Source organism: Macrobrachium nipponense, chromosome 26 (genome assembly GCF_015104395.2).
Source record: "Macrobrachium nipponense isolate FS-2020 chromosome 26, ASM1510439v2, whole genome shotgun sequence".
Taxonomy (NCBI): domain Eukaryota; kingdom Metazoa; phylum Arthropoda; class Malacostraca; order Decapoda; family Palaemonidae; genus Macrobrachium; species Macrobrachium nipponense.
The window spans coordinates 26,453,279-26,741,636 of NC_087215.1; the positions used below are offsets into that span (position 1 = coordinate 26,453,279).

At 40.4% G+C, this 288,358-nt stretch overlaps 6 protein-coding genes across 17 annotated transcripts in view; 2 read left to right on the plus strand and 4 right to left on the minus strand.

The window, feature by feature from the left end:
- The window catches only part of LOC135200081 (flotillin-2-like), a 139,189-nt gene extending 134,033 nt beyond the window's left edge, over positions 1 to 5,156 (minus strand). The window contains 1 exon segment of the mRNA XM_064228381.1: positions 4,657 to 5,156. Within this exon segment, the coding sequence (XP_064084451.1) occupies positions 4,657 to 4,705 (49 nt within the window). The 5' untranslated portion in view covers positions 4,706 to 5,156.
- A 15,787-nt stretch (positions 5,157 to 20,943) lies between these two features.
- Positions 20,944 to 46,245, plus strand: LOC135200083 (serine/threonine-protein phosphatase 4 catalytic subunit). 2 transcript variants are annotated; one of them, XM_064228386.1, is made up of 7 exons: positions 20,944 to 21,025; positions 28,926 to 29,107; positions 29,823 to 29,975; positions 39,299 to 39,472; positions 40,048 to 40,174; positions 43,446 to 43,635; positions 43,851 to 46,245. In XM_064228386.1, exons 2-7 carry the CDS (start codon positions 28,958 to 28,960, stop codon positions 43,978 to 43,980), a joined length of 924 nt encoding a protein of 307 aa, XP_064084456.1. In that variant the 5' UTR covers positions 20,944 to 21,025; positions 28,926 to 28,957; the 3' UTR covers positions 43,981 to 46,245. The 2 variants fall into 2 exon arrangements, with proteins under 2 accessions (XP_064084456.1, XP_064084455.1); XM_064228385.1 differs by having other exon boundaries at positions 20,958 to 21,107.
- Positions 46,246 to 46,540: 295 nt separating this feature from the next.
- On the minus strand, positions 46,541 to 92,924 carry LOC135200082 (origin recognition complex subunit 2-like). Of its 3 annotated transcripts, none has more exons than XM_064228382.1 (11): positions 92,686 to 92,924; positions 88,824 to 88,976; positions 88,323 to 88,538; positions 87,738 to 87,830; positions 84,382 to 84,668; positions 83,149 to 83,360; positions 80,928 to 81,060; positions 80,230 to 80,473; positions 72,215 to 72,365; positions 49,186 to 49,268; positions 46,541 to 46,962 (listed from the first exon to the last, which is right to left on the minus strand). In XM_064228382.1, the coding sequence occupies exons 1-11, from the start codon at positions 92,780 to 92,782 to the stop codon at positions 46,763 to 46,765; spliced, it is 1,869 nt and encodes a 622-aa protein (XP_064084452.1). In that variant the 5' UTR covers positions 92,783 to 92,924; the 3' UTR covers positions 46,541 to 46,762. The 3 variants fall into 3 exon arrangements, with proteins under 3 accessions (XP_064084452.1, XP_064084453.1, XP_064084454.1); XM_064228383.1 differs by having other exon boundaries at positions 88,824 to 88,943; positions 92,686 to 92,921; XM_064228384.1 differs by lacking the exon at positions 92,686 to 92,924 and adding an exon at positions 90,489 to 90,635 and having other exon boundaries at positions 88,824 to 88,943.
- A 10,319-nt stretch (positions 92,925 to 103,243) lies between these two features.
- On the plus strand, positions 103,244 to 176,625 carry LOC135200085 (mesoderm induction early response protein 1-like). Of its 9 annotated transcripts, none has more exons than XM_064228389.1 (9): positions 103,244 to 103,364; positions 108,109 to 108,282; positions 108,554 to 108,817; positions 109,105 to 109,231; positions 129,297 to 129,529; positions 130,095 to 130,190; positions 158,714 to 158,890; positions 163,401 to 163,528; positions 171,553 to 176,625. In XM_064228389.1, the coding sequence occupies exons 1-9, from the start codon at positions 103,353 to 103,355 to the stop codon at positions 172,100 to 172,102; spliced, it is 1,761 nt and encodes a 586-aa protein (XP_064084459.1). In that variant the 5' UTR covers positions 103,244 to 103,352; the 3' UTR covers positions 172,103 to 176,625. The 9 variants fall into 9 exon arrangements, with proteins under 9 accessions (XP_064084459.1, XP_064084465.1, XP_064084457.1 ...); XM_064228387.1 differs by having other exon boundaries at positions 103,245 to 103,364; positions 129,297 to 129,550; XM_064228388.1 differs by having other exon boundaries at positions 103,245 to 103,364; positions 108,560 to 108,817; positions 129,297 to 129,550.
- A 28,349-nt stretch (positions 176,626 to 204,974) lies between these two features.
- LOC135200086 (RCC1 and BTB domain-containing protein 1-like) lies at positions 204,975 to 262,178 on the minus strand. The gene is made up of 11 exons (XM_064228397.1): positions 261,987 to 262,178; positions 258,225 to 258,374; positions 257,586 to 257,797; positions 233,190 to 233,348; positions 232,727 to 232,834; positions 226,156 to 226,387; positions 225,609 to 225,766; positions 224,909 to 225,033; positions 216,279 to 216,376; positions 206,491 to 206,621; positions 204,975 to 206,198 (listed from the first exon to the last, which is right to left on the minus strand). Exons 1-11 carry the CDS (start codon positions 262,063 to 262,065, stop codon positions 206,058 to 206,060), a joined length of 1,593 nt encoding a protein of 530 aa, XP_064084467.1. The 5' UTR covers positions 262,066 to 262,178; the 3' UTR covers positions 204,975 to 206,057.
- A 4,598-nt stretch (positions 262,179 to 266,776) lies between these two features.
- LOC135199601 (uncharacterized) overlaps positions 266,777 to 288,358 on the minus strand; it is a 32,698-nt gene continuing 11,116 nt past the window's right edge. The window contains exon 4 of the mRNA XM_064227757.1: positions 266,777 to 272,174. Within this exon, the coding sequence (XP_064083827.1) occupies positions 270,682 to 272,174 (1,493 nt within the window). The 3' untranslated portion in view covers positions 266,777 to 270,681. The remainder of the gene's footprint in view (positions 272,175 to 288,358) is intronic.

Here is a 288,358-nt window from a genome sequence, read left to right on the forward strand (position 1 = left end):
ACGCTCCACTAGCCATATTAACATTCACTGCTCCCCCTTCCTATTTTCCATTTCCCTTTATAACATCACCTCTCCTCCTATTGATTCTCAACTTTCCCCTCCTAAAAATACTTTCATATTTTCTCACTGGTTTCTGCAGTTTCTCTTCACTATCTCCAGTCTTTACTAAATCATCTGCTGTAAGTAGCCAGAATTCCGTACACCATTAACATTCTTCTTTTATCCCAAAGCTTTCCATCTCCGTGTAATTAATTTCCTCTTACCTCACATTTCTTTCACAATGAAACAACACAGATATAGAATAAATAACTGAAATTACGCATTACGCCAAGAAAAGATTGCTATTCAAAAATATAGGTGACGTAACGCCAAGATTACATGCCCCTTTTTACGTTAAATCACTCATTTTCCTGTCTACACATCATAACAATCTTCTCAGCCACCATAAAAACTTATCGTACAAACTTATCACCGCTATCAACAACCTATCTTTTATGTGCCATGCATCCTTAACGTCCTCCACAACGTCTCGCAAAGGATTCAATCATATGCTTTTTCTAGGCCCATGTGGGCTGTTCCACAAAGAGCATTTTCCCTTTACTTTCAAACCTCTCACATACGGTAACTCTATCTCCTAAGCTGGTCCCGTGTTGCCTTATTTTCTCAGTCAGAATCCTACATACTACGCCTTCCCGGGTGTATTAGATAACGTTAGCCTATACACTGTCATTCCTACAGCTAACACTATCACCTCTACCTTGATAACAATGATAACATGATTCCTCTGCTCAATTTCCTCATCCAGATATCATTTACAAATTCTGCTCCACCGGAAGCATTTCGCTTACATAAAGTCCTCTCTCCATTTACCACAATTAGTGCTAATATATATATATATAGTATGTTAGAATAAATATGTGAAGTCCAGGGAGTTCACGAAATCCCTAGGGAATTTGTGAAATGAGCACCAGGCTTAGTAACATTTGATACCCGATGGCTAGTACTAAAAAAAGGCGAATCAGAGTGTATACGATGAATCTACAGCGAAATGGTGTAGATTCTACAATGCTTCGCTGCGTTTAGTACTAGTCACGGGGGGGTTGGTTTTTAAAATATATTTTGCTGTGCTTGGTACTAGCCCTGGGGCTCAAATGTCTTAAAGTGCATTTGACTCCTATGGGGCTAGTACTAAACACGGCGGGACAGAAGATGAATAACTGTTTCGCCGTGTTTAGTACTAGCTCTCGGGGATAAAATGTTCCTAGCGTGGTGCTCATTTCACAAATTCCCTAGGGATTTCGTGAAATCCCTGATTTTACATATTAACTGTACAGCGCCACACACGCACACGCACACACAGACACACATATATAGCATTACATAACGAAACTAAACCGCTCGCTATACTTCCAGCACTAAATTTAACCAGTTTTGGACATTTTTATTTCACTATCAAAATTCTTACTATTATCATGCCTAGAGTTGTTATTGCAATTACTATTACAATATGAGAATTCCAATAGCAAAAAAAAAAAAAAAAAAAAAAAAAAAAAAAAAAAGCGGAGTGAAAAAAAAAAAAAAAAAAAAAAAAAAATATGTAACACAGACCATAAATGACTGTAAAGAATACTCTACTGACCTACAATGATGAGAATGTTCCGAATGCCAGCATATTAACCGGGATTACTTTTGGGGCCCCGCCTAGCCCCGCCTCAAAAGCCAGGATTGTGTCGTGCTGAAGAAAACAGTTCGGTCCTCTACCATTATGCTGTCTCTCTCGGCAATATTGAACAAGTTTGCGACGCAGTAAAGTCTACGACTTGTGTTATATACAGTAATATATCATATTAGTGTATATACTATATAGATATATATATATATACATATATATATATATATATATATATATATATATATATATATATATGCTTAAGTGACTAAATAGCGTGTGACAATATATTTTAACCAAAGCCACGAGAAAAATGAAAGGAGTACCAAGCGCTTTCCGTGTTATTTCAACACATTTACGAGGTCAAAGCTAAAAACATAAAAGCTGAAAAATTTGAAACAAATGCCATTCAAAGTCCGGTTTAAAACCAGTATAGCAGGTGTGTGTGTATATATAAATAAATATATATATATATATAATATATTATATATATATATATATGTGTGTGGTGTTGTGTTGTGGTGGTGTGTGTATAGTGTATACTATATATATGAGTAATATATAATAATATTATTATTATTAAAATTAATAAAATATAATTACATAATGTATAGTATAACCCTTGTGTGTGTGCACATGAGCGCGCATAGGTGTATGAGGATAATTATTAAGTAGTATATTACGGAAGTAAACTAAACTATACACGTTGATCTGTAAAGTTCCACACAGTTTACTGGCACCTCGTCCTTTTCAGAGAGAGAGAGAGAGAGAGAGAGAGAGAGAGAGAGAGAGAGTTTCAGCTATTCTTTACATATGTTAGGTGCCTACATACCACAACAACTTGTGAGCAAACACCCGACTCGCAAGGTCCCCATAGAACCAGCTCCCAAACATTAGGACAGGCCCCCGAGGAAGAGTAACTCGTAAAGGAGTGCTATAAAAAGCCTGCCTCTCTCTCTCTCTCTCTCTCTGTCTCTCTCTCGGCAACATGGTTACCAGATGAGACGAGACGAGACGCATAAATGCATCGTAAAAAAAAAAAAAATTCTTTCTAAAACACTAAGAAGATTGAGAACGGGGCTACAACATCCATCAAGCAAAGTGGTAAGGGATTAACGAGATGGAAGACCTAAGAAATGTAAAATGAATTTGGCAAAAAGTAAACTATTTAAACAGGGGACAGAGGGGAGGAATATTAGATGGACATTACGTATAGTCTCAAGGACAGTGTCATCGCTCCGGTTGCAGAGGGGAAGGATATGGAGACGAACGAAAACCAGAGAGAGAGAGAGAGAGAGAGAGAGAGAGAGAGAGAGAGAGAGAGAGAGAGAGAGAGAGAGAGAGGGTGCGTGGTCTACACACGTTGTGGGGTGATGTTCGGGTAGGAGGGAAGGACTCCTTACGATAAGGGGGTTGGGGAAGGGGGGAAGGGTGTAGAGGACGATGTGTATGGGTGCATGGCGCCACACCCACTTCGGTGGTGGTAGTTTGATCTGGACACAGCCCAAGTTCCCAGAGCATACGGTTTGCTATAAACGGCTACAGTAGACCTACTACTGAAATCTAGCACGGAAATGTTTGAACGGCAACCCAGTTCACTTCTTAAAAAATAATTTCTCTGCATAACTTCAATATACTAAGTAACCATGAAAAATTAAATGCAGATGGCATAATGTTAGCTGCATGCCTAAGGCTTTTGCTATAGACCTAATTCTAGGACCGTGATTCATTAAGCCTGTAGTAAGGCGGTATCACTAACATAGGCTTTGCCATGCTACCGTTTATAATCCAAAGGTAAACTAATTACAAACATTCATTTTTTCAAGCGAAATTTGGCATTTGCCTCGATGATTACGACTGACAAACGATTTACAGACAGGCTCGTATTTAACCACACATAAGGTTCACGGAGAATATGTTACAACTAAACTTATCTGCAACACAGAAGAGCTACAGGGTTACAATAATATCCTTAACGGCCAAAAATTGAAAATGTTCGCATAGTATACTAACTAAACGGACCACAAAAATAAACCCAGTGCTGTTCACTTGAGTTTATACAGGACATGGAAAGCCTTGTAACCTGTATTAGAAATCAATGAGAGCGAACAGAATTTCGGGTGTTAACAGTCCAATAGTACGAACTCGTGCTGATCAGTCCAACCAAGATCTAGCTATCTCTAGAAATTGTGTCCAACAGTGGGCAAATGGTTCTCTTATCCCTACGTATCTTTTGGATCTAAACGTTATTTATTTACGAAACAAGTCGGCCGTAATTTCGCCACGCACGTACCGTATATTATGTTCTTTTATTTTGTTTGCCATGATGCAAAAACGATACGAATCGCAGTCCTTGGATAGTCACTCCAATTCACTAGACCAAAGCAAAAATGGTCTGGTTACGAGAAGGATATTTACCCAATTCCCAGAGCTGCCAGGCTTACGAGCTGTGCTAGGGCATGACCCTTGCCATGTGATTAATCACGAACGAACGAACTATCGAAGTTCGTCTTTATTAACACCCGTACAATCATAGAGGGCGTCATGTAATAGGCATATGTCAGAACGCTGTAAATTTTTTTTAGCGCTGACCTACTTACATGTTATGCAAATCAGCATGAAGGCTATCAGTTATCACACATGCGTAGGCAAATTGCAAGAATATAAAACTTTCCTTAAATATACTATATTATGCAACGGCTGGTAAACGAAATAGGCGACACATCAAAAACATCAATGACCAAGCGGTTGTATGCGAAAGGGTCTAGAACTAGGTCTACGATAACTTAGCTAATAAAATACCTTATGCTTACAAGCTACAGCTCGCACAAATACTAAAAACATTACATCATACAGACATGCGCATAACAAATGTAAAAAGCGTCGACTTAAAACCCCCGATTAAATGTCAACAGCTCTTACCCGCCAAAACAATTCAAAAAAAGGTCAAGTTCAACCCAAAACAGCGTCTGTCCGTCACCACATACCTGATACCACCAAGGCTTCGTTCGGTCCCACAGTGTGAATATTTCCCATGTTGGTTTATGAATGTCGTTTGTACCTTTTCCACGCAAGAACCACAGTCACGTTTGTCTTTTTATCCAGAGAAGGAGGTGCGAAAATCCAATTCCTTTTCCCTACAGGGCGATCACAAGCGACAGAAGTAAGGCCCCCGATTCCTATGTAAACAAGCAGACGACGCCCCAGCACCAACACCAACACAGCAAGCGCATCTACAATCCCATTCTATAATTTTAGCCAGGGCCTCTCTTTTTCCTGTTACAGACTGCCAGTTATAATATACATGGCGCTCACTCTCGGGGACACTCAAATAACTCTCACTGCGTGCGGCACTACGAAGATTTGTCAATTTATTGATGATTTTAATACCAATGATCGGGAGCCAATGGGCGCTGACCTACACCTCACGCATACCAAACACCAACTGAAATTCTTGTCCTCTCGTCTGGTGACTGGTCTGCCAGGGCCTCTCCTCTTCCGAGACTCCGACTCCCCGAGATAATTCGCCACTTGCCATCTCTCTCTTGACCGCCTCAAAGGATCAGTGTTGCCGTTTGCCTATTTATTCCACTTTTCATTCTCCTCGCTTTTATTTCGCTAAGAATATGAAATGATCTCTGCCAAGGTTTCAGTGGTTCGCATCCGCATGGTACTATGAAATTATTCGCTTCATCGTTTTAATGGTGTGCTTATTATTAACACAAATAAAAGGGAAAAACCTTTCGCGGTTTCTACAATATCTTTCTTGGCCCATTCTTTCGTGAACTATGGTTTGTCAGTCAATGAGCTGAGGTTTGAACCATGGCGCTCTAAAATTCATATAGTTGGGAACGTTTCTTTCGTTTGTGTGAACGATTGCTGTATCTGTTTTACAGCCTTCGTATTAGAACTGGGCAACCAAATTATGTAGCTGGTGCACGCATGCAACCACATTCATATATATTTTGTAAATATGTATGTGTGTGTACATTAAAGAAACTTTATTTTTACATTTAATTGACCTTTCTTTATAACAGAACTTATCAAAATACAATTTGAACAAAATCCATTTAAAAAGTTTTAGTTGACATTTAGGAAATTTTATTGTAATTTAGCATTCTAACACAATGTAAATAAGCATATTTCTTAAGTGATAAGACGCAAACAACTCTTCATTTTATCATAAAATACACAGGCAATTTTCAAATCATCTTTAGATAAATATAAACATTTTCATCTCATCGTAAGATGCTCATAATCATTTTCTATTAATCTCTTGATACGTAAACGTTTTCATTTGGTCATATTTGTAAAACATTTGCGCTCTGTTTTATAAGGCATTTTAACGTTTTTATTTCTCATAAGACATAATTATATAATCTAAGCTAAATATTTTTATCTTTTAGGATGTACATAGACACAAATACAAATATTTTCAGCGTAACACATGACGCATGTAGACTCGTGTTACACTTTTTCTCAACATTGTAGGAAATGTAGTACTACAAATGTTACGTCACCATGGCGCGGCGAAGACCCTGGGATGTAATGCGAGACCTCACCGCGCCTAGTCAGCAAGACCTGAATGAAATGTATGCAATGCTGAAAACAGGAAAATTCTCTCTCTCTCTCTCTCTCTCTCTCTCTCTCTCTCTCTCTCTCTCTCATTCTTGCCACATGACCGATCCACTTCCAAAGACTTTCAGCCATCCTTTGATCCACAAGACAGTTGAGGTGAATGTATATACACAGACACACACACACACATATATAAGTGTGTATATATATATATATATATACTATATATATATATATATATATATATATATATATATATATATATATATATATATATATATATATCTATATATATATATATGTATGTGTGTGTGTGTGCGAAATTTAAATGGTAAATTGTTTACTGCGAAGTGTTTAAAAGTGTAGAAATATTCGTGTTGGGTGATTGGATGCATATTGTATAGTATAGAGGATAGAAAGAATCATGAGGGAGTGAAATTAGTGTCTGAAGTTAATCAAATGCAATTTCCTTTTTGAAGTGTTTTGACGGAAAAATTCATTGTGTTATAAGAATATAGGGCAGAGATTTGTTCAAAAAGAAAAAAGAATGAGTTAGATGGTGGAATTTTGAGTTAAAAGTCAGCTTTTTCGCGGAAGGAAGACCACTGAGTCGAACTGAGAAGACTATTTCGGGGAAAAATACCAAAGTCAACAAAATGTCTTAGGATAGATGAACGAGGACTTCTTCACAGAAGGAGGGAAGAAATTCACGATAGCAGTGATGCCAGAGGGGAAGTATATTGAGCAAATGGATCGTCAGTCAGTACTTTCCAGATTCCTTTGTTTCCATTGTTTAAACTTGCAAAGTTGTGAGCAAAATTAATTAATCCGTTGTAAAATAATTGGTTAATTGGAAAAATGAATAAAAGTTGGTAAATTAGTGGATGGAATTAAAGCCCGCCAAAATTACGGCTCCCAACCAAGGTTGCACCACCCGAAGTAACCTACAGGCCACTGGCAACACTGCTGCGTTATTCCTGTTGATTTACAGTGAGTTATATTCACAGGACTATTACCATGCTTTAATTATATTTGCATCATTGACTCATAAACCTCTTGGTATTCTCTACTAGAATAATACTAATGCATGTAGCGATACCGCATGGTTTCACCACGAAATGCAAGCTCATGGCTGTTGGTAACACTTATTATGACGTCAATGAAATTTATCACCGACCATCGACCTCAGTCTTTCTTTTGTTATATCCCATCTTGAGTGTTGAATTTATACAAGCAGACAATTAAAACAGTTGTAACCAACGCATTCGTGTATATTAAACACAATTTCGTAATTTGATGAAATAAAGAAAAACAAATATACCGCGTTCAGCAGAAGTAAACAAACGAAAAAGATATTGGAGGGGGAGGGAGGGATATCATCTCGCATCCCCTTCGCTTATGGCCCTAGACTTATGAAACTGGTGATAAAGAAGTGAAAGATGTTAATATGTCACATGAGTCTCTGTCAGCGGAAATTCCTTTGAAAAATACGATGATAAGTCGAGCGTGGGCGCTTGATTCCAGAAGTTGGTTTGTTTCAGTTTGAATGTGTCAGCTTGGTTTATCATGTAGCTTGTCTATCGATCCGTAGGGCTATTGGTTTCCTATTGAGAGAGTCTGCCTCTTAGCTTATTCATCAGCCTGTGTCTTTTAAGTTCCTTTTTGTGGATTAGTTTAAATATTTTGGACTACTGTCATTTTGTGGGCCATCATAATCAATTAAGATTAAACACAGCCTGTCTCATTTTTTCCTTCTATGTGTCAGTTTAGGAAGTGGTTCAATTTTTGTTGTCTCGATTTATGATGACTAGTTGGTTGATCTAGATTAAGCTGGTTTTATGGCGGCACAGGCCACAGGCGTGAGAAAGTGTTAAGAAGATAAGAGGCAACCAACTAAGACGTAATTATGATCATGTGTTATCAATTGGCTTAACGAGCAGGCCCATCGGTCAAGGCATCACCAAGTTTGTCTACTGAGAGTAGGATCTCTCTGTAAGTGTGAGATCATAGCAGTGACTCTCATGCTCGGGAAACGTGGGTAACCTTCCCCAAGGGGAAACCTGTTTTTCCAGTCAGTGATGAACGCAATGTCATCGCATTAAACTTTGAAGTCGCCTGCTTCCTTGACTTTTGTGTTCAGCATGTATCTGTGATGAGGAGTAAACACATTATTATTATTATTATTATTATTATTATTATTATTATTATTATTATTATTATTATTATTATACATTTCCTTTCTTGGCACATGACTGACACCCTTAGCCAGCACACAATAAATTTGCTTCTCGTTCAAGGAAAATAAAAAGAACAATGGATGACCTTGAACAGTACTGTGCCCGCCTCCGAATGCAAGGAGTTCTATTGAAACAATTACAGGTAAATATCCATTCTTCCACACCTTTCAAAATGTGCTGAAAAGTTTAACTGAGTACCAAGATTCTAGTCCAAAATAGCTTCCTCTGAATTGGTTCACCACGGGCCACTTAAAACGTTGTAGTGTTGTAGCCAGAGCATCGGAGTGACAACAACAGAGTGGTTGTCGCTAAAGTTTACAAGCGAGCCTAATCTCATTGCATCTGAAATTTCACGCGGTAGTGATAATCATGATTTCGACGTCGCCAACAGGTGCCCTGTTCAGCAGTCTTCCACAAGCTCCATCCGAACAGGATAATCCTGTTAGTGACCTTAAAGCATGCATCACAAGAACTTGCCAATGCGAAGGCCTTTCGACCACCACCCCCCTGCCCACACACCCACATCCTCTCTCTCTCTCTCTCTCTCTCTCTCTCTCTCTCTCTCTCTCTCTCTCTCTCTCTCGTGTGGTTTGAACTGGCAGCAAATTAAGTCTAAGGTAGTTTGCCGACCATAGTTGAAAAGGCATTCTGAGGTTAATGCGGCCTACTCCATCTTAATTGTTAGATCACACTGTCTTAACACTCAGAGATAAGAAAGTCTTCGTTTTTTTTTTTTTTTTTTTTTTGGGGGGGGGGGCCGTAATAGTATTTTCGGAGTTCTTGATTTTAAGGGAGCTTACTGGACAGTCTTGGAGCTGCAGATTTCAAGGCTCTAAAAGCCAACATTCGGACTGAATCTCGGCTCAAAGAACTTCAGACCGTCTGTCGCACATCTTTTGTTGATTGAGCTGGAACGGCAACACCAGTATATGCAGTTAATGTGTCAATGTCGAACTTCTCAGTTCCAGAGGTTCTTTATTTCTCACACCATTGGACTGTGGACCAGAATCCCTGAGGATGTGGTGTAGTCGGAACTCCAAAAGTTAATGTGAAGATGCAATGCATTATTACCTTAATATAATTATACTTGCATTTTAATGATTTACTTACCTTTGGTAATTTTGTAATTGATTTGTTAGTGTATTATTTTCTGTATTTTTAATAGGCGATCTCTTCTTTCTGTGTTGCCACCCTGTTCCGTCTTTCTAATGAACACCACATGCTGAGCGCGAGAAAAGCTCTCTCACCAGTAAGAGTTGCATGACTCAGCTGCGATGCCACTGACTTGAGTAACTTATAAGGGACGCACTGAAGTTTTTTTGGCAACCAATTCTTGGCTGTCAGGGTCTACTCGTAGTTCAGCATGCGAGGCTATGCAGTGACAATTCTCGCTCCTGTCATAGACCGAGTTGGTCTTATACAAGTACGGATCTATGAGCCTAGAGCAGTCCGTAAGGGAAACGAAAGCATGTGCTGAATGGATGAATATTAAAGTGGAAAAAGGGCAGGAGCAAATGAAGCACATTCGTGGTCGTGCGTTCTCCTCGAACTTACACAAGTCCTGAGAAATTCCAGTGAATTGTGTACCTGATAATTTGCGCTAACCCAACCACGAACAGAGCCCGCTGTTGAAGTCATGAGGCTCTCTGACATTCCTTAAAGCGAAATCCACGCATGAAAGTACTAGGGTTATCTTAGAGAGATAGAGACGAGAGAGAGAGAAACAGGAGACAGAGGAATGTGTCCATCGATTTGTTGCAGTCATGTCACGCCTAAATGTCAGTTACATCATCAAGATGTATCAGGAGAGAGAGAGAGAGAGAGAGAGAGGTGGGAGTGAGGTATACGGGCATGTACTCATAACCCGGAGCAGCTCCGTTGCCTTATGTTGGCCTAGTTTATTACAATAATATACGAAGGTTTTTTCTATTATTATTATTAATCCCTTGGTTTCATGTTAGCCTTTTTCTTCATTTTACTGAGATTTAGCATTCGTTAATGTTTACTCTTCATATTTTCTTGTCTGATTCCAGGTTAGTAAGCTTCCTTGTTCTTTTAGTTTATTTCATTTTAATTTCTTTTAGATTTTTCTTATTATCTGGTTCAGTGCTATAATTTTGTTTTAATTTATATTTCCTTTTAGTTCTAGGTTACAGAAGTTCTTTGATTTTATTTCACTATGATTTAATGTGCTGACGTTTTTGTGTCGGTTTCAAGAGTTGATGCTGTATGAGCCGCGGCCCATTAAACTTTAACCACGGCCCGGTGGTGGCCTGACCTATATCGTCGCCAGACGCAGGATTATAGGTAAATTTAACCTGAAATAAAATAAAAACAACTGGGGCTACAGAGCTGCAATTTAGTATGCTTGATGATTGGAGGGTGGATGATCAACATACCAATTTGCAGCCCTCTAGCCTCAGAAGTTTTAAAGATCTGAGGGCGGACGGATAGACAAAGCCAGCGCAATAGCTCTCTTTTACAAAAAAAATAATAGCATAATACACGAAAAAGAAATCGATAGACTCCCGTGGCGGTAACACAAATTCCTTTCTACACCGTGCGATACGAAAAAATAAATAAAAATACAGAGGTTTGCTTATCCACTTATTCTCCTCCATCATCTTCTCTTCTTTCATTCTCTTTCATTCCCATGGGCCTCGTTGCCTGCCTTGAAAGCCGGGAAAGGAATGTGTAATCGATGTGATGAAAAAAACAAACTGTTTTCACTTACCGAAACACGCGCCTGGTGGTAGAATAGAATATAAATACAGGATTTAGGCCAAAGGCCTAGCGCTCTATAACCTATGAGGTTATTCAGAGCTGAAATGGCAATTGACAATGAAAAGGTTTGAAAGGTGTAACAATAGGATCACCTTGACATTGCACTGTGAAATAATTGTTAGGAGAGGGACGAAAGGAAAATGGATGAAAGAGAATATGAACGGAGGTACAATAAAGGGGACGAAAAGATCCTTTAGTAATGCTTAAAGTACACCGCATGAGGACCAATGTACGGGTCTAATATAATTGTTATCGTTCAAAACGAGCGAATATTCATATTCAACGAGCGAATATTCATATTCACGGAATAATTGCAAGAAAAATATAAATCAGATTTAAAGTAAATATTCTTAGGCCTATTTCAAAAATAGATAAATAAATAGATAAATGGGAAAAAGTACAAGTGGGAATAATTGTCACTTTAAAGGGAAGGCGATTTAGTTGAGTAATTGGCCATTCATTTATTTGTTGTAAGGAAATGATGTTAAAATCCGATTAAAGAATCGCTCGAGTAAATATCGAATCATCTAGTGTGACGGACGAATAATAAGTAACATTACAAATCTATTCACCGACGAGTTAATCTTAGACCTATTCTCAAGCAAGTGTTCCTCCGGTGGATACGCCCACCAGACTCGACGCAGGTGGGAGTTAACGATGACCAAAACACAACACCCTGTAGGGGAGTTATGCCGTCAGTGCACCTCATTCGGTGCAATGTAGGCATTACTTAAGGTTCTTTGCAGCGTCCCTTCGGCCCCTAGCTGCGACTACTTTCATTCCTTATACTATACCTCCGTTCATATTCTCTCTTCCGTCTTACTGTCCACCCTCTCCTAACAATTGTTTCATAGTGCAACTGCAAGGTTTTCCTACTGTTACACCTTTAAAACCTTTTTCTGTCAATTTCTGTTTCAGCGCTGAATGGCCTTAGTTGCCCCAGTGCTTGGCATAATGCCAAAAATCTATATAAATAAAAAAAAAGAAAATCAAACCAAAACACAACGGATTGACTCCTTTCCATCCCAAATTGATAAATTTCTACATTATCACCATTGTCGTACTGCCACATCTGTATTTGCCATATATATACTCTTGTTATGCACCAACTTTCCACATTCACCGGTGATTAGGAATAAGTTTAATCGAAAAAAATATGGCTCTGTAGCGTAAACTTCGTTTCAATGAAGGGCCTTTTTAACTTTGCGCGCGCTCACACACTCACAGAGACACAGACACAATATACACACACACACACACACACACACACACACATATATATATACTATATATACTTATATATATATATATATATATATATATATATATATATATATATATATATAATAATCGCATCTACTGTGTTCCCTTTTCGTTAAAGCTATATGTTACGCAAGAACATTTACTACTATAGAGTGAAACTCTACACAAAAAAGTAAGTAAAAAGACTAACGGAGAATTATCAGTCACGAAAGTACATTGTAAAACCGACAGAGCAAATTCACCCGTTAATACATGCACATCACGCGAATGACGAGAAATTAAAACTGACACACACACACACACACACACACACACACACACACACACACACACACACATATATATATATATATATATATATATATATATATATATGCTTATATAAATATATAAATTATATAATTTAAGTCGAACTAATATTTATTCAACTTACCAGAAACAACCAGAGCTTCGTTAGGGCCGGCTATGTGAATGTTACCCATCCTCTCGTTCACTAGACCTATCTCTCCATAGCGGTCACACTCGCACACACTGACTGGCAAAGAGAGGCGGCTGCCTACTAATCAATTCGTTGCCAGTTATATCCATTTTTCCTCTTAGTTTGCGTGACCTTTTTTTTTCTACGGCGTTCTGGAATGACCATTGCCTAATATTCAAGGCCAGGTATTGATGATCTGGACTATATTCGCAAGAAATTCGAGTTTCTTTCGAGTTTAATTCCTTATCACCAAGTCGCGAGTAAGGTGGAAGAGAGAGAGGTTCAGGCAGGGCCTCACACACATGCCTTCTCTGAACTTAGCACTGCAGTGGGACTAACGATACTTCACCGTGATGCTTTTCTTTCTTTCTTTTTGCTCATAAAACCGCTTTGCTTTGCACCTCGTAGATATGGGTCTTTGACAATCATAGCTTTAAAAAGTATTTAACTAGTCATATATCAGAGCAGCAAGACGCAAAAAAACAAATTAACTTCGTAAACAACACAGCTACCGAAGGGGCGATGAAGATCCTGCAGGAGTCAAACAAGAAGAAGAAATCAATGCTGGCCATGTCGCTGTTGTTGTCCGGGACATTTTATCGGTTACGGAAGCCATACAGGAGGGGAATGGCTTATGGCGGGACGGATTCCCGACTCGTAAATCTCTGACGGTGAAATAAATGATATATAGTATCATATCGTATCATGTGTGAGTTTTTTTACGTGAAAAACTATACACATTGAAGATAAAGGAAAACGCGTCTCATTATGTCAATTTAATCAGAGTAATGGTCACTTACTGGCGAGTAGTAATGATATCCTGGCTAATGACAAGACAGTTTCCATTATATAGCTATCAAGAAGGAAGAGAGAGAGAGAGAGAAACTACTGCCACTTTTATACAACACACACACACACACACACACACACACACACACACACATATATATATATATATATATATATATATATATATATATATATAAAATTTACTTCCTATAATTTATATCTTTTATGTTACCGAGCTGAGTTTACTCTTGGACTACCCCTTCGGAAAAACAGGTAACTATCAGTTAATGAAACATGAAACATCTTTTGAAAGTAATACCGAATATCTCCTCCGGCGAGATTGTCGCTGTAAAGAATTTATGAATATAGTACAGATCTAAGTACTACAAATGAATTATGGGTCGACCATTCAAATTTGTGTGTAGAGGGCGTTAGTGACTACGATATTTATCAAGTCAAAGGATTAGAAACTGTTCAATCAATAATTGTGGTAGATAGCCGGATCTGAATTCTTTTCTGAGAGAAAAAACGAAAAAAACTATTGTTCGTGAACCACGTCTGATCAGAAGACCTGGGAGAACTAGAGCTCGTCCCCCCCTCCCCGATCCCCCCCTCCTCCGACCCACCCCATCCCGCCCAGTGTCATTCTTACAGATGTTCCAGAGTCTAGACCTAGGTTTTAAGGTTACGTGGTTCACTGAACTTACTGCAAGACTTCGGAACTTTCTCCCTGCTTCTGTTTTGTATAACCCATCCCACTCTCGTATTTTCCTCTCATTTTTCTTGTTTCCAATAAATATGGATTTGTTAAGGGCATAAGTTTGTTCAAACCATCCACCTGTTCATTGTTATGGTTTCTGATCAATATCTCTGACTTTAGATTGGAAATTTAAACTTGAAATGCGTAACGAAAAAAAACATCGAACTGACCAAATTTTTTACGACAAAAAAAATACGCTGATGTCATTTTCTTTATGACAAAATCAAGAATATTTTTTTTATGATAAAAGACACGAGAACCTTCTCCGAAGAGGGCTACAGTTTAGGCCAGATTTACTGAACTCGGAGCCTCTGTTGGAGTAAGCAATGGATTATGAAGTGGTCTTACAGCGACTATGGTAATTTTAGGCACGGTAGAGAAATACCTAGGCCTATCAGCTTCACTCCAAAAGATTAATACCATCTGGAATAATAATGATATTATTATTATTATTATTATTCAGAAGATGAAACCTATTCATACGGAACAAGCCGATAGGGGCCATTGACTTGAAATTCAAGCTCCCAAAGAATATGGTGTTCATTAGGAAGACGTAAAAAGAGGTGGTAAAGCGAGATACAAATGGAAGGCATCACATTTATCAAAATAATAATAATAATAATAATAATAATAATAATAATAATAATAAAATAATAATAATAATAATAATAATAATAATAATAATAATCTCAAGTCAAAACTCAACGCCGGAAATATGATAAAAGCCATAAACACATGGGCAGTGCCAGTAATCAGATACAGCGCAGGAATAGTGGAATGGACGAAGGCAGAACTCCGCAGCAATAGATCAGAAAAACCAGGAAACATATGACAATACACAAAGCACTGCACCCAAGAGCAAATACGGACAGACTATACATAACACGAAAGGAAGGAGGGAGAGGACTACTAAGCATAGAGGGACTGCGCAACATCGAGAACAGAGCACTGGGGCAATATCTGAAAACCAGTGAAGACGAGTGGCTAAAGAGTGCATGGGAAGAAGGACTAATAAAAATAGACGAAGACCCAGAAACTATACAGAGACAGGAGAATGGCAGACAGAACAGAGGACTGGAACAACAAACCAATGCACGGACAATACATGAGACAGACTAAAGAACTGGCCAGCGATGACACATGGCAATGGCTACAGAGGGGAGAGCTCAAGAAGGAAACTGAAGGAATGATAACAGCGGCACAAGATCAGGCCCTAAGAACCAGATATTCATTAAAAGAACGATAGACGGAAATAACATCTCTCCCATATGTAGGAAGTGCAATACGAAAAAATGAAACCATAAACCACATAGCAAGCGAATGCCCAGCACTTGCACAGAACCAGTACAAAAAGAGGCATGATTCAGTGGCAAAAGCCCTCCACTGGAGCCTGTGCAAGAAACATCAGCTACCTTGCAGTAATATGTGGTACGAGCACCAACCAGAGGGAGTTATAGAAAACGATCAGGCAAAGATCCTCTGGGACTATGGTATCAGAACGGATAGGGTGATACGTGCAAATAGACCAGACGTGAAGTTGATTGACAAAGTCAAGAAGAAAGTATCACTCATTGATGTCGCAATACCATGGGACACCAGAGTTGAAGAGAAAGAGAGGAAAAAAATGGATAAGTATCAAGATCTGAAAATAGAAATAAGAAGGATATGGGATATGCCAGTGGAAATCGTACCCATAATCATAGGAGCACTAGGCACGATCCCAAGATCCCTGGAAAGGAATCTAGAAAAACTAGAGGCTGAAGTAGCTCCGGGCCTCATGCAGAAGAGTGTGATCCTAGAAACGGCGCACATAGTAAGAAAAGTGATGGACTCCTAAGGAGGCAGGATGCAACCCGGAAACCCACACTATAAATACCACCCAGTCGAATTGGAGGACTGTGATAGAGCAAAAAAAATAAATAAATAATAATAATAATAATTTAAAATTCTGAACTGGTCCCAGAACTTAGCTCAAGCATAACAACAGATATGGACCATACGTCGTTTCATGATTCCTCAACAATCATTCAATAAAATCAATTTACCTTTGAGTCCTTATGCCACCAACTCACGGTGGATCCATACAACCCCAAGCAATTGCCTTTATCGTTACTGAGAGTGATGTGGGTCTCGGAAAAAAGAAAAAAAAAAAAGAAAGTGGGGGCTTGTAGAATGGAGGCAATACTTCTGAAACATCCTGTTCGCTTGTGGTAGACCTACAGTATGTACTTGCAGGTATATATATTATATATATATATATATATATCTATATATATATATATATATATACGCTATATATATATATATAGATATATATATATATATATATATATGTATGTATGTATGTATTTATATATATATAGTTATTACTTCACACAAATGACCTCAGTAATACGGAAGATGGTACTATAGTAGATTCAAATCAGCCATGCATCTGATGTCTAGGCCAGTCCCTTACGACGCTCCTGATTGTCTGTTGATAAGCCAATCACAGTGCTGGAAACTCAGTCTCTCTCGAGAGAGTTCACATATGCAGGATGTGTGTTCCATCTCCCTGAGGGATACGTCTTTCAAAAGTATCCCCCTAGAGAGGTGGAACTAACATCCTGCCTACGTGAACTCTCTCGAGAGACTGAGAGTTCCCAGCCCTGTGATTGGCTTATCGACAGCCAATCAGGAGCATCGTAAGGGCCTGGCCTAGACATCAGATGCACGGTTAATGTGAATCTACAATAGACGCACCTCTGAAAACTTGGAAATAAAAACATCAACTTTTGAAAACCTTTCGTATTATGGAGGTCCTTTGTGGAAGTGATATTACACACACACACACACACACACATACACACACACACACACACACACACACACACACATATATATATATATATATATATATATATATATATATATATAATACTTGCTTATCATCCTCATAATTATGAAGACTGGCAAAACCGCTAAAGTTGTTTTCATTATAGCCAGATCAAGTGTGGCACAGTTCCTCTATATGGTTTGTCAAGTTCAGTGTCATTGTCTTTAATACACAACAGACTATGAAATGAATCTACTTGCAATGAAGTGGATCAAACCCACTGTAGTATATGGGACAGAGAAAAAATCACATTAAGTATTTCCTTGTTTACTCTGAACTGATAACACTCGAAGCTTAATATTTGGCAATTGATAAATATTTGATTAGATACCGCTGATGATACGAAATCGATGTGTAATGCTGCATTCTTGTTATGAAACAAAGGACAGAATCCCATTAACTTGAAAAGCTACAGTTGCCAAAGAAATAAATTTCAGTATATGAAAAACCTAGATTGGGTGGGGAAGAAATAAAGAGAGTACAGTCGTCCAAGTACTTGGGGTCCGTATTAGAGGATAGTGGAAGCATGGACCAAGAGGTGAGACACCGAATTCAGGCAGGATGGAATAACTGGAGGTCTGCATCAGGGGTCCTCTGTGACAAGAAGGTCCCTCTGAAATTGAAGGGAAAGTTTCATAGGACGGTGGCCAGACCAGCAATGTTATATGGAACAGAAACAGCAAGTATGAGGAAAACAGAGGAGAAGAAGATGGATGTAGCAGAAATGAGAATGTTGAGATGGATGTCGGGAGTAGCAAGGGAAAATAGGATTAGAAATGAGTATGTAAGAGGATCGACAAAGGTACTTGAAATATCAAAGAAAATACAGGAAGGAAGGCTTCGATGGTATAGACACCTGTTACGAAGAGAGGAACATCATGTTGGAAGACATACGATGGAAATGGAAGTGTGGGGTAGAAGGAAGAAGGGAACACCAAGAAAGAGATGGCGTGATTGTGTTGGGGAAGATATGTTATGGAAAGGTATTAACGAGAACGATGCACAGGACAGAAATCGATTGAGATAACTCATTCACAACGGCGACCAAATATAAATATGGGTTAAAGCTGGGAAGAAGAAGAAGAAGAAGAAGAAAAACCTAGTCGATAAAAGTGTAGCACATTTTACACAGATGTAACCCAATGCAAAGATGAACTGCCACAATATAAAAGAATATACCGTATACTACACATATAAACAGTTATACAGGGGAGCTGATAAGTTCATTGCAGTGATCTTTTAAATGAATAAATGACTTTGACATGTCATAATGTTTTAATACAGCATTTTATGAACTTCATCAGGGGTGTTGCTCTCTCGAAGGTCACCTCTTTTGCTGGAATTGTCATCTGCATCGTCTTCACGCAAGAGTTGATTGACTGGTCAGTTTCATCTTACTGGCGTCACAGTTCTGGCTATGAGTTTTCACCCTATGAGTCTTACTCCCCCGTAGGAGGTTAGTGCCGTCAGTGCACCTCATGTGGTACACTATACGCATTACTCAATTACTCAAGGCTCTTAGCAGCTTGCCTTTGGCCCCTATAGTAGACTCACATCAATCGTGCATTTGATGTCTAGGCCAGTCCCTTACAAAGCTCCTGATTGGCTGCTGATTAGCCAATCACAGGGTTGGAAACTCTCAGTCTCTAGAGAGCTCACTTATACAGGATGTATGTTCCACCTCTTTTGAAAGACGTATCCCTCAGGAGAGGTGGAATATACATCCTGCCTTTGTGAACTCTCTCGAGATACTGAGAGTTTCCAGCCCTGTGATTGGCTTATCAACAGCCAATCAGGAGTGTCGTAAGGGACGGGCCTAGACATCACATGCACGGTTGATGTGAATTTTCAAACCGTTCTACTGTCAGTTTCCCTTTCAACACTGAATGACCTCATAGGTCCCAGCGGTTGGCTTTTGGACTAAATTCTGTTCTACAAGTCCTACTCCTTGGTACATTCAGATGGAAACCTTTTCATTGTTACCTCGCAACGGGACCTACAGCTTATTGTGGGATCCGAACCACATTATATCGAGAAATTAGTTTCTAATCACCAGAAGCAAATTTCTCTGACTCCACTTTGGCAGAGCGGGGAATCGAACTCAGGACTACCCAATCGATAGGCGAACACGTAAACCACGCGTCCAACGAAGATCTTAGAGATTTCACCAAATAAATCAAATTATAATGAAGTAATCAGCTGGAAACTTGGCTGGCATCTAATGATTGCTTGCCCATTGCGTGGGTGCAATATTGTTACTTATTGCATTTTCTCAAGCTTGTCTTGTTCCAAATTTTACTTCTCATGAAAATTGAGAGAGAGAGAGAGAGAGAGAGAGAGAGAGAGAGAGAGAGAGAGAGAGAGAGAATGTTGATGAAGAAAAGAAAGGACAAAAATATAAAGGACAGATCAAGAAGAAAAGATCAATGAAGAGTTGGGGGGTGGAAGAACTAGACGAGGAAGAAAAGGAGAAGAGAGAGAAAAAAAAAAAAAGAGAGGAAGGAATTAACAGGAAGAACTGCATAGTCATTATAGTTCTCTCTCTTCCTCTGTTGTTCCGCAATGTTTTTAGTTGCTTGAGACGATACAAACTTCTCTCGTATGGCGTGAATTGAATGGCAAGGTGGCCCTTGTCCTAACAATGGATGAATAATAATTTAAGCAATACACTTATATACGGCTCAATAATACACCCGGTACAAGTGCAAGAAACAATCACCAGCCTAGGTTACAAAGTATGTGAATAGTGACAGTGAGTAGAATAGTTTTCTAACAAAAAATTGAATTAATAGATATAAAACATTCAGTCTAAAATTGGTTTGATTTTGGTTCCTCTTTGGTCCCGTCTATCTTCGGAAGTTAATGCGGGCTGAACCGCTGAAGCAGATCAGATGATTTCACCCAGATACCTTACCCGAATTCACACTCGAGGGGAGGTGTGCTGTTGTTACCCTGAAAACTAACTGTTACAGGCAAGGCAGAGATACAGTCCGCGTATAGTTTTTTCCCCCATATTAACATTATTATTTGTAATACTGACATTATAATAAAAAGTTAAGACGTGTGAAGGTTTTGCGGGTCATGAGACCATGAAGATCCCTAAGACCCAGATCGGTCATTACTCATTACGAATTCGTGAAAACATAGCTCTTTCTACATTGAAATATCTTTAGTAACGCTACACTGTTAGCTTCGGACTATATATTAGAAGTTATGTATTAATGTTATCTTTATTCCTACAGATATATTTATTGAAACTATTAACGTTTGTTTTAAGGTTTAATTATATACATTTAAAATGTTTCCTTTAGAAAACGTTATCTTTAGAAAGCTGTGTACCCTTAGCTAAACAAAGTCTATACTAATATTATATTGTGATTATTTCATAATTACTAATATTTATAAATTACATACATGATTTAAATATTTTAAATTTATAAGGACATAATATTACAATTTATCATCCAAATACAAAATAAATAAAATAATCATTGTACTTCAGAAGCCCCATTGAATGTTTTGACAGAACAGCCTTGCCAGAGAAAACGCTGTTTCTTTATTTTGTTTAATTTTGGTCATTCAAGTGGTCTAGGTGGGTAGTTTTGGAATTGCACATTGCCATTTGTGGTATTTCGTATTTAAAATGATAATGAATCGCCCTTTTATCCATTACGGTAGGTATCCAGTTGAAATAAGTCTTACCAAGTTGACGCAAGTTCGTCTGGGGCCTTTCCATAGGCCTAATGTAGCGAGAAACCGCATAATTTTTTTTTTGCTTCTGTAGTTTTACGAACTTTCTGAAAGTCGTCTTAATGACAGCAAATTGTATCTTTGTGTTTACGGTAATTAATTTATCATAAACGAGGCTTAGCCTATATTACCAGATCCCGCCGAGTCTGACAAGGTCGGCTATCCGAGTACCGTAGGCAATAGCCTAGGCTATAGGCTAGGTAGGCTATAGGCTTGCCTACGGTACAAGGCCACCCAACTGTACTGTATTTGTATGCAATTGGCTAGAAAGCTTAGGCTTTCTCTTAACTAGCCTAGTACTTTTATTGTTTTTTAGTTTTTTTTCCTGGGGTTCCTCCATCAGTGATGCACTGCAGGGCCTGCAAACTCAATTCATCATGGACTTAGACTAGCTACCTAGGGTAAAACACCGCATGGCCTTCAGCAGGCCATGTACGATCAATGCATGCCACCCTCCGAAAAAGTACATTATAACGTGTCCTGACACCGGAGATGGGCATCAGTCGCGACTTCTTGTTGGTGAGAAACGGAGCTAGGTAAAGACCTCTACTCTCCTTTCGAAGTAAGTATTTTCTCCAAAGTTAGAAATTAAGGGTTGTTTACACTTTACCGGGCCAGTTGCTCCCTACTTTGTTTGTTGTTGTTTTGGTATCGCGACACCCAAATCCATCCGCCACGGTAAGTAGCCTTACTGTAACCCCTGTGGTTAGCGCGCGCAGCGCAACATTACCTCTTGCCAGAACATGCCGTGCCTGCCAAGAATCTTTAAATATGCGGATAAGGCGCGAAGCGCCGTTCCGCCACGGCCTTACTGACAGCACACATAAATCGATCGTCGCGGATATGTAGTAGCTCCCTACTTTGTTTGTTGTTGTTTTGGTATCGCCGCCATATTGGTTTTGGTGTTCTTCCACCGATTTCGGTCGGCGGTTGAATGGGCCCGCTAATCTGTAAGTGCTCCGAAATTAAGGCCAAATTTTAAGATTGAAACAGAGGGTAGTGAAAAGGGTGTCCACGGCAGTGGAAATCTCACCAAAACACTTTCAAAATTTTTACTTGCGCTTCTTTTTTTTAGAAGATTGATGCCATCTCGATGGTTACGGAGTCGCTTGTGTCAACAAACTTCCCATTTCCTGTGATAAATCCGCACACCACTTGTACCCACAGACGCTGGGGCACTTTAATCATAACAATAGGAACATGGTCCCTTACCAGGACGTTTTTAAGTAAACAACTGTTTTGGTAGAAGACGACGACGAAACGTGCACTTAAAGATAATTTTTTAAATAAATAGTAAAACATCAATATTTTCCATATATATGATGATTAATTTGAAAATATTCGTTATTGAAAAAGTAACTCGATTCTGACTCAAATTTAAGTAATTATTTTTCGGAATTAGAACGTTCTTTTAAGTCCTGTATTATGACGTCATGACATCTTGACTTTCATACCTATTGTAAATAATTACTATACTCAAGTTTCTTGCAGAACAGTTTACCAGTTATTCATGCAGATTGTTATCAGCTATTCATGTAATTGTTATAATCGTAATGCGCATATATATCTTTATTATTACTTTTTGGAGATAAGATGTTTTACTGCCGGATTACTGCCGTAGTGTGACGCAATCACTTTCGGTCCCTGGGCCTATGTCTGTTTTCCCACCATAAGAAATTAATGGGGCCGAATTTGCAATGACCAGAAAGTCGTTAAAAGAGGAAAGTTGGCATTGAGGGGCATATGTTTTGATTGAGAAAAATACAAATTTATACAATAGCTAGCTTGTAAAAAATACTTGATTACAAAAAACTTGACAACTAAGCAGCATACTAACTATGGGTTTCAGAGACAGTGCAAGCACGTTTTTTTGGCAATATTTCTGTAATGAACACTCGTATCAGTACGAGATTTTGCTATAGTGTATTACACCCAGTGCCGTAATTTATAAGGGTATCGTGAATCACTAATCATAAAGAATAACGACTCTTAGCCTTGTACCAAGAGACAAAAACTCCATTATCCAGAAATAGATACGAACACAGGGGTAAAAAGCTCCACCTACCCTCTCCCCCCACCTCCACTGCCACCCCTGTCCTTCTTCTTTCCATCACCTTCCCTTCTCTCTCTCTCTGTTGCCAATTGGTACGTGTTCACAAAACGTGGAAATTGGTGAAATTAGCCTATGTATTGGAAGTATATATACATAAATATTAAAGCAATTTTATCATTATTTAATTACTATGACCACTAGAATTCATGGAAACAGTTTATAATGCATCGGCGTATGCGTGAAGCTCCACTAATGTGGCAACGATGATTTTGCCATTCTTAGCATGCAAACATAAAAGGTTACATTTATTTCTGGCATACATTTATTAAAAAAATCAAAATACTAATATAGACTTAATGAAAAGTGCTAAAAAAAAAAAAAAAAAAAAAACATAATCCACTATCCGTCATCTGCTCCGCGATGGTTTTCGGCAGCCAGTTGTACAACAAGGTTAGAAACATTGGATTGTATCAACTTTAGAAATATCTGTAATTTTTCGGGGTAATTTGGTTGCAAAAAAGGGATAATTGAGATGAATTAAATAAACATTTTGAAGTAACAAAGTAAAGTTAAACTAAATAATGAGTAAAATAAACAATTAAGGGAATAAAGCTTTGTCGTCGTCTGCTGCTCGTAACTGTGTTTATGGAGTGAGCACTTAGGAACCAGGAACAGCAACGTGGTTCAAGTGCAATTTTGGAGTGGATTAAGACCAATAATGTGTATAATTACAATCAAATAAGCACTGTGGAGTTTCAGTTGTGATGGCAGTGAGGATAAAACCACCGATTACAAGGTAAAAATGAATTCAGTTTCAAACCATGACCCCGGGAATAACAAGTTTCATACTTTCACTAATATAGGCAACAAAATGTTGTTTTATTGTGCTGATTACAACTGCAATCTTGAGTAAGTTCAATAAACGTTACATATATACGCTAACATTGTTCAAGTGAGTGCTGGGAAAGATGGTGGATTGTCTGTGGTTACGAATGGCAAGTGACACGGTTGCCGCCATATTGGATTTCAAAACTGCCTTGAAAACATATTTTACGAAGAGCGTCACATGCTTATTTTAGTTTACATGGGGCTTTCATGTATCACATTATGTTGACGAAACTTCAATCTTTTGAATGGTATGCTTAAAGAGGTAATTGTATTCTTGTTTCACCAATTAAATATAGAGTGAATAAGACCCGGCCAGCGTGATGACGATGGATTGTCTGTGATTGTTTACTCTATGAAAGCCCCATACGAACTGAAATAAGCTTGTGAGCTCATCGTAAAATATGTTTTCAAGGCAGTTTTGAAATCCAATATGGCAGCAACCGTGTGACTTGCCGTTCGTAACCACAGGCAATCCACCATCTTTCCCAGCCTTCCCAGCACTCATTTGAACAATGTTAGCGTACATATGTAACGTTTATTGATCTTACTCAAGATTGCCGTTGTAATCAGCACAGTAAAACAACATTTTGTTGCCTATATTAGTGAAAGTATGAAACTTGTTATTCCCGGGGTCATGGTTTGAACTGAAATTTATTTTTACCTTGTAATCAGTGGTCTTATCCTCACTGCCATCACAACTGAAACTCCACAGTGCTTATTTGATTGTAATTATACACATTATTGGTCTTAATTCACTCCAAATTGTACTTGAACCACGCTTCGGTTCCTGGTTCCTAGCGCTCACTCCACAAACACAGTTACGGGCAGCACACAAGTATACACGTTTATGAAGTGCAAAGCTTTATTCCCATAATTGTTTACTTTACTCATTATTTAGTTTAACTTTACTTTGTTACTTCAAAATGCTTATTTAATTCATGTCTATTATCCCTTTTTTGCAACTAAATTAAACCCCCAAAAATTACAGATATTTCCGAAGTACGTACAAGCAGATGACGGAAAAATGATTTCTCGTTGCCAATCTAGTAGAGCTTCACACATACGCTGATGCATTTATAAACTGTTTCCATGAATTCTAGTTGTCATAGTAATGCAGTAATGATAAAATTGCTGTAATATGTATATATACTACAAATAGATACGCTAATTTCACTTATTTCCCCAGTTTTGTGTAAGTCTTATACCCAGTTTGGAGGGTAAACACATACCAATTGACAACACTGATAAACAATCGAAGAGCACGAAGAACGCTGGAGGTACCGTTCACAAGCAAAACTGTTGATATTTGAGTCAGGAATCTAGTTACTTTTTCAACAACGGTATTTTCAAATTAATAATCATGAATATGTAAAAAATGTATGCAATTCATGACCTTATACTGCCATTTAACTATTTATTTAAATAATTATCTTGAGCATGCTTCTTCTTCTTCTACTTAAAATCGTAGTTCCCTTGGATAAGTAGTGGTTGGAAGTCAGTGTTTGCGATTGTTGTGATGAAAGTGCCCCAGCGTCTATGGGTACAAGTGGTGTGCGGATTTAGCACAGGAAATGGGAATTTTGTTGACACAAGTGGCTCCACAAACTTCGAGATGGCGTCAATCTTCAAAATATTTTTAGTTGTAAGTAAAAATTTCGAAAGCGTCATGGGGGTAGTGTGCACTGTGCTTGGTCACACTTTTCATTACCCTCTGTTTAGTCTTAAAATATGGCCTTAATTTCTAACATTGGAGAAAATACTTACTTGGAAAGGAGAGTAGACGTCTCAAGCTGTTCCTCTCACCACCACCACCAACTCATGACTGATGACCCCCTCTGGTGTCAGGACGTGTTAAAGTACTTTTTTGGAGGGTCGCCACAAACGCGGTAGTCAGTGGGTTGGCCAGTCCAGTCGGTTGTTTACCCTAATAACAATATCCTATTTCGAATATTAACGGTGTAATTCGCATACAGTACATTATTAAAACACTTTTCAGTTGCAAATGTACACCCAGATATCCTTTTATTTACTTAACATAGCAAACCTATCTAAAGCTCGGGACACGGCGTTACCATACGCAAACACTACAGGTAGGTGGACAGATGGAAAAAATGGAGTATAATGATGCCAAAAGATTCTGGGATTTTTGCTTTTAGGGTAAGATACCAAATGGCTGGCCTCTGCTGTAGCATGACCACCTTCCTGAAAAAGTACTTTAACACATCACATCCTGTAACCAGGATAGACATTAGTCAAGAGCCAGCGTCTGTCGAAGTAACACCTCGAGACCTCTACTTTTCTCTCAAAATAAGTTTTTTCGCCCAAGTTACAAATTCCCAAATGAAGGCCATAACTTCCGATTTTCGGGAAGGTGGTTGCGCTATGGTAGAGGCTGGCTATTTGGTATTTTACTCTATAGGGTAAACAACTGAGTGGACTACCTGGGCCAGTCTTGCCCACTCATTGACCCACCTTCCAGAAAAAGTACTTTAACACATCCTGACCATGAGACCTACTTTCCTCTTGAAATAAGAGTTTTCTCCCAAAGTACAAAATGTCATAATTTAAGATTTAACAGAGGTTAATGACAGTCTAGCCATGTGCAGTGCAAACTTACCTCCATGACGCTTTCGAATTTTTACTTAAAACATCTTATGTGTAGAAGATTGACACCATCTCGATGTTTATGGAGTCAGTTATGTCAATAATCTTTTCATTTCCTGTGCTAAATCCACACACCACTCATACCTATAGACACTGGGACACTTTCTTCACAACAATCTTAAATGATGATGATGATCACCCTCGAGTCCAAGGAAACTTGCGACTTTTCGGGAGGAAGAAGAAGAGTGTGCTAGATAGTTTTGAAATAAATAGTTAAACATCAGTGTAAGGTTATGAATTATACATAAATTTATTACGTATTCATGATAATTAATTTGAAAATATTCGTTGTTGAAAAAGTAATTAGATTCCTGACTCAAATATCAACGGTTTTGCTGTGAACTGTAGCTATGGTGGTGTTTGCGCTCTCCTATTTTTTTATCAGTGTTGCCAATTGGTATCTGTTTACCCTCCAAACTGGGCATAAGACTTACACAAAACCGTGGAAATATGAGAAATCTATTTGTAGTATATGTATCTACATATTAGTGCAGTTTTATCATTATTTCATTACTATGCCAACTAGAATTCTTGGAAACAGTTGTAAATGCATTGGCATATGTGTGAAGCTCCACTAAATTGGCAACAATGAAATTTTGCCATTCCTAGCATGCAAACATTAAAGATTACATTTATTTCAGGCATAATTACAATTATTAGAAACACAAAAGTCAAAATAGTAATAGAGACTTAAGTTTATTAAAAGTGCTATAAAAAAAATACAAAATTTTTGTCATAATTCACTAATTTGTCGTCTGCTCGCCGGTGCTTTTGGCAGCAAGGTGTACTTACAGGGTGTCCATAAAGTCCCAATACCATTACAAGTATTTATTGCTCAGAAACCATATAACATTGAGTAGTAATGCAGTTTTTTGTACAATGTTCTACATTCAAGTTTACATTCAGAGCACTTCATTCATTATTTTCAAATTGCCAACTTCTAAACTAATTGTCAATTCCAAATCTTAAACCCAGCCAAATACAACATTGTATTCCTGTAAAATTGTCAGAATTACATAAACTATCAGATATACCATATATAGTCCATTTTGCAAAAAATAAAAAATCAGATATTTCATGAGTAGGCCAATTGTATTCAAAGCTAGCATACACATTAACTGTTTGTAATTGGTCCATTTTCTCTCTAAATTAATCTGATTTTTAGTTATCAAATCATTTTTTATTGCACAGAAAACTATGTTCACAAATTACTGAGGCTTGAATGTTAAAAGTTTTTAAAAGTCTAGCAGTAGTTTTAGCTAATATGCAGCTCTCCTATAAGAAAATATCCATTTTCTCTCAAACTAGAAAAAAATATCCCTCAGTTTGTTACCCAAGATGACGATGTCCACTGAGACATTACAGGCAGTCCATGGTTATCGGCTGGGGTTCCGTTCCCGGGGGTGTGCTGGTAAGCAAAAACCACCATCAACCGAAACTCAGTGATTTATGGCGCCATAATGGGGCTTATGGCGCTGATAATTGGTTATCGGCACCATAATGGCACTTACGGCGCAAATAACCAGTCATCGGCACCATAAGCACCTCCTAATGTTAAGACCTCAGGTTTGTTAGTTATGAAAAATACAAATTAGTTACAAATTTGGTATTTTATGGTGCTAGACGCGCCATAAAATTGGATCGCCGATAACCTAGTCCGCCAATAACCGGAGACTGCCTCTATTGTTTGATTGAGGAAAAATAAACAAAATCCTAGCTTAGTTTTCATATGCCTGATGTTGTCATTTACTAGAACTACATTCATGAGCAATAAGAAAAGGGTAGTGAACAGTGGGTAGTGAAGTGTCAAACATGAACCTGGAAAAAAAAAAGTACATGAAAAGCAGGTACTGTTTAGTTTTCAGACTTATGCTTGCTTATGACCTTCCATATCAGACTGAATTCAGTACACATTAAGTTTTTGATATTCAAGTATGCTTCCCCTCCTCGTAAGACTTACAGTTGAAGTGGTAAATTATGCTTTAATGAGATAACTACAGTGTTTATGTTATGAAACGTTATATATCCCACATTGTAGATTAATATGTAGAGGTGAATTTTAATCTTAGCGAATATTATTTGTAGGAGTTCTGATTTAAAATTTGCACTTGTTATTTTGAATGCATTATTATTGCAGAACTGTCAGAGAAAATTGGAGGAACCTACGAAATGGGTGACTGCAGTGACCTGGACCGACAGATTGAGCAGTTGCGAAGGTGTGAAGTTATCAAGGAAGCAGAAGTCAAAGCTCTTTGTGCAAAGGCAAGAGAAATACTTGTTGAAGAGAGCAACGTTCAGAGAGTAGACTCTCCAGTTACAGTAAGTTACTGTTGAAGTTTATTTGTATCCTAATATATATTTTGCAATGAATAAAATGTGAAGGAAAGTGTGTGTGTGTGTTTTTAGGATTCACGAAATTTCATTACTGCATGTTATGTCATGATGTTTGAACCATGTACATATACATAGAGTATTCTGATTTTTGATGAGAGAAAAATAGGATTAGAGACTGAGAAATCGTGTAAGTAAATTTTGAGTGGCTCCTTGTCCATAGCTCCATTGGATGTCTCGTTTATGCATCTATTGAACATGTTCCATTGTTGTTGTCATTACAGTATATCATTATTATAAGTGTAGGGAGGCAAAGTTAAAAAAAAAAATGGGAGGCAAAGTTAAAAAAAAATTTGACAGCTAAGTAAGGAGAGACCAGCTGAAGTGGATGAAAAGTAAAATGCAACAAGTATATACTGCAGCTGCAGCAAAAGAGCCATATAGAGAAAATTGAATGAAGTCTGTTGTCTGTAGTAAATGTTTTTGTCTCCTCATCCAGTATAATGATTTTAACCTGTTTATTTTGCTTTTTGAAGGGAACCATACCTCTCTATTATATATAAGTAGCTTTTTACTTCTGTGTCAGCGGTAGTAAAAGCTATATTATACATATACTATATAATGAAGAGGTAAGTATTTAAAAGGTACGTCTGAAATTAAGTAGTATATAAATAGTAATTTTTTTCAATGATGTTTTTCCCAGGTATGTGGCGATATCCATGGCCAGTTTTATGACCTAAAGGAACTTTTTAAAGTTGGAGGTGATGTCCCAGACACAAATTATCTCTTTATGGGAGACTTTGTTGATAGAGGATTTTATAGTGTTGAAACATTCCTGTTGCTTTTAGCATTAAAGGTAAGTCAGTTATTTATTAGTGAATTTTTACTTTTATTGACTTTATTGTGCTTTGTGATGTCATCCCTTCTAGATGATTAACTTTTTCATTTAATGATTAAAGTGGTAACATGGGAACAATTTTATTTTCATTGTTACTATTTAAGTTTTAAATTCAAGTTAAACATTTGCAGTGGAACTGCAAAGAACTGAGCTAGAACAGAACAACTAAAAGGCAGTGCTTCAAGATCATAATTAAGGAATTTTTTGCCTGTAGGAGACCATGGTAGGCAGTTAACTTGTCCATTCAGGACTGAATTATGCCATTTTTCCTTCTCCAATTCACATTCCTGTAGTTATTGTATCGAAGTTTTTGCAGCATTTTACCTTTAGCTGTAATATTTCTTTGCAAGCTATGGCTATTGATGGTGATTTTAGACATTAGATTATTTGTTTCCTTCTTCCCAGGTGTGGCTTGAGTGAAAATGGCAGTCATAATTTATTGATTCAGTTTCACCTCCCCATTCTTACTACCCAGCAATTTTGATGCTCCTTATTCCAAAACTCCTTTTCAAAGCACATCATTCCCATAGAAAATAATAATTTTGTACATGAACTTCCCTGACAGATATATACTTAGCTATAGTCTCCGACGTTCCCGACAGAATTTCAAATCTCGCGGCACACGCGACAGGTAGGTCAGGTGGTCTACCTTACCCGCCGCTGGGTGGGCGGATGTACGAACCACTCCCGTAAGCTTGTCAGATTTTTCTCTGTCGCGGGAACGATAACAACTGTTGTCGGTTCCTCTCGATAGTTTTTCGATTCTCGCTTGCCTGGAGTTAATTTGGACTTCTTTTGGTGACGTATTCGCTTTGTTTGGCTTGGCATACGCTGATTGTGGACCGGTTTGATTTTGAGTTTGATTTTCTTTAACGATGTCTGATCTAGAATCGGTAGTTAAAACTTCGGTGTTGTTTAGGGTTTGCGTGAATGAAGGATGTAAGGTGAGGTTGCCGAAAGCTTCGGTAGACCCCCACACGGTTTGCATGAAATGCAGGGGGAATGATTGTGCGTTTGCTAACCCTTGTAGTGAATGTAAGGGATTGAATGAAGAAGAATATAAGGCTCTCTCTTCTTATGTTTAGGAAGTTGGAACGTGATAGAGTGCGTAAGGCTTCCTCTAGAAGTTCTAGCAGATCTAGAATGAGTGAGTTGGATGTGGATCCTAATAGTACTAACGTAGAATTAGAACCTTCTTCCCAAGTTGCAGCCCCGGCTCCCCGCACCGAAGCCGGAGATTCGCCTTCGGAGGCGGCAGCTCTGAAAGCCAAGAATCGTTCTGTGGATCAGAAGATTCGTCAGTTGGAAGGTAAGGAGAGTGTTAGTGATCAGTGCAGTGTCCCCAGTGTTGTGGAGGGTGCGTCTGACCGGCTCCTTAGTGCCTCTAGGCCTAGACCTCTTCCAGACTCCCAGTTCCAGTGGAAGTAGGAAAGTCGAAAGCCGCAGGAGGGCTAGGGAGAGCCCCCACCGGTCAGGCGTCCCCTCGGCAGATCCTGAAGTACGCTCCCAGGCTGCCTCGGATCGCTACAAGAAGGAGCTCCTACGCCAATGCTTCTCCTCTTCGTCGTCTCCCTCTCCGAAGAGAGGTTGGAACTCCCCGGATGCGTCGCGCCCGTTGAAGAGGGCTTGGAAGGCTCCCTGCAGTCCTTTGGCTTCTAGTCCGGAGGTTTTCCCGGAAGAATCGTAGGTGGAGGCGAAGAAACACAAGAAATCCTGTGATCGTTCTTCTTCTCGCGCTCCGCACTCGGCGCCTGCTTCGAGGAAGAAATAGAAGATTCTCCTACGAGAGTACTCGCGGGACTTCAAGCTCAGATCACGGCGCTAGCAGACTCTCTAGCAGTTATATCACGTAGGAAGAAGGACGTTTCTCTTCCGATCAAGAGATCTAGGCGCCGCTCTTCAGAGGATCGTTCTCCTTCATATGGGGAGGTTTCGTATGAAGGTGGGGGCTCGCGTGAGCGCCCTCGCTCGCGGGAGCGCCCTCACTCGCGTGAGCGCCCTCGCTCGCCTGCTCTCTTTCAATTTCAAGGCGCCAAACATCGGTAGGACGCTCTATGGAGAAAGAAGTTTTTTCTCCAGATTGGATTCCCGCTTCCGGTAAGCGCACTGCACCTGCTCATCACGCGATTTCTTCAACTCCCTCGCGTGAGACTTCTCCTCAGCAGCCTCAAGATTATAGAAGGCGCCCTTATACAAGTAGGCGTTCTTCTTCCAGATGTCACTCTCCTCGAGTATCGGATCGTGACTTCTCTCCTGACAGGCATCTAGAGTCTGGTAGGAGTCGTGTGCATGATAGACGGCCTACTGTTAGCCGCTCCCCGCAAGGTAGGCGCCAAGAGCCTACTGCACATAGCTCTCCTAGTAGGCGCTGTCTCTCTTTTAAGGCGTCATACTCCTGATTATTCTCCTAAGGGCAGACAACAAGAGACTTTCAAGCGCCCTTCTCCGTGTAGGCGCTCTCCCGCTTCTAGGCGCACTTCTCCTGACCGTTTGTCTCTTGGTAGGCACCAGGAATCCCGGAAGCGCCCTTCTCCAAGTAGGCGCTCGTTAGTTTTGAAGCGCCCTTCTCCTGAATGTTACCCTCTTGTTAGACGTCAAGAGTCTCGCAAGCAGCCTTCTCCTAAGTAGGCGCATTTCGCCTTCCAGTCGAACTTCCGTTGATCGTACGCAACTGGACAGGTATGGAGAGCCGCGCAAGCGCTCTGCTCTCGATAGGCGCTCTTCTCCTGGCAGCCGCTCGCCCCAGGATAGGTGCATAGAGTATAGTAGGCGCTCGCCTCTCGTAAGCGCCCTGCGGATGTTTCCGAGAATTCTCGGAGTAGGAGCCCTACCTCTCTTCGGCCGAGATTCCGTATACCTCGAAGAGGGAGTCTCATCGTATACTTCCCAGATCTTCTCATCGTTCTCCAGTGGATGTGAACTCTTCTAAGAGAGGGCGTTCTCCAACCTCTCGCTCAACTCCTGCTAGGATCCCTTCGTCACCTAAGGATCTTCCGCGCTCGCCTCGACAAGACGTCCTAGAAGGTTCGGATGAGGAACCGAACATTTCTGCTGCTGTCTCTTCTTACAAGAAGCTTACAGAGCTACTTTTACAAGTTTTTGGGGATTCCCTTACGCTACGGTTCCTCCTTCTCCTCACTCACTTTTTTCAACGGCGAAGACAGCGAAGAGTTCTTCTTGTGTGAGGATGAAGCCAACTCTTTCTATGAAGAAGGCACTGAGGAGTTTTGGTTCCTGGATGGCTTCCAAAGAAGAAGCGGGGAAAACGATGTTCGCTTTTCCTCCTTCGAAGTTATCAGGACGCGCTGGTTTCTGGTACGAAAACAGGAGAGCCCTTAGGATTGGGTCTACCGTCTTCGGCTGATTCGGATTTTTCGGCACTGGTAGATTCGACAAGGAGAACTGCCCTTAACTCTGCTAAGACGACTTGGGCAATGAACGAATTGGATCATTTGCTCAAAGGTATGTTTAGAGTGCTAGAAGTATTTAACTTCCTTGATTGGTCGTTGGGAGTCCTAGCCAAGAAAATTGAAGTGCCAGAGTCAATTTCACCAGATGATCTTATGTGTTTTGTTTTGTCTTGTATGGACAAGTCAGTAAGAGACGGAGCGAGTGAAATCGCCTCCCTTTATGGGGCAGGCATCGTGAAGAAGAGGTCGGTTTACTGTTCCTTCTTTACGAAGTCGGTCTCCCATGCTCAGAGGTCTTCTTTGCTGTTTGCTCCTCTGTCTACTCAGTTGTTCCCGAAACATCGAGTGCAGGACATTTCGAGGTCACTTTCGGCCAAAGCCACCCAGGACCTTTTGGCACAGTCGGCAAGAAACTCGCCCTTCCTTCCCTACCAAGGCTAAGAAGGAAAAGGCAAGTGTTCGAGAACCCTTTCGAGGGGCATCTTCATCAAGAACCTCTACGTTTAGAGGTCGTAAACCTTCAAGAAGGGGTAAGACTTTCGACCAAGTCTGTTAAAGCCCCCAAATAAACTTGCAAGTCCTTCAAACAACGGTGGGCGCCAGACTCTTAGAGTTTGCAGAAGTCTGGGCCCAAAAAGGGGCGGATCCTTGGACCCTTTCTATTTTGAGGAGAGGTTACCTCATCCCTTTCGTCGAAAGACCTCCCTTGACGACCATCCAAGGGAACTGACGGCCAGGTACAGAGACCCCATCATGAATCAAGCTCTCCATCTAGCAGTAGATCAGATGCTGGAGAAGGGCTATCGAACTAGTGACAGACCATCATTCATCGGGCTTCTACAAACCGCCTTTTCCTAGTTCCGAAGTCCTCAGGGGGATGGAGACCGGTGTTGGATGTAAGCGCCCTGAACTTCTTCGTAGAAAGAAGAAGTTCACGATGGAAACGCCTTCATCAGTGCTGGCAGCGCTTCGTCCAGGGGACTGGATGGTTTCCTTGGATTTTCAGGACGCTTACTTCCACGTACCGATCCATCCTTCCTCGAGGAAGTTTCTCAGATTCATGATGGGGGGGAAAATTTTTCAGTTCAGGGCTCTGTGTTTCGGCCTCTCGACGGCCCCTCAAGTGTTCACGGGGATTTTGAGGAATGTGGCTCAATGGCTTCATTTGAAAGGGGTGAGGATATCCATGTACCTCGACGATTGGCTAATAAGGGCCAATTCAGAAGATCGTTGTTTGAAGGACTTACAAGTAACTTTAGAATTGACGAAGGCTTTGGGACTTCTCGTCAATTTCAAGAAGTCATCACTAATTCCCGAGCAAGAGTGTGTGTATCTCGGGATACAGATGAACTCTCTGAGTTTTCGGGCTTTTCCCTCGCAGGAAAGGATAGCCCGAGGATTCGAGAGAGTAACAACCTTCTTAGGGAAAGAAGTATGCACAGTGAGGGAGTGGATGAGTCTGCTGGGGACACTCTCCTCTCTGGAGCAATTCGTTTCCCTAGGAAGGTTGCACCTGAGACCGCTCCAATTCTTTCTTCATCGAATTGGAGTCGTCGTTCTCAGGATTTGACGTTCTCCCTGTCGTTATCCCAGGACATCAAGAAACATCTCTTATGGTGGACAGATCCCAACCTCTTTGCGAAGGGACTGTCTCTTCAATCACAGACCCCCAACCTGGTGTTGTTCTCCGACGCGTCGGACATGGGGTGGGGTGCAACTCTGGGAACCAACGAAGTGTCAGGTACCTGGGTGGGGGACCAAGGTAGCCTGGCACATCAACAGAAAGGAGTTGATGGCTGTGTGGTTGGCTCTGAAGGCTTTCGAGCCCAAAGTCAGAAGATCGGTAGTGCAGGTCAACGCGGACAACACTACAGCTCTGGCATACATCAGGAAACAGGGGGGGACGCATTCCTTCTCCCTGTACGAGACAGCAAGAGACCTTCTTCTGTGGGCAGAAGAAGAGGAATCAAGCTTCTCACCAGGTTCGTGCAGGGAGAAAGGAATGTAAGAGCAGATCTCCTCAGCAGGAAAGATCAGGTCCTTCCCACAGAGTGGACCCTTCATCTGGATGTATGCCAGAGCCTGTGGAAGTTATGGGGCAGGCCACACATAGACCTCTTTGCCACGTCAAAGAACAAGAGGCTGGATCCTTACTGCTCTCCGATATCGGATCCAGAGGCAGTAGCAATAGATGCTCTTCTTCTAGACTGGAACGGACTCGACGTCTACGCGTTTCCCCCCTTCAAGATCCTGGGGCTAACTATCAAGAAGTTCGTAGAGTCCGATTCAACGAGAATGACCTTAATCGCTCCCTTTTGGCCGGCCCAAGAATGGTTCACAGAGGTACTGGAATGGTTGGTGGACCTTCCAAGATCGCTCCCGCTAAGGAGCGATCTACTCAGACAACCCCACTTCGACAGGTACCACAAAAATCTCCTCGCTCTCAGTCTGACTGGTTTCAGACTGTCCAAAGTTTGGTCAGAGCGAAAGGCTTTTCAGCAGCAGCTGCTAAAGCAATCGCAAGAGCGAGGAGACCTTCCACCTTGCGTGTATACCAGTCAAAGTGGGATGTCTTCAGACGTTGGTGCAAGAGGAAGAACATTTCCTCTTCCAGTACCTCTGTGACCCAAATTGCGGATTTCCTTATTTTCCTCAAAGAAGAATGTCATCTGGTTGTGTCAACTATTAAGGGATACCGCAGTATGTTGGCGGCGGTATTTCGGCATAGAGGCTTAAATATATCCGATGATAAGGACCTGCATGATCTTATTAGATCATTTGAAACCATTAAGCGTCCTCATGTAGTACCGAACTGGAATCTAGACGTAGTCCTACAATTCCTTGGATCGTCTAGATTCGAACCTCCTGGCTTAGCCTCTTTCAAGGACTTGACGAAGAAGGCTATCTTCCTTTTGGCCTAGCTACAGCTAAAAGAGCGAGTGAGCTCCAAGCTATTGAGGGCAATGTAGGGTTTAAGGAAGATTCTATGGTATGTTCGTTTCTTCCAAGTTTCCTTGCAAAGAATGAAAACCCATCACGCCCTTGGCCAGGAGCTTTGAAGTTCGTAGTTTATCTTTTCTAGTAGGGGAAGAGCCTGAAAGAACTCTTTGCCCTATGAGAATTATGAAGTATTTCTTAAGAGGAAGGAACAACTTAAGGCTAATCAAGATGTACTTTGGTGCTCCGTAAAGGACCCCACTCGGCCCATGTCGAAGAATGCTCTTTCCTTTTTTCTGAGAAGCCTTATTACAGAGGCACATGTTGCCTGTAAGGAAGATCAGTTTAGACTACTGAAAGTGAAAGCTCACGAGGTGAGAGCCATCGCAACTTCGCTTGCATTCAGAAAAAATATGTCTGTGCGGAACTTGATGGAGGCGACTTTTTGGAGATGCCAATCGGTTTTCGCAAACCACTACCTACGTGATGTAAAAAATCACATATGATAAATGCTTCGCCTTGGGTCCTTTCGTATCGGCGGATTCGGTGCTGGGGCAGGGAGCTGAAACTTATCCTGTGTAAATTTTTTATATGTTACCCTATATTTTATATTGTTGTTTTTTGGTTGTCTGAAAGAGGTTGCAGGAGGCACCTCTTTTTGTCGTAATATTAACCCTTTGTATTTTGGTTAGGTGGTCTGGTGGGTTTTGGCTCCTTGCAGAGGTAGTGGTAAGGATCTGTTAGGTAAGCGGACAAGGTCCCTCTAACAGCATCCGACTTGGATTCTACCACAATAGGGGATCACATATCCCAGTGGTAGATCCGAGAGTCTTTCAGCATCAGGTCACGTCCTAGCTGTAGCTCTCCAGGCAATGCAGACTCAGAGATAGTATCTATGAAGTCTTCATCCTGAAAAGGTGAGAACCAAGGTTTTTATATCCTACAACATTAGTTGTTTCCCGTCTTACCTGTATTATTGAGCTGTCTCTTACCCTCCACCAAGGGTGCCAATCAGCTAAGTATATATCTGTCAGGGAAGTTCATGTACAAAAATGATATTGTTAAACTACAATAAAGTTTTGTACATACTTACCTGGCAGATATATACGATTAATGGCCCACCCAGCCTCCCCTCAGGAGACAGGTGGAAGAGAAAAATCTGACAAGCTTACGGGAGTGGTTCGTACATCCGCCACCCAGCGGCGGGTAAGGTAGACCACCTGACCTACCTGTCGCGTGTGCCGCGAGATTTGAAATTCTGTCGGGAACGTCGGAGACTATAGCTAAGTATATATCTGCCAGGTAAGTATGTACAAAACTTTATTGTAGTTTAACAATATCATATTGGAATTCTTTGAACTTGATGCAGTTTATGAAGATAACTTGAAGCTATTTATGGTTTGTTCAGAATCAGAAATTGAATTGGATGTCCTGCAGTATATAAAGAGGAATCATAACTAGCAAAATTACCTGATTGTGTTTTTGTATATGGTGCAGAGTTGACAACATTAGTAACATTTTCTGAGCATTTTCTATAGTTTGCATTTGGTAGTTCAAAAAACTCAAGAGTGGCCTTTTCTTGTTGGTACAAAGCTGTTCACCTCTGTTTGGTTTCCTCTCATGTGGGAATTTTCAGTGTTGAATTAGTGGACAGGGAAGCAAAATAAGCAACCTTAAATAATGATGATTTAAATAATGTTTTGAAAAGTTATCCATTGCTGATATGAAAAACCATTCATGCCTATTAAATGACAAGGAAAGTGGCTGCCTCCCCTCCTAGCCAGAGATAGAAAATAAAATTACTTGAAGGATAATCTTAACACTTTGCCTACAAATTTTAATGACAGTTGGAAGTTAAAGTTGTTTTAAATCTATGGAGGATGTGGCTTACCCACTTCGCACAGTATAATTTAGATGGTAGCAGTGCACCATTGTTTACTCATTGTGACAGGTTAATGTTAGTTGAGCACATTCTTGTGTGCTGCTCCCTGATTTATAAGCAGATGGAAAAGGTATAGCCATCACTAGAACTCTTTTTCTGAGATTTTGGGAGATGAGGTTTTATCTGACCTATGATGGCCTTTTAAAATTTATTTATATATTTATTTATTTATTTAATTATTTTTTTTTTACAATATTTGAATATTGTTCTTTTGATTTATTTTTTTAATTGTGTAGATGTGTTTGAATGACATTATAATTTTTATGCATTGGTATGTGCTTGTGGGTGTAAGATTTTAATTACTGTGGAATAAAAAATATGTATATATTCATTTTGCTTATACAGTATCATATATATCTTATTTCATTGCATTGTATCTTATGACATTTAGCTGAACAAGCATCAGCAGAGCAGAAGAAAATCCAGATATCAATACAGTGCAGTATTTACTGTATTCAAATAACAAGGAATTGTTGACTTAAAAGCATTACTGTAGACCTGAATTGTAAAAACAGTTGAAAGTTAAAGCAAAGTATAGTAGACCGAGAGGATGTACATTTAAAAATGGCAATAGGTCACAAGTTATTGTCAGTTGTTGAAAAATAAACCATTCATTATTACAAGATTATTTTACCATACAGCTAAATCCTTTTTGACTTACACAAAGTTGGTCCAAAGACTGCTTTTGAAGTGTACAGTTGAAATTGACGCAGCACTAAAGAAGTTTGACTATTAGTTGGTTAGGGGTCAGGTGAGAGCTAGTGAAAAGTAAAAGAAAGTATTGCTTCTTTGGCCCAAAGGTGTGTTGCTTGAACACATATACATAGTAACATAACAGTACAAGCACACTTGTCTTTGTGATGAAAATACTTCCAACGCCAACTTGCTCATATTGTGAATAGATTAGTGATCTTGGTTCTAGGCTTTTCTTATATTCCTTTTGCTATATACATACATGCTTTCTCTGCTAATTTTATTTGTCCATTTTTCAGGTAAGGTATCCAGATAGAATCACGTTAATTCGGGGAAACCACGAATCACGGCAAATTACACAAGTGTACGGGTTTTATGATGAGTGCTTAAGAAAATATGGGTCAATAACTGTATGGAGATATTGTACCGAAATCTTCGACTACCTTTCCCTGTCTGCGATAATCGATGGAAAAGTAAGTGCTTAATTTATCCCTGGAATAACTATTCCTTAGTACAGTATTTCATTATTCATGTTTTCTTTAGTTTTCTTAAACTTTTTTACCATGCAATTATATAAGTATCATTGTTACTTTACTATGATCAGTCAGTTTTCATAGTAGTTATTGGCTTCAACTAGTTCTTCCCCACTTAAACCAAACCTTAGAATTTTCACCTATTACTATTAAATTAGTGTAGATGGGACAGGTCTGCTGTGTTGTTTGGGATTAGACTACAAAAAAGAAATATCAAGTAAAGGATTATCATTTTTGTGGGGGCAATTTCATTTTTTCTTCAGTATCTGTAGTATCTTTTTCATTGTATTTGTTGCAGGTACTTTACCTTAGCCTTTTGATATTGACATACACTTTCTAAGAAGGAGGATTTTATGGGTTTTCCTTAGAGTAATAGTATTTAGATCTCATAATATATTTTACTTATAAAGCATTTATTATGACTTGATAGATGTATCATTGTCAGTCCTAGATTTTTCTTTTTTATACATATTGCCACATTATTTTTATTGATATCCTTTTCCCAAATATTACAGATATTTTGTGTCCATGGTGGGTTATCTCCAAGCATTCAAACATTGGATCAGATACGTACTATTGATCGTAAACAGGAGGTGCCACATGATGGTCCCATGTGTGATCTTCTTTGGTCAGATCCTGAAGGTGACGTACTTGATGTGCCAGCAATGTTATCTTAATGGAATATTCTGGGCTTAGCCTACCTTTTTGTTTTCTATGGAAAATTCATGTTCAGTTATTTGTAGTACTATTTTTCATTATTAAGAGATATTCAAATTCATCTGTTGTACATATTAGAATTTCTTTTTATTAGCTTTTAGTTTAGAAGTGAGCTTTGTTAGCTGTGATTTTTGTTTGTTTATATTTCATTTTGTAGGGGCAACCTGTCCTGAGTTGGTAATAGCTTTAAGATTGTCTAGACCAACAAAAAATAGAAAAAAAATTAAACTCAGGGCTGGACTGAATTTGTTCTTAATTGACAAGTGGAAAACTTGAGCAAGATTCAATTAGGAGAAATTTGAGAGTAAAGCGAGATGGGAAAAAAATAGATATATTTATCTTTTAGTGTTTGCAGATTTCTTTCAGGGTTTTAGAAAATATCACTGCTCATAAAATACAATATTTTTTGGTAAAGGATTCAAAGAGATCCTTTGATCTTAAAAATGCCATATTCCATGTAGAACTTGCCCCAGTTGTACTATTACGCTGAAAAAGAAATACATATTATCTAGTCCCATTTTGATTTTGGGATTTTTATGAAGAATGAGTTTATATCTTTAAAAGTAACATTCAGGGGAAGGACTCCAAACATAGCAGTTGTAAGGTCTGTGTGGCGGCAAACTCTTTCCCAGAAGGCAGCACCTAACAGTGGTGCAGCCTGAATCAGGGTATTCCAAAATTTGGCCTCCAAGGATCTCTGTAACTAAAGTAATGGTTTGTACTTAAAAAGAGGATAGGATCCTTAAGCCCAAGTATTCATTGCAACAGCAGTGTTAAGAGAAGTAGCATCCCTTCCCAGTCTTTAGGCTTTGGTTTTGGGTCCCCAAGGGGAAATAATGCCTAGGTATTTGTGACTTATTGTGTATAGATATTTGTGACTTATTGTGTATTGAAATCCATTGAGTGGAAATTGCTCAAACCATGTGGGCCTTAATTCAGACAATTGGAAATCTTTCCTGGATATACTGTTCTTGAATAAAAATGATATCATATTCCTTGTGAGCAAGTCCCTGATATGGGAGCAGTTATGGAGAGAAGGCCAGCAAGGACAACTCGGATCTTGGAGTGGATAAGGACAACCTCTTTTCAGAACCGAGGAAGATGGAAAAGTCTGTGATTAATGTATTAGAAGATTTCTGTTAGCTACACAAAGAGGTTGAAATTGCCTACGAGTATACAGTACCTTATGGTAAAGTTTTTGATACTGGTATACAGGGAGTAGCCTCTTCTCTCTGAGGTAACAGTGGATAATTGCTATATGTGAAGTAGGAGGATTTCCAATTTGCTGTGGAACCTGTTGAGGGAGCCCCCCTGCCCCCCATTTCACCAGCTGCTTTATTCTTTTGAGTTTCCAAACATTGCCATCAAATTATATATCACACTGAATGGGGTGAGGATGATGAGTGCATAGCTCTCCAGGCTGTCCCACATCTGGAGTATTGCTTTTGTGAACCATGCTGCTTGGGATGGTTGCACACTAGGTCAGTCATCAGTGTACTTTACGACTGTCATATTGCCTTGTAGATTTGGTGGTTCCTGCTGAGGGAGTTGGCAGCAACATTCTGAGAGACTGATACATATCTCAGGGTGATAGTTACCTTCCACTTACATGAATGTTTATCTCTCATTTGACTTAGGGGTATTTAATGAATAGCCCAGTCCCTGTATGTACAGAATGCAGTGTAAAACTGATATAGTTAAACATTTGTTATTTGACTGTTCAAAGTATAATTGACAGTGAATGTCCAGTTTTTTAACCAAACCAGTCAAGAAATTTCATCATATTTTTGGTAATTTCCAAATAACCCAGTTTTAGAATTTTAAAGAGGTATTATTTGACATCTAAACTTTATTCATTAATAAAAAGAAATCCTTTGAGCCAGCCCTATAAGAGCTAAATAAATGAGCTATGCGATCTGATCGCACTAGTACGTAGTTAATGTTATTAGTAATAATAATAATAATCTACAGCTTAGCAGCACAGATCTTTTGAGTGATATCTCCTAGGTAACTAAAGTAGGTCAGGATGGTGATGGCAGTCATAACTTGAATGGTGGTAGGCCGTAAAGAATGACCAAAGTTCAAAGGTGTTATTACAATTCTTATGTTCTTTTGCCCCCGTAGCGGGTAAATTCCGTCAGTGCACCTTACAAGCAGTGCACTGTAGGCATTACTTAAGGTTCTTTGCAGTGTCCCTTAAGCCCCAAGCTGCAAACATATTCATTTCTTTTACTCAGACTCCATTCATATTCTTTCTTCTGTTTTACTTTCCACCCTCCCCCAACAATTGTTTCAAACCTTCATCAGAAATTCCAATAGAGATACATCCTTTATGGCCTTCAGGTCCTTTGGAGGTTCCTCGTCAGTCTTCCACCAGTACTACTTGGTTCTGAGAGGAATTGAACCATGTCTTCTTGTTTGGAGGCAGGTATTGCTGTGGCAAAGGGAGACACCACTTGGTTTTAAGTGCTGGAGGTAATGAGAAATATGATCTTCCCCCTGCAAACTCAAGCCCTTTCCTTTGGTAGTGACAAGGTGGCTCAATAACTGAGAAAACAAGGACAAAGGGGGTACAGGCAGTGCCCGGGTTACGACGGGTTCGGCTTACGACGTTACGAGGTTAAGGCGCTTCTCAATTATATTCATCAGACATTATTTCCAGGGTTACGACGCATGTTCCAGGGTTACGACGCCTACAATGCTGATCTGGCAAATGAAATATGACACCAAAAATGCAAAATAATCAATATTTGAAGGTTTTTTTGATGAAAAATGCAATTAGAATGCAGTTTACATAGTTTTCAATGCACCCAAAGCATTAAAAGTAAGGTTTTCTTAGGATTTTTGACGATGTTCCGGCTTACGACGATTTCCGGCTTTCGACACGTCTCAAGAACGGAACCCCCATCGTAACCCGGGGACTGCCTGTAGTTCTTCTGAGATGTCAATGCTATTGTCATACAATAGTGAGGTAAGCTGGAGTTGCTGGGTTCACACAATAGAGTGAGTGAAGCTTCAGTTGCTGGGTTCTTTTCAGGACAAATTCATCAAGGAGTAAGGTATCTTATGATTAATGGGTTTTAGTAAACAAAGTAATTTATTGTATTACATAGCAAATATTACTGCACTTGCTTCTTTCCACAAGTATCACATTTACATGTTAAGTTAACATAACAAAAATCTCTTTGTTTTACAGATACCCAAGGTTGGGGTGTCAGTCCACGTGGTGCAGGTTATCTGTTTGGATCAGATGTTGTTGCGCAATTTAACGATACAAATGGCATCGACATGATCTGTCGGGCACATCAGTTAGTAATGGAAGGATATAAATGGCACTTCAATAATACTGTCCTTACTGTTTGGTCAGCTCCAAATTACTGTTATAGGTATGTTTGAAAAAATTGGCCAATAAGGAAATGTTTCATGATTGTACTTTGAATATTATGTATTATAAATAATTATCTTTTGGCTAGTGTCATTTATTTTGGTGGTATTTGAAATAGTTTTCTTACAGTAAGTTGGCCATGTATGTCTTAAAATATATATATATATATACTATATATATATTTTTTAACAATGAACCACTTTTTAATGTAAACAGGTGTGGAAATGTTGCAGCCATTTTAGAACTAGATGAAAACCTAAAGCGAGACTTCACCATCTTTGAAGCAGCACCGCAAGAGAGCCGAGGAATTCCAGCCAAGAAGCCACAAGCTGATTACTTCCTTTAAATTTTGATGTATGAAAGAATAATTATAATGGACCATTGTGCAGCCACATAGTTTGGTGTATCTTGATACAGTGAAGTACATTTTGAAGTGGTGCCGCAATAGACCTCGTTCTTAAAGCAAGACTAGGTGCTAAAGAGACCAAAAGATAAACAAGCAATTTCATATGGAGGTTAACATTTGTGTGTTTATTGAACAGACTTCATATTCTACAAATTTGGTAAGTTTTAACGTGTCATCTTTTTTTGTGTACTTTTAGACATAATTCATATATGGTTAGCAAGATATTGAAATGGGCAGTAAGCATTCTCCTTTTTTTTCCCAGTAAATATGAGCTTAAGACTACATACAAGCAGGAAGGATGAATTGAATATCATTGGAGAAAATTTTTCCTCGCCTTTCCCCAAAGTAATATAATGTATCAAATGTTCCCTTAAAATGTTCCTGAATAATTTTTTGGAACAAAACCCGAGTCATGTACAGTGTTGACAGTTTTGTTTGTGAAACATTGCAGCAGGATATTTCACAATTTTGCTTTGGATGTTGTGTTGCATTTTTTCCTCATAAAATTTGATTTAATAATTCTCCCCTTCGTTAGTTATTGATCTTGAATTTTTGCCCTTTTCTGTACAGTATGAAATTTTCAGTCTCACAGTAAGCAGTCAGTCTGCACCAGTAGTAATAATAGTATTAGCCCTTCCTTGTCATCCTTTTCATAAATGTTGACACTCAATATTGAGAAGCAACAATTTTTGTTCTAATTTATGAAGATAATTGGTTTTGAACTGAACAACCTCCAGTTCAGATTAGACTTGGGGGTGTTAAATAACTTGACTACAGTATACAAATTTATAAATACTATATAGTTTTGATGATCTATTGGTTAATTGTGAACCCTGTTGCAGTGAGCAAGCATGTTACTTTAACTGACTTCAAGGGAACTATTCTTTAAATGATTTGTGGTTGCATGCCAGATTTGCTCAGTAGTCTGTCCACTAAATGACATCATTATTTTTGGAAACCTGAAGGGCAGTGATTTGTGGACAAGATAAACTTTCCTTTGGTGTTGTGAATAGGTACGATTGTCAAAGTTTCCTTCGCGGTGTTTCATCTGTAAATGTTTCATCATTCATTGAGATTCATATTCACTTGATAAGCTAGCGTTAAGACTTGATGAAGCAGTAGATTTTGGATACGCAAAATGTTGTCTTGACTATACATAATGGTTTTTGTATGCCTCCTGTCAAGCTTGTTTTGAATTTTTTTATTGATATGTGGAAGGTAGATCCCATGTTAACATTACTTCAGATATCATCCCCATCTTAAGGCTTTGTGGCTTGAATATATGGGTATAAGCTTTCCCATGTTCTATTTTATGCTTTTTTATCTTCAGCCATTGTATACTGTCCTTATAATGAATACAGTATATAGAATGTGTAATGTATTTTCATATTTCTTTTTCATAAAATTTTTCTAAGTATCCACAGATTGATGTAAAAAAATATGCATAGAGCCTTTTGATAATTAGAGATGTTTGTAGACACCAGGGCAGTGATTCTTAACAAATAACAGCCAGCAGAGATTATAGTTTGTCTTTGCTCTTTAGAAAATAGTGTTGTGGCTCAAGTGTGAAATTGTTTGATTGTGGGAATCAAAGAGCAAGGTCAGGTTCTTTTAGATGGACTAAGGCTGTCACTCCATTTTATGTACTTTTCACAAATGCAAGAGGCTTTGGAACATAATGAGCTTCTAATATCTAGACATTGAGTGGGAGTAAAGTTATGCTGACAAATGCTTTATTGTAGTCAGTGTTAACTGTCCTTTTTTAGGGGCTGGGGCCTAATTTGATGGGGTATTATACTCTGGTAAATTCAGATCCTCACCAAGTCTTGTACAAATGATTCTTGAAGGATTACCATCCTTTTAACTATTAGTACTGTAATCTTTAATTACAGAACCAAAACTGGTGTACCTTTAAATGTGGCAGGAATATATGACTGGTTATCTGTTGTTCATATTTGTATGTAGATTTCATTTGAGATCAAATATTCAAGTTTAAGCAGTTAAAAGTGATCTTGGTTTTAAATTGTAACTATTTTTTTGTAAAGTAATAGTTTTGAAATGCAAATTGATAACTGCATAACTTTGTAATTCATTGACTATATTCTTTTATTGCCATGCATAAGGTATTCCATTTTCAGTATGTTACAGTATGTAAAGTAAAACTTGAAAGATGACATTGTGTAGAGAAATAAATTTTTTATTTTCCTGGGTGTTTTAATCCAGCCTTTTTAAGTGTGAAGAAATAGGTTTTTCTAATGCTTTCAAGTCTTTTGTAAAGTTTTCTTCCCTCGTCTTTAACTTCAACTGTATATTGCCTCAATTTTTTCACTAGAGGTCTTATTCTGTTTTACAACTTTGGTTGCCTACATTTAGGCAAAGGTACAGTATATGCTTGCATAATGCCAGCTTAATGTAAACCAACAGTCTTCAGATATATGACTGTGGAGGCCCAATAGGTTTTTGTTGCTCACTACATTAAGGGTGAAAGAAAAGTTTTTAACATTTAAATTCTTTTAAAATGAGTATGGAAAAGTATAATCAGTCATAAAAGGCAATGCTTAAAAATTTAAAACTAAAAAAATGAAGAATGTTTAAAATATACATGACTTAAAATGGCTTCTTGAAAGCTAAGTGTGTGTATATTTGTACTGCTTCAGATTTATTAAAATGAACCACAGACATTAAAGCATTTGATGAATTATGGGATATAAGCAAAGCATTTTTATAAGTCTTCCTGAGCCATAAAATCTTCTAATGTACTAGGATCCAATGGTATAAGCAGGTGTTCAGTACCATCATGGCCCTTCTTTGAACGAATGAGCTTATGATCTTTAAATTCAGTGAGTTGGGCACGGAGCGTAAGGTCGGAATTCACAAGAAAAGTTTCACGGCAGCGCTGATACATGTCGCTGAAAGATAAGCCTGAAAATGGGAGAGAACAGAGTATATCAAATTTAACATACATAATAGACTTGATACATGTACTGTACATATATATACACAATTTTTATTCAACAGGTCTACCCCCTGTACTTTTTATATAATTTCACTTAAGTGTTGAATTAAAGTGTCCCAATTAACTTTAAAATTAAGCTCATGCAAAAAAAAAAAAAAAAAATGGGTCACGGCATTATTTACTAAAAAAAAAAAAATTTGTAAGACAAGTCTGGAGATTTACATCAGAATTTGCCCTCATGGCAAGTAGAAGTCTGTAAATGTAAAAAAAATCTTAAGTGTACTGCATATATGCCACATTAAAAGTGCTACAAGGAATTTGAGAAACAAACTACAGCCTCTCATTTTTACCACCTATACAGATGATGGAAAAAAGTACCATACACTTAAAGGTTTGTTCATGTATGAACAACTTCAAAATAAAAATAAAAATATAACATAACTAGGATTTTTAAAATTTGACAAATCTTTATGTCTGACTTTCTGTGTACAATCACAAACCTAAAGAATAGTTCTGTGAATTGCCTACATAAATTTCATGGGAATAAGAAAACAAATGATGCTAAATGACTTGAGCGCAAAGCAATTCACACAATTCAAGAGGCCTAATAGGTAATCGTACTTAAGTGAAAAGAATTGAAGGCTACTTGACTATGCTCCACCTGGCAGTAACAACCAATCTTCTTCCAGGTTTGGAGAGCCTGGGAATTTGTGCAGATGTTCAAACTGCTGAGTAAAAACAAATTGTCTGAACAAAAACAATACTATTTCATATTACTCTTAATACAATAATGGCTACTGAAAAACATCAGTGCTACTTCCTCTTTAAATGATGCTTTAACACCACCCATCTTGAGCTATAAACTACTGGCCTTTGAATAACTTAAAATATATGCTATTAAAAGTTGACTGGCAAAAATATTCAGCAAATTTTCTAATGAAAAAAATATTCATCAAGTTTTCTAATAAATCATACTCTGTAGAGGGATAGTGCCGTCAATGCACCTCATGCGATGCACTGTAGGCATTACTAAAGGTTCTTTGCAGCATCCCTTCGGCCCCTAGCTGCAACCCCTTTCAAGAAAGACTAAGCATGTTTAACCCCTTCTTTACTGACAGTTTGTTTGGGGGTACACAGAGTACTATATCATTCAAGACTATTGCATAGTACGGGTACATGAAGGTGGTACGGTACGCACAGAGTACCAAAATTCCCAACCTTCATCTTTTCAGCGCTAGACCTCTTATGATTCTGTTTGAAGGATTTGGAGCTAAACAAATACGTACTATTGAATGTGCTTGGGAAGGTGGTATGCACTGCCAGCCATATATGAAGCAAAATAAATATTGCTGGATCTCTAAATTCAGACATTTGGATATACCTACCCTATATACTATGTATACATAAATGCAGATACACATATACTATATGAAAACTAGTATTCGTAAACAGATGAGAGTTAACGGCAAGACTCATTCGTGGTATCAAGTGTGGCAACTCTTGGAAGGGAAGTTAGAGTACATCATTTTGTTTTGAGCTTCTGACCAGTAATCATGGAATAAGTTTTAGTCTCTGACGCTGTTATTACAATGATAATGAAAAATAGACGTAAACAAGAACCCATGTTGGTTTTTTTTTTAGAAACAAGCGTGAGAATGTAAAAAATCTTTTTCGAGTGTATAAAACCATTTGTAATTTTGTTTTTCTGTGCTTCTCTTCGCCTGTCTTCTTTCTCTGTAGATACTTCAATAAAAAGTTCATATGTGAAAAGGAATGATTGTACTAGTCACATAAAGTAACACCCATTTACTTTTAATTTTTTATTTCATTACCGAAAAAATCAGTTCGGTAGCGAATGCAATGTTTACGTTTTGTTAGGCTTCTCGGTAAAGAAAAGGTTAAAGGTCAAAGGTGAAATAAAATGATCAGAAATCCACAGTAAATCATGAAAAAATGAACAATAAAAATTAGGAAAAGTAGAGGTTGAAGGTCAAAGGTGAAATAAAATGATCAGTCATCTACAGTAACCCATGAAAAAATGAACAATAGAAATTAAAGTGCTAAAAGAAGGATGAAGCAGTCGGGTATGCCAATATGGGTCAAAGTAAGGCTAAAAACTGTCTGAAAGCAATTAAGGTAACAGTTAATTGATTATATTTCAAGGCAAAAAGTACATTAAATGCACCTACCAACATAGTTTGAATTGTCTTTTTGATCCAGTTGATAGCGAGCCAACATAAGAAAGATGCCTTTGGCATTGGGTGTAAGGGACCTGCAATGAAAATTATGAAATAAAATTTTGCAAGCAGAAATAGCAATTGATCCAAATATCTACAAATCTGAGTAGCACATTATGTTGCCTTGTATATATCAAGGGCATCGTCAATCTCTTGAATGAAATGCTCTTTTGAGAAGTAAAAAACTGTTAAAGGAAGTAATCACTTGGTGATTACCTCCCAAAAGACAGACGGCATTACTGGACCCCCTCTTATTGTTTATGAGCTGAACTCTTACAAACATTTGGTTTTCCATAATACTATGGCATCTGACCACTTAACAAATAGTGCCTCATCAATTCACCATGAATCAGGTTCAATTAACATTATTAAGGTGTCTTCTTACACCACAATTAATATCATTAATAAAGATAAAAAAGTCCCATTAAGTGAAATTTGTTTTTCTATTCTTCTTGTTTCATACATATTTTTACAGATAGTTTTTCTAAATACTGCTCGTAGCTTATAATAACTCTTGCTATTAACTTTAGGAGCTATCATATGCTAAATACAGAATAAATATTGTAAACTTTGTCTGTAAAAATGTGAATATAAGGAGAGAAAAAAAAATTAGGAGGTCTTTATCTCTAGTGTTCATGGTAACATGAATGTCTGTCACCTTTTTATCATTATTAAAATTATAATGTTAGCAAATAGTTTTACCAAGCTACAGAGTTAATATTCTTAACTCTCATACAGTTGGCCACAAGGGTTTATTCTTTGTGATTACCATCACCTCCAACATTGCCTGGTACAGAGAGCTTCTGTGATATTCTGCCACTCGCATCCTTTTTGTGCTTTATTTTCCACAGAGCTCCACTTATACCCAGCCTCCCTTGTCATAGTTCTCATCCATGTAAGTCAGGGTTTCCCAACTTTTATGGTCCTCACAGGAGCACAGGTATATCTATCAAGAACTATTCTCCCTGCAGTTGTGCAAATAACATATCCAAACCATCTCCAACTCTACCTCATTGGCATATACATATGGAACTTCTGTAATTTCCCTTTTGGTGACTTTTTTAACTATCTGCCATTTGACTCCTTATATTCTTCATAAGTTTTACTATTCTCAAATAAACAAAATCTTCTAGATACATTTGCACAATATTTTCATGACTCATGTTTGTATAAAAATACAAGTCATACTAGACTTTCAGTCTAGTATGGAATTTCAGTCTATTTGAATTCCAAATTTCATTCAGCCTTTTTTACTCTTACTCTAAAGCTCATCTCATGAGAACCTGTTCTAGATATTGTTCCTAAATATTTCAAAAATTCAACCTCATTGCCTGTTCTTCATGTAATGTATTTTGTCCATTTGTAAATATTCTATGTTAATTACTTGTTGATCTAAGATGCGTCCTATTAAACAAACTTTGTTTATCCTGTGGCATTTACTAATTAAAACACCACCACCTGCATATTCTACAAGTTGAACTTCTACCATAGGTTCAACCTCAACTTCTATTCTATCTCCGACCATTTTTTATTATAAAATTTATGAGAAAAGTAACAAGCAAAGGTGAAATTACATTCATTTGCAGAACTCCAATATTTACTATAAATTCACTTGACAACCCCATTAACTTGGCATGAACTTAATGCAAATTACCTTTACATATTTAAGGGGAATGCTGTAGCAATGCAAGACATTCCTTAACACTGACCTGTGGATGCTTTCAAATTCCTTCTAGTAATTAACAAAAGCCATCAGGACATTTTAAAATTCCATATATAGCAGGACAAGACAGTATGCCTTATAACAAATATTCAGCATTCGCAACTCCTGCCTTCTTTAAAACCAGCTTGTTCATCCCTAAGAATTTTATCACTTCTCCCTCTCCAATCTATTGAAAGTAAGCATAACAAATATTTTCATTACTACTGACTACATTATATTAGATCCAACTTAATATATTGCACCTCCTTAAAAATTTTAATAACTGGGAAAACTGAAAATGATGAGGATTCTGACAGCATTTCATTCAAGGATGTGTTTCAGAGACTTGATATACACTGTTGGTTGAAAGTTGGACAATCACTACTGATAAGTTTGACTGAAAGCATTTTTCTGCATTCATTGCTTACATGGATCAAGTCATGTGGGTTATTCAAAAAATGTTATTGTCATGATACAATAAAGTTTTATGCATACTTACCTGGCAGATATATACTTAGCTATAGACTCCGTCGTCCCCGATAGAAATTCGAATTTCGCGGCACACTCTACAGGTAGGTCAGGTGATCTACCGCCCCGCCGCTGGTGGCGGGAATAGGAATCATTCCCGTTTTCTAAGACAGATTTTCTCTTCCACCTGTCTCCTGAGGGGAGGTCGGGTGGGCCATACACCGTATATATCTGCCAGGTAAGTATGCATAAAACTTTATTGTATCATGACAATAACATTTTTATGCATTCAACTTACCTGTCAGATATATACTTAGCTGATTGGCACCTTTGGCGGAGGGTAAGAGACAGCTAATCTACTGAAATAGACAGGAAACAACATATGTTGTAGGTAATAAAATTAAAAACCTTGATTCCTACCTGTGTTAGCGAAAGACTTCATGGCTACTGCCTAGGAGCCCGTATCGCTTCAAGAGCCTCAGCGAGGTAGTGACCTCATGCTAAGAGTTCTTGATGGTCTGTTACCGGGGTCTTACCCACTTACGCTTCAGAACCTTAGGATCTTTGTCAATGGGGTCCTATCCACTTACATGACAAAACACCTTGCCTATTGGCATGATCATAGAGCACGACACTAATCCCGATCACCTGATCCTTATTGGGGTTAGTACTACGATTGAAAGGAGTCATCCCCGAACATCCTTTCAAGCAACCCACAACTCAACAACAATATTAAAACTAATTATTAAAAATATTAAAAACAAAATTTAAGGATCAGCGTCTGCTTCATTTCCCAGCATAGTATCCGCTGATACATAAGGTCCAAGAGCGAAACATTTATCGTATGTTATTCTAACATCCTTTAAATAGTGGGATGCAAATACTGAATTGCACCTCCAGTAAGTTGCTGCTAAATGTTTCTCATGGACATATTCTTCGTAAAAGAAAGGGAAGTTGCCACAGCCCGGACTTCGTGAGCTTTCACTCTCAGCAGCTTTAAAGAGTTCTCTTGGCAATTCCTATGAGCTTCGGTAATTACATTTCTGACAAAGAATGCCAGTGCGTTCTTTGACATCGGTCTATTGGGTTTCTTACCGAACACCAAGACCTTGTCGACATCCCTGAAGCTGTGTCTTCTTTTCTAAATAAAATTTTAAGGTCCTGACTGGGCAAAGGGACCGATCCAACTCTCTTCCTACCAGAGAAGAGAGTCCCTTGACTTCGAAACTTCTAGGCCAAGGTTTAGAAGGTTCTCATTCTTCGCTAGGAAAAGATCCTGGAAAGAAATGACAGCCGAGTCTTTTCTAAATCCCACCCGAGAGTCCAAAGCATGCAATTCACTGATCCTCTTAGCAGTTGCTAGAGCCAACAGGAATATGCATTTGCTAGTAAGATCTCTGAATGAGATTTTATCTATAGGTTCGAACCTGTCCGACATCAAGAACTTTAGGACAACGTCCAGGTTCCAACTCGGGGAATCGATGATCTCAATTTCTTAGTCTCGAAAGACCTGATGAGATCATGAAGAATCCTTATTATTCTCGAGATTCAGCCCTCTGTTTCTAAAAACAGCTGAGAGCATGCTCCTATATCCCTTAATAGTTGATACGGCCAATTTGGATTCTTCTCTTAAGAAGAGGAGAAAATCCGCGATTTCGGTTACAGAGGTATTGGAAGAGGACAGCTTCTTCGACCTACACCATCTACGGAAAACTTCCCACTTCGATTGGTAGACCCGCAGGGTAGAGGCTCTGCGGGCTCTAGCAATTGAAGTTGCCACTTTCTTTGAAAAGCCTCTCGCTCTGACCAGTCTTTCGATAGTCGAAAGGCAGTCAGGGAGAGACTTTGGATGTTTTTGTGGAACCTCTCGAAGTGGGGTTGTCTGAGCAGATCTGTCCTGTCTGGTAGAGATCTGGGAAGTGTTCGACCGTCCATTCCAGTACCTCTGTGAACCAGATTCGGGAAGGCCAAAAGGGAGCAATTAGAGTCATTCTCATTCCTTCCGATGCCACAAATTTTCTTACTACTTCCCCAGCAATTTGAATGGGGGAAAGGCGTATGCATCTACGCCTGACCAATCCATGAGGAAGGCATCGATCGCTGTGGCTCTGGGATCTTCTTCTAGCGAGCAGAAGTTGTCTATTTTCCTGAGAGGAACGTGGCAACAGGTCGAAATCTGGGGTCTCCCCCAGAGTGACCATATTTGTCTGCAGACTTCTGAGTGGAGCATCCACTCTGTCGGAGAACCTGGTTCTTTCTGCTCAATCTGTCTGCCCTTAGGTTTTTTACTCCTTGGACAAACCTTGTACACAGAATAATGCCCCGTTCCTCTGTCCAGGTTAATAGAGCTCTCGCTATTTCGTTCAGAGAGAAAGAGTGAGTGCCCCTTGATTCCGGATGTAAGCCAGAGCTGTGGTGTTGTCGGAATTGACTTGAACTACCGCCTCTCTGACTTCCGCTTCGAAGTATTCCAGGGCTAGATGAATTGCCAGGAGTTCCTTCGCATTGATGTGCAGAGTAGTTTGTTGTCTGGTCCAAACCCCTGCTACTTCCTTTGGACCCAGTGTTGCTACCAACCTGTTTCCGAGGCATCGGAAAACAACACTCGGTGAGGGTTCCGAATCAAGAGGGACACCCCTTCGTTCCTTGTTAATGGGGTTAACCACCACTTTAGGTCTGATTTATCCCCTGTTGGATGGGAAAAATGTCTGACAAGTCTCCTGTCTTTTGACTCCACATCCTCTTTAGATAAAATTGCAGAGGTCTGAGATTTAATCTTCCCAGGGAAATGAACTGCTCTAACGAGGAAAGGGTGCCCAGCAGACTGAGCCATTCCCTCGCCGAGGTCCGTTCTTTCCCTAAGAAGTTCGAGATCTTTTCTAAGCCTCGAGTAATTCTGTCTTGATGATGGAAAACGCCCGAAAACCCCGAGAATCCATCTGTATCCCCAGATAGACTATGTTCTGTCTGGGGATCAATTGTGATTTCTCGAGGTTCACGAGCAGTCCCAAAGATTTTGTCAAGTTCAAAGTCTTCTCCAAGTCCTTCAAGCACTGAATTTCCGATTTTGCTCTTATTAGCCAATCGTCCAGATAAAGGGATATATTTATCCCCTCTAGATGTAGCCATCTCGCAACGTTCATCATTAGCCTCGTGAACACTTGAGGGCCGTTGAAAGGCCGAAGCATAGGGCTCTGAATTGGTATACTTTCCCCTGCATCATGAATCGGAGATTTTATTTTCTTCGATGATGGATGCAGGGGGACATGAAAGTATGCATCTTGTAGATCTAAGGAGACCATCCAATCTCCTGGACGAAGAGCCGCAAGAACCGATTTTGATGTTTCCATAGAGAAAACTTTGTGTTCTCCACAAATCGGTTCAATGCGCTCACATCCAGGACCGGTCTCCACCCTCCCGAGGATTTCGGAACCAGAAAAAGACGGTTGTAGAATCCTCGGGAATGCGGATCCCGAACCACTTCGATGGCCTCCTTTTGCAACATCTGTTCTACCAGTTGCAATAATGCTTCTTTCTTGGCAGGGTCCCTGTATTGGGCTGACAGTTCCCTCGGGTTCGTAGTCAAGGGAGGTCTGTCTCGAAATGGGATCATATATCCCTTTGTTACCACGGAAAGGACCAAATTTCTGCCTGTCTCCGAGCCCATTCTTCGGAAAATTTCCGAAGTCTGGCTCCTACCGGTGCTTGAAGGACTGTTGTCTCATTTAGCTCTCTTGATAGGTCTGAAGGAAGGCCTACCTCTCTTCTGCTCCTCTCTTCTTAAAAGAGGGTCTGGCCGAGGTACTTCCTCGAAAGGGCTGTTGAGGAGCCCGAGTCTCTCTCTTAATAGGACCCGAAGTCCTCGATTTCTTTGCAGATTGGGCCAACAGATCTTGTGTGGCCTTTTCTGTCAAAGAATGAGAAATATCTTTTACAAGATTTGAAGGAAAAACCATTGGTCCGACAGAGGAGCATACAGAAGAGATGACCTCTGAGTAGGAGTAACTGCTTTCGTCAGAAAAGAGCTAAATAAGACTCTCTTCTTCAGAATACCAGTACCAAACAGAGAGGCCACCTCTCCTGATCCATCCTGAACCGCCTTGTCCATACAGGAAAGAACACTATGAAGGACTTCTGGACTAAGAGATTCCTCCTCTTGTGTCTTTTGGCCAACACCCCAAGGGACCAGTCTAAGAAGTTAAAACTTCTAAGACATTACATCCCTTGAGGAGATGGTCCATCTCAGAAGTCCCCCATGTGATCTTTGCTGATGACAAGGCTTGTCTCCTAGACGAATCTACCAGATTCGAAAAAATCTGCTTCGGCAGTGGACGGGAGAGCTAGACCCCGTGGTTTGCCCGTCTCGTACCAAATTCCCCTCCTTCTTCCCCCTGATAGTCTGGAAGGAGGGCAGGTAAAGACTGTCTTCCCCGCCTTCTCCTTGGATTCCAACCAATTTCCTACGAATCGGAGAGCCTTGTTCATGGAAATGGTTGGCTTCATTTTAATAAAAGATGATTGTTTCGGGACCTTCGTGCTTGTAAACAAGGACCTTGGAGAAGGAGGAGCAGTAGGGCTTAAAGAGTCCCCAAACTCTTGAAGTAAGAGGGCTGCCAGCGTCTTGTAATCTGACAAACCCGGAGCCGAGTGATTTTCAGAGTCCGAAATCTCTTCCAAATCCAATTCCGAAGAGGATTGTTTATTTCCAGTAGGAGACTGGCCTCTTGCAACATCCACCCCACTCTCGCAAGAACGACGACCGCTTGTGCGATAACTTGCGTCCCTACGAGAGATAGGTTGATCCTGCAAAACGACCTTATCCTTCTCCTGGCAAGAGCGATGGCCGCTTGTGCGACACCTTTCTCCTCTGTCAGACGAAGGATGTCCTCTCCTATCGCTTTCTCCGGAACGACCTATGTCCTGACAAGAATAGGCCGCTTGTGCGACAACTAGAGTCCTTGTCAGGTAAAGGTTTATCCTTCCGAAAGCCAAACAAATCTTCCTGGCTTAATTGTCTTTTGGAAGAAGTCCGTCTCTTATTTGTAACTTGTGGCTCATTGCGCCGGGTTGACGCTCGTGTTTCCTTGCGCCAAGCTGGCGCTTCTAGCGCATTTCGGCAGAGTGGCGCTTCTGGCGCATCTGGCGCATTTCGGCAGGGTGGCGCTTCTGGCGCATCTGGAGCCTCTGGCGCATTTCGCCAGGCTGGCGCTTCTGGCGCATATGGCGCCTCTGGCGCATTTCGCCAGGCTGGCTCTTCTGGCGCATATGGCGCATCTGGCGCTTCTGGCGCATTTCGCCAGGCTGGCTCTTCTGGCGCATATGGCGCATCTGGCGCTTCTGGCTCTTCTGACTCGTATGGAGTCTCAAACTCATCTGGCGCATCTGGCGCATTGCGCCAGGTTGGCGTTTTTGGCGCATTCTTCATACTCCTCCGAGTATAAGCCGAAACTTCCGTTTCTTCTTTCTTTCCCTTCGTCTTCTTTATAGGAAGGAAAGAGTCCTTTCTCTGGGAGTTTCCTTAGTAAAAACTCCTACTAAGGCCGAAAGTTGCTCCTGCACATTTAGGATAATCTTTGCAGCCGCACTCTCTTTTTCCTTCCCTGATTCAGGTGAGGGATGTCTAGAAACGGAAGGAAACTCCGATTTCCGTTTAGGAACCAATCTTCTTTTCTTCTTTTCACAAGGTGATAGATCGGAGAAAAGCTCAGGGCTTGAATCCAAAGTTGGAGCCTTCCAACTTCTCTTTAAGGGGCGTGACAGTTCATCAGAACTCCATCCCCTTACATTCAGTGAAGAATCTGACGAAGAAAAACACTTCTTTAGGATGCTTTTCGATAGCGATCCTTGGCAGTTCGGGTCGTCACGAATCTGCCGAGGGGAACGCCTGATCGGTGGGGATTCTCCTGTAACCTCCGTAAGGCTTTCGACATTCCTTCTCCTCTGGGCCTGTGAGCTTGGAAGAGGTCTTAGGCCTGGGAGCGAGACAGAGCCGATCAGACGCACCCTCCACTGCACTAGGGACACTTAATCACTATCACTGTGCTTACCTTTCAACGTCATCATTTGACGTTCCATCCTTTGTAGCGCAGCTTTAAGATCTGCAATTTCCGTTGCCGGATTTGCAGTCTTAGTACTAGAGGAAGAAGATAGAGGTTTAGGGTTAGGTGTTAATTTAATAGGCTCGTTAGAGCGAGACCTACTTACGCTTCTGGAGGAAGCCTTCCTAGCCCTATCCATATCTAATTTCCTTAAATATGAATTTAAATTCTTCCATTCTTCCTCATTTCATATTTGTACACATCATCAAAGGTGTTAGAAATTGAACATTCATTCCTTCTACACCCCTTACAAACTGTGTGAGGGTCTACCGAAGCTTTCGGTATCCTCACCATGCATCCCTCATTTACACACTGTCTTCTAACCGTAAAGCTAGAATCCGACATCATGAGAAATATCCAAAACCAAGTCCAAAAAACAGTCCACGAAAGAGTATGCCAAACCAAAGATCCAATACGTCACCAAAATAACCGGCTTAGAAGATCAATAGCGATGAAAAATACGAAAATCAAATCAGGAGTAACAACAACAATGTTGCTGTCACGGCCGATAGAGAAAATCTGTCTTAGAAAACGGGAATGATTCCTATTCCCGCCACCAGCGGCGGGGCGGTAGATCACCTGACCTACCTGTAGAGTGTGCCGCGAAATTCGAATTTCTATCGGGGACGACGGAGTCTATAGCTAAGTATATATCTGACAGGTAAGTTGAATGCATAAAAATGATATTGTTAAGATACAATAAAGTTTTGTACATACTTACCTGGCAGATATATACTTAGCTATAGACTCGGTCGTCCCGACAGAATTTCAAAACTCGCGGCACACGCGACAGGTAGGTCAGGTGATCCACCATTCCCGCCGCTGGGTGGCGGGGTCTGGAACTATTCCCGTTTTCTAAGCCATAATTTCTCTTCCACCTGTCTCCTGAGGGGAGGATGGGTGGGCCATTAATCGTATATATCTGCCAGGTAAGTATGTACAAAACTTTATTGTATCTTAACAATATCATTTTTGTACATGAAACTTACCCAGCAGATATACTTAGCTGATTGGCACCCTTGGTGGTGGCGGGCAAGAGACAGCTAAAAACAAAATAATACTTAAACTAAATACATTAAAAAACAGGGAAAAAACAACCTATGTTCTTGGATAAAATAATCCATAGTACCTACCTGATTGGGCTGAAGACTTCATGACTACTGTCGATGAGTCTGCCTGCCTCAAGAGTTTCAACGAGGAATGAACCCTCTGGTTGAAATAACCTTCTTTGGGATCGTGTCAATGGGGGCTAGCCCGCTTACGCGACAGAGCTATTCTGGATCGTACCAATGGGGGCTGACCCACTTACATGGTAGAGCCTTGACCTTTTGTCATATCAATGGAGACTCGCCCTCTTACATGACAGAGTTAAGGTTATTAAAAAATCACAAAGAGCACTGAAGCCAATCCCGATCACCTGACCATGTTAGTATTGTTATAATCTATGAATTGCAAGAGGGTTCCCTATTCCTCTGACAATTAACCAATAAAAAAACAACCAACCAATAAAAAGTAATTTAAAACACTAAACTAAATTAGGAAGGATTAGCCTCAGCCCCTTCTCCCAGCACTGAATTCGCCGAAACATACGCTCCCAGAGCAAAGCACTTTTCGTACGAAATTTTAACGTCTCTTAGGTAATTCGAGGCGAACACAGAATTACATCTCAAAACGTGACTCCTATAAGAGCCTGAAGAGACCATGTTTTGTGAAATGCCATAGACGTAGCTATGGCTCTACTTCATGAGCTCTCACTCTGAGAACCTTGAGGTGCTCTTCATCGCACTTAAGGTGAGCCTCCCTTATTACATCTTTTATGAAGTATGTAAGGGTGTTCTTAGAAATCGATCTTTTCGGATCTCTTACAGAGCACCAAAGACTTTCTTCTGTACCTCTCAGCAACTTCTTCTTCTCCCAGGTAGAACTTGAGTGCCCTGACTGGACACAAGTCCTTTCTAGTTCTCTCCCTGTTAATGAAGATAGTCCTCTTATCTCAAAGCTTCTTGCCAAGGCTTTGAGGGATTTCATTTTTGCTAGAAAAAATGGTTTAAAGGAGCAAATCGCTGAATCCTTCTTAAAACCCACTTTGCCTTCCAAAGCTTGCAACTCGCTAATTCTCTTGGCTGTTGCTAACGCAAAGAGGAATAATGACTTTCTCGTTAAGTCTCTAAACGAAGCTGCGTGAGACGGTACAAATTTTTCCGACATTAGGAACTTGAGGACCACATCCAAGTTCCAGCTGGGCTTCTTGATTACATGGTCTTTCGTGGTTTCGAAAGACCTTATAAAGTCATGTAGATCTTTATTATTCGTCAGATCTATTCCTCTATGTCGAAAAACTGAGGCCAGCATACTTCTGTAACCCTTCACTGTTGAAACTGCCAGGTTACAGTCTTTCTCAAATATAGGAGAAAATCTCTGCGATTTCAGTTACAGAGGTACGGGAAGAGGATATTTTCTTTCCCTTACACCATCTTCTAAACAACTCCCACTTCGACTGATATACTTTAGAGGTGGAGACTCTTCTGGCTCTTGCAATAGCCTTCGCCACTTCTCGTGAAAAGCCCCTTGCTCTGACAAGTCCTTCGACAGCTGAAGGCGGTCAGACTTAGAGCGGGGAGGTTTTTTGTGAAACCTGTCGAAGTGGGGTTGTTTGAGAAGATCGTTCCTTAGTGGAAGCGATCTTGGAAAATCTACTAACCACTCCAGCACCTCTGTGAACCAATCGAGAGCTGCCAGAAGGGAGCGATGAGGGTCATTCTTGTTCCTTCCGAGCAAGCGAACTTCCTCAATACTTCCCCTACTATCTTGAAAGGAGGGAAGGCGTATGCGTCCAAGCCCCAGCTCCAATCTAGCAGAAAGCTGTCTACTGCTACTGCTTGTGGATCCGAGATCGGGGAGCAATAGGTCTCTAATCTGTATTCTTGTTGGTCGCGAACAGGTCTATATTGGGCTTCCCCACAGATGCCAAAGTTGTTGGCAAATCTGAGGATTGAGAGTCCATTCCTCCTGGGTAGGACTTGTTCTTTTCTGCTCAACAGATTTGCCCGGACATTTTTCTCTCCCTGCACAAACTTGTGAGAAGAGAGATCTTCTTTCCTGAGCCCAAATCAGCAGCTCCTTTGCTGATTCGTACAGGAAAAGGAATGCGTCCCCCCTTGTTTCTTTATATAAGCGAGGGCTGTTGTGTTGTCCGAGTGAATCTGAATCCCCAGACCTGAGACCTGTTCCTCGAAATGAACTAAAGCTAGATGAATGGCTGTTAGTTCTTTCTTGTTTATGTGCCAGGACACTTGTTCTCCTTCCCAAGTGCCTGACACTTCTTCCGAACCTAGGGTCGCTCCCCACCCTGAATCTTGAGGCGTCTGCAAATAATGCTAGGCGAGGGTTCTGTAAGCGAAGGGAGATTCCCTTGCTTAGTTTCTGTGGATCTAACCACCAACGGATATTCTCCTTGATCCCTTTCGAGATTGGAAATGTATCTCCTAGATTGTTGGACTTCCAATCCCACTTCTCCTTCAGATAAAATTGAAGGGGTCGTAGGTGTAGTCTTCCTAAGGCACAAACGAACTGTTCCATCGAGGAGAGGGTCCCCAGTAAGCTCATCCATTTCCCTCGCGGAACAATGTTCTTTCCTTAAGAAGACTGCCACCTTTTCTAAGCAGCGTTCTCTCCTTTCCTGCGAAGGATACGCTAGAAAATCCCGAGAATCCATCTGAATCCCCAGATAGACAATACTCTGCTGGGGAGTCAGCATGGATTTCTCGCGATTGACTAAAAGTCCTAGGGACTTTGTCAAATTTAGAGTAACTAACAGGTCCTCCAGACATTTTTTCTCCGATTGGGCTCTTATTAGCCAATCGTCCATATATAACGAGATCCTGATCCCTTCCAGATGTAGCCAATAAGCTACATTCTTCATGATGTCCGTGAAGACTTGAGGGGCAGTCGAAAGTCCGAAGCACATCGCTCGGAACTGGAACACTTTCCCTTGGAACATGAATCTCAGATATTTCCTTGCTGCCGGATGAATTGGCACATGGAAATACGCATCCTGAAGGTCCAGGGACACCATCCAGTCCCCTGGACGAAGAGCAGACAGAACAGAGGAAGACGTCTGCATTGAAAATTCTTCTTCAAGACAAAGAAATTCAGGGCACTGACGTCTAGAACCGGTCCTCCGCCCCCCGATGCTTTCGGTACCAGGAATAGCCGATTGTAAAATCCTGGAGACTGGATGATCTTGAACAGTTCTACCGCTTCCTTGGAAATCATCTGTTCCACTGCTTGCAAAATTTTTTTAGCAAGCTTCGGACCGGATCCGAGTATCTTGCAGTCAACTCCCTTGGAGTTGTCGTCAAGGGAGGATTTTCCCTGAAGGGGATCAAGTATCCTTTTTTCAGGATAGAGAGGGACCAAGAGTCCGCTCCCTTCTGCGCCCAGACTTTTGCAAAGTGGAGTAGTCTGGCGCCTACTTTCGTCTGGAGGACTCCCTGCTCATCTAGACTTCCCGAAGGACCTTCTAGATGGTCTACTCCTTCTATCTGGTCTGCGACCTCTAAGAGGGGCTCTAGAAGAGGAGGCACCTCGAAAGGGCTGTACAAAAGAGGGTCTCTCTTTTTTCTCTATAGGCACTGCCGGCCTAAACTTCTTGGCTGAGTGCATGAGGAGATCCTGAGTTGCCTTCTCCGTAAGAGATTTAGAAACCTCTCTAACAGTCTCCTGTGGAAACAGATGCGGGGATAACGGTGCAAAAAGAAGAGATGTTCTTTGCAAAGGTGATACGGCTCTTGCTAGAAAAGAGCTAAAGACCGATCTCTTCTTTAAGACTCCCGTTCCAAAAAGAGAGGCAACTTCTACGGAACGTCCATGACCGCTCTGTCCAGCAAGCCAGGACGCTTGAAAGTTCCTCCATGGAAAAGGGAAACAAAGTCAGTGTCCTGAGCTCTCTTAGCTAAAGCTCCCAAGCCCAGTCCATAAAAATTGAAGACTTCCAGGGTTTTAAAGAGGCCCTTTAGAAGGTGGTCTAGCTCACACATGCCCCATGTTGCTTAGCAGACAGCAAAGACTTCCTCCTGGAAGAGTCCACTGAGGAAGCAAAATCCGCATCTGCGGAAGAAGGGAGGCCTAACCCATAGGTTCTTTGGTCTCGTACCACCTTCCTGGTTTGCCTGTTAACTTGGAAGGAGGGCAGGAAAAAACTGTTTTGCCCGTTTCCCTTCTGGAAGTCAACCACTCTGAAAAGGTCTTTAAGGCCTTTTTTCATACAAAGAGCGGGGCGCATCTTGACGAAGGAAGACGACTTGAGAGCTTTTGTGCTAGACATCAAAGATCCTGGTGAAGGAGGGTCAGCAGGATCAAGGGAGTCTCCGAACTCCTTTAGCAGCAAAAGTGAAAGTCTCTTGTAGTCAGAAACTGCTACATCTACTGGCTCGTCGTCTTCCGATACCTGGTCCAACTGATCCACCGAAGGAGACCGTTTGGGAGTGATCTGGCTCTTCCCGGGTAGAAGAACTCCTTTCCCGAGAAGGGGAGCGCTGAACATTAGCACTTCTATACGAAGAGTGAGGCTCCTGCCTGTCCGAAACACTCTTGCGCCTACTAGACTCTTGTTGTCTAGGTTCTTGCGGTTCGCCAGGTTCGCGGCGCTTGCTAGGCTCCTGGCGCCCTGATTCAGGGTGCTTGAAAAGATCCCCGCGTCCTGATTCATGACGCTTAACAGGCTCTTGGCGCCCTAACTCTTGACGCCTAACGTACTCCTGGCGTCCTGCCTCCTGGCGTCCTAACTCCTGGCGCCCACTGTGGCGCCCGACTCTGGCGTCCTGACTCCTGGCGCCCTGACTCATGGCGTCCGACTCGGCGCCCTGACTCGGTCCTGATTCCTGCCTTCTAGCAGACTCCTGATGTCCTGAACTCCTGTGGTCTGAGAGGCTCTTGACGCCCTTTCTTGCGTCTTGCTGCCTCTTTGCGCCTGCCTGGCTCCTGCTCCTGCAGACCCAAAGGATCCTGATATGAGACTTCTGCTCGATTCGCGGCGTCTCATAGGGCGCTTCGGAGAAGACAGCCTATAGGGCGAAAGAACTCTTCTCTCAGGAGAACAACTCCTATCGGACGTAGTCTCTCGACGAAGGCGATAAACGCCCTGGAGATTGTGAGGGTTCTCTCCTATACGAAGAGGGGCGCTTAGCGGAACTTTTAACAGGGAGCGAAACATCTTTCCTCCTTGTCGAGTCCTTAGCAAAGGAGCCTACTAAAGAAGGTAACTGCTCTTGCAGATTAATCAAAAAACTTCTTCGTAGATCCTGAAGAGAACGGCTCCTCTTGTTTCGTCTTCTTAGGTCCCGAAGGCCAATCTCGGGAAAACGCTCTGGGCTGGAATCAGCCGCGTCTCCTTTAGGCGCCTTCCAGGCTCTCTTCAAAGGGCGCGAAAGAGAGGTCGAACTCCATCCTCGTTTAGGAGAGGAAGAGTCTGAGGCCGAAAAACACTCCCTTAGGACGCCTTTTCTGCGGCAATCCGAGGCAGCCTGGGACTTTACAACGGATCTGCCGAAGGGACGCCTGACCGTTGGGGATGTTCTGCATCCTCCCTGCGGCCTTTCGACATTCCTCCTCCCCTGGTCCTGGGAGTTTGGAAGCGGTCTAGGCCTAGGAGCATGAGGAACCGGGTCAGACGCCCCTCCACTTGCACTGACACTGCACAATGTCACTATCACCTCTTACCTTCGTTTAGAGCTCGTAGCTGAGCTTGAAGTTTCTTGATTGAAAGCTTTTACATTTTCCCTCTCTGAAGAAGAATCTTTGGATTCAGAAACAGGGTGAGAAAGGCAAGCTGAAGGACTAGGGAAAATCGTTAGTAGGGAGAGTTAACCTTCTTGTTCTAAAAGAGCAAGATTCTACTAGATGACCTAGCTGAAGCCTTTCTTACTCTATCTCTCTCAAGCTTCCTAACATATGACGATAACTCCTTCCATTCAAGCTCCGTAGGTTCTCGCATTCAACACAGGTGTTATTAAAAGAACATTCATTCTCTCTGCATTTAGCGCAAATACTATGAGGATCTACTGCCGATTTAGGCAGCCTAACCTTGCAACCTTCCCTACTGCAAACTCTAAACATAGGTGAAGCCTTAGCGTCAGACACCGTGAAAGAGTAGTCAAAACCAAAGTCGAAAAACAGTCCACAATAAGCGTATGCCAAGCCAGAGAAAAAACAGAATACGTCACCAAAAAACCAATCCAAAGTCTCGGCAAACGAGTAGAAATCCAAGATGGAGGAACGAACAATAGGTGTTGTCCGTTCAACCGACAGAGAAATTATGGCTTAGAAAACGGGAATAGTTCCAGACCCCGCCACCCAGCGGCGGGAATGGTGGATCACCTGACCTACCTGTCGCGTGTGTCCGCGAGTTTTGGTGAAATTTCTTGTCGGAACGACCGAGTCTATAGCTAAGTATATATCTGCTGGGTAAGTTTCATGTACAAAAACCATACATCAGACATGTGTGACCAATTGAAAGATGTGTGATATTACTCTGATGTGTGCTTTAGAAAGAACACCATAAACCTAAGGTTGGTTTTAATTTACTTTCAAATTCCTTATTTCCCAATGCCTGCCATTAACTAAAGTTGATAAGTTTTAGCAATAATAGCAAATCACTGACCAGGAACAGAAATATTTAATCTAGTTGTGCTACAGCAGCTCTGCCTGCTTTATCAGCATCTACATCAAAAAGGAACAAAATAACAGCCCTTTCCCAGCAGCTGAAAATAATTTAGCAACAACTGTACCCAAAAAACCAAGTGATTAACCTACTTCATGAGCAACTTTCATTTTCAGCGAAAGTGTGCATTTTAGATGTAAAATTAAGGACATCTAAGCAAAAACACACAAGAAAGATTACTACTGTAAAATTCAAAATGTTATTGTTATGATACAATAAAGTTTGTTCATACTTACCTGGCAGATATAATATATAAGCTGTATTCTCCGACGTCCCGACAGAATTTCAAAAACTCCCGGCACACGCAGTGGGCCGCCCCAGGTGGTAGTACCCATTCCCGCCGCTGGGAGGCGGATATCAGGAATCATTCCCATTTTTCTATTCAGATTTTTCATACCACTGTCCCCTAGGTGAGGTAGGGTGGGTACTTTAATTTATATATATCTGCCAGGTAAGCATGAAAAAACTTTATTGTATCATAACAATAACATTTTGTTTCATGAAACTTACCTGTCAGATATATATATAGCTGAATCCCACCATTGGAGGTGGGAAGGGACAGAATAGAAGGATTTAGGAAAAACACCTCAAGTGCAGATGATTGAAATCTTGATTTCCTTACCTGTTAGCATAGCTGACTTCTTGATTACTGTCACCGAAGTCTGCTTTTGCTTTACTAGGGAGGGTTGCCAACAAGGTAGTGACCTTGTGTAGGTTGGTGCGCTCTAGATGATCTGTCAACGGGGGCGTGACCACAAGTGACTAGACCATACTGACCATACTGTGAGGGGGCGGGCAACGAAGCTAAAAACCACCACATGACCTAAACCTATCGAAGTTAGTCCCATAACTTCTAGGCTAAAGAAAGGGAAAGCGCCTCAAGCAACCAACCCCTTGAACCATAAAAACCAACGCCAAAATTAAAAAAGCACACCTACCCCTTTTCTATAAGGATAGTATTTGTGCTGCTCCCTGCCCCAACACCATTTCTGCGGATATGTATGGTCCCAAGCGACTCGCAGTTCTCATGCCGTCTTCACATCCCGCAGTAATGTGAAGCAAACACAGAGTTGCTTCGCCAAAAAGTAGCGCTTAATGATATCATTAAGTGCCATATTCTTCGAAATGCCATTGAAGTCGCAAACAGCTCTCACTTCATTGGGCTTTTATTTCATAAAAGCTTCATATCACCATCCGAGCAGGACGCATGGGCCTCCCTGATGGTGCTCCGTAAAAAAAAAGAATGCCAGTGCATTCTTCGACATAGGAAAGTCGGGTCTCTTGAACAGAACACCATAAGTTCTCAGAAGGACCCCGACAATCTTTGGTCTTTTTGCATGTAAAATTGAGAGCCCATGACAGGCACAGGGCTCTCTCGGCTCTTGTCCAATGAACTCTGTTAACCCCTGATTTCAAAGGTTTTGGCCAGGGGTTAGATGGGTTCTCATTCTTCGCTAAGAAATTAGGATCCAAGGAGCACACTGCACTGTGTCCTCTGAAACCCACATCTTTACTTAATTGCCTGAATTCACTAACCCTCTTTGACCGTGGCAAGAGCAGTTAGAAAAATCGCCTTTAGTAGTGTCTTCTCAATGAGGCAGCATGCAGAGGTTTCAAAGGGAGCCGACATCAAGAATCTTAGAACTACATCAAGGGTTCCATGATGGAACCCTTCGGTTGTAGTACTTGGTTGCTCAAACGATCGCAAAAGATCGTGAAGATCTTTATCATTTTGTCAGATCTAATCCTCCTGTGGCGGAAGACAGCTGACAGCATACTCTTGTATCTTTTATTGTGGGCACTGCTAGTTTGTCCACATTTCTCAAATGCAGGAGAAAACTCAGCGATTTGGTTCACAGAGGTCGTGGAGGAGGAAATACCTTTCTTCCTACCACCATCTCCTGAAGACAGCCCACTTCGACCCGGATAAACTGCTCGAGAGGAAGCTCTTCTCGCATTGGCAATAGCCTCTGCCACTGATCTTGAAAAAACCTCTCGCTCTGGCCAACTTCTGATAGTCTGAACGCAGTCAGACTCAGAGCGGAGAGGTTTCCGTGGTACCTCTCGAAGTGGGGCCTGTTTGAGAAGATCGACTCTCTCTGGCAGGGTTCTCGGGAAGTCTACCAGAAGAGACATGACCTCCGTGAACCAATCGCTTGAGGGCCAAAAGGGGGCGATAGAGTCATTCTCGCTCTGGCGACGCCGCAAACTTCCTTGTTACCTCTCCTAAGAGTTTGAACGGGGGAAAAGGCGTACAAATCCATCCCCGTCCCAGTCCCATAGGATGGCATCTACGCTATTGCTTCCAGGGTCGAGAACGGAGAGCAATAAAATCGGAAGCCATCTTTCGTTTTCGAGGTTGCGAAAGAGGTCGACTAGCGGCCGTCACCACAACTTCCATAGCTCTTGACAAACTTCTAGATGTAGGGTCCATTCTGTGGGGAAGCATCTGATGTCGACGGCTTAAAAGATTCCGCTCGAACATTTGAATTCCTGAAATGAACCTTGTCAGGATCACTATGTTCTGAGCTTTCGCCCATAGAAGGATGTCTCTCGCTATCACGAACAGTGATCGAGTGTGTGTCTGCTTTTTTATGTAAGCGAGAGCCGTAGTGTTGTCCGAGTTGATCTGGACAACTCGGCCCACCAATCGTTCTTCGAAGAAACTGAAGAGCTAACCGAATAGCCTCCAATCTTTTAAGTTTATGTGCCAGGACCTCTGTTCCCCTCAAGAGGCCTGACACTTCCTCCTTTCCTAGTGTTGCTCCCCAGACCACCATGGAGGCGTCTGAGAACAACACTAGGTCGGGCTCAAAAGCTGAGGGAATCCCTCCGAGAGTTTGGTCGGATCTTGCCACCACTTCAGATGATCCTTGACCGTTTTTGAGATAATCAAAGTCGAGTCTAGATTTTGGTCTTTCCAGTTTTCTGCCATAAAAAACTGGAGTGGCCTGAGGTGCAAACCTCCCCAGGGAAACAAAATTCTCAGCGAAGAAATGGTTCCCAGCAGACTCATCCATTCCTTCGCCCGAGCATGTTTCTTTCCCTTAAGAAGGCTAAAACACTTTCTCTAAGCATTCTCTGCTGACGGTTCTTTGATGGGAAAAGCTTGAAAAGCGCTGAATCCATCTGAATCCCCAGATACGAGGACTGCGTGGGGATCAGATGGACTTCTCGTAATTTACTATAAGGCCCAGGGCCTTCGTCAGCTGTAATGTCGTCTGAAGGTCCTCCAGGCACCTTGACTTCGAAGGCGACTTGATTAGCCAGTCGTCCAGGTAGAGCGAGACTCTTATTTTCGATAGGTGAAGCCATCTCGCCACATTCCGCATGAGGAAAGTAAAAACCATCGGCGCCGTACTCAGACCGAAGCACAGAGCCCTGAACTGGAAGACCTGCCCTTTTAAGACGAACCTCAGGAACTTCCTTGATTGGGGATGGATCGGGACGTGGAAATAAGCGTCTTGAAGGTCCAATGACACCAATCCATCCCTGGTCTCAAGGCCCCTAGCACAGACTGAGAAGTTTCCATCCTGAATTTTTCTTTCTTTACAAAAATGTTCAGTCTGCTGACGTCTAGGACAGGTCTCCATCCCCCAGACTGCTTCGGAACCAGGAATAACCTGTGTAGAAGCCTGGGGAATCCAGCATCAGGACTTCCTCTACGGCCTTCTTTTCCAACATTTGATCTAGAAGGTCGAGTAAGATCGTTGCTTCTCTGACTGGTATGCGGGCGACAGGTCTATCGGTCTTCGTGCTCAAAGGAGGCGCAGAGAGGAAAGGGATCTTGTATCCTCTCTCGATCACATCTAGGGTCCAGGTGTCCGCCCCTATCGTCCTCCATGCCTGAGCAAATAAGGGTGATCTCGCACCTACAGGTGCCTGAAGGGCAGAAACGTCAATTTTTTCCCTTCTTGATAGAAGAGAATCTTACCTCTGAAGGACCCCCTTCCTCTCGAAGAACCTCTAGAGGAAGGTGCTCCACGAAAGGGCATAAATTTCTTCTTGGGTGCTGGAGCTGTTGAAGTAGAAGCCTGAGGAGTAGTCGTCCTGGAAGATTGAGTCAAGAGGTCCCTTGTTGCTTTTTTCTTGCAAGTTTACCGTCAGATCCTTAATCATGGACTGCGGAAATAGGTGCGTAGAGAAGGGGGCGAATAATAACTCCGCTTTCTGAGCGGGAGAAACTGCTTTCGCCGTAAAGCTACAATATAGAGCTCTCTTCTTTAGCATACCTGTAGCAAAATGAGATGCTAACTCATCAGAGCCATCCCTTACTGCTCTATCCATACAAGCTAATACACTCGAAAGCTCTTCCAGCGAAATCGAGTCTTGACTCCTCGATTGTACATCCAAAGCCCCGAGGCACCAATCTAAAAAGTTAAACACCTCTAGCGTCTTAAATAACCCCTTGAGGTGATGATCAGTCTCCGTCATTGTCCAGGAAACCTTAGCCGATGACAAATAAGACCTCCTTGGAGCGTTCCACCAAATTGGCGAAATCTCCTTGATAAGAAGACGGTGCTTTCAATCCTGCTTCTTCTCCTGTTTCGTACCAGATCCCAGCTCTCCCTTTCAGTCTAGATGGAAGGAAGTGCAAACGAAGTCTTCCCTTAACCTTCCTTGAATCCATCCAATCCTGGACTCTCTTGAACGCTCTCTTCGCAGAGAGCGAAGTGGCCATCTTAACGAAGCCAGGGGCCTTCCTGGCCTTCGGATGAGGCAAATTGTGAAGGTGGAGAGCAAGGAATTGGCGCTTGAAAATTATCTGGGAATAATTTCTTAAGTAAATCTGTCAACGTCTTATAGTCTGACGACGCTGACGCATTTGGTTCGTCATCATCAGTAGGGCAGCGATCACTAGACGAATCCTTCTCTCGGTCATCAGCTCCCTTCAAAGATCGCGATGACTTCGACACTTTAACATGAGAAACATCCTGACGTTCGGACTCAACTGTTGATCGTCCTGGAAGCGTCCCGATATGCAAGGCGCCGTGCGTTCTGAGAAGCGTCCTGCAGAGCGTCCTGATGTGTAGGACGCGTGCGTCCTGAAGAGCGTCAGCTCGAACGTCTTGCTGAGCGTCATGATGTGATGGACGCCGTGCGTCCTGAACAGCGTCAGCTCGAGCGTCTTGCTGAGCGTCATGATGTGTAGGACGCCGTGCGTCCTGAACAGCGTCAGTTGGAGCGTCTTGGCGAGCGTTCCGCGCGTCTTGAAAAAAAAGCGTCTTCTCGAGCGTCCTGGTAAGCGCTTCGTTGCTTACGACGGCCGAGCGTGATCATCAACATGCAAAGCTTGAACTTCCGATATTGATCCTTAGAGCGGTTCTCGGCCTTTTGACAAAGACGCTGGCCGCTTGTTGCGACAACTCACGTCTCTGTCAAATTCGTCTCTCCTAGACGCCCTTTCATGAGGAACGTAATCACGTTCTCTAATGCGTCGGCTACTAGAAGGAGACTCAAAGGCCGAAAAACGCGGAGTAGGAGCCGGGGGACTGCCTAGTTCTCTTAACAGGCAGCCACCTATCCTTCCTTCGATGACTAGTTTCTGCCTCCTTTCTCTCAAAAAGGAGGACTAACTGTCTCTGCATTTCCCAAAGCATTTTCCTTGAAGGGGGAAGTTCTCGATCAGGAGAAGGACTCATCCTGTGCGAGAAGATGGGCGAGGGGATGCCCTTTCCTTCAACTCAGGAACATGCTTAGAGCGACTTGGACGCTCGAAAGAGTCCTCCCCTGATGAAGTCTTGTTCCTTTTCTGTGGCGGAAAAGCTTCAAAATCTTCAGTGACGAAAATCTACGTAATAATCAGGAAGGACGTGAAGCGTCCTCTTCTCTGAAACCTCTCTTCAAGAGGGCGACAAGGGCGACGGCCGCTTGTGCGACACCTTGCGCCCCTGCCGCTCTCCCCCTGAGAGGTCTCGAGCGTCCCAACCTCGGCGAGGAGAGGAAGTCTCGGAAGAAGAGAAGCACTCTTTAAGTATTCGTGCCCGTGCACGAACACCGGCAGCCTGAGATTCGTCCTCAGTTTCTGCCGAAGGGACGTCAGACCGGTCATTAGATCCCGTAACCCTCCTTCGGCTTTCAGCTTGCCCTCTCCCTACGGCCTGGGAGTCCGCAGGGGCCTAGGCCTAGAGGCATTATGGGACGATTCTGACCCCCCTTCCACTACACTAGATGCACTAACACTTTTATCACAATTCACATTTGACTGTAGAGCAATCACTTTAGATTCCAAGGCGCGAATTGACTCCATGATCGTAAATAATACGCTTCCTTCTGCAGACACTTCTGATTGTTCGGGAGGCAATACAACAGGATCAGGTTGAATTACCTCTACAGGAGGATTTAATGGAGATACAATCTACCTTGACTTCTACTCACAGAAGCACTCCTAGAGGAAGACCTCCTGATTCTATCACGCTCAAGCTTTTTCACGTAAGAATCATATGCCTTCCATTCAATTTCAGTCAATTGCTCACACTCGATGCATCTATCATTCAACATACATACATGACTACGACATTTCGAGCACACTGAATGAGGGTGGTCTACCAAAGCTTTCGGCAAACCTCAAACCGTTTACATTCATGCACCTTACACACCCTGAAGCTAGCAGAGCTATATCCAGACATCGTAATCAAAGAAAGTCCAAAGCCAAAACCAAATCAAATCCAAATCTATCACGTATGCCAAGCCAACAAGCCAAATCAAAACCAAAAGTCAATCAGAATACTCAAGTTAGCACAAGAAGTTTCAAAATCCTAGGCGGGGTAGGTCTGTAAACAATTGTTTTACGACCGGCGACAGAGAAATCTGAATAGAGGGATGGGAATGATTCCTGATATCCGCCTCCCAGCGGCGGGAATGGGTACTAACCACCTGGCCGCCCCACTGCGTGTGCCGGGAGTTTTTGTTTTTTTGAAATTCTGTCGACGTCGGAGAATACAGTTATATATATATCTGACAGGTAAGTTTCATGAACAAAATATTACTTACTTGAAGACATGCACAAGAGAAGAGAGTGCCAGTGCACCAGATTGTTGAACAAGCAACGAATTTTCATATGACGTTTCTTCAGAATATGGGGAAAGGGTTGTAGCATCAAACCACAGAGCATTGTAACAGCTCATCTTTCCACTGTCAAATACTGAAAAATTGAAACTTACTTCAGCCTAATCAAAATATATGGGATTTTACAAGAGACTGTATGTACTGGTATATGGTAAAAAAATTTCCTTTATGACTAATTTTTCAGATCTTTAAAATGATAGTAGTATGCACAAACCAGCAAATAATCAGGATTATTTTCCTTTCCTTACAATTTAATGATTAAAAAGATCCAACAAATGTTGATTACTAAAGATCTACACTACAATGACTAAAGATCTACCCTTCAATGACACAGGTTACCACTGGGATCGTCAAGCTTTCTGAAAGGCAATTAATCAGGTTACATTATACAATAAAAAAAAAATTTAGGGAAGGAGAAAAAATGATATTGTAATGATACAATTAAGTTTGTTCATACTTACCTGGCAGATTATATATATAGCTGTATCTTCCGAATCCGACAGAAATTTAAATTTAAAAAACACTTACGACACAGCAGTGGGAGTCAGGTGGTTAGTACCCATTCCCGCCGCTGGAGGCGGGTATCAGGAATCATTCCCATTTTCTATTCATAATTTTTTATTTCCACTGTCTCCTGAGGGGAGGTGGGTGGGTACTTGATTATATATATCTGCCAGGTAAGTATGAACAAACTTAATTGTATCATTACAATATCATTTTGTTCATGAAACTTACCTGTCAGATATATATATAGCTGAATCCCACCTTTGGTGGTGGGAGTAGACAGAATAGAAGATTTTAGGAAACATATATATGCAGATAATTGATATCTTGATTCCTTACCTGTTAGCATAGCTGACTTCGTGGTTACTGCCGCGTAGTCTGCTTGTGGCTCTAAGAGTTGGCCAGAGGAGTAGGAGACCTATATAGCTGGTGCACTTCCAGATGATCTGTCAACAGGGGTGCCGAGACCACGACGTGACTAGACCATTGACCTATACAAATGAGGGCAACGAAGTAAAAACCAAACCACCTGGCGTAGCCTACCAAAAGTATCCCACATAGACTAAGCTAATGGAAGGGAGATCCGCCGCAGGCGGTCAACCCCACAACCATAACACAAGTTAAAAACTCCCCTAAACCATTAAAGGATAGGATGAGCGCTACCCTCCTGCCCCCAAAACAGTGTCTGCAGCGACGTATGGTCCGAGCGAGTAACAATTTTCGTATGTTGCTTTCACCTCCCGCAGGTAGTGTGAAGCGAACACGAATTGCTTCGCCAATAAGTGGCGCCCAAAATGTCTTTGATTGCCATATTTTTGTGAAAAAGCCACCGAAGTAGCAATAGCCCTCAACTCGTGGGCTTTCACTTTCAGAAGCTCCCAGTCACTTTCACTACACTTTTCATGGGCTTGTTCTTACCCCGTACTTCTTAAGAAGAACGCCAGTGCATTCTTCGACATCGGAAGATCTGGTTTTTTCACAGAGCACCACAAGTTCTCCGAAGAACCTCTGCATGCTCTGGTTCTCTGCAAATAAAACTTGAGAGCCCTGACAGGACACAGGACTCTCTCATCATTCCTGGTCCACTAGCTCCGACAACCCCTTGATCTCGAACGTTCTCGGCCAAGGGTTGGAAGGGTTTCTCGTTCTTTGCTAACGAACGTAGGACTTAAGGAACAAACTGCACTATGATCCTTGAACCCAATATGCTTGCTTATGACTTGAATTTCGCTAACCCTCTTCGCCGTCGCCAGAGCGGTTAGGAAAATGGTCTTCTTAGTAAGATTCCTAAGCGAGGCTAAATGGAGCGGTTCAAATTGACTCGACATGAGAAACTTCAGTACCACGTCTAAGTTCCACGATGGTACTTTAGGTTGGAGAACTTTCACAGTCTCAAATGATCTAATGAGATCATGAATGTCTCTATCATTCGCTAAGTCGAGTCCTCTATGTCTGAAGACCACAGAAGCACGCTTCTGTAGCCTTTAATCTGGGAACGGCTAGTTTCGCTTCTTTCCTAAGGTGAAGAAGGAAATCTGCTATCTGGCTCACAGAGGTTGAGGTGGAGGAAATGCCCTTCCGTTCTGCACCAACTTCTAAAGACAGCCCACTTTGATTGGTAAACTGCGATTGAGGAGGGCCTCCTTGCGGTGGCAATCGCCGTTGCCACAGGTCTTGAAAAACCCCTCGCTCTGGCCAACTTCTTGATAGTCTGAACGCAGTCAGACTCAGAGCGGGGAGGTTTTTGTGGGTACCTCTCGAAGTGGGGCTGTCTGAGTAGATCTTTCCTTAGGGGCAGAGTCCTCGGAAAGTCTACTAGGAAGGACATCACCTCCGTGAACCAGTCGGCCCGCTGGCCAGAAGGGGGCGATGAGGGTCATTCTCGCTCCTTCTGATGCAGCGAACTTCCTCATTACTTCCCCGAGGATTTTGAATGGGGGAAAAGCGTAATGTCTAGTCCCGACCAATTCCACAGGAGGGCGGTCTACTGCCACTGCTGGGCCCGGGTCCAGAACTGGGGAGCAATACAGCGGAAGTCTCTTCGTTCGGGAAGTTGCGAAAACGTCCACATGAGGACGTCCCCACAGCTTCCATAGCGCCTGGGCATACTTCCTGATGAAGGGTCCATTCCGTCGGCAGAAGCTGTCTTGTCGACTGGAGCAATGGTCCCGCTCGCACGTTTTCCCAAGCGCCTGACACAAACCTTGTCAGAATCGTGACGTTTTGCGGACTTCGCCCAAATCAGGATATTCCTCGCGATGACGAACAGAGAATGAGAGTGAGTTCCCCCCTGTTTCCTGAGGTATGCCAAGGCTGTGGTGTTGTCCGAGTTTATCTGAACCACTTTGCTGGAGACTTCCTCCTCGAAGAACCTTAGAGCGAGGTAAACCGCTGAGAGTTCTTTTAGGTTGATGTGCCAGGACACCTGTTCCCCTCTCCAGGTGCCTGACACTTCTCTCCCTCCCAGTGTTGCTCCCCAACCCGTGGAGGACGCGTCGGAGAACAACACTAGGTCGGGGTTCCGAAGCTTGAGCGAAAGTCCTTCCGCAAGCTTCTTTGGATCCAACCACCATTTGAGGTGCTTTTTCACTTCTTCCGTCAAAAACAAGACCTCTTCTAGATCCTGTTTGCGTGACCAATTGCTTGAGAGGAAGAACTGAAGTGGTCGGAGGTGCAACCTTCCCAGAGAAACAAACTTCTCCAGTGAGGAAATGGTCCCCCAGCAGACTCATCCATTCCCTCACCGAGCATGTTTCCTTCCTAGAAAGGCCGACACTTTGTCCAGGCATTGAAGTTGTCGCCCCTGGGACGGAAAAGCCCGAAAAGCCACTGAGTCCATCTGAATCCCCAGATAGACTAAGGATTGAGAAGGAGTCAGATGCGACTTCTCGAGATTCACCAGAAGTCCCAGGGACTTCGCTAACGACAGAGTCGTGTGAAGGTCCTTCAGACACCTGTCTTGCGATGAGGCTCGAATAAGCCAGTTCGTTCTAGGTAGAGAGAGATCCTTATTTCCGCAAGATGGAGCACCTCGCAACGTTCTTCATAAGAACGGTGAACACCATCGGCGCCGTGCTGAGACCGAAGCAGAGTGCCCTGAATTGGAAAATCTTCCCTTTCAGGACAAACCGCAGGTATTTCCTTGATCGGGGATGGATGGGACGTGAAAGTATGCGTCCTGAAGGTCTACGAGAACCATCCAATCCCCCGGTCTTAAAGCTGCAAGCACGGATTGAGGTGTCTCCATCTTGAACTTCTGCTTGGTAACGAAGCGATTTAGACTGCTGACATCCAGAACGGGGCGCCACCCCCCTGACTGCTTCGGCACTAGGAACAGACGGTTGTAAAACCCCGGAGAACTCCGGTCGAAGACCTGTTCCACTGCCTGCTTCTCGATCATTTGATCTAGTAGATCGTGAAGCAATTTCTTTGCTTTTCTCCCTGATACGACGGAGACAAATCCTTTGGTGTCGAAGACAGCGGGGGTAACATCAGGAAAGGAATTCTGTACCCCTTCTTGACGATGTCCAGAGACCAAGCGTCGGCACCTCTCTCTTCCCAAGCTTTCGCGAAATGTAGAAGCCTGGCTCCTACCGGTTGTCTGAAGGACTTCCCTCTCTCTTCTTGCTCTTGGAAGGAGCGGGAGTCTTGCCTCTGCTGAAAGAGCCTCTTCCTCGAGGGGCTGGCTTCGAGGAAGAAGCGGATCGAAAGGGCTTCGACTTCTTCAAAGCAGAGGACCCAGAAGACGAAGAAGTAGCAGGCTTCCTAGAAGACTGTGCCAGAAGGTCTTGAGTTGCTTTCTCCTGGAGACTAGCAGCTATGTCCTTTACCATAGACTGGGGGAAGAGATGTTCTGAGAAAGGAGCGAAAAGAAGATCCGCTTTTTGCGCTGGTGAGACCGACTTTGCAGTAAAATTGCAAAAAAGTGCTCTTTTCTTAAGCAGTCCCGTGCTGAAATGAGCAGCCAATTCCTCAGAACCATCCCTGACGGCCTTGTCCATGCAAGACAATACACTGGACAGCTCCCCCAGACTGATGGAATCAGAACTCCTGGACCTGGCATCCAATACTCCCAGGCACCAGTCAAGAAAATTAAAGACCTCTAGTGTCCTGAAGAGGCCTTTAAGGTGAAAGTCTAACTCGCTATGTGTCCACGAGACCTTCGAGGAAGACAAAAAAGATCTTCTGGTGGCATCTACAATGCTACCAAAGTCTCCTTGAGCTGAGGCTGGAAGCTTGACTCCGACGTTTTCTCCGTCTCATACCACATACCAGCTTTGCCACCGAGTCTTGAAGGTGGTAAAGCGAAAGAGGTCTTGCCCGAAGCTTTCCTCTTTTCCATCCAATCATGGACCTTTCTAAAAGCTTGCTTCGTAGAAAGCGACTTCTTCATTCTCACAAAGCCCGAGATCTTAGCAGCTTGGAAGACGAAAACTGAGAGGGAGGAGTACGTGGAGCTTCAGGTTGGAAAGTGTCTGCAAAGACTGACTGAAGTAAACGAGTCAAAACCTTGTAGTCCGTCGAAACTGGAGCCAACTGCTGTTCTTCGTCCACTTCGACGAAAGCGTCACTAACTTCCTCTTCAGACACTGGAGAAGTCGGAGGAAGTAAAGAAGAGTCCTGAGCTTTCTCAAAAGAGAAAGAAACGGCGAACAGGAAGAGTTCCCGCCTCCGCTTGTGCTTGCGGAAGTGGAAAACTGACGTCCGTAGGCGCGCGTTTGGCGTCCGAAGCCAATCTACTGGCGCCGACAGAAGCGCGCCTCAAACGCCGCAGGTGTACACCTGGCGTCCACTTGTGCGCGCTGAGCGTCCACTGGTGCGCGCCGAGCGTCCACTGATGCGCGCCGAGCGTCCACTGGTGCACCGCCGAGCGTCCACTAAAACTCTCTGAGCGTCACACTGGCGCTCGCGAAACTTGCACCGAGTCACGTTCGGCGTCCACTAAAGCGCGTTTGACTTTCACAGAAGCGCGCTCGGCATCTAAAGAAACTCGCTTCTTATCCACAAGCTTTCGTTAAGCAGCGGAAACAACCGCTTCACGAGAGCGAGAAACTAATTTCTCGCCTCCTCTAGAAAGTTGCTGGGGAGCAGAACGAACTCTAGAGGGAGACTCAAACGGAGAGAGAGACGAGCGAGGAGAGGGAGAGGGAGAACGCCTCGACCTCTTCACAGGAAGATTGTCATCCTTCTTACGGCGACGTGGAACAGTCTCTCTCGAAGGAAAAACATCTCGAAGTTGCTGCTGAAGAGACTGGAGAATCTTGCTTGTAGGTGAAGCCTCCTTTTCTGGGGAGGGGCTGATCCTGTGAGCAGGAGAGTGGCGAGGGGACGCCTTCTTGCTACTCCCAGGAACCGCCGCTTCACGCACCTTAGAGCGACTGCGGCGCTCGAAAGAAACATCTAGGGAAGATTCCGCCTCCGAATAATCCTTACGCTTCTTCTGCGGAGGAAAAGCAGCAAACGCACTATCAGGCGACGAGCAAAGTTCCGGAGAACAACTTGGACGTGAAGCGTCCCGAACGCGAGCCGTCCTTTCAGCGGACGTGATGCGGTATGAGAGCTCCACCCCTTGCGCGGGGAGGAAGCTTCAGAAGAAGAAAAGCACTCCTTGAGAAGACGTGCACGCGCACGCTCCTTGGCAGTCTGGGTATGTTCGTCAGAAGCTGCCGAAGGCACGCCAGATCGGTGGGGGTTCCTCGTAACCCTCCTTCGACTTTCGACATGCTCTCTCCCCGTAATCTGGGAGTCAAGCAGAGGTCTAGGTCTAGAGGCGGAATGAGGCCGATCTGACGCACCCTCCACTACACAAGGGGCACTTTCACTGCACTTCTCTTCACTTTTGCTCTCCAGAGCTAACACTTTTGATTCTAAGTTACGAATCGATTCAAGAATTAGCGATAATGTATTACCTTCTACCGACACTGTCTCAGGGGCCGGAGGCAACACTACAGGGGTAGGAGCATAATCTACAGAAGGAGGGTTAGCAGGAGAATAATTTAAATCTTGCCTACCTGAAACACTCCTGGAGGAAGACCTCCTTAACCTATCTCGCTCAAGTTTCTTAAGATAGGTTTCATACGCCTTCCATTCCGACTCTGTTAGTCTTTCACACTCCTTACAACGACTTTCAAACGTACATTCATTCCCCCTGCAAACTTTACATACAGAATGTGGGTCTACTGAAGCTTTCAGTAGCCTACCTCTACATTCAGACATGGAACAAAATCTAGCGCTAGCAGAACTAGACCCTGACATCTTGATCAAAGAAAAATAATTACCAAATTCAAATCAAACCAAAGTCAACGTGTGCCAAGCCACCGATCCAATTCAGATACCAAAGAAAAACCAAAAGGGATACTCAAGTAGCTAGTAAGTTTCCAAAATCTGGACGGAGGTGCTGCAAACAGGTGTTTCCAGCACCGGCGACAGAAAAATTATGAATAGAAAATGGGAATGATTCCTGATACCCGCCTCCCAGCGGCGGAAAATGGGTACTAACCACCTGACTCCCACTGCGTGTGTCGTAAGTGTTTAAATTTCTGTCGGATTCGGAAGAATACAGCTATATATATATCTGACAGGTAAGTTTCATGAACAAAATGTCCATTTATTAGAGAAAACACTTCAAGCTTACATAACAAAGAGTAAAGCGATGGACAAATTCATGACTGCATGTAGACCTAATTTTAGGTCTAAGTTATTATTATCAATAAATAATTTAACCAAACAACAAAGTTAAAAGTCCTAACTCTCACTGGGTTGAAGAGTTTCTTTGCTATGGTTATGTTAGATCTTATTTAATGTGACCTTAGATCTTATTTAATGTGATCTTTCTTGAATGAATAACAATGTAACACAGTACATACTGTACATATTATGCTGGTTGGAAACACAAACATTCAGTTTTCCTAAAATGATGTTTTACTACCCAAAAAAATACAATTGAAGCTCAAATCTGTAGAAGAAGCAGGCAGCATGCATGTCTTTTATACTATTACACCCTTTTTAATTACCAGATAATAACAAGAAAGAAAGTAAAAAGAAAAGTTGTCTTTCTTTCCAGTCTTATTATTCACTATCCAGTATGTTAAAAAATCTGTAACTAATCTAATTAATATCTATGGCTACCTAAAATTTGACCAGGGGCACTGAGCCTAAAAAAAATTCACTTTACGAGTTAATAGTGTAACAATCTTTAAACAAACTTCTCTCCCAACCAAATACTACTCAATTTCTTGAACTGCTCTATCTAATTTACACCATCCACGTAGCAGCAAATCTCTCTAGCCACCCCCATGACAGTCAAGGAATATGACGCAATGTCTATCAGAACTACTTTGTAATAATAAATACAGACCAAAAAAACTTTAAGACTGAAAAATCTTTAAGAACGAAAAATTTTTAAATATAGAAACCAAAGTAAAAGATAAACTTACTTAGAGGTGCATTAATATGGTCAATTGAAGCAATGAGATGGACCCGAGGTAAAGAAGCTAAGCTGGCAAAAGTAGTTTGCACCTTGTCTGACCTTAGCATTGGTCCATCCAAATTATGAACGACGATAAATAAGGGTTCTGCATTTGATGGCTCGTAAGCATTCTTGATAAATTCTAGCTGATCGTGGAAACTGTGGAAACTCCCAGTATGGTCTAAAATATCTTCTGTTATTGTGTTTAGTATCTGGAAAAGGCAATAAAAAACAATTGAAGTTGAAGATAACTTCATCTGCCTCAGGTTAAAAAAAGGAATACAATCATCATACAGATATGATGTGATAATTACTGTACAGTACAGTAAATGGCTGGGACATTCAAATCTATAACTTATGTAATGAGTTAATTATTAAATAAATGACAAACACGCAAATCCACTTTTATCATAGGCATCTGATTGCTGCTGGAATGTGGGCAATATGAATAAGAGAAAAGGGAAGGAGGTGCACGGTTTATGTTGTCCTCATAAATTTGAAAAGTTATCCAAAATCATTACAGTAATATTTCCATTTGTAAAAACATTTACTTTAATGACAGCATAGCATTCTTAGGTGGTGTATAAGTATAAATGCCAAAATCTACGAGAATTAAAAGTTTACTAATTTTCTCCTAAAAACAAGAAAAAATTAAAAAGTACTTACACTTTTTAAAGTTAATGAGGGGAAGAAGCCATTAACAACTATGTTATCAAAGTCACTTAAATACTGTTCCTGGAACTGACTGATCAAGAGTTTTTTGCTTCCAAGACCGTGCAAAAATATGCTGAAATTTTCACTGAAAAAAGCAAAAACACAACTGATTAACACGATGTTAGGAATAAGATTTAGCTGTAATACGTAATTCTATGAGCATAATGGAAACAAAAACTATGAACAAAGAGATAAAGGAGATACAGTATGAAAAATGAGCTAAAATGCATGTCTTGACAACATATCAACCTTAATATAATTATTCCAAAAACTGGTGATAAACTTAATTTAACACACATTAAAAACAAAATAAATCAATTACTTAAGCCCACTATATTATCTTGTCAGAAAATATACAAGTAAAGACTGAACTTTTCATCCCAGATTTGAAGACGCATTTTGTACTGGATAAGTAACATGACCCATATTTTCATTTTTTGTAGGTTAAGTTTTTTATTCAGTCATTTACAAATAATAAAATGCAGCATGAAAAATGGACAAATATCATAAAAAAATCTTTAATCATTCATTTTCTAACATCTACATTTCACCATTCTTAAATCATATTTTGCATGTCATCATTACAGAAAAATTCATGAGAAAAACATGAAAATTTAATACAATAATTTTTTATTACAGAATACAATGAGCCATCAAATTATTATTTCAAAAGTGAGAATAAATACATAAAATTTCAAAGTATGTACTCTGCATTTTTCCTGTGCATACAAACCAGCCTCTTTTATGTATGTATTTCTTAATGTAAGCTGAAAACAGTCATTGAAGCTTGGTAAAAAGGTGGTAAGCAGATGAAATGACTTACCTTAAACCATAGGCACAATTCCTGTCAACATCTGGGACTACATGGCATGGCTTAGGTAGGATTATGGTAAAAAGGTTGGGTTTGTCCAAGGATAATCTCACAACTAACTGGCAAGTTGAATCTATGTCCTGGTTTCCAGGAAGCCTATGCCTTCCTCATATCCCTCACAGGAGGTGTGGCTATCCATGAAGGCTTGGATGCAGTACCCTTTGGTGCTTCAGTCTTGAAGGAAACAGCATGGGGGGATCAAGGTGTCTGGATTGATGAAATGCCAATTCTCCACTGCTATCTCAAATATACTCTTATGCACCCGTTTCTTAACTTTACTCATACCATGAGCCATAATCTCTTCAACTACAATGAAGGACCAGATTGAGGCAGGTCGCCATGTTTGATACCAATCAGTATCTCATGTGCAGCATGACCACCAAAGGAGGATCAACAACACTGAGCTCCTTGGTGGGAAAAACAATAGGCTGAGTGGCTCAGAAAAGCCATATATGGGATATCAAGGAATGGCAATATCTTCTGGTACTACAATGATTTATCCATACCTGGAGCAGCCAACAAGGCAGGAGTAGGAGATGAAGCTATGAGCATTCACCAAGGTCTCAACTCAGGACACCTCAGCATGTGTGCAAATATCATCACTCAGGGAACAAGTCCTGACCTACCACATCCATGTGAGTTCTCCTCTCTCACTAAGCCCAAGGAGAGTAAGCAGAAAGCCATGAAGAGAAGAGTCAGTCATAAAGCAAGGATCAAAACAGGTTCAAAGGTGTCACTGGCAGAGTAATACAACAGCCCACCACCCACAAAAGGTACCAATGAATGTCTTTTCACCTTGCTCAGCTTCTTGCAGAATCTTTCCCACTGGGAGGAAGATCAGCAAGCAGACCCTTAACAAGGGGAATTAGGACTGCATCATACCAAAGTAGAACAAGCAAAAACAGTGGGGATCCAGACAAAGAGGACAGAAGGTAGTCATATCTACCAACGTATTTCCCACTTCTGTTGCATACTTTTCTTGCTCATATTCATGAAGAAACAAATAAAAGCCATTCACACTGAGAAAATCTGATTTCATTCCACAATCAGTCAGAGCACGCATCTTCTACCTAAAGATGGCCAAAGAGACAGTGCTGGCTTGCACCAGGTGAGTGGAGTTCCTCTCCCCTACTCACCTACCTTAAACCAATTAACCATTTTGTTAACATGCTTCAATAACTATTTCCAACTGGCACTGAGAAAAACTCCTACATAAAATGCAATGATTTTGTATTCCCACATGAACAAAAATGCATTAGCAATCAAATAATTGAGAAGCTTATTGTAAAAAAGTTTACTCACCAAAGGGAAATCATCCATTGAGAAAACATTTGAACATGACTCTCCACCAAGTTTTTCCGCTCCACTGGATGTGAAGCTGTCACATCACTAAGAAGCGTTTGTAGTGCCTCTGGAGATAATCTAGGAGTCTGAAGGTGATTAAGTGTATGGTCTGAAGTTGCAACTTTTTTTGCATCACTTTGATGTGAAAAATAATCTTCAGCTTTAGCAATCTGAAATATTCAGAGATAATGAGTTAAAAATCAAACATATTTACCTCTTTACAGTTGTATCCAATTTCCAAGTTATATACACTGAAATAATAAAACTTCCCTTAAAGTTTGGAAACTAACACTTTGAACACAAACATTTTGACTTATTCTCAATCTCACCTGAAAACTATAATTAGTGCACATTCACAACACTTGAACCTTCAAGAAAATGTATCTAAATCAATTCAAGCTTTCAAACCATATAAATAAAAAACATGGAGTGAAAGTTACACTTACCCAAATCTAACAACATTACCACTATGACACAGACATGTCATTTTCAGTAATTTCTAACATAACTCTGGCCTGATGACTGAAACGTCAACATTCAATTTAACTTATTATCATCAATTTATTCTTACTATCAACTTTGCTGTGATTTGCCCCACAGTTTACTGAGAAAAAATGCTCCATACCATATACACACTACATCTCTCTTCAATACTTACACTGATTCATACTACATAATTCAGTGTATCACAAGTAGCCGAACAAACAGTACTATACTCTAATCATTATATATATCAGAACATTCTTCCCACCTTAATTTCCCTAAAATAATATCTCATACTTAATAATAAAATGTTATTAACCATAGTATATTGAATATCCATTACTTATCATTTTAAATCATCTCCCCAAAGTTCACAAGATTATAGTATATACAGCTGTGTGTGGATAAAATCGATGTCTATAATGACTGTAATCTTTTTAACCTGCATTACATGAAAACACAAAATTCTCCAGTGTTTACAAGTCATACTATAATACATGCATTTGTAAACATTTCCTGGAAAGGGCTAAAGATTTTAAGAAAATCTCAGAAACTTTGGTCACCAACAGCAAGTGATTATAGTTAAGGTGAGTAAACTATGTGCAATAAAAAAAATGTACAGAAAAGTTTGCAATGCATGCTGTATATACATTTAATTAAAAGCTTTCAATTCTATCTCAGCAACTTACTACAAGACAACCAACTCACCATTTCAACATCTTTCACTTTTCTTCCTCGGCCAACCCTGGATGGAGTTCGTACCGGAGTTCCAGAGGGTACGGAAAGAGCGGGTCGTCTGGATGGGGTTAATGACAAACCTCTGTCATTTCTCAGTGGGATTCTCTTTGGAGTTCTTCCTGCTGCCCATGTATCATCATTTTCTTTATCCTGGTCAGAATCTTCACTTTCACTATCTTTATACTCACTATCATTTTCACTGTCCTCTTCTTCTGATGAGGAGGAACTTTCTTCCTTATATACTATTTTCTTTATATCTGTATACATAAAAATTATGAGAATAATAAAAATGAAGATATGAAATAAATCAATACATATGATAAGACCTTAAGAAACAATCTACCTTATTGAACGTCTAGATTATTGTCATCACTATTATCATTAACATTATTATTATTATTCTTAAGATGAACCCTATTCATATGGAACAACCCCACATGGACACCTCACTTGAAATTCAAGCGAATATGTAATGCATTACTACGCTAATGCAATTCAACTTGTATTTTGATATTTTATGTTTGTATTTATTTATTAATATATTAACCCTTAAACGCCGAAGCGGTAAAAAAAATGTCTCCCGTGTGCCGGAGACGTTTCAGAGTGAGCGCGGTAGCGGAAAAAAGATTTTTTTCAAAAAATCACAGCACGCTTAGTTTTCAAGATTAAGAGTTCATTTTTGGCTCCTTTTTTTGTCATTGCCTGAAGTTTAGTATGCAACCATCAGAAATGAAAAAAATTATCATTATCATATATAAATAATGCGATATATGATAGCGCGAAAACGAAATTTCATATATAATTGTATTTAAATCGCGCTGTGCGCAAAACGGTTAAAGGTAACAAGTTACTTTTTTTTTTGTAATGTACACTAAATTGCAATCATTTTGGTATATAACACATTGTAAAACAATAAAAGCAACACAGAGAAAATATTATCACAAAATAAAGCATGAATTCGTAACGCACGTACGTAAACAAATATTTTTTTCAAAAATTCACCATAAATCTAAATATTGTCCTAGAGACTTCCAATTTCTTTCAAAATGAAGACAAATGATTCAATATTACTATACTGTAAGAATATTAGCTTACAAATGCAGTTTTCGACCATATCTGAAGAGTTAAATTTGACCGAATGTCAAATTTTTTATATATATATTTTTTTATATGCAATTATTTCGGAAATAAGAAAAGCTACAACTTTTAAATATTTTTTGTTTTATTCTACATGAAATTGCGCACATTTTCATATATAAAACTCTATGTAATGCCTAATATGAAACGGAGCAAATATTCCGAGAATGGGACTCACGCATTTCCGAGATTTGTGGCGGAGAATCCGCGCGCGGAGGGAAGGAAAGTTTTTTTAAAAATTCACCATAAATTTAAATATTGTGCTAGAGACTTCGAATTTGTTTCACGATGAAGATAAATGACTGAATATTACTAGACTGTAAGAGTTTTATCTTACAATTGCGTTTTTTTCGGTCCGACCATTTGCGGTAGAGTCAAATTTGACCGAACGTGGTTTTTTTTTTCTATTTATCGTGATTTATATGCAAATATTTCAAAATGAGAAAAGCTACAACCTTCAACTATTTTTTTGTTGTATTATACATGAAATTGCGCACATTTTCATATATAAAACATTATGTAACGGCTAATTTAAAATGGTGCAAACATTACCACAATCGCACGTATGCTTTTATCGGAAGAGTTACCGCGCGGACGTAAAGAAAATGTTATTTTTTTCATAAATTCACCATAAATCGAAATATTGTGCTAGAGACTTCCAATTTGTTGCAAAATGAAGGTAAATACTTGAATATTACTAGAATATAAGCGTTTTAGCTTACAATTGCGTTTTTTTACCATTTCGGTAGAGTCAAAGTTGACCGAAGGTTGAAAATTTGTCACTTAACATTTTTTATGAAAATATTTCAAAATTGATAAAAGCTACAACCATGGGTTGTATTTAGTTGTATTGTGCATGAAATTGCGCATATTTTCATATATAAAACTTTATGTAACAGCTAATTTAAAATGGTGCAAACATTACCACAATCACATGTATGATTTTTTTCGGAAGAGTTACCGAGCGGACGTAAGGAAAAAGTTTTTTCATAAATTCACCATAAATCGAAATATTGTGCTAGAGACTTCCAATTAGTTGCAAAATTAAGGTAAATGATGGAATATTACTAAAATATAAGAGTTTTAGCTTACAATTGCATTTTTCGACCATTTTGGTAGAGTCAAAGTTGACCGAAGGTTGAAATTTTGGCACTTATCGTTATTTATATGAGAATATCTCAAAACTGATAAAAGCTACAATCATGAGTATTTTATTGTTGTATTCTACATAAAAATGCGCATTTTCATTTTCTATATAATACTCCATGTAACGGCTAATTTAAAATGGTAAAAAAATTATGTCAAAGTGACGAAATAATTTCCGAGATGTGTCACAGATACTTTTTAGTGCGGCAAGAAAGAAATTCGCGCTTGCGCGCCTGCGTAACGATTGTAAACAAAACAACACCTTGATCCGTGAACTCCCAGCATTCCCCAAGGTGCGTGATTCAAGAGTTTTTGGCTGGTAGGCCTAAAAATATTTTTCCGCGAATTTTTAAAAAAACTTTTGTATGTCGACGTAAAATACGTCCAGTCGGCACCCGAGAGACAAAAAATGTCGACGTAAAATACGTCCAGTCGGCGTTTAAGGGTTAATTTATTTGTTTTTCTCATAACTGATCTTTTCTGTATTTCCCATTACCTTTTATTACCTCTTTCAAATGAACAACATGTTCTTTGAAAGTTTGCGTCAACTACCTTTCCATATGGCTATTTCCTCAAAATAGATTTCATATGGAGCTTCAGATGATGAATATAATTAGACAATATTTAAGGTCATACCCATGTTTTATGTTTATTTTATGATGCCCAAAATATAATTTTATTGGTATTTGTATCAAAGCCAGACTACTGAAAATAAATCTGGAAAACATTCCAAAAGTATGCCATGTGTATTAAGTTTTGCTACGAAAATTTACGAAAAAGCCCAGTTTGTCTCCTTGGCCAGTATATATAGGTTAAAAGCTAAAATAGAGAACATTGTATTTAATAAAATTTCATACTAAAATTTGGTTGCCTTATTTGTCATACATTCTATATGCTAAAATAAGGTACGTACAATTTACTGTAGGCATAGGACTATCCATGCACAATTTTACATCCTATTAGAGATCACCAAACTTATAACCACTAAATTTCAGTAATTTGACTCTGGAAATCCTTGAATTCAACAATAACAAAATACCTACGCTGTTTCACTCGTTTTCTGAAGCTGTATGGCGTCTTGGGATCCTCTACAAGATTAGACAAACTCCTTCTGCTCTTTGGAGTTCGTAATACACCTGAAAATTAAATCATATAAATATGGGCATGTCCTTTACTGAACTTTGAAAATTTTTTAAGATAAAACTTTAATTTTAAATGACCTAATAGATCCAACATAAAAAACTTATCACCCATACAGTATTTTCATTTTAAAAATTACACATCTGATTTTATATACAGTATACTTTATCTAACTTGAAACTTTTCTTTGGACAGACTTCTTCCAAATCGATAACAAAAATGTCTAATACTTTGTGGTACTAGATGGAAAAGTGCCAGCAGCGAAGCATTAAGATATGCCACGTTTCTAGAAGGTCAATTTAAAAGAGCAGACACATTTTGGCTGTGGTCAGTGTAAAGCAAACAACCTAAACCAAAGTTTGCATCCCAGAAACTTGTGAATGGTTAAAGAATTAACCTTGGAGGTATAATTAGGACAAAAGTTTTTGGCACTAAGAATAAGCAAAAGAATAAAGAATTAAAAAATAAATCTACAAATAATTATTCACCTTTTGAAACAGATGCTGGTGTCTTGGGGGTTTTAGGTGTCCTTGAGCCTGATGACTGGTGAATTTTGGGAGTCTTAGGAGTTCTTGGTGTTGATGGAGACATGTGAACTTTCTTGACAGAGTCAGCCTTTTCAAACATACTCAATCTCTTTTTAGGTGTGTTGAAATAATAAATACTGCTTCCTGATGGTGTACTTTTTGCTTCTTCAAGCAATTCTGGAAAATTTTTGGTAATCATAAATATTCATGGGAAAACATTTAACAGGCCAGTCATAAAAAGACAACACTAAAAACACTATGAACAATCTTGGTTGCTTACAAAAAGTGAAATATTACCAAGTGCTTAAAAAAAAAATCTTATTTTCATTTCACAAATAGTATAATCCTTTGACACTATTACCTATTCAAACTATGGAGAGGAAAAAATACATTGACAGATGCAAATTACACTAAAAATCTGCAATTATCAAACTTCACATAAAAAAAGATATCATATCATACCAGTTGGTTTGAGGAGAACTTCTTCAGTATCATCTTCCTCTAGCGGTGGCAATCCATTCAGTTTTCCCTGGGCCAAAATTCCAGCATCTTTATTTCGATGAAGCTCCCCCAGAGGTTTAACTTCACACACACACATATGGAAAAAAATCAAATCTGTGCTCACTCATAAAATTGCATAACCCTGCATAATAACCTAGTAGGTATCTATAGGCAACTTATGGTGGTGGCAGAATTAAATACCAAAATTTCTCAAGTAACTTTTAATTTTCCTAGGTATACAAACCAGAACCTTTAATGCAATACTTCTTAGTGTGAAACTGCCTTGTTCATTGAAGCTTACCTACCTAATAACAAAGTAATTAATTGGTGGTAGTAAGTGAACGAGTAGGAAGATTCCCCTACCCATCCTACCATCAACAAGTACTTTTTCATTTGGAGATGGATTACGACAAAAGCATCATTTGAATACTAGGCTACTTGGGAAAAATATAGGTAGCCTAAATCACAACAAAACTTTGTGATTTTGTCCTACAGAAATAGTAGGTAGGTAACAATCACCCTTACTGTTGGAGACATAGGCTACCTACCTACTACCTACCTATGTGGGAGGATTACCTCTCATCTAACCTGCAAGCAGAATCTCCACCCTGAAATTTCTACCAAATTTAGGTAGGTAGGTACTACCTAGCTAACTAGGTAGCTACCTACCTAGCTAATGTTACATAGGCTAGGTAGATTAATTAATACGAACTGGATATTGGTACGGCAGCCGTACCCCAATCGCTGTAGATATTGGTATGGCAGTGGATTTGCGCATGCGCGAACCCTTGTTTACCGCCTCAGGGATATCAATGAGAGCAAGAACAGCATGAACCGCAGAGTAATACATTAGTTTTTGCAGAAAAACAAAAGTTTTCATGCTTTAACGAGCTGAAAGAAGCCACACACATCTATGAAGACTCAACTTTCAAAAATTGTGGGTAGGTTTATATTACCATTCCTCGGTGGCCTAGACTATAGCAGTTGCGGTTTTTCTGTGGTTTTACCTCATGAAAAAGAATTTTAAGTAATATTTATTCCGACGACTGTAATTAACCCCCCGGGGCTCGTACTAAACACGGCGAAATAAATTTGATGCCCCAATTCCTGGTGGCTTTCGTATTCGCGGGGACGAAAGACGCACAATGCTTCTACAGAAATACCAAATTGTATATAGGGTAGAATATCACGACAGGCCAACCCTCATCACAGTGGACGGGTCTTATTCACTCGATATTTAATTGGTGAAACATGAATACAATTGCAACTCTAAGCATACCATTTAAAAGACTGAAGTTTCGTCAACATATTGTGATATATGAAAGCCCCATACGAACTAAAATAAGCATGTGTGTGCTTCGTAAAATATGTTTTCAAGGCAGTTTTGAAATCCAATATGGCGGCTACGTTTTGCATGGACGGTTCTCATCAGTGACGGCCACCATCTTTCCCCAGCCTTCCCAGCACTCATTTGAACAATGTTAGCGTATGTATGTAACGTTTATTGATCTTACTCAAGATTGCAGTTGTAATCAGCACAATAAAACAACATTTTGTTGCCTATATTAGTGAAAGTATGAAACTTGTTATTCCCGGGGTTATGGTTGGAACTGAATTCATTCTTACCTTGTAATCAGTGGTTTTATCCTTACTGCCATCACAACTGAAACTCCACAGTGCTTATTTGATTGTAATTATACACATTTTGGTCTTAATTCACTCCACAGTGCACTCGAACCACATTGCTGTTCGTGTTTCCTAAGCACTCACTCCGTAAACAAAGTTACGAGCAGCAGACCACAACTGATTATGAGATGCAAAGCTTTATTCCCTTAATTGTTTACTTTACTCAATATTAGTTTAACTCTTACTTCAAAATGTTTATTTAATTCATGTCCATTATCCCTTTTTTGCAACCAAAATTAACCCCCAAAAATTACAAATGTTTCGGATGTATACTTACGAGCAGACGACGTGAGGAAAAAATGGCTCATCGTTGCCAATCTAGTGGAGCGTCACACATACGCCGATGCATTTACAAACTGTTTCGATGAATTCTAGTTGTCATAGTAATGCAGTAATGATAAAATTGCTCTAATATGTATATATACTACAAATAGATACGCTAATTTCACTTATTTACCCCGGTTTTGTGTAAGTCTTATACCTAGTTTGGAGGGTAACACATACCAATTGACAACACTGATAAACAATTGAAGAGCGCACAAACGCCGCAAAGAATGCCGTAGTCCCCTTGAATAAGTACGAATAAGTGCTGGTAAGAGGTGGGTTTACGATTGTTGTGATGAAAGTGCCCCAGCGTCTATGGGTACAAGTGGTGTGCAGATTTAGCACATGAAATGGGAAGTTTGTTGACACAAGCGACTCCGTAAACATCAAGATAGCGTCAATCTTTGAAACATTTTTAGTTTGTAAGTGAAAAATTTCTAAAGCGTTTTGGTGAGATTTCCACTGCCGTAGCCCACCCTTTTTCAGTACCCTCTGTTTTAAATCTTAAAATTTGGCCTTAATTTCTAACTTTGGAGAAAATAAACATTACGTTCGAAAGGAGATGTAGATGGGTCTTTAGCTCCGTTTTTCGAAAACCAACCAAAGAAAAGTCGCGACTGATGCCCATCTCCGGTGTCAGGACGCGTTATAATGTACTTTTTCGGAGGGTGGCTAGCGTTGATTGTAGGTGGCCTGCTTGGCCTGCTGTGATATTTTACCCTACGTAGGCCAAGAACGATCGAATCGGCCCTAAAAAGAACTCCGAAGAGGAGATTAAAAGAGGACTTGAAATACACAGAAGTCATGCTCTGCTGTATTCATGGTGGTAAGGAAAACTACCAAAGTCGCTCCTATGGTAAACGGCCAAATCAATCGTAAGTACTAGGTAATTGCAGCTGACGGAGAAAACGATAGAAGTTACCAGCTAGTGAAATGGCAAAATTAAAACAAAATTTCAGAACTATTCCATCAAAATTGGGATAGTTTTGTTTTAGTAGCACAAAAACGAGGGGCAAAACTCACAAAAGCAAACAACAGGCGGGGGTGGGGGACATTTTGCTAACTAAAAAAAGTGGGAAAGATGTTCAAAAAGCGGAATTCTGGTCTTGTAATACAGAATGATTAGCAAATTGGTAAACGGATACAGCTAATTGCTGTACCTACAGCAAGTCAAGAGCACAAAACGGCATCACTAACAGAATCTGCCGTACCCCCACCACACTACCTAGGTATGTTATTTGTAAGGCAGGAAGTCTGAAATCAACGCATGCGCAATTCACTGCAGTACCAATATCTACCGCGATCGGGATACGGCTGCCGTACCAATATCCTGTGCCTAATTAATACAGCCTCATAGCCTAAATAGCCTAGCAATGAACGAATTCCCAGCTTTATTAAGCTTCACTTACTAGCTAGGTACCTAGGTAGTACCTGGTTCTTTCAGGGATAGTATGGAGCCTAGCTACTATAACTAGCCTATTTCAGGGAGCCTCTTAGCTACCTAACTATCCAACAACGTAGGTAATACTAGCTAGCTACTAGTAGGTATGGGTGGCAGTAAGGTAATGGAACCAACAATGATACCTATAGCCTAGGTAGGTAGGTATAGGCTAGTATATTAAAAAACGATTTTAAACACAAGGCATCCAATCAATTCAATGAGTTGTCAAAAGATTGAAGTAGCCTCAGGATTAGCTACTACCTAGCCTAGTACCTAGGCTATGATTGACTTGACCACCGGTAGGTAGGCATGACTAACAAAGGCTAGTACTACTATAAGCTAGGTACTACCTAGGCTATATAAGTAACTTACCTTCCGGATTATCTACACCATTCCTTATTTTAGCAACTTGATTATCATCTACAAATGTTACTGCCATACTGTGGCGCTCACTTCTTCTCGGTGCCATTATCACAGAATTATGCGAAATTACAATCCTACTAAGTTCAAACTACAATGCGGTGCGTTATAGGCAGGGATGATCAGCTGTTTGTCTTCCTATTCGTTTGTTTACGTTTTTCATTTCCCGCGTAAAGAAACACTATTTCTTTTTGGTGGGAAACATCTTCTACGATGCAGGATTATAGGTCGGCGCTCAGTCAGTGGAGTTTATTGGACGGAGGGAATGTGAACAAGGATTCTACCTTTCATATTAAAATTATGTCTCAAAGTAAAGTCTCTCTCTCTCTCTCTCTCTCTCTCTCTCTCTCTCTCTCTCTCTCTCTCTCTCTCTCTCTCTCTCTCTCTCTCTCTCTCTCTCTCTCTCTCTCTCTCTCTCTCCTGATATTATTAATATTATATATTACAGTAGTAATATAAGAAGAAAATCTACGGTCATAAGTATGGAAGTTTACTGTTTCTAAATTTTTCCTAGGTCCAAACTACTTATTTCTGCAGCATGACATATTATCACCAACAGCGCAACTTTTTTAATTCTTCAGACAACCAATTAGACAGTTTGGATGCTTTGCATTCAAATGGTCTTTTCCAGTAGCCTTTTTGCATCTTAGTTCCACTGTCGAGCTCCGATATACAGTTATCCTGTAGGCTGTGCATTTCTGCAAGCAGTCTCACATATTCGATCAGATTTTTATTCTTTTTGGGCAATATACGCCAAATCACTTCATATTCAATAAAGCTGGGGAGTGATCGTATTTTGCAGAGATTGAGTCTTCTGAAAATTTAGCTGATTTTTAAATTGATCCCCGCAACTTCTTCAATAATCATTGTAGCAGATCATTATAGAAATTGCTACATTAGTTTAGTCTCGTGGTTACTCAGTACAAGCATGTTTAAAGTATCGTTTCTAAGATGAAGTATCCTATTTTCACAATATCTGATGTTTTAATGTGTTGTATTTTGATGTTTATAAGAAATACTAACAAATTCATCATTGCCTTTACCATATGCATTTTGTTTTATTATTTTACCGGTGTACTATTTTATCTAGCTTTTTAAAGTCTATGTCAACCCCGCTCATCTGTAATAAAGCATCAGTAACTTCTCTCTCTAGTCCTCACAATATATTTTCAGTCTTTTTTCTGTTCATTCAAATCAACACTTTAGTAAAAACAGCTTCAATGCCTTTTTTAACTGGATAAATTGGGAATTTTTTACGCTTAAACTTAAACGCATACTTTATTTTATAACCCAAAGTAATTCGACGGTGTTTATACCTAAAAAATATTGGTTCAGGTAAACTGAGGTAGCTTCATAGATTTCAATTTATTTTTTAGAAGTTCTACTTGTGAGATAGACTCTTAATACATTAGTCTGAATTCTAAGTATTTTTTTCATAATTTACTGTATGGAATGCTGGTTTTAGTTCTCGTATCATTGGTATTTCAAATTCATCACATCCGTGCCAGTACATTCCAGGAGGTACTCTACCGTAGGCCACATCACTACTTCAGTGGATTTTCCTTTTTTCTTTTTTTTTTTAGCTGATGTATTTGCTTCTCGTTTCTAATATATTCAACGAGCTACAGATGCACATAGGAGTCTTTCTCACTATCTGGACAGCAATGTTGTTCCTCTATATCTATAGACTACTATTTTGTTTTATTTGTTTATATAAAAGTAATCGTTTGATAAAATGGAAGGTCACAATGACCATTTATCTACTTCTTAATTTTAGCCATCCCACTATTAAAGTCACCTATGACTAAGTCTAATATACAACCAGACAGTGATGTCAGTTTACTTACGTAACTAATCAATCATTGATTACTGAAGATGCTTATCAAAACTCACTCTTCTGTTCACTTACATCATATACTGCTAGTTGAAGTCTCCCAACATTAGAGATAGCGTTTTGTTTCGTCATCGAATGTTATGTTATTTTCATCTTTTATTCCTTATTGCATGTTTCAGTGTAGGAGTATGAAATGTTTCCTACCTATAGTAGTCATTTGCCGCACGATTCTCAGAGTCAACGGACGTTGTAATGATGAAACTAAACGCATTATTAAGTCATTGCTATAGATTTCACTTCCATAGATATACTGTGCATCCAGCAGTGTCGCCTCATTGTTCCGCATGGATTCATTGGCAGCAGATGTATAACCCGCTGATAATATATTGTGAGAGATCCTCTTCCTAAGGATTTGACTTGCCTGTGATAAGTTTTGCTGCTGCTGAGGATATTTCATAATGAATTTCAATATAGACAAAAACTGCAATAAATTTAATATACGTAGTCAGTGACTGCAATTTAGTTTAGAAATATAGTCATTTCTGATTATTATAAGGTTATTGATCTAATATCCATGGATAAAAAAATACTTTTCACGATGAGGAAATTGTAAATAATAACACCAGAAAGAAAAAGAAAGCAGAACACTATGCTGGGCGGAACATTTTTAGTGGAGTCGTGAATCCATAAGAGATATGAAGGGTGTAATTTAATTAATATAATAAAAGCTGACGAACACGTTAATGTGCTTGTAGATAGTTTTGAAACTATAATCAATGATGAAGAAGCTTTCGAGATGTGCAACACCAAGTTATGAAGGAATCACCGCACAGATGCTTACAGTTGAAGGTGAAACATCTCGCACGCTAACCAGACAGTTTAGCAAGACATGGAATGAACGAAGCCTGATGATAAGGAATCGGCAGTCACGGCTAAGGTACCAAAGAAATGTTTACATGACTGACTGCAGTATGTATAGAGGTAGTGCGCCTATGTTAGTTAGTTGTACTAATAAAACTAGCCTGTATGCTTATTCTTAACAGACTACAGTGAAAGATAAATAACTAGAGATAAATAAACAGGTTTCAGAAAAGCCGCAAGGGGCGCAGATTTTTCTTTTTTTTCTAAGACATTGTGCTGCGTGGTATGGAATTTAATCATTCTCTCCAGATGGTTTTTGTTGATTACGAGGTGGCATTTACCAACGTCCATTCGCCAGTATATAATGCAAAGTCTCGCATCGCTATGGCATTCCTGAAAAATATATAAAGCTAACTGGAGTTACCCATAAACGAAGTTGATGAAAAATTAACATTGACAGCGTCTTGTCAAGTGAATTCGCAGTAAATAGCGGGGTGCTACAAGGAAATGTCCTTTCACCTTCGCTGTTTGCCATTCTCACAAAATTTATGAAGAAAAGGGTGATCGGATACCGAAGAGAGGGTTAGATTGGAATAACAACACAGGCTCGTATACCTAGAGTTATTATTATGGGGGAGGGGGTCGTTTTCCCCAAAACTGGACATTTTAATAAATGTCATTGCATATATAGGTATATACAAGATGATATACTTGAAAATGTTATTTTAGTCATGTTAAGAAGAAAAATTGGATGTTATTCAAAGTACTGACTTTGGCTGACAGAATTTTAATGATAATGTTGAAAGTTTGCAATGAATTTCAAGAATATTTCTTCAGTTTTATTGATTGATTCACTTATTATGTTAATGATAACATGCATATTACTTTATTTGATGTTATTTTATATACTTAGACTTAAAAAAAATTATTTATTATTTTGTAAGTACAGTTCAATGAAAAGGATAGTCACAGAAAATATGGACTTCCAGAAATTTGGGGAGCTTCGGGTTGGGCCTGCAACAGGGAAAGATGATGCCGTTTGAATCAACAAAACACCACAAGATTTACAAAGCTAGCTTAACAGAATACATCGTATGTCTGGAGAGATGGGACTCTAAATAAATATCTAGGAACACACAGAAGTAATGAAGAGTACGCATAGAGGATTAAAGTAGCATAAGATGGAGAAACGATTAATGGGGTCGAATATTTCAAATGTTTAGGAACAATGGTTGCCAATACAAGTTCTTTTGAGTTGGAATTTAGAAAAAAAAAGATAAAAATAAGGGTAAATAAACAAAGAGCCTGCGTAATAAAATTTGGAAATCAAATATATTATAATTGCTTATGAAATTAAGATTATATATCAGTGAAATACGATCTGTATTGCTCTATGGTCACGTACCATGGTATGACACCGAACCTATAGGCCTAACTATAGTAGATTCACATCAACTGTGCATTTGATGTCTAGGCCAGTCCCTTACGATGCTCCTGATTGGCTGTTAATAAGCCAATCACAGGGCTGGAAACTCTCAGTCTCTCTAGAGAGTTCACATAGGCAGGACGTATGTTCCACCTCTCCTGAGGGACACGTCTTTCAAAGTATCCCTCAGGAGAGATGGAACATACATCCTGCCTACATGAACTCCCGAGAGAGACTGAGAGTTTCCAATCCTGTGATTGGCTTATCAAGTTCAACAGCCAATCAGGAGCGTCATAAGGGACTGGCCTAGACATCAGATGCAAGCTTGATGTGAATCTACTATAACAGTGTTTATCGATTCATGAATAAAGTTTTAAGAGGAATATCAGGAGTTACATGGCAGGATCAGGGGCGTCATATGGCGGGGGGGCAGTGAGGGGCGCTCGCACCCCCCCCCCCCAAAGCTTTCTAGGGGCCTCCAAATCAGCGATAGGAAAGAATCTATGTATATATAGATGTAATCATTATAAAGTCATTGTTCACGAAACAAAGTGTCGACAAAATATAAATAAGGTTGAATTATAGATAGGGATTAATTTAGATTAGTTATTTTTAACATGTCCGGAACAATATAAATAATTCATAACATATAAGTTACCCATAAAATATAATAGTTACACATTTATAGCTAACAGTAATACAGGGAACCAACTTTTCATGGAGGCACAGAAAGCAGAAGACCTGCAAGTTTTGACATTAGAAAGACCTGCTGTAACAAGATGGTCTTGCTATCATCGGTCAGTTGCAAAGGTTCAGCTTCGTCTTGGAAGTTTGTTAGCAGTGCTTCACAAAGTTGAAGAGATCTCTGATTCAGAAGCTGCAGCTGAAGTAAGCTGACTCCACAAACAGTTGCTGTCTTCCAAGTTTGTAGTGAATTTTCTCCATGTTGCAGAATGAGTCTTCAAAGTTACCAACAGCTTGTCAGACCACCAGCTACAAGCAAAGGAATTATTGCTATCTGAAGCTTGCTCTCTCGTGCAGTCAACTATTAATGAACTACAGGCCTTGAGAACAGATGAAGGTTTTTCTCATATCTTTGACAAGGCATATGAGATTGATACAAACATGAAAGACTCCAGTCAAGTAGGCAGACTCAAGAGGATCCAACAGATCTCATCCAAGTTAAAAGACCTTTTAACTGATTCAACTGTAGGAATGAGTGAGGACAATACAAGTCTTGCTCCTGAGATATCATTGAATAGAATCTATTTTGACATATTAGACGGATTTCTCTCTGAGATGGATAATAGATTCACTTATAATGTGCCACTGGCAGCTGCGATGAATGCAGTTCACTGTAATTCTAATGACTTTCTAAATGATAAGAAACTGTCTACCATAGACAGTTTTATAAGGATGTACACATAGATGAAATCCTTCTAAATGCTCAAATTTCTGTAGCAAAGAATCACTTTCTAACTAAGAATGAAAAGCCTAAGAATTTGCTTGAATGAACTCAAACCATTGCAAAAAGGCCTACTCACAAATTCTTAAAACTGTTAAAGTTCTCATTACCCTTCCAATAACTACTGCTGTAATAGATTCACATCAACCGTGCATCTGATGTCTAGGGCCAGTCTCTTATGACGTTCCTGATTTGCTGTTGTTTGGCTTATCAACAGCAAATCAGGAGCGTCGTAAGGGACTGGCCTAGATATCAGATACACGGTTGGTGTCAGTCTACTATAGCAATGAACGATTGTTTTCAGTGTTTAGCTTGGGATAAACGCACATACGAACTACCATGAAAAATCAACTCTTGAACGACTTGCTTGTTGCTTCTCGTAGTCTCAGAAAAAGAGCTTGGTAAAAATCTTAACTATGACATACCGGTTAACGATTTTGCAAAATTAAGATCAAGGAGGTATCCACTAATGCAGTAGATAATATTTGAAATGCATGAAGCATATGTTTATTTTGAAATTTCATTAGATGAACTTTGTTAAAATTCTTCTTCCCAGCCGATTCCCATTTTCATATGGGGTCGCGAAAATTATGTACCATTTTATTTCTACACAATTTCCCAAGCTTAAGATCTTCTTGTTCACGCCAACTTTTCTTCTTTTCATGAATAACCCTTGTGAATTAGTGAGCTATATGTAATGCAACATGTTAAATTGCAGATATTCTAGGACCAATACTATAGTTTATAACTTGATTTGTTTAGAAATTTCCACTACCTTTTCAACTCCATTTATTACCTCAAAATTTGATGTACAGCATTTTTTTAAGGAGTAAAAATTCTTCAAATTTCCTTTACAAGTGTCTTCGCACGCCACCCTGCCCTCTTTTCAGGATGGGGGGCGGGTGCTCAGTTAAACCTTTAAACTATTATTCCTCTAACCCTTCCCCCCTCCCTCAAAAACAAAAATGAAACGACGCCCCTGGACAGAATACAATTAGAAACGATACCATAATGAAAATTACGGTAATTCCATATTATTATTATTTTTTTTTTATTTTTTTATTTATTTATTATTTTTTTTTTTGCTTTATCACAGTCCTCCAATTCGACTGGGTGGTATTTATATTGTGGGGTTCCGGGTTGCATCCTGCCTCCTTAGGAGTCCATCACTTTTCTTACTATGTGCGCCGTTTCTAGGATCACACTCTTTTGCATGAGTCCTGGAGCTACTTCAGCCTTTAGTTTTTCCAGATTCTTTTTTAGGGATCTTGGGATCGTGCCTAGTGCTCCTATGATTATGGGTACAATTTCCACTGGCATATCCCATATCCTTCTTATTTCTATTTTCAGGTCTTGATACTTATCCATTTTTTCCCTCTCTTTCTCTTCAACTCTGGTGTCCCATGGTATTGCGACATCAATGAGTGATACTTTCTTCTTGATTTTGTCAATCAACGTCACGTCTGGTCTGTTTGCATGTATCACCCTATCTGTTCTGATACCATAGTCCCAGAGGATCTTTGCCTGATCGTTTTCTATCACTCCCTCAGGTTGGTGCTCGTACCACTTATTACTGCAGGGTAGCTGATGTTTCTTGCACAGGTTCCAGTGGAGGGCTTTTGCAACTGAATCATGCCTCTTTTAGTACAGGTTCTGTGCAAGTGCCGGACATTCGCTTGCTATGTGGTTTATGGTTTCATTTTTCGTATTGCACTTCCTACATATGGGAGAGATGTTATTTCCATCTATCGTTCTTTGGATATATCTGGTTCTTAGGGCCTGATCTTGTGCCGCTGTTATCATTCCTTCAGTTTCCTTCTTGAGCTCTCCCCTCTGTAACCATTGCCATGTGCCATCGCTGGCCAGTTCTTTAGTCTGTTTCATGTATTGTCCGTGCATTGGTTTGTTGTGCCATTCCTCTGTTCTGTTTGTCATTCTCCTGTCTCTGTATATTTCTGGGTCTTCGTCTACTTTTATCAGTCCTTCTTCCCATACACTCTTGAGCCACTCGTCTTCACTGGTTTTCAGATATTGCCCCAGTGCTCTGTTCTCGATGTTGACGCAGTCCTCTATGCCTAGCAGTCCTTTCCCTCCTTCCTTTCGTGTTATGTATAGTCTGTCCGTATTTGCTCTTGGGTGTAGTGCTTTGTGTATTGTCATATGTTTCCTAGTTTTCTGGTCTATGTTGCGGAGTTCTGCCTTCGTCCATTCCACTATTCCTGCGCTGTATCTGATTACTGGCACTGCCCATGTGTTTATGGCTTTTATCATATTTCCGGCATTGAGTTTTGACTTGAGTATCGCTTTGAGTCTCTGCATATATTCTTTCCTGATCGTGTCCTTCATCTCTTGGTGTTTTATGTCCCCTCCTTCCATTATTCCCAGGTATTTGTATCCAGTCTCATCTATGTGTTTGATGTTGCTCCCATCTGGTAGCTTTATCCCTTCAGTTCTCGTTACTTTGCCTTTTTGTATGTTGACTCCATCCTGATGTCCCCAGATACAATCCTCACAGTCTGGATTAGAGTATCTATTTCCTTGATGCTCTTACCATACAGCTTGATGTCGTCCATGAACATCAGATGGTTGATTTTGTTGCCTCTTTTCTTGAGTTGGTACCCGGCATCCATCTTCTGTAGTATTTTTGTCATGGGAATCATGGCTACTACGAAGAGTAGTGGGGACAGTGAGTCGCCCTGGAAGATCCCTCTCCTGATATTAACCTCTGCTAGTCTTATTCCAGAGCTTGTAAGTATTGTCTTCCAGTTTGTGCATTGTATTTTTTGAGGAAGCTGATGGTGTTTTCCTCTGCCCCATATATTTTCAGGCATTCTATTAGCCATGTGTGGTATCATGTCGAAGGCTTTCTTATAGTCTATCCATGCCATACTTAGGTTGGTTTTCCTTCTCTTACTGTTCTTCATTACCATTTTGATTGTTATTATTATTATTATTATTATTATTATTATTATTATTATTATTATTATTATTATTTTATTATTATTATTATTATCATTCAGAATATAAACCTTATTTATATGGGTCAAGCCCACAGAGACAATAATGACATGAAACCCAAGCTTTCAAAGAATATGGGGCTCATTAGGAAGTAAGAGACGGTACAAGGAAACACAGGTAGAAGAGATCTCATTATTACAAAGAAAAAATACAGATCAATAAATTAGTAAACAGATAAAAGCGCACTAAAATGCAAGGAGAATCGCACCAGGGTAGTAATACACTGCATCTTCGCTTGGACTTTTGAAGTTCCAGTTGCACGATATCTTCAGGGAGACTTCCACAAGTATAGATGGGATAATGAAGGTGAAGATACGTAGATAGCTTGGACACGTCCTTTGAACCAGGATCCTACTTTGAATAGTAGTACCTACCTACGTCCAATTCCACGTAGGTAGGTACTACTATTCAAAGTAATAGTAGTAGTAGTAGTACTACTACTACTACTACTTTGAATAGTAGTACCTACCTACGTGGAGTTGGACGTAGGTAAGTACTACTATTCAAAGTAGTAGTAGTAGTTTCAATAGTAGTACCTACTTACGTGGAGTTGGACGACCCAGATGTGAGTGGATGAATACTACGAGAAAGGAAGCTATAGAGGTAAGTGGGGATTAGTGAAAGATAAACCACAGGAAGGATGTGAGTGGCGTAGTTTCGCAATGTCGTTGTGTCACGTGACACTGACGGAGATGATGATGAAGTTCTGACACACACACACACAATATTTGAGACCACCTTGAAAAATGTGGTGGCTAAAACAGGGTTGAACAACACTGAACAAGTGTCACACACACACACACACACACACACACACACACACACACACACACACACACACACATATATATATATATATATATATATATATATATAATATATATATATGGGACAACCTCAACAAGACAATTGTTCTGTTGTTCAGCCCTGCTTTTAGTCACAACTTTTCCCAAGGTGGCCTCACGTCGAAGAATGCCCATTTCAAAGACCACCGGCACCTTTAGTTTTTAGCCCTGCGTTCTTATGTTTATCCTAACTTCGCGTTTACTGTAGGAATGTATAATGTATACCTTGTTTTTCCAAGTCACTATTTCGGGGCGTGACTTCATCTAGCGACTTCATATGTAGCTGAAAAGCTTTTAGTATTCAAAATGGGCTCTGCGCAATTTAAGATACATCGGTAATAGACCAATGTTGTTTCTCTATAGCTAATCCTTTCACTTTGAGTCATTGGGGTTCAGGTCTGATAATGTCGTTTGGAAGATTAGAGATTGTTATTTTCTTCTTATCTTTAGTGACCATGTCTTCCCTAGAGCTACAAGTTCGCTCAGCACCTGCAGTGCAGTTCCTCGCGACCCTAGAGATTGGTATTATTATGCCCCGAGTTTTAGGCTCACGGAAGACAACAATGCAAAGTCATCAAAACTAGAACGAACTTTTACAGTAAAATAAATAAAAAAATAAATAAATAAAAAATAATAAAGCCCCCTGTCTCCGGACTGTATGGCGCTGGCAAAAAAAAAGAAAAAAAGAAAAAAAAGACGACAGCTGAAGATCCCATCTTCAGGTGGCCTGAGTCATGGTTGAAGAAAAGAGCCTACTAATATATGTTAGAGTATTTTTTCTTATAAAAGACAAACATTAAATTGAAAATTTTGCATACTCTTGCTTTTTCCCCATAAAATCCGATATATGTAAGCTTTGATAACAGAAATCGTCATTGTGAACTTCATAAATTAATTTTGGCTTTAAAATTACCCAAAGTATAATTTTGTTGATATAATTAATATTGCAGTTATTCAATAAATAGACAAACATCCCTCAGTTTTTCAAATATCATCACGATGACACAAGTTTAAATTATCCGCCCTAAATTTTGCCTCAACGTCACGATTGGTCGACATCGGACCAATCAGAAGTGCTTTTCTTGAGAGGACGTTTCTCGACCAATGGCGCGTCGCGTTACACCCCAGTTAGAATCCCAGCAGCGTCTCCCCCGCTAGCGAGAAACCATCATGGCGGCGGAGGTGAAGAAGTTTGATCAATTTGTTTGTCATTAGTTGAACTCATTAGTTCGGGAGTGAAGTCATTGGAGTGTTGAGCTTAGTTAATTTAGGTATAATTGCCGAATAGGAGAAGAGGGAAGAGGAAGAGAGAAAGAGGAGGAGGAAACGGGAGAAATTCGCTTTTGTTTACAGTGTGGAGGAGGTGATGACGACTGGTGGGTTGGGGGGGAACAGTGGGGCCAAGTGACCTTATACGCAATCCCCGAACGACCAAATTGTCGTTGACCACGACGCGAATCGCCCTGCAACCGGTCGTTCCCTGTGAAAGCTGTCAGGACCCAACACAGGGAAGAATATCGGCGGCCTAGGAGAACGCTGCTTTGGGTGGTAGGTTGGGGGGAGGGGAATGGAGGAGGGGCGTCTTTATAGTTGGGGGGGTTGGGGAGTGGTGGCGGCCCTCCTCCCTCTCCTATTATCTCTATCAAGGAAGATTACTATTAGTTCGCGACCGAGACGACGCTTTTCTTCCCGATTTTTGGTAAATTTCTTCCGTCTTTCGCCTCTCCGCGATCTCGTTCTTCTCGTCCCGTTCTTCCTTCTTCACTTCGCTGTTTCGGTTCCCGAAGACGTGATCGAGAGAGAGTCTCCCTTTCGAGGCCTACGGTGAGGGCGGGCGAGAGAGAGAGAGAGACCTCGTATAGGCCTAGCATCGTCGTCGTCGGGCCGATAAGCGCCGCTTGCTCGGAAGATAAGCGATATTTATTCACCCCCCGAGGCCGCTTGTAGGAGCTCTTAATTTCGCAGCGGTGCCGTTCAAGCAAGGCTTGCTTTTGCTTGCTTGCTTTTGCATGGCGGGGAACCATTGCGGCGTTCGGCGTCCGAGCTAGGGTACGCCGACGAAGGCAAGCACAGTCCTTGGGATTTAAACAAAGCTCGCGTAGGCCTATCGGTTCGGGTTAGGTGTTGCGGGTGTTCGTGCGAACGGCGAGGTCGCCCTTTGATTTCATTTGCGTCTGCGGAGGCCAATTTTAGTGCTGGCTGCCCATACGAGTTGCTTTAGGTAGTACTTTAGGAAGCATTGGTAGGCTACCGTTTTTTTTACATTTTTTTGGGGGTGAGGTTGATAGATTCCTAATCATATTGAAGGTAGGTTAGGCAGAACACGGTAAACCAGATTTATTTGGAGTACTATAGGCTTATGAAAGGGATATGGTGTGCATATACTGGTTTTACTCCTCTTAATTAAGTAGGCCTAGAGTTTTGTCTCAACCTTGAACTATCTCTGAAAGTCTTTTTGCCCAAATGTAAACCATACATACATAGCCTATAGCTATATATATATTAAGTTAAAATTTTCCATAAAGAAGTTTTGATTGTTTAGGCCATAATATTTGTCTTGTTGATTTTTAATCTTAAAGTTGCAACTTGTTCTGTGAATGCAGAGCGAGGGAACAGGGTTACGTACTGTAGGCCTCGTAGGTATTTCAGAGGGAGTATGACCTCATAGGCCTTACCTTTACCTAACTTGGCCTGGGTGTCATTTCCTCTTTTGGACCCCCCCCCCCCCCCCACAAGTAAGATGTGACCCCTCACTCTGCATTCCACCCTAACCCTCCTCCTAGACGACCTAATATGGCATCACATATCCACAAACAGTAGTTATAATTTTGCACTATATACATCTTATATCAACTATTCATTACTAATAAAAGTAGCATTGTAGAAAATTTTTTTTGAAATAATATGAAAACATTTGAAATATAATTAGTTAAGTGTGGTGGTTATCCATATTATATACCACAACCATTATGTTACAGCCTTTGAAGAAAATGTTTGGGAATTGTCGACTTCACTTTTATAAAGGTTAAAAAATCTTTTGATAATCTGGATTATATACTGTAACATCTTGAATCTAGTTTATAACTGGAGCATGACCAATTAGAATTAGCCCACTTTGGAATGGCTAGGTTCTAACATGACCAAAGTTGCTTTTGCCTGTCCTTGTAATCTTTGCAACCCAAGTGAATATCCTACTATATGAATAATACATACTGTATGCCTTTGGTTGTTGGTTCTCCCCTCCCCCACCCTCACTCTCCCTTCACCCTGTGGGGCAGTAAAGAATTTCCCTTAACCAAAATATAGGTCGGATCATGTCAAGATTAAAACCCACTATTTTTCAAGACAATATTGTACCACTTAGATTTATATATATATATATATATATATATATATATATATATATATATATATATATATATATATATATATATATCATATATTATCTTGAAAAATGTGGGTTTGTTAATCTTGACATGATCCTCTATAGGTCCAACAGCTATTTTTCTTAGGAAAGGTAATTTTAGTTCTATATAAGAATGTACCTAGGCTTTTATTAAATTGGAAATCAATTCCAGGCTATTATGGGATTTGTAGATGAAATTTCTATATATTTATTGGTTTTTGTGGAGATGAATTCAATCATTTGGTTAGGTTAGGTCATCTTAATTATGAACTGATTACTGCAGCATGTTTGTTTTGTTTTTTTAAACCTGCTTCTTTGTCTTGGGTAGACACCATGGAGTATTGTACCACTTATGCATTACAGAGTAGACATGCCAACCACCACTCCTTTACTTCCTAGTTGCCTTGCACCTTGCTTAATTTACTTTTGATCAGATCTTTTTGACTTGTGAACTTCTCAATCAGTAATTTACATTGCTTCAGTTTTCACAATTTAGGTAGTACTACAAGTATTCTAGATAGAAATGCTCTATCCCTCAACTATCCGAAGTAAAACATGCAAGGTCTTCATGGATATTGGAAATTTGCAGAAAATACTTAGTTATTGAAAAATCTATTATGTTCTTCCATTGAACTTGAGCAACTTGAAGAAAGAAGATAACAGATGTTGAGTTCTTTTGCCTAAGTTGAAGTAGATTATGTTGTGTTTTGGACGAGTAAGGATTAAAAAATTTGTGTATGCTATAGATGTGTACATACGTATCTTTTCACACACATGTACACATGCATAATAGAGATATTGACATTGATGGGCAAGAAAGGTTCAGACACAGCATAGTGGGGCAGTTTTTCCTGATAAGTAACTTCACAATCTTTTTCAGTTCAGAAATGCTTATTGAATATTAAAATCAAAGTACTTATTAATTCATTGTCCCTGTTGGAGTTATCCATTGGAGGCTGGGGAGATGGGAGTGAGAAGGGGAGGATTATGAGAGAATGTGATAAAATAACGGTCACTGAAGCCCTCAAGCATACAAGGGCCTGCCCAACCCTCCTCACTTAGCGTTCCTACCCCAAATGCACTTGCCCAAGCCTACCCCCACCCCCCACAATGTTACCCAAACACTCAAAGCAGTAAACAAAATATGCAAAAATATATTTTATGATGCTTTTAAATTAAAGACTTGTGAATGCTCCCAAGCAGATGAGGGTCGTTCAAGCCTTCCCCAACAAAGCTATCCCAAGTCAGTCAGTATGCCTCCCCCCCCATCCCTTCCTACCGAAGACACTCACCACCCTGGCCTACCCTTTCACAGTACCGATTTCTCTGTGTGCTGTGCATCTAAGCAGTGCTTTCATCATGTTTTTTTCACATTGGGGTGCTGTAGTGCTAGCAGCCAGTGCAAATACGGATAATCAAAGGATCAAAACCTGTCAAATATTTTGATGAATGAAGAAGGAAAAGTTGCAAAATACGTAGCCAAGCACGACTTAAATTTTTTTTTCATTTACCCAGTTTTTAAATTTTCTTATTTTAATATTGATGTCTTTTGATTTTATATGCTTTATTTTCTACTCTAAGAAAAGCTAAAGCACTTTATTTTTTGACAGATTCTTACCAAAGCATAAGAAATTTTAATTGCACGATAATGGGATAATAAGGAATGGTTTGGTTGGTTTAGGTATAGTTTGGTAGTTATGCTCCCATTTTTCATTATTTGTGTCCTGAGATATGCAAATATTCCAGAATTTCTTGTTGATTGGGAAAACGTTTGTTTATTTTGCTACATCATTATAGCTCTTCCTTCTCCACTCCCACCCAGGGGGATTTGGTATACAGTTACTGTTTATGGTGGGTTGGTGAAATCTTGTACCAGAAATAGTTAGAGATAAGGGTTTGTATTAGTTGTATTCATAGCATTTGGATTTTCCATTTTTATGTATAAAGAACAATTGTTTGTTTAATTTACAACTGTTAGAAACTGGATGCTATTTTAGAGAAGTGGTTTATCTGGGTTTTTATCTAGTAAACTGATCCTAGCAATTTTTTTTTATAGGAATCAATCGTGGGTGTTTGGTAATTGTTTAAATTGTCATTTTAATAGAATTTTTGGGATTCTTATAAGATTTTTACATTTCCATATTCTATAAAAATTGAAGAGGATAATTGAAATTTGTCTGTGGGAGTAGTGTTGTACATAAGCTATAGATATCTTGAGGGTAATGCAAATATATAGTGATGTAATGAAAAAAACTACCATTCTCATGGAGGGTACTGTATATGGTAATATTATCATGCTAGTCATTGCTGATACTTGATTTGTTTCCTACATGGTAAGACAATCACTTTAGGGAAATTTTAGCCACCTCTTAGAATGGTCAATACTACTACAATTACTACATGACAGTTGCTTTCGACAAGGTTGAAGTACTGCTTTTTCATATCTCAGGTGTATGTTTTATGCAGTAGTTAATTGGAATGTTTGATTTTAGTGCTTTAATATAAGATTTCAATCCACAGCAACAAAAGGAGACGACAGCGCCTGTTGGTAGTGAAAGTGATGTTGGCGATGGTGAATTTGAACCTACGGCTGAAATGTTAGTAGATGAATACGATGATGAAAGAACACTAGATGAGGAAGAGGGTATGGAAGAAGGGAGTGATCAGGAAGAGGAGATCAACAATTTACAAAAGGTGGGCAGCGTCATTTGGCATTCTCTTATTTTCTCATTGCCTTGAGGGAGGAACCTTCGTAAGAAGGGTTCTTGTAGTCATTATTTTGTATTTAGTTATCCATCCATGTCTACTTATCCAATTGAGATTATTTTGACTCTGTTTTTCTCATTGTTTTCTTATGTAAATTTATTTTTCTGGAATATATGTGAAATGCTCTTTTCAGTTTTGATGATGATACGCAGAAAGTCTTAACCTGTATAATGACTAAAAGGCACCATCTTTGCCCCAGGAACAGGAGATTCCCATTGAACAATTATTAGCAATGTATGGAGGATACCCTTCTGAGGAGGCTGAGGCCGAGGCTGAGGAACAGACCAATGGGGAGGGAGGAGAACCAGCACAACCAGTTAATGAGAATGAAAATAGTAATGAAGCTGAAATCATAGAAAATGATGCCGAAATTGAAAATGAAGCAGAACAAGAAGATGAGCCCGAGGTTATATCATCAAGGTCGTCGACATCAGAAGAGAATGTTAATAGTAGTCATGAAAAGGTGTGCTAGATTGTTGTTGGGTTGGATTTTCTTCATTAGAATTAGGATGTTTGAATGTTGATGCACAATTTAGGAATGGCAAAATTCTTTTTGACATTTTTATGCTCTTTCTTAATTTGGGTAGTTAAACATTTCACAAATATCTTGGGTAGCAGCCAGACTAATATCAGGCATTAATGATTCAGAGATTAAGATTTTGTAAGTTTTATGTTTCTACAGTAGATATTTATAATTAACATCACTTAGCATGAAATGAAACCCTATTTTGCATCAATATTACCTTGCAGGAAATGAAACCTGAGGTTAAACCAGAGAGAAAAAGAAGAGAGAAGACCTCTGAACTTGCTCAGCTGTACGCAGACATGGACACCAATGGTGATGCCCCTACCACTTCGTCTTCTCGTTCTCTTAGATGTAAGTTGTTTTTCATATTGTAAGAAATACTAGTTGTGCTTTTGTTTTCCTTTTCATGATTAGACTCCATACTTTGCAAATTATATATTGAAGTGTAGTTTCTTTTTGATATATACAAATTAATGCAGTAATTGGTATTGAATAAACAAGTCACTGTGATTGTGTGATAGATGTAAGGGCTACAATGAGTACTTGTACTATTTTAAGGGGCGCTGACACCACAAGGCCCTATTTAAGTGTTTATAACTTCGTTATGATTCAAAGTTATAGTGAAATTTTGCGCAGAGAATTAGTTAGAAATTCGAGTTCCAAGTTTTGAGAAAATGGCAAAAGAAAAAATTATGCTTATTTTGTAATAACTATAAAATTATTCCAGTTAGAAGGCTGATTTTTCCACTAAAACTATTTTGACATATGAAATTTATAATGTAATCAAGTGAATAGAAATGTGATATCTTGATTTCTGTATTTTACCTAAAATTCAAATGAACTTGAAACTCAGACAGTTAGAAGGCCGATTTTTGCATTCTAAACTATTTTGCCGTAGATGAAATATGCCCTGAAATTTACAATTAAACTAGATGAATAGAAATGTGATTTCTTGTTTTCTACATTGCACCAAAAGTCTGCTTGTTAGAATCTGTGAGTCCTTTCTTTGTTGTGTCTTTTCTGTATGAAAGTGTTTTGCTGTTTGCTTTTTTTAGCATACAAACCCAAAATTTGGAAAAGCCTTGTCACCCTCCATCCTCGCATCACGTGTCCCCTGGAGTTGGGGGGCAGAAATTGCGGTAGTTTCCGCTCCAAAGTGGAAGTGGATCCTCACGTCCTCTGCGTGAAGTGCTGAGGGCGTGTGTTCTTAGGATAATAATTGTGATACTTATAGCTCTTGGTTGGCGGAGCAGTGGGGGTGATACGAGGGGAGGAAGTGATCTCGAGGGAAGTCTTCCAAGGCTTTGTCAGAAGGTTACATGCCCCCTGTCGACTCTGTTGGTGGGTAATCCTTTGTCTTCCTTTCTCTCTCTGCATAAGTTCCCCCATCTAGCTATTTCCCCTTCTGGGAAGTGTCTCCGTCCGCATCTTCGCTTGATCAAGCGTGAAGGGGGGGGGGGGGGGGGGAAGGCATGCCGACCAGGGGCTGTATTCAAGAGCTTTTGTTTGCTCTTGAGGGGATCTTTCTCCTTCGAAGGGAACAGGAGTTCCCACCACTAACCCGACTTTTGCTCCCTCAGGCATGGGTGAAGTTGAATTTACCTGGCACTCCGTCTCTCCAGGGGCTGATGAATAATTTTTTTGTCAGCCCCTGTGACTCATGGTGCGGCTGCGGAGACATTGACGACTCTCTCAATGCCTGTGTATGTGGCACCGCCTCTCCTGGTATATACCCAACACGTAACCACAGTAACACCTGTGGTCGTGTCTTTGGTGCTGCATACTTCGAAGACGGAACCATTTCTGCCTCCTCCAGGCTACTTAGTCTTCTCTCCCCCAGCCAATTATGATAGACCCCAGAGACCGCCCGTCCTCTGTTCCCATGCCTGTTGCTGTACCTGTTCCTGACCATGCGAGTGCCGCTGTGGTGTCGGCGCCCCCGGTCCAAACTGCTCTGGAGCCTGTTGTTTTGACAGCTGGCCCAGTGGCACCCTGGATGGGGGATCTGACTGCTGTTCTGAGGAAGCTGACAAAGAAGAAGTCAAAGAAGAAGCAAAAGGTGCCATCGTCTTCATATTCATCTTCGTTGTCTGCCGCCTCCTCCACTGCTTTTTCTGAGGCTCTCCCGCTGAGGGAGAAAAAGGCTGTCTCCCCCCTTCCTAAGAAGTTGAGTTCTGGGACTTCTAAGGCTCTGTCTAGCCGTTTGGTGAGACAGGTGGCCCTTCCGCTGGTCCTCCCTCCCGTTCCTTCGGGAAAGGAAACCGCCCTGCCGCCCCCAGGGGTGTGCAGGGCAGGGACCTGAGAAGTTTACTTTATGGCTGGTACTTCTGCACCTAGTCCTAGAGGTTCTGCCTCCAGGACCGGGACCTTCTTGGGTTCTTGTCTGCGAGTTTCCCTGAGTGTACGCTCATCTGCCAGTGAGCGTGCAGCTAGAGTCTGTGACGACGAGTCTGCTCACTGTCACTACTCGGGCACAGTGCGGAGGGAATGGGCAAGTCATTCAGGTGCCTTGCTGATGATCGCTCATGTAGTGATCACTTGGCTCCCAGGGGTGACGTGACGCTCCTGTTGGTGCACGCGACGAGACTGGTAGGAAGGCCTCTATTTAGTCTTCTTGAGAGGTTTTGGCCTCCTCGGTGACTGTGACGTGTTGTGGGGACAGTACCCGCTCTCGTCATGCTGGTGAATGCTATTCTTCGCCCGATTGACGGTCACCCGAACATGGCTGTTCTGTCCAGGCCTTGAGTGGTGCTTCCCCTGATGTGAGAGAGCATTGCTACCGTCCACGGAGGAGTGCTTCTCCACAGGGGAAACACTCCTCTAGACCTGTGAATCGATCATCACCGTAGACCGAGTGGAAGCGTCAGATATTCCTCATCTGTCCCTTCAACTTCCTCGGGATGCACCAGAAGGAGTGAGGCGACCAGGGGGAACTATGGGGAGTGTTCTCCTCTCAGTTCGGCCTCGAAAGTGTACGTTCCTGGTTCGGTCTTAGAACCCAAGATTTATCGTACGCTCAACTGGTTTGAGGAGATCATGGGGGGTCTGTTGAGGTTCTTCCCTCTGAAGGAAGAGGATCAAGGGAGGGACTCACCCTGGAAGGACTTGATGCTCCCCAGGACGCAGTTCCTCGTTGGACGAGTGGATTTCGCGCTTGGCTACCAATTCAGTGGTCCGAAGTTCGATCCTCCGCTCAGCCAACGCGGAACCAGAGGAATTTATTTCTGGTGATAGAAATTCATTTCTCGATATAATGTGGTTCAGATCCCACAGTAAACTGTAGGTCCCGTTGCTAGGTAACCAATTGGTTCCTAGCCATGTAAATATATCTAATCCTTTGGGCCAGCCCTAGGAGAGCTGTTAATCAGCTCAGTGGTCTGGTAAAACTAAGATATACTTAACTTTTTTCCCCAGGACGCAGAAACTCCCGAGATTCAGAGGTCTTTTGCCGAGGTCATTGTGCTGATCTGTCAGTACAATGACCTAGGGGAGGGATTGATGGTAGCTCCCTCTGACTGCCCTTCGCAGTTAAGAGTCGTTCTGGGGTCTTAAGAAGGAACCCTGAGCTTCTGTGGTGTAACCTTGGTCTTCCTTGTCCGAGAGTGTGTTTGGCCAGGTAAACAATCTTGTTAGGGAGCAAGAGAGTTCACTTAGGGCCAGCAGATCGGACAAACTGCTTCCCTCTCCTCTACCTCGACAGAGGCGATTCTATTTGCCCTTGGAGAACCCTCTGCAGACTAAATAGGTTGACCCGGAGCTAGTACGGCTAACTCCCGGCTTGCCTCTGCTGCACTTTCTGTCAGAGAACCTTTGGTTCAGGCAGCATTAAGCAACGGCTTTGGAGGCTACTGCTATGGCAGCTTTCCAGGCCATCTCTTGGCTGGATCTGTGGTCCCTCACAGTATCCAAAGTTGCTGCTTCTTCGGGACCAATAATTCCTGGGGAAGACTCGGCTTTCGGGAGACTGTCAGTCTGGCGGTGGGGCTATATCCTACCTTGCCCACCAGACTACAAACCTGTGGGCAAACCAGGTCGGTGGTCCAAGTTGGCATTGGGTCTTAGGAATGGACCATTGCTGGGTTCCTCCTCTCTCTTTCTTAGAGGTATGGTGGATGCTGCGGTAGACAAGCGTAGAGCTGAAGACAGCGATCGTCTTGTCCACCAGGCAGTTGCCAAGACATCTGGGCCGTCTCCTGCAACTGCGGCTAGGACTCAGAGCCAAGCTAGCTCTTCCTCCGCCCCCACTCCATCTAAAGGGGAGTGAGGAAAGACCCAGCCTTCCTCCTTTGCTCCAAAAGGGGATCATCAGCCACCCTTCTCTTGCTGGAAGGGAAGTAAGCGAAAGAGGAAGAGGGGGAAATGCTAGGGCCCGTGTTCCCCCTCAGCTGAGGCCATCGGTGGGCCTCACCGAACCGTCTAGTCCATCTTCGGACATACAACCCTGGTTCTGCCAAGGATCTGGCACTCGAAGAAGTGCTATCAATGCTGAGCATGAGAGCTGTGGAAAGTGTTAGAGATCTGTCACTAGGGTTCTACAGCCGTCTTTTCGTGGTGGAGAAGGCTATGGGGCCTGAAGACCAAGTGACAAATCTCTCACCCCTGAACCAATTCGTTTGCCAGATCCGGTTCAAGATGGAGACGGCATATTCCGTGCTCGCCTCTATCAGGGAGAGGAACTTCATGCTTTTGATGGACCTGAAGGATGTGTATTTTCAGATACCCATCCATCAGTCCTCCAGGAAGTACCTTCGTATTATCCTCGAGGGGACGGTGTTCCAGTTCAGGACTGTTGGGACTTTTGACCGCCCCTCGGGTGTTCACATGAGTGTCAGCTTGGGCCCACTCTGTCGGGATACGTCTCTTGAGGTATCTTTATGGTTGGCTAGTCCTGGCAAGCAAGCTCTCGCAGTTGCTACAGGACAGGGATCGACTTATCAATTTTTGTCACGATCCAAATTTTGAGAAGTTGGATCTCATTCCCAAGCAGAGGATAAAGTACCTGGGCATGCTGATCGACATGGTAGCAGCATGAGTCTTCCCCGCAGACTCGAGGATCAGCAAGTTCAGAAAGGCAGCTCATATGTTTCTGTCTCGACAGGAACAGCCAGCTCTGCTTTGACAGGTCATGATCGGTCACCTGTCGTCACTAGAGAAGTTAAGTCCCTCATGGGCATCTTCACCTGCGGTCTCTGCAGTGGTTACTAAAGGAGTGTTGGTCACAGGCTCGGGATCGTCAATCCTTCCTCATCCCTCTAACAGAGAAAGTGAGGAAGGATTTAGCCTGGTGGCTAGATGAAAGGAACCTCCTAATAGGAGTGGAGTTGCACACCCCCTCTGGAGATGCTTCTGTTCTCGGATGCATTGAACGAGGGTTGGGGCACACACCTGGAGGAGTTGCTGACTGCAGGAGTGTAGAATTGACACTACAAGCACATTCACATCAATATTCTGGAACTCAAGGCGGCTTTCTTAGCCCTCGAAAAGTTCTGGGATAGAGTGGTGGGACACTCGGTGGTGTTGATGGGCGACAACACCACGGTGGTGGCATATGTCAACAAACGGGGTCCTCTCCCATTGCATCAGTTGACAGTGCAGGTGCACGAGTGGGCTGCATCGCGCTTGGTAGAGCTGTCAGCCAGATACATTCCAGGCAAGAGGAATGTAATGGCAGACAAGCTCAGCTGTCAGAATTAGGTGATAAGGACAGAATGGTCTCTACACCCAAACGTGGCGGAAAGGCTGTTTGACCTATGTGGGCATCCATTGGTGGTCATGTTCGCCACCCAGCACAACAGAAAACTAGTTTTCTTCTCCATCATGCTAGACCCATGGGCAGCTGCAGAGGACCCATTCCAACATCTGTGGGACAACCTCGAAGTCTACGCCTATTCCCCCGTTCAGTCTGATTCACAAGGTGGTGATACGAAGAGTGCTGGTCACCAGCAATCTTCGGATGATCCTGGTGGCTCTGGCCACAGGCCATTTGGTATCCCAATCTGTTGGCTTTTTTCTCCGAGGCACTGTGAGAGATTCTTCCATGGCACAACCATCTGTGTCAACCACACGTAGAATGGTACTTGGCAGTACAGTTCCTTTGTTTTCACACCTGGCGGTTATTCACCATCTCTTACGAATGAGGGGATTTTCTTGCCAAGCAGCAACAGAGATGGCAGGATACCTCAGACAGTTCTCTGTAGCAGTTTACCAGGGAAAGTTGTCCATCTTCTGTGGTTGGTCTCTCTGCTCAGAGCCACTCTTAAGCAGGTACCAGATTTCCTAGTCTTTCTACACCGAGAGAAGCTCCTCTCTGTCTCTGCAGTTAAGGGCTACAGGTCTGCCTTGGCCTTGGTCCTGAAATTGCGAGGAGTGGATATTTCCTCTTCTATGGAGATATCTCTTCTTATGAGGAGCTTTGAGAGGTCTTGCCCACCCAGAAAACTCAGGCCCCCTGAGTGGGATGTGACTCGTCTTAAGGAGCTTGACTTGTGAACCGTATGAGCCTTTCCGAGAGTCGTCAGACAGGGATCTGACCCTCAAGACCATCTTTTTGCTGGCTCTGGCATCGGCGAAGAGAGTAGGCGAGTTTTATAGTCTCTCTTATGAAGTAAAACACACTAGGGGATGAGGATTGGTTATGTTTGACTTCGTCCCGAACTTTGTAGCGAAGACTCAGAATCCATCAGTTCCTAACGCCAAATTCAAGTCCTTCACCATCCCCTCCCTGAGTGACTTAATTGATGATGACCCAGATGAGATGCTGCTTTTTCACGTTGGAGCACTAGGGTGCTACCTGAAGAGAACTCGACACCTCCAACCTGAGTGTTGACAACTCTTCGCTTTCTGGCTTTGAGAGACAATCAGGAAGGCATACTCTGCTGCTGGCAACGAAACCAGTACACTTCATTACGTTTGGGATATTACCCACAGGTCCTTGAACACTTTTTCCTTGGGACCAGTGCTGGCAGCTCAGCAAGTTGTGTAGCTTACTCAGCTGCTCTAACTGGACAGAATTGCATCTCGCCTCGTACAGTATGAGTGCGTGTTACTGGCTCTCCTTTCATCCTACTCTTTCCCTCTGGGTTGAGGGTAATGTGTACCATTGCATGCTGGACCGAACGGTCGATGCAGGTAAGACACTCCTTGGAGTAACGTATATATTTTCTTTGATTAGTTAATATAAGTAAATACCTGCCCCTTCCCTCACAAGACAGGGACATAGACATAAGACAAAGCCATAACTTGTATTTGTCTTATTGTCTCTGACATAATGGTTCTTAGCTTTTTCTTAGAGGGGACACATCCTCCCCCATATGAGTACACTGAGAAGACTGATTATGATCTTGTAGTTCTTTAACTCCGGTCGAAAGTTAGTGGCCGGATTCCCTTCCTCACTCTTATGACTAGGAAGGAAATCTCAGGTAGGCTGAACCCCAGTCAGTTCACTGGGGATCACTCAGATTCCACCCACCAATCAGTGAGTCTTCCTATCGTAAAGGACCGAGAGTTTGTACATCACATAGGAACAAATCCCAATTTTTGAAAAGTAAATTGTATTTTTCCTAGTTTCACAAACTGCAGGTCCTTGCACTAACTGCCCACATCATGCCACCCCTCAATCTGCTATCTGGGCCAAAAGCAAATTGGAATGTTTACATCTGGTTGGAGGGACTACCAATGACTCAACTGGTAGTTCACTACCGAACTGCCTTTTTGAAGATTTCATCAGCCATGTCCAGGCTACGCCTAAAGCAGTTCTATCGTGAAGGACCTCAAGTTTGCATAGCTAGGAAAAATACAATTTACTCTAAAAAATTGTGATTAATTTTTTTAATAGATGGCGCCATTGTCTGGTTATTGGTACTTAGCCTAAGTGCCGAGAGACAATCATAAGATACAAACATAATGAATATGCATCTTTTCCTTGGCTCTTTTAAAAAGTTATGCTTTACTTCACTGTGTCCAATAATACAGTGGTCCCACATTAATACAGTGGTCCCCTAATTCTCATTCTCGGCATTCGCTGACTCACATATCTGTAGATTTCTCTATGAACCATATCTACCCTTTATCAGCTGGAAATTCGCGTCTTTGCCGTGTTTTTCTAGAGAAATATCCACAAATTCCTTGGTGTGTTTTTTTTTTTTTTTTTTTTTTTTTTTTGTTTTTTTTTTTTTTTTTTTTTTTTTTTTTATCTAATTTCATCATAAAATGCACTTTTTGTGGCAAAACTATAACAAAAAAAAACAAAACAGGTATAAATGCTATTTGGGGGGGGGGGGGGGGGGGCTGGTACGCATCCCCTCTGAATAGGGGGAACACTGTACTGTAGGCTAGGCTACTGTATTCATATACCATAATATCATATACACTAGGCTAACTCTTGTTAGTGTTATTCAATTTCTTTTTGTACTGAATTACGTATCATAAGCCAATCTACATTGAACCGAGAGAATTAGCTGGAATTGATCATTACCACAGGCGGCCTTCGGTTAGCGGCAGGGTTCCCGTTCCTGGCTGCCGACACTAAGCGATTTTAAAGCCTACGGCCGCCGCACACCTTTCGAAATTCTAGACCAGTTAACAGCGCCCTTGACAGTCAAATGGTGCCTTAATCCCGCGATGGCGCAATAAGTAAAAATCTTTTAACCCTTTAAACCCTCTGATTTTAGATATATTGGAATGGCTGCTTTTACTATAAAGAAGAGGGTAAGAAATAAAGTTCTTTTGGGTTCCTTCCCATGTTGGGGTGGCTGGGAATGAGAAAGCTGACCGACTTGCAAAGTCTGCGGTCAGCTCCCCAGAACCCACAAGATGCCTACTACCATATTGGGATTTGTATCCTCTATTAGGTCAGAGAGTTAAAAAATGTTGACAGTCCCAGTGGGAGGATATTTTGACTAATCAAAAAATGCGCAGTATCACGTCATCAGTGTCACCTTGGTCATATCCGAATATCCCAAGGAGACAAGAAACGATGTTGTGCAGATTGAGGATTGGACATACAAGACTCACACATGGGTTCTTGATGTCTTGTGAAAAGCCTCTGTTTTGCGAGAACTGTACTGTGCCCTTGACTGTGAAGCATTTGCTGATTGAATGACCCAGATTCGGGAATTTGAGACATAGGTTCCTGTCTTGGGGTCGTGACAGTAGGTGATTTTATCCTAGATACAATTCTTGGAAAGGATTGTAATATAGAGCAGTTATATATCTATATGAGGGAGGCGGGCCTCCTCAACCAAATTTAAATTATACATAGATTGTCTATGTAAGAACTTATATATATGAACAAAATTTTTATATAATATATTTATTGATATTTTTATATGAAATTTATAAAAAATTTAATTTTTTCTATTTAATTTATTTTGGTGTCAATTACCCAGATGTGATGCCAGATATAATACATAATCAATCAATTATGCAGTGTAGATCTATAGAATTTACTGTACAGTACATTATAGTACTATAAATACTGTAAAGTGAAAAAAGCCTAGCTTTAATCCTTTAGGTGTCTAGAGTATGTAAAGATATAATAAGGTTTTATCAGTGTACGTACAGGTAGCTGTAGTGTTCAAGTCACGATAATTCGTCTCACGATAATCCGATTTTGTGAGAGACCAAATTACAATAGCCTAACTTTATCCCATCTTCTATTTACATAAGTTCAAAAACAGCAAAAGAGAATGATGAAAGTATGGTTTTAACGTTATACTTGTTGCATAAACGTGTACAGCCATGAACAACCGAACGTGAAACGACTTTTATTTTATTTTTTTTCTAAGTACAACCGAATTTGATAACATCCGTTTGGCTTGTATTTCAATTATCATACTATAGTACGCTATTACTGTAGTTGTTATAAATGACGTTATGTAGAATAGAAGTGAGATATCTCAATGTAATAACTTTATTCGCTATAGATCAAAGATCAATTGGGAAATAATACTGGTAAATTTAAACCTAGTTATAACTGAAGCTGAGAAAACTGTTCAATCTGCTAATGGCTATTATTGGCAACAAGGATAAAACTCCAGTAAACGCATGCCATCAAACACAACCGTAGATAAAATAATTTTAATCAAAACTACTGGGCTTGAAAGAACACATTTTACTGGTGGTTTTTTCACACCGATATAAGATAAATAGCGTAAAGTTCGTATTACGATGATATAAAGGAAAATTGCAAATGGAATCATGTAATTTTTTTACGCAATAAACATGCCACCAACGTAATATGTTAACGAAAAAAAAGTTCACAATGACAAGACATATTCAATTCATATTTCCACCTAAAAACATGTCGTATAAGGAAAAATAATCTTGTCTTATATAAGTCAAGTATCTAGATATTCGTTTATGCCAACTAGAAGCAAGAAAATTTGCTCAGAATTGCATTACATATGGCGAAACAAACTCGTGTTCGCCATCAGCTGATTTGAAACCAAAACATTGGCCGCTCTGCGGAATACTAGCTTAGATTTGCCGTAGTATTTTATAATACAATAATATGAGAATACATACAATATTATTGGATACAGTGAAGTAATGTATAACTTTTTAAAGGATTTATGGAAAAGATGCATATAAATAATAACATAACACCATGCATTTTTTGGAACAGTGGCGGACAAGAACGAACATGAAAAAACATCCTCTGACAACGTGGAGGGTGGTTATGAAAGCTGCCTTAATTTGTATCATATTTATGTACAAAAATAAAAATACCCTATAAGTAATATATTTTCATACACATTTTAAACATAAGAGCATGAACATTTATAAAATAGACACATCGATTGCTAAATTTGCACTCTTTTCAACTCTATATTTTTGGAAGAGCGGCAGACGTCGGCTTACGAGAATGAACATGAAAAAACATATTTGATAACGTGAAGGGCAGTTTCAAAAGCTGCCTTTGTATCATATTTATGTGCAGAAATAAAAATACCTATACATAATACATTTTCATACACATTTTAAACATACCTTAAAATGCCTTATTTTTTTAATGAATATTTTTGACGACGGCCGTAAAACTGATTCGCCGTTGAGCGATTGCGCCGTTAACCGCTGGCCGCCTGTATACCGTTTATGTATAAAATATACTGTGCAGTGTAGGCTAGGCTGCCCTATATGTAAAGATGGTACTGATTACCCTAATGTAGGCTAGGCTATATGCGAGAGACGATTTTTCAAACAAATGATGGGTTTTTTTGGAACCTAACCCTATCGTAAGTTGAATACCTGTATATATACGTACAATATATATGTACAGTGGAACCTCAACATACGAAAGTCCCAACTTACGAAAAATTCAAGTTACAAAAGCAAAGATGAAGATTTTTTTGCCTCTGCATACAAAAATAATTCAGGTTACGAAAGTGTGTTACTATAAAGTCCTGAGATTCGCCCGGACTACCAAGAACAATTTTAAAACACGCGTGCCGCCAACTGAGTAGACTTGCCACCATCCTCCCACTCCCATTGGTTCCTGATGCTAGTCACCACCATAAGATCCTGCTCTCCTATTGGTCAGCATCATGCCTCTATGTAAAGGCGTTCGTTGACCATTTTTTGTGGTAGCACTAACGTAAACACTGGAATTCGTTCCTTCACATATTCGTATTTCATTTATTAACGTAAATTCGTGTTAGTGATTTCGCTTTCGTTGTACTGTAAGTTACTTTATCATGTTGTGTGTGAACTTAATTACTTATGTTATTAGCCATTGGTACCAAGAATGTTGCTGAAGTTCACGGAAAGAAGAGGATGCTTTTTATGGAGAACGAAGATGGAGATAATCAAGAAGTGTTAATGTTTTCTGCCATTTGTTAATGTGTTTCGTAAAGTTTAGTGTTAATGTTTCTGCCATTTTTTAATGTGTTTCGTAAAGTTAAGTGTTCATGTTTTCTGCCATTTGTTCTCCTCTGTCGCCACATTTTACTACATGTACGTACATGTATGTAAAGTATTTCTTGTACCATGTGCACTAATACACTTTATTTACAGGTATGTACTACAATGAAGTTTATGTTAGGCATTGAATGGTCCAAATTGTTGTATTTTGTTTAGTGGTCAATTTAGCTTTATATTATAAAATTTACTTTGGTGTTTTTGTAGGGCTTGGAACGAATTAGGCAATTTACATGTAAAATGTGGTTCAAGATACGAAAAAATCAGGTTACGAAGGCCGCATCGGAATGGATTAATTTCGTATCCTGAGGTACTACTGTATATGTAAATTTTATTACAGATGAATGACACAAAAATCTGAAAAGGAAATGTGTCACAATTGATTTTCATAGAGAAATTGAATAAATTTGAGCATATGGAGATTAATTAGTTTACCAGGTGAATTTCTAATTTTCTTCAGTGCACAACCTGCTATATTGTAGAAAATGGTTAGTTTTAGTTGGGATACTAAAGTAAATATTTCACTTTATTAGGAAGAGACATGCCATACAATGTGTGACAATTCCTTGCTCAAAGCAATTCACAGGTGGAAATGTGGTGAACAAATATGTTAAAAAAAAAAAAAAAAAAAATATATAATTATATATATTATACTAACCATTATAATAGATCCTATACTATATAATATATATAATATATATAGATATATATATATATATATATAATATATTCTTTATCTTTAAGGGTACTTTAAAGGACAGGTTATATAGATATTAGTCAAAATTTCATTAATACCTTAAAATAGAAAATCCCTCGAAAATTGCTGATTGCTGAGCCCTGTAAGAAGGCAAGAAGTAAAGCGTACTTGCCTACTTTCCTAAGACTGGATTAGTTGATGTTGATGAAGGGTTGTTGTTTTTCTTCCAAATATCTAACATATTACATTGGTATATATACGTACATAGTTGGGCAATGATTTAGGTGGTCTTTTTCCATATTTTCAATAATTTTCTAGTTGTTCCGATACGTAATACAAAACCATCGGTCCTTTAACAATAGAAGTAGCTAGCGGCAGCTGGAACGGTCGTAAGCTTCGAACAAAGGGGAGAACGGTAGTTAACTGCTTGTCGACAGTCGCGCGCCGCGCGACTGGGGAGGTAAACAAATCACTTTTGCTTTCGGCTGCGGGTGTGAAGGACGTGTTCGTCATCGCTCTCTGCCGCGTTCATCGTCGTATGCTTTGTTTATATCGTGTTTTCTACTAATGGTTTGTTTGACTTGAAAAATGAAACTGTAAGTACACTGTTTTCATTTTCATTACTTAATTATGAACCAACATGGAGCTATCGCCGTAGATGCGGCGATTTCCTCTCTTTTCTTTTCATGAATTGAACCCTTGAATTATGTCTCGGTGCCGAGGGCCGGCGCCGCGCTCGCGCCGGAGTCATGTATTTTGGGGTTGGGCGAAAGTGTGTAATTGAAAAATGTAAGTACTCTTTTCATTATATTTTTGCCCTGTGCGTTCGTTACCGAGAGTGTGATTGCGCTCGGCACGAGCCTTTTATTTTGTATAATAGAATGCAATGAAAGTGGATTCGCAATTGCAATATTCTTTTCATTTTCATTTATTTATTTGCATGAATTTAATTTGGATCAATTTTCGTTCTTACCCGGGAATTGATCCTTACGATTATTATATGTGAAAGTGAATCGCAAGTGCAGTATCTGTTTCATTTTCATATATATTTTATGATAGCATATATTATTTGGATCAAGTTTCCGTTCTTACCCGGGAATTGATCTTTTCCCCTTTAAGTTCTATGAGTGAATCGCAAGGGCAGTATCTGTTTCATTTTCATATTACTTTTCACTGCTGTGCGGGGGTAGGGGAAGCGAAAGGTCTGCCAGGAAGTCGTCGGAAAGCTCTCCCGCGACTCCCTTGGTATCCAATTCTTCGTCTTCCTTCCTGCCCCCCGCCTCAGCTTTCTTCGTTGTATTTTGTATTTGGGGTCTCCTTGCGTTGGGGGTGGGGCATGTCTTCCCCCGTGCGTGAGGGAACCCCTCTTACTAATCTATCTATGTTACCGACAGGTGCTACATCCATGGGAGACTCCGCGGCGGCAGGGCGTGCCTAGCATCCAGGGCTGCTGCAGCGTCTAGCGAGGTCTGGGCGGTCTCCACTACTACCACGGGCCGCTTTAATGCTTGCTCCCCCCCCCATCCTGGCGTCTACACTCCCCATGCTGTGTCGGTGACGCCGTCTGCCGCTACTAGGGGCCGCCGCGTTACCGAGGGGAGTGTTGCCGCCGCCGCCTGTTTTCTCGTGTTGCCTGCCCCAGACTTCCGTGTTCCAGCAGCTCGCCCCTGGACCGGCCGCCAGTACCCAGGTTCCGCTGGCTGCCGGTGATTCTACGAGGCGATTGCTGGGCCTGCCGTACCTGCCGCTGATGTGATTCCCGCTGTTGGCTTGGCTGTCCCTTCTGGGTCTACCGCAGCCGCTGTTCCTGCCGCTCCTGAGCTGGTTGCTGTTCCTGTCGCTCCTGGTTCCTGAGCCTGTCCATGCTGGTCCTGCCCACGGTGTGTCTTCCCCAGTCCCAGGTCCTTCCGGACAGGTGCAGTCGGGCCGTGTTGCTCGGCAATAGCCCCGGATCCGGCCTGGATGGAGGACCTGACGGCTGTCCTGCGTGAGCTGACGAGGAAGAGGGGAGAAGAGGAAGCTGTTCATCTTCGTCTTCATCGTCTGCTGCTGCCTACTTCCCCTTCGACTTCTAAGGCCCATAAGCCGAAGAAGAAGAAGGGCTGCCTTCCCCCCTAAGAAGTCTCCTTCGGGAACTTCTAAGGGCACCGTCCCACAAGGTGGGAGTGGGACGGGGGGTGTCCTTCTGCTGGTCCTCATTGCTCCTCGGGAGCGGGGCCCGTTCCCGTCTCCCCCTTCAGTAAGGAAGAGATAGACGGGGACCAGAGGAGTATCGTTAGTCTTAGCTCTGGTACTTCCTCGCCTGGTGTTTGCTAGCAGCGATGGCCGCTACGCCAGGTTCCGGCTTCGGTCTCTCGTTCGCGAGAGATTCCCGAGAGTGTACGTTCTCCCCTCGGGAGACCGTGCAGCCAAGTTTCGGCGCCAGAGTTCGCTCGGCGCCAAGACGCGGCACGGAGCAGAAGGCTGGTTGAGAGACGCTCAGGTGACTCTTGCCAGGCCAGCGGCCGCTCTTGCAGCGACCAGCTGGTAACCCCCGGGTTTTCCCCCCCTAAGAAGGCTCCTTCGGGACCTTCTAAGGGCCCGTCTCGCTCCGGCGATTCGGGGAGCTCTTCTGCTGGTCCTCCTGCTCCCTCGGACAGGGCCCGTCTTTTCTTCTACCAAGGAGAAGAAGACGGGGACCAGAGGAGTACCAGCTTCGGCTGGCACTTCCTCGCCTGGTTCTAGCGGTTCTGCCGCTAAACCAGGATCCGCCTCGGCTTCTCGTTAGCGAGAAGTACCGAGTGGACGGTCTCCCGCGGGAGACCGTCCAGCCAAAGTCTTGACACCCGAGCTCGCTCGCCGCCAAGACCGAAGCGCGGAGCAGAAGACTGGCGAGTGTCGTGCAGACGACTCTCGCCAGGCCAGTGGACGCTCGCAGCGACCAGCTGGCTGCTCGGGTTGACGACGGTCGCTGACCAGCCACGGGTTGAGGCGAGGAAGGGGTCCCCGCGGCCGTCGGTACCAGCCACGGCTGGTAACAGCGGCTCACGCGCCGAGAGGACGCTCGCCGGTCTCACCGCGACAGCGAGCCTAGCAGGCCACCTGACGCCGCTCCCATCGGGACCGGGCGGAGACGGTAAACCAGCAACAGCTCGCCTGACGCTAGAGATCAGCGTCGACGTTCTCAGCCGAGCCTCTCGCCCCAGGCGAGCGGCAAGGCTAGGCCTGCTGCTCGATCGCCACCGCGGGTTGACGATCAGCAGCAGCCCTCCAAGCACGCAGCGAGCTAGGGGGGAGCGTCAGGTCTGCCTCTCCTGTACCTTCAACCTCCTCGGGCTACACCGGGAGGAGCGAGGTTACCTATGAGTGATCGCGAGAGGTGCGCCGCTCGCGATCCCGCTATGAGCCGTATGGACCAGGCACGGTTCTAGGACCGCCGACCAGGACATACGCGCAAGTAGCTGGAGGCGACCGTCAGGGGTCTGCCGCTGTTCCTCCTTCTGAAGGAGGAGTATCTCGGGATCTGTTCTTGTTGGAAGGACTGGACGGTCCTACTCCGCAAGACGCGGTTACTCCCGAGATACAGAGGAATTTGCAGAAGTCATTAAGCTGATTTGTCAGCATAATGACCTTGCGGAAGGATTGCCGCTCCCACCAGCAGAGCCCACGTCTCTGCTCGAGTCGTTTTGGGGCCCGAGAGGGAACCCAAACCGACGGTGGGTCTGCCGCGATCGGAGCTTGCCGATTCTGTCTCGAACCAGAGTCTCTCGTCTCCGGACAAGAAGGCTCTCTCAGTTCTGGCCGGTCGATCACGCTACTTCCACCTCCTCTACTGCGACAGCGGCGTTTCTACGTGTCTTCGGACACCGTATTTAAATACTCCTTCGGTCCTCCTGAGAGGTTTCGACCTCGACGAGGACTGGAATGAGTCGGAGGACGGTATCGGCTCTCTCCTGTCAGGTGTCGATCAGCTCCACCCAGACGACGTTCACAGTGGCGGCAGACCCTTACCTACAGTGAGAGTTCGTAACCCTCCGCGGGAAAACGTTTTCTCCTGACGATACGTTTTCCCAGACTCTGAGAGGCCCGGCTGCTCCTACTCTTCTCCAACTGCTAGTTCCACTGGGAAGGTGCGAGCGAGTATCCAATTCCTCCCCCATTCCCTCTCCTTACGGCTACGAGGGAAAGGGGAGGGATCCTACAGAGATTTCTCTGTAGGATCCCACGTTCGGTTACTGCGCTACCGTGGGGACCTTCGGGTCCTACCTGACGTAAGCCCCGGTCGTTGAGGAGGAATCCTGCCCCATTCTCGATTTCTACGGGAATCGAGAGGGACCACCAGCCGATATCGTTTCTTTGACGAATTCCGGTTGGGGGGTTTCGCAGACTGCTTAGAATTCTACGGAATTTCTAGCGCATTCAGAGTGTTCGAGTTTTTTACGATCTCCAAACACTTAGGCGAGACCACGGTCCAAAGTGAGCGAGACGAGAATCCCCGATATGTTACACGATAATCGGGAACCTCGCCTATGCTCGAATTCCTGGAATTTCTAGCATTGGGAAGAAGACTGCTGCTGAAAGAAACTCTCTCACAGTAGGCGACCAACCTGGAATAGAGAAGATTGGACGGGAATATCCAGTTTGGCTTGAACTATCGTCTTAGTATTTCTGTTCACCGATGGATAGCTTTTCCTTCGGAGGAAGACTTCTCCTTCACTCTCTTTGATAGAGATCGAAGGTGGTCGATCTCCAATCCTTATTTTGTTTTCTTGAAGGAAAGAATTTAGGATGGAGATCGTTGTTCAGAATCCTACAAATATACTACGTATATTAACCTCGCGACATGATTCTACTAAGCAGTTGAATTGTCCGAGGGGTAGGCGCATATCCTAGTAATCTACGGATTGCGACTTATAAGAGAAGTATTCTAATTGAACTGCAACTCGGGGTTGCCTGCAACCTCCCAGGAGTTTTCAGTTTCAATTTTATATACTTATGGTTTTGTCACGACAACACCATTTCAACTTTTATATTTACCGAAATTCGTTTCGCCTAAATATAATTGCTCGAGCATATCTTTTATGCTCGGTAGTTCTAGCCGAACGCATTCCTTCGTGGAATAATGGATTACCTGGCAACTCAGGATGACGAGTCAGCGAGAGCTCAGGCTCAACTACTGCGTATTGAACTGCCTGATAGCAGCTCAGTATCAGCTGGGCCTCCGAGATTCACGGTCATGTATGTCTCTCTCTCCCCTGCTTTGATTGACTACCGAACCGTATCTCTGCCCAACAATCATGGACTTAGGTCTCTGATTAACGGGGATTCTCGCAATAATGAAGGACCATCTACTGCTGTGACGCTAGATTCCATCGCCTTCGACATTGCGAGAATTTTCAACAGAGATATCTCTTGGACTCTTTCATCTTTCTGTTTACCGCACGGTAACAGAAGTCTGTACAAGTCTCCCGCTGCATCGCACTGCGATAATGCGAATGATTTTGCAGACATCTGAGTTTGTCTTCAAAATATCTCGTATTCGTAGGTGTACAATTGTTCATTGTTCAACCCGAATTACAAGATGTGTCAGAAGACATCGCCTACTCTCCGACCTGACAGCTCTACTTCCAAATGTTCAGCCCATGAGAAGCAGTTCTTCAGGTGGCTTTTGTTTCCCCTGTGTTTTCATTACTGAAGAACGCCCCGCTTTCATTGCAACTACGACTTCTCACCGGACAGCAATGAAATAGCGGTTAGCGTTTTCAGTCATTTGTAAGCACAGGTTATGAATCTTGAGAATCCTTCTCTCGATTCATCTGTGAAGACGTAGGTTGCATTCAATATCTACCTTCGTCTTCAACGGTACATAGTGTTGTTTCTCCTTAGCTGAGATTCAACAACCATGAGATGTTTTACCTTCAGGGACCTCGGTCTCTAGAAGGCAATTGACTTTCGCCTGTTGGGCACATGCCTTAAGAGAATCATCACCTCGCTGTCCGGCATTGGTGACAAACAAATACATTATTTGTTTGGTCTCTCGGCATAACCCTTTAAAGGCGAAGGTCACGTGACTTACTCGGATGCTTTGACAACTTGCCTCCTACCGAACGCAGTCAGTCGGCAGCTGTCAGAGCGCCCGAGTCAGTTACGAACTACGCTGTTGACTTAGTTCGGTTGTTACAGAGCAATCATTACTTCGTTTTAATAGCTTGTCACAGTACCCATACCATTGACACCCACCATGGAGTGTCGGTGTCCTATCCACTACCGAGAACTTCGCTGCATGGGGATAGGAGGATGCCGAGAGACTTCGTGGCAAAGGACAGACCAGTATGGGTACTGGACATCACCGAAGTAGAGAAGAGGGATAGGCATGCGACTATCCTTCTTTTCCTCTGAGGAACTGCATGACTTCTCCTGCGAAGTCAAGCATCCAGGGGGATGGGGATCCGTGACGCTCGATTTCGTACCGAACCTTCGTAGCCGAAGACTCAAGAACCCCCCCTTCGGTCCCTGACGATTGGTTCGAGTCGTTCACAATCCCCTCCCTAATGGACTTCACCGCCTTCGATGCGAAGGAGATGCTGCCTTGTCCGCAAGAACTTCTCCGTGGCGCAGGTACTGAAGGCAGGGGTCTGGTCCAACCAGACCACATGCCCTTCCTTCTACCTTCGGGATATTGCCCACAGGTCCTTGGATCTTTTTCCTTGGGACCGTGGTGGCTGCTCAACACGTTGTGTAGCGAACCCAGACCCTCGCAGGCTGAACAGCATCGAGTCCTGGTGTGACCGTAAGAATGGATGAGTGAATGAGAGTGTGACTGGCTCCTCTTCCCATTCTTTTTCTTTTTTCTTCCCCTCTACCTGTGGTTGAGGGACAACGGTCGTCACCCCTGCTGGATAAGGACAAGATGCAGTGAGCTACTCAACATAGCCCATCCTATCCCGTTTCACTAGGGATAGGAGCGTATATCCACCACTTCCTCCAACAAGGGGGAGGAAGTGGATGCCAGCTTGAGACAACCCATACTTTATGTTGCCTCTTGCAAACAGGAACAAGTTCTTGCTTGCTGGTACGAAGAGATACGCTTGCCTCTCTCTTAGTACTCGGCCCAGAGGTCTGACCATTGATCCTGCGGTGCACACCCCGATCAATCGGACAGAGGCTTGGATCCCTCCCTCGCTCTTACGACCAGGGAGGCATTCCAGGGATGGACGAACACCAGTCTGTTCATCAAAGACTCAGATTCCTCCCACCAAGAAGTGAGTCTTCCTATTGTTAAAGGACCGATGGTTGTTATTACTAATCGGAACAAATGACAATTTGTCGAAAATTGCATTTTTCCTAACTATACAAACCTGAGGTCCCTCCTCATGCCACCCCTCACTCTGCGTATTTTGCATGGGCCAAAAGCAAAAGTGATTTGTTTAGCCGACTGTCGGACAAGCAGTTAACTACCGTTCTCCCCTTGTTCGAAGCTTACGACCGTTCCAGCTGCCGCTAGCTACTTCCTATTGTTAAAGGACCTCAGGTTTGTATAGTTAGGAAAAATGCAATTTTCGACAAATTGTCATTTTTCTGTGTTATTCCTGCTACAATTTTGCTCTTTAAATTGAATATTGTAAAGTGTGGTAGGTTTTATCGTAACCATGACCTTGTTTTTTTTATAATTATTGAAATGGTGGTAAGTTTTTGAATATGGTAAGTGAGCAAAAGATGACAAATGATTGGAACTCTAGAGAACTATACTCATTTATTTTAATAGGATTAAACACCCTTACTATATAGTGGAGTAAGGCTAATCTTTTGTATTTTTCAATTTAGGCCATAAACCAGTTGGAATCCTGTCAACGGGTGGGTCCCGCCAACAGAGTGAAGATGAAGAGGAGGAGGAAGGCGAGTGTAGTGGAGAGGAGGAGGATTGGCATAAGACAATAATGATTGGTTCGTCGTATCAGGCCCAAGTTCCGGAAGGTTTGCAGGCCTATGGTGCGACGCCGCCGTATGAGAATGAAGATAAGCTTCTATGGGAACCTGGCAAACTTAGTCCCAAACAGGTACAGGATGGGGAGCAATTGGTGAGTGTATTTTATTTAGTTAATTTTTTATTTATTTCTTAAAAAAAATTTTTTTTTTAAATGCAATTCTACTAAGTTGTGTGAATGATGGCTGTCTGAAGAAGAGGGCATTGTACTTTAGCATTTAAGTCTTTTAATTTTTCCCTGCTTAAGCAGAAATCTGGGGTTAGCTTGTTATTCTTGTTTCCAAATGAATTTTGCATTAGGAACATGCATTTCATACGAAACATGACATAAATTATCATTTATTATGGGAAAATTCATTATAATACAGATTGTAAATTTAATAGAAATACGTATGCATTACTTATAAAACATGATCTAAATTAACATGTTACTATTTAATGGGAACACACCCAATGATACAAGTCAAAAGTTCAAAATTGGTTGCCTTTTTTGGAGATACATAATTGGCTTTTTATAAAAAGTCCACACGTAAAATTTTAGGCTCAACACTAGAGCTGTTTCAAGCAAAGATTATCACATTCTCTGAGATCCAGAGCTTTTGTTTTTAGTTTAATGAATTAAAAAATGCCTCTTCCAGGTTGAAGATTATTTACGAGCCTTAAGCCATCCTCCCCCTGGTTCACAGGGCGTAGCTTCTATACCTCTAGGGAAACACGTTCGGGATGATGAACAGGTAAGAAGCCTGCTTCTTTGTAAATAGTTCATCAGTTTGTAAATGTTTATTTATTTTGTGAGTACAGTCTTGTTATTCTATTTTTTTTGGGTACAGTCTTCTCAACAGTTGCATGGTTCATAAAAATGTCTGGAAATTTTACTTCAGATTCATGTACTGTAATTTGTGGTAAAAATCATCTCTATTTGCCTTGAGTTTTATTTAGAAATTGAATAATTTTATGTGCAGTCAGAGTAGACTGGATGTCCAAATATATGGGGTTAATTATTAATCGAAGTATTCAGAATCATAAGGGATGATAATGCCTAGAACGTCAAAAGGATAAAGTTCATTTTGATAATGATAATATATTCTAAGGTTTGATTAAAAAATGCTTAAATTTTCTTGTTAAGTCCATAAGTAGTAACAAGTCTGTATTGTATAGAATTATGTACAAAAGTATTTGTGATTTGATTTTGAACCACCTACTTGATGGATTTATCGTAGCTTAATTGGTTTAATTTGGAGGTGGAAGGATCATTAACTAAAGTAAATTCACTTTGGGAGATTTCAGTTTATGAGGAAGTTTGTTTAGTAGATCCTTTGTTGTATTTATATTATGTATCAAGGAGTTATGGTTTTGTATTTTTGCTTGCAATTGTTGAACAGTATTTTTTCTTAATTATTGTGATGTATAGAACAATGTTATTACAAACCCATATACAATATCACTAATAAAAATCAAACTGTGTGGGATGCCCCCATGCAAACCAGGCTGAAATATTGCAAAGAAAGAACCCACCATGAATACCTCACCATCCATATTAGATCTTTGATGCCTTGACAACTCATCTTTCTTTTCACTTACCAGCCTGATAAGAGCCTTTATTTGGCTCAAAGGTCTGGATAAACTAATCCTTTATAATAAAAATTTCATTCATAGAACTTGCTGCTGTTCTTTCCTTGGGGCATCGGTAAACATTTGGATGATCCTCATTTCTGCCTTTTGGCCAAAGAAGGAATTATCTCCGAACCCTTCTGAACTTTCTGCTTGGTGTATTCGGCAGTGTTTGCACTTTCACCTTTATCACACTTGCCCAGAATCACTGCTATGTACCTGAAGGACTGTGGTAGCCATGCTTAGTAGGATCTTTATTTGCAAAATTTGAAATTGGTGCACCTGGGTGTGATCCACTGTTTTTAGGGTATTCATGATTAGTTGGTTATGAAAAACATGCTTGATTATAGAAACATTTTTTCAATTGGCAAATTGGCATTTCTTTCCAAAGAATTTTAATTTGCAAGTCATTTTAGGTTGTATATTTCCTTATAGTTTCATTTCCTCTTAAATCTTACGACACCTCTTTCAAGCTCTACTCTACGGTATTCCTCATGTAGTTAAAAATAGTTTGTTCATATACGAAACAAACCTTTGGTCTTAGCAATAGGATAAATACTTAGCGCCAGCTGGAAATTGGTAAAATTTAAAATAATTGTGTACGCAAGGGATTATTGGCATCTGTGCTTGGTCACGAGTCATGTGGAGCCACCCATTTACCCATCTTTAACTCATGACCCCATTAGTTATTTTCTTACCGCCTTTAAGAGAGGATGTGCTTTGCTTCCATCCTTTTAAAGCCGGTTTAGTTTGCCCCATGTTCTTTTCAGTCTTGCATTTGGAATTCCTGGGCACTATTGTGAACATGGAACCTTCTCATGCTTCGAGATTTCCTGGATATCACAAGAAGCAGGTAAACGCCCGGATATTATCTTCGACGCTTTTGACGTCGGGGTACTCATCGTGTAGTAGGTCGTAGGTGCAGAAACTCTTCAGATACAGTTAATTTACTGCCTGCACTTTGGATTTTCACATATATTACATGGCTTGCCTGTGAATCCAAGGCTTGGATGTATCAGGATGTGCTTTGGGAAGTAATTTTGACTAATCGTGTTCCTTTCCCTGCAGGGAGAGGTGTGCATCGCCATCTTGTTCTCGTTCCAGATACGTTGTCAGAGTTGATGGAGGTGTGCGATCGGCGTTAGGCCTATCAGAAGTACCAGCTCAAGAAGGACAGTTGGTTAGCTATATGATGTCGCGCTGCCATCCAGGGTCCCACGCTATGGATGTCCCTTCTGTCTTGATATGCACTGAATGGTGGTCGAATGCGTCAACATCTGTAGAGAAGTAGATAGCGCAACACTGCAGCCTTTTGAGTCAGGTTGCTATGCCTACAAGAATAACGACAGCCTTGCACTTCTTGTCGAGTGCTGGCTTCGCATTCAAGTTGCTCAGTGATGTCATAAACTATGCTTTCGGATTTGGCGACGCACATTTTTTTTAAAGAAATTGCGAGTGTTAGGAGATATAACAAACATAGTGGAAAAGACGCAAGTCTTTCCTCTGTCTCCTTCCGTTTAGGCATCAACAAGCTTAGGTGACTTTGACGGCAGTGCGTTCTCCTGCCAATCCTTGAAGAATAGGGACTTCGTGGCTGATCCTCGAGCCAAGAGGAGAAATTTCTTCTCCATCTTCGAGCGAGGACTATCACATCCCTATTATAAGAAAGCACAAGAAGTAGTTGTAATTGTTGAACAAGTGACTGATGGAAGCTTGGTCTAGTGTGGCTGTGAAGAGTTGGAGAATGCTAGAATCAGGGACTTCGTGACTGATCCTCGTGCCAAGAGGAGAAGAATAATTTCTTCTTCATCTTCGAGTCAGGATTGTCACATCCTTGAAAAAGTAGCAATGCCACAGCAGTTTGGGTCTCTTGGTCTTGGCTGCAAGAGTACCATCAACAGCCTCACGCTTCCATCAAGCGTGATTACGTCATAGTCAAAAGCACTATCAAAATGGCGGTAGTCATGACATCACAGACTACTGCTGCCAACCTCTCGTTTTCGTGGCATCATTATATTTACTCTTTCATTTCAGGAGCACGCACTTACGGAGAAATGTGAATTTTCTCGTAGGACAAGGGGCAATGCTGGTGCGTGCTCTAGTTAAATTTTGAATAAGGAAGCTTAAGCAGTAGTTTAGCTCAGTCAACTCTAGACGGTTGCCGTTTATGTTGTCAACAGTCCAGTGATAGCCTAGGCTGTGATAACCATGAAATCGGCCGTAGAGCTATGACGGGCGTAAGAACCATGACGCCCATGAGAGCTATGAAGGGCTTAAGAGCCATGACGACCATGAGAGCTATGATGGCCATGAGGATATAACGGTCGTAGGAATGTGATGGTCGTAAGGAATATGACGGTCGTAGGGAATATGATGGCTGGAAGGACCATGACGGTCGTAGGAGGTAACTGTAAACAGTGGCGGGCGTAGGAATTGTTCGTTAGAACTTGGGCACTGGTTAATCAGTGTTGCCAATTTAGATAAACTTGATACATACACCAATGCCTTTACAAACTGTTTCCATGAATTCTAGATGTCATATTAATGCAATAATGATAAAATTGCTCTCATATTTGTATATAGATTGCAAATGGATATGCTAAATTCACTTATTTCCACGGTTTTGTGTAAGTTTTATTCTTAGCTTGGAAGGTAAACTCAAACCAATCGGCAGCTGCTGGTTTAATCGTTGAGAACGTGAACAGCGTAGTTTTACAATGCTCGCAATACTGGACGGCTGTAAGATCCATGCAGTAGTTATTGAGATGTGTCACCCTCTCATTTACGTGCTAAGAGAGGTGAAGGTGCAGCAGCCACATTCACATGCTGTCTACCAACGTAGGCACCCATCACAACCAGTGTATGGATTCCTCTTAGTAATTGAATACAGTCTGCATGGTGGGAATTAACAGGCTTTTGGGTTGACCCGAGAAAACTTCAAACCTTTACAGGTAAGAAGAATTCCCTTGCTTTATATACTTTTTGGTATAATCTGGTTTGTTCCCATAAGAATATTGACCAAATAGTTATAGTTAGTCGATAGCTTGGTTCCTTTGCAGTAAAGTACTGTAGAACCATTCTTCATAACGAAAGCTCATGAAACACGTTTCAGTCTGATCGCACAAGGTGTTTTTTATTATGTTGGGAGTAGAATTGGTGGCGATAGGTATCCCATAAGCTAAGATTCAGGACTACTCATTGAGTGAGTTTCGGGTGTATAGGCCATGAAGAAAACTTCAAGTCGAAAGGAGGAGGTGGAACTTCTTCCTTTCACCACTTAGGTAGACAAGCCTAAGTAGTGCACTTGTATCCTAGGATGGTAAAGCCCAGCTAATTGAGTCATACCTTTTAGCGTAACAGGTGGTTAAATTCGTAGCTTACCCCAGCTAGTCCGAATGTACCGCTACTATTTTAGTTTAATCCGAGTAGTAGTTCTTAGCTTAGACTGTCTGAACTAACTGGTTTGGGCATACATGTGCCAACTTAGCCTAACTAAGGCTTGGCTTTCGAACCTGTATTTACTGTCTTAGCTTAGTCTGAGTGGTACAGTTTGTAGTTAGCTTAGCCTAACTCCTGGTTTAGCTGGTTCTGGCATACACGTCATACATGTCAACTTAGCCTAACAATGGGTTGATGACTTAGCATAGCATGCATGACCTTGCTACTTGAACATGCCTTTAGTGTTTTACTGTCATTGCTTGGTCTAAGTAGTAAGGTTCTAGGCTACCCATTTGGAACACTTTTTACCACCTCAGCCTAGCAGGTTGTGGTTATAGCCTAGCATGTATAATCCAAACTTTCTTGGACGACTTTACCCTAACCTAAGTAATTTAGTTTCTAGATTAAGCTAGTCTATCCTAGCCTAGACTAGTTCGCATACCTCTCGGATGGGTTTAGCCTAGCCTAAGTGGTGGAGGAGTTGGCGTTGCCTAATTGGTGGAAGAATTACCCTAGCCTAACCTAACCAAGCCAGTGTGAACCTGGTCTTGCCAACTTAAGTTAACCATTTTGGAATTTACTATACCTACTTAACCTGGTCCAAGTGGTTGTTTGCTAGACTAACCTAGCATCTTCAAAGGGGTCTCTTCCATCCTGGCCTAGTTTCTAAGTATTGAAGTCGTGAACCTAGCATAGCAGGTTCGAGCTTCAGTTGGCTGAAGCAAGTCATTAAAACTTCATGAGCTCTGGAAGAGGAAGGTGGAGAATTTCCCATTCTTCAAGAGTGAGGTTGGGTGACGTGACATTGGGTACAATTCTGTGCTAGGTTGCTTGAGAATAGCACCATGGTGGTTTCTGGCAATATAGGGTTTCTCTTTGGAAGGCCCCCTCATTTTGGGACCACCTTGACGTGGTGAGGGGGCTCTCGAACCTCAGGAATCTCTTCCCAGGTTCGAACCCAAGAGTCCCATATGACATTATATATTTTCGAGTAAACTTATGTGGACTTTTCCATTTTTTGCCAAAATTTTTAAAAGCAAATAAATGAGAAAACATATCATGGCTTAACGTGAGTTAAATCCGAAGCTAAATAGAGTGAGAACTGTGGTAGATCCATCATCTACCCGACAATGTTCGGACCTGTTTTTCAGGCGGAACTATTCTGTGGAGCTGGACCACGGATTCCAGGGGGGGCCTGGTTTCTAGGAATAGAACTCTCAGCATTCTATCCAGTTTTGCCCATAATGTGATTAGGATGGGGATAATTGTATTAACATAATACTCTTAGTCCTAGCAAGCGGTTTCTGCTTACACTTGGGCCATACTAATCATGTTATGCCATCCCCTTTTGGGGTAGGGTAAGGGATGCGGTACATTTGGGAGTCCTTTGCTACACTTGTGCCTTTGGCAGAAGATTTAACTTCGCGAAGGGCCAATGATATCTTTTCAAGAATTTTTTTTTTTTTTTTTTTTTTTTTTTTTTTGTGAAAAACTCAAAATTTATGAACTGTGAAATAAATGATTTGAGTACCCCTGGGCCCCATGATGGAAAAAGTACGGCACAGTTGATGACCATTGGCACGTCATTCCCGAATTTCCTAGGTACTGCCACAAGTAGTGAAATCTATAAAAGATACAAAGGAAAACCCACCCCTGTTCCAAGTAAAGCAGCAGAGCCAGAAAACCAAATAGAGTGCATAAATAAAAAAGAAACAAACAAAAATAAATTGGTAAACTCCAATATCGTAACAATGGAACCATATATGATGAACAATAATTCTGAATTAGAGACAAATAATCTCCCAGCAATACAGAAAAATATAAAAATCATAATAGACAAGCAACATACATAAAACAAGGACCAAAAATAAGAAACAAAAATTACCGACTTAATCCCACATTGGTACATTTTGATGACCTCTTTGGACAGATATTGGTCAAGATTTTCCTAAAAGTCCTCAAAGCTGACAACAAAATCTCAGCAGCGATGCTAGAAAACAAATTACTTAACATATATCCAACACAAGACATGGAATGGCAGACACATCAAGGACAATGAATGGCTTATCCAAGTAACCAATAAAAAGCAGTCCACTGCCTTTTTAAGTATAACAGAAATAAATAATATAAAGGTAATAATTACAAGCCCCACGAAAACACTTGAATTATGTACAGGTACAGTCATCCTACCCAATAGCGAGCAGGAGCTTCCTTCAAAACAACTATTGCTAGACTCCTAAAATTGAGATATAACAATATCCACGATTTAGAAAATATACTCTATTTCAAGTAGGAAAGATAAAAGTAAAAATATCAACATTGCCAAAATAAATTTACAGGCCAAGACTTACCATTTAAAATAAAAATTCTTGGGACAAAATAGAGAAGTTCGTCCTTTTGTTCCTAAACCATTACAATGTACACAGTGCTCAAGGTATGGACACACATACAAAAGATGCCGTAATAAAGCTATATGTGCAGTCTGTGCATCAGATGACCATACCACTAATTGGAACTGTAATCAATCAAAATGTATTAATTGTGGACTAGCCCATCACGCAAAATCTAAGGAGTGTTCATTTTACCAATATAACACAGAACTTCAGTTGTTAATAAATAGGACAGGAATGTCAGTCATGGAAGCCAGACTTGAGCTAAAAGTAAGAGGCGTTAACAATCCATCCAAAACCCCCACCTTTTCAAATGTGACTAAAAATCAAGACATCAAACAGCACAATGACAAACAAGATAGTATAAACAGGGAAACTGGATTTCATACCAATAATACTGAAACACAAAATAAAAAGTGATATTACAACAACCAATACCACCACTAACATAGATGATTCAGTTATCCATGGAAAAGAACTTCCAATAGAAGAAGAATTAAATAATGATGATAATCGAACTGGCAAAAAGAAAAGAATTCTAGAAAGAACCCCACCTAAGGGAAAAAAAAAGCAAAAAAGGTAAATATTGAAAATTACAATCAATCCAGAGAGACTCCAACTACACCAGGAGAACATTTTAAAAAAGATATTAAATTAACCTCATCACAAGTGGAAATACACAATTACCCTCAATCTCAATCAAACAGCCAACATCTGGACAGTCAGTAAAGATCACTCTTACAAGTTCCATCAAATAATAACTAATGAAAATCATACCATTAAACCAAACCAAAATATAACTATCACCCCCCAACCATCCACAAGACCGAAATATCCCATTAACAACAACAAAACAAATAACCCCTCAAACCAACAGTCCTTATCACTACAGAAAAGGAACAATAGAATTACAAAACCAGAAATTTCTAAAGCTAGACCAAAAACTTCTGAACCAATAATTAACATTACCAAACATGCTTCATCTTGTGGTTGTAATGAATGCTTTGTAAGTACATATAACCAACTAACTACCAAGACAGAGGACACAGTACGAAATTGTATTGACAATTTTACCAAATTAAGGAGGTGCCCTTTAACACACCAACATGAGAACGAATTATGTTCTGAATCCTTAAAATACAAAAGGAAATTATAAAATCAAAAATAGACTTATTAATATTCAACTATGAAAAACAAACAACTGCAGAATCTAATTACCAACATACAAATACAACGATTAAAAAACCACAAATAAATTCAAATGCATATAAACTACGAGATAAAGTAAAATCAGCAATCAATTTACAGAATTTAACACCAATTCCTCCCAATAATGGAATATATTATTCAGTGGAATATAAATGGTCTCTTAACCCGATTACGTGGCTGGGTGAATTACAAAGAATCATACGAGACCACAACCCAATGTGCATATGTCTACAACATATAGGAAGTAACCCTACAAATATCCAACACTATAAAATTGCTGTATTCACCAACTGACGTGGAAAATTAGGCACAGCCATATACGTTCATAATAGCATTACATATGAACCTGTTGACATACCATCTATGCCATATCAAATAACATCAATTAAACTGTATATGCCTGATAAAAGTAAAATTACTATTTGTAATTTATATAACCAACCAAATTTCAATGCAAATTTCAGTGATTTTTCTGAACTTTTTAGCAAAAGTATACAGGAACCACTACTTATAGTAGGAGATTTTAATGCACATAATCCATTATGGGATATTAATACCCCACTGACACATCCGGAATCAACATAGAGAATACTATAATGAAACACAACCTGTATTGTCTCAATGAAAGTGAAGTTCCAACATATTTTTCAAATACACACCTAACCTTTTCTTCAATTGACATTTCATTATGTTCAAATGATGTAGCGGAGAAATTTGAATGGAACGTCCTAGACGATTCATACACAAGTGACCATTTCCCAATCATTCTGAACTACTTAAGTAATGGTCAAAATATTGCCACCTACAAGATATAATATCCAAAAAGAACTAACTGGGATAAATATTTCCTATACACACGAAACATACCACCATTCCCACATAATGAAGATCACAATACTACATGTGAATCCTTCTCAAACTTCATAATAAATGCTGCAGATAAATGTATTCCAAAAACCAAAACATTCCACAAAATCCCCTCTGTCCCATGGTGGAATCCAACATTAACAACATTAAGTAAAATAAACATATATTGAGTCGCAATCTAAACAGACTCAAAACTCGCCTTAAATCACTCAACAAAATGCCCTATAGTATAAACATATTAAACAAAATAGTTATAACAAACATAACAATTAACCACATTAAACCACTATATAACAAATATACAGCCAAATTTAGAAAAACGGTAATAGCTGAAAAAATCGCATCATGGAAGGAATATGTCTCAAACATATCTTCAAACACATCCACAAAGGGTATGTCTGGCAAAAAGATAAGGAAAATCAATGGAAAACATATAAGACCTCCAAGAAGTGCAATACATTTAAATGGAAAAATATACCATGATACTTATGAAATATCAAACATAATTGGGAAACATTTTGAACACATCAGTGCTTACTCCAGCCTAGATACACATTTTTTTTCAAAAAAAAAAAAAAAACAAAAGTATCAGAAAAAAAAACAAAAGCAAATATAATACTCAATTTTGAAACTCTTGAAGACCTGGAATATAACTATATTTTTAACATGGATGAACTAGATAATGCCATCAACTCTTGTCATCCCTCTGCACCAGGATATGATAAAATATCATTTGAAATGATAGAAAAATTAGCTCCTATAGCTAAATCATATTTATTAAAATTTTACAATAGTATCTGGCTAAAACGTGTCTTTCCTGATAAATGGAAACATGCCATAATTATTCCAATAAACAAACCAGGAAAGGATGCAAGTAATCCATCCAATTATAGACCGATATCTCTAACAAGTTGCCTATGCAAAATCTTAGAAAAAATGGTTAATGCACGATTAACGTATGTAATAACCAAAGAATCCATTTTAACACCAACACAATCTGGTTCAATAGCTGGCAGATCAACCCTAGATCCCTTAACACATTTAGAAGATCATATCAAAAAAGGCTTTGAACAAAAGAAATTAACAGTAGCTATATTTTTTGATATAGAAAAAGCATACGATACAACATGGAAACATAACATCATGCAAAAACTCCACTCCAAGGGACTAAGAGGCCACTTACCAATATTTATTAAGAACTTCTTAACAAACAAGAACTTTTCAAGTAAGAGTAGAAAATTCCTACTCAGTAACCTATAAACTGGAAGAAGGAATCCCTCAAGGTAGTGTCTTGAGCTGTACATTGTTTGCTTTAGCAATCAATGACATTACTATAAATTTACCAAGTGGTGTAAAAAACAGTTTATATGTTGATGACTTTGTCATTTACTATACGAGTAGTAATCTGAGACACGCTCAGAGAGTTCTTAGTACTGCCATTTCAAATATATGTAGTTGGGCAAATTCAGTTGGATTTAAAATTTTCAACTGATAAAACAAAAGCAATCGTCTTCTACAAAGACAAAAGGTGGATGAAGAACCAAACAATCAAACTGCATCTTTATAGCACTGAAATACAATTTTGTACAAAAATCAAGTATCTAGGAGTAATATTTGATCAACATTTAAATTGGAAAGAGCACATCAAATACATTAAAGCCAAGGGCATCAAAGCCCTTGCCATATTAAAAAAAGTTATCACACAACTAATTGGGGAGCAAAGCGAGACTTTTTATTAATGATATATAAGGCAACAGTCTTATCCATAATAGATTACTGCTGTCCAATATATTCATCCGCCTCAGAATCTGCATTAAAATCTCTCGATGCAGTGCACCATGAAGGCGTGCGATTGTGCACAGGAGCTTTCCGCGATCGTCCCCAACAAACTCACTTTTGGTGGAGGCAGGTATTTTGCCCTTAAAACATCACCGCGTAATTTAATAACAATACAAAGAGGTCTTTCAATGCAAGCGGATCGTCTCCTGCAACTTACTGCTTCCAAAACTGTAATCAAGTAACAGCAGTTAATAGTACAAGCTCTTTCCCAAAAAGAGCTAGATACATAATGAACATACATAATATGAATCCAATTTTTCACCCACCAATGGAATTGCCACCACCATGGATTTTAAATAGAGTAAAGATATGTACCTCCCTGTCTTACCTACTCAAAAAACAAATGACAAGTACGGAAATGTACCGCCAACATGCTTTGGAACACATTAGAAGAAAAGGCGACAAATTTATGATATATACAGACGGCTCCAAAAATAATGTTGGAGTAGGAGCATCTGCATATTTCGAAAAATATGTTAAGTAAAAAAAAGCCTACCCATTCAATATCATCAGTATTTACTTGCTGAAGTCACAGCCATACAGATGGCTCTAGATATGATATCTGAGGCAAAAGCAAGTGTCTCTGTAATTTTCAGTGACTCACGTAGCGCTATAGATGCAATAGGACAGTATAAATCAGGAAACCAAATAGTACAGGAAATTCAAATAAAAATTCATCAACTCCTCCAATCAGGAATATCAATGGAAATATGTTGGATCCCAGCACACGTGGGAATAAAAGGAAATGAATATGCAGACTCTGCTGCCAAATTAGCCTGCACTATCCCTCCAACAATTTCATATGCCCAGTGTCAGACTGGGTAAAATCAGTTAAAACATTAATTTACCAGGATTGGAAAGAAGAAGGGAATGGGCCTCGTTGCCAACAACAAACAAACTTAAAAATATAAAAACTGAAGTCTATGCATGGAGGACATCCTCACAGGAGGAAAGAGCAAAAGAGGTGATCCTAGCAAGGCTACGTATAGGACACACAAGATTCTCACATGGTCACTTGATGTCAACACCACATGCTGACCCAGTGAAATGTAACAGATGTCAAATATCCCAGGATAGTGCAGCATTTGCTTGTTGAGTGCCCAAATTGGACCCAGCAAAGATCTATTTTATCTGCGGAGTTCAGAAATGAAAAATATTCTTGCGGAAAGCAGGGATTTTCAATTAATAAAATCATAAATTTTTTAAATAAGACGGGTTTCTCAAAATAAAGTCTAATTTTTTTTTTTTTTTTTTTTTTTTTTCTTCTCAGGATTGATCCCTGAGAACCAGCCCGAGAAGAGTCTACTTGAGACTCAGAGGTCTGGAAAAACTAACACCTATTAATAATAATAAAAATATACTCTATTTCAAGTAGGAAAGATAAAAATAAAAATATCAACATTGCCAAAATAAAATTTACAGGCCAAGACTTACCATTTAAAATAAAAATTCTTGGACAAAATAGAGAAGTTCGTCCTTTTGTTCCTAAACCATTACAATGTACACAGTGCTCAAGGTATGGACACACATACAAAAGATGCCGTAATAAAGCTATATGTGCAGTCTGTGCATCAGATGACCATACCACTAATTGGAACTGTAATCAATCAAAATGTATTAATTGTGGACTAGCCCATCACGCAAAATCTAAGGAGTGTTCATTTTACCAATATAACACAGAACTTCAGTTGTTAATAAATAGGACAGGAATGTCAGTCATGGAAGCCGACTTGAGCCAAAAGTAAGAGGGCGTTAACAATCCATCCAAAAACCCCCACCTTTTCAAATGTGACTAAAAATCAAGACATCAAACAGCACAATGACAAACAAGATAGTATAACAGGGAAACTGGATTTCATACCAATAATACTGAACACAAAATAAAAGTGATATTCAACAACCAATACCACCACTAACATAGATGATTCAGTTATCCATGGAAAAGAACTTCCAATAGAAGAAGAATTAAATAATGATGATAATCGAACTGGCAAAAGAAAAGAATTCTAGAAAGAACCCCACCTAAGGGAAAAAAGGTAAATATTGAAAATTACAATCAATCCAGAGAGACTCCAACTACACCAGGAGAACATTTTAAAAAAGATATTAAATTAACCTCATCACAAGTGGAAATACACAATTACCCTCAATCTCAATCAAACAGCCAACATCTGGACAGTAAAGATCACTCTTTACAAGTTCCATCAAATAATACTAATGAAAATCATACCATTAAACCAAAACCAAAATATAACTATCACCCCCCAACCATCCACAAGACCGAAATATATTAACAACAAAAACAAAACAAATAACCCCTCAAACCAACAGTCCTTATCACTACAGAAAAGGAACAATAGAATTACAAAACCAGAAATTTCTAAAGCTAGACCAAAAACTTCTGAACCAATAATTAAACATTACCAAACATGCTTCATCTTGTGTTGTAATGAATGCTTTGTAAGTACATATAACCAACTAACTACCAAGACAGAGGACACAGTACGAAATTGTATTGACAATTTTACCAAATTAAGGAGGTGCCCTTTAACACACCAACATGAGAACGAATTATGTTCGAATCTTAAAATACAAAAAGGAAATTATAAAATCAAAAATAGACTTATTAATATTCAACTATGAAAAACAAACAACTGCAGAATCTAATTACCAACATTAACATTACCAACGATTAAAAAAACCACAAATAATTCAAATGCATATAAACTACGAGATAAAGTAAAATCAGCAATCAATTTACAGAATTTAACACCAATTCCTCCCAATAATGGAATATAAAATTATTCAGTGGAATAATAGGAAATGCTCTCTTAACCCGATTACGTCTGGGTGAATTACAAAGAATCATCGAGACCACAACCCAATGTGCATATGTCTACAACATATAGGAAGTAACCCTACAAATATCCAACACTATAAAATTTGCCTGTTATTCACCAACTGACGTGGAAAATTAGGCACAGCCATATACGTTCATAATAGCATTACATATGAACCTGTTGACATACCATCTATGCCATATCAAATAACATCAATTAAACTGTATATGCCTGATAAAAGTAAAATTACTATTTGTAATTTATATAACCAACCAAATTTCAATGCAAATTTCAGTGATTTTTCTGAACTTTTTAGCAAAAGTATACAGGAACCTACTTATAGTAGGAGATTTTAATGCACATAATCCATTATGGGATATTAATAACCCCACTGACACATCCGGAATCAAACATAGAGAATACTATAATGAAACACAACTGTATTGTCTCAATGAAAAGTGAAGTTCCAACATATTTTTTCAAATACACACCTAACCTTTTCTTCAATTGACATTTCATTATGTTCAATGATGTAGCGGAGAAATTTGAATGGAACGTCCTAGACGATTCATACACAAGTGACCATTTCCCAATCATTCTGAACTACTTAAGTAATGTCAAAATATTGCCACCTACAAGATATAAATACCAAAAAGCTAACTGGGAAATAAATATTTCCTATACACACGAAACATACCACCATTCCCACATAATGAAGATCACAATACTACATGTGAATCCTTCTCAAACTCATAATAAATGCTGCAGATAAATGTATTCCAAAAACCAAAAACACATTCCACAAAATCCCCTGTCCCATGTGGAATCCAACATTAACAACATTAAGAAAATAAATAAAACAAAATATATTGAGTCGCAATCTAAACAGACTCAAAACTCGCCTTAAATCACTCAACAAAATGCCCTATAGTATAAACATATTAAACAAAATAGTTATAACAAACATAACAATTAACCACATTAAACCACTATATCAATATACAGCCAAATTTAGAAAAACGGTAATAGCTGAAAAAATCGCATCATGGAAGGAATATGTCTCAAACATATCTTCAAACACATCCACAAGGGATGTCTGGCAAAAGATAAGGAAAATCAATGGAAAACATAAATAAGACCTCCAAGAAGTGCAATACATTTAAATGGAAAAATATACCATGATACTTATGAAATATCAAACCATAATTGGGAAACATTTTGAAAACATCAGTGCTTACTCCAGCCTAGATACACATTTTCAAAGTATCAGAAAACAAAAAGAAAATATAATACTCAATTTTGAAACTCTTGAAGACCTGGAATATAACTATATTTTTAACATGGATGAACTAGATAATGCCATCAACTCTTGTCATCCCTCTGCAACCAGGATATGATAAAATATCATTTAAAATGATAGAAAAATTAGCTCCTATAGCTAAATCATATTTTATTAAAAATTTTACAAATAGTATCTGGCTAAAACGTGTCTTTCCTGATAAATGGAAACATGCCATAATTATTCCAATAAACAAACCAGGAAAGGATGCAAGTAATCCATCCAATTATAGACCGATATCTCTAACAAGTTGCCTATGCAAAATCTTAGAAAAAATGGTTAATGCACGATTAACGTATGTAATAACCAAAGAATCCATTTTAACACCAACACAATCTGGTTCAATAGCTGGCAGATCAACCCTAGATCCCTTAACACATTTAGAAGATCATATCAAAAAAGGCTTTGAACAAAAGAAATTAACAGTAGCTATATTTTTTGATATAGAAAAAGCATACGATACAACATGGAAACATAACATCATGCAAAAACTCCACTCCAAGGGACTAAGAGGCCACTTACCAATATTTATTTAAGAACTTCTTAACAAACAGAACTTTTCAAGTAAGAGTAGAAAATTTCCTACTCAGTAACCTATAAACTGGAAGAAGGAATCCCTCAAGGTAGTGTCTTGAGCTGTACATTGTTTGCTTTAGCAATCAATGACATTACTATAAATTTACCAATGGCGTGGTGTAAAAAACAGTTTATATGTTGGATGACTTTGTCATTTACTATACGATAGTAATCTGAGACATGCTCAGAGAGTTCTCAGTACTGCCATTTCAAATATATGTAGTTGGGCAAATTCAGTTGGATTTAAATTTTCAACTGATAAAACAAAAGCAATCGTCTTCTACAAAGACAAAAGGTGGATGAAGAACCAAACAATCAAACTGCATCTTTATAGCACTGAAATACAATTTTGTACAAAAATCAAGTATCTAGGAGTAATATTTGATCAACATTTAAATTGGAAAGAGCACATCAAATACATTAAAGCCAAGGGCATCAAAGCCCTGCCATATTAAAAAAGTTATCACACACTAATTGGGGAGCAAAGCGAGACTTTTTTATTAATGGTATAGGCAACAGTCTTATCCATAATAGATTACTGCTGTCCAATATATTCATCCGCCTCAGAATCTGCATTAAAATCTCTCGATGCAGTGCACCATGAAGGCGTGCGATTGGTGGCACGGAGGAGCTTTCCGATCGTCCCCAACAAACTCACTTTTTGGTGGAGGCAGGTATTTTTGCCCTTAAAACATCACCGTAATTTAATAACAATACAAAGAGGTCTTTCAATGCAAGCGGGAATCGTCTCCTGCAACTTACTGCTCCAAAACTGTAATCAAGTAACAGCAGTTAATAGTACTAGCTCTTTCCCAAAAAGAGCTAGATACATAATGAACATACATAATATGAATCCAATTTTTCACCACCAATGGAATTGCCACCACCATGGATTTTAAATAGAGTAAAGATATGTACCTCCCTGTCTTACCTACTCAAAAAACAATGGACAAGTACGGAAATGTACCGCCAACATGCTTTGGGAGCACATTTAGAAGAAAAGACGACAAATTTATGATATATACAGACGGCTCCAAAAATAATGTTGGAGTAGAGCATCTGCATATTCGAAAAATATGTTAAGTAAAAAAAGCCTACCTTCAATATCATCAGTATTTACTGCTGAAGTCACAGCCATACAGATGGCTCTAGATATGATATCTGAGGCAAAAGCAAGTGTGTCTGTAATTTTCAGTGACTCACGTAGCGCTATAGATGCAATAGGACAGTATAAATCAGGAAAACCAAATAGTACAGGAAATTCAAATAAAAATTCATCAACTCCTCCAATCAGGAATATCAATGGAAATATGTTGGATCCCAGCACACGTGGGAATAAAAGGAAATGAATATGCAGACTCTGCTGCCAAAATTCGCCTGCACTATCCCTCCAACAATTCATATGCCCCCAGTGTCAGACTGGGTAAAATCAGTTAAAACATTAATTTACCAGGATTGGAAAGAAGAATGGGCCTCGGTCCGCCAACAACAAACAAACTTAAAAATATAAAAACTGAAGTCTATGCATGGAGGACATCCTCACAGGAGGAAAGAGCAAAAGAGGTGATCCTAGCAAGGCTACGTATAGGACACACAAGATTCTCACATGGTCACTTGATGTCAACACCACATGCTGACCCAGTGAAATGTAACAGATGTCAAACACCCATGACAGTACAGCATTTGCTTGTTGAGTGCCCAAATTGGACCCAGCAAAGATCTATTTATCTGCGGAGTTCAGAAATGAAAAATATTCTTGCGGAAAGCAGGGATTTTTTCAATTAATAAAATCATAAATTTTTTAAATAAGACTGGTTTCTCAAATAAAAGTCTAAATTTTTTTTTTTTTTTTTTTTTTTTTTTTTTTTTTTTTTTTTTTTGGGGGGTTTTTTTTTTTTTTTTTTTTTTTTTCCAGGATTTGATCCCTGAGAACCGCCCGAGAAGAGTCTACTCGAGACTAGAGGTCTGGAAAAACTAACACCTATTAATAATAATAATCTTTGGAAGGTAACATATTGAAAGTAGCATTCCTTATGAAGAATGAGCACTGACCTGTTAACAGGTTAATTCCATGGACAGGAGGATAGTTAGGACGTGTCTGAGTAGAATATATTATCATAGGACATTCCCTTGGGTTTCCCTATGATATTGATCGCACATTTGAAGACCTACGTAAGACCTGTCTGCTATAGGGTTCTCGCCCTTCGAGCAGTCTGAGGATTCTATTTGGGATACTGGGAACAGCCTGGAGGTTACGTAAACCCTCCGTTCTACCTGTTCCACCATACCATGAACAGAGGAAGGGGTTCCAGTAATTGAGGAGGACACAAGATGAGGGACTGATAAGGTTTATCTTAGCATCAATCTTCTCTACCAGGTTCGTGTTGGGAAGAGGCACCACCGATAGGTAAAATTAATATCTCAGGTCTGGAGTTTACCCAGTGTCCCTTTTCAAACTAACAGTTTTAAGATTTTGGGTGCAGAGCATCAGCTCAGATGTAACACGACTCCAGAGTTCTTCGTCGCACATATACAGAACGACCCTTCGGCCGTGACTGCCTTTATAGAGGAGGTTTCTGTCCATTGAAGGCATTCTGTCAGTAGACAATGATCTTGTGGAGCTTTTGTCAGAACAGAGAGAAGTCTCTCTGTAATTACTTGTATGGTGATACACATTTGACTGATGATTGGGTCATCCAGTATGTGAATATCAATTTAATCTTCAGAACACTCAGGAGCATTGAACTGGCTGGTGCACATAAGAAACTCTGATCTACTATGTGAAAACATACTCTGTATCATAGTAGATTTGCTGGGTTACCACCGAGCCCATACATCAGTCACGTTACAGGAAACTGACCTGGGAAACTGTCTTCCTCTGACCTTGGTAGAGTGGGAATACTCAGTAGCCAGGTTTTTTTTTTTTTACGTAGATTCCAAAGTAGTTGGGAACAACAGTTTCCAATTTGCCCCAAAATCCAGGATAATGAGCCAATGCAGCACATGTCATGATGACAGATATGGTTTTGAGTCACGCTCAGTACAGCGTGGGTTTGTGTTAGAGACTTTCAGGAGGGCCGGCTTCGACTTGTCAAAGTACAATGTGGTCATCAAAAGAACTACGTCACCTAGAACATAAATGTGGTAGACATAATAGAACACAAGCCAAACAGAGGAAAAGTGGTCAGAAATTTCCATGTATTTTTATCTTTTAGAGGAGATCAGTTAACCCTTAAACGCCGAAGGGTTATATTAAAAATCGTCTTCTGTGTGCCGAGGCGGTCTCGGAAAAATCACAGCACGCTTAGTTTTCAAGATTAAGAGTTCATTTTTGGCTCCTTTTTTTGTCATTGCTTGAAGTTTAGTATGCAACCATCAGAAATGAAAAAAATTATCATATAAATAATGCGATATATGATAGTGCGAAAACAAAATTTAATATATAATTGTATTCAAATTGGGCTATGCGCAAAACGGTTAAAGGTAACGTGTTAATTTTTTTCGTTGTAATGTACACTAAATTGCGATCATTTTGGTATATAACACATTGTAAAACAATAAAAGCAACACAGAGAAAATATTATCACAAAATAATGCATGAATTCGTAACGTGCGGACATAAATATTTTTTTCAAAAATTCACCATAAATCTAAATATTGTCCTAGAGACTTCCAATTTCTTTCAAAATGAAGACAAATGATTGAATATTAGCTTACAATTGCAGTTTTCGACCATATCTGATGAGTTAAAGTTGACCGAATGTCAAATTTTTTTTATATATATATTTTTTATATGCAATTATTTCAGAAATTAGAAAAGCTACAACATTCAAATATTTTAGTTTTATGCTACATGGAATTGCGCACATTTTCATATATAAAACTCTATGAAATGCCTAATATGAAACGGAGCAAATATTCCAAGAATGGGACGTACGCATTTCAGAGATTTGTGGCGGAGAATCCGCGCGCGGAGGGAAGGAAAGTTTTTTTTTTTTTTAAATTCACCATAAATCTAAATATTGTGCTAGAGACTTCGAATTTGTTTCAAGATGAAGATAAATAATTGAATATTACTAGACTGTAAGAGTTTTAGCTTACAATTGCGTTTTTCGACCATTTCGGTAGTCAAAGTTGACCGAACGTGGTTTTTTTCTATTTATTGTGATTTATATGCAAATATTTCAAAAATGAGAAAAGCTACAACCTTCAATTATTTTTAGTTGTATTCTACATGAAATTGCGCACATTTTCATATATAAAACTTTATGTAACGACTAATTTAAAATAGTGCAAACATTACCACAATCGCAAGTATGATTTTTTCGGAAGAGTTACCGCGCGGACGTAAAGAAAATGTTATTTTTTTCATAAATTCACCATAAATCGAAATATTGTGCTAGAGACTTCCAATTTGTTGCAAAATGAAGGTAAATGATTGAATATTACTAATATATAAGCGTTTTAGCTTACAATTGCGTTTTTCGACCATTTTGGTTGAGTCAAAGTTGACCGAAGGTTGAAAATTTGTCACATCATTTTTTATATGAAAATATTTCAAAATTGATAAAAGCTACAACCATGGGTTGTTTTTAGTTGTATTGTGCATGAAATTGCGCACATTTCCATATATAAAACTATGTAACGGCTAATTTTAAAATGGTGCAAACATTACCACAATCGCAGGTATGATTTTTTCCGGAAGAGTTACCGCGCGGACGTAAGGAAAATTTTTTTTCATAAATTCACCATAAATCGAAATATTGTGCTAGAGACTTCCAATTAGTGGCAAAATTAAGGTAAATTATTGAATATTACTAAAATATAAGAGTTCTAGCTTACAATTGCGTTTTTCGACCATTTCGGTAGAGTCAAAGTTGACCGAAGGTTGAAATTTAGGCACATCGTTATTTATATGAAAATATCTCAAAACTGATAAAAGCTACAATCATGAGTATTTTTTTATTGTATTCTACATAAAAATGCGCACATTTTCATATATATACAGGGGGTCCTCGAGTTACGACGTAGATCCGTTCTTACGATGCATCGTAATCACGTTTTTCCCAGCGTAAGAGTCGGAACATTGAAAAATAGACCAAATGATTTAAATGTAAATACCTATCAATAACAACGAGAGAACAATTCCTTACCTTTATTAGTTTGATTGGCTTGCACACTGGAGAGGAAGCTGCGGTGCTGGAGAGACTGGGGGAGGTTAGTGAAGAGAAAAAGAACCTCCAGAAGTTTGCTGGAGATGCTGAGGCAAGATGATTCTTGAGGTGAGGCAAGAAAACATACTAGTACTGGAGATGCTGAGGAGGTGATTCTTGAGGTGAGGCAGAACATACTACTGGAGATGTTGGGGCAGGTGAGTCTTTAGGTGAGGCAGAACCACAGAAGGTGCTGGAGATACTGGGGCAGGTGAGTCTGGGTAGCAGAACATTCAGAAGGTGCTGGAGATTGTGGGGCAGGCGAGTCTGGATTAGCAGAGGCAGCTGAGGTAGAGGGTACAGGATCTCCTGCAGGCCTCTCTACCTTCTTAAAATACTGCTCCAGGTTAGTCTGAACAGAGAGCGACCTCTTTTCATCCAAGATCTCCTTGTAACACTGCATCAAATCCATGACGCCTCTGGAAACCCTAGTGAACCTGTCCAAGTTGGGATCCTGAGCCTCAAAAGTTGACAACGCTTGCTGCAACTCTGCAAAACCTCTTATCAAGTCCTGCCTTGTGAAAGCCTTAGGCTCTGGGGTGGGTGCTTCTTCTTCTTCCTCTATTATCTGCTTCTCCAGTTTGTATCAGGTCCTCAGCAGATAACTCCTCGCCATGAGACTCCAGCAGCTCTGTAACATCATCAACCTCCATCTCCAAATTGATTTCCTTACTCAGGGCAACAACGTTCTTGACAACTAGCTGAACTGTGTCCTCAAACCCATGGAAATCATTCACAAATTGAGGGCAAATTTTCTTCCAGACACCATTCATGTTTGTTTGCTTAACCTCCTCCCAGGAATTAGCAATGTTCTTTACAGCATCAAGGATGTTGTAGGATTTCCAAAAGTCCTTCAGAGTCAAGTCCTTCTTGGTTTCAGTTGCCTGTAAAGCCATAGCAATTGTCCTTCGTAGGTAGTAGGCCTTGAACGAAGCAATCACTCCTTGGTCCATAGGCTGTAAAAGGGCCGTGGTATTAGGTGGAAGGTAAACCACCTTGACATTAGGGTTGAAGTCTCCCAGCTGGGCAGGGTGTCCAGGGGCATTGTCCAGCACTAGCAACACCTTAAAGGGGATACCCTTGGAGGCGCAATACCGCTCCACACTTGGAACAAAATGGTTTACGAACCAGTCCTCAAACACTGCAAGTGTCACCCATGCCTTCTTGTTGGACTTCCAAATTACTGGTAGTTGACCCTTCCAAATGCCTTGAGTGCCCTTGGATTTTCAGCCTGATACACCAACCAAGGGCTTCAGTTTGAAGTCGCCAGCAGCATTACCCCCAAGAAGTAAAGTTAGCCTCTCCTTGCTGGCTTTATGACCGGGTGCTGAACTTCTCTCCTTGGCGATGTAAGTGCGGTTAGGCATACGTTTCCAAAACAAACCTGTCTCGTCTACGTTAAACACTTGCTGAGCAGAATAACCCCCCTCCTTAATTATCTCAGACAACGCTTATTTTGGAAATTCACTCGCTGCTTTCTCATCCCCACTAGCAGCTTCACCTTGCAATTTAAGGTTATGGTAATTGGCCCGAGCCTTAAATCGCATAAACCAACCCCTACTAGCCACAAACTCTTCACTTTCACTTCCCTCCCCCTTTTCTTTTTTTTCAACGCTTCAAACAATCTTTTCGCCTTCTCCTGAATCACCATAAGGCTGACTGGGATACGCCGTTGATTTTGGTCTTCCAACCAAAGCACCAATAACCTTTCCATTTCAATTATTAGACCACTACGCTGCTTAGTTATCACTGTCGCTTTCATAGGAGCAGATCCTTTCACATGTTCAACGATGCGCTCTTTATCTTTGATAATGGTAGCAACGGTCGAACGGCTAAGGCCAAGCGAGCGGCCAATGTTTGTTGGCGTTTCTCCCTTCTCAGATCGCTTTATAATGTCCACTTTAATTTCCATGGTGATGGCCTTTCTTTTCTTCGATGCATACCATCAGAAGAGTCCGCCTTGCGCTTGGGTAGCCATAACAAAGAGCAAAAAGTTACAAAAACGATACAACACGAGGGAGAGAGAGGCAGTGTAAACAACCAAAATGGCGTATGGGCGAGGACTGAGCGTAGCGAAGCGACGCCGTCCTCTCCCCACAAAGCGTATTCTTCCGCCAGTGCGCCTGGAACTAGTTCGCTTTGTTTGTTTACGTTGCTTACGACGCTAAACCGCGTAAGACGGAACGACGCAAAAATATTATTTTTTATATTTTTATGGGGGCGCGTTCGTAACCACGAAACATCGTTAAGTCGAGACCAGCGTAACCCGAGGACTTACTGTATGGTACAAAAATGATGTCAAAGTGACTAAATAATTTCCGAGATGTGTCACAGATACTTTTTAGTGCGGCAAGAAAGAAATTCGCGCTTGCGCGCCCTCGTAACGATTGTAAACAAAACAACAGTTCCGTGAACTCCCAGCATCCCCCAAGGTGCGTGATTCAAGAGTTTTCGGCTGGTAGGCCTAAAAGTATTTTTCCGTGAATTTTTAAAAAATCTTTTGTATATCGACGTAAAATATGTCCAGTCGGCACCCGAGAGACAAAAAATGTTGACGTAAAATACGTCCAGTCGGCGTTTAAGGGTTAACCCTACTCCTTGTCAAGTTGTACCAATTGGGTAATACAGAAGGGAAGGTCATGAAAGGAATACGTGCCTTTCTGGCAATTAAGAACATATCTGTTTAAAATGATCATGATGGTTGGTTCGTGACTGCATCGAACCATTTTTCATGTTCTACATAAAGAATGTTACCCACAGTTCATTGGACGTTTAATGGAAAGGTTATGTTAGAACCTTGTACTTTTTTTACATGTTTGGAAAGAAGTGCCAGAAGGGCCCTATGTAACAGAAACGAGTCTAATGACAAAGGCCCACCTCTGACCACCCCTCTATCAACTAACCTGGGTTTGAAGAATAACTAACAGGATCACGAGTTAAAGAGGGGTATGTGGGTGGTTCCACATGACTCATGACCAATCACAGATGCCAATAGTCCCTTGCATACACAATTATTTTAAACTTTACCAGCTTCCAGCTGGCGCTAAGTATTTATCCTAATGTTAAGACCTCAGGTTTGTTAGTTATGAAAAATACAAATTGATTAAAAATGTCATTTGTTCATATACGAAACAAACCACCTTCGGTCTTAACATTAGGATTTACTAGCGCCAAGCTGGAAACTGGTAGAATTAAAATTAAGCTTGTGCGATCCAGGAACTATTGGCATCTATACCAGGTCACGGGACATGTATTACCCAGAATGCCCTCGGCGTCCCGTGACCTACCAGTTATCTTTCTACCGCCTTTAAGATAGGACATGTTTACCGTCTTATCTGTTTAAAACCGGTTTTAGTTTGCCCGTTTTAATCCATTTCACTTTCATTTTTCTTGTTAATTCTCTTTCTCTGAGTGTGATCTGTGAGAGTGTGTAAGTGTTGAGATGGAGATTTTTGCTTCACCATCGGGATGATCTTCCGTTTCGAAGACAGACAAAGGAAATGCCCTGGAGTCAGTGGCTTTCCATGTTCAAGATTCTTAACTTCGGTGTTGACGGATCCTCATCCAGAGAAAATGTATGTACAATTACTAATCCTTGTTCTGTTTGTCGCGGTTGGTCGGTGGAACAGTGGAGGAAGTTTTATGAGAAAGACAAGTACAAAAGAAAGGAGACAACGCCATCTTTGGATGACAAGCGTTGCCAGCTTTTGTATCGGCAATACACCAGACTGCTCCATATGTTTCGCCACCTGCTTTTGATTTGTCCCATACCCATTCAGTTTCTCCTAGCAGTTCGTTATTGGAAACTCTAGGTGGGGTTTTGGGTAATTTTATGCATAATTTTTACGCTCTGTTGTTCCCAGCAGGGAGGGGGGGGAGCATTGGCATCTTTGTTCCAGGTGCCGGCTCCCAACACGCACAGGATGGAAGGTACGTGGCCGGCGCTAGTCCTACCAGACGTACCAACCTTTGAAGGTGTGCTGTCACATTATATGGTGTCAGGATTCCAGCAGAGTCCAGCAGCGCTGAATATTCCTCATCCCCCTGGCTTGCACTTTATGGGAAATAATGAAGCGGCTACTCCAACAACTTCAATGTTTACGGCGATGCAGAACGTTGGAGGTAGTTTTGCTGCAAACGCAGGGATGCCAGCAGCAGCTGCCCAGTCTCTCCCTACAAGATTGGTGACGTCACACACCGACATGGCAGACGCGATGACGTCGCGGCCTACTGCTTCTCGGTCTACTTCGCTGCCTCTGGACCCAAATACGCTGTCTGACTCGGTGGTACACACTGTAATGAAGAAATTACATGATCTAGTGAAGAAAATTAATAAGAAAGACAAAAAGAAAAGGCGTGATTCGTCGTCGTCTTCATCGTCTTCCTCTAGCTTGGCGCCATCGCTAAGTTTGATGACATCACGGCGTGTACCAGTCAAGCGTTGGAGGATACGGGATTTCGTGACTGATCCTCGGGCCAAGAGGAGAAGAGTGAATTCTTCTTCATCTTCGGGCCAGGACTGTCACATCCCAGTCAGCAAGAAAGGCAAGAAGTCAGTGGCTGGTAAGCTCAAAGCTAGCGGACGAAGCCGTTTACAAGAGTCCGAATGAGCGAGTTGACGGTCGCGAGGCTAGCGACCGACGCAGAGTTGCCAGTAGAGACTACAAAGAGTCTAAGAGAGACTACAATACCGTTGGCGAAATCGACGTTGAAGGGGAAAAGTGCAGCAAAGGATAGAGCACAGATACTGGTTTTGCCTTTAAGACCGTTTAAAATACGGAGAAAGGATGAAAGTCTCCATTGACTTCCAACCTTTTGAGTGCTTTATGATATATGACTGGCCATGTTGTTCCCCCACCCTTTTGGTTGAAGCTAGGGCCAATAAGAAGACTGCCTTCAGGGTCAGGCTCCTATCTGTGGACTGCCTTAGTGGTTCGGTTCGTAGGGGGGTTTTGTCAGACTACTCAGTACCATGGTCAAATCCCAATCTGGGGCTTTTAGTTCCTTTGGTGAACATGACTGCTCAAAGCTCTTCATCAACATGGCCAACTCCCATGAAGATGAAATGTACACACCTTCCATGCGTAAGACCGAGGCTAGAGCAGCCCTGTACCCCTTCACCGCAGATACAGACATATGTCTTTCTGTCCTGAGATGTATCAGAAAGTCTGCTAATTGCTGAATAGTGGTACCGAGTGGAGACAAGTTCCCTCTACGACACCAATCACAGTATGCTGACCATTTTCCTTGTTATACTGCTGCTGATGACTTTCTGATATTTCCTGCCATCTGTGCTGCTGCTTTTTGCAAAAACCCTCTCGCTCGCAGGAGATACTTAACAGTCTCCACCCATGAAGTGATAGGGACTTCACCGACCGGTGTTACCTCTCCATGTGCGGCTGACATAGTAGGTTGTTCCATGGAGGTAACTCTCTCGACACGTCTATAAGGAGTTCCAAGAGGTCCAGGAACCATTCAGAAGCCTTTGGCCATAAAGGAGCTACCAGAGTCATTCTGAGGCTCTGGGACCTCATTACCCTGTTCAGAACCTGACGGATTAGACAAAATGGAGGAAATGCGTAAACGTCCAGATTGTCCCATGGGTGTTGTAGTGCATCTTATGCTACTGCCTCTATTTCTGGGACTACCGAACAATACACTTCCAACTTTTTGTTTTACCTGGTTGCGAGCAGGTCTATGATCCGCCTTTCCCACAACATGAGCATCCTCTCTACTACCTGTTGGTGATAGGACCACTCCATTCCCAGGATCTGATCCCTGCGGCTCAACTTGTTGGCCACTATGTTTCTTTTTCCTGGAATATATCTGGCCCTGATGTCTACTAGGTTCTCTACAGCCCACTGATGAAGTTGAACTGTCATCACATGTATGTAACTGTCGAGAAACTAGACCTCCTTGTTTGTTTATGTAAGCGACTTCTGTGGTGTTGTCTGACATCAATACCACTGATTGCCTTTTCACCCTCTCCCTGAATTCCTGTAGAGCTAGAACGCTGCTTTTAACTTCAGCACGTTTATATGGAGTTCTCTGTCCTCACCTCTCCATTTTGTTGAAACCATCAGCTCCTCCATATGGGCTTCCCAACCTTCTAGTGACGCTTCTGAGAACAGCAAGAGATCCGGGGAAGGTTGGTGAAGGGGAACACCCACTGTCAGGTTGTTGTCCTTCACCCACACAGCAAGTCTTTCCTCACTTCTGCCGAGAAGGGAATCTGCTCGTATGGTTGATCTACTACTGGTGACCAAAACTCCATCCTCCATTGTAGAGATCGAAGGTGCAGCCTCCCTTGTGGTACTAGCTACTCCAAGGAAGTTAGAACTCCCAGTACTACCTGCCACTGTCTTGCTGGCTGTGTTTGTTTTTCCAGAAAGGCATTCACCACTTGTTTGCATTTCTCTACTCTCTGATCTGTGGGGAATACTTTGGCTTTTATTGTGTCTATAACCATTCCCAGATACACTAGCCGTTGACTTGGATCCAACTGCGACTTCTCCCGATTTATCACAATACCAAAGCTGTGACAAAACTGTAGAAGGGTCGCCCTGTCCCTGAGTAATTTCTCTCCGGACTTTGCTATCACCAGCCAATCGTCTAGATATCTTATTAGCCTGATCCCCTGAGCATGCACCCATGTTGACACGAGAGTGAACACTTGTAAAAACTTGAGGCGACATTGTCAATCTGAAGCACAGGACTTTGAACTCGAAAACTTTCTCTGCAAGACTGAAGCGGAGAAATTTCCTGTAAGACTGATGGACTGGGATCTGAAAGTATGCGTCCTTCAAGTCGATTGTCAGCATAAAGTCCTTGATCCTGACTGCTTGTAGAACCTTCTTTGGAGTTTCCATTTTGAATCTGGTTTTTCTTATAAACAGATTCAATGTTGACAGGTCTATTACTGTCCTGCAGTCCCCATTGGCTTTGGGTACAAGGAAAATCCTGCTGTAAAACCCCTTTGATGGAATGGATACTTGTTCCATAGCCCCTTTTTTCATCATCATCTTCCTCTTGCAGAATAAAAGCCTTCTGAGGTTCGTGAGCATAAGCAAGGTGAGGTAATGGCTGTTCTGTCAGGGGTGGGGATACTTCAAACGGAATCAAATACCCGACCCTGAGAACATCCACCACCCACTGCTCTGCTCCCAGTTCCTGCCACACCTTCCAGTGATTTGCCAGGCAACCCCCCCACTGGTGTGGCTGAGTGATGAGAGGCGCCCATCCTATCTTCTTGAGCCTCTCCCTCTTCCCTTAATCCCCCTTCTTCTGCTATTTCTATTGTGAAATGGCCAATGAGCTAACTTCTTTGGGAAAGGTCCTCTATTTTCCCATAGTTTATAAACCATGGCATGGTACCAGCATCCAGTGAGGGAAACCAATAGATTCTCTCATATCTTTGGTTCAAGAATTTATAGTCCATTCTCTTGGAATACTCCTAATATTCGGAAATGGATATAGGTGGCAAACTCCCAGTCAGTTATAGAGACTTACCTCCCTCCAATAAGTAAGTATCCTAATGTTAAGACCGAAGGTTTGTTTCGTATATGAACAAATGATAAATTTGTAACTAATTTGTATTTTTCATCACTAACAAACCTGAGGTCTTAACAGTTAAAGGCCCACCTCGAAGCACCCCTCTAGCAGTCTAAACTGGGTTAGAAGTGTAACTGGTAGGTCACAGGATGCTGAGGGCATCCTGGGTAATACATGCCCCGTGGCCAGGTATAGATGCCAATAGTCCCTGGATCGCACAAGTTTAATTTTAATTCTACCGGTTTCCAGCTTGGCGCTAGTAAATCCTAAGGTTAAGACCTCATGTTTGTTAGTTATGAAAAATACAAATTAGTTAAAAATTTGTAATTTTGTTGTGACTGTTGTTGGTTGTTTATTTATTTTTTTTTTCTTTCTTTTTTGCAGGCTTTATATTTATTACTGCAGTGTGGTTACAATGTAGAAGAGGCTATTCGTAGGCATAGGATGAACCCTACTCCATTAGCGTCCACAATGACGTTATGGTCAGAGGAAGAGTGCAGAAACTTTGAAAATGGTCTTAAAACATATGGCAAGGACTTCCATCTAATACAGCAGAATAAGGTAATAAATAAAATATTTTATTGTTATTTGTGGTTGTATTTTTATATTTCAAAATGTGCAAACATTTATTTAGTTAGCATATTCTTAACATTGCTATCACTAAAGTATATACATGACCGGCTTTAGTAGGCTTTGAATTATCTGTAGAAAAAGCAGTTGTATATATTTTAAAGATGGATGGCAAAAAATGGACAAACTAGATTTGAGAAACAATGTGATACCCATCTGCCAAACTTAACGTTTATAAGTTACATTTGAACTGGAAATGATATATTGCATACAAAAAAGCCAAAATAAAAAATGCATTAAACCAGATTAAAAAAACTCAGAACCTGATGTTGCCATACCAAGCAACTACTCTGTTTAGTTTATGGAAGCCAGATATTTGGCTTAGCACATTAAACACAAAACCCAGATCCAATTCTCAGTGAATGATAAATCTGTCCACACAGGACTTGGCAGCAGCGTGAGGTTCAACATAAATTTCTGCAAATGACTTAACTAAAAGTTTTTCAAGCAGAGTTGATTTCAAGAGTACAGTAATGCCCAGAGCTTATGCGATTCGATTTGCACGAATTCACAATAGCGCGAATTTTTCATTGGAACCTAACTGATTATCATATGCGAGTTCTTCACAAAAGTGCGAACATTTGCGAATCCTCCAGAAACACTGCAGAACCACGCAAAAGTGTCTATGTTTCATTTATTATGTAAATTTTTCAGTTTTAAAGCTTTTCTCTATAAAATCTTTATTAAGAATGTATTATTTTTATTTTTGTACATTCATAAATGTGATGCAAAGGTAATTACAGCACCTATAGTTAGTGCATATACGTACCTTTTACAAGATACAATACCCATTCACAAAATTACTGCACTTTTCAGAGATGATATCCCATTAGAAACTATAATTTCTGAAGCATGTACTAGTATACTACAATTCGTATAAGTTTTCATGTGTTTAAGTGTAAAATCAGTATGGAAATTTTGTGTATGCTAATTATATTTTTGAAAATAATACAAAGGCAGTACTTAAGAACTCCATGATCAACTAGTAAAACATGTCAGAGACATAACAGAGTTGCCGTTCTGTGAAATTTACTTTCTTAACCCCTGAGGAAAGTGCTGGTACAATCTGTATGTATTAGGTTATGTAATTACAGCACATAATGTTCATGTACTTTCAGAAGATAACCCTCCAGAGTTTTACCTCACATGATGTACGTATTTCTCTCTCTGTCCATAGTTAGCTCTCGCACTAGTTCATGATTTTAAATTGACTGAATTTTACCTCTGCAAACATTACGTATGTACATACACATTTTCTTTATTTTATTGAATTGTGTACCTTTATTATGACTGACTTACGAAGTTTACTTAGTGACCCAAAGAAGTTTAATACTGTATTTAGATATACGATTGGGTAGGCTAACTCGGGAATGTAGGCTAAATGTGTTAAAGCCACTATTTTAAAGAAAGTTATGCAGTATAAATGTATTCTCATATTATTGTATAATAAAATACTACCAAAGCGGTTAATGTTTTGGTTTCAAAATCAGCTGAGGCTGAATCTGAGTTTAGTTCACCGTGTTTATGTTTTGTTTTGCCGTATTTAACTCAATTTGGAGCGAATTGCCTTGCTTCTAGTTAGCATAAAATATCTAAATACTTTACTTATATGAGACAAGGTAATTCATCGTTATATGACATGTTTTTTAGTCGAAATATGAATTTAATATGTCTCATAAACTAAATTATTTTTTTCGTTAACAGTGTTTGCACGTTAAAGCTTGTTTGCCATACATATTACTCATTGAAGTTCTAAGGACTGTCATGGGTCTTTTAAGTTGCTTTGTGATGGTGGCTCTTGTGGTGTTGCTTTTGTGGATACTACCAGGCATCATCTTTCAAAGAACTGTTACCTGTTTGCTTGCCTTTGCCCCTTCCAAGTTTCATGCCTCTACCAACCAAGTCTTTCATCAAAGTGTTGGTGTTCATTGAGGACTTTAGTTGGTATAGTGTCTTTGGGCAAGTCTAACAATTTTTTGCCCTCTCTCTTGTATGTCCTTTGTCTCAGGCTGTGAAAGTGATCTTTCTCAAGACTTACATGTTGGCTTCAACAGTTCTGTGCTTATGCATAGTTGAAGTTTTATCAGGAGGTCCTTAGCCAGCTTGGGAGCACTGCTTCCTGGATTTGAGTGCCCCTTCTTTGCTCTTATACCTTATCAGGTGTGTGTTTTTTATTAGGTACCTGTCCTTATGCCTCATGCATGAGGCAACTACCTGGCTTTCCAAGATTGATATTGGTTTCACTGTCAGCTGTCTATGAGAGTAGTTCTTCATGCATTTGGTTCTACAGAGGCTCTTCTGCTTCATTGTTACCCTTAAATTGCAATTAAAGGTAATTTTGATTAAAGGGTATTTGTATAACAAACTACAGAGATGTGTATTTCTGGTGATAGAAGTTCACTCTTGACATGGTTCGGAAGTCACGTAAAGCCGTTGGTCCTGTTGCTGAATAACCACTGTTCCATGCAATGTAAAAACACCATACAAACAAACAATGAGAGATTGGTGCAGATGGGTGCTAAAAATCCTTTCCCCTTTTCTCTTGTGAAGGTTTCAAACAAACTTTTAGCCTTCTCTCAAATAAACATAATGCTAAATGGGATATGCTGTTGATGTTGGCCTTCCAGCCAATGCAATAATATTTCCATGTCAATAACAAGGCCATTATGCTCAGTTGTTTTCATAGGAGCAGATTGTTTCACACTGAAGTTTGCACTTTTTATCTCTGAGGATCATCGACACAGTTGTGTGACTGAACCCCAGTACGCGACTGATGTTTCGCCCTTCTTGGATCATTTTAATTTGTCAATTTTTACTTACATGGAGATGGCTTTCTTTTCTTTGTAGCACTGCCACCAGAAGAGTCTGCCTCATGCTTGGGAACCATAATGCAAACTCTTCTGGTAGCGCTGCCACCAGAAGAGTGCCTCATGCTTGGGAACCATAATGCAAACTTCTGGTAGCGCTGCCACCAGAAGATTCTGGCTTATGCTTGGGAACCATAATGCAAACAATTTCTCCAAGAAAGCAACATAAAAGAGAGAGCGAATGATGCACAATTTAAGAGGGCGTATAACAAGTGAATGACTGACATCTTCCCATAAACATACATGTTACATATGCATAAAAAAAACTCTCTCTCTCTCTCTCTCTCTCTCTCTCTCTCTCTCTCTCTCTCTCTCTCTCTCTCTCTCTCTCTCTCTCTCTCTCTCTCTGTCAGTGAGAGAGAGAGAAGTTTTAAAGCGTTCCCCTGGTAATAAACTGGTTTTCTTACCTTTTTATAGTGCCAACGGCCATGCTGCTCAGAAACTAGTTGCAGTCTTTTGTCACTAATGACGCTATAAGACTGAAACAATAAAACTTCAGAACATCTGCCATAACCTGGAACCGATTTTTTTATGAATATAATTGAAAACCTCTGTCTGATCAGAACGACAGAAAGTCGAGTCCAACATTGCCCGGTGACTGCGTATGCTTGTAAGACAAAATTTTTCATCCAAACATATAATTGTAAACTTGTTTGCCCACCTTACCCCTTACTCTTCTGGTTAGGGGTGGGTGCACAAAAATGAGATATGTTGCAGGGTTACAATATACTAGATGGCCTGGGCATGTGTAGTGGAACCTTAGCTTTTTAGCTCTTCAAGTGAGTTTAGCTAGGTCTGTTTTACACTGAATAGGACTTCTGGTTAATGGGGTTGTATGAAAACTTTTTAAGTGTTTTACAATGTTAATACAAGTAAAATTAAGTGCAGTTGTGGGATATGTACACTTCAGTTTACTAATGTTGGTCACACATTAAGCATTGGAGATTGTTTTGAGGTGGGCTGAGGGAACACCATAGGTGAATGGGAAAATTGACAAAAGCTAATGAAAACTCAACATGCACCAAAGTCATTATGATTGAACACTGTAAGGGGATAGTGTCGTCAGCGAACCTCATGTAGTGCATTCCCATACAAACAAACAAAACAAAACAAAACTCATCCAGTTTATTGTAGCCATTACTAAAAGTTCCTAGCAGCGTCCTTGTGTCCCTAGATGCAACCCCTTTTGTTCCTTTTGCTGTACCTCTATGCATATTCTTTCCTGCATCTTGCTATTCACCCTCTCCTAACAATTGTTTCAAAGTGGTACTGCAAGGTTTTCCTCTTGTTACACCTTTCAAACCTTTCTACTCTCAATTTCCCTTTTGCAGTTATATGACTTCGTACATGCCAGTAAATAGTGTACTATTATATAGGTATTGCATGTCTTTTGATACTGGCTGGGTGTTTAGGTATGGTTTGGGCAAAAATAAATGCTGATTATTCCTATACAGTTTGAATTCAAAAGCTTTTGTTATAAAACTAGTATTTTCAGATGCTGTAAATGCTGAATTTATTGTGTTAATTTTTTGATGTGTTAACTTTATTTAATCGAAGAATTTTTTATTTTTCAGGTACGAACGAGATCTGTGGGTGAATTAGTACAATTTTACTACTTATGGAAGAAAACAGAGAGACATGATCTTTTTGCAACTAAAACAAGAATTGAGAAAAAGAAATACATAGTTCATCCTGGAACTACGTAAGTATATATAAAGTCATGTTTTAGATTTTCTAAATATATAATAATTCTGAATTGAGAAAGTCTTTTGCATATCTTTCAAAACTGAAATACAGTTGACCCCCTGCTATTTGCCGACTCGCGTTTCGTGGGATGCCTATTCACGGATTTTTCCATGGAACATATACACAGTATTTGCAGAAAATTCTCCTGGGTTGGGATGTCTTGAGGAAGACATAGGGGTGGCTAGAGGTGGGCAGTACAACGTTAAGACCTCAGGTTTTAGCTATGAAAAATACAAATTGTCTTAGAAAATTTGTCATTTCTTCATATGCGAACAAACCTTCGGTCTTAACAATAGGATAGACTTATACTTGGAGGGAGGTACAGACATCCTAAACTGGCTGGGGGCCTACCCACAAGTCCAACTCCAAAAGTAGTATCTACAGGAGAGGGACTGATGCCCGTTAGAAGCTAGATAAATTGGTATCAAACAATTCAGCCACTGGGTTACCTACAATGATAAATGGGACAAATCATTGCATTAGGGAACTAAAGAGAAACTCTGACTATTTGATAACAAACCAATGCAGCAGGGGTTCGTTACTACTCCTCACTCCCCCTTGCTAGGGAGCAGAGTATATGCTACTGGAAAGAGGGTTTGATTATCTGTACACCAAGCAACCAAACTATCACTATGACTACCTTACCCACCTGTATCAGACCAGTCCAGCAAATGACGTGTCTATTCCTCAACCCAGTCGTAGGAAGAAGGAAAGAAACAAGAAAGAAAGAGACTAGCCAACTTCCACACAATCATCTTAGGTAAGATACAAATGTGCCCTGTTAAGGGCAACAATGAGTTACACAATCTTTTGGGCAGCCACCACAGGACCTAGGGAAAATGTGTCCATAGATCTGTGGGCAACACCTTTAAGATAGAAAGAGGTGAACGTGGACTGGCGTAACCAAGTACCAGCGCTCAGAACTCTATGAACAGCCAAATTTTTCTTGAAAGCCAGAGAGACCAATACCCCTGACATCGTGTGCTCTATCCTGCACAGACGTGGCAGCGGAATCATCAAGAGTCAAATACGCTTGTCTGATATTCACGTATCCAAAAAGTGATTGTATTCTTGGACACCTCTTACTTGGTACCCCCCGTGCTAACAAATAGCCTACAACAGCCTGGCCTAAGATGTCCTGTCCTCTTAAGATAGCAACGCAGAGCCCTGACAGGACATAACAAAAGCTCGTGAGAATCACCACCCACAAAGTCATCAAGTGATGGAATGGAAAAGGAGGTGAACCTATCATCCTGCACCGAGGGAATCTGGGTCTTTGCCACGAATTCCGGAACAAATTCAAAGGACACTGACCCCCAACCCCTGGTGTGCTTCACATCATAGCTCAGGCCGTGTAGCTCCCCCAATCTCTTCGAAGAAGCCAATGCCAGGAGGAAAACTGTTTTGAGTGTCAAGTTCCTGTCTGATGAATGACGCATAGGCTCACCAGGAGTTTTAGTGAAACTTCTCAAGACCAAGGAAACATCCCACGTTGGAGGCTTGAGCTCTCTAGGAGAACACGATACCTCTTAAGATGTAACACTAAACTCAGGGCTGCCCTGTAGCCCAGGGATGTTGGCACGCGTCCTCCACTAACGCCAGAGGATCCAGAATCACCGAACAGAATATCTCCAGTTTCCTGTTGAATGGGTCGCAAAGAGGTCCAGCATGGGTCTCCCCCAAACCTGGAAGAGCCTGTCGACCTCAGCCTGATGGAGAGACCATTCTGTGTCTAGGATCTGATCTCGACGACCGAGCTTGTCCGCGACCACATTCCTTTTGCCAGGGATATACCTGGCTGAGAACTCCACCAAATTGTTGACTGCCCACTGGTGAACCTTGACTGTCAAGGCGTGAAGTTGACGCGAAACCAGGCCCCCCTGCTTGTTCAAATAGCGACCACCGTGGTGTTGTCTGACATGAGAACAACAGAATGTCCCTCTACTTTCTCCCAAAATTACTTCAGACCCAGAAAAGCTGCCTTTAACTCTTGATACATTGAAATGCTGCTGTCTGTCCTCCAAACTCCAAACGCCCGAAGTAATGAGGCAACCTAAATGAGCACCCCAACCTGCGAGGGAGGCGTCTGAAAACAGAAGGAAGTCCAGTGGAAGAGAATGCAGAGAAACACCCTTCAAGAGATTCCAGTTGTCCAACCACCAACGAAGGTCTTCTTTCACTTCCAGGGACAGAGGAACCTTTATTAGGGGCGAGTCCCCTGCCGGAGACCAGAATGCCGTCTCCATTGCAGGGACCGAAGATGAAGTCGCCCATGAGGGACCAGCTTCTCCAGAGAAGACAAAATTCCTAGAACCCGCCACTGATGAACTGACTGATTCGGTTGCGATTGAAAGTTGCGCTCCACTACTCGCAACTTCTCCAACCTGTGATCCGATATGAAAACTCTTGAGACTGCCGTATTGATGACCATGCCCAGATGGACAATCCTTTGACTGGGTACGAGATTTGACTTCTCATGGTTTACCATGATGCTGAGTTACATACAAAACCGAAGCAGATCTGTCCTGCAGCAGCTTCTCTCTGGAACCTGGTAAGACCAACCAATCGTCGAGGTACCTCAGCAAACGGATCCCCTGAGCTTAGGCCCAAGTTGAGACGAGAGAGAAGACCCTTGTGAAAACCTGAGGGGCTGTGGTCAACCCAAAGCACAGGATTTTGAACTCGAAGGCCTTGTCTCCGATAGAGAAGCGAAGGAACTTCCTTGACGGCGGATGAATAGGGATATGGAAGTATGTGTCTTTTAGATCTATCGACAGCATGAAGTCGCTTTCCCTCAACAGCCAACACTGATCGCGGGGTCTCCATCATGAACTTCGTCTTCCTGATGAAGTGATTCAAGGTCGATAAGTTGATCACAGGTCTCCATCCCCCTGACGCCTTGGGCACCAAGATGTGACTGTAAAACTCTGGAGATGGACGCATCGCTTCCTCTATTGCACCTTGTCCAGCATTTTCTGCACTTCCTCCCGGAGAGCCAAGAACTTTGGAGAATCTGGGGGATACACTTGCCTGAGCAGAGGTTTGTTCGAGGGTACTGAGTAGTCTGACAAAACCCCCCTACGAACCACTAAGGCAGTCCACGGATAGGAGCCTGACCCTGAAGACAGTCTTCTTATTGGCCCTGGCTTCAACCAAAAGGGTGGGGGAGCTACATGGCCTGTCATATCTCATAAAGCACTCGAGAGGTTGGAGATCAATGGTATTTGAGTTTGTCCCAGAATTCGTGGCCAAGACCCAAAATCCAACAATAGTAGACGGCAGATTCGACTCCTTTACCATACCTTCCTTGGCAGACTTTGTAGACAATGACAAAGATGAGATGCTCCTGTGCCCCGTCAGGGCACTAAGGGAGTACTTAAAGAGAACAAGGCACCTCAGGCCGGGGTGCCGGAGGTTGTTCGTAAGTACAGGACGAAACAAGAAGGAAGTGTCCAGGAATACAATATCGTTTTGGCTAAGGGAGACGATCAGAGGTGCTTATATGGCAGAAGACAGAGGGTCAGATAGCCAGGTGGGAGCTAGAGCTCATGACATCAGGGGCTTGAGTGCTTCTCTGGCATTTAAGAAGAACATGTCTGTGGATAGAATTCTGAAAGCTGGTGTGTGGAAACGCCAAACAACTTTCACCTCATTTTATTTGAAAGACGTTGCCCATAGATCCTTGGACACTTTTTCCTTGGGTCCAGTGGTGGCGGCCCAACAAGTGATATAGCTCATCCAGTGCCCCGGGCGGGTCAGTTTGCGTCTAGTCTAAGATGAAGGTATGAAAGTAGAATGAATGGGATGACTGGTCTTTTTTCTTTACTACTTTCTTCCTACTCCTTTAACTACGGGCAATATGAAGGAGAGTACCGTCATGTGCTGGAACGGACTAGATGCAGGTGAGGTAGTCAGCCATACTGTGAAGCTATCTTAGGTTATGATATACTTTTCAGTAGCAACACACCCCTCTATATAATAGGGAAAAGAGGGGTGAAGGTGGATCCAGTTGCAAGGGACAAGAGTAAACAATAGAATGGTATCTACACCCAGTGGGGGAAAACCAATAGATCCGCTTATATCTTTGGTTCTAGGTTCATTGTCCATTCTCTTAGAATTTCCCTATATATTCGGAAATGGATAAGGTGGCAAACGCCCAGTCGTTGTAGAGACTTTCCTCCCTCCAATAGTAAGTCTATCCTAATGTTAAGACCGAAGGTTTGTTCCGTATATGAACAAATACCAAATTTGTAACTAATTTGTATTTTTCATAACTGAGGTCTTAACAGGTAAAGGCCCACCTCGAACCACCCCTCTAGCAGTCTAAACTGGGTTAGAAATATAACTGGTGGGTCACGGTAGCCGTGGGCATTCTGGGTATACATGCCCCGTGACCTGGTATAGATGCCAATAGTCCCTGGATCTCACAAGTGTAATTTTAATTCTACCGGTTTCCAGCTTGGCGCTAGTAAATCCTAATGTTAAGACCTCAGGTTTGTTAGTTAAGAAAAATACAAATTAGTTACAAATTTGGTTTTTTTTTTTCATTTCTGATGGTTGCATACTAAACTTCAGGCACTGACAAAAAAAGGAGCCAAAAATGAACTCTTAATCTTCAAAACTAAGCGCGCTGTGATTTTTTGAAAAAATTATTTTTTCCGCTTCCGCGCTCACTCCAAACCCGCCTCAGCATACGGGAGAGGTTTTTGATTTTTAGGGCTTCGGCGTAAGAGGGTTAATGAATATTTTTGACGATGGCTGTAAAACCAATTCGCAGCTAAGCAATTGCGCCTTTAACCGCGGGCCGCCTGTATTGCCTTCTCACTGAGTTTTTTTTTATCTGTCTTAGTATTGTTTCTCCTCTGTAAAGGGTTAACTTCTAATTCAAATATCTGCCCGGCCATCACAGACTTTAGTCTCTGGTTGGCTCTGGGTTCTTGCTTATGGTTCCTATTTTGTGCTCCACATTTGCTATTGTGAGAATCATTGGACAGAGATATGTCTCATTAGACTCATTACCATCTTTGTTTACCCCACGGTACAGCAGAAGTCTGGACGTCTTCTGCTTTGTCTCAATTGATACATAGAACACTGCAATGGTTCAGATTGGTTTTTCAGACAGTGTGTTTTTGTTTTCTCTATACTTTTTTCTAATTAGTAAAATGTTCAACTACTAATTGTTCACCCCAAATTGGAGTGAATATTGGAAGACTTTATTCTGCCCTGATAGCTCTGCTTCCAGTGTAAAGAGAAAAAGTTCCTCCGAGAACCTGTCTCTTCCTCTGTCTAAACGTGTTGTCTTCCATTTTATGTGGACTTCACCGAGTGTTTTTTGGCCTACTTTGAAGTGAAGCTGAGGATGTAAGAACATCCTCTATTTCCTTAGTTTTCAGACGTTATTTACTCTTTATGCCCATTCTACTATCGAACTACTGGAGGCGTTAGCGATCTTGTCTTATGTTTTTTTGTAGGCTTAAAAAGTGTCGAAATTTTTTCAATACCTTGAGACCATTTTTAGTGACTGGCATGGCATCGTGGAAGGAAGCACAGGATGTTCTATTATTATCTTTCACCTTTTCAGTAAGGTGCTGAGTTTGGAGAGCAAGGGGGTACAGTGTACCTGAAGCAACCGCCACACTGAGTGGATGGGTCTTGACTTATTTCAGTGTAGGTGTTTGTATTTTCTAGTTGTTTTATTTTGGTGCTACGCCAGGGGCAAGGCCAAGCACCTATTATACTTTGCTAGCCATAGGAGCATTCCCCATGCTGCAAAGTTTTCCCTAAGCAGGAGGTGACCCATGGCTCCACTGCTGCACCACTGCGAGTTAAGATGAGCGCCAACCAGAGGAAGTATTCATATGCATAGCTCTCTTAACTGATAGGAACAACAAGCGTTTTTTCAATGCTAGCAACTTTTCTATTTCAAATTCATAACATGTCTTAATGCTTTGGAGTAGAATGTGTCCATGATCCCATGTCCTTTCAATGTGGAATCAGTTATATAATTACTGGGTAAGTCTCATACAGAAGTGATATTTTTATAATTCAAGAAGGTTTTGTATATATGCTTACCCAATAATTATATGATTGGAGCCCACCTCCCCTCTGATGGACATTTTGCACAAAACAAAATGAAATGCCTAGCCAAGTTGTTCCTAATATTGCCGTTGGGGGACGGCACTGTATACCTACACTGAGCAATCGACTTGCTACCCATGAAATTTTAATGAGGCTGCCGTATGTGGAAACTAATAGATTATAATTACTGGGTAAGTATATGCAAAACCATATATTTTATCATAAAAATATCATATTCAGTACTTGGTGCAATTTGATAGGTAAAAACTGTCTTTGTACTTGTTTGCTTGGCACTTGATGTGTACAAGCTAATACAGTCTTGGGATGCTGTGATGCATCACCTCTTTCACATTGTTTTAGGTAATCTTTTTGTCTTTAGGTACTCTTATTTGCTTTATGGGACCAGTTAACAATGACTGCTGAGGTATATCTGTATATCCACCATGCACTAGCCCAAAAGGTTTATTCTTGAATCGGCAGACTGTGATAGATGAGTGTAGCAAAATGTTGTACATCAATATTACTGGTACAGTTCTGTTGACATTCTCCTCAAATGACTCAGACTTAAGGGAACATTATTGCCTGGCAAAGTAAAACTTGCAATATGTCAAAAGGGTTTACTGATGAATCTTACTGGAGTATGATTATCATAATCAAACATTTGTGTCATGTTTCTTTTGGTACTTTTACAAAAATTTTATGGTAACTGCAAATATTTTTTAGGTTTTGAAGATTAAAATTTGTTTAACCTATTTGTTTTGTGTTTTCTATTCTTAATTTTTTTTATTTCATGTTCATGTGGTATTTTTACACAGTCATACTGCGATAAAATGTTATTCCTTATTTATAATTATTCATGTTGTGGGTTTTAGTGTTCCCTTTGTACGTGAATTAAAAAAATTGTTGCTTAAGTTTACATCAATGCATTCAACATCTTAAAATACTGCACCAGCTGTAGCCCCATCCATTTGCATGCTCAGAGACACTGAGCAAAGAAAATTCCTTATGTAACATACCCGTTTTCTAGTATGTCAACTTCAGAGCTAATTAAACAATAAAATTGGTGACCTTGAAAAAAGAAAGCATTTTTGAAGTGAAATGTTGAAATAATGTGCTGTGTATCAGACAAAGCAACAGCACTTAAGGAATTTTGACAGTTTAGTGCATACAGCACACCAAACAAAACTAAGCCTTCAACTTATAACATACATTGAGACTGCTGAAAATCTTAGAAAATGATGTAATCAAGTTTTTGGTTTAAAATTTTGCCAGTTGGAATTGGGATGCTGCTTTAAGTTCAAGTTTGAGACATCTTCCACCCCTGGGAAATAGAGCTAATTTTATAAATATTGAAAGAACACCAACCTTAAAGTATAGGTTATTCAAGTTCAGGTTTTAATATTTATTGTAAATGTCTACAGAAATTTTTAAGGGAGCTGTACTTACAGTTCATATCTGCAATTTTCAGGTGTCCTACAGTTTTTATTTTTAGTAAGGCATTGTTTCAGAGTAACAGTTTCTGCCTAATACTGTATTCTGTTCAAAGTTTGTACTGTTATTGTAATTGACAAGTATTTTAGTTGAAGTTGTTATGTCATAGGTTACTTCAAATAGATACTTGATACATATTACATCTTTACTAAAAGATTTGAGAATACTTGAGATTGAAATACCTCATATTTCTTTTTCATTGGCATGGCATTTCATGTTGAATTTGGAGTGTGTTTTGTTAAATACTGTACTCATTTTGAGTACAATAATCCATGATTATAACCTGAAGTTATTGTTCATATTTGAATATATTATGATAAATATATGAATGAAATCTATTTATAATTTTAAGGAATAATTGAGTGACACAGCTTTATATGTGAGTGTAGTGATTATTTGTGGGTGTTGCAGTGACTACATGGACCGGTTCCTTGATGAGGGAGAAGGCGTCGGTGGTGGGGCAACATGGCGTGACAACCGTTCCTCGTCACCCAGTCTTCACACACTACTCTATGGGAAACCTCCTCCAGGAACCAATGCAACAGCTAGCAGCGGTGTGGGCGGTGGTGGTGGTGGTGGTGGAGGCGGTGGAGGCGGAGGCGGAGGCGGAGGATTGAGCAACAGTGGACCTGTATCTGCACCTCCTCCACCCCAGACAGTTGAGCCAAGTGCTGTTGTGGATGCAAATGCAGCAGAGAAAGACTGTGAAACAGGTGTGACTTATTCAGGTTTAAATCAAATGGAAGACTTAGCACGCCATTTAGATTCAGAGTCTATAGAATCTCTGGCAAAACTGAGCACCCCAAGTAACTCTGTGTCAATAGCCAGAACAAACCGAAGAACCGGTAGTCCTCATCCTATGGATGTAGATCTGTCTATTACTCGTTCCTCTGTTTTAAACCCTCAAACAATCAGTGTAGAGGCCAAAAATATAGCAAAAGCAGAAACTGTCGCACAGTGACATTTTTGTGTGTATTTTGTATGCAAGTTGCTGAGATGGTTGTGATTAAGTGAAAGTCCTGTTTTGAGTGAACACTGACCACAGTGGGATTACAGTTTTGTGCGATATGATGGAAGTATTAAATGATTCCAGTGTTGAGCCTCTTGGTAAATGGTCTGGTTACCTTTGAAAATAATTAAGTTCTCTCAGTGCAGTTTGGAAACAGTTAAAGTTTGTCTTCTCCATCAAGAATTACCTAGAAAAGTTGTATATGGCTTTCATTCTTTCTATTAAGACTTGAGTTGGTGACAGTATTTTGATTCAGTGCTCAGTTATGTAATTTTATTCAATATCATGGCATATACACTTCATTTGTTGACCTGATCATGTTGTTTATTTTAACAGGAAATTGGTTGGGAATGGCATTTGCTATTGTTAACTGTATGAATGTGATACTGCTGTCAATAAAGAAAGCCATATTTTATAATTTTCTCTTAGAAAAGGCAAGTACTCATCTGTCATGGTGTTCAAAAAGGCAAGTACTCATCTCTCATGATGTTCCGCAAGCCCTTAGCATCTTTGATGAAATTTTTATCAGAAAACTTGAAAATTTATATTCATTCACTCCATATACTTTTTATATAAAATTTATCCTGAAAATATTGAAAATTCCATTCTTACACTGCTTAAGACATTGGAAAGCTTGATTTTATAAGATAGTGCTTCCTGAGACTAGAAAAATGTTCAGCAAGTGAGTGAGTTCCATCAAGCACCCTTCTAATTGTGTAAGAGTGATGGTATTTTGTACCACTGTCTGAATCGTATTTCTTGAAAAATATGCCAATTTCATATGATATGAACTGGTGGAGATAAATTCTCAGAATTTCTAGGATTTAGAACTGTTTTTGTTAAAAATCCATACATCACCATATTAAGATTCTGAAAAATATAGTGTGAAAGTTACAAGAACCTCTCAAGGTACTTTGCTATCTGTAGGCCTTGTACCCCTTAGACTCCCAGTACTGGACCAACGTTACCATAGACGAAATTCTTAAACTTTGGTATGGATTTTTTGGCAAGGTCTCAGGTAAATGTGATACTATGTAAGTTGATACATAAATTGTTGGAATTTCAAAGTCCTCATAGTCTTATCTTTATTTTTTGTGACCTTGACAAATTTGTAATTCATATATACTTTATTATTTTTAGGCATGTCTTTAAACTCTTGGTTCCAGTGCATTAATTTTTCTTTTCAGCCAGCAAGAGGGAACTCAATAGAACTGTAATGTCTTCTGTGCTACTTTCCTGCTGACTAAACCAGTGCAGAAAGGATCTATCTTAGGATATTTACAGAAGCTGGTGACTTGTGCCAGATGTATAATTTTTAAATAATGGTATTTCTTTTCATAGTCTGTTAGGGCATGAAGAGTACCTGAACCAAAGTATGTACTATATTAGAAGAATATTGCAGCCTCTTGGTACATTACGCATTAGTAGTGTGGAGTCTTAAACAAAGTAGTCCTCTATGTTCTTGGCAATCAGTGATGGTTCTTGGTTTCATTTTGGAAATCAGAAATAGGGTTATGTATTATGCAGGTTGAATGCGATAATGGCTTCTTTAATGTTCAAGAGACTATCATGTTTACCTTATTTAAATATGGTAGAAAATTTCATCTACGTGTGATACTATATTCTTTTTGGCAGTTGAACTTGATTTTGCAGACCTTTTCAAACTACAATATTGAGACCACTTGAAAGTATTGTGGGATCCCTTCATAAATAGAAATATGTGTTTTAATGTAAATTGTAGCTGGTAGTTCATTACAGTTCCATCTCTCTGACACCATCATCTTTTCACCACTCCGTCCATGTATATAAACATGTAGCAGTTCTTGTTTATCATGTTCTCTTTGTGAAACCTACTACTGTCCATGTTCTTGAACTTTCATGCCTGAATTTCCTACCAGCTCTCACTTTGGGATGTCATTCTATGTGCAATCTTCTACTCAGCAAATCATCTTGTCAGTTTTGCAATAACAAAAAAATCCACTACCTTTATACAGATGTAGCTTATAGAACCAAGAATTTATATGTCAGTGAAACTCCAAGGAGCTGTTGACTAGCAAACATTCCATACTGTCACTCGATTTTTTGTCATTTGGGTTAATTGTGCTGTGATTCTGTAGATTTTCAGTTTTTCTAATTGACCCTGTTGCATGCTCCTTGCCAAATGCATGGGATTCCACAAAACCAAATTTCAAACAGGGATCAGGGTCTAAAGGTTTTGTTTTTTAAGGTTAAACATTCACCATTGTATCTATTCTGTGCTTGCTGTTTTTTCCTTGGTTGCTTGTTTGGTACTTTAGCATTCTTGATTGTCAGGTTTTTAATGTAACCGTGTGTTATCCAAATTGTATTTTCTTAGTTTTCCAGAGTTCAGTCTGCCATTAGTGTTTACTGTATGTCTGTTTTATGAAAGTTCTGCTCAACTTTTTTTTTCTTTTGTATAGTAAGGAGGGCTTGTGTGTAGATTTGCTAGTAGTTCTAACCTTTCTACAGTATCCCTTGGCCAGCCTAAGAGACCTCATTGGTGTGGTTGAATAGCTTACCAGTAACCCCCCCTCGGTTAGATGGTTCTTTCTCCCACCCTTTTATTATTTCAAAATATTTGGACAGGATTGTGTTTTACAGAAGGTACTGCACACATATTTAAAAATTAGTGTTTTAACATAACAGATGCTGTTGTACAGGTTGCCTTTGTATGATCACTAAACAATTGCATAATTGTGTATTATATGGTTAACCTCTGGATGGTTTGGTCTGGGTTAATTTCCTGGTTAGTAGTGGATGTTCAAAATTATATATTTTTTTTCATTATGAAATCATCACACAGTAAAATTGTTTAATACAACATTTTACTTAGTGATTCTATGTCATGTTTTATCAAAAAGTGCACAAGGGAAATACTAGGGGAATGAGAGAAAAAAACTGCTTGAATGATCATCCTATTTTTACTATGGTTTAAAAAATTATATTGTAATTGAAGTGTTGAAGAGTTAGTGTTATCGATGGGTTTATTTCTAAGCATGACACAAGTAAAATGTAAAGCAGTTAAAAAAATTTGAGTGCACTTAGACCTGGACTTGAGCTAGGTAGAGGAGTTTTCTGAGCGCTAAGTGTTTCTTCCGCATGCAGGCCTGATATCTGGGCTACACTACAATATATGGAGGAGGTGGTGCATGTGATAATGTACAATTACTTTATTAGCCATCACAGTGTTCATAGAAAAGTTTGTTTAGGATTGGTTTTTGTTTTTTTATATTATGTATTTATTTGAATTCCAGGAGCAAATGTAAATTTGAATATTTAAGTAGGTATGGACAAAGGGAGCTGTACAGAACTTGCGTAAATCACATTTCCAGGTAGAACCATGTCAGGTTCTATGTACTTCAGTTTCTGATCTTTTGCGTGTATAATAAAACTAAAGTTTGTTTCTTTTATGTTGAGGATGGGTGTTTTGTGAAATGTTTTTCACCAGTATTTACTTTCAACATGGATTATTACAGTTATCAGAGTTAATTTCCTGAAAGCCATCTGTGGCTTGTGTGGTAGTGCTATGGTATTGATCTCATTTTGAACGTACAAGTAAACTTTTATGCATAATGCATTGGGTGGTGCTGTAAACATAGTTGCTTCTTGTGAAATTTTCTAAGCATTACAAAAACATTAAGGTAATTGGATGAAATTACATGTATAATTAAAAGAACAGCACACTTTCATCTTGAGGTGTTGGTTTGCAAGAATCATAGGGGAGGGATGGAATCTAGGTTTTTTATGGAGTGGGATGTCAATATTATATAATATGGCTATGTTTAATGAAATGAAATTCCTTCACCTTGAGAGTTCTTAAGAATCTGTCATCCTAAATATTTCGGTGAGCTTTTCAAATGTTGGGAGTCCCAACTATGTTAATTGTTTTAACTCATCCAAGCAACAAATTAAAAATTTGATATTGAGAAGACATGCTTTGACATTTGTGGGTTATTTTTTATTTTTATTTTTTTTTTACATGTAGCTTTCGAGTGATTAAGTGAATGACTTGCGATACCTTCACTTAGTATATAGACATTAGTTTTGTACGTCATGTTCTGTTCCATTCAGATTTAGAAGTATAAATTATCTTTTTAGTAACTGATTTCTGTATTTTATCATCAAATCATTTGTTTTGCTTCTAAGGTTAAGATCACCAAATTTCTTTCCAGGCCTACAATTCCTGAAAATACAAAACTTGTACCATAGTCCAATATTCCTTTTGTAAATTTGTTTGTACCGATAATATCAGTATGTGATGTGTAAAAGTTTTATTTTGCATATCGAGCAATAATTTTTTGAAACATATGTTATTTAACATAGGCTTTATATTTAAAGTATTTCTGTACGTCTGAGGCAAAGTAGTAGGTTTATATGACTTTGAAAACCTGTTCTCAATTTAATTTATAGAAAAATATTTTATTGTAAATAAAGAATACTTATTAACTTTTTAATTTAGTTTATTCTTCCTTCCTTAGTAATTTCTAGTTTTTTCCTCCTTGATGCTGTAAAGATATTGTCTTCTCAAAAATAAAACCTGAAAAAGGTTGAGCTTGATTTATGAATAGAAGAGTATTGAATCTTGCATAATAATTTATGTAAGAGGTTCTTGCTGTTTTTTTTCATACTTTATTAAAAAACACTTTCGAGAGAAGAGGGTTACCTAAGCCCACATTGAATACTTGGTAAGAATAGTATGGAATATGCCTAATACTTTTTCCTATGTACATACAACCATCATTCTTTACATAATGGATTTACCTTCAGTGCAAGGTAGAGCCAGCTGTTTAACATGAACAAGGTGGATAAGTATTGGTAAGTTTGCTACTTGATGGGATGCAAGAATCTGCTCTATTGACTTGGTAGGCATTCACTTTACTTCTTGGCTGCTTCTGGGACACTTTTCTGCCTGACGTTTAACTTAATTCTTTCTTTTTTTTAAATTTGCCTATTTCTAGTGTTACAATTCGTAATTTTTGCTTTTTTGGGCTGCATAGTTCTTCCTATTGCTTTTTTGGGCTGCATAGTTCTTCCTACACAGTTATGCTATGTATTTTGTTTTCAACTCATTTTAGCCTATGATCTCTTAATTCTCTCTCCAACTTGGGTTTGCCTTTTTGGTGTAATGCAAACCTTGCTTGGTCATAGCCTGTTTTTTTTTTCATTCTGTTTTATCTTTTTATTACGCATATTTTATCAAACACCCTAATTATACAGATAAGTGCACTGTAGGTATTACTGAAGGTTCTTTGCAGTGTGCCTCTGGCCCCTAGCTGCAGTCCCTTTCGTTTTTTTTACTGTACCGCCTTTCATATTCCCTTTCTTCCATCTTACTTTCCGCACACACCTAACAATTGGTTCATAGCGCAAACTGTGAGGTTTTCCTCCTGTTACATCTTTCAATCCTTTAACTATATTTATGTCAATTCAGTTCAAAGAACTAGCAGTATTTTTCTTTCGATTACAGAATCACTTGGAATATTGTAATGTGTTAGTCTTTCAGATGATGTACAGATTGAGAGAAGTCAAGATGGAGGAGGGTTCTCTTTCTACAGTGTGGGGGTTTCATAACTTGTACGAGACCTCTGCTTGCCTTCCAGCTTGGATCCCCCTCTTCACACAAGGAAGAAGCAGATGTTTGATGTTGCAGGACCTTTAGACATTGTTTCTGATCTCAACAAGTGGTTCTATGCTTCTTGCTCACTCTTGGGGGGGGGTTGTTGGTCATTTTATGCTCCCTCCCCTTCTCTCGTTCCCATTATGAAGATTGTGTTAGTCTTTCAGATGATGTACAGATTGAGAGAAGTCGAGATGGAGGAGGGTTCTCTTTCTACAGTGTGGTGGTTTCATAACTTGTACGAGACCTCTGCGTGCCTTCCAGCTTGGATCCCCCTCTTCACACATGGAAGCAGATGTTTGATGTTGCAGGACCTTTAGACATTGTTTCTGATCTCAACAAGTGGTTCTATGCTTCTTGCTCACTCTTGTGGGGGCGGGTTGTTGGTCATTTTATGCTCCCTCCCCTTCTCTTGTTCCCATTATGAAGATTGAGAAGCTCTGGGAGGCTTTCCGTAATTAAGTTCCTTCACCTTCATTTTGTCTTATGCTGTATCGCAGTTTCTATGTCTTCTTACTTTCCCTTCCAGAAACATTGGCTGGACGAGTACATTATGACTAGAGAAAGATGACTCGCCAACGAGCTGAGTTCAGCCAGTTGTTTCAGTGTGGGTGGGTGCGCTTCACTGCCGTGTCATAGCTTCAGGAGCTACTTCATTCCCCCTGTCTTTCGAATGAGTTGCAGAAGTCGAGCCTTCTCCTTCATCTTTGCGTCCGAGTGCTTGGCTTTATGCCAAAATCACATTCCATTCCTTCATCTTTGCTGCAGGCCACAACTGTGTCTTCCCTGGATATACCTCCCCCACCATGCATCTGCTGTCAGTGCTGTTCCTGCTCAGATCATTGTCTTTCCCCTTCTTTCTGTTATCCTTCAGGAAATGGACGAGCATTTCTTCAGTACCAAAGTACGTACATGAGTTCTTACTGTTCTAGGACTTCTCTTTCCTGTATTTTCCTATGAGAACTGTTCCAGGTTTCTGTTTTTAGTGATGCCACCACAGTTTCTGCGTGTCTTAAGCTGAAGATGTGCTCTTCAGGGGAAGGGGAATTCGAGGCCATGCAATGTTACATGACCTTGTTTTTTAACTGTACGATAAAGAGAGGCCCAGGGTAGGTAGATGTAGCCGTGTCCTTGCCACAATGATGCATGACTGACTTTTTTTGACATACTGCAGTTTTCTGTTCATCCTTAGCCAAAGATTCACCCTGCAAAGATGAAAATGAGGTTGCAGACAATAATCTCGAGTGGTTGAGATAACCCTGAATAGTTATTCAGTGAATGTGACAACAGTCTGTGTGCTCACCACAGCAGATGGGTTTGTCAGCTTCTCAGGTGCCGGGGAGGAGACTGACTCTTGACCCATAAGACAGAGTTAGAACATATATTTTTGGGCTCGTGAGTTTACAGAGCTCGACCCCTATCAAACGAACGTAGCTGCAACAGCTTTGATTCCTTTTAACTGTACCCAAGTTCATATTCTCAATCCCCCGTAGGGGGTAGCCATCAGTGGACCTCGTGCAGTGCACTGTAGGCATTACTTAAGGTTCTTTGCAGTGTTTCTTCAGCCCCTAGCTGCAACCACTTTCATTCCTTTTACTGTACCTCCTTTCATTTTCTTTCTTCATCTTACTTTCCACCCTCATAACACTTGATTTCTCCTGTTATACCTTTCAAACCTTTAACTGTTAATTTCCATTTCAGTGCTGAATGACCTCATAGGTCCCAGTGCTTGGCCTTTGGCCTAAATATTATATTCAACTCAACTCATATTCTCTTTCTTCCATCTTACTGTCCACCCTCTCCTAACAATTGATTCATGCTAAGTTTTTCTCCTGTTACACCTAACAAACCTTTTCACTGTTTCTGTTTCAGCACTGAATGGCCTTAGTTGCCCCAGTGCTTGGCATGTGTGCCTTAAACCTGTAAATCAATCAATCAGAAGTAACCACTGCCCCATAGTGTTTTTGTTGCTGGGGTTATTCAGCAATGGGACTAACGGCTTTACGTGACTTCCAAGCCACTTCGAGAGTGAACTTCTATCACCAGAAATACACATCTTTCACGCCTCATTGGAATGCCCAAGAATCTAACTCGCAGCCACCGAGTGGCAGGCCAAGACCATACCGATCATGCCACTGAGGCGCTTCATCCATAGTGTGTTCACAAGGGTGTATTAAAAAGCAAGGCAGTCTCTTTGCCCTTTATTTTTGCTTGTTCGGTATTTCTTTTATCAAGATTAACTGTCTGATGTAGAATTGTAATTAGGATATAAAATGTAGGCCAAAGGCCAAGCACTGGGACCTGAGGTCATTTGGCACTGAAAGGAAAATTAAGAGTGAAGAAAGTTTTAAAGGTGTAACATTTTCTTAATGGATTGATATTATTGCCGTTTGCATTAATATTATTTGAAAATTAGTAATCATTTATCATACAAAAAATACATCTCAGAAAGAGAGAATTATTTTTATTTAATATAATTTAATCTTATTAAACTTAATACAGTATTAATACTTGTTTGTTTGTTTGGTGTTTTTACATTGCATGGAACCAGTCGTTATTTGTCAACGGGACCAATGGCTTGACGAGACTTCCGAACCACGTCGAGAGTGAACTTCTATCACCAGAAATACACATATCTCACTCCTCAAAATATTAATATTTGAAAATTAATCATTTTTGTATCATAAACATGCATTTGTAGATTTTTCTGTGAAACCTATCTAAAAATTATTCACGGGAGGACTCATTTATGGGTTTTCCGTCTGTAAACATTCACTAATTGGTGTATTTGAATATTTTCATAACTAAAATACATGTTTATGATACAAAAATGATTAATTTTCAAATATTAATATTTTGAAGAGTGAGATATGTGTATTTCTGGTGATAGAAGTCCACTCTCAACGTGGTTTGGAAGTCACGTCAAGCCGTTGGTCCTGTTTCCGAATAACCACTGGTTCCATGCAATGTAAAAACACCATACAAACAAACAAGTATTAATACTGTATCAAGTTTAATGTGATTAAATGATATTAAATAAAAATAATTCTCTCTTTCTGAGATGTGTTTTTTGTATAATAAATGATTACTAATTTTCAAATAATATTAATGCAAACAGCAACAATATCAATCCATTAAAGAAAGTGCTACTACTAAAATAAATTAGTAAGGTTTTAGTTTTAAATTAATAAATTATGTAAAATTTTAACAGCATATGTCTCATCCCCTTTTTGCCAGAGACTTAGAAAGAGGGGCAGGGTAAACCTGTCACAAATGTCAAAAAACTGACAGCAAGGGTAAGAGAGTTGTCACATTAACTTGGCATCAAAGGAAAGTACGTATGTGTGTACAGAAAATTCACTCTCTGGAAGTCTCTTTAACCAATTGGTATTAACACATGCACACTGCTTGTGTGTTCATAGTGTTTTAAAAATGCTCGTAAAGGTAATATACCTCTTTGCAAGACAAAAAAATAATTTTTTGTTGCTAGTTGCTAGTAAAGAGAAATAGTCCTGACAGATTAAAAGAGATAAACACATACTTTCTCTCTCTCTCTCTCTCTCTCTGAGATGAGAGAATTTTTAAGGTACTACATGTATGTAGTCTGGTGTGCCAGAGATTTTTTTTTTTTATGTTTGTAGGAACTACTGCAGATGATGATAAGTTTGATACCAGCCTTTTTCAAAGTCCCAGTCACTTATTAAAAGACTATCCAGCAAATGCTGTCAAGGAGGGGAGTTGTTACTGATACACATCCTTTAACAATCTTGCATATAACATTATAAAATACATATATGATAAAATTTGATGGGAAGCACAATAGTATTTTAGGTACCATTTATCAATATACACTCCAGTTAATGAGTGAAAAACTTCATATACAGCCAACAGGTAATTATTATCCTTTACTTAATCATTTCATGTCCTATATATTGTAAATATTGCTAGCTGATAAATTAACATTATTGTTGATATACAGTACAACTGTATTATCTGTACTACTAGGCTACAAATTCAAATACACATACAAACATATATATATAAAAACTTGGAATCTATTCATAAGAAAGGACTAAGAATAGGCACCACTGCTTTTAAATTTGTCTTCAAATATAATCAATACCAGAAGTTAAAACAGCAAAACATTCAATAATGGTAGCTAAAAGCAAAACCCTACCTGTACACTATAACTTAATAACTGTGAAATAAAGTGAAAACAAAAGCAAGCTATTTTCACTAAAATGTAATTTGAACATGAACATTTTTATTAATAACCCATCTTCAACCTTCCCAATCACAGCTAGTGATCTCAGTGAATCAGTAAGTTCAGATTTCTTCCATAAATACAGTTGCCTCCACCTAAGACTGCCCCTATGGTTTCAACTTGTGCTCACCTGTATTGTTTAGGCAAAGAATGTATGTGAATTAAAAAAAAAAAAAAAAAAATCCAAGATGCAAAGGTCCAAGCTGCAATTCATGCTGATGGTTCCAAATCAGTATCAGGTGTAGGATTTGCTCCCATTCCACCTAATAAAACTATTTCTTACCACATAATGCATCTGTTTTCACAGTAGAATAAATTCAAAATGATATTGTTATGTTACAATAAAGTTTCATACATACTTACCTGGCAGATATATACATAGCTAAGACTCCGTCGTCCCCGACAGAAATTCAAATTTCGCGCCACTCGCTACAGGTAGGTCAGGTGATCTACCGGCCTGCCCTGGGCGGCAGGACTAGGAACCATTCCCGTTTTCTATCATATTTTCTCTCTTCCACCTGTCTCCTGCGGGGAGGCTGGGTGGGCCTTTAATTGTATATATCTGCCAGGTAAGTATGTATGAAACTTTATTGTAACATAACAATATCATTTTCATACAATCAACTTACCTGTCAGATATATACATAGCTGATTGGCACCCTTTGGTGGAGGGTAAGAGACAGCTACTTTATGGAATAGACAGGTAAACAACATATGTTGTAGGTATAAATAAAACCTTGGTTCCTACCTGATAGGTGGTAGATTCTGGGTGTTTGCCCAGTAGTCTGCATCACCTCAAGAAACTTTAGCGAGATATATGATCTATGGCCAAGAGTTCTTGTGGGTCTGCCGAAGGGGTCTTATCCGCTTACTCGGCAGAGCCTGAAAGGACTTTGTCAATGGGTGCTGATCCACTTATATGACAATACACCTTATGAAGGAGCACACAACCAATCCCGACCACCTGATCCTAACCACATGTTAGAAATAAAGATTGTTCCGAGTTATCCCCGAACTCTTCACAACAACCATAACTCAAAAAACACACTACGCACACATACATAATTTTCTAAAAAAAAAAAAATTTTATACTCATCTAATTAGATATGACAAGAGTCTCTTACTGAACAACATAGACGGCCGCCCGTGCTAAACCAAGTCCTTCTTGTTAGAAGAGACTCCAGACCATATCCAAAAAGAAGGAAAGTATATACTTAAGGATTGGTGTCGGCTCCCGTACCCAGGATCGTATCCGCCGATACGAACGGACCAGAGAAAAACACTTCTCATAGGTCACACGAACGTCTTTCAAGTAATGAGATGCAAATACTGAGTTGCACCTCCAAAATGTCGTATCTATGATATTTTTAAGCGACATATTCTTATGAAACGAGAGAGACATTGCTACTGCTCTCACTTCATGAGCTTTCACTTTCAACAGTCGAAACTCTTCGTCAGGGCAGACCTTATGCGCGTCTGTAATGACGTTCCTCACAAAGAATGCCAGAGCATTCTTGGACATCAGTCTTGTGGGGTCTTTTACCGCGCACCAAAGACCTTGTCTAGAGCCTCCCATCTGATGCTTTCTCTGAAGGTAGAACTTCAGAGCTCTTACAGGGCATAGAGACCTCTCTGCTTCTCTTCCTACGAGACTCGATATGCCTTTGACTTCGAATGACTTAGGCCAGGGATTCGTGGGATTCTCGTTTTTAGCTAAAAACAGGGTCTTAAACGAGCAAATAGCTGAGTCTCCCTTGAATCCTACTTTATCCTGCAGAGCATGTAATTCACTAATTCTCTTTGCCCTAGCTAAAGATAATAGGAATAGGCATTTTCTGGTGATGTCTCTAAACGATGCCAGATGAGGAGGTTCGAACCTTTCGGATGAAAGGAACTTGAGAACCACATCTAGGTTCCAGTTAGGAGGGACTGGTTCCTTAGACTTTGAAGTCTCAAAGGACCTTATGAGATCGTGGAGATCTTTGTTATCTGCCAGATCTAATCCTCTATTCCTGAAGACTGCCGAGAGCATACTTCTGTATCCCTTTATTGTGGATACAGCCAGATGAGATTGCTCTCTCAGGAATAGAAGGAAATCCGCAATTTCCGCTACAGAGGTAGTGGAGGAGGACAACTTCTTAGTTCTACACCACCTTCTAAAAACCTCCCACTTTGACTGATATACTTGCCTAGTGGAGGTTCTGCGGGCTCTCGCGATTGCGCTTGCAACTTCGCGAGAAAACCCTCTCGCTCTGACGAGTCTTTCGATAGTTGAAAGGCAGTCAGAGCGAGAGCGGGGAGGTTTTGATGATACCTCTTGAAGTGTGGCTGTCTGAGAAGATCCATCCTTCTTGGTAGGGATCTGGGAAAGTCTACGATCCACTCCACCACCTCCGTGAACCAATCTTGAGCCGGCCAAAAGGGGGCTATCAATGTCATCCTCGTCTCCTTTGAAGCCACAAAACTTTTCAGTACTAGTCCCAGGATTTTGAATGGAGGAAAAGCATAGACGTCTACGTGAGACCAATCCAGCAGGAAGGCGTCTACCATAAGAGCTCTGGGGTCTTCCACGACCGAGCAAAAGACTGCCAGCCTTTTGGAGATGAATGTGGCGAAGAGATCCACATGAGGGGTCCCCCACAGAGACCAGAGATCTTGACACACCTCTTCGTGTAGGGTCCACTCTGTATGAAGGACCTGGTTCCTCCTGCTGAGTCTGTCCGCCCTCACATTCTTTACTCCCTGAACGAACCTTGTAAGAAGGGAGATGTTCCTCTGAGACGTCCAAAGTAAAAGATCTTTCGTCAGTTCGTAAAGGAACGAGGAGTGAGTCCCTCCTTGTTTTCGAATGTAGGCAAGTGCCGTGGTGTTGTCCACATTTACTTGCACTACTTTGTTCGAAACAAGAGGTTCTAGACTCTTCAAAGCCAGGTGTACGGCGAAGAGCTCTTTGCAGTTTATGTGCCAAGACACCTGCGCTGTTTCCCAGGTGCCTGACACCTCCTTCAAGCCTAATGTTGCTCCCCAACCTTTCTCCGACGCGTCGGAGTACAACACTAGGTCTGGGTTCTGGATTTTTAGTGAGATCCCTTTGTTCTCTTTCAGAGGGGGCAACCACCATTCCAAGTGCGGTCTTATCTCCACTGGAATGGGAAAGGCGTCTGAAAGTTGTCCAGTTTTCCAACTCCAAGACCTCTTGAGGAAGAATTGAAGCGGACGTAAATGAAGTCTTCCTAGGGGCGGGAAGAAACTGTTCAGAGCGAGGAAAGGGTCCCTCGAAGGCTCAACCATTCCCTCGCCGACGTCTGTTCCTTCCTTAAGAAGAGAGAGACTTTCTGCAAACCTTTTGCGATTCTCTCTTGCGAAGGAAATACTCGAAAACCCCGAGAATCCATCTGAATCCCCAGATAGACTAAGTTCTGTCTGGGGGTCAGCTGCGACTTCTCGAGGTTCACGAGTAATCCCAACGCTCTGATCAGGTCTAAAGTCAACGTAAGGTCCTGCAAGCACTGTCTCTCTGATCTGGCCCTGATGAGCCAGTCGTCCAGATACAGAGAGATATTTACTCCTTTGAGGTGAAGAAACCTCGCCACATTCTTCATCAGGCTTGTGAAGACCTGAGGAGCTGTGGAAAGGCCGAAACACAAGGCTCTGAACTGAAAGATCCTTCCCCCCGTCATGAAACGGAGGTACTTCTTCGATGAAGGGTGGATCGGGACGTGAAAATAGGCGTCCTGGAGATCTAGAGACACCATCCAATCTCCTTGTCGCAATGACGCAAGAACTGAGGCAGAAGTCTCCATCGAGAACTTCTCCTTCTGAACAAATTTGTTCAGAGAGCTGACGTCTAGTACTGGTCTCCAGCCTCCCGAGGCCTTCGCAACCAGAAAAAGGCGATTGTAAAACCCCGGGGAGTTTTGATCCAGTACTAGTTCTATCGCTCTCTTGTCCCACATCTGCTCCACCATCGATCGAAGAGTATCCCTCAGCACAGGATCCTTGTACTTGGCTGTTAGTTCCCTCGGTGTTGACGTTAGGGGAGGAGTGTTCAGGAAAGGGATACGATATCCCTTCCTTATTACAGACATCGATGAAGCGTCTGCGTTTATAAGTGCCCAGGCCTCCACAAATCCCAGGAGCCTGGCACCTACTGGTGCTTGGAGGAGAGAAGCATCACTTTCCCTTTTTAAAGGGACGAAAGGCAGATCTACCTCTCTTCTCAGGAGCCTTCCTTCTTGTGGGAGCTCTGGAGGTTGGGCCACCTCGAAAGGGCTGAACTGATGTACTCGGTCCTTTCTTGTCCGTTGCAGTAGCAGGTTTCTTCTTCCTTGCTGACTGCGTCAGAAGGTCTTGAGTCGCCTTCTCAGTTAATGAACGAGAAATGTCTTTCACCAACTGAGAAGGGAACAAAAAGTCAGACAAAGGCGAGTACAGTAGCGCTGCCCTCTGAGAGTGGGAGACCGCTTTGGTCAAAAAGGCACTATACACTGTCCTCTTTTTAAGAAGACCTGCTCCAAATAAAGAGGAGATCTCAACCGAGCCATCCTGAACCGCTTTGTCTATACAAGACAAAATACACAGAAGGACTTCTGGTTCGAGTCCTTCAGAATCATGGGCTTTCTTGGACATCACCCCAAGGGACCAATCTAAGAAGTTGAAAACTTCCAATACATGAAAGAGTCCCTTGAGGAGATGGTCCAGTTCAGAAATGCCCCAAGTTATACGGGCAGAGTTCAAACCTTGTCTACGTGAAGCGTCAACTAAGGTCGAAAAGTCCGCTTCTGACGAAGACGGAAGAGAAATACCCATATTCTCTCCCGTCTGATACCAAATGCCTCTTTTACCAGCTAGTTTCGCTGGAGGCATGCAGAAGACCGTTCTTACCAACTCTTCTTCGACTTCATCCATGAGTCTAAAGACTGAAGAGCCCTCTTCATCGAAAATGGCGGGGCTTCATTCAAAGAAAAAGACGAAGATTTCTTCGTCTTAGCACTCGAGAAAAGAGAGCACGGAGAAGGAGGAGAGGCAGGAGTCAAGTCGTCTCCATACTCCTCTAGAAGCAAGGCTGTCAAAACTTTATAGTTCGACAGTCCTTCTCTTCCCTGATACTCCTCCTCCGAGTTTACTTCTAACTCGGGGTCTAGATGAGTCTCCGCTGACAATTCAGTACGTCTTTCCTCTGGGGGAGACAAACTCCTGATAGGAGAGGGGCTAAGGGAATGATATTCCTTCCTCTTCACAGCTTTAATAGTCTTGGAAGGCGCCAACAGCCTAGGCTTCTCTCCATAAATGGATGACGCTTCCCGCTTGGATGACGCTTCTCGTCCGCCAAGCGTCCTGGCTGACGCCTCCCGCTTGTCTGGCTGCTGACGTCTGGATGACGCCTCGCGCCTGGAAGACGCTTCGCTCTCAACAGGCGTCCTAACTGGCGCCAATACCTTGGTTGGAGCCTCGCGCCTATGAGCAGCTTTAAATGACGCTTCATGCCTAGAAGACGCCTCACGTCTATCTGGCGTTACGTGTCTGCTGTAAGATTCTCCCGATCTCGCTCTCGAAACCGAAGCCTCTGCGATATGTTTGGAAGCTTCACGTCTGCATGACGCCTCTCGCTTTGCAGGGGAGAGAGGACGAGACTTCTTGATTGGAAGAGCAACGTCCTTCCTACGAGGAGGATCCCTCGCTAACACTCCCACCAAAGAGGCTAGTTGCTCCTGTACTGCCAAGAGAATCTTCCTTGAAGCTTCTCCCACGTCATCTTCAATCGGGGGAGAAGTAGGAAAGTGTTCTTCCACGTCCAAGTCGGGTGACGCTGACGCCACCTTCGCCTTCTTTAATAGATGAGGTGCTTCTCTGAGAACGCTCCGGGCTTCGAAATCTAATTCGGTTCTTTCAAATGCCGTTTCAGAGGCCTAGATAAATCCGACTCCTTCCACCCTCGTTTTTTTTTTTTTTTTTTTTTTAGGTGAGGGAGAGGGAGAGATGAGAAACACTCCACGTAGACGCTTTTTCTAAAGCGCCCCTGAGCAGCCTGCAACGAAACAGAGCTGCTGAAGGGACGTCTGACCGTTGGGGATTCCCCACGACCTCCTTAAGGCTTTCGACTTTCCTTCTCCTCTGGGCATGGGAGCTTGGAAGAGGTCTAGGCCTGGGAGCGTCGCAGGGACGATCAAACGCCCCCTCCACAACACTGGGAGAACTCACTTCACTGTAATGTTCACTTTCACTAGCCTTACCTTGTAAGTCCGCATTTGGACTTCATCTGCTGAATTGTAGCTTTCAGATCGGCGATTTCCGAGGCCGATTCCGAAAGTAAAGCTTGTGAATTAGACAAATAGGGAGAATCCAAATCATCAGGATTAGAATAAGTATCAATAAAAGGCTCAATAGGCCTTGTACTCACACCTTTCAGACGTCTAACCCTATCCCTCTCTAACTTCTTCAAATAAGAAGTTAAAGTCTTCCATTCTTCTGCATTTAATCCCTCACATTCATGACAAGTATTAGTAGCAGAACACTGAAAACCCCTTACATTTACGACATACAGTGTGAGGATCAACCGAAGTTTTCGGTATCCTCACCCTGCAGCCTACATTCACACACATTCTCACACTCACATTTGAATCAGACATACTGAGAAAATTCCAAAAAGCAAGTCCAAAATCAGTCCACAGTAGCGAATGCCAAAAACACGATCCAGATACGTCACCAAAAAGCCGATAAACGATGATCAAAGGATGAAATAAGAATCTAAGTCAGGAGGTAATAGCAACAATGTTGATACCACCGGCGACAGAGAAAATATGATAGAAAACGGGAATGGTTCCTAGTCCTGCCGCCCAGGGCAGGCCGGTAGATCACCTGACCTACCTGTAGCGAGTGGCGCGAAATTTGAATTTCTGTCGGGGACGACGGAGTCTTAGCTATGTATATATCTGACAGGTATGTTGATTGTATGAAAATTTATAATTAAAATTATATCACCTCACATTTATATTTTTCAGCAACACCATTGTTCTGAAATTCTCTTGTACAGTAAGAAAGGTTACATGACACATATCAAATGAAGCTGGTGTAAATGTAGAAATATATTGAACCCCTGCCCACATGGGGATGCCAATAAACCAGTCAAAGCTGCAACTGCTATGGCCCATTAAAATATGACCATCTGTAAAACATACTATCTTTAATAAATAGCACTTTATGGACTAATGAATATGATTAAAAATTAAACCAGATCAAAGCTATCACTGGATTTTCACACGCAATTTTATCTAGAACTTAAATTTACCATGGTTATTTACCCCTTATGCTAGGTGCACTGAAAGCAGTAACCCCCACGTATATAATTTTTTTTTTTAGGGTTTTTGTAAAAAGAGAATGAGGAGGAAAAAGACAAGGCACTATTATTATCATAATTTAATAATTAATGTAAAAATTAATGGTGCACTATATAATACCTTTATGAGAATTACTTTTGATGACTAATATCAAGATTAGACACTTAAGACACTACCTATACAAGGCCACATAAAGGTTCTTAAGCAGAAATAGCAGATGCAGATGGTTTATAGCAATGTTAGTGATGATATGCTTCCTATAATTTTTTTGGCATTAACTTTATGATGCCTAGTTCTGGGACTTTCCTAAAGAATCCAATTGAACTCAAATCTAATACTAGGTGCAAGCTATTGCAGCTGTTATCCTAATCAACAAAACTACCCTCCAATGTAACCATAAAACTCTTGTTATCTAAGAATATCTTTTCTAATTTGGTGAATATCAGCACCATTGATGAAACTAGTTCAATAACAATTGTATCTTCGCTTGATGAAGAACAAAAACATTTCCATTTTAAATATTTGCTGTCCCAATATTACATTCTATTATAAGATCTCATGCTAAGTAAAATAACTCTAACACTGTCTTGGCTGAGTTTAGCCTTCTGGGAGTATTTCTCCTCCCATGGAGAAAGAAGTCCTGAGATCAGTCATGTTTGCGTGTGTTTTTGCTAATGAAATAACAGTTAAGAAAGATTAGGATATATTTACATATATATATATATTTTATATATATGATAAGAAGTATTGCAATGAAAAATTCATCATATCCCTATTTTATACAATGGTATCTTATACAGTAGTAGAAAACTATATAAAAAGATTAAGTTGACTTAACAGGCAAGTTACTGAATTTCATCTTTAAATATACAGTACATACTTGCAATACAGCTACACACACACTGCACTAATACTAAATATGTAACTTACAACTCACTGTCAGTATGAGATACCTTAAAAATAACCAGTGAACTCTGTAACCATTACAAATACTACAATTGAAACATTATGGTAATTAGTATGGCATTCTGAATAATTAGGAAAAGGGCTTAGGGACAGTAATTATTTCACTGGCTATCATGAAAGACATAGCATAGCTTATTCACAACATTAATCCTTCTATTTTCATATTGCACAAAAGCATACAAACGTTTGCAGTTTAAAATCTGAGGAAAGAATGGTATACAATATATCATGTCATAAAGGTAAGTGTTTCATAAATTTCTTCTCACAAGTAGTAACTACCATTTTCTGAGAGAAACTATCGCTTTTGATAAGTTTAATATTAACATTTAAAGTGATTTTCAGCGCCATCATACCACACTGCCATTGTTGGTGCAATTCTGACAATAACCTACTTGTTGACAAGAATCTCAACAGACACAGCTACATAGCAATCATTTTTAGGGTCCCAGCATAAATTAGCAAACCCTATTGTAATATATATTTTTCATTTTTACATTTTTTTTCCAGACTAAATTTCACAATCTTGTGACTGCCTCTCACCGACATTGCCTTTTCTTTTTAGACTATGTGCTATGTTTATATAATGAATGACATCTAAACAATACACAGATACAATGACACAGTATAACTTTTAAACTAAGACTACCGATTACCAGTAACTTAACATTTACATCACAACAAATACTTTGGATTTGACTTCCATTCCAAAACACTCTTCACTGGTATCAAAACTTTCTTCTCCCACAATCTTTCATTTCAAACAATTATATCGCAATCTAAAAATGAATGGAATGATGTTTTTTTTTTTTAAATCAATGTACTTGTACTTCAGATTATTTGATTACAACACACCTTCTCATGATTGAGAAAACTATATTCTTGGCAATACTCAATGCTAAACCAACACTGAAGGCTCTTCAAAAAACAAATTGAACTAATAGTCTTCCATGGCCTCCCTAACACCTTAAATAAATCATAACCCAAAAGTAATAATCTACACTGTATTCAACCAAGCTATCATAACTGCTAAAGAGAATACCTGAATGTGATACCTGTCCAAAAATAAAACTTGAATTACAAGTGCCTCAAGTTACCTTCCATAAACTGTTATCGATCCAACTGTAATGTAAGGAATTATGTGAATACCTGTAAATGAAAGCTGTCATAAAATGCTAAACAAAATTACAAGTATTTAAAAGTTACTTTCCATGTTGTGTCCTTGCAACATCATTGCTAGTTATCAATTTTTCCAGTACCTGATTATATGCATGAAAGTGTTAGAGTAACATTCTCTCCAATACTTTAGGTGTACTTTAAATATATGCATTTGCAATTTGTTTATCCTTGGAGATGAAGCTAAGGGTAAGCATATGGATTAAATAACCAAATACAACAAATTTCTATAACAGAAACTTTCTACTAAATTATAGACTTCTTGCCATTCAAAAATATTAATTTCAAGCATTTATTTGAGAAAGAATGTTTTTACTCAATTATTCTTTTATCACAATTATATTATGGTTTTGTGAATCTGTTGATTATAAATGATTCTGATGTTTCTACAATTCTGGTACTGATAAAATAATGTTTAAACAATAAAACAAATTTTTATACAAACCCATTAACTCTTAATTAGCCTTATTCTGTGTGAAATGGACTCCATGACACTGACCTTGAGAAGTGAAAGAAAAGTTTGTTGCACAAACCCAGCTCGCAGTCTCGTTCTTCTGTGGCAAATTCCATCTTTGTTCATAATAAATAAACTTCATAAATAATAATCTGCATGGATTGCAATTTAGAAGAAAGGATGAAGCAAGTAAGCCTCTCAACAGAATACAAGACCCAGATATAACTTCCATCCATGACAAAGGAGCCAATGATGACCTCAGAAATCCGGGTAGCTTCCATAAGTATATGGATGCTAGTAGACATTATACTTCCTATGCACCTGAAGTGTAAAGGAATTTACCACAAGAAAAACACTTCTCTATGTGTGCTAAAGTGATATGAAATAAAGTTATTATAAAGAGGAACAGGATGAATTACTATAATTCCTTGACCTGTAGCTCAGGACTTATCGCGACTTGATGTGAAACAACCATAGCATTACAAGTGTTGGTAAAAAGCTTGCAAAGGATAATAACAAATACCAAAGGACTGCTCTAAGAATAGCAAAGAGCCCTTGGTAAAAGTAAACAGCAGAGAAGAGCACAGAAGGGTGCTCAAAACTTAAGTGTTCATCCTGAGCCGTGCAAGAGTCTTCTAAGAAATTTGTTGACGTGACACACACACACACACACACACACAAATTGTTGACTTGACAAAAAAAAAAAAAAAAAAAAAAAAAAAAACAAGACCTTAATCAAGGTAGATTTTGCTGACTCAAGAAAAGGACCAGATGAGAGTCAGAGTGCTGTACAGTACAAAATGCTGGAGCAAGACTATAGCATCCCACAAGCCAAACTGTAAAAACTTTCAAAAAGCTGGGCGAGGCAGCAAAGCTTTAAGTCCAAGAATGAGCCCTTACTAGATGTACAGCCTTAGTTACCAAACTCCTGGGCATACTAACAGACACAAAGACAAAGACGAAAGGACAAATTTGAACACAGTCTTGAGTGGACAAAAAGCAAGATTAATGTATCTAACAGGAACTCAAAACCTGACAAGTGAGGCTATGAGGACTACCATCAAAAATCATCTCAGAGCTTCATGGAAGTCTCTGGAATTACAGAAGCCAACTCATAAATGACTTGGAAAGTGCTGCCACAGTTTGGAGTTTGTTTTCTTTATAAAACCCTTTAAAAAGGCTGAGGCAATTACAAAAGAATATCACAAGCAAACCAACAATCTTTGAAGATAAGATTGTTTATTATGGGAACCAAAGACCATGGGTAATAAGAATTTTGCACATCACATCAAACTAAGGACTCTGTAGTATGAGTATATAGTGTAGAGGGAGAGGACTCATCATCCAATTAACAGCTGCTAACTTCTCTAAGTGAGAAAAAATCAGAAAAATTAATCACAAGAAAAGGACAGCCAAAAACCATTGCCCCATTGGCCAAAGAGCTGTTCAATTAAGTGTCATCTGAGCTTAGGAAGACCCTCAAGAGAGTGAAAATACATAGAACATATCCAGGCTGGAAGACAGCAGCAATCCCAAATGTGCAGCCCAGCTGCAAGGAACAGATGCAAGGGAGCCAGACTACCAAAGACTTTGTGAACAGATCTAATCATGTCATCCCTCCTCATGCTGTCGGTTTTTCCATTAAAATATAAGACATTAAGATACATTACTAAAAATACTGGAGACTAATGAACCTCTCTAAAAATGGTAATGCAAGAGAATACATTCCTTTATGACACCCTTTCTTCTCATAACTCAAGTCAGTGTGGCTGAATTAATTTCACACATAATACATACTACAGCTAATTAATATGATTTGCAAAACGAATATACTACTATCCAACTGAAATTTTAGCCAAAAATGTCATTAACTTATTCATCTGCCAAGTGTATTAGTGTAATTATAAAGACTGAGGTTAAGTGTATTAAGTGTAATTATAAAGACTGAGGACTACTGGACTTGTCATATAAAATTGTATACTACAGGTGGCTACATGAATTTCTCTGTAGACATACTGGCAAGCCAAGGAAAAATCTGGCTGTTCCACTATGCAGCAGCTAATATCCTTGTAATTAGCAAAATGAGAATCTATGGGCAACTCATAAAGCCAACTGTACAGACAGCTTAAAAGCACTTGGAACCAGCAAATGTTTTCTAAAAGAACCAAGAATAATCTGTACAGGTGGCCAATGTTTGATTTAAATAAATGAGGCAGAGGTAGACAGCATATAAATGAAATCACTTGCTGGAACTGAAAATGGCAATTTACTAATGTCACTGCTTCTGTAAATTATTACTGTTCCTCATACTTGAATAGGATTATAATGAGCTGGTAAAGTTCTCAGAGAAATGTCACGGTACTACTAAGCGTAATAACACAATACAGGAACCAAAAGACAAAAAAAAAAAAAAAAAAAAAAAAAAAAAAAAAAAAAAAAAAAAAAAAAAAGAGCATGAAGAGATCTGAAATTCAAATGGGCAACTTTTACCATGATATTTTGAACTGTTACTAAAAGATCTGTGGTCCCATGAAATTACAAATTATAAACATGAAAAGTATTTGCCCTCTGGATAAGTACTATGAAACATACAGGCTGGACAGCAGAAAATTATCCCTCTATATGGAACTTATTTCTCTTAAAACTTGTCCATTACCAAAAGTATCCTGAAAATAAAACAAATGGTAAATGAATCCTTACTCAATCATGCAATATCTATTGGATATACTGAATTTAATATGACCAAAATAAACTGATATACTGAATTTAATTTGACCAAAGTAAACTAATAAACTGAATTTAATTTGACCAAAATAAACTAAAATTGCTTAATTTTCAGGAAAAAAAAACCAGATTTGTCACTATTTCTAAAATCCAGCACTAAGAGTCTTATTCCATTTAGCTAGACACACCAATCACATGAAAATGTTTGTCACAAACCATTCCTGAAATTTTAAAATAGACAAGATGAAAAATTTACAAGGTATATTGGTACAAAAACTGAAAATAAAGCAGTCCTGTCTTTCCATTCAAGTTCAAATAAAGATTTAATATAGATCTGCTCACAAATGTCACTCAAGAAAATATGGAGCCACAAGAACTTACTGTACATTACGTATATGTACATTTACCAGGTTTCAAACTTTATGTTGGATTGTAACAAAGTTTCAGTGATACTACATGGAAATCTTATGCAGGATTATGACTCAATGGAAGGGTTTTATATCTTTTTCCTTCTTGAATACTAGTATATTAGCTTGGAAAGTGATAAGATTTGCAAATTAAATTTTCATAGCTATTCTGCTATCACAACCATGCTAAGAAAAATTCACTCTTCACTTGGCTTGGGATCTGACTATTGGGGTCATCTTCACCAAATTATAGCATATCTCCATTACTACGTATTTGTATAAAAAAATTGGTATTAAATAAGACGATAATTATGTTCTAAAAAATGATGAGGAACAGGGTGAATGCTAATGCTGTAATAAAATATAAAAGTAAAAACTGAAAAATTGACCCACCTGCAAAACATTTAGAACATATTTGCCATCACCAGAAAGTCCTGTGATAAGTACACACCTTTGCAAATTCCGTAAGAAAAAATAATAATAAATAAATAAATAAAATATAAAAATAAATAAAATAAAAACCTGGTCAAAAGTAAATTTCCCTGACAAAACCTGTTTTTTATGCTTCTTCATATGTGAATCATTGCTTATTCCTTAGGACAGAGTATTCAAAAGGATACACTTTCCAAATTGCCAGATGAGAAAAATGTTGAAAAAAAAAGTTTTATATCAAATACACATTAAGGTTGCTTTTCCAATACTATAAAAGTATCAATTTCATGGATTGTCATGGAGAAAAACTAAGAAAAATTAGTCTTTGAGCTAAGGGTAACTACTAAAAAATCAAACCACAAGATTCACACTTTCCATCTTTTTGAGTTGTAGGACTAATTAACAAAATAATTAAAAAATAAGAAAGAATAAGCACAATGGCATGGTGAGAGAGAGAGAGAGAGAGAGAGAGAGAGAGGAGGAGAGATTGGGAGAGAGACGAGAGAGAGAGAGAGGAGAGAGAGAGATAGCGAGGAGATATAACTAATCACATACAGTAACCAATACCAATGCATGAATCTTAATATGTACCTGTACTTGCAAATAAAGAGCAGTTAAAATAAAAATGAGCGTATTTAAAATAAAATTCAATGATTTTACTATACAGGAAGGGTCAAGAAATCAAAATTCTTATTGCCAGGATGAAGAGAAAAAAGCTAAAGTAAAAAGAATGCGAGGCTTTACAATCTTACACAGGACCTGGCAATTCTCTCATTATTAAATTAGGAAGTGAATAAAACTTTGTGAACTTCCTTGAAACTTTGAAACTGGAGCAAAGTTTGAGGTAGACATCATCAAGCAGACTAGATAGTATTTATCACAACATCTACCACAAAGTTTAAAAAGCTTGGATAAATCCAACAATGACTTTTATTATTTCAAAGCTTAAAAGACATTCACAAGTCAATACTAAGAAGTCTTTTTTTTTGGAACACTTTAGCAAATATCACTACATAGTTATTAACTCACTTTGGAACCCTAAGTACTCCTTAGTAAAAATGTCAACTTTTTCAAGCTATGTAAAATGACACTAACAGTGTCACATACAGTCACAACCATACTTACAAGCAAGTTACATTTCAGACGCCATTTGTATCTTAAAGTGTCTGCAAGTTGGTTTTTAAAATGTAGAGCATAATTTTTGTTGATGTTTATATTCCCAAGCTAACCTGAAGTTTTAAATCAAACCGTACAATTATAAAGGAACACTTTGGATGCTAGAGCGGTACAAAGTAGAAAAAAAAATTTAGATTCACCAACATTCAATATTTAGTATTTTTTCCATGCTTTGAAAGTTATGAACTTGGAGAGGATAAGAGGAGCAGCGTCTTACATTGGAAGTTCATAAAATAAACAATGGCCACTGCCATCTATTGACAAAAATACATACCACATGTTTCCTATGGGGAAAGGAAATATGACAAATTTTTAACCAATTTGTATTTTTCATAACTTACAAACCTGAGGTCTTAACATTAGGACAAATACTCAGCGCCAGCTGGAAACCGGTAAAGTTTAAAATAATTGTGTGCGCAAGGGACTATTGGCATCTGTGCTTGGTCACAAGACATGTGGAGCCACCCACATACCACGCTTTAACTTGTGACCCCGTTAGTTATTCTTCCAACCCAGGTTAGTTGATAGAGGGGTGGTCAGAGGTTGGCCTTTGTATGTTAAGACCTAGGTTTGTAAGTTATGAAAAATACAAATTGGTTAAAAATTTGTCATTTGTTCATATACGAAACAAACCTTTGGTCTTAACATTAGGATAGACTTACTCTTGGTGGGAGGTAAGTACTATTAACCAACATGGGAGTTTGCCACCTTTGATCAGTTTTCTGACTACCAGAATTCAATGAAACAACTGACCAGTATTTCAGAATCTAAGACATATGAATATCATAGAGTCAGACTTCTGGGTTCTACACAATGTCATAGTTCATTGCGTCCGAGGAAGACCAGAAAATCTGTTCTTCTAACAAACAAATTCATCCACTCATGTAAGTTTAATATCATTCCTCTCCCCCTTGCTAAAGAGAGGAATGTCCTGCTACTGATAGGTGTCTTACTGATACTGCCCCTAACAGTATGGCTACTTCACTCACTTGTACCTTGTCCGTTCCAGCTTATGATGGTACTCTCTTCTTACTCCCCGAAGTAAAGAAGGAGAAAGAAATCTGAAAAGGAAAGAGGCCAGTTAACTCCTCCATTTCACATTCATATCATCATCTTAGACAAGATACCAACTGACCCGCCAGGGGTGCTGGATGAGTTACACCATTTGTTGAGCAGCCATCAAAGGACTCAAGGAAATTGTGTCTAAGGACCTCTGGGCAACCTTATTTATATACAGGAAACTGAAAGTGGTTTTTCATAACAATGAACCCACTCTCAAATTTCAGTGAACAGACAGACACCTTCTTAACATTGCTCAATTTCGAGCTTTGATACAGTCACAGACCAACCGTCATGATTATTTTAACAGATGTGTTCTTAATTGCCAGAGGGCCCATATTCCTCTGATGACCTTCTCTTCTGTATAACCTCATTGATACAACTTGACAACAAGGAGTAGGCTTGACCGATCGCCTCTGTTTGGCCTGTTCCTTTACGTCTACCACCTTTATGTTCTAGGTGACGTAGTTCTTTCTATAACCACAGAGTACTTTGACACGTCAAAGCCGGCCCTCCTGAAGGTCTCTCACACATACTCACACCGTACTGAGCATGATTAAGAAATGTATCTGTCATCATGACCTGTGCTGCATTGACTCATTATCCCGGATTCTGGGGCAAATTGGAACTAACTACTTTTGAGTCTACGTCAAAAACCTGGTTATTGAGTACTCCCACTCTACCAAGGTCAGAGGAAGACCACCATCCACGGTCAGTTTCCTGTAACGTGACTGATGTATGTGCCTGGTGGTAATCCATCAAGCCTACTCTGATACAGAGTATGCTTTCACTTATCAGATCAGAGTTATTATGTGCCCCATCCAGTTCACTGCTCCTGATTGATCTGAAGATTACTTAGTGTGAAGTGATATTCATATGCCCAATCACCAGTCCAATTTATATCATCATACATGTAATTACAGAGAGACTTCCCTCTGTTCTGACAACCTCTCCACCAGATCATTGTCTACTGACCGAATGCCTTTAATGGACCGAAACCTCCCCTATACAGGCAGTCATGGCCAAAGAGTCATTCTGTATACGTGAGCCGAAGACCTTTGGAGTCATGTAACATCCGAGGTGACACTCTACACCCAAAATCTTAAAACTATTAGTTCGAAAAGGGATACTGGGCAACCTCAAGACTTCGAGATATTAATTCTACCTATCAGTGGTGCCTCTTCCCCACACGAACCTGGTAGCGATGATTGTGCTACGATAAACTTTATCAGTCACTCATCTTGGGTCCTCCTTAATTACTTGAACCCATTCTTCCGTTCGGGACATGGAGGAGCAGGTAGAACCTAGAGTTTGCGTAACCCCCATGTTTTTCCCAGTATCACAAATAGAATCCTCAGGCTCCTAGAAGGGTGAAACCCCTGAGACAGCTCTTATATGGTTTTTCCATTATACGAGTTCCTCTTTGGACAAATGGTTTGTGCACTCATCTGCCAAATTGGTGGTCCGAGGACCAACTCCCGGCTCAGCCAACGCGGAATCAGAGAAACTTATTTCTGGTGATAGAAATTAATTTATTGATATAGTGCGGTTCGGATCCCACAATACGCTGCAAGTCCTGTTGCTAGGTGACTAATTAGTTCCTAGCCACGTAAAGATATTCAATCCTTCAGGCCAGCCCTAGGAGAGCTATTAATCTTAGTTTTTTTACAAAAACTAAGATACACTTAACTTTTCCAATTATATGGACGATATCATAGGAATACCCCACGAGCATGTCCTATGATAATATATTCTTTTCAGACACGTCCTAATTATCCTCCTGTCCAAGGAATTAATCTGTTAACAGGACATGGCTCATTCTTCCACAAGTAATGTTACTTCCCAACAACGAAACACCTTATGCGGTGATCTGTTACAATATACGGGCATATGTTCAATATGCTACCTTCCAAAGGGAAATCCTATATTGCCAGAAACCACCATGGTGCTATACTTGAGTAACCTAGACCAGAATTGTACCCAACGTCACTTCACCCCACCTCACTCTTGAAGAATGGGAAACTCCCCACCTTCTTCCAGATATGATGAGATTCTATTGCCTTGGTTCAGCCAACTGAAGCTCGAACCCTCTATGTTAGGTTCACGACTTCAATATAGAAACTAGACCAGGATGGAAGAGACCCATTTGCAGATTCTAGGTTAATCTAGCCAACAACCACTTGGACTAGTCTAAGTATGTATAGTCAATTAAGAATTGACTAACTTATTTTAAGTTGACAAGACCAGGTTGACCCTGGCTTGGTTAGGTTAGGCTATGTTAACTCTTCCAATTAGGCTAGGCTAACTCCTCCATCACTTAGGGTGGGTTAAGTCCATCAGAGATGTACTCTTAACTAGGCTAGGCTAGTATAGACTAGCTTAATCTAGAAACTAAATGACTTAGGTTAGGGTAAAGTCGTTTAAGAAAATTTTGGGCTATACATGCTAGGCTACAACCACAACCTTCTAGGCTGAGGTGATAAAAGTGTTTCGAATGGGTAGCCTAGACACTAGTCTATGCTCGGCTATACTTATAACCTTACTAATTCGCCCAAGCTAAGATAGTAAAGGCACGTTCAAGCAGCCAGACCATGCTAAGTCATCAACCCACTATCAGGCTAAGTTGACATGTACGACATGTATGTTGGAATCATCCAACCTATGAGTTAGGCTAAGCTAACTAAGAATTGTACCACTCAGACTAATATAAGATGGTAAATGCAGGTTCGAAAACTAAACCGCAACCATTAGTTATTCCAAGCCTGCACATGCATAACCAAACCAGTTAGTTCGGACAGTCTAAGCTAAGAACTACTACTCAGATTAACTAAGATAGTAGCAGTAGACTCGGACTGGCTGGAGTAGGCTACAAATTTAACCACTTGTTAGGCTAAAAGGTATGACTCAATTAGCGTGGCTATAGCATCTTAGGTTACAAGTGCCTTACTTAGGCTTGGCTACCTTAAGTGGCGAAAGAAAGAAGTGCACCTCCTCCTTTCGACTTAAGTTTCCATGAGGTTTCATTAAGAAGAATGGTTCTACAGTACTTTACTTCTAAGGAACCAAGCTTTCGATTAACTTAAAACTACTTGTGTAAGAGTCGAAGCGTTTGGTCAATATTCTTTTAGGAACATATCAGATTATACCAACAAGTATATAAAACATGGGAATTCTTCTTATCTGTAAAGGTTTGAAGTTTTCTGGGGTCAACCCAAAGTATGCTAATTCCCACCATTCAGGCTGTATACGATTACTAAGAGGAATCCATAGCCTTCCAGCAATCCATGCATTTACGTGTTGTAAAATGGACTCTACATGACTTGAACAAGGTAATTCATACACCTTCGTATCCTTTTTCAATCCAAACACCATGTCAATCCCCAGGGTAAGCATATTGGCTGGTGTCTCCGTGCTCCCCGAAAGGTTATTGAATTGACAAATCAAATCAATCGCCTCCGCATACGAAGCCAGAAACTCTTGGTTTTCTCTTTCCTCCGGTTCTAACATACTGTGTTCAGCCCCAGGAGACGTTAACTCCCTCCTATCCTCTGGCAAACGTCCGGGTGCGCCATGGCCGTCCGACCATACGGCTGCGCCATCTTTGATCTTTAATGGCCACTGATGGCTTGATCCCGAATAGTCAGTAGGATTTGAGAACGTATCTATTTGCAATCCTATATACAAATATGAGAGCAATTTTATCATATTTCATTACTCTGACATCTAGAGTCCATGAAAAAGTATGTAAAAGCATCGGCGTATGTAACAATTTCACCAACGGCACTGTAGTCTCTCTTACACTCTTTGTAGTCTCCACTGGCAATTCCGCGTCGGCTGCTAGCCCAGCGACAGTCGACGCTTTTGCTTGCTCGGACTCATGTAAATGACTTAGTCCGCTTGCTTTGAGCTTACCAGCCACCGACTTCTTGACTTTCTTGCTGATTGGGATGTGGCAGTCCTGGCTCGAAGATGAAGAAGAATTTACCCTTCTCCTCTTGTCCCGAGGATCAGTCACGAAATCCCGTATCCTCCAACGCTTGACTGGTACACACAGTGACGTCATCGAACTTAGCGATGACACCAGCTTGAGGAAGAAGGCGAAGAAGAAGACGAAACAAGCCTTTTCTTTATGTCTTTCTTAGCAATTTTCACCTATAGATCTTGTTTATTCTTCATTACTGTGCGTACCAATGAGTCAGAAAGCGTATTTGGTTTTGGAGGCAGCGAAGTAGATCGAGAAGCAGTAGGGTGTGACGTCATCGCGGCATCATGGATCTACGGCCATCATAGCTCTACAGCCGACGTGGTTATCGCAGCCTAGTCTACCACTGGACTGCTGACAACCTAAATGGCAACCGTCTAAAGTTGACTAAGCTAAAGTACTGCTTAAGCTTTCTTATTTCAAACATAATTGGAGCACACAACGGCACAGCTGCTTATTCTATGAGAAAATTCATATTTCTCCATAAATGTGTGCTCCCGAAATGAAAGCGTAATATAATGATGCCACCGAAGACGACAAGAGGTTGGCAGCAGTAGGCTGTGATGTCATGACTACCGCCATTTTCGTGAGGCTGTTGATGGTACTCTTGCAGCCAAGATCAAGAGACCCAACCTGCTGTGGCATTTCTACTTTACAAGGATGTGACAGTCCTGCCTCGAAGATCAAGAAGAAATTATTCTTCTCCTCTTGGCATGAGGATCAGTCACGAAGTCCAGGTTCTAGCCTTCTCCAACTCTTCACAGCTACACTAGACTAACTTCCAACATTCACTTGTTCGACAATTACAACTACTTCTTGTGCTTTCATATATTAGGCATGTAACAATCCTGGCTCGAAGATGGAGAAGAAACTTCTCCTCTTGGCTCGAGGATCAACTACGAAGTCCCTATTCTTCCAGGATTGGCAGGAGAACGCACTGGCGTCAAAGCCAGTCACCTAAGCTTGTTGACGCCTAAGCGGAAGGATAAAGAGGAAAGACTTGTGTCTTTTCCATTATGTAACTGTTATATCTCCTAATGCTTGTAATTTCTCTCAAAAACAATGTGCATTAAAAATCTCCAAATCAGAAAGCATAGTTGTAAAGTACTCTTGTATCTCAAAGTGAATAATGGAAGCACGTCTCCGTGTAGGCTGTGAAGTGATGTCATGGCGGTCGCCATGATTATGACGTCACTGAGCATCTCGAATGCGAAGCCAGCACCCTACCAGAAGTGCAAGGCTGTTGATGATATTCTCGTAAGCATAGCAACCTGACATCAAAGGCTGCCGTGTTGCACCATCTGCTTCTTTACAGATGGCAACGCATCTGACTGCCATCCAGTGCATATCAGGATAAAAGGGACATCCATCACGTGGGACCCTGGATGGCAGCATGACGTTATACATCAAACCAACTGTCCTTCTTGGGTTGGTTCTCCTGATAAGCCTAACGCCAACTGCACACCTGCATCATCTCTACCCACGTATCTGGAATGAAAACAAGATGGCGATGCACACCTCTCCCCGCAGGGAAAGAAGCACAATTAGTCATAATTAATTCCAAAAGCACATCCAGATACATCCAAGCTTTGGACTTACAGGCAATCCATATGAATATGTGATATTCCAAAGCACAGGTAATGAATTAACTGTACCTTAAGAGTTTCTGCACCTACGACTTACTACACGATGAGTTCCTCGACGTCGAAATCGTCGAAGAAAAATCAGGTCGTGTAGCTGCTTCTTGTGATATCCAAGCATGAGAAGGCTTCATGTTCACATGCCCGGGAATTCCAAACAACAAGTTGAAAACAACAGGGGGCAAACTAAACCGGCTTTAAAAGGACGGAGCAAAGCGCGTCCTCTCTTAAAGGCGGTAAGAAAATAACTAACGGGGTCACGAGTTAAAGCGGGGTATGTGGGTGGCTCCACATGTCTCATGAACAAGCACAGATGCCAATAGTCCTTTGCGTACACAATTATTTTAAACTTTACCGGTTTCCAGCTGGCGCTGAGTACTTATCCTAATGTTAAGACCTCAGGTTTGTTTCGTATATGAACAAATAGTAAATAGGAATTTAATACAGAATGAGTTAAACTGGGAAGACAGAAATAAGTAAGAACATGTTGTTATGAGCATGAACCAATATTCTCATGACTAAACATAAACATGTTTAGTTAATCATGAGAATACTAGGGATAGTTACTGGAACAGGTTCTTCTTCTTCCTTATGTTTTCCTGTTCTTTGCAAATATTCTTATTAGCAGAATAGGCTTGAAGAGCAAAATTTGAACTTGTGACCATCTGTTCGTACTTATGAATATTCTTAACTTGATCGATCATAAGTAGGGTGGTAACTGTACATGTGACTCTAAACAATCAAGAAAACTAAAAAGTGCAAACGATTCCTATTAAAATAAAATTTTCATTCTCAGTATTGAAGACAAGGATATTTATAGGTGATCAATTTTACGTAGGAAAAATAAAATTGATTCAGAAAAACCTATACTATACGGTTAAAAATTTTTCCTTTTAAAGTAGATTTTCATTCACACTAGTATTGTGAATAAGAATATCAAAGGGCAATTAATTTAAGTTTTAAAGAATCAAATAAATTAAAAAAAATAACTGATTAAAAGTGAAAAGTTTAGATGCACAATATACTTCTATAAATTGCATCAGCAAATCTTATTAATCAAAACTTCTGCTCCATGTCCCATACAAACAATAAAAAGTAAAAACAACAGCTAATTCTACAACTATCAAATTACATGTTCAGTACAAGCAAGATGCTGGTTTGCCTCAAAATATTCACTTCCATTATAAAAAAACTTAATTACAATTTAAAAGTTTTGCATGTACATGGTCATATGTGTTATGAACAGAAGTATTAGTTTCTTGCTATATCTAAATTTCTACAGGATTAAAATCTCAGAGATGTATGTGAAACTGTTCAATAACCACAGCTGTTTGAAAAGCAAAAGCCTTGTTAGTTGTCCTTAACATACAATAAATGAAATCATACATTTTTCAGCAAATGCATCTCACTTCCAGGAGCAATCTACAGTCAAGTAAATAAAGAGAATAAATCATATATGTATGGTAAGTATATGAAATCACAATTAAATAATATTAATGCAAGGCAAAGATTCACAGAGAGAGAGAGAGAGAGAGAGAGGAGCGAGAGAGAGAGAGAGAGAGAGAGGAGAGAGAGAGAGAGAGAGAGAGAGAGAGAGAGAGAGAGAGAGTTGGCACTAATACTTATGAACTGACAATAAGAATGGTGCTTATCAACAAAAAATCAATATGGATTAAGAAAAACACCATACTGTAGTTCATAACAGAAAATTTTTAAACAAATACCAACAACCCTTGACTTGGAGCCACCAAACAAAATTAGCAAACAAATTACTTTTTGTCTTAAAAAGAATAAATCCGGTTACACATTTTTCTATAAAAAAATTAGTGACAACTCCATCCCACCCTTTATAAGAAAAAAAAATAAGGAAAAAAGTGAATACAGTGCTTATGTAATTGATCTGAATTTCATTAATGGAGCATTTATACATGAAAACACGTGCTTAGAGCACTTGCCTTTGTAAATATGTAACTGAAAGTTACCTATGAATTTTGTAATCCAAAATTTATGAGATTGCCACTGATGTCCTATCCACACAAAAAATCATTAAAACAAGACAAACTTAACTGCTACACATATAGAGAAAGAAGACAAACAATGACATAAGTCATGTTTCTATACAACCTAGTATCACAATGAAAAGTAAAGAAAATATAAAAAACAATCAGATAAAAATTCTTAAAAATAAAGTATATAAAATTGTGGAAAAAATTATCACAGTATCGCCACAAACGTTACCTGATTATTTGTTTCAACTCTGATAAGTTGCTCTTTCCTCCACTTTAAGGAAATTCATCAACTTCCAGAATTCCAAAGGCCCTCCCCTCCCAAAAAAGATCTCTTACGAGGCATCAAAACAAACCTCCGTGAACAAAATACATCCCAGTAATACGACTACATGTAACTTTTAGAAAGACTTTAACTTCACTTTAACTTATTCAAACAAATAATCTTTGGCTAAAACCTAGAATCCTGTCTTAACTTTCAGTCTAACAAAGTTTTTTCATCTCTCAAAAGCCTACATTTAATAATCTTCATGCTGTAAACACACTTCTTCATAAGTCATGATCTAATCTTCACTGTGCAATGTTAAGAGTGGTGACCATGCCTGGGCTGCTGTTGCTGCTGGATCCTCATCAACAAGTAGCTGGAATATCAGTACTTAAATGCCCCATGCTGTGCAGCTCTCTGGATAAAATTTTTCACTGTCAACTCATCCAGAGCCATGAAAGCTTCAGTCTGGGCAACTTCAGTCATGTGGTTGAGAGCAAAACGAAAACAAAATTCTTCAAGCTCCTGTAATGAAATATTTCCTTCTTTATTTAAACAGTACTACAGTTTTTTTTGGTGTATTATACAAGGACAAAAATTTCCTGAACATAAAATTTCAAAATCTGCATACACAAAAAAACCATCTTTATGCAAAGGCCAATATATACTAAAGGAAATTTCTGAGATGTAATGTAGTTTAAAAATTATACTTCTATAAAGTCAACAAATGACTAGGTCAATCTGTAATCCTATCCTGTGATGTAGAATATGAACAGAATATAGTGTTGGGCTGAAAGCTCAACACTGCAGTACATACTGTAGCTTCATATTTGATAGCAACAGCATACAACATGGCAGCATTTTCTGTTGTAATCCCATGGCGAATAATACGCTCACAGTGTCGTTTCAATGCTTCCTCACAATACGCATTAGCCAAATCTAACAAACCTGGAAAAACAATACAATAAAAAATATTTTACAGGTATATCTCGAGATGGTTTCAGAACAAAATTCTGAAGCAATTATCATTCCTTTTGAACTGAAAATAATTTTCTTGATTCATTAATTTATTTACATCCGACTAATTCATGACCTTCATGAATCGCCCCACACTATTCCCAAATAACAATTAAATAAAAAAGTCATCTACTGGCTAGTTGGAAGCACCGCACACACATCATCTAACATCGAGTTGCAGGCAGGTGTATGCAACTCACCTCTTGGAATTTACCTTGATACTCTTAGTCTATTTTAGCTTTATTTTTCTTCATCCTAATTTCTTCTTTGAAGCATCCAATTCTACATGTACTTTTAAGAATTTTTTATTGTATTACCTGTTTAAGAAGAATACTGTACCACCATTTCTTACCTTCAGAATCGCGGAGGGACACTGTCCCTTATTTACTGTACTGACAGTGATCTTTGCTTGAGCATAAAAACACAACATCATGCTGTGATTTATCTTGCTGGTTCTCTACATGTTGATGGATACTCTCCACAGGAGCTCTAGATCCTTCCTTCAAATGGTCCCTTTACTTCGACATCAGCAAGGTTTTCTGGCAGGTGTGGAGAAAATGCCAGACTAATACTGTTCTGTCCCCTATATCTGGACCCAGTGGCCTAAGATAGACGCTGTGCTGCAAGTCTGAGATGGGATCAACATTTAAGCATTCCCTCAGTTCAGACTACCACATTAGGTGATAATATAGTTTGACTTTAGCATACCTCCAAAAGACATTTCTTGCTCCCCTCTGGCCTCTGCTGGAGAGATTTCCAAGTTTCCTTGAAATAGTCATGGATACCACCACCATTATTCCCACTTGGGGAAGCTGTCTCATTTTCAGTTTCACACAAACCCAAAATCATTTCATCTTCATGAGTAGAGCTTAACTTGGGCAGTCTCCAGGACAGGCCTTTTAGAGGTTGCTCAGCAACAACTATCATCACCCATTGCAAGTGCTGTACCACTTATCTTCATCTGGGAAGGTGAGGAAGATTTGTTGCTTGGTGTAATAAATGAAGAATTCCCCCACTTTAAGCCTCTGTTCTGGTTTTAGCTCATTTCTTGGCCTTACAGATAAATGTTTAGAAGCTTTCCCTTGCATCTATTAAAGACTACAGGGTAGTTTTTCCCAAGTATTCCGCCAACATCAAAGGAACGACCAGAATATTTCAGACCTGTTGATTCCTAGGTCCATGGTCAAAGGTCCATGGTCAAAACTGCAACTATGATTTGACTGGTTTTGCATAGCCTTGCCAGACCACCTTATGAACCCCTCCTCAAGGAGGCATTACTGGACTTGACACTCAAGATGGTGTTTTTGTTGGTCGTTGAGTTCTTTAAGTGTGTCAGCAAACTTCACATTTTGGCTAGGGAGGTTTCCCATTTCAATCATTGGTCTTCCACTGACATTTTGTTTACTCGAGATTTTGTTGACAAGACTCAACCTTCACAAAGGCATGACTTGACCAAGGATTCCTCAGCTATTCTTGTTTTGTCATCTTCATATGAAGACAGTCTGGTAAGAACTGTCAGGACCTATCTTCAGCAATTAGAGCTTCTTTCAATCTCTTTTTCTTTCTTTATCCAGGTCGAAAGAATTTGCCTCGAAGAAAGCAATTTACATGCTTCACCAGGTGACCTTGGATCTTACTTGGAGATATTGCAGGAGGACCTTTTCCTGTTCAGGACTATGAAGCTCATACCCTTTTGTTATTAAGTCTAAGCTCAATCTGTTAACTTCTTGAAATACTATGCAGTCGCCGGAAGACTTTTGCTTTGAACTCACTTGGGATGATCTTTATGGCAAGACATTTTTACCTGCTGTAATTTTCTACCTGTCTTCACACCTCACATGACCAACGAGTGCTATGTTTTTGGGGTTATTTTCAAGTTCCTATTATACATTCTATTGCTTTGCTGAAGCTCTGTATTTGCTATAGATGTTACAACCTTTGCTTGATGACATGATTAATGGGTTCATAATGAAAAACAAGTGTGTTAAGAATTATCATACTGGAAAAACAGTGTTTTAAGAATCAAAATACATTTCTCATACTAACTTATCAAATATAGCACACATTAGGGCACCTGAAAGTCACCTTTACAGAAATTAAGGTACCATATAACTAATGTGCTAGTATGAAAACATTTCAATTTATTAAAATATGATTAATTGGTTTGCAGCATGTACTTATCAGGGTAATATCTTTACATATAGGGTAATCAGTAAGTCTTCATAGACCTGAACTTCAAACTTAAATTTTGTGGTCTGGAAAAAATTTTCTATTTTATACAGAAGACAAGTATAATCAAAAGATTGAAATAAGAAAAACTGAATATAAGAAGCCATTAACTAATTCACAATTTATTATAAACTTGATACTGTAATATCAGTTGAAATTTCAATTATTAATTCTAAACATAAGTAAAGAGTAAAAACACTTGATATGTGAAAATGATTAGCTGATGAACAGTAAAGGGTTACTTATTAAGGAAAACTTATGAAAGGAAAGGACAATGTAGCTGAGGACTTTGCATGAAATATACTACACCCATTGTATAAATACATTTCACTGTGATTTTACTTGGAGTTCTATGCACAATTGTCTGTTGTCTAACAAAATAAATAATACAAGATCCAACTGTCTTCAGGCCATGATTACAGGGTTCTAAAAACTGAATAATGTAACAAAGATTATTAAGTACAAAATTCCAAGTCCATAAAATATGTGGCATCTTGAATTCACTTCTCATTTACGTAATGACATGCTTAGGTTTCAAAGGCATGACTGTTTCTCTCAGCCTTATGCTATAAACCTTATTTGTTGCCAGAATTCCATTCATCATAAATAAACCTTAAAATGTACTTGGCACAACCAAGTGCCTGAAGCTAAAAGTTCCAAAACAAACAGTTCCACCACACATGCTCAACCAACTCCTTATTGCTTGATACAATTTCTTTGAGTTTTAAAATGACCCCATTCTCTCCATTTCTTTTTCGTGTTGTCTCCAGCTCATTTCTTCAAGCAGAGTTTCTGCTTATGCCATAACCAGTTTTCACTGTGTCCTTGCAGCACTTCGATGTGTGATGGCTTGTCTTCTATTCAGTAATTTTTTTCTTGCACTTGATGTATATATTATGAATGTACATACAGTCAAACCTCGGTTTTCGTATGCCTCTCTTTCTGTACATTTTGGTTTTGGTAGACTTTTTACTACAATATTTTGTCTCGGAATTATTGTACGCTTCCTTGGTTTTTGTACACTCAGAAACAATCCATCTGGGGTCAAGCTTGTGACCGGGCCCCATATTGAGCGCCCAAACAAAATATCCCATCTTCTATTGTGACCCATTCAGCTTTTGCGTTTGTTGTTTTTGTGCTTTTTATTCAAGTGTAACTGCTAAATAAGCCATCATGGGACCAAAGAAAGTTCCAAGTGCTAGCCCTTCTGTAAAAAATGGTGAGAAACACTAGAGAATTTAAGAAAGAACTCGTAGCAAAGTGTTAGAGGAAGTTGCATGCCGATCTCAGTGAGAAAAGGCCTACAACATGCACTGCTGTTAGTGAATTTAAGGCCAGCAAAGGCTGGTTTGAAAAATTCAGAAAATGAATGGGCATACATAATGTGCCTACTTCTGGAATTAAGGACATGTCTGCAAAGTGGAATGACGTAAAAAATTTTCTGGAGAATTATCATTCCAACAAAGAAGTTGTAATCCATGTCTCCAACATGTTTAATGACAATGCTGTATTTAACTTTAGGCAAATTTTAAAGAAATGCCTGAAACAAATGTCTCTCGACAGTTTTGTTGTGCGACAGGGGTCCAGTAACTCTCAAGCTGGTCCTAGTGCTAGTAAAAAACAAAGAGGGGAAGTAACCTCAGATACTGCCAGTAAAAAAACGAAGACAAGTAACCCCAGATAGGTCTTTAATACCTGAAATCCTTCTGGAGGGAGATTCCCCTTCCAAACAACAACCTCTCCTCCTCCCTCTCCCCTCCTCTCCTCTCCGTTCTTCCATATGCTAACAGGTGTTTTCCATAAAGGTAAGAGCGATGTCAAATTTTCATTTATTCATTTCATTAGTCAATTATATTTATTTCTCATTGTTTTTTGCTGTATGTAAAACTGGTTTTATTCCCCATAAAATGTATTTAAAAAAAATATTTTTGAGGATCTGGAATGCATCAATTGTATTTACATTATTCCTTATGGGAATTACTGTTTTGTTATTGTTTTTTTATTCGTACATTTTGGATTTTGTTGGAGGTTCTGGAACGGATTATGTATGAAAATCAAGGTTCCACTGTAAAGCATTGTGAAATTTGGATTTTAGAGTCAAGCTCTAGGGACTGAGCCATTCAGCATTAAAGGCAGTGAAAAATGACAAATTTTCTAAGACAATTTGTATTTTTCATAGCTACAAACCTATTTTAATAGGAATTGTTTGCACTTTTTAGTTTTCTTGATTGTTTAGATTCACATGTACAGTCACCACCCTACTTATGAATGATCAAGTTACGAACATTCATAAGTACGAACAGATGGTCACAAGTTCAAATTTTGCTCTTCGAGCCTATTCTGCTAATAAGAATATTTGCAAAGAACAGGAAAATATAAGGAAGACGAAGAGCCTGTTCCAGTAACTCCCCCACTGATTATCCCTAGTACTATTCTCATGATTAACTAACCATGTTTATTACAGTCATGAGAATATTGGTTCATGCTCATAACATGTTCTTACTTATTTCTTTCTTCCCAGTTTAACTCATTCTGTATTAAATTCCTATTTTCTATTTGTTCATATACGAAACAAACCTGAGGTCTTAACATTAGGATAAATACTCAGCGCAACTGGAAACCGGTAAAGTTTAAAATAATTGTGTACGCAAGGGACTATTGGCATATGTGCTTGTTCACGAGACAAGTGGAGCCACCCACATACCCCTCATTAACTCGTGACCCCATTAGTTATTTTCTTACCGCCTTTAAGAGAGGACGTGCTTTGCTCCGTCCTTTTAAAGCCGGTTTAGTTTGCCCCCTGTTGTTTTCTACTTGTTGTTTGGAATTCTCGGGTATGTGATCATGAAGCCTTCTCATGCTGCGAGACTTCCTGGATATCACAAGAAGCAGCTACACGACCTGATTTTTCTTCGACGATTTCGACGTCGAGGAACTCATTGTGAAGTAAGTCATAGGTGCAGAAACTCTTAAGGTACAGTTAATTCATTACCTGTGCTTTGGAATATCACATATTCATATGGATTGCCTGTAAATCCAAAGCTTTGATGTATCTGGATATGCTTTGGGAAATAATTATGACTAATTGTGCTCCTTTCCCTGCGGGGAGAGGTGTGCATCGCCATCTTGTTTTCATTCCAGATACGTGGGTAGAGATGATGCAGGTGTGCGGTTGGCGTTAGGCTTGTCAGGAGAACCAACCCAAGAAGGACAGTTGGTTTGATGTATAACGTCGTGCTGCCATCCAGGGTCCCACGTGATGGATGTCCCTTTTATCCTGATATGCACTGAATGGCGGTCGGATGCGCCGCCAGTTGTAAAGAAGCAGATAGTGCAACACGGCAGACTTTAATGTCAGGTTGCTATGCCTACAAGAATAACATCAACAGCCTAGCACTTCTGGTAGGGTGCTGGCTTCGCATCAGAGATGCTCAGTGATGTCATAAACATGGCGACTGCCATGACGTAACTTCACAGCTGTGGCCTACACGGAGACATGCTTCCATTTTCATTTCGAGGTACAAGAGTACTTTACAACTATGCTTTTGGATTTGGAGATTTTTAATGCACATTGTTTTTGAGAGAAATTACAAGTATTAGGAGATATAAGTCACATAATGGAAAAGACACAAGTCTTTCCTCTGTTTCCCTCCGCTTAGGCATCAACAAGCTTAGGTGACTGGCTTTGACGCCAGTGCGTTCTCCTGCCAATCCTGGAAGAATAGGGACTTCGTAGCTGATCCTCGAGCCAAGTTTCTTCTCCATCTTCGAGCCAGGATTGTTACATGCCTAATATATGAAAGCACAAGAAGTAGTTGTAATTTTCAAACAAGTGAATGTTGGAAGTTTAGTCTAGTGTGGCTGCTGTGAAGAGTTGGAAAAGGGTGGAATCAGGGACTTCGTGACTGATCCTCGTGCCAAGGGGAGAAGAATAATTTCTTCTTCATCTTCGAGGCAGGACTGTCACATCCTTGTAAAGTAGAAATGCCACAGAAGGTTGAGTCTCTTGATCTTGGCTGCAAGAGTACCATCAACAGCCTCACTCTTCCATCAAGCGTGATGACGTCATAGCCAAAACCGCTTGCAAAATGGTGGTAGTCATGACTTCACAGCCTACTGATTCTCGATCTACTTCGCTGCCTCCAAAACCAAATACGCTTTCTGACTCATTGGTACACACAGTAATGAAGAATAAACAAGATCTAGAGGTGAAAACTGCTAAGAAAGACAAAAAGAAAAGGCGTAATTCGTCTTCTTCTTCGTCTTCTTCCTCTAGATGGTGTCATAGCTAAGTTCGACGACGTCACTGTGTGTACCAGTCAAGCATTGGAGGATACAGGATTTTGTGACTGATCCTCGGGACAAGAGGAGAAGAGTAAATTCTTCTTCATCTTCGAACCAGGACTGTCACATCCCAATCAGCAAGAAAATCAAGAAGTCAGTGGCTGGTAAACTCTAAGAGAGACTACAATGCCATTGGTGAACTTGATACTTATGCCGATGCTTTTATAAATGTTTTCCATGGACTCTAGATGTCAGAGTAATGCAATATGATAAAATTGCTCGCATATTTATATATAGGATTGCAAATAGATACCTTCTTAAATCTTACTGACTATTCGGGGTCGAGCCATCAGTGGCCATTAAAGATCAAAGATGCCGCAGCCAGTATGCTCGGACGGCCATGACGCACCTGGACGTTTGTTGGAGATGTCATGACTACTGCCATTTTTCAACCGGTTTTGGCTATGACGTCATCACACTTGATGGAAGCGTGTGGCTGATGATGGTACTCCTGCAGCCAAAATCAAGAGACCCAACCTACTGTGGTATTTCTACTTTACAAGGATGTAACAGTCCTGGCTCGAAGATGAAGATGAAATTATTCTTCTCCTCTTAGCACGAGGATCAGTCAACCTGGTCTTGCCAAGTGAAAATAAGTTAGTCAATTCTTAATTGACTATACCTACTTAGACTAGTCCAAGTGGTTGTTGGCTAGATTAACCTAGAATCTGCAAATGGGTCTCTTCCATACTGGTCTAGTTTCTATATTGAAGTCATGAACCTAACATAGAGGGTTCGAGCTTCAGTTGGCTAGAGCAAGGCATTAGAACCTCATCATATCTGGAAGGAGAAGGTGGGGAGTTTCCCATTCTTCAAGAGTGAGGTGGGGTGAAGTGACGTTGGGTGCAATTCTGGGCTAGGTTACTCGAGAATAGCACCATGATGGTTTCTGGCAATATAGGATTTCCCTTTGGGAGGTAGCATAATGAACATATGCCCGTATATTGTAACAGGTCACCACATAAGGTGTTTTGTGATTGGGAAGTAACATTCTTGTGGAAAAATGAGCCATGTCCTGTTAACAGATTAATTCCTTGGACAGGAGGATAATTGGGACATGTCTGAATAGTGTATATTATTATAGGACATTCTCCTTGGGTTTTTCCTATGATATAGTCCATATAATGGAAAAGTTAAGTGTATCTTAGTTTTTACAAAAGCACTGAGCTGTTTAATAGCTCTCCTAGGGCTGAGGGCTGGCCTGAAGGATTGGATATTTTTTTTACGTGACTAGGAACTAATTGGTCACCTAGCAACGAGACCTGCAGCTTATTGTGGGATCCGAACCGCACTATATCAATAAATTAATTTCTATCACCAGAAATAAGTTTCTCAGATTCCGCGTTGGCCGAGATGGGAGTTGGACCTCGGACCACTAGTTTGGCAGATGAGTGCACAAACCACTTGTCTAGAGATGAACTCGTATAATGGAAAAACCATGTAAGAGCTGTCTCGGGTTTCACCCTTCAAGGAGCCTGAGGATTCCATTTGTGATACTGGGAACAACCTAGAGGTTACGCAAACTCTAGGTTCTACTTGTTCCTCCATGTCCTGAACGGAAGGATGGGTTCCAGTAATTAAGGAGGACCCAGGATGAGCGACTGATAAAGTTTATCGTAGCACAATCAATAGGATAATTTCTAGCGCCTAGCTGGATCCAGTTAAATCTCAGATGAAAGCAAGGAATCTTGTGAGATCTGGCAACACGTGTGTATATCGGATAAAGAGTGGTCAAAGACCACGCACCTACGCCACTGTGTCAGTCTTTCCCAACTCAGGATGTCTTAGCAGACAGAGGGGCAGCTAGAGGTGGGCAGTATAATGTTAAGACCTCAGGTTTGTAGCTATGAAAAATACAAATTGTCTTAGAAAATTTGTCATTTGTTCATACGCGAACAAACCTTCGGTTTTAACAATAGGATAGACTCATACTTGGAGGGAGGTACAAGACATCCTAAACCAGCTGGGGGCCTACCCACCAGTCCAGCTCCAGAAGAAATAACTTCCTGAGAGGGACTGAAGCCTGTGAGAAGCTAGATAAACTGAAATCTAACTACCCAAACTCTGAGTGACTTACAATGATATATGGGAGAATCATTGTATATGGAAACAAAGAGAAACTTTGACTGTCCAATAACAAACCAACACACCAGGGATTGTTATCGCTCTGAACTCCAACTAAAGGAATCAAGAAACTGCACCAAATGGAGAACAGGTAATTAAGGTGACAGAGATTAACTCCCCCATAGTTGCACTAAGAAGTAGTAGTTAGAGAGTTTGGACAGCAAGATGGATGGAAGGGAGATAAAGTAAAAGTGGGAGGAAACAGGGGCCGAAGATATGCTGCAAACATCCTTTAGTAATGTCTAAAGAGAACCATGTGCGCTGACAGGCAATCCCCAATGGGGACTTGCACTAGATGCTTGTGTGATGAACGTAATTTCAATGATGTGAGTTATTCCACCAGATTTTCCCTACAGTGGCAACATGTACTACACTTATTGGGAGTACTCAGCTAGCCTACTTCATTTTACCTTTCTTCCTCATTTGCATATCTTCAGTTCCATCATTATTTTTCTCTGTCCAAACCATTATTCCTCACTATTAAATTGCAATTCAAGTAAATGTAGATAAAGGGTTTAATTTCTTAGAAACAAAAATTTCCTGTATACAATCTCATCATTCATAACCAACTCCCACCTCTCAATTGTGTCCTTTCTTAACTGAAACCAATGTCTAGAGGCACACATGGATGTTACCAACAAGTAAATGGCAGAAAATCTTACTTTCATTTAGAAATGGAGTGTCTAGGGTTAAGGAAGGCCACAAATTTGGCAATAATAAATGATGGGTTTGACCTTAAAAATAGTTTGTTTTTTAAACAGTATATCAAAATGTAACGTTTTAGCTATCTACAACTGCCTGTGTATCTGACATATTTAAACATTCTTATAAAACCTTATCAGAAACTTAATTTCATATACAACAAAAATAAAAACACAAAAGGGATCTTACCTATGGCATCTTCTGGGGAAACATTGACGGTGTCAGTGTATATATATTGCAAAAAAGCCCGGAATACCACAAACGAGTAATCTTTAACTTCCACCTCCCTGTGAAAATGAATCAAAATTATTCACTTAGGCTACTTACATAAAAGAGTAATACGACAGATAATGGCTATGTGCACTTCAAAAAACTATCTAGATTTGGAAGAAAAAAACCTCACTTTAAACATGCACCAACCAGTTCCTGGAAGTGGAAATTATTTTCAAAAATTAATAATCTAAAATTCCACCACATCTGTACACACAAATGGGAGAAAAACTCAATACTTAATCAAAATATAATGAAATTAATTCTGGGAACATGGCTGAACTTAAAAATCAATATTATCACGTATTCGTGGATTCCTCTAAGGGCCTTATTCGTGGGAAATTGGCCTATTCGCAATATTTTTCTATGAGAAATATCCACAAATTACTGTATTTTCTTATTGATTTCCGCATAAACTGCACTTTTTGTGAAAAAAACTATAAAAAAAGGTATAAATATTCATTGTGGGGTTATCTTGAGTTTTAACTAACCGTTTTTATAGAGATTTCAAAACTATTCACGGGGGGGGGGGGGGGGGGGGGGGGGGGGGGGGTTGTGTGTGTGTGTGTGTGTGTGTGTGTGTGTGTCTGGTACCCATCCCTTGCAATTAATGGGGGGACACTGCATACAAATGAATAAGTTATTTCTTGGGACCTTAATTACTACCCTTACATATTCCAACCTTAATTACTACCCTTACATATTCCAAATTTTCATGTTAAGCATATCAGCTAAGACAGAAAATGACATACATGAAAAGGTCACTTAATATCAGCAATCTAACCAATATAAAACATTACAAAGGAAACTGATTGTATATAGTTTAGTCAGAGTTATTTTATTCTTATTTTTATTTTCTCTTTTGGTGAAATGTGGTCGATGTTCAATGTATGAGGAACGTGTTTGATTTTAGAAAATGTCTTGATGTATTTAAGTTGTGCTGTGACATCATAGGATGTGACGCCATAAAGGACAAGATGGCGGTGGCGTGAGGTGGAAAGGTAAACAATAACAGAGCGTGCAGTCGAGGACATGCAGAACTGGTGTTTGGTAGGGTAAGAGAGAGCTCTGGCTTTTAGGAGTTTGTGGGTTGTAAGTCATGTGGCGTTGTTCAAAGTCTTAAGCTGGAGTATACTGGGACTGAAGAATGTGAACAGGTTGGTAGATTGCACATTTGTGTCACAAAGGAAAGATTAGGCTAGGAAAACATTAAAAGAAATATTGATTTATGGATACAAATTTAAAAAATGTAGTAAGTGGTACCTCGACATACGAAATTAATCTGTTCCGAGGCGGCCTTCGTATTATGAGCTTTTCGTGTCTTGAACCGTATTTTACATGTAAAATGGCTAATCCGTTCCAAGCCCTACAAAAACACCCCAGTAAATTATCCCTTTCATGTCCAACTGACGTAATAGTACGTAAAAATACTCTATCCCCTATCTATCCAACTGACGTAGCGGTACGTAAAATTTACCAAAATTTTTCGTAAGGGTGGTAGGGGCATTTTTTTTTTATTTTCGGACAAGTAGCGATTTCCATAGGCTAGATCATACCTTGGACCGTGTATCTCGGGTATCAATACATCAGCAAAGTAGTTCCTATACTGCACATGCTCAAATCACTGGCGTAGTAAAATTCTCACAATGAAATCAGCTGGTCGCACCTACACTTCCCTCTCAGTGACCCACGTGCGAGCTGTTGTTGACACAAGTGTTTGTTTATATGGTTACGTCACGCAAGAGCAATAGTTTTCCAACATGCATTCCCGTAGTTTTTATGGTAAAAGTAACGGAAAATGCGTTAATGCATCCCAAAAGAGACGATTAGAGTTTCGGCAGGGCTCTGAATCTCCAGAAGATGCCAAGATAAGGAGGCTTCTAATGGACTATGACTTTTCTTGGAAGGCTCGTAGGATTAACCTAGCCATGGAACTACTTCGTCTGGAGTAGGAGGAAGAAATTTGCCTGTTATGTATAGCTTTTGAGCTGCGAACGATAATGTTGACAGAGTTAAATTTCCAGGCTTACAACACATTCTAATGTTACGACGCTGATCCGACGGAAGAAATATGACTTCAAAAAGGCAAAATACTGTACATACTTGAGTAATATTCAACTGCATGTAATGTTCAACCCCATTTTTACTGCATATATTGGGACTTTAGCATATGTCCCTTAGCAATAAGCCTAGCCTATGTTAGCAGTTGCTACTGTAGCCTAGTCTATGATTCTGACATCTAAACCTAAGAAGCTAAAAGCTTAGAATATGCCAATAAAATGTATAAATAATCAGTATGTACTAATTTCAAATGATTATTAATTAATCATTAACTATAATACACAAACAAACAAAAAAAAAACCTACCCACCTTTTGTTTGCATTCAGCACTTACGAGTACCGAACGATCGCCAAGCAATCACTTATCCTAGCACACAGTAAGCCATAAATTTTCATTATCTCTCTTCAACTAATGAAACTACCAAACAGTATAATAACCATTAATTTCTATTCTTTATTCTATCTTTACCTAATGGAGATACCGAGTTACTGACAGCTATAATGAAACATATACGTAATATTAAAACAGAAGAAGAATTCTAGAAAATACGTATTTGTTGGCTTCGATGATAACAGTCTGATTTATTTTATATTTTATGATATCTAATTCACAATTTTTTTTATTAAATGTATTGCATGTATTCATTTCAAATAATTATTAAGTAACCATTAACTATAATAAACAATCAAACAAAAAAAAAAGCTTCCAAACTTCTGTTTACGTTCAGCACTTACGAGTACCGAACGATTGCCAAGCAACCACTTTCACCTAGCACACAGTACGTACAGTAATCAAATTTTCAACTACTGAAACTACCAAACAGTATAATAACCATTCATTTCTATTCTTTATTCTATCTTTACCTAATGTTTTTTTTATTAAATGTATTGCATGAATAAGTTTTTCAATTTACAGCATTCTTTTACCAATAGAATACATAGAGCACAAGGGGTAGATGCTGACCAATAGGAGAGCAGGATCTTATGGGGTGACTAGCATCAGGAACCAATGGGAGAGCGGGAGGATGGTGGCGAGTTTACTCAGTTGGCGGTGCGCGAGTTTTAAAATTGTTCTCGGTGGTCGAGGCGAATCTCGGGACTTTACAGCAACAACCTTTCGTAACTTGAACTATTTTCGTATGTAGAGCCAAAAAAATCTTCGTATTTGCTTTTGTATCTCGAGTTTTTCGTAAGTTGAGCCTTTCATATGTCGAGGTACCACTGTGTATGGTTACAAAAAACCATAAAATTAGTCATGAGTACATTAAAACCACGTAAAAGTCCAAACCTCTGCAAAGCGATCAGTGATAAACACATACCTATAAAGTATCACAGATTTTCAAAATACAGTGGGCCCCCGTATTCACGTTCTCTGGATTTGCATATTTCTCTCTGGACCATGTCTACCCATTATTCGCAGGAAATTTGCCTATTTGTGGCATTCTTCTATGAAAAATAGCCAGAAATTTCTGGTATTTTTATCATAAAATACACTTTTTGTGATAAAACTAATAAAAAAACCAGGTATATGTAAACATTTTTAGTGGGTTTTTCTTGAGATTAACTAACAAAATAGGACGTTTTCAGTGTTTTTATAGGGGTTTCAACTATCTGCGGAGTCTAACTATTCATGGCGGGTCTGGTACCCCTCTGCAAATACAGGGGGGGGGGACCACTGCAACTTTTATATTTCCTCCATATACAAACCAGAGCCTTTTAAGTATATAAGCATTCTATCTTCTTCAACTTATCTGTTTTCCTAACCAGAGCTAGAGGGGGAAGCTGAAAGAGCTGCTAAGGCTTCTGGCTCTTCCTAAAGAAAGAAGTTTGAGATCCTCATTTCACATGGAAGGGAGTTCCCTCCCTATGCCAGACAAAAGGCATAGCTACCCTGAAGGCTTGGTAGTGGTTCCATTTGTTGCCATGGAGGACTTGAACAGTACTTCTTGGTGGATCACTGGATCCCAACTATCAGAACTTCCCTTCTCCCCTGCTTCCTCAAATTTACTCTTTGACAAGTGTAAAGAGGAACTAAAGACTGATCTCTTCCACTAAGCAAGACTGCTTTCATCTAAACTTGTTGGAAGAAGGGCACAGATATAAGTAGAACTTCCTCTGACATGTCAATGGCAGAAAAGTAGTTTGTTCAGTCTGTTGGACAGCATGGAAGCTCCTCATTCACAGAGATGACTGTTGACTGCTGAACTGATCCATGACACCACTAGCAAGCATTGACCACAGCATTCAAAATGCTTGTTCTCCTCCTGAGCATATCCCAGATAAAGCTCTATTGACAAGATGGGCTCGACAAAGGAACCAAACTATCTCTTGGTCTAATCCTTCGGGCCAGCCCTAGGAGAGCTGTTAACCCTTAAACGCCGAAGCAGTAAAATAAAAATTGTCTCCCGTGTGCTGAAGGTGTTTCGGAGTGAGCGCGGAAGCGGAAAAAATATTTTTTTCAAAAAATCACAGCGCGCTTAGTTTTGAAGATTAAGAGTTCATTTTTGGCTCCTTTTTTTGTCATTGGCTGAAGTTTAGTATGCAACCATCAGAAATGAAAAAAATTATCATTATCATATATAAATAATGCGATATATGATAGCGCAAAAACGAAATTTCATATATAATTGTATTCAAATCGCGCTGTGCGCAAAACTGTTAAAGGTAACAAGTTACTTTTTTTTTCGTTGTAATGTACACTAAATTGCGATTATTTTGATATATAACACATGGTAAAACGATAAAAGCAACACAGAGAAAATATTATCACAAAATAATGCATGAATTCGTAACGCTCGGATGTAAACAAATATTTTTTTCAAAAATTCACCAATAAATCTAAATATTGTCCTAGAGACTTCCAATTTCTTTCAAAATGAAGACAAATGATTGAATATTACTATACTGTAAGAGTATTAGCTTACAATTGCAGTTTTCGACCATATCTGATGAGTTAAAGTTGACCGAATGTCAAATTTTTATATATATATTTTTTTATTAGCATTTATTTCAGAAATTATAAAAGCTACAACCTTCAAATATTTTCCGTTTTATTCTACATGAAATTGCGCACATTTTCATATATAAAACTCTATGAAATGCCTAATATGAAATGGAGCAAATATTCCGAGAATGGGACGTATGCATTTTGGAGATTTATGGCGGAGAATCCGCGCGCGGAGGGAAGGAAAGTTTTTTTAAAATTCACCATAAATCTAAATATTGTGCTAGAGACTTCGAATTTGTTTCAAGATGAAGATAAATGACTGAATATTACTAGACTGTAAGAGTTTTAGCTTACAATTGCGTTTTTCGACCATTTCGGTAGAGTCAAAGTTGACCGAACGTGGTTTTTTTCTATTTATCGTGATTTATATGCAAATATTTAAAAAATGAGAAAAGCTACAACCTTCAATTATTTTTTGTTGTATTCTACATGAAATTTCGTACATTTTCATATATAAAACTTTATGTAACGGCTAATTTAAAATGGTGCAAACATTACCACAATCGCACGTATGATTTTTTCGGAAGTGTTACCGCGCGGACATAAAGAAAATTTTATTTTTTTCATAAATTCACCATAAATCGAAATATTGTGCTAGAGACTTCCAATTTGTTGCAAAATGAAGGTAAATGATTGAATATTACTAGAATATAAGCGTTTTAGCTTACAATTGTGTTTTTCGACCACTTCGGTAGAGTCAAAGTTGACCGAGGGTTGAAAATTTGTCACTTATCATTTTTTATATGAAAATATTTCTAAATTGATAAAAGCTACATCCATGGGTTGTTTTTAGTTGTATTGTGCATGAAATTGTGCACATTTCCATATATAAAACTTTATGCAATGGCTAATTTTAAAACATGGTTGCAAGCATTTACCCACAATCGCAATGTATGATTTTTTTCGGAAGAGTTACCGCGCGGACGTAAGGAAAAAGTTTTTTCATAAATTCACCATAAATCGAAATATTGTGCTACAGACTTCCAATTAGTTGCAAAATGAAGGTAAATGATTGAATATTACTAAAATATAAGAGTTTTAGCTTACAATTGCGTTTTTCGACCATTTCGGTAGAGTCAAAGTTGACCGAAGGTTGAAATTTTGGCACTTATCGTTATTTATATGAAAATATCTCAAAACTGATAAAAGCTACAATCATGAGTATTTTTTTGTTGTATTCTATGTAAAATTGCGCACATTTTCATATATAATACTCCATGTAACGGCTAATTTAAAATGGTACAAAAATTATGTCAAAGTGACGAAATAATTTCCGAGATGTGTCACAGATACTTTTTAGTGCGGCAAGAAAGAAATCTGCGCTTGTGCGCCTGCGTAATGATTGTAAACAAAACAACACCTTGATCCGTGAACTCCCAGCATCCCCCAAGGCGCGTGATTCAAGAGTTTTTGGCTGGTAGGCCTAAAAGTATTTTTCCGCGAATTTTTAAAAAAACTTTTGTATGTCAACGTAAAATACGTCCAGTCGGCACCCGAGAGACAAAAAATGTCGACGTAAAATACGTCCAGTCGGCATTTAAGGGTTAATCAGCTCAGTGGTCTGGTTAAACTAAGATATACTTAACTTAATCTAACTCTTACTAAATGGGTTCTGATGAAGACCCCTCCTGCTTTAACAGATTCTTTAAAGCAAGAGTTGGAACCTCTCAGAGAAGTGATGCTGACACATCAGTCTGTCCTGGTGAACATTCTAGGACCATGAACATGAACAATCACTGAATAACAATTCAATATCACTTTGTATGTACTTGAAATTGTGAACTTCATTCCCATAGAATTCCATATGATCAGTTAAAAGCAAACTAGGGCCTACAGCTGAGCACTTGTGTGCATCGTGCATGTACACATAATCATGTACGTGATACTCAGCAATACTGTAATGGGGTGACCTTCAACGTGTGATTCATCTTTAACCCAAAGGTTTACACAATCATGCTCATAAACACTAGTATGATATATGCCTTGTTTCATGTTAGCCTTCTGCCCCTATAACCATGATCTAGGGATCATACATGGGCCAAGTGAGAAGGTAGCACCAGCTCATTTCTGCATGCCTTAGCAAAAGTAAAAAGGGGATATGCCCGAAACAGCCCTTGTGTTTTGGAGGTGCATAGATAGTGATTCATGAGAATGCTCAGAGAACCAACATCAACCCCATGCATGGTAGATGTTCCTAACAAGCGAGCAAATACCACTGCCAAACCCTCGAGAAGGAAGGCACCCACTCTAAATTGGTGGTTCTACACATTACTTGGTCCACACCTTACTCTATCCTACTTGGAACAGAGCACTGGAGGAGTACAGCCTGTACTTGACGTTGAAGGGGCATCACCACATATATGAAAAACACTGCAGGAAACTCAAGAGCACTGAGTTCCTGGGCAAAAACAACAGCAGGAACAGCTGCAGAGGACAGCTCACTTGGTATACCAAGTGGAAATGTCTGCCTGTACTCCAATAAAGCCTTGGTAGGACTGGCAAAACACAAACATGCTTGGCATATACCTCAGTTGGCACTGGAGAAAATGAGCTGATCACCTATTCTCACCAGTGTGACTCCCTTATGGTGGAGAGAGAGAGAGAGAGAGAGAGAGAGAGAGAGAGAGAGAGAGAGAGAGAGACGAGATCGAGAGAGAGAGAGAAGAGACGAGAGAGAGAGAGAGAGAGAGAGAAGAGAGAGAAGAGAGAGAGAGAGAGAGGCAGTCTGGGTGGAAAGAACCAAAAAGATTTGGTGGTACTGAAAATGGCTGAGTAATCCCCTTTGAATAAACTCAGTTCTAACACTGCAGCCAAGTTAAAAGACATCTTGCAGTTATGTGATTGACCATCAAGTTAAAAAACACATGGATCTCTGGTATTATATGTATGGTGTCAGTTTTTTATTTATTCAACACAAGTTTGAACAAGAAAAGTGAACAAGAAAACAAATGAATGATATAAGTGGAGGCTTGTCTACTTTATTTCCATGGTGTTAGTGTAATCAGTTTTATTGTTTTGCATTGGCAGTAAGAATGTGCTGGCTGATCTTCACAGTGGAGAAGTTCAATAGCAGTGGACAGAGGAAGAGAAATACGAGAAAAGGAAAAAACTTAAAAGCAGCTGTAGCTAAGGGATGAAAGGACTCTATGAACAGTGCATCATGTGAATGCACTGATGGTACTACCCACCTACGGGGAAGTACTTGATAAAAGGTTAGTATAGAGGATTCACAAACTTGCCCACCTACCACCAGTTAGCTACCTTGTTACAAAGATTTAATGACTGATTCAGCTGGCAGTGAGGAATTCTCTTACATAAAATATAATGGTTTGTATTCCCACAAGAACAAGAATGTTATAGTAAACTTCTGTGTTGTGCAATGAAATTTTGGTTATTATTTCAGCTCTATCCTTAAATAATTAAAACATCTTTCTTACTGAAAGTACAACTGGAGGATAATTAAATTGAGAAAAATACATACTCCAAGTTATTCTCCTTCCAATGTTCCTGAAACATATTGCGGAAGTATTGACACCTAATTTTCAGTACTGCGCGATGTGCTCTAATTCTCCTGTCATCAACCACAAACACCACATCAGCAGTCTCCTAATAACAAAACAAGCATAGCTGATAAAGAGTGCAATAAATGAAAAATTATGAAAAGAACAAGTACTTGTCTTTCAAGTTCTGTTTTTTAAACTATACACAGGTTCTTCTTAAATAATGCTAAGAAAAAATAATTTACTCGAATCTGTTTATTCAAGTTTTCATTGTTCAGTAAATGTTCACTGTCATTATTAGTTGTTTATAAGGAGCTTAAGATTGTGTTTTGCCAAATGGTTTTAAGCATTCTTTACGTTAAAAAGACTGCATAAAGGTTGCATTGAAAGGTTTTTTGCATTTTTGTGCTACACCACAACATAATAAAGGGTCTATAGAGGGTCTAGATAATTTTTTAAGGCAGTTAATTTGAGCCATTTTTTGACTCAAGTCATAAGTTTTGGAACAAATTAGTGAAGCTATGTGAAGTTTGCCTACTTCAAATTTAAAACATGGATAAATTCTTCAGAATACATGGTAAAAATATAACTAAGGATCCTGAATGACAGATGCATAGTAATAAAACAGAAATCACCATTATCAAAACCCAAAATGCACCACTGTGCAATACATGTACTAACCTCGTCATCTAAAGCTAATGCCATGGCTTGTGCTAAGGAAGATCGGGTGAAGGCAGTAACATTAAGAGGCTCGTAAGTTACACTAGGAGATGCCCAAAGAGCAAAGACCTCATGTAGGCTACTAAAGTCTGTTTCTAAGGGACTAACCACACTCTGGCCTACAAATGGAAAAACATAAGTACTCAGCAAAACAAGAGATATGAAAATTCTCAAAATACATTAATATAAGGCTAAATAAGATTAGCTTACATGATTCGACACTGTATCAAATAAAATACGGTATCCAGTTTATTAAAAAATTTAATGCCACAACAGAATCTATTCTACTGTATATAGTGTATCTTATATAGCGTATATATAATTTTAAAGGACTTCAAATCCAGACCATGGCTGCCTTAAACATCCTAAATTTCAGAAACAAAAAGATATAAGTATAATAAAGAATTTTTCTAATACTGATCATGAAAATTTTCAGAAACATGACTTCTTAGCTTGAAAGAGCTTATAAAGTATGTGGTTGGCTCATCCAAAACCATGTGTGAAGTACCTTTGCAGTGTCCCCACAGGTAAATTTTTGAATTCTGAGTCATTGCGGCTGAAAGATGACAGTAATGCGAGCAAGCTATGTCAACAATACGTCCTATGTCTTGAGCAACTCGAACAGGAGCACACTGATTAGCTTTGTTTCCAGTACCTAGTTGCCCATAACTGTTTGCACCCCAAGCCCATAGGCTACCTTCATCACTGAGTGCAAGAGTATGTGAATACCCACAAACAATCTGAAAAATAAAAAAAAATTGAATTAACTTGTATTTTTCCTAGGTGAACAAACCAGATTCATCTAAGTAGGAGTATTCCTCAGTGGGTACTGGAATTGATCACTGAAACTTGATAACAAGGTAATCAACTAGGTGTAAAAGGAGGGTAAGTGGGGAAATACCTTCACTGATCTGCCATCACCAAATACATTTTCCTTTGTCACTTGGGGACAGAGTGGGAAAAAGATAAAAGGCTCAAGTTTGTATACCTAGAAAAATGAAAATTGCTTTAAAACTTATCATTTGTTCCTTAGGAAATACAAACCACCACCTTTTATGTAGAAGACATATGCCTTAGGTGGAAGGATATGAATAGAATTGAGGCCAAAGGCCAAGTGCTCAGACCTATAAGACCATTCAGCACTAAAAGGGAAATTGAGAACAGAAAGGTTTGAAAGGTGTAATAGGAGGAAAACCTCACAGTTGCACTATGAAACAATTGTTAGAGATGTTACATAGCAAGATGGTAGAAAGAGAATATGAATGGGAGTACAGTAAAAAGGAAGAAAGGAGTTTCAGCCAGGGGCAAGGGACACTGCAAAGAACCTCAAGTGGAGCACTAACCCCCCTTATGGGAGCCTTAGGTGGAAGGTTCTCTCGTTCAACTGACTTTAATTCCATCTGGAAGTGTCACAATCCTACAATCCTGGTCAAAACCACGAGCAGGGGATGAACGGCTCCAGTAACCTATTCAGTCTGGTAAAGCTTTGAACTGGTACGGTCCTGCTGCAGACAAATCAAGGTCCTGTTGCAGACATAGCAAAGGTACTTCCTGGGTCTGCTCTTTTTGAGGGAAGGTGTACCAGTCTGCTTCAATGCTCATTCACTGGAGTTTAGCACACGATCTGTACCAACGTTACCTATCAACGTATCCAGGAGTGAGGACATCCTACATACAAATCAGGGTTCTGAGCCTTAGTCATTCATCCCATAAAGCTCCTTGTACTGAATGGAATCCAAACCAGGAGAGGCCACAGGAAAATAAATGCTGTGTGTGCCACATTAGCTTGATTCAAGGTACCAAAAGCAATCAGCAATCAGAAGTTACAACAACTGCTTTGTCTCTTATGTGAACCCTCAAGTGATTCAAACTACAGTAAGGGTTCATCTTCCCCGATATCATTAAGCAAGAGCCAAACAATCTCTGTTGAACTTTGCTGAAGGGGTCCTGAATGGAGAAAACACCCTCAGGTTTTAATAGATCCCCGATAGCAAGAGTTGTTATCTCTCCCAAAAAATGGCTGATACACCAGTCTGCACTGAAGAGTGCTCTCAGACCATGGACACAAACAATCTGACCTAGTAGTGCTGAATGCTGAAAAATGATTCATGATTCAAGGACATTGCCATCACTGGAAACTGTGTGCATAGTCTTGTAGACCTTCATATCACCTGGTAACTGCTAAAAATCGTATGATTAGTCAAAACTGAACTGGAAGCTATAGATGAACATTTGCACTTAGGAATGTTCCGAGTGTTTGCCTGATCATGTGCACTTGACTCGCTGCAAATCCATAAACCCTTAGCCTCCTGCACACAATTTGGGGATCACTTCCACATGCATTAGTTCTGAACAAACCCTGCACCACCCAACATTCTCATACAAAATGTTCTAATATTTGTGGGTACTGTGCAATAGAAAACTGTAGTGCATGATTAAGGGAATGGGTAGTGGTATTTCAAGGAGCCCAGGTTAATAGAGGAACTCAAAAGTGAGAGCCACACTGTCATTCTGTCTGAGAAGACATGGGAGATTAGGGGTACTTAGCACCCACTGTCTACATTCCCATATTCTGGAGACCATGAAGGCACAGAGTGAGGTGGTATCGGCAACTCCACCACAAATGCATCGAGAAAAGCACTGGCTCAGGGTATACATGCACAACCCAGGGACTGTCCACACACTAATCAAGAGCTAGTAGAGAAGCTTGGAGTGTGTGAGAGGCACAGGTGTACATGCCAATGGTAGTCCTCTATCCTAATAGAGTATGCAAGAGGGTTACTGTGCACCTTCAGTATGTGTACTCACAGGACCATGGCATGTGATCAGAACCACTGGTACTTTTTTATGTATGATGGGCAACCCATGCATAGACAGCGTTTCAAGCCATGGTATCTGTCCTATGCAGCTGAAAGCTGAGCTATGTAAAGGTCATGGGAGACTGAGCAATGTGGTATCATACACACACAATCTGGGGCCTGTGGCAAACTATGAGCAACTACATGTAGCATGACTACATACAGATTATCTTGGTACCCATGAGCACCATAAAATGTAGACCTGTTGCATGCAAACCTATTATCTGTACATGCACAGTCTGGGGATCGTTCGTACACCAAGCATGGGATCAGGACTGGCTCACCAAGTGTGCTTCAGGCAAACACAGGGGGCAAGCATTCCTTGTGTCCAAGAAGTGTCGGATGACTTGGGGTACTAAGGTCACTCGGTAAGACCTGTGTCAGCCCTGCCTATGGCAGATGTAACACTGGAGGTAGACAAACACTTATCTCCCCAGGCCAGGAAAGGTATTCATTCAAAGTCCTATGGGGCTTCTCTTGAGAGGTCTTCTAGAACTTCTTTTCCTCTTCCTATGTAAGGAGGAGAAGGGAAGCACACGTCTCCTTACCCAGAGCCCAAAAATGGTAAATTTTTAATCAATTTGCATTTTTCATAGCTTACAAACCTTCAGTCTTAACAATAGGATAATCTTCTAGCACCAGCTGGAGACCGATTAAAAATAATCAAAGATTGTAGAGCAAGGAATCTGTGGCATCTGGCAACCCATACGTATACGAGGTGAAAGCTAGTCACTGACCAAGCTTGGGACCTTGTGACGCATCAGTCTTTCTTTGACCGCCTTGGAGAGTAGCCACGTTGCGCTCTCCTTCCCAAGCTGGTTGCTTTGTTTGCCCAATATTTCTTTGCCTTTTAGTGTGTGTGTGTGTGTGTGTCCTCCTCTGATCATGGATTCCCCCAAGAGTTCCAAGCCCCGTTAACATAGGTGTCCAGGAGTTCTGGGATTTCCACGGTCCAGGTTTTTGGCTTCTTCTGTTACAGATCCCCATTTGACTTGCAGTAGGTGCTTTGCTAATTTTTGCACTATCTCTAATCCACGCCCAGAATGTCGTGCCTGGCCTATATCTCAGTGGAGGACTTCCAATAGGAAGAGGAAACACCATAAGGTTTTTTGCCTTCCCAAGCAGACAATTCGGCGTCTCCTTCCAGTTGTCTTCCTCCTGCATCTTTTGTTCCCGTGTCCCCGTCCTTTTCTTCCATTGATTTGTCTTTAGAAGTATTGGGCGGTGCATGGGATAGTTTTACGTTTAATGAGACCCCCTCTCTTGTGAGAGACAATCACACTCCCTCAGGAGAGGAGGCTCTCCCTCCGGCTCCCTTTATTTCAGATTTGGAGTCCAACAAAATGGCAACAGTTTGGGCATCCCTAGGCCTATGGGGTTGACCCTCTTTGGGTGATTTGCTGGTGCATTTCTTGTCTGCTTGCCAGCCTCCCCCAGTCCCACCGGCAGTCCCCACTCCTCCTGGACTACACTACTTTGGTACGTGTGTGATGCCTTCAAGCGGGCTGGACCCATCAACGTCATCGGCTGGGTTGCCGCTTATCTCCCTGCCAGTGAGGCCATTGGCTCATGCAAGCTTCCACTCAGCCTATGATGTCGACTGCAGAGTCGATTCTCCCTCCGTCTCAGGCCATGACGTCATTACCATCCATGTCTCTCATCTGCTCTGCTTCCTTCAGAGACGTTCTTTCAGGCGATGTTTGAAAAACTACTCTGTTTTCTGTGTGATATGCAGTTCCCCCTACAAAGAGACAGCATAGAAGAAGCCTCCCCCTTCCTCCTCTCCTCCTAGCAAGAAGCGTTGAAGTAGGCGAGAGCCTTCCTACACCCCATCTCCTTCTCTTCCTACTTGTACTGGAGTCAGACGATGGAGGATTCAGGAATTTGTTGTCTCTTCTTCTGAGAATGGGATGAGTGCTTTGCCGTTTTCTCTACAATGACGTGTCTCTCCATTGCACATATACACGCACATGTTCCAGTTTGCGATGGCTCCCCATCCCCACAGCCTACTAGAGTTTGCTGTAAGGATGATAGAGCACCAATCAAGAGTTTGAAGTTGCCTTCCCCTCACTTGCCTCCTCCATCTTCTGAGATTTCTCATAACGAAGGTGTGGGTAACGATGACAGTTGAGGATGTGAGACGCTTTGGGTCCGTGGACATACATCTCAGCCTTCTTCTCCCAAAACGACTAGACTTTCTAAGTCTCCTTCCCCTAAGAGTTCCCAATATTGTTTCCCCTCAGTTCCCAATATTGTCATTCTCCATCTAGAGATGTTGACCTTCAAGGTCAGTCTCCTCCCTCAAGACCTTGTGCTTGTTGGTCCTTATCCCGCGACCGTGGATGTGATTAGTTACACGGCCATGAACAAGTGCATTCACACGGCCATGTAAGTGAGTCATCTCATGGCTGTGTACAAGAGTCATTTCACAGATGTGTACGTGAGTCGTCTCATGTCCGTGTACAAGTAGTCTCACAGCCGTGTACGCAATCCATCTCAGGACCAAGTACCTGAGCCTTTGCATGGACGTGTACGTGGTACATCGCACATCGCGCTCACAGTTTTCCTCAAGACAATGTTCGTGATGCATCTCCTGTCTATGTTCTTGAGTCTGCTTGCTCAGAGGTTTCATTCATTCGGGATACCATTTCTTCCAGTGAGCAACGTGATGCCCAGCTCTATAGGGAGACCTCTCCAGTGGCTTTAGAAAAGGACAAGGTTCTTTCTAGACCTTCCTCCTCACGTCGTTATTCTCCTTTGCCAGAGCCAGAGGAAGGGGAGAGCAATGAGTTTCTGCCTTCTTTTTCGGAGGTTGCTGATCTCATCCATTAGCTCAATAATCTGAAAGGGAGGACCTAGGCTGAATCTTTGATGACCCCTACTGGCATAGAAGTTTTGCTCGGCCAAAAACGAGATTCTAGAGCTTTGTTTGAGCTCCCTCTTTCGGGACATGTGCAGTCTATTTTGAAGCACATTAATGACCAGATTTCAGATAGGGATAGCTCACTTCGATCCAGTAGGTCATCTAAGTTCCTCTCTCCTCCTCTCCTGCTGCATAGGAAATATTATTCCACCAACGTTGTTCAGCTGATGCAACGCCACCATAATCCTGATGTGATCTGCCTTAAGCCTGGACAACTCTGGAACAAATAAGGTCTGTCTGAGTGTCTGTCGTTTTCCTTCTAGGAGGCTTCCGCTATGGAGTCTACTGTTACCTCTGTCTTCCAGACTGTGTCGTGGTTAGACTTATGGTCCACTGCAGTAGCCAAGATAGCTTTGTGCCGCTCCGAAAGTGGGTCTGTTAGCTCTACCTCCTTCATCAGACTCCTGCCATCTGGGGCTACGACCATTTCTTACCAAGCCACTTCAGGGGTAATTCGTGGGGTAACCTTCTCCTGGCTAGAAGGGATGCAGCCTTATAGAAGGTAGCGGGTGAAGTAGATTTGGAGTCATTGGAATCTTCTCTGCAGAAGCAGTAACTGTGGTCGATACCACAGGGGCATCTCTCACTAGAAGGATAAACAATATGGAAGCCTCACCAGTTTTTAGCTCCTAGTGTGTAGAGCAACAGCAGACAGTACAGATGATGTGGAAAGGATAGGCTTATCAATCACTCAACTTCCTGCACACAACCCACACTTGGCTGAAAGAGGGGTGTGCACATGGGAAGAGCAGGGTGAGGTTCAGGGGCAGAGAGGAGTAGTGGAAGTTTAATGCTTCTGGCCCTCCTTTCGGGACCCCCCTCACGAAGCTGCAGATCCTACTGCTATGCAAGCACTAACAGTGGATCCATCTAAACCACTCTCACGCTACTTGCACCTGCATTTTATAAATTATTTCTCCTTGACAAACTAAATAAAACACTCAAAAACACAAGTCCCAACTTGACAGTCAGCAGGAGCACAGTAAGACATCTTCAATTAAACCAGCAGATATTACCTTGTTACCAAGTTTCAATTTGTTACCAAATTCCAGTATGCACATAGAAATACTCCTGTGTAATAGGCAGTTGCTTGTATTTCTGTGAGAACAAATCAAAAGCATTTGATGTGATCTTTATTTTTCTACCTTAAGATCACAGTCCTGAAAAGTCTCTTCTCAACATTTCTGCCAGATAACTTTAAATAAAAAGCACAGAAATACCCACAATACAATTCAAAACAAATTCAGGCTCAAATTATAAAGGTCCACTTGTAACAGATAATTAAAAGAAAAACTAACCTTAGTGATCACTACACCCTGAAGAGCTGTCACACGACATGTATTATGCTGATTCACATTATTTCCAAGTCCCAACTGGCCATTACTGTTGAGGCCCCACCCATAAACCTGGAAAATTTAGTTACAATCTCTATGAAGTTTTGATGGATAATAAAACCTTTCTGATGTTTCGCAAAATAAAGTGTTATATTCTTGTTATTTAACCTAAAATATTATTGTACATATTCTAACAAATCATTCTGACTTAAAAAATATTTTTTTTTTTATACAAGACTCTAATCTTTAAGTGCTATCATAGGTTCTAAAGAAACTAAAGTTGTTGTGGTCTAAACTTATAAAATCATTATTTCCCTTGATATCAAGCTAGAGAGAGAGAGAGAGAGAGAGAGAGAGAGAGAGAGAGAGAGAGAGAGGAAGAAGAGAAGAGAGAGAGAGAGGAGAGGAGAGAGAGAGAGATACTAACCTCTCCATTATCCATAACTGCCATTGATGAGGTTTGACCACATGCTATATCAACCACCCTTCTTCCACCTATGCTTGGGATAACCTTCCTTGGTGTGGGCTGATTTGTGGTGGTACCAGAACCAACCTGTCCACAGTTATTCTGACCCCATGCAAGGACCTGTGAAATTTTAATAAAGAAATACCATTAACAAAACTCAGTAACAGCCAGTTTCAATTATGATCAGTAAATGCCTCCTTTGAGCAAATAACTAAAATGTTTAAAAATAGAAATGATCAGTATTACAACTTTTTATTCCTGCTGCTCAATAAATGGTTCATTTTAGGAAACAATTAAAACTTCAATCAATCTATCACAGATCAGTCAAAGTCTGTTGATGGACCTTGGAGCATGAGCATCCCAGCTGTGTTTAGGCATCACATCCAAATAATGCAAACAGAAACTTGTTCTCTAATCTTTGCCCAAGCTGTTAAAATAAGCATTCAGATTATGGAAAACAAAATAATCAACAGAAACTAAGGTGATATGATAGCAGTAAATACTTTAAAACTAAATAATCAATAGAAACTAAGGTGTTACGATAGTATTAAATACTTTACCAAAAATTACTGCACTGGACATTCTATTCAATTCACTATAACTTTATCTAGCGCCAAATTCAGGCCTGTGAATGTCCAGATACTAGATTCTTTTGTCTGACAGTGCACAGCCAAGAATGTTAATACACCTGCATTACTTAAGAGGTCTTGGCATTCTTCATCCATGTGTTTCATTTTTCATATTGCCAGAAAAACAGCAAGATCAGTGTTGTACTGAGGATGGAACCTGATAATCTGAATTATAGCTTTTTTACAGCAAAAAATGACATTTTTATAATAAAATAAGATTTTATTTATACTTACCAAGTAGTTACATAGCTATAGTTTCTAATCCGTCTGAAGCTAACGGTAGCACTAGTCTGTCTTGGTCAGGTGAGAGAGGAACCAACACAGCATGAAAATCAGTTGTTTATGCCCTACTATCCATGTGAGGGGAGGAGGGCAGGCTTTGATCATTTAACTACTTGGTAAGTATACAAAAAATCTTATTTTATTATAAAAATGTAATTTTTATATATGCAACTTGCAAGCAGTTACATAACTGAATCCCACATTGTAGGAGGTGGGATCCATGGATGGGCACATATCTTTTAAAATTAATGAATATAAAATATGTACTTAGTGCTAGCGCCCATGTGAATGCTTGTTGGTTCCTTACCTGTTAAGAGAGCTGAACAGATGATTACTGCCTCTGGAAGTCGCTCATCTTAACTCACAGGGACGTGGCAGTATAGCAGGGACTCGTCCTCTAATAAGTGGGATCCATGCAGCTAAGGAATTTTCCGTGCCTAGCATGGTCAACCAAAGGATGCCCCAGCCCAGGGTGCAGTACCATATAATATCATATTACCAGAGTAAAAACCACATCACCTCCAAATAATAATAAAATTCATACCCAACTATACACTTGACTGAAGGGTACTCCTAATACACCAATAGTACTTCCCGACTCCCCTTAAAACTCAACAACCTTATTCACGGTGAAGAGATAGGCTGTGCCAGCCACTAAATATGGACCCAGGGTACTGCAGTTTTCATTGTTTTGATTTCTCGCAGGTAATACTGATATGCATTTCCTATATGTTGCTTGTATAATCGAATCCAAAAAGAGGTTGTGTTGAAAAGAGAGGGACATTGCCACTGTTCTCACCTCGTGAGCCTTCACTTTTAGTTTATCATAGTCTGTTTCTTTCACTTGGGAATGAGCTTCTACAATTATACTATGTAAGAAAAACACCAGGGCAACACCAGGGCGTTTTTAGACATCCGGCAAGAGGGATTCTTTGCCGAACACCATAAACGATTGGACGGGCCCCTAATTTTGTCTGTCCTTTGTAAATAACATTTCAGAGCTCTGACCGGGCAGAGTAACCTTTCTTCTTCTTCCATTCCTACTAAGTCCGTCAGGTTGTCAATATTGAAAGAACGAGGCTACAGCTTGAAAGGAGTCTTGTTTTTTGCTAAAAATCCTATTCTCTTGTCCATGGAACTTAGTTCACTCAGCCTTTTTGCTGTAGACAGGGCTACTAGAAATAGGGTTTTTCTTGTCAAATCTCTCAACAATGTTCTGTGCATTGGTTCAAACGGAGGTTCCGACAGCCATTTAAGGGCTACATCTAGGTTCCAAGATAATATCTTTGAACCTTTAGGTTTAGCTGTATCAAAGGATTTAATGAGATCCGAAAGATCTCTATTCGTCAATACTTCTAGTCCTCTGTGTTTAAAAACTTATCTCAACATTGTCTTATAACCTCTGATAGTCGAGGTAGACGGGTTCCTATCTGTCCTCAGATATAATCGAGGTAGACGGGTTCCTATCTGTCCTCAGATATAATCGAGGTAGACGGGTTCCTATCTGTCCTCAGATATAACAGGAAATCTGCTATTTCTGTTATAGATGTCTTAGAAGACGAAATGTTATGTTCTTTACACCAGGCTCTAAAAACTGTCCACTTTGCCTTGTAGGCATTACTTGAAGACTCCCTTCTGCATTGAGCAACAGCTCTTGCCGCTTGTTTTGAAAAACCCTTTGCTCGTAAGAGCCGTCAGACAGTCTGTAAGTGGTTAGGGTCAGAGTGGACATCCTTGATGGAATCTTCTGAAGTGGGGCTGTCTAAATAGATCTGTCTTCTGAGGGAGTAACCTGGGCCAATCCACCCATAGATCTAATAGATCTGGGAACCATTCTTGTGCTGGCCAGAATAGAGCAATGAGAGTCATCTCAATGTTGTGGCGAGTTCTAAATTTGTTGATGACTTCTCTCACCATCCTGAATGGAGGAAAAGCATACAAGTCCTTGTTTGACCAGTCCAAAAGCATCGCATCCGTCGCCCATGTTTTCGGGTCTGGGGCTGGTGAACAGTAAAGGGGGAGACGATGGTTTCCTGCTGTGGCAAACAGGTCTATCATTGGTTTTCCCCATAGTTTTCACATATTGAGGCATACCACTGGACTCTTCATACATTGTGTGTGAAGGACCTGCTTCTTGCGGCTTAGTTTGTCTGCAAGTACATACATTGAGTTTCCCCTGAACGAACCTTATTAATAATTTGGTTTGATTCGGATTCACCCAAAACAACAGGGTTCTTGCCATCTTGCAAAGAGAAAATGAGTGGGTTCCTCCTTGTTTTCCTATGTAAGAGAGCGCTGTAGTACCGTCCGAATGTCCCGCCACTAGTACTTTGTTGCGGACAAAAGTCCGCAAATTCCAACAACCCCCAGTGGATGGCGGTCAATTCCTTCCGGTTTATGTGCCACTGTTTTTGTTGTGCATTCCAAGTGCCTGATGCTTCCTTTTCCCCTAGAATCGCTCCCTAACCTTGATCTGACACGTCTGAAAAGAACACATGAAAAAACCTGAAAACTCACTGAGTCTCTCCTCATCCCCAAATAGACTAGCTCCTGACATTGAAATAACTGTGACTTTTGCCTGTTTATTAACAGTCCTAATTCTTGAGTTAATGTCAGAGTTTTCTGAAGATCCTCTGTGCACCTCTCCTTTGTTTGTCATCAGAGAAGCCAATTGTCCAAGTATAGGGATATTCCTATAATGACCAGATGCAACCATTTTGCAATGGGAGCTAGGACTCAAGTGAACACTTGTGGAGCAGTTGACAGCTTGAAACACAGTGCTCTGAACTGATAGATTTTGTTCTTGAAGATAAATCGCAGATACCTCTTTGAGTTTTGGTGGATTGGAATGTGAAAGTAGGCGTCTTCCATATTGATGGAGATCATCCAATCCCCCTGACGGATTGATGATAGGACTGACTGATTTGTCTCCATCTTGAACTTTGTCTACTGCACATACTGGTTCAGAGTACTTACGTCCAACACGGGCCTCCAGCCTCCCGATGACTTGGGTACTACGAAAAGATGATTGTAAAACCCTGGGGTTAGTGGCTCTTCTACTAACTCTGTTGCTTTCTTCTGCAAGAGGGACGAAACCTCTTTCGAAAGGGCGATGAATTTCTCTGAACTTTCTGAGTAGGTTCTCAAAGCTATCGGAGAGTCTGATAACGGAAGCTTGCTGTTGAATGGAATATCGTAACCTTCTCTTAATACCATTAAGATCCAAGATTCCACCCCTATTGCTTCTAATTCTTCCCAAAGTGTAGGAGTCTCGCTCCTACTGGCGCATGAAGGACTGATACATTACTTCTTGGCAGAGGAGTTGGTTGTGGATTTTTTTATGGATCTAGGGGTGAAACGTTCTCTTCCCCTCAATCTAGGGAAATATCTAGCAAATCCCCTGCCCCAAAAGGGTTGTCCGTGCATAGCTGGCAAAGGACGTACACTGGGAATAGTCTCCCGAGTACGTTTAGGGGATTGTGTAAGAAGATCTTGTGTTGCCTTCTTCTGCAATTTTGAGAAATAGCACTACTGTCTCCTCTGGAAAAAGGTGCTTCTTACCCAATGGAGAAAACAGCACGGCAGACTTTTGAATACGAGAAATTCCTTTAGAGATGAAAGAACACCATAGTTCTCGCTTCTTTAGGATACCTAATGTGAAGAGAGAAGCTAGCTCCGAGGGTCAGTCTCTAATTCCTTTGTCTAAACAGGAGATAACTCCCGAAATGTCTGCAAAGGCACCCTCATTCAATTTAGAACAATCCTTGAGTTTACAACTCAAGGCTCCCACTGCTCAGTCCAAGAAACTTATCACCTCAAATACCCTAAAGATATCTTTAATGAGGTGATCCAATTCTGATGCCGTAAACATGATCTTGGTTGAATTGAAAGCCGATCTTCTCGCCGAGTCAATAAGACCGGAAAAGTCTCCCTGGGTGGAGGCAGATACACCCAAAGAGAGAGGTTCTCCAGTCCTGTTACATAATGATCCGTCAACACCTTCCGTGCCAAAAAGGACAGCACTTTAAGTAATTCTGCCAAGTCCTCCTGGTTGTCCCTCATGTAGGAAGACAAGACACTGGTGACACTGGAGTCACTGATGAGAACGAATCAGAAAAATTTGCTACAAAGTAAAACAGTAGGGCTTTGTACGCAGTGAGAGGCGATTCTTTATCCTCCTGTCCTCCTTCTACTTCCTCTTCTTCCCCTGAAGAAATCAGTGACAAGTTCTCTAGAGGTTGAACCGGGGGCACCGAAGACTGAATAAGACCCAAAATGTTGCCCAACTTGCTCTGAATGGCTGAAAAAGAAGGATTGGGGGCTGCCATAGCATGAGATCCTGTTGGTAAGACTGAAGCCGTAACTGATGACAAAGATTGTCTAAGAGCTTCATACTGATCCAGTGGCTGCTTGGACAATTGTGGCTGCTCGGGTGCCAATGGACGCTTGGGCGCTGATGGACACCTGGGTGCTAATGGATGTTCACGCGCCTATGGACGCTCAGACGCTAGTGGACGCTCGGGCACTAGTGGATGCTCAGGCGCTAATGGACGCTTGGACGCTAATGGATACCTGGGGGCCAATGGACGCTTGGGAGCCAATGGCTGCTCTAGTGCCGATGAGAGATTGTGCACTAATGGGCGGCTGGGAGCCAACGAACTTTCGGGCACAAATGGCTGTTCTGGCACCCAGGAAAACTGTGGTGCCAATGGGCGCTCGGGAGTTAGTGGGCTCTTGTCTGCCCCCAACTTCTCTTGAATTACTGTCGGTTCCAGTGCTGTAGGCATCCTTTGTGCCGATGGGCGCACATACTCCAGACATGAATCCTGCATCCCAGGAGTCTCGTGAACTAAGGGTGAGACTGGTGGAAGCATTACTTGTTTGTCAGCATTAGAAGTACGAACAAGTGATAATGAAATCTCCCGAAACTTACTCTTCCCAACACTCGTAGATGGTACAGGAGGGTATGGATCCGGCGACAAAGAATGCTCTGAGCCTTTCTTGCTCTTGACTTCCAAAAGTCTACCAGAGGAAGACTTTCTAGATGACGACCGAGACTTAGAGGATGAAATCCTCTCACTACGATGTCCCTCTCCTTCCAGATCCTGAGAGAATCTCTCTGGGGAGTCCAAAAATCTATACAAAGGCTGTTCCTCCTGAAAAAGATTAGCCTTTTTACAGGGAATTGGAGAGGGAGACACCTTACGAGCCCTCTTTTTCAATGGATGGGACTCGTCCAAGAAACACCACTGTGCCTGGGGGAGGACTCCCCGGAGCTGGAAGCACTAGAAGAAAGTGGCACTCCTTTATAGATGCCTTTCCAATGGCATTCTGGGATTTATCAACAGAATCGCCTGAGGGGGCGACTACTCATGAGGAGACCCTACCGGCCTCCCTTGGGCTACCAGTATGCCTCCTCCCAGGTTCTGGGGAGTTTGACAGAGACCTGTGCCTACGAGAATCAGTGGTATGAACAGCCACCTCCTCCACAACAATAGCACCAGCACTCACTTCACCACTTACCTTGTCCATTAGGGTTTTAACGGATGCTCCTAATTTCTCCATTGCTTAAAGCATGAGTCCTTTCTGGTGTGCAAGTCTGTCCCCTACAACCTGTGCAAATTGAATATGGATCATTGCAAGCTTTAGCAATCCTTGTATTGCAACCTTTGCTGCAATACCTAATATACCTGCTGAGCTAGTATCTGTCATGTCTGTAGACTAACTCAATACTAATCTAATTCCAGTACAAAAATTAACTATTTATATAAACTCCTAAATAGCTAATATCATAAAAAAAGGCTACCAATATTTAAGCATACTTCACCAAATAACTCCAACAGTGAGCGACGGTAAAGAAATTCCAAAATTTCCACCGACTAGTGAACTGTGTTAACAGCACCAGCCGGCAGAAACAACTGATTTTTGAGTAGTGTTGTTACTCTCTCTCCCAATAGTGGGTGGGAAATTCGCTAAAAGGTAGTGAAGGAGCGACTTATAAGCTGTAGGAGGAGTCTCCTTATCCACTTCCTCATCTCTCTCCGTCAAAACTGGGAGCAAAATGGTTTGAGGTTGAGCAGGAGTCGAAGTTTTCATAAAGCCTAAGATACTATCAAGTTTATTTTGAATTGCTGCAATGGAAGGATCCAAAATAGTTGAATTTAGAAATATTGCACCCATAGCAGTTGGTTGTTCCAAAGATACCAATGGGTGCCCTGGCATTTGAGGTGCCAATGGGTGCTCGGGTGGTTGAGGTGCCAGTGGGTGCTCTGGCACTTGCAGCACCAATAGGCGCTCTGACGCTTGCAGCGCCAATGAGTGCTTGTAGTGCCAATGGATCCTCGAGCGCCAATGGGCCCTACGGGACCAAAACCCTCTCTTGAAAAACCACTGGTTCCAATACCAGAGGACAAGAGAGTGCCAAGGATTAATCTGGAATAAGAAAATACTCACGTGTCCGTGTAGCCTCCTGTGCCAATGGGTGCTCCTGAATCCCTACAACCTTCGAAGAACACACAATACCCTCCTCTGTACAAGAAGGTTGCACATGCACTAACAGACACTCAGGAGCAGACTATATCTTGAAGTCAAAGGCCATATCAGAGGAAGGATCTGGAGAGGGAGGCATGAGAGGATAAAGAGCAAGCGCCAACAGACGCTACCACCTCAGACTGACGTCCAGAGGACGACTTCCTCGACGAGGAACAAGATTTACCTTGCCCTTGAGGAAGGCTAGCATCTTGGGAAAAATGCTCTGGACTGCCCCAGAAGCTACAAGAAGGATGCTGGTCTTCTTGTAAAACACTAGCCCTCTTATGGGGGACAGGAGAAGGCAATACGTTACGAGTCCTCCTTTTCAGCGGATGTGACTCATGTACAGAGTGCCATTGGCGCCTTGGAGAAGACTCCTCGGAGTCCAACCTGCTCGAAAAGAGTCAAGACTCCTTTCTAATGGCACTCTGTTACAGTCTGGGACTTTTCAATAGGACCACCTGAGAGGGCAACTGCTTGTGGGCAGACCCCGCTGACCTCCCTTGGGCTAACAGTATGACTCCTCCCAGGGGCTGGGGAGTTTGACAGGGACCTTTGCCTAGGAGAATCAGCAGGACGAACAGCCACCTCTTCCACAACACTAACACTGGCACTCACTTTATTACCTACTTTCTCCATTAGCGTCTTAACATATGCTCCTAAAGTCTCCATCGCCTGTAACATAATAGAGAATTTTAGGTCTACTTGTGCTTTGAGGCTGGCAATGGCATTGGGTTTGGGTGCTAGAGAGTCAAGGTTAGGATTAGGTTGATTCAGAGGGGGGAAGGTTGAACAGAAGAGGAAGGAGAGACAGTACCAACATTTCTATCCTGCTTATCTAACTGTTTCTTAGTATTTGCTCTAGAAGCAACCTTTCTTTTCTGTCTCTTTCTAACTTACTCAAATGGCTAGTTTAGACCTTTCATTTTTTGTCCCAATCAAGACAATCCCCACAAGTCAAACTCGGTGTGCAAGATTGACCCCTACACTTAACACAAACTGAATGCGGGTCATAACAGGCCTTAACGGGCCTAGTATTACAGCCTTTGCTGCAATACCTATTACTATGAGAGCCTGTATCAGACATGCCTAATGCTTGCTAACTCACACCAAAGCAATAGCTAAATATGTTTGCCAAGAAGGCTACCAAATTCAACAGAGCACTTCACCAAAGTTCCGCAGATATTAATAAGAAGTAACCAATTTCCAAAATTCCCGCTGCTACTGAACTAGCTGTTGACAGCACCAGCTGGCAGAAACAACTGAAAACCAGTGCTGAGTTGGCCCCTCTCTCATCTGGCAGTGTTGCCCAGCCAAAACAACATAGCGCTACTGCAAATTTTCAAAATTCTAGCTTCCGATGGTTTAGAAACGTACAGCTATGTAACTACTTGGTAAGTTGCACACATAAAAACTTTATTCCTTCCTTTTATGTGCCTGGTTGCCAGCTCAATGACATGGCAAACTTCATGTTCATATATCGGTATATCCAACTGGCAGAGATAAAGGAAAACCATTTTACCCTACTTATTGACACGACACTACAGACGTGTTGTTACTCATCAACACTACAGAGTATCCCATCAAACAATCTCATAATGTTAGCAAGGCTGACAGCATGACACATTCCTAAAATGCTAATGTGAAGATAAAGTTAGTTCTCAGGCCACACACCTGATGCAGAAAGTTCCCCAGTTTGCACCCCAATCTTGTTTTAGTGCATAGAAAAGCAGAAACATCTGTGGATGGAAAACAGAGCAAGAGGTGGCTGATGGTCCTTGAAAAGTAATCTATAACTATCCCAAAGGACATAGACCACAAAGTGGCTGGTCCCTGTTGCTGCCACATTGCCTTATGTCATCAGAGGTATTCCTCTACTCATGGCAGCTGGAGAAGGAAACAAGATACCTAAGCATCCCCCTCCCTTCCTACCTTTGCCTCCCACCTTCAAGCCAGAAATGAAGGGTGTCCAAAATGAATGGTAATAATCCTGACCCTTTCATGAGGAAGAACCTGGGCTCCTAGTCACAGTTTTAGAGAGCTCGGGCCCTTCCCAAAACTAGACACAAAGAGGGCATGGCCAACTACAAAGGCTTGGATGCAGTTCCTTTAATACATGGTGAATCATGGTGACCTGTCTATCGAAATGGCTCTTCTACAACGTTGCCTCATTTACTCTTCAGATACAGTAAAGTGGAACCCAAAACCAATCCATTTAGAAAAGCAAGGCTTTTCTCAGCTGAAACCTATCATGGGAAGTTGTTAGATAAATGGTCACAACTTCTTAGGATGAATTTTGCCCACAAGATTGTATACTCTAATATGAGAAAAAGTTAATGCCTTTTCCCCTGACATGAAGAATTTCCAGAACTTCACCATCTCATCCTCAGATAAGACACATATAATAGCAAAGTCAGCCACTGTGTTAAACCAAAGGTTGAGCCATGATTCTGCCTGGAAGGAGACCATCACAACTTGACTCCAATAGGACTTCTTATGCAAAGCCTTCCAAGACCACCTCCCCTTCTTCCTCTTCTTGGGGCTGAAGAGGATAAGGAGACACTCACTGAGGAGGAGGAGGAGGAGGAGGAGGAGGAAACATACATATGTTTCTTCATCTTACTCCATTTGAAGGTCTTACTCCCCTTAACAACAACAGGGAACTAAGCAATGCAGTCATCATTGTTCTAGTATGGCCTGTTTTTAACACCACAAGGCTACCTCCCATATGCAAAATCATAGCTCCAAGAGGCTTGTTGGACTTTGGATCCATAGCAAGACACCTTATGACATCCACATCTAAAAGTAGATACAACATGAACCAAGTGCATACTCTCGCCTAGAGAGGGCCAAGCATGCACACTTGGGCTGTCACTGTTGGAGAATATGCTCTGATCACCTACCTTCATGTATGTACTCCTTTTAGACAGAGCCAGGGGTGACAGAGCAGCTGGGGCAGGAATAGGGAAGAGGCAGTCCAAGAGTTAGGAGCTGAAAAGATTCAGTGGCATCAAGGGTAAAATGCATCTCTCTCCCTTAGGACACCACAGAACACTTCTTGAACCTTCTTTGTTTCTAGCCAAACCTCTCCACAGATAAGGAAACCAGCCAGCAAATGCTTTCCAAGGAGAACCAGGACTACAGGACCTAACCATGCAAAACACTCACAAACAGAAAACCTAGTCATGTCCAGTACACCTCCGTTTTTTTACTTTGTTATTTATTTGCAGAATGTAACCACAAATGCCTCATTATAAATGTACAGAAAAATTTAGAAGTCAAAGCAACTTCACCTTGTGGTCGATGAGAATGCAGTAACACATCTTCATTCAACCACAGCCGAAGACAACATGCTGACTTATGGCTGTTGAATGGGGGACTCTCCACTCAACCATGTACCTCCAATTAACCACCTTGTTATTAGGTCTTAATGACCATTTCCAGCTTCAGCTGAAGAATTCTCCTATATACCTAGAAAGCAATGGTTTGTTACTTCCCCAGGCTCAAAAACCAACCATAAACACAAACAACCAACAACAATTTCCTGCTATAAGCATCATTAACTTCATGCTATCCATTTTTCAACATTTAGAAAATATGGAACTAATAGAAAATTTTTCTACTATCAGCATCTTGAACTTCATGATATTGGTTTATTCAAGACTTAAAAATGTAAGTTTTCATAATAAAATTTATTATTTGGATACTTACCTACTGTTAAATTTAGCTACATATATCTCCCTGCCGATTAGGCAAGTCAGCATTCAAACAAAAAAATCGAATGGCTACCCAGATGACTGTCTAGTTTACCTGTTCTCCTTTCAAATGTTTTAGCTCGTCAGAATTCTCCTTGACAGCCCACTAAGTTGTGGGGAGGCTGGGTGGGTCTACTTTAACAGTAGGTAAGTATCCAAATAATAAATTTTATTATGAAAATTTATATTATTTGAGATGAATCTTACCTACTGTTAAATTTAGCTAATTCCCTCATTAAGAAGAGGATGGTGGGTAGTGCAGCTCGACAAAATTCCGCTCAGTCATTTGAGCTAAAGGTTTCTTATACGAAACCCAAAACATTCTCACCTGATCTGGAATACTTGGTGGATTTTACTACCACCAGAAGTTGGATTCCATTCAGGGAGCAAGGCTCTCATACGTATGCAGCAAAGAGCAGCCTTGCAGAGAAAACCGCTTCGATTCAGCCAGCATGAAACGCAAGCGGTATGAGGGACCCCTGTGCCTGGGTCCAAAAGCCCTATAAAACGACAGTCACTTAAAATGAATACCTTTACAATATAAAGGTACGGTCCTATACAAAATTTGTGCCTTCATGCTCCCCAAAATATTAAAATGATATTGTTATTTTACAATAAAGTTTTGTACATACTTACCTGGCAGACATATACTTAGCTTACGTCTCTGACGTCACGACAGAATTCAAAACTCGCGGCTAACGCGACAGGTAGGTCAGGTGATCTACCTTACCCGCCGCTGGGAGGCGGTGTTGTAAGAACCATCATACCTTTCTTGCCAGATTTTTTTCTCTCTTATACCTGTCTCCTGAGGGAGGCTGGGCGGGCCATCAATCGTATATGTCTGCCAGGTAAGTATGTACAAAACTTTATTGTAAAATAACAATATCATTTTTGTACATGAACTTTCCTGTCAGACATATACTTAGCTGATTGACACCCTTGGTGGAGGGTACAAGACAGAAAATAACAAAGAAAAGGTAAACAACACCTGTTGTAGGATAAAAATAACCTTGGTTTCTTACCTGTTTAGGCTGAAGACTTCATAGATACTGTCTATTAGTCTGCATAGCCATAAGGCTACAGCGAGGGCGTGACCTACAGCTGAAAAGACTCTTTGGGTCTACTAACGGGACTTGATATCCGCTTACTTAGTAGAATCCAAGTCGGATCATGTCAATGGGGGTTCGCCCTCTTCTATGACAGAACCTGTCCACTACCAACGCAGGGAGCTTCAAACCAAATCCGATCACCTAACCAAACTAACGTTATTAGCATTACGAAACGAAAAAAGATGCCTACCTGCATCATTTTCATACACCATATGAACTCAATTACCAAAAAAAAAACAAGGGAAAAAACTACTAAGGATATGTTCCAGCTCCCTGCCCCAGCACCGAATCCGCCGATACGTACGGGCCTAACGCAAAGCACTCGTCATACGTAATACTGACGTCTTTTAGGTAGTGGTTGGCGAATACTGAATTACATCTCCAGAATGTAGTTTCATCAGATTCTGAAGAGACATATTCTTCTTAAGGCCAAGGAAGTGGCAATTGCTCTTACTTCATGAGCCTCGACTTTAGGATCTTGAAATGTTCCTCATTACAAGCTTTATGTGCTTCTTTCACACACTTCTAATGAAGAAAGACAGCGCATTTTTCGACAATGGTTCTGCTGGGGTCCTTTACAGACAACCATAGTCTATCCTCAATGCCCTTAAGGGTTTTCTTCTTCTGAAGGTAGTATTTTAAACTCCTAACAGGGCAAAGAGTTCTTTCAGGTTCTTCCCCCTACTATGGCAGATAAACCACGAACCTCAAAGTTCCTTGGCCACGGATTTGAGGGGTTCTCATTTTTGCCAAAAACGAAGCAAGGAAGGAAGACAAACCACGGAATCTCCTTTGAAACCTACCCTTCCTTCTAGGGCATGAATCTCACTAACCCTTTTAGCTGATGCTAAAGCCATGAGAAAGAGAGCTTTCATCGTGAGATCTTTGAAGGAGGCTAAATGTGGTGGTTCAAACCTAGCGGACCTCATGAAACGAAGAACCACATCCAGATTCCAACTTGGAACTTCGCTCGAGGTTTTCTTGGAAGATTCAAAAGATCTTAATAGATCATGAAGATCTTTGTTTTATTCGAAAGATCTAAATTCCTATGTCTGAACACCGCAGCCAGCATGCTTCGGTATCCTTTGATAGTAGATACTGCCAAACCGCATTTTCTCTGAGGAAAACTAGGAAATCTGCTATCTGAGTCACAGAGGTACTGGAAGAGGAAAAACTTCTGGTTCCTGCACCCAAACGGCGAAAGACGTCCCACTTCGACTGGTAGACTTTAAGGGTCGAAGGTCTTCTAGCTGAGGCGATAGCCTTAGCACTTTTGTCGAAAACCCCTTCGCTCTGACAAGACTTTTGACAGTCGAAAGCCAGTCAGATTGAGAGAGCGGGGAGGTTTCTGTGATACCTGTCGAAGTGGGGTTGTTTGAGCAAATCTTGTCTTTGTGGAAGTGCTCTTGGAAAGTCCACCAACCATTCCAGTACCTCTGTGAACCAATCTTGGGCGGGCCAGAACGGAGCTACTAGCGTCATTCTTGTCCTCTCCTGAGATAGCAAATTTCTTGAGGGTTTGTTCCTAGTACTTTGAAGGGGGGGAAAGGCTGTAGACGTCTAGCCCTGTCCAATCTAGGAGGAACGCATCCACTGATACTGCTCCTGGGTCTGAGATCGGGGAGCAGTAAAGTTCGATTCTTGCGTTCTTTGCTGTTGCAAAGAGATCGATGTGAGGTCTGCCCCATCTTCTCCACAGTCTTGGCATACTTCTGAGTGGAGGGTCCCACTCGGAAGGCAGGAGTTGATTCTTCCTGCTCAGGAGATCGGCCCTGACGTTCCTTTCTCCCTGTACGAATCTGGTGAGAAGACTGATCTTCCTTGTTTGAGACCACAGCAGAAGATCCCTTGCTGTTTCGTACAGGGAGAAGGAGTGCGTCCCCCCCTGTTTTTTTGATGTACGCCAAGGCTGTTGTTGTCCGAATTGACCTGCACTACTGCATTTCGGACGTGGGGTTCGAAGGCTTTCAATGCCATCCAGACTGCCATCAACTCTTTCTTGTTGATGTGCCAGGACACCTGTCCCCCTTCCAGGTGCCTGACACTTCTCTATTGTCCCGAGCGTCGCTCCCCAACCTGCCTCCGATGCGTCGGAAAACAACACATGGCTGGGGTTCGGCATGTAGAAGACATTCCTTCCACAAATCGAAGTGGGTGTTCCACCACCGAAGGTCTCTCTTGATTTCCCTTGAGATCTTGAAGGAGAACTCCAGATCTAGGGAGAGACGCCTCCAGTTCTGGTATAGGAAGAACTGTAGAGGCCTGAGATGCAACCTTCCCTAGAGAAACGATTGCTCCAGCGAGGAGAGTGTCCCCAGCAAGACTCATCCACTCCCCTCGCTGTGCATGCATCTTTCCTCTAGGAAGGTCGTTATTTTCTCGTAGCAACGAGCTATCCTCTCTGGCGACGGAAAAAGAAACCCGAAAAGCCAGAGAAGCTATCCGAATCCCCAGATAGATCCTCTCTTGACTGGGGATTAATTGAGACTTCTGGAAGTTCACCAGAATCCCAGCGAACTTGCCAATGTAAGGGTCTTTTGAAGGTCTCCAGACATCTTTCTTGAGACTCTGCTCTGATTAGCCAGTCGTCGAGATAAAGCGACACCCTCACTTCCTCCAAATGTAGCCACTTCGCCACGTTTTTCATTAACCCCGTGAAAACTTGGGGTGCAGTTGATAGGCCGAAGCACAAGGCCTTGAATTGGAAGATGTTTCCCTCCCATCATGAATCGTAGATACTTCCGTGAAGAAGGATGGATCGGCACATGAAAGTAAGCGTCCTGAAGGTCTAGAGACACCATCCAGTCCCCTGGACGAAGAGCCGCTAACACTGAGGAAGTTGTCTCCATGGCGAACTTCCTCTTTTCCACAAAGACGTTCAGGGCGCTTACATCCAACACCGGTCTCCATCCTCCTGAGTTCTTCGGACTAGGAAAAGTCTGTTGTAAAAGCCCGCAGAGCGGGGATCTTTCACTAGTTCTATAGCCTCCTTCTCTAGCATGAGATCTACTGCTAGAGAAAGGGCTTGATTCATGATGGGGTCCTTGTACTTGGCTACCAACTCCCTCGGAGTTGTCGTCAATGGTGGTCTTGACGAGAAGGGAATGAGGTATCCTTTGCTGACAATCGATAGGGACCAATTGTCTGCCCCTTTGTGGGCCCAGACGTCGGCAAATTTCAGTAGTCTGGCACCCACTGATGTCTGGAGTCCTTGACCGCTATTTCTTCCCTCTGACTGACTTAGAGAAGGTTTTACCTCTCTTAAAAGGTCTAGTCCCTCTGGTTGCAGAACCTCTGACAGCGGGTCCTCCTCGAAAGGGCTCCTGTCTCAGAGGAGTCTCTTTCTTGGTCTTGGGTTGGAAGACAGAGCGAGGTTTCCTGGCCGCCTGGGCTAACATGTCCTGAGTAGCCTTAGCTGAAAGGGCACTCGAGACACTTGGATAATTTTCTTGGGGAACAGAAGAGGAGAGAGTTGAGCATACAAGAGCGAGGCCCTTTGCGCATGAGACACTGCCTTCGTGAGAAACGAACAGTAGACCGACCGTTTCTTAAGCACTCCAGCTCCAAACAGTGAGGAGACTTCACTCGATCCGTCTCTCACTGCTTTACCCCATGCAACGTGAGGACACAGTTAAGATCTTCAGGAGACAGAGCATCTGGGGTCTGGGTCTTATTAGCCAGAACACCCAAAGACCAATCAAGGAAGTTGAAAACTTCCAGGACTCGGAACATTCCCTTCAGTAAGTGGTCAAGTTCGTTCATTCCCCACGTAGTCTTGGCGGACAAGAGGGCGGAACGACGAGCAGAATCCACTAATGAAGAGAAGTCCGAGTCCGCAGACGAAGGGAGAGCGAGGCCTAAAGGTTCTCCCGATTCGTACCAGAATCCCAATCTGCCGGTCAGTTTAGACGGAGGGAAAGAAAAAACCGTCTTCCCTTTCTCTTCCTTAGAAAGGAGCCATTCCCCAAAACCTCTCAGCGCCTTCTTCATGGAAACAGTAGGTTTCATCCTTACACAAGACGAAACCTTCGACGTCTTCGAAGTGGAGAATAACGAAAGAGGAGAAGGGGGAGCCACAGGAGAAAGGATATCTCCAAACTCTTGCAGGAGTAACTCTGTTAGTCTCTTATAGGAGGAAACTGAGGCGTCTTTTGGTCCTTCTTCTTCTGAGGGGTCCTGTTCCTCCTGAGCTGAAGAGCCCTCCTGATCCTTAGCGCGACTATCCTAAAGGAGTCTCTAGAGGAAGTTAGACGTATACGTCTTGGAGACAATGCTTCAGGCAAGTGTCTACTTGCAACATCCTTCTTGTCTGGAGGAGTGCGTTTCCCAGATTCTTGAAGCCTAATAGGAGTCAGGCGGCAGTCAGGTGCAGAGCGCCTGTTTGAAGAAGAACTTCTATCAGGCTCTTGGCGCCTATCCAAAGGAGAGCGGCTACCAGGCGAACGGCGCCTGCCATACGAAAAGCGCCTAACCAGGGCTCTTGGCGCTGAACCGAGGCGAGAGAATCTCTGGCGACAGCGCCTACTAGGTGAGCGCCTACCAGGGGAGAAGCGCCTGCTAGGTCTCGGCGCCCTGACTCTAGGAGAGTAAAAGTCGGGAGAAGAGCGCCTGCCAGGCGAAACGCGCCTAACAAGCTCTTGACGCCTGTCCAGCGAAGGGCGCCTGTCCGATTTAGGGCGCTTGTCAACCGGAGAGTGGAGGCGAGACGAGGAGCGGGCTACGAGGTGAGTAGTGCCTACTAGGCTCTTGGCGCCTGTCAAGGGGAGCGATACCTGTCTCGAGAAGAGCGTCTGTAGGGTGAGGATCTCCTACGCGCAGTTTGCTCCTTGTCCGAAGGAGAAACTTGTCTGTCAGGCGAATGTCGCTTAGACGCAGATGTGATCTTGTCCGAAGCAGAAAGCCTCCTGCGAGAATCCGAGAACGCACAGGTGAGCGCGCCGCTTCCGTCGAATAGCGAGAGTCAGGAGAGGGGAGCCTGGACTTCTTTACAGGAAGCGAGACGTCCTTCCTACGACGAGAGACACGCAAAGAGAGCCAGCCAGAGCCGAAATTTGCGCCTGAAGGTTAGCCAACACCCTTGCAGGAGAATTCACAAACTCGTGAACAGGAGACGAGGCTCGATCTCCGCTCGGGGAACGATACTCCTGAGATCTCTTACGCTTCTTCGCTTCCACCTCAGGCTCTTCCGAAAAAAAACTTCAGGGCTGGAATGGCGGGCGCAGGGAGCGTTCCAGGCTCTCTTCGAAGGGCGCGAGGCTTCCGAAGAGCTCCATCCTCTTTTAGGAGAAGGCGAAGGCGAAGACGAGAAGCACTGGCGCAAAATTTCCTCTTCTTGGAGCGATCCAAGGTAGCCTGGGAACGATCAACAGGAGCTACCGAGGGGACGCCTGACCGTTGGGATGCTCCCTAACCTTCCTGCTCTTTCAAAAGGACTTTCTCCTCCACTGGGACTGGGAGTCTGGAAGAGGTCTAGGCCTGGAAGCATTAGGGAGCCGATCAGACGCACCCTCCACTGCACTGGGTTCACTGCACAAATCACTATTGGAACCACTCTTACCTTCTAGTTGCTTGATTTTCCTCTCCATACTGCGAATGGTGGCTTTCATTGAGGCCACTTCCGAAGGCGCATCTTCGGCTTCGGTGCAGGGAGCAGGAGCTGAAACTGACAAAGGAGCTACTTCTAAAATAGGATTATCTACATCCAACTCGCTAATACGAGATCTACTACTGCTCCTGGAAGAAGCTTTCCTAACTTTATCCTTTTCAAGCTTCCTCAAGTAGGAAGACAAAGACTTCCATTCATCCTCATTCAGCTTTTCACATTCATTACAAGGGTTATTAAAGGTGCATTCATTCCTCTACACTTCAAACATTCCGTGTGAGGGTCTACCGCAGCTTTCGGTAGCCTCACTTACACTCAGTCATACAACAAACTCTAAACATAGCAGTTTTTGTAGTATCAACATCAGACATCATGAATCCAAGAAAAAAATCCAAAGAAAAGTCCAATAACTGTCCACAAATCGCGAATGCCAGGCCAAAAGATCGGGTACTTCACCAAAAGTCCGTAGAAACAATCCAGGGCGAAAACGAGAAAAAGAATCCAACTGTCAAGAGGTACCGACAACAGGTGTGGTCGACACCGACGACAGAAAAAAATCTGGCAAGAAAGGTATGATGGTTCTTACACCCGCCTCCCAGCGGCGGGTAAGGTAGATCACCTGACCTACCTGTCGCGTTAGCCGCGAGTTTTGAATTCTGTCGTGACGTCAGAGACGTAAGCTAAGTATATGTCTGACAGGAAAGTTCATGTACAAAAACCCGGGATTTAAACAAAAGAGCCTAAAGAATTGCTCTTTTTTTCCAGTTTAGGAAAAGACTACCCACTACTAGTAACGGATTAAGGGCTTTACTGTTTTCAAACACAATTCTGTATACTTAAGGTAGTGATTGGGCAAAAACTGAATTGTACTTCTACTGTGACACATCAATCCTATTCTGGAGTGACAAATTGACTTAACACTAAATGAAGTTGTAACTGCTGCTCACATTATGAATGTTTAACTTCAAAAAGGTAGAAGATATGGAGCTAGTTCTCATTCACTAGCCTATCCATTATGTCACAGAGGACCTTGTGTTCCTTGACAAAGTTTCCAAAAATCATAACACAAAAGGTTAACTTTGCCTAACCTTCACAAATACATTCTAGGTTTTCTAAAACCACAAAATAAAAGTTAACTTTGCCTTCAAGTTTAACCATTGGCAAAGGCGTTATAAGTTTCTAAAAATCACAACACAAAAGGTTAACTTTGCCTCTTCCAGGCTTAACCTTCACAAACACAGTCTAGGTTTTCTAAAACCACAAAACAAAAGGTTGATTTTTGCCTCTTCCAGGCTAACCTTTAACAACATGTTTTCTTAAAACCACAAAACCAAAGGTTAACTTTGCCTCTTCCAGCATTTACCTCTGACAAAGATGTTCAAGGTCTCTAAAAGAATGATAAAAATGTTCTAAGTTTAACCTTTATATTCAAATGCCCAACAGGATAGAGAAGTTTCCTCTTCCCCATCGCCCACCACCCAAGGGGTTACATTGGAATTCTTACAGAGAACTGTAAAGCATAGCCTTAACATCACCCTCAGCTCTAGGGCAGAAAGCTAAAATAGCATTCCCTTTACACCAGATTAAAGAAGGGTGCTGACAATAAATTTACTTATTAACCACTACTAAATAAAAGGTTTCACAGTAAATTCAGATAAAGTTTAGATCTGCATCTAAACTCCAGAGAGAGACTGATATAGAGATGAAGGGGGTTCAATCTCAACACCATACAGTGCTGGTCCCCAGCAAGATCTAAAAGTACTTGATGCAATACCGAGGAAAGTACGTATGGAACAATAACTTTAGAAGTTGACAGTGAAAAGTCTTATCTCCTCTAAACAGAAAACATTGACGTCTACAAGGTTCCAGGTGCTGAAAATTCCTCTAGAATGGTATCCTCAGCAACACACAGACCACTGCTTCTGACCCCAGGCCATGGCAGTTTTAAATTAAGGACAGATCCTATGATAACTTGAAAATCTTATTATTGGGAGGGGATATTCTAACATCTCCAAGCAGTTAAGGAGATGCCTACGTCAATGGAACTATATGTGATTGTGTAGTAGAGTTGATTTCTTCTCAACGGAAGAATGAGACATCTACCAAGAGCAAAGGAAATAATGAAAATTTTTGCCTTGAGGCTACAAGGGCTCTACAGGAGACTAAGCAATTCTTGAACTTGAAATTGCTCAACAGAATTCAGAGTAGGTACGAGGGGCAGGCCTATGAGTCTGAATTAGGCAAAATTTAAGGAAACATCCACTGCTCAAGCCTGAGGGCCAAGAAAGTAGTAGTAATCATTCGGATGTCCCTGTTCATCTACCTGCTAGGAAGCTAAATGAGTGTTCCTTAAATCCATACCAAGTGCGAAACTTACGGATGTAAAGGCCCTTGTAGGAGTTGTTCTTCCTGAATCCCCAATTGCAAAAACACTGTCCTTCCACAGAATGGATGATCCAACCAATATGTTATTTCATTTCACTCAAAGCAGCAAACTTCCCACAAAGACTTTGTTTCTGACTGGGAATAAACCTGCTAAGCATCCTGATGTCTTTCCACTGCCCTGACATCTAAAAAGTTTTACCAGGTGTAGTGTTGACCATTCTATGTTGCATGAAAATGTAATGACACTAGTTAAATACTGTGTTGCATGACAGAGGGAAAAGACCAAAACTTGGAAGGTTTAAGAACCAAATGGACGATTCCTGGTTACAGTGTCCCTCCTAAAGTTGTTCTGGATTACTTACAAATTTAATGAACATTATTTGTAAGTCGTAATTCTTACGCTGAAACTGTACATTAATTGAGTATGATTATCTGACATGTTTCCTAATATGGAAAAGCCCTTACCATATAGGAAGTTTCTTTCAGGTCTAAAATCTTCAAGCAGCACATGCCTATTCATCTTACCGACAAGCATGCATAATTAAATATCATCCCCACATCACTAGATAAGAATGGGGATATAAAGAATTAACAAAATAATGCATAGAAATTGGGCCAGAAGAAGCAACAGGTCCTTGGCCTTTGGAATACTGTTGACAGAGTTGGCTAACTTGAATCACTGATTCAGTACGTAGAAGTGTCTTGCTCCTAAAGTCAACACCATCTACCAATGGGCAACAAGTCCGACATAACTTATAGAGGGCTGCACACTAACCCAAACAAAGTGGACAGAACAGCAATACCTTCTAGTAAAAACCTCTTGAAGGAACTTGCATGACTGTGGATGTATGGTAAGTGGAATACATTCTGCATGTTTACCACAAGTCTGACCATTCTTTGGAAGGGCACTAAAACCATGCTAGAAAACCAACAAGTATATGGGCAGACACTTACTGTTATTCAGTTGCCAAACATCCAAGAATATCTCCAATTACTAATGGGTGTCTTCCTAAAGAATTACCCTTGGACCATCATTCCCTCTATATACAATCTCCTACTAAAAGAGACTTATGAAAGATTTCTGCTGAAGACAAGGGAAGCTATAAGAGGAAGATTAAACCAGTGGAGGACAACCAAAAAGAAACACAACTGCCCTTCACCGTCTCCACCATATAACATACTGGTCCCAAGTCTCTCCATGCATGTTAGGAGGTTGCAACTGTCCATATCCCAGAACCTGAATCTGCACTTATCCCCGAAAGGTATAAAATAAGACTACCAATAGATAATCCCTTTTTGCCTTAAACCGAGCTGCATAAGCAGACAGGAAGCGAAAGTGTTCTCACTTCTTCCAAACCGAGTGAGTATAAGCATGAGGACATTACCTTGCAGCATCAGAAATGAGTTACTCGTTTCCTTGCTAAAAAACTGCTGCTGGGTTGGCGTCTCCACCTCTCTAAGAAGTCATGAGACGAGACAACATAGATAAAAGGTAATAACTCAAGTTAGACTGAAAATCCATCAGCATGTCTGTCAGTCTCAAGTTTGTTTCCCCACAAGAAGGAGAAAGAAAACGAACCTCCTACTAAAGATGGTTAAAGGACCAGTAAGCGTTGTACAGCAAAAGGCGGCCTTCGGCTCTCCGCGACTTTAAAAGACAAGATGACAAGCCAAGGCAGACACAAAGGGAGATTGTGTGTCTGAGGACAAGAAAAGTTATGAAATGCTCTCTAATTGGAGAAAGCGTCGGTTCTCTTCTCCAATATTTAGAGAGCGCCAAAATACGCTAAGAGAATTAAGATATATTCTCTATGTGGCCTCTATCCTCAACAAAATGAGGATACAGCAAGGCGTAGTGTGGCAACAAATGCCGACCAGCCCAAATGAGCTCCTCCAACTCTGTTCAAACTCTTCTTCCATCAGCAGGCGATGAGAGGAGACAGCTGCCGACAGGAGGTAAACAAAAGAGCTTAAAGGATTGCCCTTTCTTCGCAACCCTTGTCAATAAGAGGTGACAGCAGCTGAGTGCTGTATCGAATCCACCACGACTCGGGACTCGGCCAAGTCCGCACTCTGCACAAGTCAACTACATTCACACGAGTCAACAATGTCCACAGCAGGGTTCCCAGATGTATCAGACCAAATTATCTACTAAATCTCTTCAAATTATCATATTTTGATTAATAATCATTTATCGTACAGAGGGTCAAATTATCGTACTCGTACGATAATTATCATACGTCTAGGAACCCTGGTCCACAGTCCGCATGAGTCGACAGAGGGAAAGAGAACAAGGCGCCAAAAGTGGGAGGCGGTGGGAAAGGAGTTACAACAACGCTCCCGTCTTGTCCGAAAGCGATCGTACATACTTGAAAGTATGTATTCCTATATGAAATTAAGTTAGACATCTCTGAAGCTAGAATATCTAACTCAGCAAGAACTTTAGATACTACAGACAGTGTAGACTTGAAAGAGAAACATTAATTGAGGCAGTAGCAAGAGATTTGCCAATAGCCGAAGAGGAAGCACGCAAAGAACGAACACATGCATAACGAAGAAAAAGGAAAATGCTAGCAGACGAGAATTTTGAGTAACCAAAACATGAAAGATAAACAGTCGACTGAGTCGACATATCTAAATGTGTCAAACTCGCAACAGATACATAATCATCTCAATAAAATGTCTATACCTATATCATATATTATTAAGACTATGCATGCTAACACCTCAAACTAGGTGTTGAAGACGACAGAATGCACCTACAGAGCGAGCATTAACGCTTACCGAAATGGTCCTTATGTAAACTCTTTAACGGTCCTAGGCGATCGCTTTAGCGGTCCTTTGGCGAACGCTTTAAAACGAGATTCAGACCATGAAAAGGGCGAACTTCAAAGTAGGTATTGTTTGTTTGTTTGTATGGTGCTTTTACGCTGCATGGAACCAGTGGTTATTCAGCAACAGGACCAACAGCTTTACATGACTTCCGAACCACGTCGAGAGTGAACTTCTATCACCAGAAATACACATCTCTCACTCCTCAATGGAATGGCCAAGAATTGAACCCGCGACCACCGAGGTGGGACGCTAATACCATACCAACCACGCTGCCGAGGCGCTCGAAGTAGGTATTAGAGGGCACAGAATCCCATCGTCCCGAGAACCGATCTGGTTCCCAGGCAGCGGACGTTTCTAACTGTTGCAGGGTAGTCCTAGGCTCGGACTACGTACAGACGAGGGCACCAACACCTTACTTCTAACAGGGAACGCGAAAATGAGTGCACACTGGAGGGATTCGGAACGTTCCCGTCACAAACTCAATTTAAATTGTATTCAAACTAAAAATAGGTTAATGTTCTAACTTCTCGTTACGCTTTTCCTGAACTGATGGGGAGCAGAAGGCTGAGCTACAATGGAACTCAATACTGGCCTACTGAAATGCCTAGTCTGTGTAGGGACAGCATGACACGTTTAAGTCCTGATCTAACTAATTGCTTTCGCAGTCTATTAGTTTCCAGTCTTCCTATGTCTGACATATTCAGGCATAAATTTCTCAGAACAATTCCCTACATTCTTCACATCTAGTAGTTCCGAGATCACACTCTGTACCCCTCCCAGTACAAAGAAATGTTGATCAACTTCCAATTTTACCATCCTGGTTACACCAAAACATTCCTACATAGCCTGATGTTATTGGCTTTGCTTCCGGTGGAAGAAATCCTAGGAAAATGAAATTACAATACCGTAAACAGGTGTAAAACAGCCAAACTTCATAGTATACCAACAATCGCCTAGCCGTAATGGCGGCAAGGAGAATTCTGACAAGAGCTAAAACATTCGAAATACATCTGGTGGAGAACAGGTAAACTAGACAGTCATCCGGGCAGCCATTCGATTTTTTTGTTTGAATGCCGACTCGCCTAATCGGCGGGGAGATATAGCTAAATTTAACAGTAGGTAAGATTCATCTCAAATAAACAAAACTCCAAACATATACTACAAATACCAATTACAACTTGAGCAACTCGGCTCAGTGGAGGAGGGCTAATATCAACTTAAACACTCACCTCGCCTTCATCCGTGAGAGCCAGTGAGTGATGAGATCCAGCAGCGACCCGTATGACCCGTTTGTTGTGGAGATGTGTGGTCACAAGATAAGGTGTAAGGCCTTGGTTTGTGGACCCATTTCCAAGCTGACAATAACCATTGTGACCCCAAGAGTAAAGCTCCCCACTTTCAGTATATGCTAAAACGTGGGGCCCACTACCATAGGCAATCCCTGAGGTAGATTCAAAACAGATGAACTTCAAATACTAATATACATATTACTACAAATAATAAACATTACTGCAAATAATAAACAACTTCAAATAGAATGTTATCAAAGCTTCTAGAGTAAGTCCTAAATTAAAACCAGTAACACTCATGAGAAACTCTCTTTGATCAAATCTTAAAGAATTAATTACAATAGTGCTACATTATCTCTGAGAAAAACCACTCACGTCTAAATCCTAACCTAAAATTACAAATATGTGCTAAATTAAGGGCTTCTGACTTAACAAGTTAGGACTCCAATATACTATAACTTGATAATCATTCAGCACAGCTGTATAATTACCCGCTGCAACTTCCTATAGTCCTTTGTATTACACCAAAGAGCAAAATCTACAACTTTTCTGAATTTGAATAAGTAGAGCATTTCTTACCTTTCACTTTTTTCTGACACAGGGCTTCTATCTTACGAGGAACCATGGTGCTGTTTTGGTCTCCAACTCCAAGGCATCCTGAACCATTAAAACCAAGTGCATAAACATCATCATCCTTTGTCACAATTACAGCTTCGTTACCTAGACTCCCTGTAAATAAGTAGCATGTGATTACAAGGTTTCAGAGATACGTGTTGTACACTGACAATAAGTATGTATCAAGAAACTGTATTCACTTTATTACAAAATGAAAAATAAGACTATTTAATTCATTATAAAAAGAAAACTCTGTACTTAATTCATTATAAAATGAAAACCTAGCAAATGAATAACGAATACACAAGGGAAAGGTCACAATCAAGATCACAACGATGTTTAAATATTTCCCAATCAGGTTAAAAAATGACTGCAGCATCCCGAGATCATTTATGGTCACTTTATATAATGAGTGACAACATAACCATAGTGGCACATGTCAGAAAGAGGAAAGAATGTTCTCCCTTCACTTCTGCCAGTTGATTATGCAGATGTACGAGTGGGTAATTCACTATGCCATTTAGCTGTCAGCAGACATTCTATCCAAAGGAATGTTTTGGCAGACCAGCTTAGCTGTCATGGACAGTTAGTCATGACACATTGGTCACTAATTTTTTACATGAGGAAAGGCCTTTTGAGCTATGAGAACTCTAGTTATCAACTGGTTTTCCACTTGGCTAAACATGGCTGCCTTGGAGGGATTTTGGGTAATCCTTGTAACTCCTTGTTGGGCCAGGCTGAGTGGCTTCCCAATCTGCCAACTTTTTTGGTTGAGGCACCCAGAGATTCCCATTTGGCTCACTCTTCTGTTAGCCACACATATTGAGGTAGCCTTGCCTAACTTGTACTACTATGTAATTGGACCATCGTCTCTGTCTGATTGGTGAATGAGAAGAATGGATTGGATGTGAATGTGATGATTGGTACCATAATGAATGTTTGCATCTTGGTGAAGTAAGCAAAAGAACACTATGAAACTGAGATGGCAATGCCCAAATTGCTATGAGTTTGCCTGGAAATGGCGAGATAATTAAGAAATTCTTCAAAATGAATACGTATAAGAAGCTTGAAAAAGAATGTGAGAGTCAAAATGGCAAAATTGCTGAATTGCAGAGTCAGCTACCCATCACACTTGACAAGAAGAGTGCTGAGTCTGCATATGGCCCACTTGCCAGTGTGCAAGATTGGGCTATGAAATTTGAAAATCTTTAAAAGAAAGTTGTTGATTTAATAATGAAAAATATGGCTGCTCCTCAACCTAAGATTATATACCTATGCTGAAAAGTTAAAGGAAAGAATCTGTTGATCATTAAGTATTAATAATCATCTAGGATAATCACTGACAGGAGAGATAATGTTGCAAATGTCTTAAAGGCCATTCCTATTATTGATACTAGGTCAACGAAGCACAGTCATGTTATTTTAAATTTTGCTGATGAACATATTCACGACTTGGTGGCGAATAAGATTAGAAATGATGTTCAGGGAACTGACATTAAAATGATCGGAAAATATTAACCTAAGATCATGATTTGCAAAGCATATGAAGCAGAACAGGAGGTAAGACATGATTGAGAATAGTTATTTGCAATCAATCTCCAAAATTGCTAAAAAGAAATAATTTGTGCTTAAAAAGCCGGCCTCTAGACTAGAATAACGTTTCACTAGATATTGAAGTATGAGCTTGAGGTTAGGATGGCTGTTCATGGTAAAGCCAACTGAGATGGGGCAATTATATGGTGAGAGGCAGATATCATGTCACCACTTGCTACTATTGTCAAAGATTTGGTCATTTAGAGAAATATTGTGGGTTCAAGGAAATAGCTGGGGAGTTAACATGTGGATTGCTGCTTATATGGATCATGGCTATACTTGCTAACAGAAATTTATTAAAATGTGGTTACGTGAATATCCAATCTGTGAAATAAAACACTACAGATTAGAGACTTAATAACTAAACATTCAATCGATCATGGCTGAAAGACTGTGAAACTGCCACAATTGCTGAAATGACCGCACCAATGCATAGTTTCCTTCACGTTCCTGGGGAAGGCAGGGGGGTGGGGTTGGTCTTTTTGTAAACAGGTAGTGTACTGATATCAGGCTTGTAACAAGAGCTGATGTAAAACATTTTGAATATCTTGCGGCAGATTTTACATACTCTGGTATAAGGATGTCTTTCATCATGGTCTATAGATCCCTCAACAAATGTAAATGTCTTTTTAGATGAGCTTGATGTGATTGACATATCTGCAGTAAGTGTTTTTATCTGTGGTGAGTAGGAGATTTTGAAGAGTGTATTATAGAACAAATTTCATCTTGAGCTGAAGCAGATTGAAGATTTGAAGTCTGTCAAATAGAAACTTAAAACCTTTTTGTTTAATCAATGCTCTGTTATGGAACATCAAACAGTGAATGTGGAAGTTGCAGTATGATCAAACACATCAGATGACTAAACTGTTACTTTGATAATGGGGGTCCTGCGAGCACTAAGGAAGTGGTGCGGGATTCCAATAAGCAATCAAGTAAAGTAACATTCTAGGTCAGGTTAGATAAGGGTGCATTTTCACCAGTCATGAAGAAAAGAATACCATAGGTTAAGGGAAGATTAATCACTGCATTGCTCTATAATCTATGATACCCAAGGCTAAGATAAGTGGGCAGGTCTTTGTAGCCCCATGTCCAAAGGTTGTCAGGAAGGACTGAATGTCCTACAGTAGGTTGGGTATGGTTGGGTTAAGATGCATCCATGTACTTCACTTGTTCCCCTTCCAAAAACCCCTACGTTCCCACAGTAGGCCATACATTTCCAATTGAAATTGAGCTTAGCCTAGTAGTTTGTCAAATTTTAAAAAATCTTGTTTCATCTTTATAGGGTAAAAAACCGCATGGTACAGGGGTGGACCATGTACGATCAATGTGTACAACCCCCAAAAAAGTACATTATAACGCGTCCTGACATCGGAGATGGGCATCAGACGCGACTTGTTGTTGGTGAGAAACGGAGCTAAAGACCTCTACTCTGGTGTCAGGACGCGTTATAATGTACTTTTCTTGGGGTTGTACACATTGATCGTACATGGTCCACCCCTGTACCATGCGGTTTTTTACCCTAGATACCAGATTAAAAAATTTAAGTTGCGCTGAAGTAAAATTTAAGTTACTAAGCCTATCCTTATGTCAAGTACCTATTGCAGTTACCTATGCACATAGGTATCTACTAATAAATTACACTCTTTTGCTACCCTCAACGTACAAATTTTGTTTTCCCCTAATTTCTGTGCTGCCTAGGTAGGTAGCTAGGCTAGGTACACTTTTTGAAGTCACAAAAAGAGGCTTGCTCCACAATGATGGTGATAAAAAGTCACCATATATAATTAAAACAAATGCAAAGTACACATATTCCATATATCTTTATTGATTAATTATTTTTATCCAGTTTAACCTCTCTACCTAACATCTAGGTAGGTATACCTAAAACAGACCCAACCTTGGTCCTAAATTAGCCTACCGTGGGTTAGGTCATACTTACAAAAACTAATTTCAAAAGCCCAAAGGCCGTCACTCTCACCATAGTTTTACGTTCTGAAAGATCCCTAATTAAAAACACTATTCCTGCTGAAAAAAACAAGCTCTATTCATTGACATCAAACACATTTCTAGTCGATTTATAGATTCGAGTCTACAATGGAAAGGTTTTCTCATGGGGTGAAGAGGTTAGCTTACCGAAGACACAAGCTAATTTCATTTTCTCCACAAAATCTGCCTTCAGCAAGCTGAATATGGGCCATTTATCGAGTTCCATGTCGATAAATTGTCCTAAACTGATTTAGGCCCCTAAGTCTCTGCTACCTTCACAACACAGCTGATCATGACAGACTAACACTTGCAGTTGTTGATAGGTTGTGAAAACGAATGAAATTATCGTACAATTATCTAAAGATGTCGTATTTGACAGGTTTAGATAGATTAAAAAGGACCTTCGGATAAGAAGAATGATGCAGTTATAAAGACCACAGCAGCAAATATAAAGTTTCAAGAGTAAGGTTCTCAAAGTTCAAAGAAGAGTTGCCAGTGTGAATACGTTCTTCAACGTCATCATCGTACATATGCTGAACCTTTGTTGGTTAATCATCGTACACATGCTAAAACCTTTGTTGATCTTCATTCAAGGGTACTTTAGAACTCATGCTACGTTATTATGGCAATTACTTTTTTGTAAGAATACATTTGTCTTAAATTTCTTGGGGAAAAATAAAAACATAAGACTAACCTGCGAACGGCATCGATTTCAATCTTCTATCTATAGATGACATTTGACTTATTTTTGCAGACAGACCTTGCATTCTATAAATTATTGGTAGGTCTTGTTCTTTTACTTATTTGCTATATCGGACGGTTTTAATATTTGCTTTCAGAATCTCTGTACTATATTTTGCTATATCCTTGGGTACACTATAGATAAAAAAAAAAATCAATATCCCCTTTCAAAATTTCAGCGATTAAAATATCTCCAAAACCTTAAAAGTTGGCCAAGAAACAGCTCGCCACAGGCTGACTTAAGTTTAACCAACGAGAATACATCTTCACCTAATCTAGGTGGCCTACCTGGACACCCCTTAATCATTCATACATGATATTTCCTAGCCTAACCTTACTTAGGGTCTCTCTTCTTACCTGACTGATGGGGATTGAGGAATTGGGGGTTTTATCCCTCGTGACCTTTATATCCTCCCGCATAACTTTCAGCAATTAGTCCTTCTCCTTTTAATGTCATCAAGGAGGGATGGAAGAAGTTAAATTGATCAATATGGTGTTCTGAATTTAAATTATTGTAAAAATATCAGAAATGCCCTGATTATCAGGGAGAGTGGTTTTATAATAAACCAGTGACATCCATTAAACTCTAAGTACTTTAGAAAACTAAAAGGTTTCATTTATACAATGAATTATAATCAAGAAGAAAATAAAAGTCACTTCTCCAAGATAAAAAAAAAATAAGGCTGTCTCCTTTGACGTCTGTCTTCAACAATAATAATAATAATAACAATAATAATAATAATAATAATAAAATAATAATAATAATAATAATAATAATAATAATAATAATAATAATAATAATAATAATAATAATAACAAATATTAATAATAAATAAATAAATAAATAAATAAATAGATAAAATGAAATAAAAAAACTTATTGACTGTGAATAAGAATGATGCGAAATATATGTATAGCTCTTTTGGATATCTCATAGAAAAATTTTTTAGTATACTGTAGAGGGAAACCTTTGCCTTTAAGTACATGACTTTTAAAATTTGGATGAAACAAACAAGAGATTTTCCAAAGGTTAACTACTAGGAAGAGGGAGGATTTTAATTAATCATTAGTAGAGACAGAGTTGTTTAAACTCAGGCTAAAAATTGAGACTTGACTATCCAGTTAGTTGGTTCCACACAAAATGTATTCAGTAGATGAACTAAAGTAAAAAGAACTGAAAACATTCATCTGTCCATTGACTTCATGAATTAAACAGAGCAATATTGCTAGTTTTATAGATTATGTTGCCTTTATTGACAAGTTTTCTGTTCTTGTTTTTAATATGTGGATATCCTATTCTGATGAGGCAGCTAGACAAGTCACATTACTTTTTGCTTACTTTGTGTGAAAATGGCTACATTATGTATAATAATGATGCTCTTTTAATGAAATTTGTCTTCCTCATTGACTTAAATCCTTCCGATTCTGAAGACACAAAAGTGCTGTTGCTTTCTCACACAGGAGGTCACCCTGGCTTCCGAGGGATGCTCTAGAGTAATACCTTTCTGTCAAACTTGAAACCCCAGGTTCCCTAAGTAAGTCCAGGGAGCGACCCATTCAGTACAGTGGACCAGTGGACTCCATCACCTAGAAAATGATGCTGAAATTGGAGCCTTCTCCAAACACCTGCAGCCAAATCCATCCAAAATGGTTTTGGGACAGATTGTTGAATGGTTCTAGAGCCTACAAGCAATTGCAGAAAAAGGAAGCTGGGCTGTGTGCCAGAGAAAATATTTAATATTAGAAGCAATCCTCTGGAGATTTTGGAGGGAGCCTTTGGTCCCTGCTCCAGCACAGTGGTTTTCTTGTTTTGCCTGGAAGATTGGGTGCCACCATTTCACAGATTGGTTCTCTTCCCTGGCTTAACCCATTAGTCCAGATCAGGCTAAATGGCCTTCCTTTATGGTTTTCCTCATACACCAGAGAAAGAAATCCTGGGGGTCAGGAAAGCGATGATGTACTTTTTATGTATGTAATTGGAACCTGGAAGGATTAACTCTCCTTTACCGCGCCATAATTGCCTATTAATGTCTATTAATGGTTAAGGGAGGGTATCAGAACAAGACTTGAATAACTAACAAAATGTTTATATTGAAGGATGACGGATTTACATAGGTACATAGCAATATTTTTGTCACTCTATACATTTTTACCCCACCGAGTCAGTATCAAAATGGAACACTTATGTAGAAATTGAAGATAGAAAAGGAGACATAAAGCAATAAAATGGAAAGGAACACTAAAGTAATTACTTTATGGTTGTTTTCACTATCACGTATTCTGCTGAATGCAATCTTGACAGCTTGGAGTCTAAGTCCCTCTGGTTTTGAACCAAGAGTCCTAACACAAGAATCTTGTTACCGTTAAAATTTGGAATACATACTGATAATATTCCTATAATCTTATTCACAGCTAACATGTATTCTTATTTTTATATAAATGGTATCAAGCAAATTCATGTCTAGATCAATACAAAAATAATGAAAATTCAACATCCTGTACTAAATAACAGAGCAAAAAACACAAAAACAAAAATCTATGAGTTACAAACAGTACGTATTCATACTGGAGATCTGCATGAAAAGTTTTTATTACATAACAATAAAGTACGTTATTTGCCTCTCTAGCCTTCCTGTTACCCATTGTCTAACACCCATCTCAAAAGTCGGAAGGAATTTTCCTAAGCTTTTATTTTTGTGATGAGTTTGCTAACCTAATGTCTAGCTTATAAAAACATTAGGATGAACTACTATGGCAATTTGGTCTTACTTAGTAAGAATAAGTAAGGTAATTAGAAGCTGTTCTGATAATAAGGATCTCCAAAGTAACTTTTTCTTAGATGCCAGTCTTTCGCTTTTGACTCCTAATACTAGTTTCAGCAGCAGGAGAAATGTAAAATAAAAATTTTATGTCAAGTAGCTTTCACATTTATTTTATAAAAAAATCTACATAAACAACAGTTTATATTTGTACATTGGGTATTATCAAACATAACAAAAATTAGTGATCATCAGCCTTAGACAAGTTGAAAAAAAAGTCTTCTTCTCAGCCAAACATATCACAGTTTCAAAAAAGTAGCTTCATACTGATTTCATCCAATGAACTTACAATAATGCTACATTTATCAAATGAAATGAAAGTATACAAAATTCTATCAAAACAATTAGCTTTCATGATAGAAAAAACACTGACTAGCCTTGAGGTTCAGCAGTTTTCCTAGGTACCGTGTGTGTGCTGAACAAAAAATAAAATCCTGTTGAACCTATCAATTATGGTTATAGTATACTACCTTAAATGCAGAGAATCTGCTCCTTTCAGCAGCATTTTGGAGACTTTCCTGATGGTGCTGCATCCAAATAGCTCACTAACAAAATTTAACACAAATATTGATTTCAGTAATGAAAAGATGATGTGACAAGTGTGGTTCTTGGGAAAGAGGGAATCATTATGCTGTCTCTCATGAGAGCTGAAATACAAAACTAAACAAATTTGACTGCATACAAGTGCACAAGTGAATACTAGTCCACACATTCTATAGACTGCAACAAAAATTAATGTAGTATTATATTTAGTGAAGTCTGTCACAAGAAAGGAGGTTACACTTTAGCAATATTTTACAAACTGTCAATTAGTTTCTTTACACAGCAGTGATCTCATTTGAGCAAGCACTGCAAAACCAACTTGATAAAATAGTTTAAATGATCAAAAAGATCACTTTCTTCTCCTATTTTTTATATGCATATCTCTTTGAAGCTTTAATAATTTTCAATTACATTAATGTAACTGCACCTCATTTCTAGCATGAAATTCACCAATCATTGCATTATTCCATAATTTACAATTAAATTTCTACTTAACTGGCATCTAGAAAATAAAAATCTCACAGTTATCTATTTCCATTGAAAAATATGATTTTAATGACAAAAAACTAGATAAATTTATAACTTATCATTTGTAATACACAACTATATAACTGAAGCTTTTATAAATAGCTACACAAAATGATGATTAAGTCATACTTCAAGGCCAGCAATATGCGGTTTGGGGAACCAAATGGTACCTAGTGTTCTGAGCAAGCTCTGCATGAGAGTATGAGTAACATCATGTCAATAAGATGATTAACTCTGCACTAAAAAAAGAAAAAAAAACACACACTACTGTACTTTACACAATAATCTTACTCAATTAACTGAAGATAGTGTCAGAGTAATATAACTTAGTAGCAAATATAACAAATTTTTAATCAATTTGTATTTTTCATAACTAACAAACCTTCAGTCTTAACATTCTCATCCAAAGTGCTATTCTTGGAAAGGGGTATAGCTACAGTTTTTGTTAGTTGAACTAGACAACCAAGGTATAATTTTAGAACTGTAACTACACAGAAATCATTTGCAGACATTACCAAGGGTATGACACTTAACAATATGGTCTGGGTGAGCTTTTTAATGGAAATACTAGCAAATACACTGCCATGTCACCTCAAGTTTGCAGAAATGTGTCAGTCAACCTTTCTCCTCTGAAGTGTTATACATTTTTGGGAAGGTACTTGTACTTTCTTCAAATCTTTTACAACAGCCAATAAAACACTACTTGCACAAGTTACAATATTGTGAATGTGTAGTACAAACTGGTATTTGGCATTCACACAGAGGTGAGAGAAATGGAAACATAAAAACTAAATGTTATTACTTACTAAGTTGTTAGCCTACTTTTCATTGAAATGATTGCAACATTTGCTCTGAACAGCAACATGCCTAACTTCTTACCCATCTTGAGTTTTTGTTAGGGTGATGTAAAAGTTGTGAAATCTGGCACTCAATAAAAATAATGGAGCCACAGAAAATGTATTGGTATACCTTGCATAAGACTTCTAAATATACAGACCTAAGGTTAAGTTACATTGCAATGGTTAGGTTTGAATTTCTGAAAACCAAGTGTACCACAAAACTGAAGTACTGTACATATTTTCACCTATACTAAAAATTCAACCAAAATTTATTGATTTGGTATACTATACACATTCAGGTGTTTATATACTTTCCATTTACCATAGTTTACCAAGCTGTACTGCATCACTTAAAGAAATCCCACGGACCAGGTATCCCCTTACTGTGTAGTTGTATGTATTAACTTCGAATATACCTTTTCACAAATAAAAAGTAACATACGTAACATGTCAAATTATGAACTACAATGGCCTAAGTATACTGACCTTATAAATTATAGACCTAATAATGGAATGAATCTGAACTAAAGGATTTAGAGCTATGGAATTCACTAATGTTACTACTATTCCATCTCTCAATAGGCAAGCATTCAATTTCCTCCACATAACAACTGAACTACATCATCTGTGTATAAAATAGATGAAAAGATATATTGTACAATAAACCACAACATTTAATGGATAAGAATATGAAATCTCAATCCTATTCTCCTGCTTCAAAGTTCTAATTTAATATTGCAAAACAATACATAAATACAAATTTCATACATCAGTCAAATGAAACAAAACTTTACTTTGCTGTGTAGTCGTACATTAGTAGAAAACCCCCAAACACCACATGCAATAATAGTAACCAAAAGTTTGAGTACTTGTCCAATGGATCAAACTGGCTATGTCCAAAAGTGCGTCCATAGCACAAAGGTGACTGGAAGGTGACTACAAAAATGAGACTCCTGAGTTTCAGCAGGGTACTGATAAGTGAAAACCACCATTAACTGAAACTGGGCGACTTATGGCACTGATAGCCGGTTAATGGTGCCGATAACCGGTTAATTGCACCTGTCAGGTATGTTATGACGCCATAATTTTAGGCGCCAATAACCAGAACTTGGCACATTATGTGCCATAAATTGCCAATTTTATGGTGTTAGACTAGAGCCATAGAACCGGATTGCCATTAACTGTGTCCCCAGATAACCAGGGACTGCCTGTATGCCAATTCTTTTTCACTAGGACACTAATACCTCACAAAACACTCAGTTCATTTTTAAGCACACTACATAAGTTGAAAAACAACAAAATTTGAGTAATTTCTTTAGAAAAATTACCTGGACACCCCATCAACCCCCTACAAGTAACTCCATAATGGTGCTAATACATATAAATGAGTTGTTTGATAGTTAAACATTTTTACTTTAGTTAAATTTGTAGAAAATAATGATAAAGAAATGACAAAATGGTATGTATGTACTGTACAGCATCAACTTGATGTGTGACATCAATGTGTTCTGTGTTTCACTAAGAATGACTGATGATAATATGTCCAACTGAAACAAAAAGAATGACCTATGGTGGTCATCTCTTCACATATCTACAGTCTTTCATCACAGCCACGTTATTTTCTAATGGTACTGTACAGCATTATGCTTAGTAGCACTAGCACTATAGAACTTTCTCTGGAGCCATGGGACAAATTATTAAGACATAAACTCAACAGAAATAAGACACTGTAAATATGTACTCAACTGCAAATTTGAATTTGCGGTCTAGTTCTAGAACAAGAGCTGCCACATGGTCCAAATGTGGGAACCACTATAACTGAACTTCCATGGCTACATTATATTTTTTAGATTTCTAAGGTTTAAAATACTAGTTGTATTACTGTGCAGATATGTTATTTTACACATTTTAACACCTATCTTTGCATTATTTGGCACTTTCCATTGATTTCTGTAATTTTAGAGCATTTTTAAATTTAACTGAAATAAAGATGCATAAACTGACATATGTTAATTTTCATTTTTCCCTCTCATTTTTAACAAAGACCATCATAACATCAAAAATGCCCAAGCTCACAATGTCTAACAGAGGTATTAGTGTAGTGTACGGTTTCTATTAATTATGCTTCTGACCTGGGATTATTTCATATTGACGAAAAAAATCAGTAAACCTTGGAGAGTAGTCTTAACTTACTGCTCTGGTTAAACAAATATAAATACTTTGTACAGAATTTTAGAAAAGCCTCAGTTACATAAAGCAGCCCATGGAGAACAATAACTAGGCATTAGCTTAGATTCCAGTCAAACTTATGATGCTCTACATTTTTAAGATCAGCAGTACAGTAGTTCTCTGCCCTTAAATTTCACTGATTTTGCCTTGAGACACATCTTGAGCTACATGTAGACAAGAAAATGTTTGTGGTTTAAAGCAATACAATACTAGTCGAAATTCCTCTTGGGAAGGTTCATTATTTTACCTTTGAAAGCAAATATTTTCAAGTATCCAAGGTTAAGTGTCTTTCAGCAACCTGCAAAATGATCAGCAAGGAATGTGACTTACATACCTTCTTTCACCAAAAACATAGCTGATTTTGAATAAAAATTATGTTCCACTCTTAATCCACATTATTTTCTATCTGGAACACTTACTTTCCTTCTAAATTCTTGATTACATTACATCAGATTCAAACATCATTCTAAAGCATTCTAATTAATTTGACAGAAATACTGATCTTGGAATACCCTGGACATTTACTTTTCCATGGCTTTCAGACTGAGAGAACAAAACATCTGCATCTCCATTAGAGCAAGAATTGTATCCACTTGTAATTCCAATGAGACACAGTTAAGTACAGAACTGTACTAATATGCCAATGGCAAGCAAGGTCATGTTTCATTATCATAGTTTAAACATTAAAATGAAATACACAGCAGAGTGTAAGTATTATTAAAATATTCACAAAACTTACAACACATAAGACAGCATCTTAGAAGTTATTAAAATTAGACCATCCTCCACCAAAACAAAAAAAGGGCACACTACTTAGAACAATACATAATGGTTACTGAATGTTCAAAAGCATGTATGCCATAAACCTTTATAAACTGGAGAAAGGTATTCTGGGTATTGTTTTAAAGTGTATCTTAATTGTACCGATTGCACAACCTTTACAGCACTACAAAATAAAGACTACTGTAATGTGCAGTTCACACATTTAAGAATGAGGACATAGGCTGCATAAAAAATCATGAGGCATCAACATGGCTTACTGGTAAACAGGATACCTTTGAGTTTTTAAATGTGTCTCATATGATAACGGTAAGGACGGAGGAGCCAATTCCAAAGCTAAAAACTTTCGTCTCATTGAAAGAGTCAATTTACACTTTGTACACTAACATCACCCAACACTTCTTTACTTCCCTCAAACTTCTCTGTATTTACAAACTTTGAGAGGTATGGTGAAGATAGATATGTTGTTTTCAAAGCTGGCTCATCAAATAAACTTCTGGAAAAGATGTTATATCTGACTAATGTACAAACTGTAGTATTATCGACTTGGAGATTAAATCCTGATTGGCGTAACTTGTGTTTGTCATAGAGGGCCATGTTGATGTAAAACTTCAGTGGATTCAAAATTTCCTTTGCTAGGTATGCCAATGATTCTACCAAACAATGATGAAACTTGGAAACATCTTGCTTTTGCCTATCTGAATTACTTTCATTATATTGCCTTACAGTTGACATGACTGCCACAAGAGCAGCATAAATATTGAAGTGTGATTTGGCTAAATTTAAAGTCCTATTAAACTTCTCGAGGCGCTCTGGACTGCAATAGCCTGTAGTCTTTCCAAACTGAAATGAAAGATCAGATACAGTGAATAGTTCTCTATGCAAAAAGGTCATAATTTGTTCTGACCCCTCATTAACACATGTAAACTGAGCACGGATACCTTGCAATAAATCTGAAGGTGGATTGAACTCAAGCCGTATCGATTTTTTGCAAACCTCTGTGATGAAAGGATCATCCTTATCAAAAACTATATGGTAAGAATGTACATTTGTTTTTGACATGTCTCTACTTAGATTAGAATATTTCTGTAAAAATTCACAAAATGACTCATGTTTTAAATAATCTTCCCGAGAAGAATTTTGTATATTGTTGCTTGATGTAGTTTGGCTTTTGTCCAAGTCACGATGAAGGTCCAAGCATTTTGGTTTCACAGAAGATGCTTTCTTCTCTGCTGCAGCAGAAGATTCATGAATGGCTTTTGATGATTCCCCACTTTCATTATTCTTCTTTAATAACAGTTGTTTACTTGATACAAGCTCACTCAATGAAGGCTCATTCCCTGACTCTTCTGGTTTTGCAGCCATGTTTGAAGGAGGACCTTCCATTGTGTGTCCACCTAAAACATTAGCAACTTCCTCTGAGCTTTCGCTTCTCAGTTGCATTTGAGCTTTGAAATCTTCAAATGACACAACTGAACTATTGGCCGAGTCATTAGCATCCTGAATTTTTCTATAATTATCAAAAAACCAGTCTTTCAAGGACTTCTCCTCCCAGTCAAAATTTAAGCCACATCTTTTCTTGAACGTTTTAAAAATTCTAAATATTCGTTCACAGCACTTTAAAGAGGAGTGGCAGTGTTGCAAGTATTCCAAACAAACTGAGCATGAATCTGGGGAATATCTAATATGGTTGTCTTTGTTACGTAATAAACACTTAGCATGCGCAAAACATCTGGAATGAAAATGCCCCAGTTGTTTCTTGGTACAAAATGTGTCAATTCCCACCACAGCTATACATAGTTCTTCAGATGAGGCATCAGGTTTTACAGCACTCTGAACTTGCTTGTTGGATGAACCTGAGGAATACAAAGAACGTAAAAATTAAACACACTTCACTAAAAAAATTTATAAGCTACAGGTACAGTCAGGTATAAGTGAAAAAATCACCTGGTTGTTTGAATCAGTGCAATAGTAAGGTTTTTTTTTTAAATACAGTTCAGTAGTGCCTCAGGTTATGAAATTAATCTGTTCTGAAGCGGCCTTCGTAACCTGTTTTTTTTCTCGTATCCAGAACTACGTTTTACATGTAAATTGCCTAATTCATTCTAAGCCCTACAAAAACACCACAGTCAATTTTATAATAAAGCTAAATTGAGCAATAAACAATGAAATACAACAATTTGGACCATTCCATACCTAACCTAACCATTACTGTACCTGTAAATATTAGTGTAAAGGGTACATGAAATACTGTACGCACATGTACGTACATATGTAGTAAAATGTGGAACCTTACCTTTCGAGTGAGGCGATGTCCGAAAGTGGCGACAGAGGAGGAGGACAAACGGCAGAAAACATGAACACTTGACTAAACGAAACACATTAAAAAATGGCAATCAACATTAACACTAAACTTCATGAAACACATTAACAAATGGCAGAAAACATTAACACTTCTTGATTATCTCCATCTTCGTCTACATAGAAAGCATCCTCTTCTTTCTGTGAACTTCAGCAACATTCTTGGGACCCATGACTAATAACGTAAGTAATTAAGTTCACACACAACACAATAAAGTAACTTACAGTACAACGAAAGTGAAATCACTAACACGAATTTACGTTAACGAATTAAATCTACGTAAACTAACGAATTCCACGTGTGTACTATAACACTGCTGAAATGAAATGGTCGAGGAACTTCCTTACGTAGATGGATGATGGGATAGATGCTGACCAATAGGAGAGCAGGATCTAACGGCAGTAACTAGCATCAGGAACCCATGGGAGAGTGGGAGGATGGTGGCGAGTCTACTGAGTTGATGGCGCGTGAGTTTTAAAATTGTTCTTGGCGGCCCGGGTGAATCTCGGACTTTACAGTACACCCTTTTGCAACCTAAATTCTTTTCGTAAACAGAAGCAAAAAATCTTCGCCTTTGCCTAATAATGTAAGTAATTAAGTTCACACACATCATGATAAAGTAACTTACAGTACAACAAAAGTGAAATCACTAACAAGAATTTACGTTAACGAACGAAATCTACGCAAATGAACGAATTCCACGTGTGTACGATAACACTGCCGAAATGAAATGGTCGAGGAACTCCCTTACATAGATGCATGATGGGATAGATGCTGACCAATAGGAGAGCAGGATCTAATGGCAGTAACTAGCATCAGGAACCAATGGGAGAGCGGGAGGATGGTGGCGAGTCTACTAAGTTGGCGGCGCACGAGTTTTAAAATTGTTCTCGGCGGCCCGGGTGAATCTCAGACTTTACAGTACACCCTTTTGCAACCTGAATTATTTTTGTATGCAGAAGCAAAAAAAATCTTCGTCTTTGCCTTTGTAACCTGGATTTTTCGTACGTAGGGACTTTCACATGTAGGGGTATGACTGTACTTCATCAAATAAACCTCATTGAATCTCATATACACTGTGGTTTCCAAATGACAGAAAGCTCATAAATTAGGACTACTTTATTAAAATGCAATTTCTAAATACAAAACCATTCTGCAGTGCAAAGCCATCAATTACATTAGCCAAGATTGATGAATAGGTTGTAAATGATGTCTGTCTGACACAAACATATAACAGAGATGCGTTTCATTTCATCAGACTGTTTGCAAACAGCAACTGCCAGATGGATAGTCACCCCATACATGTGCCCCATTGACTGTGGATTTGACAAAAGGAAGAACTTCACTTTCATTTGGATAAAATTTAACTTCTTTATTATCTGATACTCAGGTGTAAGAATCTGGGAGGTTTCTAGGCTTGTGATTTAATACTTCTGTAGATGTATACCAAAAACAAGTCTCCTTGGATTGGGTGGAAATGATAACACCATGGAAATCCGATAGCATCACTAGGTTCTTTTTCATCTGTTCTCATGAGTTTCTGGTCTCATAAGTCATGCCTTATCTAATTTCACAAAGAACTCTTCAGTTTTGGGAAGGATAAAAGTGGCTGTTTTATCTGCTCTCCAGATAATGGAGCCTTTCTGACATCTTAGCAACTTTGCTGCTTCCCTAAAGATGCTCTTCATAAATAAGATCTTAACTGCATTGCTTCCTGGAGGCTTCTATGAGGAATTTAGGTTTGAGGGAGTTTAAGTACAAATGGTGCCTCTGTCCTCCATGTTATAGATGATATCCATGAGAATCTTGACCTCCAGCCATTTCTCATCCGGGTTAGGCTGTTGAATATAATGCCATTAAAAATCCATAACCTGTATTTCTTTTAGTATCCAATAGTTGCAAATATTAGTTATGCTTGTGAAGGCTTCTCCTTTAAGAGGGTCATTTGGTTTGCTGTGGTTAACCACTTCAGTTTCTTCAGGATGACATTTTCTTATAACCCTGTAGATGCTACCATTTGCATGATCGTGACAGAGCTTATCAAAATGAGAACAACCCTTAAATGTACATCCCTGGGACTTCCCAAAAGAAACTGCTTGAGGATCTGCACAATAACGATGCCCTTCAGATTTTGTGACCACTTGTTACCACTTGTTAAGGTAACTTGATGGAGAAGACATGGGATCCCATTAGGAGCCATTTCCACTCAATTCTACATAAGTATAATTGAAGATCATTTTTCTACTTGCCAGACAATCCCTGACATCTACTGTGGATATATTGATAACATCATCAAAACATCAAGAGAAGAGGAGTTACACAATCTAGGCTTTGTATGTATTCATAGATTTATCAGGCCTTTCCTTTCAAAATGAATAAGATTGAAAAATTACCTTTCTTTGATGTCCCCTTGTAATACAGAAAGGGGGAGCACTACACAGATGTATAAAGGTATGTATAGCAAGCCCACCAACATTGGTCTCAGTCTCAATGGCAACAACAAATGGCCTGAAGATACTGTGTGAGAACAATGAATACCTATGCTAAGAGAGCCCAGACTCATTGCTCAAACTGGACTCCACCCACAGGGAAACTGGCTCAATAACTCAATAAAGATATTTATTATATCCAATCCTCTGGTGTATCACAGACTCCAGCACAAAAATGCCTAATGCTTCAGGTGTTCCAGAAAGCCATGATTCATTGCAAGTGGCATGGGGTTCTAGAGGCAGTGAGTGAAAGTCAACAAGTATGTAACAGAATAAATTCTGGGTTGCATGGAAGCAACAGCAAGTGATGAACCTGCAGATACAGCAATGAGAGGCAATATTGAGGCTACTACAACCTCTCAGCATAAGACACACGTCTTCAACATAGCCGACGGAGATGTGGTTGGAAACCTTGAAGGTGAAAAATTCAATGTAGCAAGCCCTAAAGGCTTAGAGCAGCACCTACAGGCCCTCCTCTCACATATAAAGCATGACTGCCAAGGCAATACTGACCCATATAGGATGGACATATGGAGATCCTTTGTACAAATAGTAAAATTCACATGTACACACTTTCAAATACACTACACTACAATAACACTAAACTTAAAAATGATATTGTTATGATACCATAAAGTTTGTTCATACTTACCTGGCAGATATATATATATAGCTGTATTCTCCGAAGCCCGACAGAATTTCAAAACTCCCGGCACACGCAGTGGTCGGCCAGGTAGTTAGTACCCATTCCCGCCGCTGGGAGGCGGGTGTCAGGAACTATTCCCATCTTCTATTCAGATTTTCTAATGCCACTGTCCCCGAGGGGAGGTTGGGCGGGTACTTGATTATATATATCTGCCAGGTAAGTATGAACAAACTTTATTGTATCATAACAATATCATTTTGTTCATGACACTTACCTGTCAGATATATATATATAGCTGATTCCCACCATTGGAGGTGGGGAGGGACAGAATAAAAGGATTTTGGGAAACATTTCACATGCAGATGATAGACATCTTGGTTCCTTACCTGTTAGCATAGCTGACTTCGTGATTACTGTCACCCAAGTCTGCTTTTGCTTTACTAGTCTCTCCAGCAAGGACGTGACCTGTATAGCTGGTGAGTTCTAGATGATCTGACAACGGGGGCGTGACCACAATGTGTCTAGACCATATTGACCATACCATGAGGGCTAAGAAGTAAAATAAATATCACCACCTGACCAACCTAGCCAAAGTTAAGGTGTTTTAACTAAGGCTTAAGAGTTAAGAAGTCCGCCATTGGCGGCGACTCAACAAATAAAATTAAGAGCTCTTCCTAACCATTTTCTACAGGATAGGATGAGTGGTACTTCTTGCCCCCAAGATTGTGTCTGCGGACACGTATGGCCCTAGCGAGCAGCAGATCTCATATGACGTCTTCACATCTCTCAGGGAGTGTGAAGCGAACACAGAGTTGCTTCGCTAACACGCGGTACTCAGGATGTAACTAAGTGCCATGCTCTGTTGAAATGCTTCCGAGGCCGCGCCCTCACCTCGTGAGCATTTACTTTAAAAGGTTTCAAATCTTTGTTCAAACATGACGAATGAGCCTCTTAGAAAGACTCCTTAAAAATAACGCCAGGGCGTTCTTCGACATGGGCAAGTCTGGTCTTTTTACGGAACACCGCAGATTGTCCGAATGACCTCGACTTTCTTTAGTTTTATCAAGATAAAACTTGAGAGCCCCGACAGGGCACAGGACTCTCTGTGGCTCTTGCCCAATAATTTGTGCCATCCCCTTGATCTCCAGGCCTTTGGGCCAAGGGTTAGACGGGTTTTCGTTCTTAGCAAGAACGGAAGGCTTAGAGGACACCGAATTATGTCCTCTAAAGCCAAAACCTCTGATGATGGCTAAAACCTCACTAACCCTCTTTGCCGTAGCTAGAGTGGTTAGAAAATTAGCCTTTCTGGTCACGTGTATTAAGTTTACAGAAAGGAGAGGTTCGAAATGCTTTGACATCAAGAACTTCAGACTACGTCTAAGTTCCATGCCGGAAGCTTCGATCTAGACTATTTCAAGATTTCCGCAGACCTCAAAGATCGTGAAGGGCTTTGTTGTTTGACAGATCCGAATCTCTGAGCCTAGAGGCCGTCAACAACATATTTCTGTATTTTACAATCGTTGGGACTGTTAGCTTATCCCATACTTCAGACGGAAAGGGAAGACGGTAAAGTAATTCACAGAGGTGGAGGTGTAGGAGTAGTCATTCTTCCTGCACTATCTCCAGAATTGGCCCACTCCGATTGGTACACTGCAAAATATGCAGCACTGCTTTGCTTTGGCAATGAGACTTGTAATTAATCTTGAAGATCCTCTCGCTTCTCGACAGTCTGAACGCATCCAGACTCAGAGCGGAGAGGTTTATAGGTACCTCTCGAAGTGAGGCTGTTAGAGTAGACCGATTCTCTCGGGAAGGGTCCTTGGAAAGTGCTCTCTGAAGGACGTGACCTCTGTGAATCCAGCCTCTCGAAGGCCAACATGGGGCGATCAGCGTCTTTCTCGCTCCCTCTGACGCCAGCGATTATCTTATCATATTTCCTAAGCTTTTGAATAGGGGAAAAGAGACTAACCAACTATCCCCATTCCATACTATATGATGGCGTCTATTGCTACCGCTCTCGGATCGAGAATAAGGGAGCAACGTAGAGGAAGCTTCTTCGTCTTCAATATTGCGAAGAAATCTACGAAAGGACGTCTCCAAAGTCTCCACAACTCTCGACATACTTCTAAGCGAGGATTACTCAGACGTCAGTAGTTGCTGCCGTCGATCGAGAAGATCCGCACGGACGTGCAATAGTGTAACGAACCTCTTGAGGATCGTTACGTTCCGTGCCTATGTCGATAACCATCTCTCTCTTCTTGGGATATGAGAGAGCTGCGAAATTATCTGAGATGATTTGGACCAATCGACCAAAAACTCAATCTTCGAGGAACTGGAGAGCCAACCAAATTGCTTCCAATTCTCTTAGATTATGTGCCAGGACCTCTGTACCTCTGTCCGGATGCCTGGCACCCTCTCGGTATCACCTGAGGTGATCGTCAACCCATTGAGAGATGTTTAGAATTATTTCTAGATCTTTGATGTTATTTCAGTTCTCCTGTAGGAAAAACTGTAGAGGTCTGAATTGCAGTCTATTCAGGGAAACAAGCTTCTCCAGCGAGGAAATGGTCCCCAGCAGACTCATCCATTCCCTCACTAGCATGCTTCCTTCCCTAATAAGCATAAGCAGGAGAGCATTATTATAGTGCTATGCCGCGGTAGACTCGTACAGAATTCTGTTACAGTGCGGTAAGCAGCGCTGAACAGGTCTAAGAGATATCTCTGTTGAAAATTTCTTAGCAAAAGGAAGTCATGTTTATTCATGATTACTAGAAATCCCCTCAACCCGAGGCGAAAGTCATGATTGTAGGGTAGAGATACGGTTCGTCAATCAATCCCGCGGGAGAGAGAGACATAAAAGACCGAGCATAACAGCGAGCTACCTGATACTGAGTTGGTGACACTGTGACAGTTACAGGCAGCAGGCAGCAGCTTATGTTCACCTTCTCGCAGTCTTATGCCGAGTTGCCAGCTATTCTATTCATCTAAATAATAGATTTTCCATTATTTGAACAGAAACTCTCAAGTTGGCATATTTAAGCGAAACAGAATTCGCTAAATACAGAAGCTGATTTTGTGTTGTCGTAACATTACGCTTAATTAACCAAATGTTAAATCGGAAACTCCTGGAAAGTTGCCTGGAGTACCGATTAAATATACTGCGTCATCCACAATGACAGCAACCTCTCGTCTCGCACTATTCTGCCTGAGTTACCAGCTACTCTCTTCTACGAAGGAATAGGTTTGTTACTATTATCGATCAGAAGGAAATTCTCAAGCAGGCATATTTAAGCGAAACATAATTCGCTAGATGCAGACGCTGAGTTAGTGTTGTTGTAACAATACCTTTTAGCGTTGTCCTTACAGCGGAAACTCCTGGAAGTTTGCAGGAAGGACCGATTAAATACACTTACAATAACCGTCTTTTCGGTGCCATCTGTAGAGGTAACCATGATATGCGTATATGACTTGAACCCTACATTAGTAATATGACGCAAAGATAAAATACGTAAGTATTGTAGTCACTTGAACATCTAATTCTCTACTACATTCTTTCCTCGACGAGGAAGAGAGAGAGAATGGAAATCGACTGTCTTCGTTCTCTTTGCCAAGAGAACGATTTAACATTATTCGAATGGCGATCAAGTGAGAACCGAGGATCGAAAAGGACAGTTCAAGCTTCTTATGATATTGGACATAAGACTTCATGGACGTAGTCTACAAGTCTTTTTCCTGGATGAGCCTCTGACTAATGAATGAGAGCTCTTTCGAATTTTGTTAATGAGAGCTTATCCGCTTAAGCGATAAAATGTTATTAAGATCTTTGTCAATGAGAACTAACCCATTTACATGACAGAAAGTAATCCAGGAATTCGAGCATATAGTTTTCCCGATTCCCGCAGAAACCGAGGAAGGGGCAGGATTCCTAATCAGAGACTGGGCTTACGACAGGTAGGACCTTAATGTTCCCCTTCGACAGCGCAGTCCCGAAAGCAGACGAGGCATTTTATGACACCGAAATCTGCTTACAGTTTTTCTGGAATTCATCAAGTCATGGATTCTATTGAACGCTCCCTTCGTAGAAAGCAAAGTAGACATCTTGACGAGACCAAACTCCTTCCTCTTCTTCGAAGACGCCCTCTTGAAGACCGTTCTTGCAGGAATCCTGGCGAATGTCTTGATGCGTAGGACGCCTAACGTTCTGAAGAACGTCCTGGTAAGTGCTCTGCTGAGCGACATGACGTGTAGGATGCCGAACGTCTTCAAAAGCGTCCTCGCTAGCGTCCTGGCGAGCGTCCAGATGTGTAAGACATCAAGCGTCTTCCAAAAAGCTTATCAATGTTTATGACGTCGAGCGTCTTCCAGAGCGTCCTGATGAGCGTCTCTTCGTGTAGGACGTCGAGCATCTGCAAAAGCTTCCTCACGTCTCAATGCGTAGGACGTTGAGCATCTTCAAGAGACGTCCTCGCGAGAGTCTTACCGAGCGTATTGGTGCATAGAACACCAAGGGTTCTGAACGGCATCTCAGAGAGGATCTTGTCGAGCGCCCTGATGCATGAAAGGCCATAAGACTTGACCATACCGTAGACTTAAAGTGAATTCTCTACTACATTCATCTTCTCACTAAGCATGTACTCTAATAAGCCATGCTTTCGTAAGCATGAGAGCATTATATAATATATAGTGTTCTGCTGCGTTAGATTCCTTTAATAATGTTACCTACGGTAATCAGCATTGAAAGGCTGTAATATCTTTCTTATTGAAAGCTTCTTAGCAAAAGGCAGACAATATTTTATTTATGTTTGCTTAACTATCCCCTCAATCCGAGGCTAAGACCGCGATTGTAGGGGATAGATACGGTTAGTCATTCCATCCCGCAGGACCGACCTCTCATGACTGAGAAATAGATGGTTAATGCGTTGGTCTAAGCGATAGCAGCCTCCGTTAGCTGTCTGGCCTTACTCTTCCAGAGTTGCCAGCTACTCCATTCAATAAAGGAATCTTATAAAATTATTATCGAACTTGAGGAAGTTCTTATTAATGTATATTTAAGCAAAACAAGACTTCGATAAATCTAGAAGCTAATTAGGTATTGTCATAACAATCCCTTTAAGCGTAGTCCTTCCTAGGAAAGTCCTGTAAAGATACTGGTAATAGAGTTGCACAGCAAAGAAGTAACTACGGTATGTGCTTATAATTTGACCGTATCGTATTATCATACAGCAGATACTCTACTACCTTCTTTCCCTGCCGAGGCAGATAGAGAAAGGAAAAAACTTTTACTATCTTCGTTCTTTTCGTTAATAGAACGATAGAAAGAGTATATGTATATATCTCCTTAAGGAAGGAAGTTAATCCAGGAACTCTTTAAATCTTCGTAATTTCCTCATAAATCGCGGAAGAGACAGAATTCCTGTTCATCTCTAGGGTTTACGGAAGGAAGTAGATATTTCCTATCCGCCATCATACCCAAACGTCGATAAGATTCTTATTAAGAAACCAAGGTTTCTCCCGAACGTCTTGGTAAAAACTTTGACATGACTGTTGCTTATCAAATACGGAGGCGTCCCGAAAAGCGTCCTCAAAAGCGTCCTGTCTTCAAGGGGAGCGCCACTCATGAAGCGTGCTAGTCATAAGCCGATGTACGGTGATCGTCGTCCGGACGAGTATTATGGACGTTCGCAACTCCTGACAAAGACGGCGGCCGCCTGTGCGACATCTTGCGTCTCTGTCACGCTCATCGACACTTCCAGAAACGCACTCAAAAGGACGCCTGTGTGTTCTTGGGTGCGAGGATGTAGAAAGCGACGAGCAAGGAAAAGGAGAAGAAGACTGCCTGACTTGACAGACAGACAGCCTCAAATCCTTCCTTCAGTAAATGTGTTTTGCCCTTCTTTTGGCGAAAACAAGGCCAACCGAGAAGGGCTGATCCTGTGAGAAGACGAGGGTACGCCTTCTTCCTTTTCACAGTAACAATGATAAGGCGATCTGGGCGCTTAACAGCGTTCTTCCTATTTCCTTCTTCTTTCTCCCATGTGTTGGAAAGTCGTCAAATTGTTAAGGCGGCGATTACAATCGCATGACAATAGAGAGAGAGGACGTGAAGCGTCCTCCTCAATAAGCTTCTATTTAAAGGGCGCGAGTCCTTCCGAGAGCTCCAACCCCTGTACAGGGAGGATGCCTCGGAGGACGAGAAGCAATCCTTCAGGATTTGTGCACATGCACGATCTTTGGCAGCCTGAGAAGCGTCTTCAGGTCCTGCCGAAGGGACGCCAGATCGGTGGGGGTTCCTCGTAACCCTCCTTCGGCTTTCGACATGCCCTCTCCCTGTGGTCCTGGGAGTCCGACAGAGGTCTAGACCTAGAGGCATTATAAGGCCGATCTGACGCCCCCTCCACAACACTAGGGGCACTAAATCAACATCACTACACTCACAGCACTGATTGGAGAGCGAGCACTTTAGATTCCAATTACTGATGTAATCCACCCTAACAGAAAGGGCATTACCTCTCACAGACACTTCCTCTAGGCCCGTAGGCCATACCACAAGGTTAGGCAAAATAAAGTTTACTCTGTTTACTGATCTTGGAGGAAAACCTCCTGATTCTATTACGCTCTAATTTGCGTACATACGAATCATACATCTTTCGGAATCAGTCAATTATTACACTAATTACATTGATGACACGTCGTGCATATTAAGTGAGAATATATCGAAAGTTTCGTTATTCTCACCTAACCCCTTGCAGACAACAAAGTCTGAAACTAGTCTAACTAGAATCAGACTTCTTATGTCAAGAAATTCAAAATTAAATCAATTTATGATAGCGTATGCCTAGCCGCAAATCCAAGTTAATAAACCAAAAAGAAAACAACCAAGATACTTAAGCGGCAATGAAGTTCCAAAATCCTAGACGGAGGTAATGAAAACAGGTGTTTACATTACCGGCGACAGAAGAAAATCTGAATAGAAGATGGGAATAGTTCCTGACACCCGCCTCGTCCTAACCACCTGGCCGACCACTGCGTGTGCCGGGAGTTTTGAAATTCTGTCGGGCTTCGGAGAATACAGCTATATATATATATATCTGACAGGTAAGTGTCATGAACAAATATTATTTTAACACTTGAACAATACATAACTCCACTGAATCTTAGAGCGAGAGACAAAAGTAAATATGCTATGAAGAAACAGAAATGAGGGAAAAAAAGAAATTCAATTAGTATTAAAACAAGTTTCAATAAGAACATTATGAAGAGAACAAAGAGAAACAAGCTAGATCTCTTTGAGTAACAATGGGGTTACATTCCAATACACCTATCATAATGCAAAAATATCCTATTCACCTTGGGGGTAGTGATTTTCTACTGTAGCCAAGATAAGATACGACAAATTTTTCAATAAATTAGTATTTTTCATATATAACAAATCTGACCTCTTACCAATATGATAATCTTCTTGCACCAGCTGGAAACCGGTTAAAAACAATCAAAGATTGTAAAGCAAGAAATCTGTGGCATCTGGCAATTCATATGTATATGAAGTGGAAGCTGGTCACCAACCAGGCATAGAACCCCTTGATGCATCAGTCTTTCTTTGTCCGCCTTGAAGAGTAGTCGCTTGCGCTCTACTTCCCAAGCCGGTTGCTTTGTTTGCATGTGATTTCTTTGTTTCAGTGGGTTTGTGTATGTGCCTTGTTGATTATCATGGAATCCTCCAATTCTAGGCCTCATCAACGCATGAGCCCAGGCATTCTGGGATTTGTGTGCTCCAGGTTTTTGGCTGCTACCATTACAGATCCCCATACTAATCCTTGCCCGGAAAGTCGTTCCTGGCCTGTGTCACAATGGAAGGCGTTCTACAAGAAGAAGGAGCATCGTATTCTTCCATAAGTGTTCCCCTCTGCATCGGTTGTACCGCTGTCTCCTTCCTTTTCTTCCATTGATTTGTCGTTGGAAGTGTCGAGAGTTGCACAAGATTAGATTATGTTTAATGTAGCCCCCTCTCTCGCAGGATATACTAATGTCTTTCCCAAGAGAGAGGAGGCTACACTTTCTACTTCCTTTATTTCAGATTCTGAATTAAACATGATGGTGGCTGTTTGGGCATTTCTGGGTCTATGGGGTGTGCCCTCATTGGCTGGCTTACTCTTGCATTTCTTGGATGCTCATCATCCCCCTCCAGCCCCCTCGGCAGTCCCCCCCCTTCTCCAGGCCTACACTACTTTGGCTGTCGTGTGCTGCCTCCTAGCGGGATGCCTTTGTCAACGTTGACGCTTACTGGGTTGCCCTTTATCTCTCCGACAGTGAGGCCATCGACCAACGCTGCCATTCGAGATGTTATGACATCACTCCCAGCTTCCTCTCAGCCAATGATGCCATCACAATCTCTTGCTGAGCCATCAGAGAAGTTTCAAGCTATGGTCGAGAGGCTGGACTGTTTTTCGAGAGAGGTAGAAAGAGTGATTCTTCCTTACCTTCTTCAAGCAAGAGACATTGTGGAGGGAGTAAGCACTCTCCTTCTCCATCTCCCTCTGCTTCTTCATCTCCTCCTCCTCACCCTCGAGTCAAATGGAGAATTCTGGACTTTGTGGCGTTGTCTTCTGTGAGTGAAAGGAGATCTTCGCCAATTTCTCTACATGGACATGTCTCTCCCTTACATGTACATGTACATGGCCATGGAAGTGATAACCCTTCATCTCAACCATTTCCTTTCCTGTACCTGTTCCAGTCCTTTGTAAAGCTGATAAGTTATATATCTTGTCGCTGTATATCACTTACCTTGCTGCCTCTACATTGGTGACTCTGAAGATGAATGACACTGCCAAAACCACCAGCACCAGCCCATCCAGGGACGTCGTCACAGCAGCATGTACCCGTCTACCACCCTCCACACCCACAACCCAGAGGCCTGGTTCTTCAGAGTAAAGACCATCTTCAGGTCTAAGAAGATCTCCTCATCCCGCAAAGCCGATGCTGTCCTTGAGTTATTGCCAGACAACGTCTTCATGCACATCACAGAACGGCCCGCCAACCAACAAACCACTATCACCTACAAAGCGCTGAAGGACCAACTAAGGCTGCCCTTCAACATGCTACCAGCCCTCAGAGTTAGGAAGTTCCTAAACAATGTAGGGACAGCAATAAGAGACCAGTGGCTGTCAAACATCTACAAGTAGCTGTGGTGGCTACTGATGATCATCACGACAGATGGCCACCCAGAGGCTATGTTGGACCTTGTAAGAGAGGTCCTACTCACAAAATTACCCCGCCAAACAGTTGCAGCTATCCCCAACGCATTGACCATGCCCCTCAACAATGAGTTCCTGAAAATGGTTGATGCTGTCCACCGATCCCACAAGTCGACAGAGCCATACAACCACCTGTAGCACCAGCCATCCCACAGCCACAATAGCAGAGCGATGCAGAGATGGACAGTGAGAAAGAGGGCCCCGACGCCCCCATACACCGCTTCCGAAACTTCAGGAGGTAGAACAAGCCAAAGAACAAGTCCAAGAGAGGGATGGACAGTCTAAATGTACAAGCCTCCTCTTTTAGCTCTGAAGAACTGCTAAGAAAATGGTTCTGCTCCCTGAACCCTCCACTACAGTTAAGAAAGGTTACCTTTCACTGCAACATCAGTGCCTAACAATGCACAATTCCAAAGCTAGAAATGATTCAATATAGTAGTTTGTAAAATGATATTGTTATTTTACAATAAAGTTTTGTACATACTTACCTGGCAGATATATACTTAGCTTACGTCTCTGACGTCACGACAGAATTCAAAACTCGCGGCAAACGCGACAGGTAGGTCAGGTGATCTACCCTACCCGCCGCTGGGTGGCGGGTGTATGAACCAATCCACCTTTCCAGTCATATTTTCTCTTCCACCTGTCTCCTGAAGGGAGGCTGGGAGGGCCATCAATCGTATATATCTGTCTGCCAGGTAAGTATGTACAAAACTTTATTGTAAAATAACAATATCATTTTTGTACATGAACTTTCCTGTCAGATATATACTTAGCTGATTGACACCCTTGGTGGAGGGAAAAAGACAGAGCTAACAAGGAAAAAGGGGAAACAACATCTGTTGTAGGATACTAACAATCCTTGGTTCTTACCTGATAAGGCTGAAGACTTCATAGGTACTGTCTATAAGTCTGCATAGCCCGAAGAGCTACAGCGAGGGCGTGACCTACAGCTGAAAAGACTCTTTGGGTCTACCGAAGGGATTTGATATCCGCTTAGTCAGTAGAATCCAAGTCGTATCATGTCAACGGGGATTCGCCCTCTTAAATGACAGAGCCTCACCACTACCAATGCAGGGAGCTCTAACACAAACCAGATCACCTAACCATTCTAATGTTAGTAGTACGAATAGAAAGAGATGCCTACCCGCATCCTCTTTCCAACAACCATAAAAAACACAATACAAATAACAAGGGAAAAATTTACAAAGGATGTGCTTCAGCTCCCTGCCCCAGCACCGAATCCGCCGATACGTACGGGCCTAACGCGAAGCACTTTTCATACGTAATCTTGACGTCTCTAAGGTAGTGGTTCGCGAATACTGAATTGCATCTCCAGAATGTAGCTTTCATCAGATTCTGGAGTGACATATTCTTGCTGAAAGCCAAGGACGTAGCAATGGCTCTTACCTCGTGCGCCTTGACTTTCAAAAGCTTGAACTGATCCTCACCGCAAGCCATATGTGCTTCCTTCACTAGACTTCTAATAAAGAAGGACAAAGCATTTTTAGACAATGGTCTACTGGGATCCTTTACAGAGCACCATAGTCTGTCCTTAATGCCCTTAAGAGTCTTCTTCCGCTGGAGGTAGTATCTTAAACTCCTCACAGGGCAAAGAGTCCTTTCAGGCTCTTCCCCTACCAGGGGAGCTAAACCTGGAACCTCAAAACTCCTGGGCCAAGGATTTGAGGGGTTCTCGTTCTTGGCCAGAAAAGAAGGAAGGAAGGAACAAATCACGGAATCTCCTTTGAAACCTACCCTTCCTTCTAGAGCATGAAGCTCGCTAACTCTCTTGGCAGATGCTAAAGCCAAAAGAAACAGAGCCTTCTTCGTAAGATCTTTGAAAGAGGCTGACTGGGGTGGTTCAAACTTCGAGGACCTCAGGAAACGAAGAACCACATCCAGATTCCAGCTTGGAATTTCAATCGAGGCTCTCTTGCAAGTTTCAAAAGATCTTAGCAGATCATGTAGATCTTTGTTGTCAGAGATATCAAAGTTTCTGTGTCTAAACACCGCTGCTAACATGCTTCGATATCCTTTGATGGTCGAAACTGCAAGACCGCATTTTTCCCTGAGAAATACCAGGAAATCTGCGATTTGGGTCACAGAGGTACTGGAAGAGGAGAGCTTCTGGTTTCTGCACCAACGGCGAAAGACGTCCCACTTCGACTGGTAGACTCTAAGGGTAGAGGGCCTTCTCACTGAGGCGATAGCCTTAGTTTTGACAGTCGAAAGCCAGTCAGACTGAGAGCGGGGAGGTTTTTGTGATACCTGTCGAAGTGGGGCTGTCTGAGCAGATCTACTCTTTGTGGAAGAGCTCTTGGAAAGTCCACTAACCATTCCAGTACCTCTGTGAACCAATCTTGGGCCGGCCAGAATGGAGCTACCAGCGTCATCCTTGTCGCTTCCGAGGCCGCAAACTTCCTGAGGGTTTGACCCAGAATCTTGAATGGAGGAAAAGCATAGACATCCAGACCTCTCCAGTCTAGAAGGAAAGCATCCACTGACACTGCTCCTGGGTCTGAGATTGGGGAGCAGTAGAGGTCTATCCTCGCGTTCTTTGCTGTCGCGAATAAGTCGATATGAGGTCTGCCCCATAACCTCCACAGGCCTTGGCAAACTTCCGAGTGCAGAGTCCACTCCGAAGGGAGCACTTGATTCTTCCTGCTGAGGAGGTCGGCCCTGACATTCCTTTCTCCCTGTACGAACCTGGTGAGGAGAACGATCTTCCTTGCCTGAGACCACAACAGCAGGTCCTTTGCTGTTTCGTACAGGGAGAAGGAGTGTGTCCCCCCCTGCTTTCTTATGTAAGCCAAGGCTGTGGTGTTGTCCGAGTTGACCTGAACTATAGTATTTCGGACGTGGGGCTCGAAAGCTTTTAACGCCAACCACACTGCCATCAACTCTTTGTTGTTGATGTGCCAGGACACCTGTTCCCCCTCCCAGGTGCCTGACACTTCTCTTGACCCTAGGGTCGCACCCCAACCCGTCTCCGATGCGTCGGAAAACAAGATCTGGTTCGGGTTCGGCATGTGTAGAGACAGACCTTCTGCAAAACGGAGAGGGTCTGCCCACCACAGAAGGTCCTTCTTGATTCCTTTTGTTATCTTGAAGGGGAACTCCAAATCTTGCGAGAGACGCCTCCAATTCTGGTAAAGGAAGAATTGGAGAGGTCTGAGATGCAACCTTCCTAGAGAAACGAATTGCTCCAGCGAGGAGAGTGTCCCCAACAGACTCATCCACTCCCTCGCTGTGCATGCATCTTTCTCTAGGAAGGTCGTTAGTTTCTCGC

Coding starts and splice junctions, on each gene's coding strand:
- LOC135200083 (XM_064228385.1), top strand. CDS start 21,077: ATGATAATGAATCGCCCTTTTATCCATTACG. Junction 21,108..28,925: donor TCGCCCTTTTATCCATTACG/GTAGGTATCCAG, acceptor TTATTATTGCAG/AACTGTCAGAGAAAATTGGA. Junction 43,636..43,850: donor GCTCCAAATTACTGTTATAG/GTATGTTTGAAA, acceptor TAATGTAAACAG/GTGTGGAAATGTTGCAGCCA.
- LOC135200082 (XM_064228382.1), bottom strand. CDS start 92,782: ATGGCACCGAGAAGAAGTGAGCGCCACAGTATGGCAGTAACATTTGTA. Junction 87,831..88,322: donor ACCAGCATCTGTTTCAAAAG/GTGAATAATTAT, acceptor TTTAATTTTCAG/GTGTATTACGAACTCCAAAG. Junction 49,269..72,214: donor TCTCTTGTGCATGTCTTCAA/GTAAGTAATATT, acceptor TTTTCATTGCAG/GTCCCTTACACCCAATGCCA.
- LOC135200085 (XM_064228387.1), top strand. Junction 129,551..130,094: donor TACAGGATGGGGAGCAATTG/GTGAGTGTATTT, acceptor TGCCTCTTCCAG/GTTGAAGATTATTTACGAGC. Junction 163,529..171,552: donor ATAGTTCATCCTGGAACTAC/GTAAGTATATAT, acceptor TGGGTGTTGCAG/TGACTACATGGACCGGTTCC.
- LOC135200086 (XM_064228397.1), bottom strand. CDS start 262,065: ATGGAACTCGATAAATGGCCCATATTCAGCTTGCTGAAGGCAGATTTT. Junction 233,349..257,585: donor CTCTCACGGATGAAGGCGAG/GTGAGTGTTTAA, acceptor AAAATTTCACAG/GTCCTTGCATGGGGTCAGAA. Junction 225,767..226,155: donor CCTGTGGGGACACTGCAAAG/GTACTTCACACA, acceptor TTCCATTTGTAG/GCCAGAGTGTGGTTAGTCCC.